The sequence below is a fragment of the Mesoplodon mirus genome (assembly GCF_964341445.2).
Source record: "Mesoplodon mirus genome assembly, chromosome: 10".
NCBI lineage: Eukaryota > Metazoa > Chordata > Mammalia > Artiodactyla > Ziphiidae > Mesoplodon > Mesoplodon mirus.
Genome location: NC_138986.1, coordinates 92,073,331 through 92,293,224, shown reverse-complemented (window position 1 = coordinate 92,293,224; position 219,894 = coordinate 92,073,331). Strand labels below are relative to the sequence as shown.

Below are 219,894 nucleotides of genomic sequence, written 5' to 3'. Positions count from 1 at the left end.
CCTCTCATTCCCGTCTCCTTGTTTATAATCTGAAAACATCTGGAGGTGCAGAGTTTGGGTGTGTGGCTTAAGTCCACAGCTTCCATAACGCATGTATTCATTTTCTGACAAATACTGTCGGTCAGATTTACATTTGAATGCACCTGCTCTACAGATGACAGGATTTCTAAGCAAATGCAGACAGGGGATTAGAATACTATTTGTTGGCATAAATGTGCAAAATTTGGCCTCGGAACTGTAATATTTTTTTTTCCTTTAGCAAAGCTACAACTAATTTAATCAGCAGTTTTTGAAAAGAAACATTCCTGCTTTCTTACTTTTACTTATTTTACACTGTTTTCAACAGTTTAGAAATATATAAAAAACTTAAGCAGTAAATTATGTTTTGTTAAAAAAAGCTGTTTATATTAGAAACAAAGCTTATAACAAGTAATACATTTTAGTTAACAAAATTAATTTTAGGCAAGGAAAATGATTTTAGGTAGTGAAAGTGGACGGTGAGACCTTGTCCCCTCTCATATTCCATGCCCACTCTTAGGGCACCGGCTCACCGTTAACTTATGTAATGTGACTGACACAGTGGTGGAGGGTACAGAGCAATGGTGGGATGTGTGGATTAAATTCCATTATCTCCACTTGTCAATGGAGGAAATAGGCTCAGAGGGATTAAACCATTAAAAAAAAATTGTTCACTAGTTGAGGTCAGAGCAAATTCTCCTTTTTCCCAGGGCTCTTTCTACCATGAGACATATTCAGATAGTGATATCATATTCCAGATATTGCTGGGGAAGTGCAAAAAGTGTTTCTCTGTCCCTAGTCACTTACAGTCCACAGCAGCACAATGGCTGGAAACTTTCCTCAGGTAAGCCATAAAGGTGAAAATATTTCCTCCTGGCACCATGCAGAATTTCCAGGAAGAGTCCAAACACAATCTATGGCTCAGAGGGAAAATGTCATGGGAGAAAGTTACAGAAACAAATGCAATGTTGTAATGGTATGAAGAATTAAGACATTTTTAAGGATAATAGAGTAGAAAAGGCATGGAAAGCATAGCAACTATAGTTCATTTTGAAGAATCATGAAAAGATGACCTTTTTCTTTTCTTCTGAGCAAATATTAAGAGGAATTCAATTAATGAATTCCAGACCCACACCAGACAAAATTCAGCTGTTTTGGTTTGTTTAATTATTACATTATCATAAGGCAAGTTCACTGAAATCCTGAATAGTAACCAGAAATGCAAATCATACCAAGCACAAGTCTTCAAGTCTCCACCTCAGCAAAATATTGGAAAACCACCAACAAAAAATGATTAAAAAAAATTTTTATGGAGTATAGTTGATTTACAATGTGTTAGTTTTAGGTGTACAGCAAAGTCAATCAGTTATACATATAAATATATCCACTCTTTTTTTTTTTAAGATTCTTGTCCCATATAGGCCATTACAGAGTACTGAGCAGAGTTCCCTGTGCTATACAGTAGGTTCTTATTAGTTATCTATTTTATATATTGTAGTGTATGTCAACCCCAATCTCCCAACTTATCCCTCTCCCCCCAAAAAATGATTTTAAGTAATCTTATTTTCCTACTATGAAAACAAAACATCAATTAAAAATGTAGAAAACGTAGGAAAAGATAACCATTGTAATTGTTGTCATTTATGTAGTTCAGATATAAATATACATATACATATATAAATATATATGTATGTATTTCTGTAGAAATACATATGCATGGTGTGGGATGAAATATTTATATCTATATCATATCTATTTTCTATATATCTATCGCCATGTGATAATACAATAATTCCTTAATGCTATTTTATTACCTGCTGTTTTCACTTAACATTCAGGGAACTTCTTTCTGATTCATTGAATAATTAAACATTCTTCTGCAATGTTACTTTTATGGCTAAAGAGTCAACAGGGAACTTATAATTAAGGTGTGGAAGTCAGTTTGCTTTAAAAAAACTACTGCTTTGTGATTTTCATTTACTTTTTTATTGTCTCACTCTACCTAATGATTCTGATTTCTACATTCTGTAGATTCAGATTTTTATATTATATTTACTTAACACTAGCCTTTTTAAGAACTTTCTTCATCATTTCATCATATGGTTGATTTCCTCACAGTCCTCAAGGTAGGGACTAAAAGGAAAGCTTTGAGGTACAACATTTTTAGATATTTCATCATTTCAAAACACTTCCCTGTCCCTGATTATTTGTTCCAGCTCTCCCAGGTGAATTATTACCACATTTTCAGATGAAAGGGGTAAAGAAATGAAAATATTAAGCATATGAAGGCCTGCTCAGCTATAAAATGGATTATCAAATTCAAATATTTCTGAGCATTGCTCACCCTGAATTTTTCACCCAGTCTTTCACCCTTGTAGCAACATTTCCTGTTAGTAACCACCTCTGCTGGCCTACAGCTTTTAATGTCTAGACATCTTACTTTCTTGACAGTTTTCCTTTTCATTCTCAGATAGGCAGATCAGTATGTTGATGAGTTTTGTTGATGAAAGCAAGAACTGAGCCTGTTTCCCCTGTGGTTTAAGGACTAATTTGCCTAAGGTGGGCCTTTTTAGTTTCCTTACTTTTTTTTTCTCTTTAAACTTTTGATCTCAGTTGCTAATAGTGTGTTATTAATATTAATCCAGTTGTCTCCTTAATTAGCTCATGACATCAGGGGAATTCCATGTGTCTTCCACGCAAAGACTCAGTTAGATCCGAAGAGTTCAGTTCATACAGATATTTTAAGATGACTGTCATATTAATAATGAAGATAATATTAATAATGAAGATAATAACTAATATTTATTGAGTATCTAATTATGTGTCCAATAGTAAGCACTGTTTTGAAAATATTTTATTATGGAAGACTTAAAACCTGCATGAAAGTACAGAGAGCCCTGTAATGATTACCCATTACCCAGCTTCAGTAACTGTCAACTTCTGGCCAATCTTGTTTCATTGTCCTCTTGCCCACGTCTCTTCCTCCCTCACACCACAGTGTTTTGCAGTAAATTCCAGATATCGTTTTATTTCATCTGTATATATTTCAGAAGATAAGAATTCTCAGGAAGTATATACTCAAATGTATTTTTAATTTTTAAACTTTCTGTTAAATTATTACGTACAGACAGAAAAATACATAAATCGTACGGGCGCAACTTGGTTAGTTTTTGCAGACTGAACCCATTGGTGTCCCTAGAACATCGCCGGTGCCACAGAAGCCCCCGTTGTTCTCATTCCCAGTCGCGTCCCCACATCCCAAGGGTAACTACTATCCCGACTTCCGGCACCCTAGATTAGTTTTTCCTGTTTTTGAACTCAGTATGTATGGAATCATACAGTGTACTGTTTGAGGTCGTCTGGCTTCTTTCATTTAACATTTTGTCTGAGAGATTTATCCGCATTTTTGCACGTCAGTCCTCATTGCTTTATAGCACACCATAGTCTGACTGTACCACAGTGTAGCGATTCAATTGCAGAAAGCATTTAGAGCGGGGGTCCCCAGCCCCCAGGCCACGGACAGCTACCGGGCGAACGAGCGGAGCTTAACCTGCCGCTCCCCATTGCTCGAGTTACCACCTGAACCAGCCCCCCCCACCCCGTCTGTGGAAAAATGGTCTTCCACGAAACTGGTCCCTCGTGCCAAAAAAGGTTGGGGACCGCTGATTTAGAGAGTTCTAGTGTTTGGCTATTATGAATAGTCTTAACTTCCTTTATTAATCGTATAGAAGAGGTAAAGGCGGGTTGGGTGAAATAAAGTAATTTGCTAAGTTCACACAGGTAATAAGTAATGGAGTCTGAATTCAAACTAGCTTTGCCTGACTTCAGACTCAGAGGTCTTAACCACTGTGCTTTCAAGGCAGCCCTTTTCAGAGTTAACTATAATTATCTGCATAGTGTGTATATACAAACCCATACGTTTGTGGGGAAAAGTACATTATTCTGCACGGCTCTGTGCCCAATCACTGGTTTTCCAATTCTGTGTCTATTTCGTGGAGAGTAAATGTCTCACTCCATTTAAAAACATTGTTAAAAGTCATCCATTACCATTAAGATTTAGAGTATTGAGCAAGAGTGAGAGATGACTTTAGAACAGGAAAGGAAGAAGGAAATACACTCAAGCCCATGTCATCTGACCCTTTCAAAAAATAAGATGCTTGCGAACTGTAAATGTATGCAGAATATGGTCTTATATAATAACTACCAGGGTTAAATTCTATTAACCTACTTTCAAGCACATAAACAGGGAAGTGGGGTTTTTAATAATAATAAGTTATTATTATCTTATAACTTTTAAACCTAGTCTTGCCTCTCCTTTTTCTGAAACTGTTGGGAAAATAAATAATTTAGTTAAATATTTTATGAATAAATGTAGGTGTGACACTATTTTATTTGTAAATAGGACAAAGTAGTTATTCTATTATGAATATTTGTAGATATTACAAAGTATGTATTAGTACTACTTCTTTTAAAGTTTTGTAAAATCTAAATAGGAGTATAGCTAGATTAATAGAAAGTGTAAGTATTTGCAAATTGTAAAACCTGACTATACCAAATATATCAAACTATCATTTTGATACCAAAGAACTAGCTAATGTATATCAATCCCTCCATCCCCGTTGTTTTTTGGTTTTTGGTTTTTCTTGCTGTTGATTATGTCTTTGAGAAGTTTTGGTTGTGAATGCATAGTTCATAAACATTTTTGAATTGCTTATCAAATCATAGACCAAAATTATATTTTTAGAATGTAATTTTAGAATTTTGCTAAGCAGTGAACTCATTCATCATGCATTGTTTGTTTTAGAGAAAATACTGAACAGCTCATATCCTTTGCTTAAAAATAGATTTTTTTTTCCTCAAAGCAATTATCTTCTTTTCAGTCCAATTTTCTCTTTTCTGGTATTCAACAAGTCTTCATTTCCAATAAGCTTTTATTTTACTATGCTGATCATGAAATTATACCACTTTTTTTTCTATCTGCCTCAAAGCTGTGGAGTTTTAAGTGTATGTTTTTCCTCAGAGCATATATCTTCAGGTATAGAAAAGTCTATACATTTTGACTCTCAGTGACTGTGAAGAATAGGTTACTGTGACTAACATATGTAAGAGACAGTTAAGTGGTTAAGAACACAAATTTTTGGAACCAGACTCCCTAGTTCAAATTCTGGCTCTGTCACTTACTAACATGTGACTTTGGTCAAGTCACTTAATATCTCTATGCTTCAGTTTTCTTGCCTGTAAAATGAGGGACAATAATAACACCGACCTCACTGGGTTATTGTTAGAATCAAGTGGGTTAGTACATGTCCAACCCTTAGAACTCTGCCTAGCATATAATATGTTACACAGGTATCTTTATTATTATCCAGAAATCTATTACTTTCCTTTGAACTTTAAAAATTTCAAAATAATTAACTTACAATCTAAGAATTTCTTCCTACAACTTTGAATATGCAGCTAATAATGACCCAACTCTGTCCAGAGAGCCTAGATTCATTTTCCATAAGTTTACGGATAATATGCTCTAAAGTTTTCTTCATCTTTTCTTTCATCTTTTACATGTTCATTTGCTCATTCACTCATTCCTGTTTATTGAACACTTACTATGGTGCTTGAGTATTTAGTAAGGAACAAACAAGAAACATTCTCTGCTACCTGGGAGCTTACATTCCAGTCTTAAAGCCAGCCAATGTGCAGAACAGGGCAGGTCTGGAAACTCCCCTTGTGACCTAGGCCCCCACCCCCTGCTGCCCTGAGCATCGTTTTGAAGTCAATGTCTATTTTTCTCTTTACTGTATATATTAAATAACATAAACTTTTAACTTAAAAATCACTATGCCTCTTTAAATGAACAATGTGGTAAATTTTGGTCTTATAAACAGATACAGACATAATGTGCCACCTCCCTTACAATTCGTCTGCTTTTTTCTCACTGATAACATTAATCTATCTTCTTATTAAAAAGTTTCATCGTGATTCATTCTTGAAGTTGGGAAATTCAGCTTTAGTTGTAAGTTTATTAGAGGTTCTCAGAATAATGCTCACACTTAAGACGGGGAAAAGGATGCCGCTGAACGGTAATATATTAACAACATGTGTTGAAAAATCGATTCCTTGTTGACTGTATACAAAACACAAATCTCTAATAGTTCTTAATGCACTACTTCCTCTGTGGATTATGTAGGAAATGCTTTTGTCTGAATAATCATTCCCAGGGGGTTGGGGAAGCCTTCAAAATAAATTCACTTTATAGAGAGGGATGGAGTGTGTGTGTGTGTGTGTGTGTGTGTGTGTGTGAGAGAGAGAGAGAGAGAGAGAGAATGAGAGAATGAGAGAGAAACTGATGACTGTGGAGTACTGAGTCAGACCAGCACATATGCCTAGCCTGATTAAAGAACATAATTCGAAGGTAGCAATAGTTTCTAATTATATGAAATACTTTGTATGCTGTTGCTTGTTACCACATTTTAGAAATAAAATAACAGCAACAATGAACAGCTAGTCCAAAGGTTAAAGAAAACAATGGTGGGGGACTAGGTTTTCATTAAAGAAGAAAAAAAAAACCCCACCAAAACCTCTAATTGTCTGGATAGTTAGGAAAGAAATAAATAACGATCACCCTCTCAATGGAATTACCTAGGCTCATAAAGGCAAAGTGGGTTATTTCCCCTCAGTCTTTTTTTTTATACCTGGCTTCAGTACTTAATAATGAAGCTCAGTTTTTTTTTTTTAGAAGTAAGTAAGTAAGTAAGTAAGTAAGATGTTATTTCTTTAACATCTTTATTGGCGTATCATTGCTTTACAATGGTGTGTTTGTTAGTTTCTGCTGTATAACAAAGCGAATCAGCTATACATATACATATATCCCCATTTCTTCTCCCTCTTCTGTCTCCCTCCCTCCCACCCTATCTCCCCCCCCTCCAGGTGGTCACAAAGCACCGAGCTGATCAGAAGCTCAGGTTCTTGATGTCCCATCGCAGAAAGAATTCAGTGAGAGACAAAATGACAGGTAAGAAGTGGATTTATTTGGAGAGAAACACACTCCACAGACAGAGTGTGGGCCATCCAAGAAGGTGAGAAAGGCCCTCAGTCTTCTTGACTTTGGCTAACATACTTCTCTGCTTCCTTTTGGACTGGGGACATCTATAAAATGAACTCTTAGGAGGGATGAAATGATACATTCCCCAGGTCCTCTTTAGGGAAGGGGGCGCTATCGCATGTGGGGTATTAGTGGGGTGTGGGCATTTTTCAAACAATTGTCTCCCCACCCCACCCCCTTTGTAATGTTTTAAAAAAAATTCTCCTAGTCCCTCTCTGAACCATTTCGCAGCCCAGTCACACATGTCCACTGCCTATTAGAACCCACTTTCTAGGGACTGTGAATAGATGGTCTCTAAAAGATCCAGTAGCGTTCCAGAAGAGGCAGTTTCTTATAAGAATGCTTTCATCTCTGTTTTCTTTTTTTGGAGTATAGTTGATAAGAATGCTTTCATCTTAATAGAAGTCTTTTAAAAAAAAAATCAGCGTTGGCCCAGACCCAGAAGGACTGAGAAGAATCTGAACAAATGCAATTTTATATGTGAACAGTAGTAAAGAAATTAGAGGGGGAGGATGAATGCTGTTAGTGCGGTGGGTGGGTTGAGGGGAGCTGAGATGTTTTCTCATTGGTTGAGGTGTGGGCTCATCTAACCTTGGAGGTAAGTGTCATTTCTTTAAAAAGAAGGACACACACACCCCTTGTGAAAAGTGGCAGCCTTTCGCAGACAGACATCAGGGTTCTCTAGCATATTAAGCCTCTTTTCGCAAGTATGCAACACTTAAAATATGCAGTCTATGCCTTTACATGTCTCCTTGGTCCAGCTTCAGTTTGCATGTCAAAAAAAGGGTATCAAAAAAAAAAAAAAAAGGGTATCATTAAAAATGGTATCATTAAACTGACAAATTGATCTCAGGAAAGGGGTCAACATTTTTAGTGGTATTGGCAAGATTTTTGTCAGGGCAATATTCTAGTGTGTTAGCCAGTAATGGTGTGTGCTTTTGTGTGTGTGAGCACGTGTGTGCATGTGTGTCTCCCTTCCTACTTTGTGGCCAAAAGACACTCTCTCGGGTCCTCTTACTGTTAATTTCACATATGTAATTAGTAAGGGAATCCCAAGAATAGTTTTAAGCACACTTTTTTTCATGATTCTTAATCTTGGAAGATTCATACTATTTTCCGACACAGAATAAAGCAAATAAAAATATCTTGAGACATTCTTTATGTTGGAGTTCAGGGTAGAAGTGACCGCTCTCTGGTTTTGGAGACTGGAGGGTTAATGATGAGACAAGGCTGTCGACAACCAGAGGTGTCCGAAGTCCTGGTTTTCCTGGAGTGTTCTCCGTTTCTTGCTTTGAATGAATGACCTGAGTGAGAACGCGAAGATTTTCCTTTCAAAAACATAATGTTATAGACATTCCTTTATGATAAACTTACTTTAATAACAGTCAGGTATATAAACTGGTTAAGTCTGATATGCCAGGTATGAATGTAATCTAGCTACGAATGCAACACATCAATGTAGAAAGCTGCCTGGGAATGATCTCTTACTGTGAATTTTCCCAAGAGTTGTCACACAGTTTTAAAAGCCTTTTCTATTTAAGACCGTTTATCTGAGAGAGCCTAATTGAGCAGAATATTGCATTGATAAATTGCTCTGCTCAAGGCAACTGCTTTGAGGTTCCAACTCACAATCTGCATTTAAGGGCTTCCAACAATAATTACCTCTGTGTAATGAGCAGCAGTCCTTAAAAGGGTCTGCCGTTTCCCCGCAATCTTTTACAGGGTGAGCAGAGCTGTATCCACTGATAACCCAGCTGCCGAGGAACTGAGCAGAGCCGGCTCCAAACTCCTCAGCTGTTGACAGGCTTGACTTGCTGAGAACACTGGTTAAATATAGCACACGCGAGCTCAGCTTCTCGACAAAGTCACTGCTCTGACAGTGCTGTGAAGGGAGCAGAAGACGAGAAACCTAATCTCAGAACCCAACACCTAGCAACAGTTGAAAAAACTTTTAAACAAAAGTCTGGGTGGGAGATATACAACAGCCTCCAATTTCTGCTGATCGGGATTTCAGGGAGAAGAAGCTGCTTTCCCCTTCTCTCTACCCAGTTTCCTGCATGACTTCAGCTATTGGCTAGTCCTAGGAAAGAAAGTGGGAAAAGCTTTTTCCTCTGTATTCTTTTGGGCTGGATAGTTTTCCAGAACTCCAGTCTCTCTTGGGCTGTGGGGCAAGCCACTGGGTTCTTCCAAGGATAAGCTACCTCCATAAAGGACGCACCTTTGGTTAGACGAGCTGCCAGTCAGGTAAGACCAAAATACACAGTTACCTACTCTCTTAAGACATTTCTGTTTCCACAAGAAGAGAGCTCTCTCTGATTCTGTGTTGTCTGTTTCCTTTGATTCTCACTGTTCCACGATGTGATAACACATTTAGGAATTATGACGATCACTGTGAATTCTTTTTAAAGAATCAGAAAGTCATCTCTTTCTCCGAATTATCCGATTGTTTTCTAAACACAAAGATTGTAATGATGCTTTAATAGCGATCAAAATATGTCTGCCAAGTTATCATTTTCTGGCAGGTAACAGAAATACGACAAAGGACAACTTCACAGTCCTTTCACAATGAGGATGGGCAACCAATGGAAGGGATATTTTCTCTAGAAGCAAAATAACTTTCACATAATGAAACTAGCTGAGCAGCTTGTGTGGTAAATGAGAGGCAAGTCCTGCGTGGTGTTTGTGTTGATGTGCTTTTGACTGGCTGGCTTCTCCTTTGCCGGATCCTCTGACTACACTGGTACACCTTGTGCGGGTTCTGACCTCGTTACATTACGGTCACCCCGAGTGCTTCTCACTAGGCACAAGATATGCCTGGTTTCAGATCACTGCTTTTGGAGTTGTTGAATAGTATTCAGGAGAATACTATTTTGTGGGTTTTTTTAAAAAAAGGCATTGAGTAATTGCTTGTATATTGGTGAGACAGATTCTGATTTTTAAAACTCAGACTGAATGTATTAGAAAAAATTCTTTCTTAAGTTGCACGTATGTGTGTATGAATGTGTTCACCACAGTGTGAAGGAAATCCTCCTTTTGTCTGTTGTATTGTCTCCCCTTCCATGAGTTTCCAGGCTGTTTTATCAGAATTGCTTAGCGTGGTCAATATCACACTGAATCTGACAAAACTTACGGCTTCACATTGGTGAGTGGTTAGTATTGGTAACTCGTGTCTGTAGTTGGGTTGGATTTGTGTAAGAAGTTTGTTCCTCTAAGTGAACATGATAATTTGAAAAAATATCCTAAACTAAGGATAATTTCAAAGAAGATACAAATGCACATTTTAAAAGAAATTATTTGAGTCTATTTTGTCAACTTAAGTAATTACCCCAAACCAGTTTTGAACAAATTGTTGACAAGAATGTATCAACTCTTTCAGTAAATGTTCCTATTTTAAGAGAAACTAATTAAAGCTTATATATCATATGCTCAGAAAAATGAAATAGTACATACATTTCAGTACATATTATATTTCATGATTCTGATTGCTTGATTAGTTTACAAAGTAAATGCAGCTAATCATGTATAATGAATGTAACAGTGCAAAATGCACTCTGGTAAACTTGGTATCGGAGAATGAAACTTCTGGTGCTTTAGTGGAGATGAAGTATCTTGGTCTTTAAAGAGTTTCAAAAAGTCTGAACTAAATGCTTTACATTTTTCTTGTTTTTATCTTAGGAAGGGTCACATTGTTGGCTTACAAATGTCTGTGTAAAGCCAAAATCTGCCATTCGTAGATTTTGGAGGCATGCAATTTCTTTTGGAGTTAGTGGAACAGCATGAGGATAACTGAGTACAGCATTGGGCCCTGGGTGAAACCATGTTTCCTGATGGATTGATTTTTGAGTATCACTGTCTTCATGACTGTAAGTTTACCCTTGAGAATCAAAAATAGCTCAGGTCAGAGCACGTGCTTTCCTCCAGTTTATGAATAATCCACTGTGCAGGTTGTGTCCTCTCGTTCACTCAAGCTCACGTCTGTGTTATTTTGACCCTTGATCGTAAAGAGAGCCCATTGCCGTTTCTCCCACCACCCTAAGGTCTGTTCCCCTCATCCCTGGTCTGTATTATAACAGTGCTGCTCCCCTTCCACCCCTCGTTGCCGTCCAGACCACCTTGCCCATGACCATGGGGTTCATTTCCTTATGCTTGTCTCTCCTATTCCTCACTTATCTTTTGCAACTAGTCGCTGCCAAACACCTAGGCTGGGTATTTTGAGAACCTTCCATCATCTGGCATGTACTTCACTTTTCCAGTCTCAGCTCCCACTACTCAACAACAAGTGTCCCTCTGCTTCAGATAGCTCAGATTTTGGGCCCTTCTCCAAACACCTACATACTGCATATTTCAATGCTCCACCTCTGCCCCTTTCATCCCCTCCTGCCTGGAATACTTTTCCTCCTCTCTCCTGTAGAGACTTTGTCCACTGTTTAAAACCCAGATCAGTGGCTTCCACTTTCACAATGATTTCCCAGACCATACCATTTAGAAGTGATTCCTTCTTAGTTTGGGCTGTTTGGTGCTCTGTTAGAATTAGGGTCCTTTGGAGCAGGGTTTACTTCTTTAAATTCAGAACAATTTTATGAAGGTGACCAGGTACAAAGCATTGTCCTAAGCATCCCTTGGCTCTGGAGCGGTTCGGCCCCATGTACCTTGTGGATGTTCTATGAACATTTTTGGCTCTGAATTTCTAATGATGAGCATGTGAGAAAGTATAGGTAAGTATAAAATCAAGACAAGCAACTATAAGTGTGGTTAATAGATTTTTATCTCAAAAATTTCTCAAGGAAGGTCTTCATAGTTTTACCTAGTACAGAAAAATTACAAGTAATTGTGACTACGCTCGTGTACTTGATTGTGGAGACGATGTACCTCTTGGGAATGAAATAGGAAGGGATATATATATACATACATATATATATATATATATATATATTTATACATGCCTCTCCTGTGTATACACCTAGAGCTCTAAATACTATAATTCGTATACTTTTATCATCTTCTGGTACCAGATTCTATTTATAGTTACCTTTGGTACTATACATTTAAATCATGGTTCCTTCCATTTGTGGGTCATCATGGATTAAAATCTGGCCTTGAACGTTAAAATATTTAAATATCATGATTATCCCTTTTTATTTTTCCGTAAATATTTTAAAAAGAGACATTTCTCAGTTTTATTTTAAATCACTCCTGAAACCTGTAGCCTTACTGTGTGAGACAAAGCATGAATCATGATTCTGAACTAATTTTTTTCTGTGTTCACCAAAAGAAAAGAACTCTCTTTACATTTTAAGATGGCCAAGGGGGTTAAAATTACTCTTTTAAATGGGTGTTCACCAAGAATCACTATGGGATTTTCCCAAAGAAATTTATGAAATATTTAATATATTCATTTAGCAATGATCTCCCGGTGGTTATAATTTTTACTTATTCTTTAGAAGTGACACTTTGTGGTAAAATACACATTCTCAACTAATGCTAATTGTCTGTTTTGGAAAATAAGCATTTCTTCACAAAACAGTTGCCCTAAGAAATAAGATTTTACAGAGCTTGTTTAATTGACATCTTCACTAATTAGTCCCCTCTCTAACATGTGGGTTTTAAAACAGCAGCATCATGGGAAGTGAGCTTAGGCTGAGATCTATTTCAGCAGACAGGTTTAAGAGAAAAAAGGCTGGTAACAGCTTATTAGAAAAATCATATCTGAAAGCCCACAACATACATTTGTTTATACATTAATTATTTTTAAGATATGTAGCAGTAGAATGAAAGATAAGCTAATAAAATGCGTTTTGCTTCCTTATGTCTGAGCTGGATGTGTCATTCAGATGGAGCAGGCAGGAAAGGCTAATTGCGTAGGCAAGTCAGACGGCCTGAATTCAGGTTTCAACTCACTGTGACCCTGGGCAAATTACTCCCTGTGCCTCAGCTTCCTCACCTCTAAAATGAGGGTAATAATACTAGCTTCCTCATAGAGTTGTTTTGAAGATTAAACGAGTTGATAAAACTTACAGTTGCCCAATAGACTTTTCAATAATTTTATGCTATTCTTGCTTTGTTAGTACACCTTAAATATAGTTATCTGTTTAATCTTTGTTGCACACAAAAATCTTAGATACAGACGGTTTGTAGAATCAGGTTCATAGATCATAGGAAAGACAGAAGAATGTATTGTTTAAATGTGGAATCCTGTCAGGGACATACTTTGCTGCTGTGTACTCCAAGCAGACATAGTTTGAGCTCCAGCCAATAACTTAGTATGGAATTTATGTTTCAGTCCCTCCGTTATCACTCAGCAGTGTGCTGTCTTATAGAATTATTACTAAAAAGGCCAAGAAATCGCCCACAGCATAGACCGTTCCGTGGTTTCTATATTTGCGCTTGGAGATAAAGTGTGTTTATACGTAGTGCTTGGGTATCTCTTTTATAGCCGACTACGCTGGGAGACTTCCTCTTCCAAGGAGGGATATATTATTAAATTTATCATTCTTTATTTCTTCCCTTAGATGTTTTGTTTTGTTATACTAACCTAGTAACAGATAAAAATGAAAAGACCAAAAAAGGTCGTCTCACACTAGCTTCAACCTCACCAAATACAAGTGAATTCTTGCTACTCATTGCCCTTAATCCTAGTCATTCCTCTTAAACATGGCAAGAAAGTATATTCCAAGGCAAAAAAAGAGTGTTACCGCATAAAGATGTATGAGTATATTATGGGGTGCTCACTATTCTGTATATATATATATGTATATATATATATATATATATACATATATATATATATATATATTTTTTTTTTTGCGGTACGTGGGCCTCTCACTGCTGCGGCCTCTCCCGCTGCGGAGCACAGGCTCCAGACGCGCAGGCTCAGCGGCCACAGCTCATGGGCCCAGCCACTCCGCGGCATGTGGGATCTTCCCGGACCGGGGCACGAACCCGTGTCCCCTGCACCGGCAGGTGGACTCTCAACCACTGCACCACCAGGGAAGCCCTATTCTGTATATTTAACTTAACAAAAATATATGAAGCACTCAAAAGTGGAGAAGTTTCTTAGTAACTTCTACTAGCTTATGCAGGGTACTCACAGTTTAGACCTGTCCATTTTGCTTTATTTTTCACAATTGAAAGGATGAGTTTCTAAAAGATAAGGCAAACTGAATTTCAGAATGATCATTCTCTAATGAAGACCTTGTTTTAGAAAGAAAGAAAGAAAGAAAGAAAGAAATAAGAAAGGAAGGAAAGAAAAGAAGAAAAGAATTTTTCTGGCTTTATAGAATACATTATAAAGGTTCTAGGGCAAAAATATGGGAACCTCAGGAAAATATATTGGATTATGTTCTTCTTTTTTCCTTAAATGGTCAGTCCTTCTCTTTAGCTAATCAGAGAAGAGAAAAGGCTGCAGGCAGAGTACAACATTCCCCATGGCAGTAGCTGAGGCAGTGTAATTTCAAAGGCTAGGCAGTGAGTTGTGTAAGAACTTAGAATAAGGAAAGTCCAACATGAATTGGGCAGCTCCAGTTGGCTGTTAACCAGCTGATTGCAGAACTTGAGAAACTCCCAGGAAAGAGATGAAGAAATACGATATTAACCAGCACTCCAGTCCCTGAGAGCTTTGTTTAAGCCACAGCAGCACTGAAAAGTCAAAAGAACGTTGGTGTTGTGTTTCCTTTTTGGGAAATGGTGTCAATGTGCATAATATTGTGTGATTTATGTGTTTCTGAGGTCTGTGAAAGACAGACTTGAAAAAGAATTTTTAAAGCTGATGCAGAATTTATCTCAAGTGGTCTGACTTTCATTGAACCCTTAAGGTTCAGGGATTTTTCTGTTTTTGCTTTTTTGCTTAAATGCTGTCACCTACCTCCTTCACCAAAACATAGATGAAAACAATTGTTGCTTCACTGGCCAAGGACTTTATATGTCTACACTTGAAAATAGTCTTTTTTTTTTTTTTTTTTTCTTTTTCAATAATTGTAATTGCAATCTTTCAGTCTTTCCAAGTTACTTTGAAGAAGTGAATTATCTGCTGCTTATCTTTGTAAGGAAAAGGTGAAAGAAAGCCATGAAATGGACATATCAGAGTTGGCCAAATGCATTCTTTAAAAAATGATTTGCTACAGATTTAAAGCCAAAAGGCAATTTGATTGAAAACAGTAGACTACTGACATCACCAAGACAATCAAATTACTGCCAACTTGCCTTGTTTATATAAAAGATCTTTGCAAAAATAAGGTCCCCCCCGACACACACATGAGTCATAGGCGATACAGTAATGGGGATAAATGGACTTTATTTTTCTTTATATGTCTTTAATATACTTATGTCTTAAGTAACTCCTTTTAGGGCCTGCTTCTTTGACTGAGGTACCACAGGAAAGGAGGAGGCATTGCTGAGTTCATAATGCTGTTTCAGCGTGGCAGCCTAAGTACATGAGGAAATGACACCCCGGGCCTGTATTTGGAGCCTTGCAGTTACTGTGACGACAACACACACTAATGGGAAACAAAGATGGTCTGCTTGCCGGCACAAGCCAGGAAGAGTTTTGCCAGCTCAGATTTTTCCTAATTATTCCATAAGTCTTGAAATGTGACACTTGAGATATTCAAGGCTCTTTGTGTTTCATTAACTGTTTAGTGAGTGACGCATGCTTCACGGGCAGCCTGGAATTTGGACGAGGGAGGGGCCTTTACATATAAGCTTAACTTTCACATGCTGTCTTGATAGATCTCATCCTCTGGTTTGGACACCGCCAGACCAACTGCTTTGGTCACAGCCTGTTGTTTGGTCCTTCAGGAAGGCAGCTGCTTTGGTAGAATTCACTCCTCGGGGGCCCCTCAACTTTGGTGACAAATCCCCACCTTCCATATTCTGTTCATTCCATAGATCGTTGCCCAGCATGCCAGGTGTTCCTACTAATGACTGGGACATCTGAATCCCAATTCTTATATAGTGATATAATAGATAATATAATAACAGCTACATATAATATAGATTATCTACTTAATATATGTATTATAGAGCTATGCATAATTATTTAGTATATATACATGATGCCAATAATAGCATATACTGCAGATTTGTCTGTGCCAGGCACTTTGAATGATTTTATTGACTTCTCCTAACAACCCAGTGAGGCACTATTATTGTCTCTTGTTTTATGGATTAGAAAAATGAGGTTTATAGGTGATAAGTAACTTGCTCAGTGGTAGAGTTGAGATTCTAACCCAGGCAATTTGATCGTATTTAGCCCATATTTTCACCACTTTCTTGTAATGCAGGCAGTTGTTCAAGGAGGACCTCTACCTAGGTGGCTGTGAGGTTTTGGTGAAAGGTGTCGAATGTGACCCTGCAGTCTGGAAAGATTCACTAAGAGCAAAGAACAACGAGATCTGGGGGTTGGGCTTCCCTGGTGATGCAGTGGTTGAGAGTCTGCCTGCCGATGCAGGGGACGCGGGTTCGTGCCCCGGTCCGGGAAGATCCCATGTGCCGCGGAGCGGCTGGGCCCGTGAGCCATGGCCGCTGAGCCTGCGCGTCCGGAGCCTGTGCTCCGCAACGAGAGAGGCCACAGCAGTGAGAGGCCCGCGTACCACAAAAAAAAAAAAAAAAAAAAGAGAGAGATCTGGGGTCAAAAGGCCAGTGGGGCTCTTCTCCAGGGTCCTGAAGTGGAGCCAGAAGCTGTAATGGCCTGCGGAGCTGGGCAACCCAGGAAGAGCTAGGCCTGGGGCCCTGGAACACAGAAGCTCTTCTTCCACTGTGGTGGATGGCACGACATGGCTCTCGGCTTCTACACTTGCTGAGATGATTCTCTGGAGAAGGGAGACTTGGAGCGTTTGAATTTATGATCTGTTATGGGTGCTCGTGTAGCCAGATCCTTTGATGACACTGGGGGCTTTGGTCTGTTGTGGCTCCTGTTGACAAGTGAGAACTCCCCCTCCTGTTGTAAAGAAATGCTCTGCAGATCTCTGCCTTGGTCATGAGCGTTCCGTTTGTTAAGTGGTTCAAGAGAGAGTCCCGCAACATACTTATTCCAGCTGTTGGTAGCAGTAATGCTGGAAGAAGCCTTTGGTGGTGTGTGTACGTTTGTTGGGGGAGGTACTGAGGAAGGGGGCAGAAAGTCTTATTCTGTAGAAGAGCCCATATTGACTCCCAGTGACTTTGTTTAGGGTGTGAGTTGTCAACTTAACAGCATGTTGTTCCTTCTGAAGAACAGAGCTGGCTGTGGTTTAAGGAGAATTACCTGATACTTTTCAGCCAGTGGTTTGCTACAGTGGAGCAATGGCATGAGATATTTCATTATTCTATTCAATTCTTTTATCTTTATTAAAACCCGAGTCATCTCCAATGATGCCAAAAATCTGACTCTCTGGATATACTTGGAAGTTTTGAATTTCTATTTACTTGTATGACACTTAACTTTTGTACTATCTGAAGTAAAAGGAGAACAGTTCTAATACAGTTTTGATGGAGCAGATAATGCTTTGCTTTTTCTTACACCAGTGGCCATAAATACTCTACTTTTCCTGTGTATCAAATATCCCAGGTGATAGGATTTAATATCCCAGGAAGGTGAATGTTTCATGTGAAATAAACACATAACAGAATGAATCTCTACCTTCTGAGAAATTCTATTCTATGAATTACAAACAGCATCTTGTCACAACTATGTAGCACACCCCAGCCCCGCTCCTACATGCTCACTACTGGTCAGCACACAGGACTTGTAGGCTACCTACCTGACAGGCTAAACACCTTCCTGAAGCAAATACACTCTTTGTTCTGTGGCATAGACCTATTTAATCCAAAATAAAGGTCGTGATGTATTATATTTCATGAAGGCACTCTTTTTCATTCATATGATCTCTCCTGACTTCCTTACGACAAACAAACTAAGAATTTCCCTTTTGTCCTCCCTGTCTTTATGTAAAAAGGTGTAACAGTATCAAAGGAGGGAAAGAATTAGTGTTATATCCTTTGGAGACAAAGGGCTTCACGGGTTGGCTTCTGGAAGTATTCTTTTTCTCGTTCAGTTATTCTAAATTCCTCTTGGCACCCAAACTGCATGATAATTCAGACATTCTGTGAGACCTCGTAGTTCTCTTGGCATTGCCACAGCTGGTCTGACTTCCAGCAGGAATGGGGGTTCTGAGTCTCACACGGTCGATGATCATACAGCTTTGGTCCTGGAGCCACCCATACCAAAGAGGGTGGAAACCTCTAGACTCTGAGCTCACCCAGAACCATCAGGTCATCTCGTCTGCGGTTCTCAACACTCCCTGTGTGTCAGAGTCACCTGGGACGCTTTGAAAATGCAGATGTCCAGGCAATGCCCCAGAGGTTCTGATTCAAGCTGGCCTGAGTGCGTGCCCAAGTGTTGATCTATTTTGGAAGCTTTTATGTGATTTTAATGTGCATCCAGGGCTGAGAACCAGTCATCTAATACAATCTCTTCCTTTTAAAGAAGAAGGTACTAGAATGAAGGAAGAGAGGTCACTTGGTAGAAGTTACAATATCCTCTGAGGCTGAGTCTATTACCTTTTCTATCACATGATCATAATAAACAACAAAGTAGCCAATATTCAGTGACTGCTTTCTATGCCTGAGGCACGAACAAGGCAGAAGTGAGGCACATACTCGTACACTCCGCATTTACAGATAAGGAGGCTGAGGGAGCCGCCCCGGGCCCTCCAACAAGCAGGTGGCAGATCTGCGATTTGAGTCCAGGCAATTGGACTCCTCAGCTTGTGCTCTTAATCTCTTAATCACTTTGCTGTTCTGGAGCCAACTCTGAGAATGTAAGGTGTTGAGTGGCAGCTGCTTCCCTATTTCAGCATCAGGGGGTCTTGTGGCAGCTGGCCTTGGTGCTCTGAGGTCCCACTAACTGGTTTGCTGCTTGACTGGAGATTGGGTCCTTGCATTCTCTATTTTCCCAATAAGTGGCCAACTGGAGATAACCCATTCTCTTAGAGGCTGTTCCAAAGCATTCCATTTTCCCCAGTGACTTTGCTTCTTGTATCCTGTCTTTCTTTTGTGGACCGTTATGATATTTCCTGTCTTACTTTTGGGCACATATCTTTTTACCTTTATGTGGAAGTTCTAACCACAAACTCTACTGTCTCGTTCAGACCTTGACTTTTCCCCTAACCCTGTGAGTTTGGCTGTGTTCACCATTTTCCCCGGGATTCTCTATCTCTGGACTTTCTTACTACCCCCTAACTTCTCATGACCTCAGCAACAACAGGAAGGGATTAATCACTTCACTTCTATAGCAGCAGGTGCGTTAGAAACAAGCTGGTCTGTCCCATGGAAGTGACTGGCTGGAGGGTCAATGTACTCCAAAGATCTCTTAAAGTATACCTTCTTAGGTTGCATTATGGAGTTAATTTTCTGATTGATTCTGTAAGTTTAAATTTCTATAGAGAAGGCTTTTTACACCTTGGGAAAAATCTACATACATTGTCTGGTTAAATGAACTTTACCAAGATGAAAATCACTAATGGCAAATACTATAGCACAGATTTCTGTAAGCAATAGCAACTCAACAAAAAGTGAAAGATTATAATACATTTTCTATGATAAATATTTACATGTAAATTTTAAAAATTAACGTGATATATAGATTCAGGTATGACTTGGGACTTTTTTTAGAGCCATGTTTCATAAAACAAGTGCTCAATAAGTTGAATCTGTTAAATGTCATGGAATTGAGGAAGTAAACATTACTGAACAGTTTTGATCAGTAATTGGACTGAACATAATTTTTTTTATATAAACATGGGAGTAACAATCAGTGACCATGGGTGATTATTTCTCTGCTTCTCAGTGTTCTCTGAACCGTTAATGACCACATATTGTTTTTATTACAAGTTAAAAATCAACAGACACCTTAAATGTTCATTAGAGCATCAGAGAGTAATGAATGCTTAACTGAGTGGAAGCTAGACTCTGTAGCTCTGATTAGCACGATATATGTATATTTCCAACAACAGACTAGAACTCTTACTGTAAATGCATAACTATTGACACAAGTCTAATCGCTCCTCATCTCTTCACTCATGTGCTGCAAAACTCATAAAAACAAACAAACAAACACAAAACAAAACACAGCCAAGCTCTTATTTGGTTTGCTAGCTGGCAATGTTCTTATCCTTGGGAATCTATTTTGGAGTTAGTTGCTCTCCTCCCCTGCAAGTGGTAAAGCAACAGCTGCCATTTAATTAATGTTCTGCTGACAGCTCCAGCTGATGAATAGCATTGAAGTTCCCTATCAGCATCAATACTACCCACGTTACCCCAGGAGGAAATATTGATTAGAGCTGCTTGATTTTGCCTTATTTCACCATAGCTTTCTTTCCTGCACTACTTCCTTCAAATTCCAGTGAGGCTGTTATTTACATCACCATTCACATCTTCCAGGGAATAAGGTCCCGGTGGAACACATGTGTTCCTGGTGATGTATTGCAATGGAATCTCACCAAAATGAACACGTGAAACACTGAGCTCAAATAGAGGAGAGGACTGGGGGAAAACCAGATGAAAGTGGCTTGTGGTTTCTCAGAAAGTAAAGAATTTTGTCCTTTTGAGAGAGAGATTAGAGAAAAGAAAAAGAGCTCTTGTTTTTCCACATAGCATGAATGTATGGTTAAAACCCTGCAATTTGATTTATATCTGGATTATTATTTCAAGTTCTGTTCTCAGAACTTTCATAGGAGTTGAACTTCAACAGTACTATCATTCCTGTTGTGTGACAATGAAAAAGATTTGAGCTGTGTGAACACAGCCATTTGCAGAGTGAGATCCATTCAATCCGTGCATGCTGAAGAACATATCTTAGGCTCCGTCAGGCAAGGCCCATGCACGTAGCTAACTGGCAACGGGTAGAACACAGGATGCAAATGGTGTGGCCTTAGATGACGAAGAGTGGTTCAAGCTAGCATCTGGTCTCTGAGGATCTAACATGAGGTTATGAGGTGTCCTGGAAGGCAGGTGGGGCAGGGTTGTGTTCTGACCCAGGCAGGGTGTCAGCGTTTGGGCAAGCCTGTCAGCAGGACCAGGGGGGAGAGCCGGGAGGTGGGATTCAGGGGCAGAATAGTTCTGGAGGCGGAGCAGTCCTAGAGACTCTGTAATGCAATGTCAAAACGACTAAGATGCTACTAAATCTCAGAGTCCTGGGCTGGAGCTCTTTGTGTCCCTCCTGCTTCACATTTAGTTGGTAGTGTTCACCGACTCACTAAATATTTATTGAGATTCATCTGTGTCAGGCACTGAGCTAGGGATTGGGTATACAATAGTGAATATCATATTATCTCTACTCTCTAACTGGCTTACAGGTAAAAACAATGGCAATTTCAATGCCATGTGACTAGTGAGTGAATGGGATTGTGGGAGCACTCACCTGGTTTTGGGTGGTGAGTGACTGATTCAGGAGATCAGAGATGGGGCGATAAAGCAACTCTTGCTGTGGGGAAAGGGGACCCTAGAGGCTGAAAGCGAGGTACGGCCTGACAAACAAGGTCTCAGGGAAGGCAGAGGAAATTAATGTGACTGAAAGGCTCAATGACTGATTTGTTGCAACAAGTCCGTATAGCTTTATGAATGGTGGGGAACTCGTAAGTTGCATTCTTTTCTTATATGATAATTTTAATGTTTTTAAAACATTATATGATAATGTTTTATCATATATGATAATTTTTTATATGATAACTTATATGATAATTTTAATGTTTTTAAGAATAATGTGATGAAGAGGATGCACTATATGCATACATTTTCATCACACTTAAATCTGTCTTGGCCATAATAAGCCAACCAGATATGCATCTTGTGGGTTGGAAAATTCCAGACCCTCACCACCACCCACACACTCTGAGCATTCTTTTAAAGCAGTGACCAGTCTTTTTTTTTTTTTGCGGTATGCGGGCCTGTCACTGTTGTGGCCTCACCTGTTGCGGAGCACAGGCTCCAGACGTGCAGGCTCAGTGGCCATGGCTCACGGGCCTAGCCGCTCCACGGCATGTGGGATCTTCCCGGACTGGAGCACGAACCCCTACATCGGCAGGCGGACTCTCAACCACTGTGCCACCAGGGAAGCCCTAAAGCAGTGACCAGTCTTAGTAGGAATTCTGTGGCTGTCCAGTGGTTAGGACTCTGCTGTCACTGCTGAGGGCGTGGGTTCAATTCCTGGTTGGAGAACTAAGATCCCACAAGCTGCGTGGCCAAAAAAAAACCCCAGCAGTGATCAGTCTTTTAGATATATTTCTAAAAGGGAGTGATGGATATTACCTATAAAATTCTTTGCTTTAAGACTTTTACAAGTTTGTGCACTTTGAAAAATACTTACATATATTCAACACTTCACTTCGAGTGACTAAGTGCTTCTGGAGCAAGAAACTTATGTGAATAGCCAGGAAATTTTTGAAGTACCAGTTGGGAGCATTGCCTTACCACATAATAAAATGAATTTTGAAACCACACTCATTAAAAACACTTTTGATAGTGGTGTCAGAATCAGTTCACATCAGATGAGGAGATCAAAGGAAAATAGTCGGAACTCCAGAAACCTATATATGAGAGTTTCATGTTAGAAAAGAGAGACACTTCAAATCAGAAAAGAAAATATGGAGTTTTCAGTCAATGGGGTTGAAAAAACTGGGAAAAAATGAAATGAAATCTCTATGTCTCCACTTATACCAGTACATACTAGGTGCATCAGAAATTTAAGTGTAAAAATTGAAAGTGAAATACTTGAAAAATATATACATATTGATAGAGTGGGAAAGACCTTCCTACGCAAGGGAAAAAAGGCAGTAAAACAAAAGACTAAAATATTTGACTCCATAAAAACAGAATGAAAACTTTTATACAGGAAAAAAAACCACCTCATGAACAAAGTTAAAATGCAAACAGCAATGCAATCTGGGCAAAAATATTTGTGACAAAATAAATTAAGAACAAATATCCTTAACACAAAGAGCTCTTTTATTTTTTTATAAATTATTTATTTATTTATTTATTTATTTATTTATTTATTTATTTATTTATTTATTTATGGCTGTGTTGGGTCTTTGTTACTGCACACGGGGTTTCTCTAGTTGCGGCGAGCAGGGGCCACTCTTCTTTGCAGTGCACAGGCTTCTCATTGAGGTGGTTCCTCTTGTTGCAGAGCACGGGCCCCAGAGCACAGGCTCAGTAGTTGTGACTCATGGGCTTCGTTGCTCTGCGGCATGTGGGATCCTCCTGGACCAGGGCTCGAACCCATGTCCCCTGCATTGGCAGGCAGATTCTTAACCACCGTGCCACCAGGGAAGCCCCAAAGAGCTCTTTTAAATGAATAAAGCAAAGGAGACATGACAATAGAAAAATGGACAAATGGCATAAATAAACAATTTGTAGTAAATGTGTGAAAAAATATTTAACCTCACTGATAATTAAAAGTTCAAATTTAAAGAAGATAGTAGGGGCTTCCCTGGTGGCACAGTGGTAAAGAATCCATCTGTTAGTGCAGGGGACACAGGTTCGAGCCCTGGTCCAGGAAGATCCCACATGCCGCGGGGCAACTAAGCCCGTGAGCCACAACTACTGAGCCTGCGCTCTAGAGCCCGTGAGCCACAACTACTGAGCTCGTGTGCCTAGAGCCTGTGCTCCACAACAAGAGAAGCTACTGCAATGAGAAGCCCTCACACCGCAACAAAGAGTAGCCCCCGCTCTCAGCAACTAGAGAAAGTCCGCGTGCAGCAGCGAAGACCCAATGCAGCCAAAAATTAAATAAATAAATAAATAAATAAATTTAAAAAATAAATAAATAAAAAAGAAGATAGCATTATTTCAACCAACGCATTGACAAAGACGCAACAGAATCCAATACCTGTATGGTGAGGGTGTGATGAAATGGTCGCTATGGAATGCTGGTGGGAAAATCAGCTAGGACGAGCTTCCTGAAAGGCAATTGACAATATGTGGTAGAAATCTTAATAATCAGAAGAAAATCAGGCCACTTCCATTTTGAGAAAAAGCATTGTTTTCCTTTCCTCCTATTGTTCTCAATTATTGCCTATTGACTTCTAAACGTTTGGCACACCTAGAGGCTCTTATTAAAAAGAAAAGTCCACATACTTCTTCCTCAGTAGCTTGATAGGATTTCCTAGGAGGAACCTTGCTCGATTAGAATTGTGGAAACAAGGCTGCGTAGTCCGTTCTGCCTAATCACTGAAGTGCCAGGAACATCTTGATGGCCGTGTATTTCCTGAGTAATGTTATTTTCAGAACAGAAATTGATATACAAGATGGACACATATATGACTGGATCACGAGGGTAGGGGAGCAGGGGGCAGGTGGATAAAACGGGGCACTGGAGTCAGGAATCCTTGCCTCTGATCACTATTTCATAAAACTGCTCAGGCTCATTAGGGTTATAGGGCTAAAGTGATCCAGGAAAATGGTACCAAGGCTCAAATGTTGGGCAATCTGCTCAGTTCATGAATTACTCTGAAAAAATTGTTTTACCATAATATCTTTAGGTACTGATAGATGCTAAGAGATGATTGACTCCAACCTCTTTTTAGGAGGGATGAGGAAGCTGAGACCCAGAAAGTTTGTCTTTCTCGAAGTCGTATGGCTTATGAATTCAAATATGTGAATTCATAGGCAAGACACAGCATCGTGCTGCATATCTTCCTGGAATCCAGAACATTATCTGTCTTGGGTTATTTCCCAAGATACTTGTTGATTAAAAGCTCGTGGTTTGGGCTTCCTTGGTGGCGCAGTGGCTGAGAGTCCACCTGCCGATGCAAGGGACGGGGGTTCGTGCCCCGGTCTGGGAAGATCCCACGTGCTGCGGAGCAGCTGGGCCCGTGAGCCATGGCTGCTGAGCCTGCGTGTCCGGAGCCTGTGCTCCGCAACGGGAGAGGCCACAACAGTGAGAGGCCCGTGTACCGCAAAAAAAAAGAAAAGAAAAAAAGAAAAAAGAAGCTCATGGTTTCTCTGTCTCCTCCTGCCTCTGGCACTCCAGATGCTGGGTTTTTCAGGACACCAGCACCTCTCTCCTCATCAATTCTGTCTGTTATTCCAGGGGATGGAGGGAGGCTAGTTGGAGAGCGGTGTGTGGTGTGCATGCGTCCTGCAAGGGGTCTTGTGAGGGTGGTGCCTGGTCCCTGTGATGCTCAGCTGCATCTCACCAGTCTGAGAGCAGGAACATTTTGTGAACGGGTAGGGAGCAGTGATGTGAGTAAAACCTCACCCAGACCTTGTGTGCTAACATTCTTGTGCTTTGCTCTGGACAAGGCCTTTCTTGGAAGAAGCCACTCCTGAAAGGTTACCCAGAGTGAAGGTAGGCAGTAAGCATTTCACACCATCTTTTGTTGTTGGGTCCTGCAAGGAATGTGCTGAGATGAGAGTGTGCTTTGTCACGTTGGTGGTCCTTCCTGGTGTCCTTTTTCACACACTGGGCACAAGTGCATGAGTTCCCTTTACTTCTCTCAAACCCACAGGTAAAGTGAGCCTATGCGTTATAGGTAATTCTGTTAATTAGAATGTAAGTGTGAATAATAGCACACCTATGCTTAATTTCCAACTTCTATTTGGCGATTTGACCAACAATGCATTATTCAGCGAGTTCATCACCTTCTCCTTCTGTAGCCCTGCTTTCTTTCAACAGCCAACATGAGTACATTCTCACGTCTTTGCTTCTTTATCATCCATTGTGCCCTCCCTTCCATACTCACACTGTGATGGTGGGAATTCTGTTTCCCCTTTTCCCCTCCCCATCTGAGTTCAGGCCCTGGTATGTGTGAGTTTTGTCCCCTCCCTCACAGGAGGACCTTCTCTGTCCGGCTTCCTAATCAACTTCCCATGCTTTCCTGGGCTTATTCCTCATTCTTTCCTCTTTCCCTTCTTTTCAGAACCCTCTTTCTGTTATTTCTCCTGCTTCAGCCAGTCTTTGAACATCTTTCAACATTAATATACATGAAAGGTACATAAATCAAGACACTTTTATTCATGTTATGGAGAAAGGTGTTATTCATAAAGGATAATTTGCTGTCAGTAATTAACTTTCAACCTCAAGATTGATTTTCAATTCCCAGTCATTCTCTGAGAAACACCCATCTTGGAGGAGGGAACTGCCATTTCTCCTAGATTGTTGTACAACAGAGCAGAGAGTAAAGCATAAATTCCCACTCTACATGGGAGGTCAGACTAGATGCTTGGGAACAAGGAGATGGTCTGACTTGACTCTCTTCTCAGTTTTTAATATTTGTTTTTCTATTCTGGAATTTGGTGATTTAAGCGGGAATAGTGTCTGCTCCATTTAGAGATTGGAAGAACACTGTGTAAGTACAGTGACTGTAAAGGGTGTTTAATATACCAGGAAAAGGTCAGAATTTGGTTATATAAAATCCTCAGCTAAATTCCAGAAATTTTTCATGAGTGCTTTATTTGAAAGGAGAGCTATAAAATGTGGATTTAAAATATGTACGTAGGATGGAATGGATACCATTTTCTCAAATTCTTGGAAAGGTTCTATATAATGATGGTGTGTAATTAAGTTCTTTTACCCAACTTAGGTTCCTCACTAATAGTGGTTGATTTATTTGTTTAATTTGGTTCATATCAAACTGAAGTTTACAAATAACCTCCTCTGCTGTGTATGGTCTGGACCCAACTATAGAAGCAATTGTCTGTGTAATTTTCTACTTACAGCCCAATTAAACTGAAAGACAAATTAAGAATGATGACATCAGTAAGACCTGATCTATAAACTGTCATGTGAATATGACAATCATTAATGCATTAATGTTAATTTTAATATAACTATTATAGCTATTGGCTATAGGAAGAAAATAAATGACAGAATAATAATGAAGTTGTTTTTACTGAGTGCTCCCAACATACCAGAATCTATGCTACATGCTTAATGTGCATGGTATAAAAGTAACTATTATTATTCCTGTTTTATAGATGTGCTATTTTTTAAATTCTTGCTTAGGACATGGTCTGACTTCTTGTCATCTAAAATTTGGGCTTGGGCTTCCCTGGTGGCACAGTGGTTGAGAGTCCGCCTGCCAATGCAGGGGACATGGGTTCATGCCCCGGTCCGGGAGGATCCCACAGGCTGCAGAGCGGCTGGGCCCGTGAGCCATGGCTGCTGAGCCTGCATGTCCAGAGTCTGTGCTCTGCAACGGGAGAGGCCACAACAGTGAGAGGCCCGCATACCAAATAAAAAAAATAAGTAAATAAAAAATAAAAAAATAAAATTTGGGCTTATCTGAAACTGACGTTTTAGGAAACAGGGTGCAAGCTCATGAAATACTTTTACCCTCATGGATTTCCTAATATTTGGTAGTGTTGATTTGTATACAGAATTCACTATAAAATAGAAAAAAATTACCCATAAAAATATTATCAGAGTCAAAAAAGTAAGCAATATTCAAAGCCATTTTAACTTGTTAAACCTCAGAAAAGATTTTTTATTATTTTAATACTATATTAATATATTAATAGCTAATTTTAATACACTATTAACATATTTTGTGTGATATAATAATAAAATAATAATTATATTATTAACATGTGCAGGGTAATCCTATGTAGGGAATGGTGGCGTGGTGGACAAGGCCCAGCCACCATAAATACAAGGACTGTAAGGTGATTCCAGGAGAGGAATTGAGTTAACTCTGAGCCACCCATTGTTTTATGTCAGATTCTCCTCATTATTAGTTCAGGTTATAAAATAAATTTTTCTTTTTTTTTAATTTAATTTATTTTTTTATGCAGCAAGTTCTTATTAGTTATCCATTTTATCCATATTAGTGTATACATGTCAATCCAAATCTCCCAATTCATCACATCACTACCCCCCACATCCTGGCCACTTTCCCTCCTGGTGTCCATACTTTTGTTCTCTACATCTGTGTCTCTAATTCAGCCCTGCAAACCGGTTCATCTGTACCATTTTTCTAGGTTCCACATATATGCGTTAATATACGATATTTGTTTTTCTCCTTCTGACTTACTTCACTCTGTATGACAGTCTCTAGATCCATCCACATCCACACAAATGACCCAATTTCGTTCCTTTTGATGGCTGAGTAATATTCCATTGTATATATGTACCACATCTTCTTTACCCATTCATCTGTTGATGGGCATTTAGGTTGCTTCCATGACCTGGCTATTGTAAATAGTGCTGCAATAAACATTGGGGTGCATGTGTCTTTCTGAATTATGGTTTTCTCTGGGTATATGCCCAGTAGTGGGATTGCTGGGTCATATGGTAATGCTATTTTAAGTTTTTTAAGGAACATCCATACTGTTCTCCATTGAGGCTATATCAATGTACATTCCCACCAACAGTGCAAGAGGGTTCCCTTTTCTCCACACCCTCTCCAGCATTTGTTGTTTGTAGATTTTCTGCTGATGCCCATTCTAACTGGTGTGAGGTGATACCTCACTGTAGTTTTGATTTGCACATCTCTAATAATTAGTGATGTTGAGCAGCTTTTCATGTGCTTCTTGGCCATCTGTATGTCTTCTTTGGAGAAATGTCTATTTAGTTCTTCTGCCCATTTTTGGATTGGGTTATTTGTTTTTTTAATATTGAGCTGCATAAGCTGTTTATATATTTTGGAGATTAATCCTCTGTCCATTGATTCGTTTGCAAATATTTTCTCCCATTCTGAGGGTTGTCTTTTCATCTTGTTTGTACTTTCCTTTGCTTTGCAAAAGCTTTTAAGTTTCATTAGGTCCCATTTGTTTATTTTTGTTTTTATTTCCATTACTCTAAGAGGTGGGTCAAAAAAGATCTTGCTGTGATTTATGTCAAAGAGTGTTCTTCCTATGTTTTCCTCTAAGAGTTTTATAGTGTCCAGTCTTACATTTAGGTCTCTAATCCATTTTGAGTTTATTTTTGTGTGTGGTGTTAGAGACTGTTCTAATTTCATTCTTTTACATGTAGCTGTCCAGTTTTCCCAGCACCACTTATTGAAGAGGCTGTCTTTTCTCCATTGTATATCCTTGCTTCCTTTGTCATAGGTTAGTTGACCATAGGTGCGTGGGTTTATCTCTGGGCTTTCTATCCTGTTCCACTGATCTATATTTCTGTTTTTTGTGCCAGTGCCATACTGTCTTGATTACTGTAGCTTTGTAGTATAGTGTGAAGTCAGGGAGCCTGATTCCTCCAGCTCCGTTTTTTTCCCTCAAGACTACTTTGGCTAACCGGGGTCTTTTGTGTCTCCATGCAAATTTTAAGATTTTTTTTCTGGTTCTGAAAAAATTGCCATTGGTAATTTGATAGGGATTGCATTGAATCTGTAGATTGCTTTGGGTAGTATAGTCATTTTCACAAGATTGATTCTTCCAATCCAAAAACATGATATATCTCTCCATCTGTTTGTATCAATTTTAATTTCTTTCATTAGTGTCATAGTTTTCTGCATATAGGTCTTTTATCTCCCTAGGTAGGTTTATTCCTAAGTATTTTATTCTTTTTGTTGCAATGGTAAATGGGAGTATTTCCTTAATTTCTCTTTCAGATTGTTCATCATTAGTGTATAGGAATGCAAGAGATTTCTGTGCATTAATTTTGTATCCTGTGACTTTACCAAATTCATTGATTAGCTCTAGTAGTTTTCTGGTGGCATCTTTAAGATTCTCTATGTATAGTGTCAGGTCATCTGCAAAGAGTGACAGTTTTACTTCTTTTTTTCCAATTTGTATTCCTTTTATTTCTTTTTCTTCTCTGATTGCCATGGCTAGGACTTCCAAAACTGCATGGAATAATAGTGGCAAGAGTGGACATCCTTCTCTTCTTCCTGATCGTATTGTTTAGCCTCCATGTGTTTGTGTATTTTACGTTTTTTTCCCTGTAATTGATTGCTAATCTCATAGCGTTGTGGTCAGAAAAGATGCTTGATATGATTTCAATTTTCTTAAATTTACTGAGGCTTGATTTGTGACCCAAGATGTGATATACCCTGGAGAATGTTCCATGTACACTTGAGAAGAAAGTGTAATCTGCTGTTTTTGGATGGAATGTCCTATAAATATCAATTAAATCTATCTGGTGTATTGTGTCATTTAAAGCTTGTGTTTCCTTATTAATTTTCTGTTTGGATGATCTGTCCATTGGTGTAAGTGACGTGTTAAAGTCCTCCACTATGGGCTTCCCTGGTGGCGCAGTGGTTGAGAGTCCGCCTGCCGATGCAGGGGAAACGGGTTCGTGCCCCGGTCTGGGAAGATCCCACATGCCGCGGAGCGGCTGGGCCTGTGAGCCATGGCCGCTGGGCCTGTGCGTCCGGATCCTGTGCTCCGCAACGGGAGAGGCCACAACAGTGAGAGGCCCACATACCGCAAAAAAAAAAAAAAAAAAAAAAATCCCCCACTATTATTGTGTTACTGTTGATTTCCTCTTTTAGAACTGTTAGCAGTTGCCTTATGTATTGAGGTGCTCTTATGTTGGGTACATATATATTTATAATTGTTATATCTTCTTCTTGGATTGATCCCTTGATCATTATGTAGTGTCCTTCCTTGTCTCTTGTAACATTCTTTACTTTAAAGTCTATTTTATCTGATATGAGTATTTCTACTCCAGCTTTCTTTTGATTTCCATTTGCATGGAATATCTTTTTCCATCCCTTCACTTTCAGTCTGTTTGTGTGTACCTAGGTCTGAATTGGGTCTCTTGTAGAGAGCATATATATGGGTCTTGTTTTTGTATCCATTCAGCAAGCCTGTGTCTTTCGATTGGAGCACTTAATCCATTCATGTTGAAGGTAATTATCAGTATGTATGTTCCTATGACCATTTTCTTAATTGTTTTGGGTTTGTTTTTGTAGGTCCTTTTCTTCTCTTGTGTTTCCCACTTAGAGAAATTCCTGTAGCATTTGTTGTAGAGCTGTTTAGTGTTGCTGAATTCTCTTAGCTTTTGCTAGTCTGTAAAGCTTTTGATTTCTCCATTGAAACTGAATGAGATCTTTGCTAGGTAGAGTAATCTTGGTTGTAGGTTCTTCCCTTTCATCACTTTAAATATATCATGCCACTGCCTTCTGGCTTGTAGAGTTTCTGCTGAGAAGTCAGCTGTTAACCTTATGGGAGTTCTCTTGTATGTTATTTGTCATTTTTCCCTGTTGCTTTCAATAATTTTTCTTCGTCTTGAATTTTTACCAATTTCATTACTATGTGTCTTGGCATGTTTCTCCTTGGGTTTATCCTGCCTGGGACTCTGTGCGCTTCCTGAACTTGGGTGGCTATTTCCTTTCCCATGTTAGGGAAGTTTTCGACTATAATCCTTCAAATATTTTCTCTGGTCCTTTCTCTCTCTCTTCTCCTTCTGGGACCTCTATAATGCAAATGTTGTTGCATTTAATGTTGTCCCAGAGATCTCTTAGGCTGTCTTCATTTCTTTTCATTCTTTTTTCTTTATTCTGTTCTGCAGCAGTGAATCCCACCATTCTGTCTTCCTGGTCACTTATCCGTTCTTCTGCCTCAGTTATTCTGCTACTGATTCCTTCTAGTGTAGTTTTCATTTTAGTTATTGTATTGTTCATGTCTGTTTGTTTGTTCTTTAATTCTTCTAGGCCTTTGTTAAACATGTCTTGCATCTTCTCGATCTTTGCCTCCATTCTTTTTCCGAGGTCTTGGATCATCTTCACTATCATTATTCTGAATTCTTTTTATGGAAGGTTCCCTATCTCCACTTCATTTAGTTGTTTTTCTGGGGTTTTATCTTGTCCCTTCATCTGGTTCATAGCCCTCTGCCTTTTCATCCTGCCTATCTTTCTGTGAATGTGGTTTTTGTTCCACAGGCTGCAGGATTGTAGTTCTTCTTGCTTCTGCTGTCTGCCCTCTGGTGGATGAGGCTGTCTAAGAGGCTTGTGCAAGTTTCCTGATGGGAGGGACTGGTAAACTAAATCTTTCTTTGGGGAAAGCGAACCACTGTTAGTGTTATCGGATCTTTACTTGCTTCTCTAACGACTTACACTGACCAGCCCAGACTGTGTGTGATTTACAGTTCAAATAATGTTGATTTATATTCGTGATACATTTGAATGGAAACTTTTAATTATACGCACTTTAAAATGGAGACCAATTCAACTTTTGTCTGATATTATCTTCTTAAAATAGCTAATGAGTATAATAGTCTCATGGAAGCTCTGTGCCTCCTCTGGGGAACCAAATGGACAGCTCCTCCACTGCCTCTATGGCAACTGCAGACCTCCTGAGGAAACACTGCCTGGAAGGAAGACAGAACTAGTATCTCAGTTGGCCCAAGTTACAGTGGAGGGATCCTCCTTACTTTTCCTCGGTTTTCACGCATGGACTGTGCTTGAAGGTGAAGATTGTTGGGTCTGACATATGGGCAGTTACCATATGATAACCACTTGGGGGGGAGTGGGAGGTGGCTTTAAATACAGCATGAGTGTATAACTGAAGACATTTACTGAACCACAGCTCTATGAGTGCAGCTTTTTTGTTGCAGTGAAAACTTGGGGGCAATATATATTACTAATCAGGAAAAGGAGGAATCTGAGTTGCTCTCACATCAAATTTGAAAAAGTACCTGACTATGTAATAAAACAATATATTAAATAAAAATAAATACAAAAATATCTACTTTAAGATTCTGTTGGAAACATTAGAAGACTGTATTACAAGAGTTAACAATGGTCATCTCTGTTTGGATGAGTGTGACTTAAAATTTCTACAGTAAGTATGCATCTTATTTAATAAGAAAAAAAGTTGAAGTTATTTAAAAATGACTTGATGGATTAGTTCACATGACCAAAGAGATAAGGAATATTCCATTTAGACCCCAAATTTAATAAGATATTCTCTGAAGATCATAATGCCAACATTGTACTTGTGTATTTATAGCCTACGTTTGCTATAAAAGATTTCAAAGATTATCATCTAGATTTGGTAGGAATTGTTTTACATTGTCCCAAATAAAACTATAATGTCTCTGTATTTTTAAACAAAACATTTCTTGGCTAGCATATGCAGGACGTTTTGCTTTTCCAAAAGTGCATTTGTTTTGTTTATTTTTTTTAAAAAATTTAAACAATCATGAACTTACAGAAAAGTGGAAAGTACAGTACAAAGACTGTCTTCCCCTGGAACTGTTGGAGAGTGAGTTTCAAACCTCATTCCCATCATCCTTAATTCTTTAGTGTGAATTACCTACAAATAAGGATATTCTCCTATGTAACTGTGATACAAGCATCAAGATTAGAAAATTAACACTGATACATTACTACCATCAAATTCCCAGAACCCAATCAAGTTTCCCAGTTTTCCCAGCAGTGTCTTCTATAGCAAAAGGATTTGTTTCAGAATCACAATTGCTTTTAGTTATATCTATCTCTTTCACTTATTTCAGTCTGGAACATTTCCCTAGTCCTTCCTTGACACTTTTGAAGATTACAGGTCATTTATTTTGTGGAATGTCCCTCATTTTGGGTCTGTCTGATGTTTCCTCATGATTAGATCCAGGTTATACACATTTGGCAAAGCACTTTTTGTTTGTTTGCTTTTTATGCTTGAGTAATATATGTATGTTTGTATATGTATATATGTAGACACATATATATCTATGTAAAATATAAACTTTAGTATGTCCTCCTCTTCATTCCTAATATTATTTTTAATTGAACTATATTTGACATATAATATTTTAATTTCATGAGTACAATATAATGATTCAACATTTGTATACATTGCAAAATAAGTCTAGTTACCTTCTGTCACCATACAAAGCTAATAAAATATTATTGACTGTATTCCCTATGCTGTACATTATACCCTCATGACTTATTTATTTTATACCTGGAAGTTTGTACCTCTTGATTCACTTCCCCCATTTCACGGCCTTTCAACCTCTCTCTGTCAACCACCACTCTATTTGCTGTATTTGTTAGTCTGGGTTTTTGTTTGGTGGTTGGTATGTTTTGATTTTTAGATTCCACATATAAGTGAAATCATACGATATTTGTCTTTCTCTGTCTGACTTATTTCACTTAGCATAATACCCTCAAGGTCCATCCAGGTTGTGGCAAATGGCAAGATTTTCTTTTTTAAGGCTGAGTAGTGTTCCATTTTAGGTGTGTACCACATCTTCTTTATCCATTCATCTATCAGCGGATACTTAAGTTGTTGCCATATCTTGGTTATTGTAAGTAACACTTCAATGAACATAGGGGTGCATATGTCTTTTCAAGTTAGTGTTTTTATTTTCTTTGGGTAAGTACCTAGTAGTGGGATTGCTGGGTCATATGGTAGTTCTATTTTTAGTGTTTTAATGAACCTCCATACTATTCTCCAGAGAGGCTGCACCAATTTACGTCCCCAGCAACAGTGCACGAGGTTCCCTTTTCTCCACATTCTCACTAACACTTGTTATTTGTTGTTGTTGTTGCTTTCCACAGGAGAAGGAAGGATTTATTTTGCTTGCAGCAAGTAAGGAGAACACTGGGGATATTTCCCAAAGCAGTGTCTTTTGTTGATTTTTTGAGAATAGCTATTCTGACCACTGTAAAATAATATCTCATTGTGGTTTTTATTTGCATTCCCCTGATGATTGGTGATTTTGAGCATCTTTTCATGTGCCTGTTGGCCATGTGTATGTCTTCTTTGGAAAAACATCTTTTCAGATCCTCTGCCTATTTAAATTTGGATTTTTTTTTGTTATTGAGTTGTATGAGCTCTTTATCTATTTTGTATGTTAAACTTTTATTGGACGTATGATTTGCAAATATCTTCTCCTACTCAGTAGGTTGCCTTTTCGTTTTGCTGATGGTTTCCTATGCTGTGTAGAAACTTTTTAATTTGATGTAGTCCATTTGCTTATTTTTGTTTTTGCTGCCCTTGCCTTTAGAGTCAGATTCAAGAAAGTATCTCTGAGACCAATGTCAAGGAGCTTACTGCCTCTGTATTCTTCTAGGAGTTTTATGGTTTCAGGTCTTACATTAAGTCTTTAATCCATTTTCAGTTAATTTTGGTATGGTGTAAGATAGTGGTCCAGTTTCATTCTTTTGCATGTGGCTGTCCAGTTTTCCAAACACTGTTTATTGAAGAGACTGTCTTTCCCCCACTATATAGTCTTTCTTCACTAAATATTTGTTTTTAATGACCTCCCAAATCTTCTTTGATACCAGAATTATAACTTTAGGGACACAAGAAGACTGTAACCTAAGCTTGGATTTCCATATGACTCCATCATTCATAACTGTAACATCATTTTTTACCTTCATCCAGCCTGTTTTGCTGCATGAATTGGTTAGGACATCTCACCATCAATTGCCCTTGTGGTCTCTCTCAGGGTTTCTCAACTTCAAAGCAATTGACATTTTGTGCTAGATAATTCTTTGTTGTGGAGGCTTGTCCTGTGTGTTGTAGTATGTTTATGCTTATGTATCCTTGGCTTCTACCCACAAGATAACAGTAACACCTCCTACTCCAAGCTGTGACAACCAAAAATGTCTTTAGACATTGAAAAAATAACCCTTGAGGGATGAAATTGCCTCTGGTTGAGAACTCATGGTGTAGCTTGTTTCTTTAGCTGATCTGAACTCAATTGGTGTCCAAATCTTGAAACAGAAATAGAATGGTTTAGGCAATTTCTTTTCTTCCAGTTGAGTTCCATTGTCTTTTAAATGTAACCAGAACATTCTATCATATTCTAGCAATGGCATTTTTCTAAATACTAAATATGATTAGTTCTAACTTAGTTTCCAGTGGGACCTTGGCAGGACAAGAGACTTGCTTGACATAAGTTGCCATTTTACTAGCAAGCACCAGCCTTGGTGAGCTCCTTGCCTAAAAAATTCTTTGGTGTTCGTATCTCTTTAAATGTTGTTCATCTTTCAAAGTCTATTAAAAAAACAAAAACTGATACCTCACACTTCCCTTTGTAATAAATGGGACTTTATGATTCCTTCTCTTTGTTCCTTAAGGGCACTTACTGTTTGGTCTATACATTTTGGCAAGTAATTACTTTCCATTTCACACTTGATTTTTTACCTTCTTGTTTGTTTGCTCATTTTCACCTTGTCATTTTATATTCCTGTCTAATTGGAAACTCTTGAAGGCAGAAATATACCTCCTTTGTCTACCCTACAGCCTTGACATATGGCTAGACTACGTGGAGTGGATACTCAATAAATACGGGATTCAATTCAACTGGTTATGCTGGAAGTGGTTAAAAACTGAGTATTTTAGAATATGATGGATTCCCAGCAAGCTTACCCGTAGAAAATGCAGAAAAGAAATTCACTAAAATATGTCAACTTTTCTAGTGTTTTGTATCTGTTAGTCATTTGCCTTAGTATTCCCATGAAGCAAATGAAGGTATACCCATCTGCAATGAAAAGTGGGCTTACTGCATGTGAACTGTGTCATGTGGCTACTGCTCTCACTCGAACTGTCCTACCTTGAGGAGTTCTTTCTTCCTTCACAGTTTTTTCATTTTGGGAACAAAAATGTGGCTAAGTGTCTCTCAACAATTTCAGAATGATGGGCTCTGGATATATGTCAACACTTGAAAGTTACCATAGCAATCAGCTGAATTTTTCTCTTAGTTGGTAAGTTTGGTTAGTTATAAATAACATGTTATGGGTTTTTTTTCAAAAGCAGTTTTTACCTTTCACCAAGTCCAGGATATTTATGTTTCATTTTTTGTTGACTATAGAAATGATAAGACATTTCTACACATTTTGACAAATATAGAGATCATGTAAAATTCAGTTGTTATCATGGCCAAATACTCAGAAGAACACAAAATATATTTTGCCAGAAAAAATTTTTCTTGGGCTTAATGAGAAAAAGACATTTTACTAAAGTTAACTACAAACCAAGCACTTTAAAAAGATTGGAATAACTCTTAGTATTTTAATGAATTTAGAAGAAAGAACAGATATATTCTCCAAGATGGTATTTTTTGTTTAACTCGTCATGTGGCATTATGCAATCTTAAATGCAAACCAGTACTGTTATAAATATAGTAACTGCAGAAATATATCAGGCTTCCCTGGTGGCGCGGTGATTGAGAATCCACCTGCCAGTGCAAGGGACACGGGTTCGATCCCTGGTTGGGGATGATCCCACATGCAGCGGAGCAAATAAGCCCATGCACCACAACTACTGAGCCTATGCTCTAGAGCCTGTGAGCCACAACTACTGAGCCCGCGTGCTGAAACTACTGAGGCCCGCATGCCTAGAGCCTGTGCTCTGCAACAAGAGAAGCCACCACAATGAGAAGCCCACGCACCGCAACGAAGAGTAGCCCCCGCTCGCTGCAACTAGAGAAAGCCAGTGTGCAGCAATGAGGACCCAACGCAGCCAAAAATAAATAAATAAAGTAAATAAATTTATTAAAAAAAAAAAAGAAATACATCTCAGGCAGGCTTGGGCTTGGGCCTGTTGACCAGTGCTACACATGGAAAACTGACCTTCCACTCACCTCATCTTACAGTAAACTCAGAGAAACATGCCTGTCATCAATTATACCTGTACAGAGGTAGGTACTAATCTAAGTCTCTAAAACATACAGATTGGAAGAAACAGCACATTGCCAAGTTCAGTCTTTAGGCAATATTCTTACTTTTCTTTTCTCTACAATTATTCCAATGTTTTCCTACCTTTCTAATTAAAGTTTATACCCCGAGGGAAGGGAGTGAAGGCAAGAGGTCATAAAACACCTTTAGGAGTAGCAAATGGAAGCATCTTAAATGACCTCCGTAGAGCTGGGTACCTCTGTAGGTGCTGAAGACCAGGAAGGTTGGTGCTGTCACAGGGAGAGCTCTGGATGCCCTGCTCTGCACCATAGTCTTCAAGCTCCACAATTCTTGTAGTTTAACTTACATAAAGGAAGTTAAAGGACCATAAATCCTTTGCTTGTCCTTGTTGAGATCTTTTTGAATAAATCATCTTTACATTTGGAGGCTGTTGTGGCGATTAAAATTTCTTGGAGAAACTGCTGTATTAAGATAGGGAAAATTCCTAAGATTCAGTTTCTTCCTAAATCATATTTGGCTTTTATTTATTATCAATGGAAATGGCTTTCAAGAGAGGCTCCATTATTTTCCTTTAAATGTAATATAATAAACTCAGTGCTTCCATTTTAATTTTAAAAATTAACTTTCTACTTATTACTTTTCTATTAGTGTAAAGAAGTTTCTTTGTCTTAAAATTCTGTTGAACACTTAGTCATTTTCATTTGAATTTTGCTTTCATTATTCATTGACTTGACACATATTTTTAAGGACTTACAATATTATATCATCAATTGGCACTTTTGCAAAGCAAATTCAGATATAGTCCTTCCTCGGGGATCTTCTATAAAGTTAAAAACAACAACAGCACATAATCTTCTCAAGTTTAGTCAGTTTGAAAGTAGGCAGACCTGATTTCAAATCCAGATTCTACCGACTGAAAAGGCCCTAAGGTCTAGTGTGCCCACAGTCTTCCCTGTATAGACCTTAATTAGGAAGGTACGAAAATATTGAAATAGGTGATGAGAAAAGAAAGGTAAAAATTTGGCTAAGAGACTTTGAGATTTGGAAATGTGCCAGTTCTTTCAATCTCTATGGGGCTTGAGATGGGGCTTTTGGAAGAAAGAAGATTTATGATGCATTTTATATTTTGTCTCTGTGACCAATATATGTGTCGTGGAGATAATTTGATGCTTTTAGTTCTTTAAATATTTCTTCTTAAATAAATCATTCAGTCCATTAACCAGAGTTAATGCTTTCCCACTGTTTTTCATGTCAGAGCTAAAGCCCAATGTAGGCTAATGGGGAAGGAGAAAGAAAAATTAGTACATTCATGAATTATTCCCTGTTCTCACTTTAGACAAGTTAATTTTCCTTAAATTATCAGGTTCTGTCTTAATCATAGGCCACTTGTCGTTATCAAGAAATAAATGTTTGTATGTTTGGCCTTCATGGTTTTACATTTCATACTAAAAGCCAAATTCAACCCGTCCTTTAACACCCTATCACAAAACAGTCCATGTGGGAGCCAAAATTCTAAGAAAATGAATAATTCTTAAATTATAAAAATCTTCTCCCAGTGGTTATTAAACTAAGACTTGAGAGCGACTACTTTGTTAAATTAACATTCACATGTTACAATTGCCTTAAGAAGATGACTCTTGTTTCCAGAGTAATCACATTACAAATGAAAGAACACTTACATCACAGCATCCTCCTGGGTGGGTAATTTAAACCTCATCCAGAAAACAGCCACAAAATATAGAGCCCCACCCAAGATTACCTTTCTTTTTTTTTTTAAGACCAGAGGGTAAAGGGTATGGTGTGATGTGGTTTCTTTGGATTCTCTGGTACTGTGAATGAAAGGAAGAAATAACTTAAAGAAGGAAAGAAATAGCCTAGATTTTAATGAGTGTTGTTTTATTCATTTCATCAGTTTAAAGCAACTTTGTTTACAGTTTATTATAACTTCATCACTTGTCTTCTAAATTTGTGACATATATTAAAAGTTTATATGTTAAAAAATCATTTAAAATTTCCTTAGCAGTAGATTCTCCTTATTAAGAAATTAGAACTTAATAGATCAAACTGGAGTACCCCTTGATTATTCCCCTCTCCAATGCCTCCTATCTTAGTCCTCTCTCTAGAAATACTCACTATTAACAATGTAATATATATGCTTCCAGACTTTTCTCCATGGGGTTGCCCATAGAAAAGGTATCTATGTGTGTATGTATTTTAACATAAATGATGTATCCATTATTTCACTTAACAGTATGGCTTAGACAATTTTTCATGTCAGTATTTACAGGTCCACCTCATTTTATCAATAGAAACTTGCAGCATGATCTTCCACAGAAAGGATGCACAATTATTTATTTAGCCATTCCTGTTGTTATGAATATTTAGGTTGTTTTTTAATTTTTCACTGTTACAAACAATATTCCAGTGAAGATCCTTGTACTTGCTTCCTTGGGCACGTGGCTCTCTGGGGGAGATATTAACAGTAGAATTTCGGAATGATGGGTTATTCAAAATCACCTCTTAATGGCTGTCCTTGTACTTATATTCCCTCCAGCTATGTATGAGTATACTCATTGAATTTTAATTTCCTCTGTTAAAGTAAGACTGAGCAACAGTTTATATAAAGCTAGATCATTTTTTATTATTTCTTCTGTGAATTACCAATTTATATCCTTGGCCCATTTTTCAATTAGTTCGGGTTTTTTCTTTCTTTAAATGATTTATTAATTCTAACCCTTTTTTGTTGTTTATGTTGCTTGTCTTCTACCTTTTAAAGTGCTTTGGTCATTCAGGTGTTTTAAATTTTGACGTAGTCAAATTTATTATATTTTCTTTTATGACTTTTCCTTTTGTACATATTATTTCAGATGGCTTCCTGACTCCAAGGTTGTACATATTTGCCTATATTTACTTCTAATAGTTTCATATATATATATATATATATATATATATATATATATATGGCTGAGTAATATTTGTGTATATGTATATCTCCCACATCTTCTTAAGCCAATTGCCTGTTGATGGACACTTAGTTTTCTTCCATGTCTTGGCTATTGGAAATAGTGTTGCTATGAATACTGGGCTGCATGTATCTTTTTTTCCCACCTTTTCTGAATATATGCCCAGGAGTGGGATTGCTGGATCATAAGGTAGCTCTATTTTTAGTTTTTTAAGGAACCTCCATACTGTTCTCCATAGTGGCTGCATCAATTTACATTCCCACCAATAGTGTACGAGGTTTCCCTTTTCTCCACATCCTCTCCAGCATTAATTGTTTGTGGATTTTTAATGATGGCCATTCTGACTGGTGTGAAGTGATACCTCATTGTAGTTTTGATTTGCATTTCTCTAATAATTAGTGATTATGAGTATCATTTCATGTGCCTGTTGGCCATCTGTATGTCTTCTTTGTAGAAATGCTTATTTAGATCTTTTGCCCATTTTTTTTTTTTTTTTTCTGTACGCGGGCCTCTCACTCTTGTGGCCTCTCCCGTGGCGGAGCACAGGCTCCGGACGCGCAGGCTCAGCGGCCGTGGCTCACGGGCCCAGCCGCTCCGCGGCATGTGGGATCTTCCTGGACCGGGGCACGAACCTGTGTCCCCTGCATCGGCAGGTGGACTCTCAACCACTGCGCCACCAGGGAAGCCCTTTCGCCCATTTTTTGATTGGGTTGTTTGTTTTTTCAATATTGTATGTGCTGTTTGTATATTTTGGATATTAATCCCTTGTCAGTTGCATCATTTGCAAATATTTTCTCCCATTAAATAGGTTGTTTTTCATTTTGTTGATGGTTTCCTTTGCTGTGCAAAAGCTTAACGTTTAATTAGGCCTCATTTGTTTATTTTTGCTTTTATTTCTTTTGCCTTGTGAGACTGAACTAAAAGATATTGCTATGATTTACGTCTGAGAATGCTTTGCCTATACTATCTTCTAGGAGTTTTTTGGTGTCATGTCTTATATTTAGGTCTTGAAACCATTTTGAGTTTATTTTTGTATATGTGAGGGAGTGTTCTAATTTCATTCATTTACATGTTGCTGTCCAGCTTTCCCACCACCGCTTGTTGAAGAAACTGTCTTTTCTTCATTGTATATTCTTTCCTCCTTTGTCATAGATTTAATTGAGCGTAGGTGTGTGCATTGATTTCTGGGATCTCTATTCTGTTCCATTGATTTACATGTCTGTTTTTGTGCCAATTTAGCGTCTTTGTTCTTAATGAGTACACATGATAATACATTCCTATTTGTACATGGGTCTGTTTCTGAACTCTCTTCTGCTTATATTAAACAATAATACCTCAAAGTTCTAATTACTATAGATTTCTAATATGCTTGACATCTATTAGACAGGTTGCTTTTCTTTGTATTTCTTTTTTAAAAAAAGGACTTTAGTTACCACTGTTCATCCAATCTTTTGTATAAATTTTAGAATTTCATAAAAATTATAGTTGTATTTTGAATAGGATTATGTTGAAATTATATATTTATTTGAAATAGAATTTACATTTTAAAAATATTGAGTTTTCATCTATGAATGTGGTATATTTCCTCCTTTATTCAGGCTACTTTATGGTTTTTTAAATTAAGTTTTGTAATTTTTTTCCATAGAGGCTTTAATTATTTCTATTAAGTTTATTCTTAAGGACTTTATAATTTAATTTCTGTTGCTATTGGGAATGTGATTTTCCCCCCAGTTACATTTTAAAAAGCATTGATGTCAATAGCATAGAAAAGTTGTTGATTTTTTTAATGTTGATTTTGCATCTTGCCATCTATATAATTGAACTTCCTTCTTAGTTATAGTAGTCTTTTATTTAAATACCTTTAATTTTCTAGGTAGATTGTCATGTCCTTTGTAATTAATGGTAGTTTGTCTCTTACTTTCCAATATTTATACCACCTGTTATGGTTTTACTTATTTGATTCCATTGACTAGGATGTCCAGTTTGATACTGAACAGTAGTAGTAGTATTCGTTTTTGTTACTGAGCTTAAAGTTAATATTTCCAGTAAGTCTCATGTTTGCTGTATTTTGCAGGTTCAGTAGATAACTTTGATCAAATTAAAGAAGCTTTGGTTTGTTCTTGGTTTTCATACACACACACACACACACACACACACACACATTGTGCACGTGCAGACACACACACAACCATATATATAGCTCCACAGTTGAGTCTTTGGAGCATCACTGAAATTATTTTTCTCCTAAATCATGTGACTAAGTTAGTGAATTACATTGGTTGTTCATTATTAGAAAAATCTATCTTTCCATTCCTGGAATAAAACTTGCCTGATAATAATGCATTATTCTTTTGATGGATTGTTGAATTTACATTTCTAATATTTTATTTAGCATTTATGCATCCATTTTTGTGATATTGGTTTATACTTTTCTTTCATTATGCAGTCTTATTTTGAATTTTTGGAAAGCTTATGACCCATACTTAAATAGGTTGGTAGCCTCTCATATTTTTCCATTCTTGTTTGTTTAAAATATGAATTTCTATTTTTTAAAAGGCTGGTAATAGTTGCCTACAAAATTTTGGGGGCTGGTAAACTTGGGTTATATATTTGAATACTGTTTCTAGTTTTTTCTGCCTTTGTTGGATTCATTCAACTTTCTTCTACTTTTTTTCCTGATGGTGTAAAAATTATAAATTGTTTTTGTTTTTCTAGTAATTGCTATTGCTATTCAATTTTTAACACATGCAACTAAATATATTTTCTATTAATATTCAGAGTTTACCAGTGTCTCTCTACATTCATTGAACAAAATGAAATCTCTGTACACTTCAGTTTTACTCGAAGCATTTCCTTTCATTACCATTTCCCCCATGTTGGGATTATTTGGACTTTTGGTTCTACATTGTTATTTTAAAAATTATCACTGTTGTTTTAAAAAAATCAACACAATTAGGATTAATAATGTAATTTAATGGACTTCTTTGTTCACCATTGCTTCCTTATTACTATATTTATTTTTATTTTAAATGGGATAATTATTTCAAAGAGTTATTATAAATGATAAACTTACTGATTCCTTCATGCTTCCTCTTCATACCTGAATGGTAGTTTAGTTAGGTATAAAATTATAGGTTTAACTTTTTTTTTTCCTTGCTCCTTTTTTTCATTGTTAAGGAGATTCTCTGTAGACCCTTTTTTTTTCTTTCCTAAAGATTTTAGGATTTGTTTCCTTTATTCCTGGTTTTCTGAAATGTTAATATAATGCCTAGGTGTGAGTTCTAAAAAGTTATCTTACTCAGCACTTGGTTAGTCCTTAAATTGTTACTAATGTATATATTACCTTCCTTCATTACTTCTAATATCTCTTTTAATTACTCCATTAGATGGGTGATTGAACGTTTGGGTCTATTTTACATGATTTCTAACTTTTATTTTATACTTTATGTCCCTTCATCACTTTTTCTTGAATATTGGAAGAACTTCTTAGCTTAATATTCTGGTTAAGAAAGTTGTTCTTTGACTCTGTCCACTTATTGAGTACTCTATTTCAATGACCAAAATTTTCATAGTTGTTTATTTCTAATTGATCATTTTCTATGGAGTTAATATCTTCACAGATATCCCTATGGATATGAATTATACTTATTCTAAAGTCTTATTATGACCTCTTTATTAATTTTGGTTCCTTGATATAAGTTCTTCCCTTTTTTAAAACAAAGAACTCTTATTTCTAATGCTTAATGATTCCTGAGTGTTTGTTCCTGCAGCTGAGACTCATTGTTAGGCTGTCCATTCTATGTGTTCCTGCAGTGGCTTAGACACAGGGGCAGGATTTGCTGCTGGAAATCTGTATTTCAGTCTGTTTTCAAGAGCAAGTAGGAGGGATAGGGCTGCCACTGGGCAGAGTGCCTCAGAGGCTAGCTTCTGGTAGGTGAGGGGATGTCTCCATCCTCTTGGGTAGCTGCAGCCACCCAGGGCATCTGGGATGCTGTTTTGCTTCTTTGACCCAAGTTCCCATACCCATTGCTTTTAGCTGAAGCAACAACTCTTGTTTCTGCTCTTTGACTCAACAAGTGGCCTGCATTGGTAGAGGGGGTGTGCACAGTTCAACCTTCTTGACTGTTTGTGCTGCTGTTCTCTAACAGTCACGGTCTGTTGTCCCAAACTCGCCACCCCCCTTGTCCTTGGTATTCATTCCTAACATTTTTGGCAACACTCTCCTATTCTTGTTGTAAGCTGTGGTTTTAAATCTTCATTCTAACCCCATCTGCTTTCTGTCTTCCAGTGTTTTCTCAAAGTTTATGGTCCTCCAAAGGTTGATACTGTTTTCCAGTTATATGAATTAAAAAAATCCTTTCTAAAACCTTAAGGGTTTGCAGTGAGAAGAGGAAGCTATAATCTATTTCCATTCTGCCACCTTGAAATGGAAACCAGAGTACTTTTTAAAACCTTAGGAAGATGTTTTAAAAATAAGTTTAACAGACCAGTTTTCAGGACCGCCATTTATGGTCGTGTGTGCTATTCACTGCATGAAGGCTCTGGCTGAGGAGGTAGATGAGAGCTGACACTGAGCTCACTTCTTTTCACTGTACTGTGTTTACTTTCAGAGAAAAGGGGCCCTTTCCCCCAGTGTACACAATGATGCCCTAATGGTCAGCAGTGGTGCTGGCCATTTGAGCTTTAAAATACATTATGTATGGTGATAGTTCCACGGGTATATACTTATGTCAAAACTCATCAAATTATTCACCTGAAATATGCACGGTTATTGTACATCAATTACAATACTTCAGTAAAGTTGTAAAATAAAGTTAGAAAAGTAAATTATGTTATGCAAGTAGTGAAGTAGGTAGAATGTGCTATTGGATTTAGAGGATAAATTCTGAAGGTTTCATATTTTATAATTTGGTTAATATAATATCAAAGCTTTACCTTAGTTGACAAGGTACCAATAATGGTGAAAGAAGAGACATTCATGAACCACAGAAATGATAGTTAGCAAACAATGGTAATTAATCGTGAGTCATCTCTTATGAGGGACGAAAATAGTAGAGTTAACGACCTGCCTTGGGAATCTTAGGGAGACTCCTAGGTGGAGGCAGGAGGATGAACTAGGGCCGTGCTGTTCACTGTAGGACCCACTAGCCACATGTGACTAGTTAAATTTAAATTTATTAACACAAAATAAAATAAAAATTCAGTTCTTCAGTTGTTCTAGTTTCATTTCAGGTGCTCAAGTCCTTGTGACTAGTAGCTACTGTAACAGGCAGCACAGATATAGACCATTTCTGTCATTGCAGAAAGCTCCATTGGACAGTGCTGAGCTAGATAATCTCTTAATTTAGGTTCTTTCCATTCCAATAGTTTTATCTCTGTAGATTAGTATATTAGTATATTTATCTCTGTAGATTAGTCAGATTGTCTAAGGGGGAAATGGAGTATGGATACACACTGAGTGTAGAATAGGTACTGGGTGACTGATGACATTGTTGGTGGATGTATGTATGAATGAATACATGTATGAAGAGTAGCAGTGAATTCCCACTATTTGATAAAGCATTGCATTCATTCATCCACTCATGAATTCAACAAATATTTGTCAAATGTCTGCCATGTACTAGGTACTGCTTCAGCTTCTTGGGATATATGAGTAAACTGAATAGACAAAGATCACTTTCCTTGTGGAGTTTACATGCCAAGGTGGGGATGTATTACAAATAATAAGCATAATATGTAAGTAAATCATATCACAAGTTTTAAGGTGATAAATGTTATGCAAAATAAAATGTAAATAAAACGTAAAACAGAGCAAGAGGAATCAGGAGTGCTCGGTGAGGATAGAGAAATAAGGATTATAATTTTAAGTAGGGTCGTCAGGTTATGCCTCACTGAGCAGGTGACATTCGAATAAAGACTTGAAAGAAGTGGGGAGTAAACCATGTGAATATCTGGGCAAAGAGCATTCTAGGCAGAGAGAACAGCAGGGCGCAAACCTCTGTTGGGGGCATGAGCGTCACGTTCAAGAAATCGCAAGATGAGTGGTGGGGCAGAGTGAACAGGAGGGTAGCTGGAGAAGAGGACTGAGAGGTAGCATATGGACGGATCAATAGGGTCTTGTAGGCCATTGTAAGAGCTTTGATTATGACTCCAAGAAGGTTTGGAGCGGAGAAGGGACATGATCTGACTGAAGTTTTAAAAGGTTCAGTGTAGCTTCTGTGTCAAGAAGACACTGCCGTGGTACAAGGATGGAAGCAGGAAGACCAGTTGGAAGCTGTCACAATATCCAGGCAGAAACTGATGGTGGTTGGCTCTAGGGTGGTAGTGGTGAGAAGTGGTCAGACCCTGATGTATTGTTTAAGTACAATGATAAATATCTGGATGAATTAGAAGTGGATGTTAGAGAAAGGGAGTGTCTGGATGAGCAACTAGAATGCTGGAGTTGCCATTCACAGAGCTAGGGAAGGCTGAGGAGGAACAGCTTAAGGGAAAGATTAGGAATTGAGTTTTAGACCTCCTGGATTTAGGATGTCTGCTTAAGTAGTTGAACAGGCTGCTGGATAAGCAGGTCCAGATTTGGGAGAACAATCAGGGAGGCACGTAGTGTTATTGATAAGTAAGGAAATATATTCTCTGTTAATGAACTAATGCAAGATTTTGTACATCAGAAGGTGAGAGTTGGCTGGCTGTGAGGTGGGATAAAAATGTCATCATTTGGTTCTTAGCAAGAGCTAGGAGAAGACCTGTCCATAAATTTTGCTTTGCAAATATTCACAAAATATCCAGGCATTAATTTTGGCTTTAAAAAAGGGAATGTTGGGCTTCCCTGCTGGCGCAGTGGTTGAGAGTCTGCCTGCCGATGCAGGGGACACGGGTTCGTGCCCCGGTCCAGGAGGATCCCACATGCCGCGGAGTGGCTGGGCCCGTGAGCCATAGTCGCTGGGCCTGCGCGTCCGGAGCCTGTGCTCCGCAACGGGAGAGGCCACAGCAGTGAGAGGCCCGCGTACCGCAAAAAAAAAAAAAAAAAAGGGAATGTTTCCGTGCAGGCAGGGATGTGCCTACGCAGAGATGTGCCCTCTTGGGCACAGAGGTTTTCTGTGATTTTTGCAGAAAACCCTTTAGCGTTTTTTGTTAATATTGATGTCATTTTAGGACATATGCTGGTATTTTTTTCCTCCCAGCCCCGTAATATTTTTAGCAGTTAAACCCAAATGACTGTACTTTAGATATATTTTATTTATCACTGCAGCATAAATCATTTCTTTTCAAGTAATAGGGAAGAAAGCCTTGCTATTAATTTAAAAGAATGAACTAATTAAATGTAAGTATTTGAGCATCAGGCCTGAGTCCTATAAAAACAAGTTAATCAAAATCGTGGAGCTTTATAATCTTAAAAGGATGACATCAAGGGTCTGACGTCTTGGATTCTTAAGGGCAGACATGGAACAGTTCAACATCTATGCCAGAATGACCTCTATGAAGCATAATATTTCCTTTTAAATATTTAGACATCAAGATAGTTTTCTGTGGTTTTAATTGATAAAACATGGATTAGGGGAAAAAACCCACAGAAGTACAGCAATGTTTTCAGCTGTCCTCCTCTTTCTCTACCTTTGCTTTTATCTCCTGTTAAATAAAGCCCACCAGTCCTAATGTGAACAGCTCAGTTAGCACCTTCTTTCAGAAATGTGACCATTTATAAACATCTCTGGATAAGGAAATAAAGTGATAAGGAAAAGTTCATCAACTCTGAGTTAGAGTCATGAAATCTAAAGGAATTACTATGAATAAACTAAGATAAGAAACATTCGATAGTTTATTCTGGGTTTAGCTATGTTGCTTCCATAATGCTTTTCCGAATATTTCTATTTGGTTAAGACTCGTATTTTTGGCTGTTTTCTAGATCACATATATCACAGTGGCCCATGTTATGCACAAGGATTCTTGTTTTATGATACCCAGAAAACTGTTTAAGCTTTGGTAGTTTCAGAAGAATCATGAGTTAACATAGGGAACTCTCATTCAGATAGTTTATTTTCAGCTGATTTGCTTTCTTAATTGCATAATCCAAAACTAGATATTTATGTAAAAAATATATATATATATATTTACTAAGTTTATCTTCGAGCGTAATTAGCTAGTTCTTTTTCTTTCTCTTTAGCCTCACCCTAACCCCACTCCCAATACCCACACACCCTGTAACCAGTTAGGTTATAATAGAACACAATAAGTCAATGATTAGTTGCTTATTCTGCATACTGGATGCTAACAGCCAAGAAGTGATTATGTGGAATAAGCGAAATTCCTCCTTTCCATGAGATCGTATCTTAGGGGAAGGAGGTATGGCTCATGTAGGGGGCACAACAGTGAGCTTGAGCTGTGTGCTGAAAGCAGCAGTTCTAAGACCTGCACATGCCCCTGGACGTGTGCTGAATGCAGACACTCAGCCTTAAGGCCCTTTGCGCACAGGTATGTCCTCATCTCATCAATCTCACTTGTTTACTCCCTACCATGAATTAAATATTTCGACTGGACATTTCTCACATATAATGTGCTCTTTTTTTTGTTTTTTGGCCATGCTGCAGGGCATGTGGGATCTTAGTTCCCCGACCAGGGATCGAACCTGCATCCCCAGCAGTGGAGGCATGGAGTCTTACCCACTGGACCACCAGGGAAGTCCCACAATGTGCTCATTTTTTATTCTGTTGCCACTGTGAAGCTCTCACATACAGATGAGGTCACATGACAATGGAAAATAACCAAATATCTGAGTAGCCACCGTCTTTAACCCTCCCCCACCCTGTAGCCCCCTCTCCTGAAGCCTCCTACCTCCACCTAGATGGCTCTTGGGCCACTGTGGTCCTGATGGAGGCGGTAGCGAAGAGGAGATGCTACAGAGGTGCCTAGAAAGGAAGAACAAGTAAAGGGGTGGTGGTTACTTGCGTGGAAGTCCCACCTCTGCACCCCAGACAGCTGTGGGATGACAGGAGAGTGAAAAGAGAGCCTGGGTAGTAAGCTTGGCTTGCGTTTGAGAGAGAATTTTCTAGAGTTTGGAGTGAGCACAGAAGGGGATTTTTTTAAAGCAGCTGCTGTGCATAGCAATATATATCCATGGCTATTGATATGTGTATGGACATATACACATGCACACACATGTGTACATGTGTTTGTACATATATGATTTAATTGATAAAGATTTTATCTTATTTTCAATTATTTTTGTTATTGGCAGAATTTATGCTAAGTTGGTACATGCCAGGATGGGCAAACTGATTGTTTATAGCTGCTGTCTGTTCTAACTGAGCCAGTGTGCTCCCGTTTGGCTGGTGACCCTGCCATCGCCGCTGTGCGGCCCCTCCACTGAGATCCTCTGGCCCTCGCTACAATCCAGAAACTAAAGCATTCAAACTTATGCCGCAGGGGGCCTCAAAACCTCACTTCAGCATGGCAGCTGGCATCATTCTGATTGGTTGTTAAATATTTCAAACATCACTTCTGATTGTAATGTATCTGGAGCCGGGCCCTAAAGAAATGAGATACTCAGACAGGGCAGGTCCCTGTGGGCTTCACCTTGGTAGGGGGAGAAGGAGAAGTGATAGGAAGGATTGTACCAAATATGGGGTGTGAACAAGGAAACTGAGGATGTAGGCAGAGAGGTAAAGATGCACTGCTGGCAAAGGACGCTGCCAACAACTCACCATGTCCTGGTTGCCTCTGGGGCTGCCACACCTTTGCACAAGCCACTGTCCCCTGCCCACCCCCCCGAAAGTTCTTGCCTTCTGTCATCCCGCCTGATCACTCACATCCTGTCCTCTCTTCCACTGAGCATGTGTGTCACATGCACACACTTCACACTGGCTAACATGGTACTCGGTACGAATTCTGGAGTGTTTGTTTTCCAGTGTGTATGTCCAGGCACCTTAGTGCATGGAATCTGGAGATCACCTCATTTAACTCCCTTGCTTTGAAAATCAGAGAATAAAAGTGGTCCAGAGAAATTAAATAATTGCCCATGTCCCTTGGATCTGGGATCAAAGTCTAGTCCAGGCATGACTCTCTTACTATACCATGTGTCTCAAGTTGCAAGTTTCCTGAAGAAAATTATATCCCAATCAGGACAAACTTCTCAGTTAGTTGGTTCTGTGCTTTAAGAACAATTGACGTAGTTTTTCTCTTCACCCTATGAACGCTTGGAAAAATAGTCGTAACGTTGTGTTGAGTAAAAAACCCCATATGATCCCATTAAAATATGTATGTAAACATAATTTTAAGCAAAGGAAAAATTCTAGGTCCAAGTCAGTAAATATTCTTCTATGATGTCAGGTAAGGCAGTAAAAGAATGGACTCTGGAACCTAGTATCTGAATACTTTGCAATATTACAAAGTATTTAACTTCTCTGTGCCTCAACTTCCTCACCTGTGTAATGGGAGTGATAATGGTACCACTCTGTAAGGTAGTTCTGATGATCATGCAAGATGATTTAGCTTAGAGCAATGCCTAGCACATAGTAGGGCTGTATGTGTTAGCTATTGTTATTATTATAATTTTTGGTCGGTTGAAGTTCTCTACAAACCAGATTCAAAGAGTAGGAGAGACCTGATTTATTGGAATTAGATTTGTTGAGATAACTGTAACAAAGTGAAAGGAAGGTCTGTGGTGGGGTGGCAGAGGGGTGTTTACAGTAAACACTGCATGAGTTATATACCCAACATCTTGGCCACAGAAAAACTTGAACGTACTAAATATTTCTTCATAAATCAGCTTGTTTGGACCAGTTCTATTTTTATCAACATGTCTTATCTCTCTTATAAACAAATCATGTCCACCAAAGCTGGAAAATTAAAAAGCTAACAAGTATTCTAATTCAACAGATTTTTTTTTAAGCATGCAGAAAAGCTCAGTCTTTTATACTGACTTTTGGCCATATTGCTTTCGTTATCTTCTGAGATGAGGTGTATAAAAACATAGTTATTTTCTGGGGCTCACAATGTAATCTCAGAAATAGGGGATGAATTCTCAATTCTAAAAGAACTTTTCACCTGGGTATTAAGTCAAGCCTTACTGGAAAATGAAAATCATTATCAATAATTCTGATAATTATTTCCCTCTAAGATAACTGAAATTCTAAGGTATTTGCTTTGTAATATAATTTGTTGACACTAAATTCGCAAGTATAGAAATGATTTAATATCTAACATTACTCCTAGACAAAATTCAGCTGTTTGCTTAGGACATGACAGATTTTCCTCAAAGCAACATTGTTTCCTTTTAAAATATATTAATGTACATAAAATGATCTTAAGTCATTCAAAAAGGTGTTTAGGAGCTGAGTGCCTTTAGAATGACAGAAAGGTGACTTTCTCCAAAAGGTATTAAATTCTGGGGAAAGTGTCTCCATGTCTTTAAAATCTTCATATATTTGCTGAGACAGCAAAGAGGTATTGATGGTTCTAGTCAGCTTAATGGTGGCTTATATTCCTTGAGGAAGGTTATAGTCGTGGAGATTGCAACAAACACTTGTGGTTCTTAGCAAAGAATCCTTAGACATGCTCTAATCTATGGGGCTGCGGAGATTTTCTACTGTCTTTTAGGTCCAGAGCCACTGGCAGAAGCAATTCTGGGGACTCCTAGTCATAGGACCACTGCCATCTCTACTGGCTGTGTTGGGGCCCAAGTGTTTCCCAAATAAGGTGAAAATTAGAGCCAAGTGTCAGTAGCATTTCCTTCCTCAAAATAACATTTGATTGGAGTTACTTTTAATTAACTTACTTGAAGTGATTAAAGTAAAAATTTAGGAAAGTTGGCTTCCAGAAAACGCATAAGTGTCTGAGGATTCTGACAATTATCTTCTAATTCTCTTGGGAATATAAAGTGTGTGGGTAACCTAAATATTAAGAGACAGGAACCATCTGACCATTGGAAGGCTGCAGTTGAAATGCATCCCTGTTAAAATCAGTGGGTCAAAAAAGCAACTGGAAATTATGTGTCCATAAGGAAATGTGGACGTCAGTATAAATAACAATGGCAGGGTGGATGTTCCAAGAGGATTTTAAAAAGCAGTCGGTTCAGAAGGTAGTTGTACCAGGCCTGGAAAGGACAACGGTAATGGCAAAGTTTTAAAACTTTCTTTTGAAAGTTTGACAGTGAGCTGAGGGGATGGGAAGGAAGTGAGAAACCCTTTCCCCAAATCTCCAATAGGATATGCCCTTCCTAAATTCATTTTTATGTTTCATGTAAAAATTCTTTTAGTAAGATGAGTATTTCTTTAGTTAGATGATATGGTTAAAGCAATTATTCCTCTTCAGACCTGCCAAAAATTCATACTAATAGTTAATAACAGGCTGAATGAATATTTTAAAAACTGCATTTGAGAAACCTCAACTCATAACTTAAGAAAAATTTTCAGTAAGCAGTGGCAGGGAATCACCGCAGACACTCACAGAAGAGAAGCAATAAAAATTGGTCTGTCACCTAGAGGGGTGGGATAGAGAGGGTGGGAGGGAGACGCAAGAGGGAGGAGATATGGGGATACATGTATATGTATAGCTGATTCACTTTGTCATACAGCAGAAACTAACACACCATTGTAAAGCAATTATACTCCGATAAAGATGTTAAAAAAAAATCGGTCTGTTAAAATAAAACCAAGCAGGATCAGAGACAGTGTATAGTGTCATTAGATTCTTAGCTCATTAGATTATCTTGGCTAGCTCTATACTTAGATGAACCATGCTGCTTGCTTTGGGGCCTCCAGGCAAACCTTATGAGGCAAGAGTTGAGGTCTGAGTACATTTTCAGTACACACCGCTTCGTGTTATTTCTTCTGACATTTGGCCATCCCCCAAATAATCTCTAGTACATTTCATCAATGCCTTCATTTTCCTTTTGTAATACTTAATAACTTCTTTGGGTTGCTTTCTATTTAAGCAATTTCCCCACATCCAAGAGCAAGGAAATCCTTGAAAAAGGAAAGCTTAGCTCTCTTAAAGACTCAGACAATGTATCTTTGTAGGTCAAAGAAAATGTGAGCGGGGGGTGGTGGGTAGGCATCATCGTAACTCATTCCAAGCCAGCGTTTTCACTCATCTTTTCCTTTCCTATAAATAACATTAAGTTTTGGGAAAAGGATGTAGAAAAATATTTGAACAAAAATTTTGTCCCAAGCCTCCTCTTCCTCCCAGCCAGAGGCCACCCAGGGACTTGATTGATGTTCTCTATTGGAGAAGTCTGAAGGAATACACTTGGATAGCTTAAGTGTATCTGCTTTAGTAGGTAACATTTCCGGGCCACACAGAAATGGAACTAGTTTTCTGGGTGTGCCTCCAAGTTGACCAACTTGGAAAGTAATTAGTGGTGAGGCTTAGAGAATGCTACTCTAACTCCTCTGGGTCTTCTGTTCCTCTCTAATTAAAATAAGAGGGCAGATTAGATGTTCTCAAAGGTGATTCTAAATGAGGATCTTTCAAGTTTGACCCTACTGGATCAAAATTGTCTCCAGACTTTGCCAAATATCCCCTGTGGATAGATTGTCAGATAAAAATACAGGATGCTAGTTAAATTTGAATATCAGATAAAGAATGAATAATTTTAAAATATGTTTGGGGCTTCCCTGGTGGCGCAGAAATTAAGAATTCAGCCTCCCAATGCAGGGGACACGGTCCGGGAAGATCCCACACGCCGTGGAGCAACTAAGCCTGTGTGCCACAACTACTGAGCCTGCCCTCTGGAGCCCGTGAGCCACAACTACTGAACCTGCGTGCCACAACTACTGAAGCCCGTGTGCCTAGAGCCCGTGCTCCGCAACAAGGGAAGCCACCACAGTGAGAAACCCACGCACCACAAGGAAGTGTAGCCCCTGCTAGCCGAAACTACAGAAAGCCCGCGTGCAGCAACGAAGACCCAACGCAGTCAAAGATAAAATAAATAAATAAATAAATTTAAAAACGAACAAAAAGAAAAGACATGAGAACATGCATTTAAAAAAATATATGTTTGTCTGAAATGTTGAATGGGACATATTTATACTAAAAACCTATTTTGATCATGTTGAAGAATATGTTCTGACCTGGTAAATATCAGAATGTTCAAGCCATTGGTCCCTGGAATCAGACCTGGATTCATACCCACCTCTTCTCAGCTTTGTGGCTAGGGCAATCTGTTTAACTTCTCTAAGCCCCAGTTCATACCTACCTTTTAAAGTTGTTGTGGGGATTAAATAAATTATTTTACATGAAGCGCTTATTTGAAAAAATCTTTTTTGTTGTTCTTTATCTAAAATTCAAATTTAACTAAGCACTCAGTATTTTCATTTGCTGAGTCTGACAACAGTATCTGGGGAGCAAAATCACTTCCCCCCCTCCTCTCATTGAAAATCTCTGTTCTAGTAAAAAAATTTAATGAAGATGTGGTTCTATTCTCCCTGAAGTTTTCTGGATTAATTATAGGGATAGGCCAGATATCCGCTAGATTAGATTTTTGGAAACGTCCCTATTTAGTTAATTTTGTGTTCATAGAAATACCTTTTCTAAAAAAGAATATTTTTCAACATTGTTAAGATAGGGATGTCAGACAGTGACCATTCCTTTTGATCACTGTTGATTTTCCTCCGGGAAGACTAAGTGTATGCCGAGGGCATTGTCAAAATGGGGGTGGGGGAGGGAGGGAGGGAGAGAGAGAGAGAGAGAGAGAGAGAGAGAGAGAGAGAGGAGAGAGGGAGAGGAGAGAGGGAGGGAAGGAGGAGAGAATATGAATATGAGAAAGAGAGAAAGATTTTCTTTGAATTAGATATTTTTTAGAAGTACCAGTGTAGAAGTAGACGCCATGTGAGAAGCTATAACTTTGTTAAGCTTATTTTGAATTCCATACGGGAGTGAGGTGAAGGATCATCTTGTCAGTGCTGAGGGCATGTGGAGTTTTTAACCCTGTCCTGCTTTGGGGACATTTCCCCCTACATCAGCCATAACCGGAAGTGGAGGCATTGCCCCCGGAACCTGACTCCTTCTCTTTTCTACTCCAAGCTCTTGAGGAGTTGTATGGAGAGAGCAGGGTACTGTAATGAAGTGTGCGTGTGGGGAAAGGGATGATCAAATGAAACAGAGGTTTAAGTACATGTCTTTGTATTGTGCCAAACTTGAGACACTGCTTTTTCAACTTGAGCCCAACTCATTTCACCAATTTAGGATTCTGGCAATTTTTTTTCATCAGGATTTCCCATCTTCATGAAAGCAGAGGGAGTTGAAGATGCAGCATAAAAATGAGGGAAGTTGGAACTGGTGAGCCATGGCAGTGATAACTGTAAGCCCGAGTGCTTGTTGGCACTGAAGAGTAAAGTGTATTTTGTCACTGTTATCGATAGAGATTTTTTTCAGGGCTTACAATAGGCATGGGATCAAACATGGAAGGACATGCTGAACAGCATAAAATTGCTCCTCTCTTTTACAAACTTCCAAGTCATTTAGGAAAAGAATACATGCAGACAGAGAAAAGGTAGAAAAAGAAAACAAAATATATGCTAAATGCCAAAAGATTGTTCATACGTTTGGTGTTATACGAGTTGAGAAGAGGAGATTCCACTTTATTCTTGTACAGGGTGGCTCACCCTCAGCAGTATTGAAATTTTGGGCTGTAGAAGTCTTTGTCACGGGGGCTGACCAATGCATTATAGGATGTTTAGCAGCATCCCTGACCCTTACTCATAGAAGCCCATTGTGATCATCAAAAATGTCCCCAGACATTGGAAATGTCCCCTGGGGAGGAAAAATTGCCCTGGCTGGGAACCACTGGTCTAGTAGTATGTGGGAAAGCTTCCTGAAAGAGAGAGCATTTGAGCTGGGCTGGGAGAATGGGTAAGGTTTTGAAAGAAAAAGGTAGTGACGGAGGAGAGCATATTAGGGGAGGCGTGAATAAAGATGCCAAGGTGGAAAATCAAGAGTCAGTTTGGAGTACAGTAGGCAGATGAGTTTAATTAGAGTCATTGTCCCTGTGGGAAGTAGAACATATTTTAAGAATAAAACATATTTAGTGATTCTGCCTAGGCCCACTGCACCTGAAACCGTCTTGACCTTAGTAGCTGTTCAGTAATTAATGGGTGATTTGATGTGAAAAGTAATCTGTATCAAGATAAAAAAGCCTTGAGTGAAAGTCTAAAAGATTTAAACTTTTTTTTTTTTTTTTCTGGTGGGCAATGGACAGCCCTTGAATGTTCTTTGAGCAGGCATGACATAATCTTGAGAAAGTCAAGCTGTTCTGGAGTCAGTTGTCTCATTGGCGAGATAAAGGAGTTGGAGTTGAGTGTAGTAAGAGCAACCAGCTTTAAAAAAAAAAGCCTTTCTGCTTCAAATTTATGAAACACCTTTGCCTACATTTTCTAATTTGGTTGCCTCCCGAAATCTAATATTAACTATAGAAAATTTTTCTTCTCTATTTATTTTTCTTCCCAACTAACACTGGTGTTCAGACATGGCAGTGGAAATGGGCTTTGAATACATTTCATGCTAAGAAGAAAACTCCCCCAGTTTTCTTTTCTTCACCCCTCAAGATGTGATGTCATCAGCGGGCCCAGGCGGCTGGTTCACCTCATGGGCAAGATTAAGTCGAGCAGCGCTCTGTCCTTGGCAGGGAGGAGCGTGAACCTGGGCTCCTTTCTGTGTCTGGGATCAGGGTTGAAGGCATTTCCTTGTGCCCCCTCAGATGAATAAGTGGCACTGTACAAGCCTTAACAGAGCCGTCTGTCATATGAACTTGGCATTTACCCTCCACAATCTCTTGAAAGCCTGTTTGTGGTGCCACAGGATGAGTCGTTGACCACTCTGTTCTTTCCATTCCCAGAGGCCAGACAGTTTTCTCTCTAATGTTCCCACACCCCAGGTGCTCTTTTTATTTACCGCAGGATCTGATCTTGTCCTGTGGAGAAACTGCATAATTTACTGTTATGAGGTAATACACAGCTCGGCTTTCTCTGTCCCCAACCCCCCAAACAAACTTCTCTTGTTCCTTGGGTTTCTCAACGTCTGACTGATGATAGGACAAAGATGAGAATAAATTAGTTGAACCAACAAAAATGGGATTTGGGTAATTAGGAGAAAACACAGCTCTGGCTAAAAATGGTTTCTATTAATTCAAAACATTGACAAGCAAAAGATTATCAATGTGTTCTAGATCTGGTCATCAGGAGATCAGGCTTATGGTAGAAATGTTTCTCATGAGAAGAAACAACATTAGGCTTCATGGAATTCAATTAAATTTCTTGAGTTGAGTCCGTCATTTCAGTCGGGAGCCTTCCATACAGTGGTTCGTGGCTATTACTATTCGTGGTAGGCAGAATGGCCCTCCCAGAGATGTCTACCCCTTAAGCCCTGGTTCCCGTGAATATGTTATGTTATAAGGCAAAAGAGACTTTGCAGATGTAATTAAGGTTATGGACCTTAAGTTGGGGAGATTATCTTGGATCATTCAGGTGGGCGTAACCTAATCCCATGCATCTTTAAAAGCAGAGAATTTTTTTCCAACTGGAGGCAAGAGATGCAGCAAAAGAAGTCAGAGAAAGTCCAAGTGTGAGAAGGATTCAGTGCGTTGGTACTAGTGCTGAGATGTAGGGAGCCACGTGCAAGAATCCAAGAGGGGGCTTCCCTGGTGGCGCAGTGGTTGAGAGTCCGCCTGCCGATGCAGGGGACGCGGGTTCGTGCCCCGGTCCGGGAGGATCCCACATGCCGCGGAGCGGCTGGGCCCGTGAGCCATGGCCGCTGAGCCTGCGCGTCCGGAGCCTGTGCTCCGCAACGGGAGAGGCCACAGCAGTGAGAGGCCCGCGTACCGCAAAAAAAAAAAAAAAAAAAAAAAAATCAAAGAGGGGCCTCTAGGTGGTAAGGCCTCCCAGTGGACACCCAGCAAAGAAACAGGGACCCCAGTCCTACCAATTCAAGAAACTGGATTCTGCCAACAACCTGAATAAGTTTGGAAGTGGATTCTTTCCCAGAACTTCCAGTAAGGAGTACAGCCATGCCGACACCTTGATTTTATTCTTGTGAGACTCTAAACAGAAGACCCGTCTGAACTACGCTGTACCCAGATTTCTGACCCCAAAGCTGTGAGCTAATAAATGAATGCTGTTTTGAGCCATTAAATTTGATGTTAAATCTGTCATGGCAGCAATAGGAAATGAATACATTTTTCTTGGTCATTGTTTCTGTCTTCCTTACTTCATTACATTGTCACAATTTACTATGGATTTGCATCACGTATGACACGGCACCAATTATCAGGCTCCAACACTAGTTTGTGAGCTTTTGATGGCACGGATTTTTTTCTCTCTTTTTAAAATTTCACCTGTCTGTCCCTAGCACCTCAAACAGTGTCTAGTATACATGCTATGTGCTTAAAAGATATTTCTTGAATGACTGAATAGGGCAACAAAAGAATTTTCAATATTATCCCTTCCCTGGTGGAGTTTAAAAATCCAGGTAAGGCATCAAAATCTCAAAGTAAAAAAAGAACCCAAAAAACAGAACAATAAAATTTAAGTACAAAATGAGAGATATAGACAATATATACTCTAGACTTCTAGTGGAATAGAGGTTGCAGTGCCTCGAGGTGGAGAAAGATTTCATGGAGGAGTTAGGCCTTCAAATAAGAAGAGAACTTAAGGAAGCAAAGCAGAAGGAGAAGGACAGGAGAAAAAGAGACAGCCCCCAAACTCTACACAGGGTAATTCCAGATGACCAGGTGGTGAGTGAACTAGTCTTGGTTTAAGCATGGTGGGAAGACATGCTGCACATGCCTTGCTGGAAATTCCTGTGCATGTTCTATAGTACACTGCACCTACCATTCAGGACCGGAATTTCAGCCAACGACATTCTTTGTGAGTCCTTTCATTCTTCTATTTGTGCCTTTCTCTCATAATATGATATTTTCATATTTAATCGTGTCATCTTACTTTTAAAAAATAAATTTGAATGCAAAAGTAATATATGTTCAGTCTAGACTTCTTGGGAAAAAATAAGCATAAAGAAAAAAATCATATACATGTTCACCACTGATAAATAACTGCTGAACAGTTTGATGTACTTTATAAATTCTGTCCTTTTGAATAATTTACCTACTATATTAAAAAAATTAGCATTATACTGAAGATACGGTTTAGAGCTAATTCTTGTTTTATGAATTAATAAATAAACCATATCTTATCAATAAACCAGTCATAATTTATTTAATAATTTCCACACTATTGGTCATCTAAATTGTCTCTAATGTTTTGGGATTTGGAATCTAATACTATTATTAAAACATTGACAAAAATCCTTGTCAATCAATTTCTGGTTGCATCTCTAATTATATCTTAAGGATAACATCCCAGAAGTTGGGATTATTGGATCCAAATGAATGACTATTTTGAAGGCTGTTTATACAATTTGTCAAATTACTTTGCAGAAAGAAAAGGAGGAGTTTGTTGTATGTACTGCCTCATATCAATTTACATTTTCATGAGTTATGTGTAAGAGTGCTCATCTCACCATATCCTCACCAACATTTAGTTTGCTAACTCTATCTCTGTTAATGGTATTTCCTTGTTGTTCTGATGTAAATTTCACTAGTTTTCTAAATGTACTTTTGTATATGTATGAAGTTAAATATATTTTCATGTTAGAGGAGAAGTTCATTTATCCTCTTTGTGACTCACCTACTGATACCTTTGCCTACATTTTAAGAGTCTCATGCTCTACCGACTGAGCTAGCCGGGCGCTTGCCTACATTTTAAAAAATTAACTGATGTATTTAAATTTGGCTGCATTGGGTCTTTTTTGCCGCACGCAGGCTTTCTCTAGTTGCAGCGAGAGAGGGCTACTCTTCATTGGGGCTTGTGGGCTTCTCATTGCAGTGGCTTCTCTTGTTGCAGAGCACGGGACTAGGCAAGTGAGTTTCAGTAGTTGTGGCATGCAGGCTCAGTAGTTGTGGCTCACAAGCTCTAGAGCAGAGGCTCAGTAGTTGTGGCACACGGGCTTAGTTGCTCCACGGCATGTGGGATCTTCCCAGACCAGGGCTCGAACCCGTGTCCCCTGCATTGGCAGGCGGATTCTTTTTTTTTTCTAAACATCTTTATTGGAGTATAATTGCTTTACAATGGTGTGTTAGTTTCTGCTTTATAACAAAGTGAATCAGTTATACATATACATATGTCCCCATATCTCTTCCCTCTTGTGTCTCCCTCCCTCCCACCCTCCCTATCCCACCCCTCTCAGTGGTCACAAAGCCCAGAGCTGATCTCCCTGTGCTATGCGGCTGCTTCCCACTAGCTATCTATTTTACGTTTCATAGTGTATATATGTCCATGCCACTCTCTCACTTTGTCCCAGCTTACCCTTCCCCCTCCCCATATCCTCAAGTCCATTCTATAGTAGGTCTGTGTCTTTATTCCCATCTTGTCCCTAGGTTCTTCATGACCTTTTTTTTTTTTTTAGATTCCATATATATGTGTTACCATACGGTATTTGTTTTTCTCTTTCTGAATTACTTCACTCTGTGTGACAGACTCTAGGTCCATCCACCTCACTACAAATAACTGAATTTTGTTTCTTTTAATGGCTGAGTAATATTCCATTGTATATATGTGCCACATCTTCTTTATCCATTCATCTGTTGATGGACACTTAGGTTGCTTCCATGTCCTGGCTATTGTAAATAGAGCTGCGATGAACATTTTGGTACATGGCTCTTTTTGAATTATGGTTTTCTCAGGGTATATGCCCAGTAGTGGGATTGCTGGGTCGTATGGTAGTTCTATTTTTAGTTTTTTAAGGAACCTCCATACTGTTCTCCATAGTGGCTGTACCAATTCACATTCCCAACAGCAGTGCAAGAGTGTTCCCTTTTCTCCACACCCTCTCCAGCATTTATTGTTTCTAGATTTCTTGATGATGGCCATTCTGACCGGTGTGAGATGATATCTCACTGTAGTTTTGATTTGCATTTCTCTAATGATTAATGATGTTGAGCATTCTTTCATGTGTTTGTTGGCAATCTGTATATCTTCTTTGGAGAAATGTCTGTTTAGGTCTTCTGCCCACTTTTGGATTGGGTTGTTTGTTTTTTTGCTATTGAGCTGCATGAGCTGCTTGTCAATTTTGGAGATTAATCCTTTGTCAGTTGCTTCATTTGCAAATATTTTCTCCCATGCTGAGAGTTGTCTTTCATCTTGTTTAAGGTTTCCTTTGCTGTGCAAACGCTTTTAAGTTTCAAAAGGTCCCATTTTTTTTTGTTTTGTTTTTATTTCCATTTCTCTAGGAGGTGGGTCAAAAAGGATCTTGCTGCTATTTATGTCATACACTGTCCTGCCTATGTTTTCCTCTAAGAGTTTGATAGTGTCTGGCCTTACATTGAGGTCTTTAATCCATTTTGAGTTTATTTTTGTGTATGGTGTTAGTGAGTGTTCTAATTTCATTCTTTTACATGTAGCTGTCCAGTTTTCCCAGCACCACTTATTGAAGAGGCTGTCTTTTCTCCATTGTATATTCTTGCCTCCTTTATCAAAGATAAGGTGACCATATGTACATGGGTTTATCTCTGGGCTTTCTATCCTGTTCCATTGATCTATATTTCTGTTTTTGTGCCAGTACCATACTGTCTTGATTACTGTAGCTTTGTAGTATAGTCTGAAGTCAGGGAGCCTGATTCCTCCAGCTCTGTTTTTCTTTCTCAAGATTGCTTTGGCTATTTGGGGTCTTTTGTGTCCATACAAATTGTGAAATTTTTTGTTCTAGTTCTGTGAAAAGTGCCAGTGGTAGTTTGATAGGGATTGCATTGAATCTGTAGATTGCTTTGGGTAGTAGATTCATTTTCACAATTTTGATTCCTCCAATCCAAGAACATGGTATATCTCTCCATCTATTTGTATCATCTTTAATTTCTTTCATCAGTGTCTTATAATTTTCTTCATACAGATTTTTTGTCTCCTTAGGTATGTTTATTCCTAGATATTTTATCCTTTTTGTTGCAGTGGTAAATGGGAGTGTTTTCTTAATTTCACTTTCAGATTTTTCATCATTAGTGTATAGGAATGCAAGAGATTTCTGTGCATTAATTTTGTATCCTACTACTTTACCAAATTCATTGATTAGCTCTAGTAGTTTTCTGGTAGCATCTTTAGGATTCTCTATGTATAGTATCATGTCATCTGCAAACAGTGACAGCTTTACTTCTTCTTTTCCGATTTGGATTCCTTTTATTTCTTTTTCTTCTCTGATTGCTGTGGCTAAAACTTCCAAAACAATATTGAATAATAGTGGTGAGAGTGGGCAACCTTGTCTTGATCCTGATCTTAGTGGAAATGGTTTCAGTTTTTCACCATTGAGGACAGTGTTTGCTGTGGGTTTGTCATATATGGCCTTTAATATATTGAGGAAAGTCCCCTCTATGCCTACTTTCTGGAGGGTTTTTATCATAAATGGGTGTTGAATTTTGTCGAAAGCTTTCTCTGAATCTATTGACATGATCATATGGTTTTTCTCCTTCAATTTGTTAATATGGTGGTGCTTCACATTGATTGATTTGTGTATATTGAAGAATCCTTGCATTCCTGGGATAAACCCCACTGGATCACGGTGTATGATCCTTTTAATGTGCTGTTGGATTCTGTTTGCTAGTATCTTGTTGAGGATTTTTGCATCTATGTTCATCAGTGATATTGGCCTGTAGTTTTCTTTCTTTGTGACATCTTTGTCTGGTTTTGGGATCAGGGTGATGGTGGCCTTGTAGAATGAGTTTGGGAGTGTTCCTCCCTCTGCTATATTTTGGAAGAGTTTGAGAAGGATAGGTGTTAGCTCTTCTCTAAATGTTTGATAGAATTCGCCTGTGAAGCCATCTGGTCCTGGGCTTTTGTTTGTTGGAAGATTTTTAATCACAGTTTCAATTTCAGTGCTTGTGATTGGTCTGTTCATATTTTCTATTTCTTCCTGGTTCAGTCTTGGAAGGTTATGCATTTCTAAGAATTTGTGCATTTCTTCCAGGTTGTCCATTTTATTGGTATATAGTTGCTTGTAGTAATCTCTCATGATCCTTCGTATTTCAGCAGGCAGATTCGTAACCACTGCACCACCAGGGAAGTCCCTGCCTCCTTTTTTATATACTAGTGTTTTTGATTTATAAGAGCTCTTTATATATTATCATTAATTATTGATATTGTCATTATTATACTAATAATTAATCAGTATGTTAATGGCACATATTTATACATAGTACTTGCAAATAATGTTCCCATTTTATAGTTTGCTTTTGAATTTTGTTTATGTTTGTGCAGCATCCAGATTTCAAAGTAATACCGCAACGTAAACAAGGCAAGTCAATGGCTTAAAAAAAAAAATTGTCCTAAAACATGTTTTCCTCTCACTCCCTGCCATCCAACTCTATCCCTGCTGCCCCAACATGGAACAGGAATTCTACTAACGTTGGGACTTATAATACTTCCAAAGTGGTGTAAATTGATTACATTACTTATATCAACTAATTCTTGAATTCAAGAGGTGTTCTATCAATGCTTTATGATTGTTTAATAATCCCACCAATGAACTCTCTTTTAGAATAATTAGATAACAACTTAGCACTCAGAATTATGTGCATTTTGACCTGGAGTAATAGGTCTTAACTGGTTATCATATTGCTTTGAGTGAAATCGCAGACTCCATTGATTATTTTGAATGAGTTGTAAATACTCATAACCTGAGTGTTTGAGTTAGTTATAAGGCAGGAGTTGATATAGCCACTCACTCTAAGGAGTGGCTTTGGGACTGTCTTGGAATTTTTGCCACAGAAGTCAAATAAGCATCATTATTTCTTACACTGTTATATTCTTGGTGAGCTTTGATCAGCCTTGTGTTTAGCCAGGCTACTTAGGCATCATTTTTAAAAGGATTCATTTCCTATCTAATTCATTCAAAGAATGAATCATGTTTCACTTTAAAAGAATTGAGAGCAGAAATGCTAAACCCATATTCTGTGACCAGGAACTCTGATCTATTAGTAGAGGTGGTTCGGGTGAAGTGTTGAGAATTCTGGGAATGTATTCAGGCTCAACAGCCAAAAAATGCCACAACCAATTAATGATCTGGGAGGAAAGTGTGACAAAACTCATGCTACGTATTTAGCAGCCCAGGTTAAAGGAAATGTAATTACTAACTTGGAAGTTGAAATACAAACTGATTTTCTAATTTATTTAGTTTCTGGCATGCTGTCTTTGAAGTAAAATTACAAAGACATTTTTTCCTCACTTGTTTTAGAAGGTGTTACTCTATTTGTAGAGAACAGCTCTCTGTGGAGTTTGATATTACAGCTATTTTAATTATTTTCTATTGAAAAGTGTTGAAGAATCCTGAGAAGATTCCCTTTCTTCCATATTGACATCTGGTTTGATTTCCTCAAGAGCTCAGTCTTCAGAGAATTGGAAAAGAGGCCTGATTTGCATCTGTGACAATATCTGGGTCTGTGTAGGTTTTAAAATGCAGGTTTTTTTTCAAGATGAAGATTTAGTCCATGTAACTTCACCTGGATGTTTAGCTGAGGGCACACCCAAAAGATCCTGAGCCGTAGTTGTAAAATAAAGATCTTTTCAGAGCTTCCTTGATCAAAGCCCCATGTACCTGTAAAGCAGAAATAACTCCAGCTCCTTTTAGACCTCATCATTAGCTTTCAAAATTTACTATTCTCTATTCCCTAGACAACTAGCCTTCAATTTTTTTTTTTTTTTTTTTTTTTGCGGTACGCGGGCCTCTCACTGCTGTGGCCTCTCCCGTTGTGGAGCACAGGCTCCAGACGCGCAGGCTCAGCGGCCATGGCTCAGGGGCCCAGCCGCTCCGCGGCATGTGGGATCTTCCCGGACCGGGGCACGAACCCGTGTCCCCTGCATCGGCAGGCGGACTCCCAACCACTGCGCCACCAGGGAAGCCCTAGCTTCATCTTTTATTCCGTCCTATGAATATTTAAAATAATGTCAGCTTGATAAAGCAAATCTCGAGTCTACAAACCCAGTGGTGGAAAGCACTGCCCTTCCTCTTCACATGGTGGGTGGAACCCGAGGCCCGCCCTCCACCCCGCCCCCCTAGTTTCCTTCAATTGACAGTGACCGTATCCAAAGTTCTTAGATTTGAAAAACCAGTTCTTAGCTCTAGCTAGCATGCATGGTGAACTGCAGTTTTCATTGAAAACGCTTCCTGCCAATTAAAAACAAAGGAAGAAGATAACTGCAAATGATTTTCAGGGAATTAAGTTTAAGTTTTATTAAGTGTTTCTTGCCAGAAAAAGACTATTCTTTAAAGAAATCTAAAAATCTGTTTTCATATGTGTATAACAATTTTCTCTCTTATTTCCCTAACTACACTGAAACTGATTTTAGCTCAAACTACGTATAGGTTCTTAATTAACACTGCACACATTTATATACTAGCTGTGTTCACACCAGCTTCGTGCCCCAGTCATTCGTTTTCAGTTCTGACTAAACATCTCCTCAGAATAATATGCTACTCTTTTGGAGGCAAGTTGTCTCCTCCCTGAGGTTTGGTGACTTCATTTGATATGACACCAATGTTAACCAAGGAAATGAACATTGAACAGTAAAAAAACCAAAAGGGAAGGTGTGTTAAATCATTGGGCAGACACTTGGCACCAGTAGAAGCAACTGGCTCCATTAGCTGGTCCAGGAAATGTGCCACATTGTCTGTAGAGAATCCAACTCCCCAAATTATAGAACTGGTAGAACGTTGTACACCGGGTTTACTTTGCTGGGTAACGTCATCCTTGGCTCAGATGCAATGAAAGATTCATCATCTTCCCAGGTGACGCTGGGGCAAACCAAGGTTTAGTCTCCTTTTACTGCCAGGGAGAGATTGATGGTTGTGGGTAGAAAACTATGCGAAAGTTGGCAGTTCTAGCTGGCTGGAGCTTTCAGGTTTGTCCAAGAGAAAGTCACGGGTGTGAACCCAGGTAAACTAAATGTTTACAGCTACAGAAGCCACCGTGGATTTGAAACCACTGAGGTGCATGGTCCCATTCATAGACAGCATGCCATTCTCTACAGCCACAGTTTTCTCCGTGAATGACTATGAAATGTAGGTTAGCTCATTTAAGTTTGGGGCTAAACATACAAGAGGGCGATTTCACCAAGATAGGTAGAGTTGTAAGGTTCAGCAAAATAATGATCTTAACTAAATTGATGGGATCACACACTTTGTTGTTGTGAATAGGTATTAAGCACAAACAGATGAACTGTCCCAAAGGAGTAAATGAAGAAAGTAAAATGTATTTGAAAAGAAAGACGTGCAGAAATATACTCTTAAGTATTTGTAGTGATAATAAGAACAGTCCTGACTTTGCAGAATGGAATCTGCAAATGTATAGGCCATGGGAGGGCCTCCCTGGTGGCACAGTGGTTGAGAGTCCGCCTGCCGATGCAGGGGATGCGGGTTCGTGCCCCGGTCTGGGAGGATCCCATATGCTGTGGAGCAGCTGGGCCCGTGAGCCATGGCCGCTGGGCCTGCGCGTCTGGAGCCTGTGCTCCGCAACGGGAGAGGCCACAACAGTGAGAGGCCCGCATACCGCAAAAAAAAAGAAAAAAAAAAATGTATAGGCCATGGGAACCAAGCAGTTTCATTTATTCACTATTTAGCAAATATCCTGTTGCCTACAATATGCAGACACTCTATTAGGTGCTAGGAGTAAAAATATTTAAAAACTTGGTTTCTGCTTTCAGGAAGTTCACACATAGGCAGATAAACATGGTAGTTGCCATAGTTATATGTGAACAACGTTTATGGAGAGTAAAGAAGGAAGCAGCTAAGTTTTCCTAAGGGACCCAAGGAAGAGGAAGCAATGCTTGAGTTGACACTTGAAGGAAGAGTGGGATGAATGGTGGGGAGGAGAAGGGCAGTCCAGAGGCCTGGAGAAAGGGTGGTGTGTTCAGGAACAGGGCTGGACTTGGTTCTTTGAGGGCAAGGGCCGGAAGGGAATGCAGAGAGCTTGACAGGGTCTAGGTCATGTGGGACTGCAGCATTTGCTTCTGGGTAATAGCAGATTACTCAAGACTCTTGAGCAGAGGAGTGACACAAAGACACTTCTGTGTTAAATCTCTTTTTCTGAGAGCTCTGCAGAGTATGAGTCGGAGAGACTGACACTTGGGGGCGGGGCTGCGGAGCTGGGGGGAGAAGGGATCCAGGTAGGGGGTGGAAGTCAGACCACATTGGCTACGGGCTTCCCTCTGGCAGCCCCATTCCCGTGCGTGCGTCTCAGCTCAGCTTTCTGCTGGGCTGAAAGTCAGTGGAATGCCATAAGCTCTGAGATCATATAAATAACACTTACAACAGTTATGGGTAAAAATCCCAATAAAAAAAACTCTTGGGGGGAGGTGTACAAATTATCTTATTTTTCTTATATTTTGTTACCTAAAGTATTGTCAGATAGAACTTACGAAATTTTTTTTCTCCACAAATGTACGCATACAGTAATGGTATGTGTAAGTCGAAATTCATTTAAACATGGATCTTTTAAAGTATGGGCAAATCTGTGGCAGTCACACACTGGAACAGGCCCATTTAAGCTCTGTGATTAATAAGGCAGTCAGATAGATAAAGTGTGTGGCTGAGGAAACGAGCTAGCGAGTGACAGGGGGACATCACTGCGTATGAGCGACTACAGAGTGACTTGAAGGGGTGGGGACACTGTGACAAAAACTCCCGTGCGAGTTCACTCTATATGGGCTCATTTGCAGCTCGTGTATAAATGTCTCTGTTCAATTTGTTGTTTGCATTTAACAATAATAAACAATGGTACACTGTGTACCTGGCAAGTGTAGTAAGTAGGATCAAAGCTTACAGTGAATCAAATGTTGACAGCCGGTTCAACCAGAAAAGGGGAAAATGAGAACTAGAGACCCTCAAAGAACACTGTTTTCTTGAAATTTCTGCATCTCATTTGGGAATCTCAACCTGTTTATTATTAACTGAACAAAGTGTATCTGAAAATTAGAGGCAAATGGTTGGTTTTTGATGGGGCCAGTGGTGCATTTGGAAGAGAAGAAGCAGTAAACCAATTTTAATTTAGATTGGATCCTCTATCAGAGAATTGTATTTGAGTCATTATGTTCACCATTATTTGCATTGTTACCTCTACTGTTTATTGAGCACTTTATACTTGCATGGCACTGTACGAAGCAGTCACCACTCACGATTTCATTTTGTTTCTCCAAAGCTCAAGGTGTAGTCAGAGGTTATTATTATCCCCATATTGCAGTAAAGCTGAGGCTTGGATAGGTTGAACGGACTTTTTTCTCTATGGCTCACCTTAAATGTGAGAATGTTAGAGCAGAAAGAAACTTGAGGTCATCTATTTCATCAGAAACTTAGATGCTAAGCAGTCAGGCAGATAAGGTAACACCGAGACTCCATGCCTTATCCAACAAGGACAGCTGCTATTCAGTAGCAGCCTTTGTTGCCACATGGGAATGTAGGCTTATTGCTGCCGACCTTATAATTTTTAAAGAGAAATCAGGAATTTGGATTTGAATGCGTAAGTTCCCAAGGCAAACAAGGTACGTCCAATGGCTATATCTGGGCAAAGGACCATCAGCTAGCAACTTCTAATTAAGTACAACCCCATTATTTTACAAATGAGGCACAGAGAGGTGAAGAGAGCTGCCCAATGTCCCACAACAAGTCAGTGGTATAGCTGGGAATCAATGTGCGATACATATTTCTTCCATTTTTTTCCTCTGAAATCATGTTAGATTACAAGTTACCAAAACATTTCTTTACATTTTTCAGAAAAATTTGAAGTGTGTAGCTGAGGAAATGAGCTAGTGAATGACAGGGAATAGATTGACTACAGATTTTTGAAAGGTATTTAAAAATTGTTTACTTCCTCAATATATTCTATTAAGAATTGACACATAATGATAATGCTTTTGACATAAATATTTGCTTTCCCTTCTGCTGATTGCTTTGCTTAATGACTTTACAAAGAGCTTTAAACAGTGTAATTTGGGGCTTCCCTGGTGGCGCAGTGGTTGAGGGTCTGCCTGCTAATGCAGGGGATGCGGGTTCGAGCCGTGGTCTGGGAGGATCCCACATGCTGCGGAGCAATTAGGCCCGTGAGCCACAACTGCTGAACCTGCGCGTCTGGAGCCTGTGCTCCGCAACGGGGGAGGCCGCAATAGTGGGAGGCCCGTGCACCGCGATGGAGAGTGGCCCCTGCTTGCCACAACTGGAGAAAGCCCTTGCACAGAAAGACCCAACACAGCCAAAAATAAATAAATAAACAAATGTGGAGTTAAAAAAAAAAAACCTTTAAAAACAAAAAACAAAAAAACAGTGTAATTTGGAGACTTCTAAGAAAAACATGAGTTGATTTTTAATTTTTGTTTAATGGATGTTTCAGGAGCATAATGACTTCTAAGTACAAATTTTCTAATAGTCTTCAATTTTCATTTAATCCAAAAACTGGAGAAATGAGTTAGGGAATCATTTTCCCAAATAATAAAGAAACTTTCCACTTTTATTTCAAGAGTTTTCATTGTGGACCACTTTATAGCTTAACTGTTAACATGTCCTCCCTTCCTTGTTTCTCTAGAGGTAAAAAGATGGCTCTTACAGGAACCCCTTATTCCTCCATTCATCAGCTGGGTTGTCAGGGAATCCAGGAGGGGCTACTGCACTGATAGCTCCAGCTAAAGATCCTGCATGTGTGCAGTTATGGACGTATGTGGATGAGGGTTTTGGGAAAGAACATAAGAGAAATGAGGTTGGAGAAGGGAGGAGGTTTCACTCTTCTACCACACCCATTTCTTTCTTTTAATTGAAGTACAGTTGATTTACAAAGTTGTGTTAATTTCTGCTATACAGCAAAGTGATTCAGTGACACATATATACACATTTTTAATACTATTTTCTATTATGGTTTATTACAGAATATTGAATATAGTTCCCTGTTCTGTACAGTAGGACCTTGTTGTTTATCCATTCTAAATATAAAAGCTTACATCTGCTAACCCCAGCCTCCCACTCCAATCCTTCCCCCCACCTCCTTGGCAACTACTAGTCTGTTCTCTATGTCCATAATCCTGTTTCTACTTAATAGATAGGTTCATTTGTGTCATATTTTAGATTCCACATATAAGTGATATCATATGTTGTTTGTCTTTCTCTTTCTGACTTACTTCACTTAGTACGATAATCTCTAGATCCATCCATATTGCTGTAAATGACATTATTTCATTCCTTTTTATGGCTGAGTAGTATTCCAGTGTATATATGTACCACATCTTTATCCATTCATCTGTCGATGGACATTTAGGTTGTTTCCATGTCTTGGCTATTGTGAATAGTGCAGCTGTGAACATAGGAGTGCATGTATCATTTTGAATTATAGGTTTGTCTGGATATATGCCCAGGAGTGGGATTGCTGGGTCGTATGGTAGTTCTATTTTTAGTTTTTTTAAGGAACCTCCGTACTGTTCTCCACAGTGGCTGCACCAAGTTACATTCCCACCAACAGTGTAGGAGGGCTCCCTTTTCTCCACACCCTCTCCAGCATTTGTTATTTGTAGACTTTTTAATGATGGCCATTCTGACCCATATCACACCTATTTCTTAAAAGAAGTCAGGGGAGTCAAGAGTGACAAATTGGTGGGGTTGGAGGCGTTCTCAGTGGGCCCTCAACCACGTGGCCTCATGGAGACATGAGATTCTTCATTGCACGAAGCCAATCCTACCTGCCATTATACTTTGTAGACGGGTCTCAGCATTTCCCTGTTGCTGACTGTGTGGCTCTTAATAGTACGCATATTACATATCTCCAATAAGCTCAACCATAGTGAGATCTCTCTTCCTCTGCAACTTCCCCTTTACTTCCTGCACTATCAGGGGCCTGGCAGTAAACAGGCTGACTTGCCCTGAAGGTTGGGGAAGGCAGATGGAATCCTGAATTTCCAGGTTCTTAGGATTTTACTGACTTGGAATTAAGCATTTTAGTTCAGCTCATATCTTATTTTCACAATGTATTTTTTTCACTTTTATCTTGAAATAACTTTAGATTTGCACAAAAGTTGCCAAAAGAGCCCACAGTATATTTTCAAAATAAATTCTGTTTAAAAAAAATACCTAGAAATTATTTCCCTATCTTATTTATATCATTTACTCGATGCAATTGTTATATATATGTTTTACCTTTGACAGGAAAAGTAAACCATCATAGCAATAACATATGGTCATGCAAATTCATGTATTTTTTAACTGACTCAGGTGAGGGGGGATATCCATAGCACTCTGCATTCAGTAGGTTTTCAAGAAATATTTGTTGACTGGTGTATATAAAAGGGAGGGTTTGATGACACATCTTCCCTCTTTTTTTTTTTTTTTTTTTTTTTTGCGGTATGCGGGCCTCTCACTGCTGTGGCCTCTTCCGTTGTGGAGCACAGGCTCCAGACGCGCAGGCTCAGCGGCCATGGCTCACGGGCCCAGCCACTCTGCGGCATGTGGGATTTTCCCGGACCAGGGCACGAACCCGCGTCCCCTGCATCGGCAGGCGGACTCTAAACCACTGCACCACCAGGGAAGCCCACATCTTCCCTCTTTGACTGAGAATTACTTAGCAATGGCCTAGTTTGTATTTCAGCGTTAGGAAGGACTTAACTGTGCACTAGCTCAGATATGTGGTCCCTCTAACCCAGAGCTTTATTTTGCACAGGGGCCCTGTCTTAGTATAACACAGTCTGGGTGGCTTACAAACAACAGGGATTTATTTCTCACAGTTCTGGAGGCTGGAAGACCGGGCGACAGCAGGGTCGTTTTCTGGTGAGGGCCCTCTTCCGGGCTGCAGACGGCTGACTTCTCCCTGCTGACTTCCCTCCATGGTGGGAGAGGCTAAGGGGCTCTGTGGGGTCTCTTGTAAGAGCACTTATCCCATTCAGGAGGGCTCTATCTTCATGACCTATGCACCTCCCAAAGACCCCACCTTCTCACACTGTCACATTAGCATTAAGATTTCAACATGAGTTTGGGGGGAGCACAAACATTCAAACCATGGCAGGTCCCCAGTGGCCTTTCAGGAAGAGTATGGCAGTTGCTCTCTAGGACATTATACTCAAAGGCTAGTGCTGTGCATAAATATTTCCTAACTTCTTTTTAGCATCCTGTTTTCCACTGATCATTTATTTATCTAAATCTTTTTCAAATCTGAGATGCCTGATTAATCCCAAGAGGTGAACATATCCCACTTGTTCTACAGTGTTAAGAATAGCTTACTTTTCATTGTCCCTGTGTCTGCCCTCCTGCATACTTTAAGGAGTTCTACTATGTTTGCACATGCAGCTATTGTTCTGTATTTTAAGAGACAGAGAGCAACAGGTTTGCACACTCTGGTCATGACTGTATCAGCTTACTATTCCTTTAACCTTTTCTCAAGAGCTTTTAGTTGTCCTTCTCTCAACAAGCTGGGGAATTGCTGTGACATAGGACCTCTGGGTTAACATTCTGAGGGTGAGAATTCAGAGATCTGGAGAATTTCATTAGAGGGTATTTGGGGAGAATGTAATATTAGCCTATCAAGTTGATCAGCAGCCTGTTTGTAACCCTCATCTCCAGCAGAGCTTTCCTATTGGGGAGTCATTCAAAATTCATCTAGTTTCTGAACCTTTCAGTCACTTTTTGGCTTTCCTGTTTTCTCTGTAATATTTGGGAAATCCTGCAACTTCTTCACCTTCTGAATGAAGAGCCCATGAGTAGAAGCATCATTCTAGAGGGTCCTTATGATTTCTGAGGACTTTGTGAGAGATCAGTCTACATTTTTTGCTTCCTTCAATTTATTTCAGCCAGAATGGGGCCACCTTTTCCAGGAGATCAAGTAGAATATGCTGGTGTCCATTGCACTTTCTCATACCCTGCCTTTTTCCCCCTTAGCTTAATTCAATTACATAAAGATGTATTGCTCATAAATTCTGTGTAAGCCCTGTGCTAATGCTTCAGGGGTTACGTAAGTGAATTAGATAGCTTTTGCCCTCAAGCAGGTTATGATCTTGTGGGATCATAAGAAAAGGTTAAGTACACCAAAGCTGTAATATACAGACAAAAATAAGTATAATTTTTGTTTCTATTTTTATTTACTTCTGTTTCTGTTTTTATTGCTTACTTGGGTTAAATTTATCTAAAGCTTTCTAACCAAAGCCCTGTGGAATAAAGGAGAAGAAGAAGAGAAAAGCAAAGTCCTTGGGCTGAATATATTCATCATGTGCTGTGAATAGTGTTGCTCCAAAGTGTGAAGTCCAGACGTTGGGTTTATCCCATAGCTCAGTGAATGACAAAAAGTCCTAAGACTATATATTTTGTAGCTTTACTATCTACAAATAACCTATGATGAAGCAGTAGCCCTCTTTGATTAAGATTTTCAACCCAAAATGATCTACTGGCAGGCATACAACTTAGCACAGCCGGAAGAAGCATATTCTTGAGCTCGTGACAGTAAAACTGGTTGTCTTTGGACTGTCACTGTGCCACAGTCATAGAATGTAATAGAGATAATGCAGGAATTGTTACAATGCAACATGGCTAAGACAGCGTCATACATAGGGCCTCATTTCTAAAATCTATCCTTTCCATAAATTAATTCATGAAACCTCATAGCTTACCCCTACGAAAAGGAGAACAGTTTGTGATCTCCTGCCTTAGATGGAAACACTGAGGCACAAAGCAAGCAGTTAATTTCTCTGAAATACCCTGTGAGCAGTTGATTTCTTTGGAATGTCCAGTTAACCTCTTAACCAACATTGCTGGTGACTAATTCTTGGTTCTTGACCACAGCTCTTCCCCGGCTCAGATATCTTCTCAGCAAATCATGAAGCTCATGACCAATGAGCACTGCTCTGCTCAATCCACCACATGCAGTAGAAGCCTTTGAGGTCACTGTTTGTTTGCACATATCTTTGACATCATCTTTTGGACTGTGCCTGAGGCAGTGTTACCTCATGGTGAGTTTCTCCGTAGAGATCCCTCACTGTGTCAACACATCAGGAACTGTTACCGAAACATTACAGACCCAGGCTCTCCCATGAGGCATCTCTGGCCAAGAGGATTGCTGAAATGAGGAGTGTGAGGAAGATGGGAAAGCCAGTATCCTTATGAACTAAGCTGTCTTCCCAATAAAAGAAAACAAGAACAAAACATTGACTTCCCTTCAAAACCCAGCCTGTTTTCTTTACAAAGGCCGTTTGTTTTAAGTTTGTCCATACAGACTCAACGTATTTTCTCCCTGGCTTATTGTCACATACTTTAAGAAGACACATTCTTCGTCTGATTTTTCCCTCCTCTACCTGCTTCTCGGTCTGCTTTGCAACACTGCTGTCCTTGGACTGAGGCTTGGCTTGTCCGAGTGTGTTTATCCTTGTCAGGCAGACAGAGGGTCCAATGAAGGCAGTAGCAAGTGATACTAGGTTTGTCTGATAACCGGCTGTCTTCTTACTCACTTCTTACCTCTGCCTTTGTAATATCCTGCTTAGGAATGCAGGGAAATTTCTGCAATCTGATTCTGTCTTCATGGGAAAGCAAGAGCCCGGGAGTGAGGCTGTGGCCATCACTTGGCCTTGGCTGTGTTCCGTGACATCATGTTGGTGATCATCATGAACTTGGCCACGGTGCGGGAATTTACACCATAGAAATCTGCAAATGCTACCTACTAATCAAGGATTTTTTTTCTTTCTCTAAAGAGCTGGCTTACCAGCACATCACTGCCCTCTGTCCTTAACCTATCTATACCTGAAGGATTTCTGCCAGTGTCCAGTAAAACTTCACCAAACCTCCGACATACTGTGGACACAAGATGGCAATTCAAAAGGAGTCAGGAAGAGATGATTTCTCCACCTGTGCCATCATCAGAAGATATCTTGGGGACAGGGCTTTATCTCCATGAGCAGCCCTTTAAAGTGCCACCAAATAAGTATCGATATTATAAGCCACAAAAGTGTGCTCTCTAAGCAAATGCTGCTGTAAGATAACCTATAATCCCTTGTTCCCACTTCCAACCAGGTTTCTCTCACTAGGTCTCCTGTCCCCTCAGGAGCCACCCTTGCTCCCAACTTTGGTGCATCCACAGTTACAGTTGGAGGCCTTTTGTGCCGTGACTTCTGTGACTGTGGGGGCTTCAGTGACCCTAAGGGCTTCAGGACCATCAGGGATTCTGGCCCCACCAGTGCCTTCAGTGTGTGGGAAGTTTGGTTGCTCTCTGAGCACTGGGGTTCAATCCTGGAGGCCTCTGCTCTTCCTGCAATCACTTCATTGTTGCCCTGGATAACTGCACAGCAGCCTCAGTGATGACAACAGAGGCCACTGGCAGCAAGAGCAAGAGAGAAGGAAGTGTCAGAAGGTCTCCTGGCAGCCGTCAGGACAGCGCTGACCAGCTCGGTTCCTTGCCCCCTCCGCTTGGGGTCTTCTAGAAACAGCTGAGTGAGGGTCTTTGAGGAGAGTCTGGACGTCCCCAGTCATGCGTGGGAGCAGAGTTTGAGAGACCATAGTTTTACCTCCAGGTTACTGTATTCCACGGGACCTGATTTTAAGTTCTCAGTTTGTGAAATGGCTGTGGCTCAGAAAGGTGGAATCTGAATTCAGTGAGACATGATTTAACTATTGGTTAAGCCCCTGACAATCACCTATCCACTCATTCATATTCCGAGATGAAAAAAGCAAAGAAATCTCCAATAAATCAATATTCTCCTCTGAAGAAAAGGGAACAAAGAAAGTTACCAGGGCCTCTGAATTGCCGGTGCACCTATGATATCATTTTGGGCTTTGAAAAACGTCAGCTGCTAGAATACAAAGTACCTTTTTCATTTTTTAAAAGATCACATTAAAGATCCCTCTCTTTGAGCCATTGTGGATGAAACCAGTATGCCTTGCATAGGGAAGGTGCTCAGGAACATTTTTGTGGAATTGGCTTTGAGATAGAAATATTGACTCATTCTTATCATAATAAATTTTTAAAAACTGACCTGGAAATAACTGATTCAGCCCATCAGCTAGCATAGGCAAAAGGTCTTCCTAGTTTCTCCAGCTCTCTGTGTGACTTACCGAGCCAGCTGGAACAACTTGACTAGACTGTGAGGTCCATGATGGCACAGACCCCCTACAGTTCTTTTCCTTACCTAGGACTGATGCCATGAAATCACGTATGAGTATGTATTGAATGAAATAAGAAAGTGGATCCTGAAAATAATTTCACTGATGACAGTAACATGAATTCTATCTTTTTTTAAAAATTTATTTATTTATTTTTATTTTTTATTTTTTGCTTTATAACAAATTTAATCAGTTATACATATACATATGTTCCCATATCCCCTCCCTTTTGTGTCTCCCTCCCACCCTCCCTATCCCACCCCTCCAGGCGGTCGCAAAGCACCGAGCTGATCTCCCTGTGCTATGCGGCTGCTTCCCACTAGCTATCTACCTTACGTTTGGTAGTGTATATATGTCCATGCCTCTCTTTCGCTTTGTCACAGCTTACCCTTCCCCCTCCCCATATCCTCAAGTCCATTCTCTAGTAGGTCTGTGTCTTTATTCCTGTCTTACCCCTATGTTCTTCATGACATTTTTTTTTCTTAAATTCCATATATATGTGTCAGCATACAGTATTTGTCTTTCTCTTTCTGACTTACTTTACTCTGTATGACAGACTCTAGGTCCATCCACCTCATTACAAATAGCTCAATTTCATTTCTTTTTATGGCTGAGTAATATTCCATTGTATATATGTGCCACATCTTCTTTAACCATTCATCCGATGATGGACACTTAGGTTGTTTCCATCTCCGGGCTATTGTAAATAGGGCTGCTATGAACATTTTGGTACATGTCTCTTTTTGAATTATGGTTTTCTCAGGGTATATGCCCAGTAGTGGGATTGCTGGGTCATATGGTAGTTCTAATTGTAGTTTTTTAAGGAACCTCCATACCGTTCTCCATAGTGGCTGTACCAATTCACATTCCCAACAGCAGTGCAAGAGTGTTCCCTTTTTTCCACACCCTCTCCAGCATTTATTGTTTCTAGATTTTTTGATGATGGCCATTCTGACCGGTGTGAGATGATATCTCATTGTAGTTTTGATTTGCATTTCTCTAATGAGTAAAGATGTTGAGCATCCTTTCATGTGTTTGTTGGCAGTCTGTATATCTTCTGTGGAGAAATGTCTATTTAGGTCTTCTGCCCATTTTTGGATTGGGTTGTTTGTTTTTTTGTTATTGAGCTGCATGAGCTGCTTATAAATTTTGGAGATTAATCCTTTGTCAGTTGCTTCATTTGCAAATATTTTCTCCCATTCTGAGGGTTGTCTTTTGGTCTTGTTTATGGTTTCCTTTGCTGTGCAAAAGCTTTGAAGTTTCATTAGGTCCCATGTGTTTATTTTTGTCTTTATTTCCATTTCTCTAGGAGGTGGGTCAAAAAGGATCTTGCTGCTATTTATGTCATACACTGTTCTGCCTATGTTTTCCTCTAAGAGTTTGATAGTGCCTGGCCTTACATTTAGGTCTTTAATCCATTTTGAGCTTATTTTTGTGTATGGTGTTAGGGAGTGATCTAATCTCATACTTTTACATGTCCCTATCCAGTTTTCCCAGCACCACTTATTGAAGAGACTGTCCTTTCTCCACTGTACATTCCTGCCTCCTTTATCAAAGATAAGGTGACCATATGTCCGTGGGTTTATCTCTGGGCTTTCTATCCTGTTCCATTGATCTATCTTTCTGTTTTTGTGCCAGTACCATACTGTCTTGATTACTGTAGCTTTGTAGTATAGTCTGAAGTCAGGGAGCCTGATTCCTCCAGCTCCATTTTTCGTTCTCAAGATTGCTTTGGCTATTCGGGGTCTTTTGTGTTTCCATAAAAATTGTGAAATTTTTTGCTCTAGTTCTGTGAAAAATGCCAGTGGTAGTTTGATAGGGATTGCATTGAATCTGTAGATTGCTTTGGGTAGTAGATTCATTTTCACAATTTTGATTCCTCCAATCCAAGAACATGGTATATCTCTCCATCTATTTGTATCATCTTTAATTTCTTTCATCAGTGTCTTATAATTTTCTGCATACAGGTCTTTTGTCTCCTTAGGTATGTTTATTCCTAGATATTTTATTCTTTTTGTTGCAATGGTAAATGGGAGTGTTTCCTTGATTTCACTTTCAGATTTTTCATCATTAGTATATAGGAATGCCAGAGATTTCTGTGCATTAATTTTGTATCCTGCAACTTGACCAAATTCATTGATTAGCTCTAGTAGTTTTCTGGTAGCATCTTTAGGATTCTCTATGTATAGTATCATGTCATCTGCAAACAGTGACAGCTTTACTTCTTCTTTTCCGATTTGGATTCCTTTTATTTCCTTTTCTTCTCTGATTGCTGTGGCTAAAACTTCCAAAACAATATTGAATAATAGTGGTGAGAGTGGGCAACCTTGTCTTGTTCCTGATCTTAGTGGAAATGGTTTCAGTTTTTCACCATTGAGGACAGTGTTTGCTGTGGGTTTGTCATATATGGCCTTTAATATGTTGAGGAAAGTCCCCTCTATGCCTACTTTCTGGAGGGTTTTTATCATAAATGGGTGTTGAATTTTGTCGAAAGCTTTCTCTGCATCTATTGAGATGATCATATGGTTTTTCTCCTTCAATTTGTTAATATGGTGTATCACGTTGATTGATTTGCATATATAGAAGAATCCTTGCATTCCTGGAATAAACGCCACTTGATCATGGTGTATGATCCTTTTAATGTGCTGTTGGATTCTGTTTGCTAGTATCTTGTTGAGGATTTTTGCATCTATGTTCATCAGTGATATTGGCCTGTAGTTTTCTTTCTTTGTGACATCCTTGTCTGGTTTTGGTATCAAGGTGATGGTGGCCTCGCAGAATGAGTTTGGGAGTGTTCCTCCCTCTGCTATATTTTGGAAGAGTTTGAGAAGGATAGGTGTTAGCTCTTCTCTAAATGCTTGATAGAATTCGCCTGTGAAGCCATCTGGTCCTGGGCTTTTGTTTGTTGGAAGATTTTTTATCACAGTTTCAATTTCAGTGCTTGTGATTGGTCTGTTCATATTTTCTATTTCTTCCTGATTCAGTCTTGGCAGGTTGTGCATTTCTAAGAATTTGTCCATTTCTTCCAGGTTGTCTATTTTATTGGCATAGAGTTGCTTATAGTAATCTCTCATGATCTTTTGTATTTCTGCAGTGTCAGTTGTTACTTCTCCTTTTTCATTTCTAATTCTATTGATTTGAGTCTTCTGCCTTTTTCTCTTGATGAGTCTGGCTAATGGTTTATCAATTTTGTTTATCTTCTCAAAGAACCAGCTTTTAGTTTTATTGATCTTTGCTATCATTTCCTTCATTTCTTTTTCATTTATTTCTGATCTGATTTTTATGATTTCTTTCCTTCTGCTAACTTTGGGATATTTTTGTTCTTCTTTCTCGAATTGCTTCAGGTGCAAGGTTAGGTTGTTTATTCGAGATGTTTCCTGTTTCTTAAGGTGGGATTCTATTGCTATAAACTTCCCCCTTAGAACTGCTTTTGCTGCATCCCATAGGTTTTGGGTCGTCGTGTCTCCATTGTCATTTGTTTCTAGGTATTTTTTAATTTCCTCTTTGATTTCTTCAGTGATCACTTCGTTATGAAGTAGTGTATTGTTTAGCCTCCATGTGTTTGTATTTTTTACAGCTCTTTTCCTGTAATTGATATCTAGTCTCATAGCATTGTGGTCGGAAAAGATACTTGATACAATTTCAATTTTATTAAATTTACCAAGGCTTGATTTGTGACCCAAGATATGGTCTATCCTGGAGAATGTTCCATGAGCACTTGAGAAAAATGTGTATTCTGTTGTTTTTGGATGGAATGTCCTATAAATATCAATTAAGTCCATCTTGTTTAATGTATCATTTAAAGCTTGTGTTTCCTTATTTATTTTCATTTTGGATGATCTGTCCATTGGTGAAAGTGGGGTGTTAAAGTCCCCTACTATGATTGTGTTACTGTCGATTTCTCCTTTTATGGCTGTTAGTATTTGCCTTATGTATTAAGGTGCTCCTATGTTTGGTGCATAAATATTTACAATTGTTATATCTTCTTCTTGGATCGATCCCTTGATCATTATGTAGTGTCCTTCTTTGTCTCTTCTAGTAGTCTTTATTTTAAAGTCTATTTTGTCTGATATGAGAATTGCTACTCCAGCTTTCTTTTGGTTTCCATTTGCATGGAATATCTTTTTCCATCCCCTTACTTTCAGTCTGTATGTGTCTCTAGGTCTGAAGTGGGTCTCTTGTAGACAGCATATATATGGGTCTTGTTTTTGTATCCATTCAGCCAATCTGTGTCTTTTGGTGGGAGCATTTAGTCCATTTACATTTAAGGTAATTATCGATATGTATGTTCCTATTCCCATTTCCTTAATTGTTTTGGGTTCATTATTGTAGGTCTTTTCCTTCTGTTGTGTTTCTTGCCTAGAGAAGTTCCTTTAGCATTTGTTGTAAAGCTGGTTTGGTGGTGCTGAACTCTCTCAGCTTTTGCTTGTCTGTAAACGTTTTAATTTCTCCATCAAATCTGAATGAGATCCTTGCTGGGTAGAGTAATCTTGGTTGCAGGTTTTTCTCCTTCATCACTTTAAATATGTCCTGCTACTCCCTTCTGGCTTGTAGAGTTTCTGCTGAGAGATCAGCTGTTATCCTGATGGGGATTCCCTTGTGTGTTATGTGTTGTTTTTGCCTTGCTGCTTTTAATATGATTTCTTTGTGTTTAATTTTTGACAGTTTGATTAATATGTGCCTTGGCGTATTTGTCCTTGGATTTATTCTGTATGGGACTCTCTGTGCCTCCTGGACTTGATTAACTATTTCCTTTCCCATATTAGGGAAGTTTTCAACTATAATCTTTTCAAATATTTTCTCAGTCCCTTTCTTTTTCTCTTCTTCTTCTGGAACCCCTATAATTCGAATGTTGGTGTGTTTAATGTTGTCCCAGAGGTCTCTGAGACTGTCCTCTGTTCTTTTCATTCTTTTTTCTTTATTTTGCTCTGCATCAGTTATTTCCACTATTTTATCTTCCACCTCACTTATCCGTTCTTCTGCCTCAGTTATTCTGCTATTAATCCCATCTAGAGTATTTTTCATTTCATTTATTGTGTTTTTAATCGATGCTTGATTCATCTTTAGTTCTTCTAGGTCCTTGTTAACTGTTTCTTGCATTTTGTCTATTCTATTTCCAAGATTTTGGATCTTGGAAATAGAATCTTGGATCATCTTTACCATCATTATTCTGAATTCTTTTTCAGGTAGACTGCCTATTACCTCTTCATTTGTTAGGTCTGTTAGGTTTTTATCTTGCTCCTTCACCTGCTGTGTGTTTTTCTGTCTTCTCATTTTGCTTATGTTACTGTGTTTGGGGTCTCCTTTTTGCAGGCTGCAGGTTCGTAGTTCCCGTTGTTTTTGGTGTCTGTCCCCAGTGGCTAAGGTTGGTTTAGTGGGTTGTGTAGGCTTCCTGGTGGAGGGGACTAGTGCCTGTGTTCTGGTGGATGAGGCTGGATCTTGTCTTTCTGGTGGGCAGGTCCACGTCTGGTGGTGTGTTTTGGGGTGTCTGCGGAATTTTTATGATTTTAGGCCGCCTCTCTGCTAATGGGTGGCGTTGTGTTCCTGTCTTGCTAGTTGTTTGGCATAGGGTGTCCAGCACTGTAGCTTGCTGGTCGTTGAGTGAAGCTGGGTGCTGGTGTTGAGATGGAGATCTCTGGAAGATTTTCGCCGTTTGATATTATGTGGAGCTGGGAGGTCTCTTGTGGACCAGTGTCCTGAAGTTGGCTCTCCCACCTCAGAGGCACAGCACTGACTCCTGGCTCCTCAATTTGGGATGATTTGTTGTCTATTCATGTATTCCACAGATGCAGGGTACATCAAGTTGATTGTGGAGCTTTAATCCGCTGCTTCTGAGGCTGCTGGGAGCAGTTTCCCTTTCTCTTCTTTGTTCTCACAGCTCCTGGGTCTCAGCTTTGGATTTGGCCCCGCCTCTGCGTGTAGGTCGCCGGAGGGCGTCTGTTCTTCGCTCAGACAGGACAGGGTTAAAGGAGCAGCCTCTTCGGGGACTCTGGTTCACTCAGGCCGGGCGGGAGGGAGGGGCACGGAGTGCGGGGCGAGCCTGCAGCGGCAGAAGTCGGCGTGACGTTGCACCAGCCCGAGGCGTGCCGTGCGTTCTCCCAGGGAAGCCGCCCCTGGATCCCGGGACCCCGGCAGTGGCGGGCTGCACAGGCTCCCGGAAGGGCGGTGTGGGCAGTGACCTGCGCTCGCACACAGGCTTCTTGGCGGCGGCAGCAGCAGCCCCAGCGTCCCACGCCCGTCTCTGGGCTCCGCGCTTTCAGTCGCGACTCGCGCCCGTCTGTGGAACCCCTTTAAGCAGCGCTCTTAATCCCCTCTCCTCGCGCACCAGGAAACCAAGAGGGAAGAAAAAGTCTCTTGCCTCTTCGGCAGCTCCAGAGTTTTCCCGGACTCCCTTCCGGCCAGCTGTGGCACATTAGCCCCCTTCAGGCTGAGTTCTCGCCGCCAGCCCCAGTCCTCTCCCTGCGCTCTGACTGAAGCCCGAGCCTCAGCTTCCAGCACCGCGCGCCCCGGCGGGCGAGCAGACAAGCCTCTTGGGCTGGTGAGTGCCGGTCAGCACCGATCCTCTGTGCGGGGATCTCTCCGCTTTGCCCTACCCAGGTATGTGGGGAGTTTCTTGCCTTTTGGGGGGTGTGGGGTCTTCTGCCGGCGTTCAGTAGGTGTTCTGTAGGAGTTGTTCCACGTGTAGCTGTATTTCTGGTGTATCCGTGGGGAGGAAGGTGATCTCCGCGTCTTACTCTTCCGCCATCTTACCCGGAAGTTCGAATTCTATCTTTAAATTTAGTTTTGAGTGATACATTTTAAAGTGACAAAGAAAGGTTAATTCTAAAATTTCCTTTTCAGTGATGCATTCATATGTAGAGTGTGGCATATTTATAAATACACAAGTGACAAAACTCTTTCATGAAAACAGTGGGACTGTTTTGGTAAAATCTAAACGGCCTGCCCAATATAGGTTACGATTGGTTTATAATCTAAATGAAATCTGTAGAGAAATAGAAAACCTCTAAGTCTGTGTTCTTGGTGAGGACTCTGGTTTAAGCAAAATCCAGCTATTTGTAATCCTTAGGAAACTATTTTCACACAATTCACCTATGTTACTATCTTTTGCACAAAGCATTGTGAGAGTTTTTCGAAAGGTATTTTTCTTATGTTCGGAGGTTTTGACTTTTTCCTGTTTTCTATTTCTTCTGCTGCTCCTGCTATTAGTTCTTGGGCGCATTTCCTTCGAGCAGAGGTGTGTACCAGAGTAACATTTAGGCCCACTCAGTTGGCCCTGGAGTGCAGTCATGTAGGCTTTTCTCTGCCGGGGACAGCTGGTGGGCCTGTGCGGGGGAAAACCCTTGGTTCACAAGCTACGTCACCTCCCCACTCTGGTTTGTCAGCTGCCTGGCAAATCTGTGTCCTTGGCCACAAGTGTCATTAGATGAGAGAATATGGGTGACTGCGAGTAAACACATCACCATTCTTAGACAAGCAATTATCAATCTGTGTTCTGGGGACGGTGAGTCATGCTAGTGTACAAAGAACAGAGGAGAACAGAAAACAAGGGGAAGGAGGGTACAGGACACCCTCCACCCTCCCTCGTTACAAATTTGGAAAATACTCACTTTGGGCATTTTTGTTGGCTTGAATGACAGCTGATGAAAATGAAACGTCAACAAAATAAGAAGGTTGTATTGAATTACTGGGAAAGTATTTTTTCTCATGGCTGCTTGAGAAACAGACATTACTATTTATGTACATCTTAATTTTCAGACATTAAAATTATAGGAACAGAGCCAAACTTAAAAATAACCTGTGTTTTGTACTTTCTTGATAGAACATTCCTTGACCTTCCTGTGCCCTCACTCCCACTATTTAGTTACCATGGTGACCACCAAGGTTCACTTTTTTTTTTTTTCTGATGGGAAAAAATAACAGTGCCATATGAGGGACAAACTGAAGGCTGAACATGCCAACACAGACTGTAGTCTCATTATCAGATGCAACTTGCCTGAGTTAATCCATTATGTTTTGTTACACACATAATTAGTATTTTGCTGCATTTGTTCTCCCTTTTGAAGTTCTCCTAAGTCCACATCAGGCCACTGAACAGCTATGTACTTTCGTTTATACGCTTTCCTCTCCCTAGAAAGAGTTTACTCATGCCCTGGGCCCAGCTGAAGTACCACAACCTGAGAAATGGTTGGTCCTCAGAGCTTTTCCCTCTGTCCTAATTTACAGCCATTTGTCTTTGCATGTTTCCAATTTCTTTAAGAACTCAGGAGTTATTCAGGATCAGGTCCTGTTAATCCTCAGATCCAAGACTGCTATTAAAGCATTTCCCAAGCTTCCTTTTATTTTTTAAATCTGTTTAAATGTCTGTTTTGTACACCAATTATCACAGGAGAAGTCATTGGGGCATGAGCTTCCTATATTTATTGATAATGTTTGTTATTATTTATTTAGTTAGGTTTTTTTCTATTTGGGGATATAATTTATAATAAGCCTAATACATTAGGAGATTAGCATAACACTTATATTTATAGGTAAATATACAAATGTTGGGATAAGTGATTACATTTTTTTTTTTTTTTTTTTGCGGTACGCGGGCCTCTCGCTATTGTGGCCTCTCCCGTTGCGGAGCACAGGCTCCGGACGCGCAGGCCCAGCGGCCATGGCTCACGGGCCCAGCCGCTCCGCGGCATATGGGATCCTCCCAGACCGGGGCACGAACCCGCATCCCCTGAATCGGCAGGCGGACTCTCAACCACTGCGCCACCAGGGAGGCCCAAGTGATTACATTTTTAAGTAATGGATTGAACTGTTAAAAAAACTTACAGACCACTATCTTGGACTATGACATTCTTGAGGGAAGGAATATGTTGTGTGTGTGTGTGTGTGTGTGTATCCTGGCACCCAACATGGTTCTTGTGTGCTTGTTATTTTGTATAGTGGTGCACAAAAAACTCTGTGGGATGAACTATAACTCAGAGTTCTGAAGCTGAGAAAGCCAGGGAGTTAATAGTACGAGATCAGCGTGGTATTTCCTTGTCTTAGTTTCTACTTAAACAATTGCAGAACATCCTCTCCACTCAGGTTAATTTAAGAGGTGGTCCCCAAGGGCGGTCTGTCAGGCACTCCACTGTCCTGTCCCTCAGCTGGCTTGATGATCTATTGATGCCTCTGCCACCTCTGCTGGTTCCAGCAGTGACCCTGCAGAAGGTCCCCAGATCCTCCCCCCACCTTCTGGATGGCCAGTTCTCCAAGCAAGGCCCCAGCTCCTTACAGAGCCTCTTCTGGTACACATTTCTGTTTCCACATGTGCCCTTATTGCAGCCCCCATCAGCCTCGGCTTTGGCCGTGTGTCTGTGGAGGCATCATGGGAGCGTATTCCCGCTCTCTCAACATTCTCTCTCCCTTGGCAAAGTGATGCTGTCCTCGGTCAAGCCTGTGACAGACTGCAGCTTCTTCCTTTTGGACAATTCCTTTCCAGATGGTTTCTTTGATTACCCTGCCGCCCAGTCTGCTTCTTGCCTCTAGTTCCTCCCCGCGCATTTCTGCCTGCCATCCAGGCTTGTCCAAGACTGGACCCAAACACAAATGGACTCAGAAGACAGGTGGCTGGAAACAGATGAAGCTGGCAGAGTATTTGCATATAAACCCACAGGAGTAGTCATTACTAGATTTTTTTTTTTCTTGAAACCTGAAACTTTCTCGGTGTAGCTTTTGCTTTTCTCAGGTAAAGAGAAGACTTTCTCTACTAGAAGAAAAACAGAGTACATATAAATATATGACAACTGACTTTTGGGTCTCAGTGTTCAAGAGGTAATGGAGAGTAGTAAGGACAGGTGTGAACTAGTGAGCAAATTCTCCATCCAAGTGGGTCGGCCACCACTCAACCCCAGCTAAACGTAGCTATGTGGGAAGATGGGCTCCGTAGTGCCAGACCTTCTGATTTTTTTCAATAATATCTGAAAATCTAGATTATTTGTGAGTCTTCTGATAAAAACTGTCTTGTTCAACACACACACCCATATCTGCAAAGAGGTTTTGACCTCTTTGTAGCCTACAAGTTTCAACACTCAAACAGGGCCTCTGCTGGAGGATGAATGCTAATCAGGCATGTAATCAGTCATGTAAATAGTTACAGTTAACATTTTCTCCAGCCACGTCAACTATTTTCTAGTTTAGTTAGGGAAAAGCAGAGAGTTTCTAGCTGGAATAGGTAGATATCCTGAGGCCTCTTTGCAACTGTCCGGACCTATCTCAACCCTAGAGTGTTGGTTCTCCGTGTGTGGTCCTGGGACCAACAGCAGTAGCATCGCCTGGGAACGTGTTAGACATGCAAACTCTCAGGCCCCACCCTAGACCCACAGAATTGGAAACTCTGGACCTGGGGACCAGCAATGTGCGTGTTAACATGCTCTCCAGGTGATTTTGAAGTGTGAGATCCGCTGGCCTAGGCTTGCAGAGGGAGCTGCTCTGCCGGCAGTGTTGTTCCCGCGGCCCTGGCCGTTGCTGTAACCCTGAGCTTCCTGGTCCCACACCGTCAGCACCAGCTTTTAGGAGCCAAGACCTGTCTACCGTGTGAACTCTGGGTCCAGCTTGGCTCTCCAAAGAATGTATGTGACACCAAAGAGGACGCTGGCACATGGTAGTAGAGAAAAGGGGATCTGGGGATTGCATGTGTCGAGAGAGAAGAGAAGAAAAAAATATGTTCCTAGAGTGCTTCTCACCGTCCCCCTGCCATGACTTCTTTTTTTTTTTTTTTGCGGTACGGGGGCCTCTCACTGTTGTGGCCTCTCCCGTTGCAGAGCACAGGCTCCGGGTGCGCAGGCTCAGCGGCCATGGCTCACGGGCCCAGCCGCTCCGCGGCACGTGGGATCCTCCCGGACCGGGGCACGAACCCGCGTCCCCTGCATCGGCAGGCGGACTCTCAACCACTGCGCCACCAAGGAAGCCCTGCCATGACTTCTTTTACATAGAATCGCCCAGTGGTATGATTTAAAGAAAAACTGCCCTCACCCTACCTTCAATCGAGCCTTTTTAAAATGACTACTTCCCTTTTCATTTCAATCTAGGTTTAAGACTGAGGAATACAGAGTAAGGGTAGTGATGCTATGATGTGATTTAAATCTAGCCAGGTGATTTCTTAACTCCATCCTTAGAACCCAGAAGACTTAGAGTTTAGTAGATGGATCAGGTTCGGGTTTGGGGAACACCTCATGCAAGTCTGGGCCGGGAAGACCCACTGTGGAGCAGAATGAGATCACCGGGATCTCATTTTTATAATTTCAATGAAAGGCGTAGTGGGGAACCCAGATGGGAAAACAAGAGAGGTGCCTAGAGAGGGAGGGGAGGGGGGCAGAGAAAGCCCACCCAGTGGTGGCCTCGGGGCAAAGCGCCCTGTGTCACCCCATCTCTGCATCAGCCTCCTGTCCCAGGTGCCGTGCAGTCACTTCACTGTTGGAAGGCCCCCAGCTCTGGCTTCCTCCGGCCCTGTTTGTGAGTCTCATTCCTTGCTTTTCTTTTTCAAAGCCAGGGCGAGAGCAATAGCGCTGTGATTTAAAGGAAGACTCCTTTACATATATTGCCTGAAAGTCCTGTAGTACCTTAAGGTTTACAAAGCTGTAACCAATGTTATATTTCACAGTTAAGACGCCCCATAAACCTCAAGGACGTCATTCTAATACTTTCTTTATGACTGAACTCAGCTTTCGTTACTCTTTGGTTGCCTCTCCCATTCTCCGTGCCTCCAATCCCCACCTGAAGCAGAGACCTTAACCTGGCTATTTCCTGGTAAATTCAATTTTATCTGGTGGGTTTTTTTTTTTTTTTTTTGGTTAAATTCAATATGCATAGCTCAATCCTAGAACAAATCAGAATTCCATTTTGGTCTTTCCTTTCCCTCCTGTTGAGCTCTCCTCCCCTGTATTTGGTACCACGCAGACACTGTGCTTCCTCCGGGGTGTTGTGAGGGCGTGGTGTAGTCTGCTAGCATGCACACCTGGCTCAGAGGGAGTGCCCTGAGGCTGTCGGGACTGGCCACATAATTTAGGGGCCCAGTGCATAATGGGAACTTGGGGGACTCTAGTTTAAAAAAATTAAGAATTTTTAAGACAGCAATAGCAGAACATTAAACTGAGTGCAGGGCTGGTGCAACTGCACAGGTCACACTCCTACGAAGCAGGTTACCTGTATTCTCCCAGCCTGGCTCCTGGTGAAAGTGGTGGCTGAGGCTCTTTCTGGGCTGTTCAGTGTCTCTCCACGACTCTCAGATGCTGCAGATTCCCTGAGAGTAGCTGCGCCTTCCGTCTCATCCCGTTTGGGTGGTCTGCTGTGAAGCCCTCTGCCCTGTGACTCTGCCATGAGCACGCCGACCGTCCTTCTCAGCTCCCTTCCACCCTTGCTGGCCCGTGGCCACTCCTCTATCTCCTCCACATACTTAGTGGGCGTGTCTCCATCACCCACGTTGTACCGACACATGCTGCTAAGTCTCTACTCTCTGTCTGCATATCCCGGGCATGACTACTCTCAAATTTTAGCCTGTCAAGCTCTTCCACTTTAGATTCCTCAGACTTTGTGAAGGAAAGGAAAGAGCCAGGTAAGATTGTCCTTCCTCAACTTACCTGCAAGAGAAGAAGAGGATGGGTAGGCAGCTGGCACAGTTACTGCATTCTTTTTCTCCCTAATTTTTTTCTTCTCTCTTATTTTCAGGCATTTTCCTGATGACTGTACACTGGGGGAGGGGGTGGGGAGTGGCAGAAACCAGCTCCCTTTCTCCCAGTTTAAATGCATCCATCAATCATATTTGTCACGCAGTCTAATTCAGGGCTGGCAAACTAAGGACTAGGGGTCAAATCTGGCCACACCCACCCATTTATGAATTAATTGTCTGTGGCCACTTTCATGTTGCAATAGCAGAGTTGAGTAAATGGGACAGAGACCACACAGCCTGCAAAGCCCCAAATATTTAATGTTTACCCCTTTACGGAAGTTTGCTAACCTCTGTGTAGATGATCACAGCTGAAAGTAAAGTGTCTTTGTCACTGATGGTACCTACGTGGAGGTGCTGAGAGATGTTTGATGACCCTGGCAGTTAATGTGCTACAGATTAATGCTTCCTGCCTTACCGCTGCTAGTAGATACTTTCACACACGTACGGAGAGTAGAACAGGCGTTATGATTTCACATACGCGTGGTGGGTGGAGCAGACATTATTATCCTCAGTTTAAAGATGAAAAAAGTACAGGTTGGAGAGCTTAAGGAACTTGTCCAGGATTACAGAATAAGTAAGTGTGGGGTTAACGGTGGGGACGGGGATCTCTTGATTCCTTGGGGCTAATGGCAAACATCTCGGGGAGGATTCAGCATGTTAGAAAAACAAATGCTGAGGCTGTTGATACATGAGGTCTTGGGACACCTTTAGGTCCACCGTGGAGTTGGGTGGTACGCTGAGGTAGGGTGGCTGGAGGGTGGAGAAGAGAGGGGGCTAGGGGCCATTACGTGTTTGAAAAAATTATTCCAAAAGGTGGTGATTCATTTTCTTACATACTTCCTGCCCACAAAATGAGCCTGAAACTTCTGCACTGGGATAGCATGGCATTTTAGATAGAGTCAATTCCTAAGGCACCTTAATTAGCTAATCACAAAATTCTCCTCTTGACGGTTCTTTCCAGCCTTTGCACTCAAATAGCAACTGGGTTTATGAAATTTGGTTAATGGCCATAGAATTCACAGCCTCTTCACACAGCATCAAAGTGAAGAGAGTCTTTAAACATCAAACACCTTTGACAATCATATGGCTTCAGTAGCATTCATAGAATGCGTTCCAATAGGAATAATTTTTACTTTTCTCCTGGCTTGGTTTATAAAGTAGCTGTGTTTGTTTTCAGTTTAGGCCCCCTATACTCTGGTCTATCCCAAGACAAGGATGCTCAGAAAAGACCAAAGTCAGAAGGAGTTCGAAACAGACACAGCCCATGACTTCCTACATTACAGCTGATTTTAGGTTGCTGTTCATTGCAGCACTATTTACAGTGGCCAGACCATGGAAGCAACCTAAGTGTCCATCGACAGATGAATGGATAAAGAAGATGTGGCACATATATACAGTGGAATATTACTCAGCCATAAAAAGGAACGAAATTGAACTATTTGTAGTGAGGTGGATGGACCTAGAGTCTGTCATACAGAGTGAAGTAAGTCAGAAAGAGAAAAATAAATACTGTATGCTAACACATATATACGGAATCTAAAAAAAAAAAGGTTCTAATGAAACTAGGGGCAGGACAGGAATAAAGACACAGATGTAGAGAATGGACTTGAGGACACAGGGAGGGGGAAGTATAAGCTGGGACGAAGTGAGAGAGTGGCATGGACATATATACAGTACCAAATGTAAAATAGATAGCTAGTGGGAAGCAGCTGCATAGCACAAGGAGATCAGCTCGGTGCTTTGTGACCACCTAGAGGGGTGAGATAGGGAGGGTGGGAGGGAGATGCAAGAGGGAGGGGATATGGGGATATATGTATACCTATAGCTGATTCATTTTGTTATACGGCAGAAACTAACACACCATTGTAAAGCAATTATATGCCAATAAAGATGTTAAAAAAAGAAGTTGAGAAATTTAAAATAAAAGGCATTTAAAGGACACCTACATACAGTTGACATAAGTGTTGGCAATTAGAACTCATGAAGTCATCGTCAGCACACGGATGGGGTGATCTGTGCAGTATCCCATCTTCTCCCTTGTCAGCATGAAGCTGTGATATCACCCAAACCCCTGCATGTCTTTCTCCGCAGGGAGGCTAACCCATCTTGTTAACATCCAGCCATTGTGATTTGCCTCTCATTTCTTGAAAAACGTAATTCAATTATTTGAGAATATTTTCTGCAGAAAGACAAACATTTTTTTCTAACAGGAAATTTTGCACAGTTGGCTTACTAGAATAATCAGCTACTGTGCAAACTAGAATTTTTCTTAATTTGCCTAATTAAAAGAATCAGTTCATCCATATCCAGTCGTATAGCAATTATTGTATTTCTTGAGTCTTAGTGACTTTTTAAATTCAAAGACTCAGAAGTCAGAACACTGCAAGGGCAAAGTTACTCTTCAGCTCCTTGAGAACCTCAAGCACTGAGAAGTAAGAAGACAGTGTCGGGGGAGCAGGGGAAGAGAAGGTGGTCTTAGAAGAACAAGCTATTACACAAGTAGAAATTAGAGGGAAAAAATCTGCTGCAGTAGTGGGATTCTATGTCAACTCTTGTTGCTTGAGACTATTTAGTGAATGCTATACCCTGTGAGTAAACTTATTTCAGCCCCAGGAAAGGATGGCTGCGAGTTCATTTGTGTTGCTGTGGTCCTGGTATAGAGGTAAAAACTGCCATTCAGCTTCCTCCTTGTACCTGGAGAATCCAAACAAGCCTGTGTTCTGGTTCAGCCTTTCCCAGGTACTGGCCGTTCTATTTTGGGCAAATGTCTAAATCTCTCTAAGCCTCACTTTCCTTATCTTTTTAAAAGAAGTAATTATAGCACCTGCTTTATGCATTGCTATCAGGATTTCATGAGATGATACTATCTATGTCAGATACTTAACCCAATGCTCAGAGCATAAGCTCCTCAGTAAAGGTCAACTACTATTATTGTGAATAGAAGTATAATAATATTTAAGAATAATTCATCACATGTAGACTGCTGAGAGAAAGCCTAAGATATTTTTCTCTGTAGCTATAGATAAGGCTCTTTTGTGAGTGAAAGGAAATGACTGATTCTTGTCAATTGTGGGGCTGGGCCTTTTCAGAAGTGATGAAATACAGGAAGGAATTCTAGTTCTGGCTAACCAGGAGTCTGGTAATTTTCCAGAGATGTTTTCTTTGTCAGATAAAACAAAAAGAGAGGCCACCCTATTTTATATTCAAAGATTTAAAACCCTCCAATTGTACATTCATTCAGACTCAATATACAATTAAAATTTTTTTTTCTTATTTCATGGCAGTTCCCTGATCTATTCTCTTGTTATTTTTTTTTTTTCTGGAAACCTTTTCCAGGTCTGCTGTTATCTTCCTTGAAAAATATTAAGCAGAACTCCATAAAATATTTCACCATGGTTTTAAGCTAGAGTAGAATAATATTTTTCTATTTTGCCACAGTTGTCATATTTTCCTTAAACTTTTGGTTACAACATCACTGCAGTGACTCCAACAGAATCCCCTTTCTTGAATTCTAACATTTTGTGAAATCATTTAGAAGAATATTCAGTTGGTCTGGGTAGATTTGTCCTAGTAGAATGAAAAGGTTTCACATAAACAAAAACCTTAGTTATTTTGAGGATTTTATGAGTGTAGATAATGAGAAGTGAAAAATCATTTAACATGGCTTGCTGCATAAATAGGATTATGAAAATGAAAGAAAATTGTAAAGAAAATTTAAGGGCAAACCTAGGAACATTTATTAACAGTATGTGCAGTTAGAATGAGCGATAATCTCCTGAAAAATGTTTGAACATTTCATGAGTTGGGATATTTATAACTAGACTTAACCAAGTAAATAAGATAAGCAGAGGAAATAATCTGGCACCGATCGGGAATATACTAGTTGATTTGATGGGTCTTTTGCATCTTAAAATTCACATAACAGATGTTTTCTTTTGCCTCTGGTTTTGGGTGCTGTGGGTATTGTCATTTATGTATAAAAGAAAGAATCAGTACAGTTCCATGCTCATGTTCTGGAAGCCCCACTTGCAGCAGGCTTTTTGCCAGGCCACACTGGAAAAAGTAGGCTTTCTGTAATTTTATGCTTTCCTTTTTGCTATGCAATATAGTTATAATTCTATAAAGTAATTAAAAATGGAAATTATATAAATAAAATTATTGTGGTATCTCAACCTGTGCATTGGGTAGGTTCTTGAAAAAGAATATAAGTAAAATAAAACCAGAAACAAACCAGGAGGTGGATGGATACTTGAGAAGCATAGGAAAAATGCCAAAACCTAATTTATGCAGAAAAGAAGTTTTTGTGGGTGGTAGGGATGGAGAGTTTTGTGACCAGCATTGAATCATAACATGGAAAGACAAATCTGAAAGGAGGCAAGAGCAAGGGTGAGACTGCTACGGAAAAATCAAGGTCAAGATTTGCAGGAACTAACAAAGATGGCAGCTGGAACGGGTGTTTAATTGCTGAGGACTTTTTTCTTTGTCCTTTTTACTTGTTCAAAGGCTCTAGAAATACTTGTTAGTTCAGTATAAATTACTCAAAATTGTTATAAATATTTTCTGATTCCTAGGATATTGTTCATCTGACAGTACACTGTTTATTGCCCAACATATGAGGAGGAAAAGGAAGAAGAGAGATGACCATAGACCTAAAAGAGGGAGGTTTGGAATAAAATTTGGTCTTTCTTTTCTTCACACCGTAGTCAGAAAATTCCATGCAAAGTGTTGCTGACTAATTACTATGCAAGGAAAAGTAAATGTATTTCATTTACTTCATTTCATGATTTACTTACTAAATAGAAGAATCTGTGCCCCAAATAACATTGATTCAAAAACAAAACAAAACAAAACAGTTCTAAATCTGAAGGTGTGAATCTTCAATTTCTTTACCCCATTTTCTTGAGGAGCACTTTCTTCAAAGGTTATGCATTGGGACGAAGCAAAAGCATTCTTGGCTTCATTCAGAAAATTTGTTATTTACATGTCCCAACCTTCTTTGGCTGGTTTAATAATGAAATTTATATAAGGCAGATTAATAGGAGAAAAACATTTAATTTTATACATACAGGAGTCCCATGAAAATCTGAGACCTGAATGGCAGCCAGGTAATTGAAGCTTATATAAAACCTTGAGCTAAGGAAAGGGATATGGGTCTAGGGATACAAGGGGGAGGAAGGCCGTTCACAGGAAGGCAGAGGAAATGTTTGAAAAACAAATGTTGCCCTATTACAGATTACGTTTCTTAGGTAAAACGTATCTCTCTTCCTGGTATAGGCCCTCTTTCCAATGTAAATTTAGGCAGTTGATGGGGAGGAAAAGAGCTTTACCTGAGTCTGCTGGGTTTGACTGCCTTTAGCTCAAAACGACCCACATGCCAAAGTGGCATATTTGGGGTCATGTATTCTGCCCCCACCCCCCACTAACTACTAAGAAGCCTACAGAGTGCCAGATGCCTTTCTGTTATCTGCCTGCTACTCCTGTGAGCACAATGGACAGAATTTGGCCAACTCTGACTAAATGTTTATTTACTATTGTTCAACTCTGGGACTTTTAACACATTACGTCTGTAATGGTCCCTGTTCAGACTACATCCTGTTTTCATACCCTGTATCCTTAGTAATTAGCCCTGTTGCTTCTCAGAAAGATTTTTAAATGAGTCATCATTTTACAAGGTCTGCAGCAGGTTAATTATTTTGGGAAGAGTATTTTTGCTTAGCAACCTAATTTCAGTTGCTGTGTGAGTTTTGCAAGAGTGCCTATGGAAGAAGACAGATGAATGAATTTCTCCAACTCTGTCATATGAAGTGAAAAAACATGAATTTAGAAAACAGTTGTAAAACTGTCTGGGTCATCTGCTTTCCAGGGTGGCCCCTTAACTTCCAATTTGCATGTGTTTAAGAACTTAGAAAAAAGCCATATAGAGAGTAAGTATTTAGGGTCACACCTGGGTTCAAATCCTAGTTCTTCTATTCCCTAGGAGTAGCTGTGTGATCCAGAAAAAGATATTTAATCTCTTTAAACCTCAGTGGCCTCATCTGTAAAACTGAGAATAATAGCACCCACTAGGGTTGATGTGAATATTAATTTAATTGAGATGTTGTATGTAAAATGCTTACCACACTGTGTAGCACTTAAGAAACAGTGAGAGCTATTAGAATACAGAAGAGTATGAATGTCACTAAATGTGATGCATGAAAGTCTGTTCTTGTCTGGACTCTATCTCCTACTAAGTAGAATAAAGTGGTTTAAAGTGGATATTATTGAGGGCAGGCTTGGTTACACTATTGAGAAATTATGTTTTCCTCCTTCTTACATGTTGTCCAATTCCTTTCTAAAACATTTCTTGACTGGTTTGCTATCTCTGAGTACTTTTGCAATCCTAAGATAGAACAGGTGCTGACGGCTGACTTTGTTGTGGAGGTAAAGATAGAAGACGCTATGTGGATCACTAGGAAAGGACTAAAATTTTTGTGCATGTGTCAAAGCAAAAGCAATTAATGTGAAATTTCAGAGTCACAGAGAAAAAATACTTGCTAAGACAGAATTAACATCACAGGGCTTCCCTGGTGGCACAGTGGTTGAGAGTCGGCCTGCCGATGCAGGGCACACGGGTTCGTGCCCTGGTCCGGGAAGATCCCTCATGCCGTGGAGCAGCTGGGCCCGTGAGCCATGGCCGCTGAGCCTGCGCATCCGGAGCCTGTGCTCCGCAACGGGAGAGGCCATAACAGCGAGAGGCCCGCATACGGAAAAAAAAAAAAAAAAAAAAAAAATCACAGGTCCAGCACATGAGATTTTCCATCAGCTAAAGTGATTTCATGTGGAAGAGAATGGGAAACTCAAGCTTTTGATGTGATTGGTGATATAAAACAATTAGATAATTCTAAAATATGTGTTTTTTCTGTAAAAGTAATTAATCCTGCCAATAATTAATTAAATCTATAATTAATCTTCATTAATTAATATAATTCTGTGAAAGCTAGTAATACTACAAAAATTTTATTTAAAAATATTAATATCATTACTGCACTGAACTTGAGGCCACTTGCCTGTGGCACAACAAAGCCAATCTACTGACACTGGGTTGTGATGAAGGAAAGTGCAGCGTTTATTGCAGGACTCAACAAGGAGAATGGGTGGCTTATGCTCAAAGGACCCAAACTCCCTGATGGCTTTCAAGGAAGGTTTTCTTAAGGCAACGTTTGGGGTGAGGATTGTAGGGTGCATGACTTTCCTCCAGTTGGTTGGTGGTGAGGTAATGGGATGATGTTTCAGGAATCTTCAACATCAACCTTCTAGTTCCAACCAGTCTGGGGTCTACCTGCTTGTGGTCAGCATGTAGTCTGGTGACCAGCATGTAATCTGGTGATCAGCATGTAGTCTGGTGACCCTCCACCTGCGGGTTGGGGGGGTGGGTCTTCGTTTCTGCAGAACAACTCAAAGATATGTTATGTATATCCCCTGAGGAGGAACTGGGGCTCTGCTTTATTGCTGAACTATTGTTTAAGCTATTATTACTTTTCTTGCTTGACTGCTTTTCCTTTGCTTCTTCAATCCCTCACTTTCCTAATTGGTAACTGCTTGAGTCTGCTTTTTGTAACTCAGGGAAGGCCTAGGAGACTAACACCTTTTTCTACAAACAAAATATGGGGAACATGGATGGACTTTTGCACCCGGGAGGGCCCCACAGGATTTGCTTCGTTTCAATATTAGACTGAAATTTTTAGAAACAACTAAATATAGAGTTGGTACTAGGTAAATGCCACTTTCTGTGTGTTTGCAAATATAATTAAGTGCATGTAATATATATATAGATATGCATTTGTCCTATTTTACAGATATCCTAATGCTATAGATCCTATAATAGATACAGGAAATCCAGGGAAAAAAAGACACAAGCACATGCTAGAGTCAAACACAAATGTTGCATATGATTAACTTTAAGACATTACCATCTTACTTCCCGTGCCTTGGGAAATATTGCCTGGAACTTCCATTAACGCATGATCTAAATTGAAGTTGTTAAATCAATATTTGATGTACCATCCCAAAGAGCCTTAAGATCTAACAGAGAAAATTATTTCAGATCAAAGAAATTCACATGTGGCATGGAGTCATAGGGAGTCACAATTCAATTTGGGAAGCCCATGTGTCTTAGTTATGATGTGTAACAGGTCAAGAGTTAAATTTGAAACTGTGGAGGGAAGAAAAATAATTTTCCCTTTACCCTTCTAAGATTCTTGGCTGACATAACCCTGTAATAAAAATACAGATTAGTAGGAGAAAACAAACAGAAGTTTAATGACATGTATACCTCTGGTATACATGGGAGAGACCCAGGAAAACCACGTAACTCTCTGAAATGGCCCAAGCCATCACCTTAAATACCAGCTTCAGCTAAAGACAAAAGAAAGATATCGGGAGTTGGGGAGCCACTTATGAGAGGTTATGAGGAAACCACAGTAAACAAGGAAAGCATAGTAAATGCAGATTTAAGTCATTGCCTTCTGCATTGATAAGAGTTTCTAGAGATTTTAGAGTCATCCTTCTCTTCCTGGTACAGTGAGGGAGACACCCTTACAGAGATTTCCCTTATAAATGTAAATATGTCTTAAAAAAGGGTAATTCCCACCCAGGTTTCAGAGCTTCACATGTGTCTGCTGTTTCTTAAAAATAATGAGCTTAAAGTAATCAATATGCTAAAGAGACATATTCGGGGTGGTGTATTGTGCTGACATTCAAAACCTTCTATTCGTCTCGTCCTTTTTTTTTGGCTTGGGATTTAAGTCAGCCCACTCTGCCACAAACAAGCTGTGAGAAAATACAGTAGGGTCTGCTCTAAAGTGCTCTGGCTTCCATTACAAAGAAACATTTATTCTTTGTTCACCAGCAAAGCACAAAAATGCTCTAAAATTTCAGGAACTAATCACTGAGTAAACCAGAAAACACGGCGCTAGTATTAAGGACCACATTTTCAGTTTATAGTGTTCAAAATTAGGGTGCTATAGAAAGTTCACACACACACACAAAAGGGTCCATCTGGTTGTAAGGGTTCAGTTCAGAAAAGGAGCATGAATGTAGATTTCAAGATTTGTTAGAAGAATTGAATATTCACTATCTAAAAGGAAACATCACACTGTATTTATTTTTCTATTATAAACCTAGTGTTTTGAAAAGCTTTCCTTGGTTTCTTAACTATGGTTGGGTTCATAAAGGAAACTTACTTTCAGAAAACAAGTCTCTGTATTTTCTCTGGAATGAGTAATGAAAATCTTGCTGCTTAGCTGTACAAGGGAAGGGCTATTTATACTGTGAGTTTTAAATAAGCCCATGCACTAAGCTACTCTATTTAAGGGTTTAGGCAAATTTTGTGGTACCGCCCCCAGGATATTAGAGCTATCTTCCCTGTTGGATGCTTAGCCTTTGAGCTCAGTGTGTTTGTTTGTATCATACCTGTTAGTCAAGTTCTTTTGCTCAGAGATTGACACAGACTCTGCAAAGAGTTCAAAATGGAATGACTCAAATGTGCTCCCCATGGGACAGATTAACTGCTGTTTTGTCTTTTTTCTTTATTTTACCTCAAAATATTTAAAAAATTTTTGATTTTGAAATTGATCTGTTTTCTCCCAATTCTTTGTACTCTTGCTCTTATTACTGTAAATGACTGACATTAAAAAAAAACAAAAAACAAAAAAAAAACCACCCTGCTTTTGAAAAAGAGGCTATGGAAAAATAGAATTCCATATCACTAAAAACTAGCCCCCCTTCCCTTGGCTATTCCCTTTTTCTCTCTCCACTTCAAGTCCCGCCAACCCTCACTCTATGTGGATTTTTCTGCACATTGTGACTTCCAACTTATTCCTGGCAGGGTTTGAGGTTTGCATTTTCTGATAAACAATTTAGAATCATTAAAAAAAATAACCTTTTTATTTTACAAAAGCTTCAGATTCACAGAATTATTGCAAAGATAATACTGGGGGTTCCCATACACCCCACCCCCATTTCCTCTATAATTAACGCCTTACGTTAGTGTGGTACATTTGTTACAATTAATAACCCAATACTGACACATTATTATTGACTAAAGTCCATGTTTTATTCATAGTTCCTCAATTTTTCCCTAATGTCTTTCTTCTGTTTCAGGATCCCATCCAGGATGCCACATTATGTTTAGTTCTCATGTGTTCTTAGCCTTCTCTTGGCTGTGACAGTTATTCAAATTTTCCTTGTTTCTGATGACCTTGATAGTTTTAAAAATTACTGGTCAGGCATTCTGTAGAGTGTCTCTCAGTTGGGATCAGCTTGATGTTTCTCTCATTATTAGACTTGGGTCATGTTTTGGAGAAGGAAGATCACAGAGGTAAAGTGCCATTCTTTTTTTTTTTTTTTCTTTTTGTGGTATGCGGGCCTCTCACTGTTGTGGCCTCTCCCGTTGCGGAGCACAGGCTCCGGATGCGCAGGCCCAGCGGCCATGGCTCACGGGCCCAGCCGCTCCGCGGCATATGGGATCCTCCCGGACCGGGGCACGAACCCGTATCCCCTGCATCGGCAGGCGGACTCTCAACCACTGCGCCACCAGGGAGGCCCTAAAGTGCCATTCTTATCACATTCTATCAAAGATACTTGATAGAATCAGCAGTGCTATCAGCGTGACTTAGCCTTGCTGATGTTGACCTTGATTACTTGGCTTGAGATGTTTGTGAGGTTAGAATCACATTTTCATTTTTTCCTGAAGATGGTCGAAGTATTTTCCTGAAGTTTTTAACGACACGTTCATTAAAGCTATAAGGAAGCTAACTTGGGACTGATCTTTTGGTTTTTCTTTCTTGGTGACGTTGTAAAGCTGCTATTCGTTTCTAAGTAGTTAGACAAAAATAATTTCAGTGGTGGTAAAAACAGCTTATCTTTTTTCATGTGTTGTAGGTGGGAATGAGATCCCGAAACCAGGGCGGTGAAAGTTCATCCAACGGGCATGTCTCCTGCCCCAAGTCCTCCATCATCAGCAATGCTGATGATAAAAGTCTCTCGGAAGATACAAAAAAGAAGAACAAATCAAATAGAAAGGAGGAAGATGTCACGGCCTCAGGAACTGTCAAACGACACCTAAAACCATCTGGAGAAAGTGAACGAAAGAATAAGAAATCCTTGGAGTTATCCAAAGAAGACCTCATCCAGCTACTGAGCATAATGGAAGGGGAGCTGCAGGTAGAGTCCAGTTTTTTCAGTTATTGTGTCTCTAGTCTGAAGGTATAAAATAAGAGATTATGAGCCTGTCTACCTCACTGGACTGTGAACTTCATGGGGAAAAGGACTAGTTTCCTTATTCATTCCTGTATCCCTAGTGCCTGGCACAAGTTTGCACTGAATACGTTTTTGTTGAACGAACGAATAAATGAATAGATGCTGATTCTAACATCAAGCTTCTCTAGGAGCAGAAAATTTCTTCATGACATAATTTTGATAATAATTTAACACTTAGTAGTAGGTAATCAATGAGAATATCTAATTTAGCCCTTGACTGTGGTTGCAAACTGTGAAAAAGTCATGATTATTAGAAGGCAGAGTTAAGATCAATTGCTACTTTTGCTTTTTTCCAGAAGGTAGAGTAAAAGAGAGATAAAGAGGTAGAGGGAAAGACAGAGAGACAGAGAGAAAGAGAAGGAAACTTTGTTTAAACCAGTCTTACTCTTTTCTCTCTTTTTTGTGACTTTCAGCTTTAATATTTTACAAGGTCATAGGAGTTGAGATGCACTCAAATCAGCAGAGCATTGTATTGTGAAAACTTGGTACTTTCACAAAGCATTTTCAAGTCTATTATCTCATTCGATCTCAATAATAATGTGGTATCATTATCTATAATTTATAATGAGGAGACAGGCCCAGAAGGGTTAATGGGTTGTCCAGATCTCATCTTAGGCCTCCTGATTCTTGGTCCAGGGCACTTTCCACTGTCCATCCCCACCAACCTTCTGTGGCTACCAGGTCCCCCACTAAGAGAATGTTTTTAAGGATCCAAGAGGGAGCTGGGATTCTTCTGAGTTTCTGAGCCTTGGACAATTATATTTCTCTAAGTGGGGAAACAATAACTTTTTTTTTTTTTTTGAGGAGAGGATGATTTAAGAGTGAGGTTGCTGTTTTCCTTTTTGTTTTTGTTAGGTTCTTAAGTTGCATAAGCCTCTAGGGGAATACTAAAAATTGAATGAGACGAAGCCTTTGTTCGGTGCTGTTAGCATCAGACATATTACTTACAATCTACCCTAAACCAGGGGGATCTGATCTGTTCCTGTTCTAACCTGTGAGTGCCTACAGATAAGGGAACCCCTGGGGTAAAGAGAAATAGAAAAAAGGCAAAACTCAAATGAAAAACAAACAAGTGCGGTTGAGCTTACCATTTATAGGCTGAGAAAAATCACCTTTGCATTTCACAGCAAAAGATGAAAGTTTCCAGAGCACCACCATTACTAAAAATAACTTCACCACTGCCAGAAATGTGGTTATTGTTCTATTAACATTTATTGTTTAAGGAGTCAGAGTATATTAGTCCGATTTTTTAAGCTGCTCCCAGCCTACAGCTATTGACCTGAGTGGAAGGTCCAACAGTGACCTGAGAACTCTTCACAAAGCACTGTCATCAGCTTTTTTCCTCCAGGCATGGTGGCTTGTGTGAAGCCTGTGGCTCTTCTAGACTCTAATTTCTGTAGAAGGATGTTATATCATGGTAGGTTGTGGACCGTATTTAAGATTCACATGGCTTTTATGTTCATGGTGTTTCCAGATATGGTTCCAGAGCCTAGGCATGCAAAATACAAGCCCATACACCCGGGACAGTAAAGAAATTAAGTAGAAGGCGCCAAAGAAATGCATTTTGCTCTCCCTTAATCTTTGTGAATACAGGATGCCTTACCTTCCAAAATAGATGTATTCCTGAGCAGCCATACATAAGCAAAGAGTGTAAGATATTTGTAGGGGAGGCAGTGGAGAAATGAAGGACCTGATATTATAAGGAATTTCATGGTGAATTCATTTGCAAAGCAAATAATCCATCCCCCCATATATGTATATGCACACACATACATATTAAGTATCTGTTCTTGTAAATGCAGATTTTGCAATACTAGATTTGTTAAAAACGAGAGTGTTCCTATATTTAGAGGAATATTTGTATTTCTCATATTTACATTTCATCGTCACAGGAGGGTGTGTGTGTGTTTTAGCTAAGAGTGAAAATGTGACAGCTATGGGCCAGGTTTGCCACAACAGAGACAAGAAAAAAAAAAAGTCTATTTAAAGATCTGGCACTGAGAAGAGGGACAGAGAGTTTAGGTACCCTCGGCTCAGGCCTATATGCTCTTCAGCTTGACATTTATGAGCATTTAGTGAGTTGTCTCCCAGACCTCAAAGGCCACCTATCACCCTCCCTGTGATAGGTGTGTTATGACTCAAATACCCTTCCTCTGCATGTGCTGTTCCGAGGTTCTATAAAGTATCAGGGCTGACAAGCAGCTTTGAGGTGTCTGTCCACCTCCTTTATATTTCAAGTGTGAAACTGACACTCAGACAAGTTATGTGACTTGCCCAAGGTCGCCCAGCAATTTAGTTAACGTTTGCTCCAGATCCAGATTCTCTGTCTCTCGGTTGTGTCCCTTCCTTTATGACATTTCCACTCGGGGGATGTGCAGGGTGGGCTCTAGGACCTTTATATTTATTCTTCGTCTTCAGGATTTCTTTGAAGTAGACTCACTCTGTGAACTCCAGGGCCAAAGCCATTTTGTGAAATGATGAGAATTTTTTATTTAAGAGAAATTGAGGAAGTTTTCTTTCACATCAAGGAAGTGGACCATGACGTGAGCCTTGCATTTTGGTGTGATCTGGATCTTGAGAAAACTGGGGAGGCGGGGAGGAGTGTCACATGGCCACGGGCTGGGCACCACGCAACCCTGGGGCTTCATATTCCCTGATCTATGAGGGTCAGCCTTGTGGGGGACTGGAACCACTGGTTGAAATCAGGAGGGTGACACACAGAGAAAAAGGCTTATAATATTGGGGAGATGAGACCGAAATCAAGTCTGCCTGTAGGAGATGTACCCTGGAAGTGACGTGGGGGGAAACTAGGAGATGGAGGTTCACTCAGCCTCTTCATGCCAGTTTTCTTTTTCTTAGGCTTCTTTTTGATCTCACTCATTCTCTTCATCTCCATAGCCAGGGTTTTGGACATGATAGACAATTCTCTGTGTTTTCTGGTACCAGTACTCTGCCGTCTTTGGACTCTGTTGTGTGATCTATGGGAATTTGTTGAACCAACATTGTAGACAGAATGACCTTTGACCTTTATTGTTAGCACTGGCTTTTTGCAAAATTTGCAAATTGGCTGGTTTTTTGTTTGTTTTGTCTTGTTTTGTTTTTGCCAGTGAGGTGTCCAGTGAACTCTTGACGTTCACCTTCAAGACATGCATTAGAAATAGAGTTGCTCCTCCCAGGGATTTTTGCATTTTAAGGAGTCTTGTCTGGAACTGGTCCTGTCATGCCCTTGGTCTTGGAGAGTGACATCTTCCAGACTTTTCAAGCCACACCTTAGCAGATGCAAGCTCATCATTTCAGCACAATTACTGGCCGGCATTGCCTGCATAGAAGCAGCTGGGATGGTTTCGATGATTACACTTCTGTTCTTCACTGCTTCCAGTAACAAGTACTTTCTAATAAATTGGAACATTTTTACTCTCTGGGTGAAAAACTGCTTACATATTTCTTAGACTAAGCTGAAAATAATGAAATAGTACACCCAGACCATCACTTGGGCATCGTGATTAATTTCCCCTTGTATTTGTCCAAAAATAGTGCTTTCAAGAAGCCAGTCAATTTGGCTGAATTAAAAACAACAAAAGTTCAAAGGAAATGGTACTTACATCAAAAAACCATAATACAGAATACTTGGCAGAAGGATATTCTTGTAGAGTAATTCAAAAACAGGATACTAATTGATTCTTTTTCTTGATGAAAAAAATATCTAGCTCTTTTATATAGTAAATTCCCTTGATACAGCCACTCAAATACATATTAGAAAAACCAACCTCAAATTGACTTTCCTCATATTTTCCTTTGTCCTTCTTGTTAGTTCTCTTCTCCCTGTGCGTAAGGAGGCTCAGAGAAAACAGGATAATGTACCTGTACAGCGCGCTACCATTCCACTGGGCTTTGGTGTTCGCCAGGCTGAGTCAGAGGCAGAGTCACTACCCAGTGAGAAGTCTCCCTTCATCTGGGTGACTGGCACAAGGAGTTGCTGTATTCCAAAGATAACGTATGAAACAGATGGTATTGTTACTGAAAGCTCAGCTTCTCTGTACACCAGTGCCGAACCGAATCTCGGAGACAGTTCTGGGTGAAGGAGAAAAGGAGAGCTTTATTACTTTGCCAGGCAAAGGGGGACACAGCAGTCTCCTTTCTCCAAAACCCATGAGGGGCTGTGTCCCAATCCAAATAAGGAGTTTTACAACAGTGCTTCCCAAGGATGGAGTTGCTGGCAAGATGAGGGTGTGTGCAGGGTCTCAGGTGGTCGGCCTCCTAATCTTTTATTTATTTATTTATGGCTGCATTGGGTCTTGCTGCATGCTGGCTTTCTTTAGTTGTGGCGAGCAGGGCTACTCTTCGTTGCAGTGCATGGGCTTCTCATTGCGGTGGCTTCTCTTGTTGTGGAGTACGGGCTCTAGAGCACAAGCTCAGTAGTTGTGGCGCACGGGCTTAGTTGCTCTATGGCCAGTGGAATCTTCCCAGACCAGGGCTCGAACCCATGTCCCCTGCATTGGTAGGCAGATTCTTAACCACTGCGCCACCAGGGAAGTCCCCGGTCTCCTAATCTTGATGAGCTTCTCTTGTCCCTTTAATCTTGCCTTAGGCGGTTTCGTGGCTGCTCCTCCCTTGATTAGCAACCGCTTGAATCTGCCCTTTGGAGCTCAGGGAAGGTCACGGAGGCTGGAGTCTTGCCTACAAGAAACGGGGAACAAAAAAGGCCTCCATGCCTGGGAGCCCCACAAGGCCCCGCTCTGTTTCCATACACCTGTGGATTGTTAGAAGTTTCCTCTGTTCTCTCCTTTTGGGGCTCCTAGCCATTTTCTTTACTATCGTTCACTAGTTTGTTTGTTTTCCTTTTTAACCTCACTACTACCTACTATAGGTGAGTCCCCTGTCCACTCTGTTTTCCCACCAAGAGAGTCTATTCATTCTTAAGGCATTCATTAATTAATGAATTCAAAACTGATTGATTTTCCGATATTTAAGAAACTGGAGGTCTGAAAAATGCAAAGGTGAGTAATAATAATGCTCATAGCTAAAATCCGATGAGCTCCAAGTATGTGTCAAGCGTGGTTTTTGGCACTGGCTATTACAGCAGTCGTGAAGAAAGAGCTCCCAACCTGTAGGACAGATGAGAATGTACAGGAATGAATATTTGGTAGGGTAACTGCAATGCAAACTATGGGAGTACAAAGGTGGGAAAGATTGTGAACATCTCAGGAGATGAGTGGAGGAAAGTTTCACTGAAGAGTTGGACCTTGAAGGATTGGTAGGTCTTGGACAGGCAGAGAGGAGCATAGGGACCACCCTGAGCAGAATCAAACACTGAGTGGGTGGAAAAGTATGGGTCATGTTCATCCGTGAACAGTCTGCCTTCTGTGGAGAAGTATTTGGTGGAGGGAAAACTGCACCTCCATTTGGAGACCACAGATAAGACATCTGAAAAACAACCGTCAGCAGGTGTGAAGAGCTGGAGGATGCAGAATCCAAGGGAGTCAAGACTGTCAAGAAGGACAGAGAGGCTGCTTCAGTCCAACCAGCAGAGAGTTTCAGTTGGATGTGACTGAAGAGTGTTCGTTGGGTTTGTGGGTCCGGAGGTCGTTGGGAACATTTGCCAGGGCAGTTTCAGTGAGTGTAAGCCTACTGTCAGTGGTTGCAGAAGTGAAGGGAAGTTAAAGAACTAGAGTAATGGGCTTCCCTGGTGGCGCAGTGGTTGAGAGTCCACCTGCCGATGCAGGGGACACGGGTTCATGCCCCGGTCTGGGAGGATCCCACATGCCGCAGCGCGCTGAGCCTGCGCGTCCGGAGCCTGTGCTCCACAACGGGAGAGGCCACAACAGTGAGAGGCCTGCGTACCTCACAAAAAAAAAAAAAAAAAAAAAAAAAAAGAGCTAGAGTAACATGTTCTAGTGAATATCCAGGAATTTAGAAAATCTTTTTTTGTCTGGAAGGGTTAATCAGATTTTTTTTTTTTTTTTTTTTGGACACAGCCGAAGAAGCTAAATTTCCCTTTTGTTTAGCATAGCAGTAAATCATTTGTCTGGCACACAGTATGCCCTTCGTACATTTGATGACTTCCTGCTTTGAAATCACCATGCTGCTTTTCTCTATTTTGGAGCTTTAAGTGAAACATGGGAGTATTAAAAAGTAAAAGGCTAAAACAGCATAACTTGAATGCCAGGTCCTGCAGGGAAGTGTTGTAGACCCAGATGGTTTGGTAGTTGACCTTATTAGTGTTGACTCTGAGCCTTCGTTTACTCCCTGTCTGTGTATTTCCTGTTTTCTGGGGCTGTTGGGATGACTACACTCAGCCGATGGAGATATTATTTGGAAAACCTTAGATAATGAAGGAGGAGAAAAATAGGATGGTAGCTAGAAGGAAACTCAGGTGAAGGGAGTGTTTTTAATGAGGAAAGAGACTTTACGTGTTTTTGTGTTCAAGGGTTGTAGAACCAAAAATGAGCAGGGTCAAAGCTATGGGAAAGAGCAAGGGTTTTTGATGAAGCAAGGTCTTGAAGGAGGCAGGGGGAGGGAATCAAAGTTATGGTTGTGTTGTGGGAAGGGGGACCCCTTCCAGAGCCCGAGCGTGGGCTTTTGTCTAACACCCGGAAATGAATTGTCCCAGGAGACACATGTGCTTACAAAGCAGGAGACGTTATTGGAAAGGGGAGCCTGAGCGGAGAGCAGCAGGGTCAGGGAACCCAGGAGAACTGCTCTGCCGTGTGGCTCGCACTCTCGGGTTTTACGGTAATTGGGTTAGTTTCTGGGTTTTCTGTGGCCAGTCATCCTGACTCAGGGTCCTTCCTGGTGGTGCACACATCACTCAGCCAAGACGGATTCCAGCAAGAAGGATTCTGGAAGGTTGATAGGACATGGGGACTGGTGTGTCCCCTCTCCTTGTGACCTTGCCCTGATTCTTCCAGTTGGCGGTAGCTTGTTAGTTCCACGTTCCTCACCAAGACTTCCTGTTGTAAGAGAACTGGTGCAACTGGTTCCTATCTTGCCTGACCAGGGTGGGCGGTTTCATTCAGTGGTTCCCCTCACAGTCTGGGGGCCTGACCTTGGTTTTGCCCTTGAAAAGGAGGGAGAGCCTTCATCTTCCGTGACAGAGAGAAGGAGAAAGAATGGGTGGGGATAAATATACCGTTTGTAGAGGAAGGTGGGCAATTGAGGGAAATCTCCCCAAAGCCTCGGCTTTCTCAGCAAGGAAAAGACAAAGTGATATTCTGCTGAAAGTGAGGAGATGGGACCAAGCAGTGGTCTTAAGGATAAAGAGGTACATGCCGTATCGCTACCGAGGGGAATGTCAAAGGAAGGAGACTGTGGACAAATAGGAACATGAATGAGTAGAGTTGAGGACTCAGCCAGCAGAGAGACCGTGTGTGTGCAGTGGCATCAGTCTGTCTAGAAGCCTGAGTGGACAGGGGAGATACATTTTATAGCTCTGGATCTGGGGTTGAAGTTGTCCCAGTGGGTGCAGTGAAAGGACAGAAATGAAAGAAAGTGGAGTGTATTGGTGAGACAGTGCCCAGCAAGGAAGCGACATCCATGGGCGCGTGGGCCGGAGAGGGCTGGAGGGACCTGAAGCTGGACTTTCTGCACTTACGTTTTCTGTGTGGTGTGGTTTTAACTAATGCACGGTCTCGGGTGCGGTCCTGGAAGTGGAAGTGAAGGCAGTTAGAATTAATGAGGTCAAGGAATGGTAAAGTGAAGATACTGGCTAGAGTCGTGACTGTTGACACCTCCTAGGATGATGGCAGCATTTGGAGTGGAGAGCTAGTCTGTATCATTTAGTAAGTATGAGGGCTGGGGAGCAGGAGCTCAATAGATAATTGTTGCCAGACTATTTCGTCTGAAATGCTTCTCTGATCATGTCATGCTGGTGCTTAGGAATTTACAAGAGGTCTCTAGACCCTGTCAGATTGAAATCTAAATTGATCAGACTGGTCCGAAAAACTATTTATTAACAGGCTCCCCACCCACTCACCCCCCCACCCCCACCCCACCCCATAGCCATTAAATCTCTTTTTTTGTTTTCCTTAACTTGACCCAGACTATCCAATCAGGCAGTCTCAAATTCTTTCCCAGCCCTGACCTAGACACTCACACAGTACAATCTCGAATACTAACACCATCCCAGTGTTTTTTCCCTTAAGCTTCTTTATATGTTTCTTCCACCTTAAGACTACTTACAGGACAGAAATTGGGGATCTTTAGGAAAATTCAGGGCATGTATTTGTCCTTATTCTATCCTATACTCCCTTCATGTACTAGTCAACATTTCTTTTTTTCCTTTTTTATTAAAGGCTGTTTTTTATAGCAGTTTTGGGATCACAGTAAAACTGAGAGGAAGGTACAGTGATTTTCCCCTATGCCCTCTGGCCACATGCATAGCCTCCTGTTATTATCAGCGTCCCCCACCAGAGTGGGGCATTTGTTACAACTGATGCACCTACATGGACACATCATAATCACCCAAGGCCTATAGTTTACCTTAGGGTTCATTTTCGGTGTTGTATCCTCTATGGGTTTGGAAAATGTATTATGACGTGTATATACCGTTATTAGCATGTTACAGGGTATTTTCACTGCTCTTAAAATCCTCTGTGCCCCGCCTATTCATCCCTCTCCCAACCTCTCACAGATTTCTTTTAGGGACCACCAAAGGCTTACCTCCTCTGTGAAGTATTTTCTAATTAATTACTTGCTCCCTGACACCTGTCTTTCTCCTGTCCTGAAATCCTACATTATTTTGGTATAAATATAAACCATAGTTCCCATACATACACATTCCCCAGGTGTTTTATGTACTTACTTATATTTGCTGCCTGAAACAACTTGAGAGAAGGGGTTGTGTCTTCTGCTTCTTTCGTGTGCCTCAGTGTACCTAGAAGAGGGCTGGACACATCATTGTTTGTCTACTGGTAACTGGTGATTAATCTCAGAAGGTCCTAATATTTGTACACCCTATGAGACAGTCATAAAATCCATTTTTTAATGTCTGCAAAAGACTTTGAACTATACAGAGAAAGTGTAAGGTCATAGTATACACAGTGTTATTGATTTAACAGTAATGGTCCCAAACATTTACAGTGATGTTCCGACTACCATACTAAGATTTTACTTTTCTGTCATCTTTAATGAGAGATGTCATGACTCCACTGGGAATGGTAATAATCTGTTCAGATGGAATTACCTAGAGCAACCAAGCATGATAGGTTTATCCTACAGGAGTTCCATTTATCACTTTTTTTCCTTAGGGATGGGTTTTCTTTTCCTTAGTGAGTTCCATTTGTCACACGGTAAGGCTTCCCATGGAATCTCTGTGCTTCTGAAGAATGAGGCTTTTAGTTACTCTGCATGACTTTTTAAATTGGTGACTCGCCTGCACTTACTATGCTCCATCTTTAGAATCTTGGGCTGAGGTCACTCTGAGCGAGGCTGCCCAGTGAAACCTCATACCACCAAAATGGTCAGCATGCTGAGAATGGTAGGTCTTTGCTAAGTTTAGGAAGCAGCAAAGAGACAGGTTACTTTCTGATTAAAATCAAGACCAGATCTGATTCTTTGTTGAATATGATGCCTCAGAATCTCATGTATCCAGTAGGATTGTCAGTATTTTGGCAAAGCGTTTTGGTGTCTGATTTTCATTGTTAGGCAGAATATGTTTAGTGCTCCCAATAGAATCAGAAAGCTGGCTTCTCTGCACTGAGAACACGGTACCCACTGGCACTGTAGGGGAGAAGCTTGATTTTACTGAGAAATGTAAAAAAATTAATAAAGAAAATGTCCCACAAAATAAATCTTTTTATTATTTTATGAAACTTTGGACGTGGGGAAATACTATACAGGGGTAGTATGTGAAAGATGTAGAGTCCTCCCATAAATGACTGTAGCCTGTATTTTTTTCAGTGAAAATGGTCTCGTTCACTTTTAGTAAAACAAACCACATCTAAATATCCAACTTATCTATGTAAATATTTCTCAATTATTTGCGCATGTTCGCTTATTACATGGAGCTGTTTTTAAATGAAATTAGAGTTTGTACAGATAACTGTTATGAGAAATGTGTGTTAAATGGAGTAAGATTGGGGGCGTAATAGATTTGTGATTCCGGGAGAGATGTCAGTTAGAATACTGACAGGTCAGACGCTCAGGGGAGAGGTAAGATCCAGACCTGTGGTGTCCAAAAGAACTTTCTATGAAGAAGAAAATGTTTTATATCTGTGCCGTCCTATATGGCAGCCACTAGCCACATGTGGCTTGTGAGCATTTAAAATATGGCTACTATGGCTGAGGAACTGAATTTTAAACTTTATTTAAACTTTATAGCCACATGTGGCTAGTGGCTACAACACAGATATAGAGAAACAAACAGGGCACTCATCTGAAGAGACAGTGGTTGAAGCTAAGGGATAGAGAATAAACGGAAAAAGACAAGTCCCAAAACAGACCCTTAGAGAACAACTATGGTTAAGAGGAGGAAGAGAAAAGAACTGGTCAAAAAGGAAGAGAGGACATGATTAAAGAGGAAGGAAGACAGACCAGAACCACGATGTGTCGTGGGTTCCAGGGAGGAGAGAATTTCAGGAAGAAGACATTTAGAGTTCTCAGAGCTGCTGCAAAGTCAGAGGATGGAAAGCCAGAACAGCCGTTTATTGAGCTAGCATTTGAAAGGTGCAGTTTCAAAGGAATGGTGAGTGTTGGTATCAGATTGCTGGTGCCCAGAAGTGCTCGGGCCAGCTTTCCTCTTGTTTGTGGATAGAGAGAGTTGGCAGGGCTGGATATGAGGGAATAGTAGGGGTGGGGGAAGGCTTTTTATTTGTTTTTGACCTTTTTTGGAAGGGAACACCTGAACAGGTTTTTAGGTGTTAGATACAGACGTCTTCCCGAAAAACTCCCTTCCCTCCCCTTGCTCCCTTATCCCTCACAGATAACTTCGCTCTCTCTTACTTAGGCGACTGAGGTCTTCCCAACTTCTCTCCATCCCCCGAATCTCCATTCTGTGCCTCCCCTTTCTCCCCTTCTCCTTCGCTCAGAGAGAAGTTTCCCTTTTTATCAAGGTTACTTGATAAACCTTGTTGACTTGATTGTACCTTCTTCCCAGACTAATTCACCCACCTCTTTACCCTCCCCCCTCCCATCCCATATCTCTCTCTCTCCTCTCCCCGGTCTTTATCCCCAGCTTGTTGGGGGCATGGAAACTTTCCACATAAGGGGAGCTAGATTGATCAAAGCTCCTGGGGTTCTTTAGACATGGAATTATGGTCTGTCAGCAAGGTCTTCATCGCCCACGGAGTCTGGACATGGAATATTTAGGTCACTTATTTTCTAATCTTCTCCTGACTATATGCCTACTCCCCTCTCTCCTTCCACCCTACTCCACTCTAGGTAAATTCATCTCCATCATTTTCTATCTTGTTTGACTGTTTTTAACAAAACTTCTACTTGTCCATGTTTTTCTTCTTAAGAACAATTTTAAATTACAGATTCCTAGAGGATAGACTCTGTGAAGCACTTGATAAATGCTTTTTGAAAATTACTTTGTAGTTCCAATTGGTAAATATAAAGGCTTTTTTTTTTAACAAAAAGTAGATTACCATTTTAATTTTTCTCTAAAGTAATGCATGTTAAATCCAGAGACTGGCTTTGGCAGAACCTTCAGCACAGTGACCAAGAGTGAAGCTGTGCCAAGGAAACATCAGGTGGTGGTGAACATTCTGGTTTCTACCTTTCATGGTGTGGGGTTGGCCAAAAAGTTTGTTCGGGTTTTTCATACGCTCATATGGGAAAACCCGAACGAACTTTTTGGCCAACCCTATACCTTACCCCTGCATCCCTTTAGGCATTTTCTTGTTGGATATGTTAGGCCAATATTAGTTGCAGAACCATCTGTCACCCAGGGACCAGATGGTAACCTGCCCTGAAAACACTGTCATCATAAGCTCCTTCTTGCTGGGTGAAGGGAAGTCTGGAATTTTCTTTAACATGCTCCAGGCTTTCCTCCCCAAAAAAGTATATGAGGAGATGAAGAGTGGTTCATTATACTAGTTTGTTCACTTGGGTGCATGTTTAAAACTTTTTCATACTACAAAGTTAGAAAAACAAATAAATGACAATGAAATGGCAGAAGATAATAATGTCTATATCACCCATTTGTCCTTCCTGTGCTACCTACTATATGCCAGGAACTTCACATTTGATTTAATAATCACACTAGCCCGAAAAAGTTAGATGAGGAATAAATAGAGGCTTAGATGGGTTAAGTAAACTCACCCAAGGATGACCTAGTAAGGTGTACCATGCCTTTCTGACCTTAAAGCCAGTGCCTATTGTATGCCAGAAAAATAATATGCCACTGCTGTTTTTGTAGTCCAAACGGAAGAGCAAACTCACTGGAAAAGAGAACTCTGTTCCACAGATAAGGGTCAGAGGATTTATTATTTGCCAACAGAACTTTTTCCATACAAAACAACAAATTTTAAAGTTTACAACTTGGAATAATTTTTTGGGTCTCTAAATCACAACTTGAATGAATGTTTAGGCTCCTTTCAGTGAAACCGCACTGCTCCTGGGGTGGGATTAAACCCAGCCAAAACTCAGACTGAATCCACTTGCACCTCAGACTGGGACTTGAACCCATGAGCCCTGACTTAGGAAGGGACTCAAACCCACTGTCTTTTAATTGAAACCGCTCACCTGGTGTCAGGATTTACTTAAGCTCAGGTTCTATTGTCACAGAAAGAATTCCGTGTGAGGCAAAGTGACAGGCAAAGAGTGAGTTTATTAGCAGTGGACGCTGTGAGAGGTACAAGCAGGCTGGCAAAGGAGCACAGCCCCGAGAACAAAGGGCTACATTTTTATAATCCAAGGAAAAGTAGGGGAGATGTCAAGGCTTACATCATTAATTCCTCCTCTGACCCTATATGGTCTAACCAGGACTGTCATGGTGCTATTTAAATCATATGTATATTAGCAAAAGGGTGGTGACATATACTAAAATGTGGTAATTCATCTCAAGTTTCGGTGTAATGTCCACTTTCCCTTTTCACCTATATTCCTGTCTTGGCTACATGCAGAGATGCTACTCTTCAAGCACCATTAACTCCCTGATTCATGTAACAAGATTCAGACCCCATATCTATTGTCTTGTGTTTTAACTATCAGGGTTTGTGGCTTGAGTGTGTCAGGAGCCTGAATGTACCTGGTCTTCCTTCAAGGTAGTGTAGATTGTTGCTAGGTTACTGGATTCTTTTCTTGAGTGGTCGTTAGCCTACAACAGTTTCCCAAACTCTCTTAAAATTCCCTTTCTGACTGGACAGGTACATGTAAAAGTATGAAATTAGAACATTCCCTAACACCATACACAAAAATAAGCTCAAAATGGATTAAAGACCTAAATGTAAGGCCAGGTACTATCAAACTCTTAGAGGAAAACATAGGCAGAACACTCTATGACATAAATCACAGCAAGATCCCTTTTGAACCACCTCCTAGAGAAATGGAAATAAAAACAAAAATAAACAAATGGGACCTAATGAAACTTAAAAGCTTTTGCACAGCAAAGGAAACCATAAACAAGACAAAAAGACAACTCTCAGCATGGGAGAAAATATTTGCAAATGAAGCAACTGACAAAGGATTAATCTCCAAAATATACAAGCAGCTCATGCAGCTCAGTAACCAAAAAACAAACAACCCAATCCAAAAATGGGCAGAAGACCTAAATAGACATTTCTCCAAAGAAGATATACAGATGGCCAACAAACACATGAAATGATGCTCAACATCACTAATCATTAGAGAATTGCAAATCAAAACTGCAATGAGGTATCACCTCACACCGGTCAGAATGGCCATCATCAAAAAATCTAGAAACAATAAATGCTGGAAAGGGTGTGGAAAAAAGCGAACCCTCTTGCACTGTTGGTGGGAATGTAAATTGATATAGCCACTATGGAGAACAGTATGGAGGTTCCTTAAAAAACTAAAAATAGAACTACCATATGACCCAGCAGTCCCATTACTGGGCATATACCCTGAGAAAAATCATAATTCAAAAAGAGTCATGTACCACAATGTTCATTGCAGCTCTATTTACAATAGCCAGGAGATGGAAGCAACCTAAGTGTCCATCGACAGATGAATGGATAAAGAAGATGTGGCACATATATACAATGGAATATTACTCAGCCATTAAAAGAAATGAAATTGAGTTATTTGTAGTGAGGTGGATGGACCTAGAGTCTGTCATACAGAGTGAAGTAAGTCAGAAAGAGAAAGACAAATACCGTATGCTAACACATATATATGGAATCTAGGAAAAAAAAAAAGAGGTCATGAAGTACCTAGGGATAAGACGGGAATAAAGACACAGACCTACTAGAGCATGGACTTGAGGATATGGGGAGGGGGAAGGGTAAGCTGGGACAAAGTGAGAGAGTGGCATGGACCAAAAAATGCCCTTTCTGTCTTTAACCCCCTAGTGGGATTTCTAAACTAACTAATAATCCTACTCTATCCCTTTCATCAGGAGGCTGCTTTATCTCCTCACCTGCATCTTGCTCTTTTTTTCATGCTTCTCAGTAGAATTATAACATACTGAAAAGTAGAAATCACTTCTAATGAATCCACTCGTGACTGATGCCAATGCCACTGTCAAATTGGTGACTGGAAACATTTTTCATGAAAAGTAAAGTCAAATCTTCACTTTAGGTGCATTTTCCTAGTTTATTAATTCATTTAACACATTTTTATAGTTATTAAATGTTTTTAAGAGTAAAATGTAGAACTGCATACCTAGACCACGTTGAATTTAAGTTGATGGTGTCCACATTAGTGAGATGTCACTGTAGCAGCACGGCTGACAACTGCTAGCAGCTTCACACTGTTCACAAATTCCCTGGCCAGCTTTTCACGTTACTCTTTCTTATTCCCTCCTCTCTTCTGAGCCGTTCTGGTGATATCCTGAAACTCACTGGACGAAGACTTAGTAGATATAGAACAGCGTTTTTTTTTTAGGCACTTCCTTCCTTATCGTCTTCCCTTGTTTCAGCCCCAGTGATCCTCGGGGACCTTTCCTGGTCCAGTGGTGACGGTTCAGGGGGTTTGTTCTGAACCTGAGTGATCTGTGGCATCCTAGGGTTTGCCAGATGGAGTTCCAAATGCAGACAAAGTGTGGACTATTTCTGCTTGCAAAGCTAACTGGCCCAGGTGGGATTTGAAATCTGACTTCATAAGCGTCGCATCAACCAGTCATAGACCAGCCTCAAAATACATGAAGGGCTCAAAGAGACTCAGGTCACACAGCTGTCAACAGAGAATTATTTTTATCCAAACCATCTGTATTTAAAAGAGAAAGCAGGGCACTGATGAGAATTGTTGAAATCATTTCACAGTGATATTAGTGCATGATCAAAAGAAAGAATATGGACTGATTCAAGAAAAGTGTTATCACCTGGGTCTTTTCGGCTCACGTGTAATCCTGTCTGTGGACACAGTTTCGTGCTTTGATGATATATATTTTTTTTATTGGCAGGAAAGAACTTCTACCACCTTTCCACACAAGAGGCCCTAATCCCTGGCAGTGCTTACTCCCATGTTAAACATTTCCTGATCAAGGGCCTGAAAGGAAACAAGAAACAATGTGCACACATTTTAGTAGACTCTGCTCTCACCCTGCCTTTTAAAAATAGTAATAATGAAAGCACATTTGCAAGTCCGAGGCTCTGTGAGGGATAGCTAATTTATGAGGAAAATCAGTGATAAACCAAACATTTGTATGTCCCTAAGCAGATGTAGGAAATGGTCTAATGGGCTCAAAACCAGCACTGGGACCAATGAAACTGAGCGTCCCTTGAAGAGCGGTGCTACTGTTTTTGAGCCTTAAATGGGTCGGCCCATTTAAGGCATATTATAACCCCTGCCACCTTGGAATAGTGAAAAAATTTAATATGTGATATATATATATGATATAAATTATATACATGTAATTTTTGAAAATTACCAAACATTTTTTTAAACCTGAAAGCAAGCAATGTGTAAGATGAACTGTGTTCTGAAACAATCAACATGTGCACGCCTTTTTAAAAAAAATGGAATGTAAATTCTTGGCTTTGAGTTTACAAGGGACAATCATTTGAGTGCAGATAAGATTACTGTTGCATGCAGAATGTGAGCCCAGAGTATTTATCTTTGCAATATCTGACATGACTTTACAGGTGGTTGTGGTCTAACATGTCAGCCTGAAGTGCCAGGTCTGCTGGCTGCAAAAGACCTGGGTAAAGATGTCTCCTGAAAAGAAACTTACACATCCTGACCGAGAGGCACTTCTGGGTCACTGAAGAGTGGAACGCAGGAAGCTGCAAACATTGCCCTCCCTCTCCCCGTCTCCAGAGCTCGAATTGCTTAAGTGGGGAGGGATATAGGGTCCCCTTCTTCACCTGTGCGATAAGATGTAGTGGTTGTAAGATTCCGTCTCCCCCTGAGTCTCACTGCCTTGTGCCATGATCTTCATAGTTTCACACCGTTGTCCATTACAGCAGAGAGTGGATCAGCAACCTGGTCCTGGGGACTTCCTTGGTGGTGCAGTGCTTAAGAATCCGCCTGCCAATGCAGGGGACACGGGTTCTATCCCTGGTCCGGGAAAATCCCACATGCTGCGGAGCAACTAAGCCCGTGCGCCACAACTACTGAGCCCGCGAGGCACAGCTACTGAAGCCCGCACACCTAGAGCCTGTGCTCCACCACAAGAGAAGCCACCGCAATGAGAAGCCCGCGCACTGCAATGAGGAGTAGCCCCCGCTCGCACAACTAGAGAAAAGCCCACGCACAGCAACGAAGACCCAACGCAGACAAAAATAAATAAATTAAAAATTAAAAACAAAAAACAACTTGGTCCTTCCTATGGACTATCTACTGCCATATGACAGTTGATTCAGCTGACCAGGGAATAATTGACAGGCAATCGTGGAATACCGGCTAGGTAGTAGGGAGAATGCGAGGGGGAGGAATAAGCCATAGGGTCCCTGACCTCAACTAACTGCAGAGACATGATCTTCACCGTCAGTGCCTCACTTCGGTGTCCTTCCCGCTGTTTTCATGGTTTACTGCAACAGCCTAACTGGTACTACTTCCTGCGGTCTCGTCATCCCCAGTTCTCCATATCACAGCAAGCGTTAGCTTTTTAAAATCCACGTTGATCAGCTCTTTCCTCTGCTGAAAATTCAGATACTCCCTGTTGCGCTGAGAGGCTTTCATGCACGGGCATCTGCTCACCTCTTGAGGTTCATCTTTCACTGTGTCCCCCCGTCTGTGGTCCTGTCACACTGACTTGTCTGCAGTCCCCTGAACTCAGGATTGCTGAGAGCCTCTTCTTATTGAAGACTATTCTCTTTCATTATGTATTATGCAAATGACTGGAAAGGCACCAATATTCCACATGTTTCAGGTTGGCTGATGGGGGCACTGCATTTGTTCTATTCATTGATTTTGTCCTACTTTATTTTTAATGTCTTTCCACATCCAGTGAAGGTCGTTAGGCAGGGGAAGCAATTCTCCAGACAAACACCTACTGTTTGTCTGTGCTTAAAAGTTTATTCCATTACTTGTTATAACTTGATCACGTTTCCTCCAAGACTTCCTGGGACAGAACTTCTCTTCTGTCCAGGCGTTCAGAGGTTTTTATATTTTGATAGAGTGTCGTTCCTGTATCTCTTCAAAGGTGGAGTTTTATTGTAGTTACATCCTCAGGAATCACCTTGTAATTATAAAACAAGTGTATGGATAGAGCCATGCCCTGATTCAGTAGTAAACCTGAGCCGCCAAATCAGACCAAATATGAAAATACAATTCTAGGGTAAAGTGTTTATATTTTTTAAATTTTATGTTAAAAATATTTTTGTGTGATTTAAAACAACAATTTTATTATCTTTCTTTTTTGTTGTTATTGAGGTAAATTGACATAAAACATGATATTAGTTTCAGGTGTACAATGTAGTGATTTGATATTTGTGTCTATTGCAAAATGATCACCACAGTAAATCTAGGTAACTTAAAAATAATTTAAAAGTTGGAATGGTTAATTCACACATATGGTTGAAAAGCTAGAAAAAGGTATAATGTATGCAAGTATGTATATATTCTTTTTGTTTTTTACACAAATGGAGCATATTATATATACCATTCTGCAATTGGTCTTTTTCAGATGTCAAATATGCCTTGAAAATCTTTCCCTATTAGAACATACAGAGATTTTACGTTCTGTTTAAAGGCTGCAGAGTGTCTGACAGTTGGGTGTACCTTAGTGCAGCCCCTTGTTGATGGACATTTAAGGGGTACCCAGTCTTTTGCTATCACAATCGATGCTGCTTGAATACATTATACATACATCTTATCACACAGGTAAGAATTTTTCTTGGTCGTATTGCCAGCATGGGAAAATATTGAGTCAAAGGTTATATAAATTTGTGGTAGATTTTGCTAAGTTGCCCTTTATAGATCTGCTTTCCCACGCTCTTGACAACACACTTTATTATCAGTTGTTTTGCCAATCTGATGTTTTAATTCCTTTGCCAATCTGATAGGTGAAATGGATGTCCTTGTAGTTTAAATTTACATGTCTCTTATGAGTGAGGTTGAACATCTTTTCCAATGTTTTTAGAAGTATTTGTATTTTCTTTTCTGTGACTGGTCTGTTTCTATTCTTTGCCTGTTTTTCTAGTGAATTTTTTGGCTTTTATTGATTAATAAGAGCTCTTTATATAGTAAAGAAATTAGCTCTTTACCTGTGATATAAGTAAATAAAATATTTTCCTATCTCATTATTTTTATTTTGACTTTGCTTTTGGCATTTCTTGCCATGCAGAATTTATTATTACTATTATTAGTCAAACATCAGTCTTTTCTTTTATGACTTCTGATATGGATCAGACTTAGAAAGGCTGTCTCACTCTTAGATTATGAAAGACTTCTTTCAAATTTTCTTCTAGTACTCCCCCCCGCCCAGTTTTCCCATTTAAATATTTTATCCATCTGGAATTCATCTTTGTTTAAGGTGAGACTCTTCACTTTTTTGTAGATGACTACTGTCAGGAAGACAGAAACCACTCTAGATATTTCAACAGAGAGGAGTTAATAAAAAGATTTGGTGACAGACATCGGAAGCTGAAAGGTAGAAAGAGAATGCTGAGGTAACCAGAGATAATAACTTCAGGAAGAAGTTACTACCTCAAGAGCTGGGGAGAGAAAGGGAAGAGGTAGACTTAGTGCAACACAGGAGCTCAGAGGAGGGACCTCTCTGAGGAGGGCTCACTGCCCAGGTTTTGTGGGTTCCTCTGAGGGAGGCTGGGTCTGGAAGGTCTGAAGAAGCTGGAGCTGGAGCTAATGCTGCTGCTGGAGCAGTGCTGTCAAAACAAAGCAGAAAGGAGCTCCCCTCTCTCCACTCCCCACCTTCTAATCCTACTAATGACCCCATGGCAGAACCTAACAGGAAGCAGCAAGCACAGGAGTCAGGAAATGCAATTTGCAGTGTTCTAGACTCAGTGGCACAGAGTAGAATAAAGACAAATGAGAGACAATAAGTAAATACCTGTTAACTGAACAATGAATTTTCCCCCGTGATTTGAAATGTCACTTTTATCCTGTAATATAATATTTAAATGGATTTCCAAGTTATAGTTTAGTCCATAGATTTCTCTGTTTAATGTTCTAGTACCACACTGTTTTAATTATTGTAGGACTATGTTTTCATATGTGAAAAGGTCAGTCCTTTCTCATTACACTTTTTCTGAATTTTCCTAGCTCTTCTTATTTACTTTTAAAAGAGGTGACTTTATACTCAAAGGATCTTTAAAGGAATTTAAAAATCAGAACACTTTTTATTAAAAAAGTCATTTATTTTCCTTTGGATAGGTTTCATTTTTCATGGTAATCAGAACCTCTATATATGAGGTACTTAGCAAATACGAGGTACTTAGCAAATACTTGCAGAATAACTAGCTGAAAATTTAAAATGTCATTGTGTCTTTTTTTATTCCTTTCCTGTGAACTCCAAACCAGTTTTAGTTTTACTGTATTGGCAGTTGTTGAGCATATAGAGAAAATGCAGAGATCTTTGCCTTTGTCACCAGTTCTTTATCTATTGAGTTGGCCAAAAAGCTCATTCAAGTTTTTTCAGAACACCTTACGTCTGTTTGTGTAATCCAGACAAGAGCTGATGGTGGCTTGGACTAGGGTGGTATCAGTGGTGGTGACAAGTGCTCCGGTTCTGCACAAATTTTGTAGGAGAGCTGATAGTATTAGATGGCAGGTTGAATACGGAATATGTGAGAAAATGATTAGTTAAGGCTGTCTGCAAGGTTGTTGGATCCAGAAAGTGGAAAAGAGGGGTTGCCATTTACTGAGTAGGGAAGCACAGTAGACAATTGGAGACCGGAAATGTAGTTTTGCATTATGCATGAGATGCGGTTAGACATTCAACTACAGAGAGATAACCAGTAGGCATCTGGATAAGAGTCTAGGGTTCAGGGGAGACATCTGGATTGGAGTTATCAATTTGGAAGTCACCGGTATGTAGATGGTAGTTAATGCCATGAAACTGGGTAAAGATCATGAAGAAAGTAAATTTAGATAGAAGAGATAAGAGATCCAAGGACTGAGCCCTGGGAATTCTAGCACTGAGAGGTTGGGAAGATGAGGAGGAGGAATCAACAAAGGAGAATGAGAATGAGCACCTAGAGAGGTTGGAGGGAAATTAGCAAAATAGAGTGTTCTGGAGTCAAAGTGAGGAATTTTTCAAGGTGGAGAGAAAGATCAAAAGTGTCAGATGCTGCCAACGGATCAGGGAAAATGAGGAATGAGAGTTGACCGTTGCTTTCAGCAACAGGGAAGTCACGGTATGCCTTGATAAGAGACGTTTCAGTGGGGTGATAGGAGCAGAAGCCGGATTGGAGTGGGCTCACATGAGTGAGCTACTATTGTTTGGTAGGAGAGAATATTGGAGTCAGGAAGTATGGGCAACACTTCCAATGAGTTTTGTTGTAGAGAGAAGGAGAAAAATGAAGTGGGACTTGTAGGAGTCAAGAGAGGGTTTTATTATGATGGTAGAAATAACAGTATGTTTGCACGCTTATGAGAACAGCTAGTATGGAGGGTAACACTGATGGTGGGCAAAGTCTGGAGCGTGTCCTAGATCATAAAGAGAGGATGGGGGCTTCCCTGGTGGCGCAGTGGTTGAGAGTCCGCCTGCCGATGCAGGGGACACAGGTTCGTGCCCCGGTCTGGGAAGATCCTACATGCTGCAGAGTGGCTAGGCCCGTGAGCCATGGCCGCTGAGCCTGCGCGTCCGGAGCCTGTGCTCTGCAACGGGAGAGGCCACAACAGTGAGAGGCCCGCGTACCACAAAAAAAAAAAAAAGAGAGGATGGGAGCTAATGGATAAGTCAAGAAGTTGGCGTTAACTATAAGCACCAACAGTTCATGTCTAGTAACAGAAGAGAAGATTATGTACATATGGACAAAGATGCTGTAGGTGTACAGAGATGGTGGGGGATTGTGGTTGTTCTTCTATAATTGCTTCAATTTTCTTGGTGGGCTGGGTAGCAAGAGGAAAGATGTATGAAAGAGTGATAAGAGAGAAGTTATAAAATTGTAGTGAATGCAAGTGGGCTAGAGGAATATAGTGTGATTTCTTGGTAGCATTAACAGCCTAGGTAAAATCAGTGATGATGAATTTAAAGTGAGATCACTTGGCATGATGTGTTTTTTCTGCCTGTGGGTACAAGTATTAGAGATGGGACTTGACCAAGAGTTAGATTTGATTTGGCTGTGATTTGACCAAGAGAGTATAATCAAGTGAGAGAAGGGGTATGAAATTGAGGATGTGTACAATGGAAATTGAAGCTGGAAGAGAAGGAAAATGAGCACATGTGGGGAGGGAGGATGAGGGGCAGTGAAATACGATAACATCAATGGATATGGTTGGTTGCAATTCTTGGTAATAATGACAAGGACTAGAGTATGACCACAGAAGTGAGGGGCTGAAGTAGTGTGAAGGACAGAATTCTTAGAAGAGAGAAGTTCAGGGAATCGGGAGGTCAGGGTACCAGCATAATCATCTAAGGGAATATGGAAAATCACCAAGAAACTTGACAGAAGTAGTGTTGGAGGGCATAACAGCAATCCAGGAGCTCATATCTTCAAGGAAGGAAGGGGCGTGAATGCCCTGGGGGTGTGAATGGAACATGACTACAAACAGAAAGGATACCAACTGCTATTGTCATGAGATTCAAAGCCAGGACATTTTAGGGAAGAGGGAGAGAGCATGATCTGGAAGCGGTTAATGTGGAGGAAGAAGAAATCTAAGGAGAGTGGGAGAGAAACTATCCACTTCTGAGGGCTCTTGGGGAAGTGGTGTCCTCAGGAAAGAGCCAGGGTTCTCTTAGTGAAGTGATTCTCAAACTTGGCTGCAAATGCTCAGTCCACACCCAGACCGATTAAATAACAACCGCTGGAAGTGAGAGGCAGGAATCAGTATATTTTCAAAGCTTCACAGGATTCCAGGGTGCTGTCAAATGTAAGAATCACTGCTTTTAGAGCGAGGAGGTGATGGGAACATTTTCAGAAGCTTTTGTGAACTTAGAAGTGGCTTGTGGTTGAATGTGTGTTTCAAAGAGCATAGTGAAAGAGTTTCAGGAGATGGGGATTAGGTGAGATACAGCATTATAAAAGATGTCAAATGCAGACTTGAGTCTGAGAGGCGAGGGGGGTGAGTTTTCTCTGGGTTTTACTTGTGGTACCTAAAGTACAAAGTGTCTCCATTTTAGCAGCTGCAATATCAGAAGGACACAATTGTTTTCTTTATTTACGGCTTTGGTGAGTCCTTAGGAGATGCGCCAGATATGTCAGGAAGAGATGCTTCAAATAGTTTTGCTCTGGTTAAGTCATCTTGGGATGGAAGCCTTTCAGCTGATCCCCATGAAAATGACACCATCTGTGAGATGGCTGCTAGCACTTCAGCTGGAAAGTGTGAGGCCATGTTGCTGCAGCTCCGTGGTGTCTTGCTAAATTAGTTCTTGGGATTAAGCATGTGTGAAGAGTGGCTGCAGAAAGAGGCCATTCAGACTTCATGCTTGTTGGCCTTGAAGGTCATGGGGAAATTGGAAGGAAATTTTGGGATATTCCCATCATATTATTTAAGACTAATCACTGTTGAACATGACATGATGAGTCCAGCATTGAGCAATCTGGCAACACTGTTTGTCTGATCTCATCCACCTGCCTCTTCTATTTAGTCATCTTCACCACACTTTCATCCGACCACTGGCTTTTGGATGATGAAGCATGATAATGACAGCTCAGATAAGACTCCTAACCACGAAAATTCAGTAGAGGTCAATGCATATCAATCGTCTGAAACAACAGTGTTTGGCAACTTGGTAACTACAAATAAGCAGCAGGAGTTTGAAGTAGACTAGGGGACCATGAGCTATTTTATCCACTCTATCATAATCAAAGTTTTTTCCCTGAAACTTCCCAGCAACTAATGTGAATCTTAGCCAGTTGTTCTTGGTCATTTATTATGAAAAAGCTGATACACCAGGAACATTATACAAGCTAGTAAGGCAGAGATTTTTAAACATCAGGATCAGTCATGCTGTCAGATAAAGCTCAGGCTTAGGCTATCATGAAAAAAAAAATCCTAAGGGGCTGCAAGTAATGAAAACATGATATATAACATGCTTAACCAGAGTGCTCCCCACTTCGAATGATGATTGGTTATTGGCAGTAGTTGCTGATAAACATAACAAAATCAAGTTTTTCCAACATCTTCTCTCAAGAGGACTATAAAAGAATTGGTTGATGTAGGAATTGCACATGGGAAGACGCATGCTGTAAATAATACTTTATATACGTACTCACTGATCTGAAAATTAAGGTAAAAATGTTGAATCCAATATTTTTGAGCTCAGCATCAATATTCCTATTGCTAATGGACAAATAATGTGTTTGAATATATAATCAAATTTCAGAGAAATATCAACTACTTTTTCAGGGCATTGATTTGACAGCATGCCAAGATTCCTTCAAGTGTGCCCAATAGAATTCAAATGTTTATTTAAAAAATTGATCTGGCCAGGGGCTTCCCTGGTGGCGCAGTGGTTGAGAGTCCGCCTGCCAATGCAGGGGACACGGGTTCGTGCCCCGGTCTGGGAAGATCCCACATGCCGCAGAGCAGCTGGGCCCGTGAGCCATGGCCGCTGAGCCTGTGCGTCCGGAGCCTGTGCTCTGCAGCGGAAGAGGCCACAACAGTGAGAGCCCTGCGTACCGCAAAAAAAAAAAAAAAAAAAAAAAAAGGTGGCTTGATGAATAATTAACTATAGGAGTTACCTTCCCAAATTTCATTCCTAGTGGATTATAAAGTCATGCAAGAATGGGACTATGTGCTACTCATGTGGGATTCATTGTAACAACTAGCAAAATAACTTTACACGGAGCTGCTAAGTTAATAAATGAGTAAATAGAAAGAAAGAAGAAAGGAAGGAGGGAAGGAAGAAGGAAGGAATTAATTAACTGCTCTATCTATGGTGTGTGCTGATGTTAGTGGAAACAGAAGCAGTAGCCACATCCTTCAGCTTTCATCCAGAGAAGGTAACGGGACAAATCAAAGAGATGTTTGGTAAAGATTTTATTTAATTACTACAGGCATAATCACAGTAGAGATGTTTATTTCAAACAAATTCAACACAGTGGAATTCTAGTCCAACACAATTATCTGGTCTTTCCCTTGGAATTTTTGGGGGGATGGGTATTAGTTTTTGATCTAAACTTTGGGTTAAAGATTCAGGCAAAAAGAATTAAGAAAACTGGAAAAGACTCAGTTGACAGCTGGACATGTATAAAGAAGACAGTCAAGTTATTGAAAAACAAATAAGCAAGACATAACTGTTAGTTCTGGTGAAATGAGAAATAGCATCAATAGAATTGCATTCTTCTTGAGCTTTCCATTCTATTAGAATAAAAAATAAAGTGGTACATTTTGAGAGACTCTATATTGATAGGTACGTAGGGGGAATTCGTAAAATATAATATTAAGATTGCCAGCTCTGGAGTTAGTCTGCCTAGATTTGCATCCTGACACCACACAGGTTGGGCAAATTACAGAACTTCTTTGTACCAATTCAGATCCCTCGTCCACAAAATGGTGATAATAATAGTACCTATTTGTTAAGGTTACTGTGAAGTTTAAATAAGATAATGTTTGCAAAGCACTCTACACATTTTCTGGCATATAGTAAATGCTGGATAATATTAGGAAGAGAGCAATAGAAAGAGAGACAGAGACAGAGAAAGTGTGTCTGTGCTGACATCTGCATTTATGTATCTATAGAGAAAAACAATCCTGAAAAGATCGACTTCAAATTATTCATAGAATCAGCCCTGGGGAGTGGAATTTGGGGGAAAGTGGCATACACCTTCACTTTTTCTTTACTGTTGATTCTGTAATGTTGATCTTTAAAAAATAATCAACATTTATTACATTATAAGTTTAAATCTTTAAAAATTTTGACAGTAGATCTAAAGAGATAATTTACTAAATTAAATTAATCCAGAGAGAGCACAATTTAAACTGGTTTATGCAGAATCAAGGCAGCAAAAGTGGCCATAAGTAACAATTCCTTCTGGGGGGAGGCCATAATTATATACACATTCAAATCTGCAGTCTTAGATAATTCTTTGAGCTAGATAGGATACTGCTCTTTCTACCAAAGTTGAGAAAGTTGAGAGGTTTCCTGCATCTTAGGTTATCACTCAGCTAGTGAAGAGTAGGGCCAGAACTCAGGGCCTTGATTCTTTCAGACCCCTCCACCATATTATGACATGCGCCGTGTTGATCATTCCCCACAGAGCCCCAGGTTTAAAGAGACAAGTAATAGCTCATTTACATAATCTCATAAACCCAGCAGAATGGATGGCGACATTTTCTGATGAACTGGCTAATTTGCCTTAGATCTATATAAAGACATAGGTGAAAACTCAGAATGTGTGAGTCATTCTGGTAACTTCTTATATCTTGTAAAGTTTAAATACAGTGATGTTTTAGGCTTTTGTGGCTGGTAAACTGAAGCTTTTCACCTTGCGGGTAATTTAACATGGTTAGCTTTGGTTGAGATCTCATTTTTTGGCTGCAGATTCACAGGATCCCCCAGTCTATTCAGTAATTGTGATGCAGTCCTGTAGCATTTAAGACTAAGCCCTAAAAGCTTTGCTTTGTATACTTGATCTGTAGCGACCTTTTGAGCTTGCTGCCTATTGAACCGGAGGTCTTCCCTGTGAAATCATAGAATACTGCCCCAGTTCACTTTCTGTTACTTGATATCACTGAACAAAAATACCATTATCAGGGTCTGAGAAAAAAAAGATAGGGTACCCTGTCTCTTTAAAAGTTTAAGAATAGCAAGCACAGTAGAGTTAATTCTTTGGGGGCTGTGCCTTGAGAATTTTCTGGCTTAGAGTCAAGCTACAGATAATTAATTATGTCAGTGAAAAGCTCTGATGGCCTGTTCTTTTCAGAGAAAAGTGACATCATCCATAGAATTCTCTGGCAATAAAGAAGAACAAAGCTGTGAGTGCAGGAAATAACAGACAGATGTCCACGAGTGCATATTTTATCTACTTCAAAGTACATTGCAAGAAGTCATACTCTAGGGCCGTCTCCCAGCAGCAGTGGAGGGGGTCTTGGAGAGTCAGAGAAGGAAGTTTGCAGGATTGGGTTCACCGACCTCACATGCCCTGGCGTGAAGAGAGAAATGTGACATTTTTAGGGAAGTTACTAAAAAGATGACAGTGCTCAAAAAATGTTGGCAAGATCATGGCAAGCCAGTCAAGTTACATCGTGTGGGGAAACTGGACCAGATGGTGGTGGTACCATTTGTGGATGAATGTTACTATGGGAAATATTACCCAGTGAGTTTCATTCCAGGGCCTTCTCTTGCTTTGTGTTTATATCATATTCTCACAGAAAACTGTTACTGACCCCCAGAGCAACTTGTAATGGAAAGAATAAATATTTTGAAATCAGATTAACTCTGTTTCTTACGAATCATGTAACCTTGGGCAAGCTATTTAATTTCTTTGAGCCTTATTTTCTTCATCCGTAGAATGGAGTTAAGAGAAATAAGTAATACCCATGAAAATAATTTTGTTCACACCAGGGTGCAATTAAAATATTGGTTGTTATTAAATTCAACTCTATCCTTCCCTGAAAAATATGTTAGTTTCATATTATACATATAGAGCCAGACATATTAGTTGGAATACATGTTTACTTACATAAGCAATTTTAGACATGATAAAAAGATAATTGTTTCAAAATTTCAGGTACCAGAGTAGGAGAAATTCTACTATTAGACATTTATTCCTCTGAGTTGATACTACCCATTCTGGAACTTTCTTTTAAAAAACATTTTATCTGATTATCAAAGTAAAAGTAGTTCAATGTAGATCATTTAGAATATGTATTCTCAATGAGAGTTTCCCAGCAGGGTAAAATTAGTTCTTAGAGAGGGGTAAAGAAATTTTAAATGTCATAATGGTTTGTGCACCTCAGAAAGATCACAGTACATTAACAGATGTACATTAGAGTTTCATAAGGGGGAGATTAGGAGAAAAATATCTAAAAAGTCTCCTTAGAAGCACAAAACTGAAAAAAGTTTGAGAAACAATGATTTAGAAATATTTAAAAGTTACAAAGAAAAACATTAATCTCCCATAATTCTAACATCCTGAAAGAACAATTGTGAATATATGTGTATTTTTCGTCACATATTTTTTTTTACATAATTGCAAGCACGGTGTACACACAAATTTGAATAACGTTATAAGCCTTTCCCACATAATTCACATCATTCAACATCCCTCGAAATACATTATTTGAAGTCTGTAAAATATTTTATCTTATGAAAGTATTATATTTTACTCAAATATTTCCTTATCATTGAATATTTCCATTGATTCCAATCTTTTCACTGTTATAAATAGCACCATAATGAACATACTCATGCACAAATCTCTGTCCTTCTTGTTAAACTCCTCAGTGAAAAGGTCTCTTGTATGCATCTGTTACCAACTTGTTTTCCAGAACCTTCCCAACAAAATTATGAAAATGCCCATTAATCAAATTCTCACTACAATGACTATTATAGTTCTAAAATGTGTTCTAATTTAAGGCCGAGCAATGGTATCTCACCATTGCTTTAATTTACATTTATTTAGTTGTCAGTTAAGTTGAACTATTTCCTAATGAACAGTTTATATATAAGTAAATTGTATATTTATGACTTTCTATTGAGCCTTAGGGACTTTTTTCACTGATATATGTGAACTCTTTATAATTGAGGCTAGTTACCTCATGTCTGTCATAGTTGTTACAAATATGTTTTTTGGCCATTCAATTGGCTACGATTTTTTTTCACATGTAGAATCTCTAATCTCTTTCTTTGTCATTTCGGAGAAAATGTTTTCCCCCTTCAAAGTCAGATAACTACTCATGTATATTCATTCATCATTCATTTATTCATTCATTCACTCATCTGTCTTTAAACAAAGAAACACATAAAACAAGGTTATATACTGATGGATGATGAAAATATTGTGATGAGATATTTTGGGAACCTAACTGCATTTCCCCCAGAGCAAGGATTCTGTGTTCTCTAACTCACTGTTTGTGGTAACTTTACAGAAAACAACTATTGCAGATAATGAGAATCAACTGTAACTCATTTCTATTTGTTCCTTGAATCATGGGGAGATTTGACAGGAATTTCATGAACATAAAAGGAAGTAATAAGCCAGTATCTTTTGGGGTCTAAGCTTTGTGTAGTGAAAGGTAAAAGGTAGAATTTTAAGAAGCTGTTCTGTCCTCAAAAGAGAAAGTAGACATGCTTAGAAAAGGGGAAACATAGGACACTGCTGTTGGATAAGGAGAATACACGCACACAACACACACACACACACACACTTTACTCATACATGTAACAAAAGTTTATTGAGTTGGGTCCTGTGCTAGGGGCCAGGGACACAAGAGAACAAGAGGCTGTGGCCTCCCTGGGCTGCCAGTCTTGCGGGAAGGGAGAAAACGAGCAATAGTGGTTACAAAGTGATGAGTACAGTGATTAGGGAAGTATCAGGCGACAGAAAGGGCAGGGCTACACATTTTACACCTATTCTCAAATCACAGAGCATCACATGGTTCCTAAACACTGACACTTAGGTAACAGCACACATGAGGTTTTCTTGATAAAAAATTTTTGTATGTGGTCCAATAGAGTAAAAAAGCTTGGTAATTGTATAAGCAGATGTAATCAACTACATTTTCTCTTTAAAAGGGTAGATTTGGCATTTCAATCTGGGATTTGGCACCAGAATGCCAAATACTGTCCATAAAAGCAGTTAGCCGGGGCTTCCCTGGTGGCTCAGTGCTTAAGAATCTGCCTGCCAGTGCAGGGGACACGGGGTTGAGCCCTGGTCCGGGAAGATCCCACATGCCATGGGGGAACTAAGCCCATGCGCCACAACTACTGAGCCTGCGCTCTAGAGCCCACGAGCCACAACTACTGAAGCCCGCATGCCTAGAGCCAGTGCTCCGCAACAAGAGAAGCCACCGCAATGAGAAGCCCACGCACCACAACGAAGAGTAGTAGCCCCCGCTCGCCGCAACTAGAGAAAGCCCGTGTGCAGCAATGAAGACCCAACGCAGACAACAATAATAAATATATAAGTAATAAATAAATTTTTTTTTTTAAAAAAACGATCACAAACAGTATAGAAATCTTGTGCCTTTTTCAGGAGTCTCCTTTCTCTAAAAAGGGCATTCCAACTAGGAACTCATAAGAATTTATTAAACATCAAAGATGCAATTTAGAAAAAATTAACACTTCTAATATTTTTATTTAATTAATTTATTTTATTTAGTTTTGGCTGTGTTGGGTCTTCGTTGCTGCGCACAGGCTTTCTCTAGTTGCAGTGAGTGGGGGCTACTCTTCATTGGGGTGGCTTCTCTTTGTTGTGGCTGTCGGCACGTGGGCTTCAGTAGTTGTGATGCGTGGGCTTCAGTAGCTGTGGCGCACGGGCTTAGTCGCTCCGCGGCATGTGGGATCTTCCCGGACCAGGGCTCGAACCCGCGTCCTCTGCACTGGCAGGCGGATTCTTAACAAGTGCGCCACCAGGGAAGCTCAACATTTCTATTTTTGTACGTATTTTTATTTTCTTCTCCTAAATCAGAGGGCCTGGCTTTGGTTGCACCTTCATTTAGAGGCAATGCTTCCAGCCTCAGTGTTAACACAAGATGTGCTGTTTGACACTGTTTCTTACTGATGCCAGGTTTTAAATAGAATACTCAGAAAAGTTTAGGGAAAATTGGTAAGTCATCCTGCTGCGATATAAACTTTTGACAGGGGTGATGAAGAAACTGCAGACTCCCGCATAAACTGTGGAGTCCAAATGCTTGAGTTCGGCAAGGAGCTGCTCCTTCAAAGCACACCAACAGATAGTGCAGGGGGGCTCGGAGGCACGGGGCAAGCCAGCAGGGGCTGCCAGTGTCTGTGAAGCCTGTGGCACAGGAATGGTAGGTACTGTTATGAGTGGTCCAGGGAGTCACAGGATATCGAGAGCCACAGGGATGAGGAGAACTGCCTTAGCCTTTGACTTACTGATGCAGTTTGTGGAAAGGCTTTTTGCTGTGTTGCCCAGTAGATCCAGCTGTTCCACATCAGTCAACTCACTCCTATGAGAAAAGAAAAAAGAGGAAATTGCCTTTTATTGGGCATCCACAGTATTTCAGGCACTGTATTAACCACTTCACAAATATTTCAATCTCTTACAGGGTGGGGAAGATGAAGTTCACAGCTAAGTGGCTGAAGGTCACGTTAGCAGAGCCACAGTATGTCTGTTTGGCTGTTAAAGGGCAGGGTAGCTAACATTTGCCAGGTACCTTTATACATCAGCTCATGTAAAACCTGTGAGGGAACTACTGCTGTGCCCATTCTACAGATGAAGAAACTGAGTTCAGAGAAGCTAACTCACACTAGCAGTAGTGCTTATGTGTGTCTCTAACTCAAGAGTCCCAAGTGCATGCTGTTTCTACCACATTGCTTCTCTCGAGTAGGAGTAAAAATAAGCAAAAAACTAGCTCTAAGTTTCCATCAGCAACTTGTTTAAAGAGAAAGACAGGGACTTCCCTGGTGGTCCAGTGGTTGAGAATCCACCTACCAATGCAGGGGACGTGGGTTCAATCCCTGGTTGGGGGACTAAGATCCCACATGCTGCAGGGCAACTAAGCCTGCATGTCACAACTACAGAGCCTGCACGCCTCAACTAGAGAGAGCCCGAGTGCCACAGCGAAGAGGACACGTGCTGCAACTAAGACCCGATGCAGCCAAAAATAAAAATAATAAAAAAATAAAGAGAAAGACAAAAAGCAAGTGGGTTAAGGAAGCACATTACAATAAACATCTTCAGTACACCAGAACAGCTGATACTTAGAATGACGACCCCGAGTTCTCAGAAAGACATTAACTTATGTATATTACATTCTTTTTTGAAAGGAAAGGGACTTCATAATTCATTTGAATTCTAAATGAATTCAGTTTGGGAATTCATCCTATTCCCAAACCCCTCCAGTTAAACAAATCTGTTGTTTAAAGTAAATATTTTTCAATTACTTATAAAAGTAAATATTCAGTGTGACATGCCCTGTAGGTTCATAGTGGCTGAGATTTTCTTGTATTTTTGTTCAAAAAATTAAACTCTACTTGTTCCAAGTTGGTCAACTGTATGCTACAAATATACACATCACTTAAGTCAGAGGCTGAAATGAATACCTCAAAAAACACAACAAATCCTAAGGAATTTAATGTTATGTGATTCAAATAAACCTTACATAAAATTTTTTCTAGACTGTGTAGTCTTGTTTGATTGAAATATCTTCTCTTTTGAAAGAGTATTACTTGTATTTCCCAACCCTCACCAGTCAGAGGATGAAAATAAGACCAAAGGAACTACCTTTTCCCTCTCGTTCCCTGTGCCCTCACCTGCTCTGTGGGATGCCAGGCCCCCTGTGCGCAGGGGGTCCCCAGAGGGCGGCCCACACGTGTTGCATGGCCTGCTCCGGGCTACCATTTGGCATTTGCCACTTGGCCCTTTTCCGCCCTCCAGCCCACAGCCAGCTCTGCTGTGTGAGCCCCAGGGCTTTCTCCTCCGTGTACGTCAGTTGGTGTCTGCTTGGAGGCGGCTCAGACTGATGTGTACACTGAGAGCAGGATGCCAGATAGAGAGGGGGCTGCCTCTTCCCGCCTTCCCTGCCTACTGCTGAATTCTAATTCACCAGTCCTTCTAGTTCTTATTGGGCTCTCTTACGGCCGTCCCTCACCCTGGGACTCAGGCCGGGGTCGAGGCGTCTGGGCTGGAAGGCCGTCGGAGTGACAGACGCTGTGCTGCACTCAGACTCACCCTTCCCCTCTGACCCTGCCCCATTGTCCTTCAACCAAAATGATGCCTTTCCTCCGCTGGGATGAGCTCTTTCCCAGGAAGAGCCTGGGTTCCTCATGCAAATAGCCCTGTGTCAGGGCCACCCTGCCAGTCAATCCTCCAGACCAGATTACATGGGAGGATTTCACTCAAGCTTGAAAAATACTTCTAGAGACCATTTGGGAAGGAGACAATCACAGGGTAAAGTAAGGAAGTGAAGAAAATTTACATAAATAAGCAGAATTGTACCAGAGGTGTCTGTATAGAGCTATCCGTGCAAGGTCTGGTACAGATGCTGTATCTGTCTTGGGTTTCCTCTAGCTGGTTTACGTTGACGGGGTTAAATTCACACAGCGGGGTAAACACCTACAGTGAGAAAACAATCATAGAGTTGTGCCTCAGCAATGACTTCTCCCACGTTTTACGGAATTCAGCTTCTCAACCAGGGTACAGAAAGCTGGACTCTGTCTGTTGGACCTGATTACATGCAGGGGTAGGCAGTTCAAGGGCTCTGCCTAAGGTCTTTATTAGCACAGAACCAAAAGCCTGTAGTCTTTTGGAATTTAAGAAACTATACACTGCAGAACCACAGCACTGAAGGGGGGAACCTGTGGCCTTATCTAATTTCTAATCCAGACACAGCAATTGTCTTGCTATTAATATCCCGATGTGGGTAAAAAGGAAAATAGAAGAAAACCACATAAGTAAAGAAAATGTGTTTAAATCCATGGATGACTGTCATGTTCAGATAACTAGCCACAAGAAAACATGACTGCACTTTTATAATTTTCTATATGAAATTTTACCTTTTTTAAAAAGTGGTATTCTCTAGATAAAGGATTGGGGATGGTTTGTATTTTCTTTTCTTATTTGAATTTTTGGGGGGTGAACAAGGTGGTACTTTTTTTTTTAATTGTGGCAAAATATACATAACATTTACCATTTTAACAACATTTACCATTTTAACCTTTTTTTTTTTTTTTTTTTTGCGGTACGTGGGCCTCTCACTGCTGTGGCCTCTCCCGTTGTGTAGCACAGGCTCCGGACACGCAGGCTCAGCGGCCATGGCTCACGGGCCCAGCTGCTCTGCGGCATGTGGGATCTTCCCAGACCGGGGCACAAACCCGTGTCCCCTGCATCGGCAGGCAGACTCTCAACCACTGCGCCATCAGGGAAGCCCCATTTTAACCTTTTTTTTTTTTTTTTTTTTTTTGTGGTACGCGGGCCTCTCACTGCTGTGGCCTCTCCCGTTGCGGAGCACAGGCTCCGGACGCGCAGGCTCAGCGGCCATGGCTCACGGGCCCAGCCGCTCCGCGGCATGTGGGATCTTCCCCAACCGGGGCACGAACCCATGTCCTCTGCATCGGCAGGCGGACTCTCAACCACTGCGCCACCAGGGAAGCCCCATTTTAACCATTTGTAAGTGTACAATCCATTGGCATTAAACGCATTCACCTTGCTGTGCACCATCACCACCATGCATCCATCTCTAGAATGCTTTTCATCTTCCAAGCCTGGAACTCTGCACACATTAAACAGTAGCTCTCCATCCTCCTTTCCCTCCTGTCTGTGCCAACCACCACCCTACTTTGTCTCTATGAATTTGACTTTTCTAAGTACCTCATATAAATGGAACAGTATTTGTCCTTTTGTGACTGGCTTATTTCACTTGGCTAAGTGTCTTCAAGGTTCATCCAGGTTGTAGCATGTGTCAGAATTTCCTTTTTCTCAAAAGGCTGAGCAATATTGGAGGGTATGTATATACTACATTTGTTTATCCATTCATCTGTCAGTGAGTACAGATGTTGTATTCCACCTTTTGGCTATTGCTAATAGTATGCTGCTATAAACCTAAGTGTTCCTGCTTTCAATTACTGGATCATATGGTAATTTATCTGTAATAGAATTACTGGATCATATGGTAATTTATTTGTAATTTTTGGAAAAACCACCACACTGTTTTCCATAGTGCCTAAACCATGTTACAGTGTACAAGGATTCCAGTTTCTCTACATCTTTGCCAATACTTATTTCCTGTTTTTTGGTTTTTTGTTTGTTTGTTTGTTTTGATGATAGCCATCCTAATGTGTGTGAAGTGGTATCTCATTGTGGTTTTGATTTGCATTTCCCTAATGACTAGCAATACTGAGTGTCTTTTCATGTGCTTGTTGGCCATTTGTATATTTTTAGAGAAATGTCTATTTAGGTATGTATCTGAAAAAAACCAAAAACACATGGGCTTCCCTGGTGGCACAGTGGTTGAGGGTCCACCTGCCGATGCAGGGGACGTGGGTTCGTGCCCCAGTCCGGGAAGATCCCACATGCCATGGAGCGGGGAGGCCCGTGAGCCATGGCCCCTGAGCCTGCGCGTCCGGAGCCTGTGCTCCGCAATGGGAGAGGCCACAACAGTGAGAGGCCTGCGTACTGCAAAAAAAAAAAAAAAACTAAAAACACAAATTCAAAAAGTTACATGCACCCCAATGTTCATAGCAGCATTATTTACAACTGCCAAGATATGGAAGCAACCTAACAAGATATGGAAGCAACAGATGAATGGATAAAGAAGGTGTGTGTATATATATATATATACACACATAAATACATACATACAATGGAATACTACTCAGCCATAAAAAAGAACAAAATTTTGCCATTTGTAACACCATGGATGGACTTGAAGGGCATTAAGCTAAGTAAAATAAGTCAGGCAGAGAAAGACAAATACTGTATGATATCACTTATATGTGGAATCTAAAAAATACAACAAACTAGTGAATGTAACAAAAAAGAAGCAGACTCACAGATATAGAGAACAAACTAGTGGTTACCAGTGGGGAGAGGGAAGGGGGGAAGGGCAATACAGGGGTAGGGGATTAAGAGGTACAAACAATTAGGTATAAAGTAAGCCACAAGGATATATTGTACCACACGGGGAATATAGTCAATATTTTATAATAACTATAAGTGGAGTATAACCTTTAAAAATTGTGAATCACTATATTATACACCTGTAACTTATATAATATTGTATATCAACTATGCCTCAGTAAAATTTAAGAAAGAAACATCTATTTAAGTCTTTTGCCCGTTTTAAAATCAGGGTTTTTGTTGTTGTTGTTCAGTTATAGGAGTTCTTTGTATATTCTGGATATTAACCCCTTATCAGATATATGATTTGCAAATATTTTCTCCCATTCTGTGGGTTGCTTTCCACTCTGTTGATGGTGTTCTTTGATACACAGAAGTTTTAAATTTAGATGTAGTTCAGCTTATCTATTTTTTATTTTATTGCTTGTTTTTTTGGTGTCATATCCAAGAAATCATTGCCAAATCCAATATTATGAAGTTTTTCCCCTATGTTTTCTTCTAAGAGTTTTAGCTCTCCATTCAGGTCTTTGATTCGTTTTGAGTTAATTTTTGTATGTGGTGTAAGGTAAGGGTCCATCTTCATTCTTTGTGGATATACAGTTTTCCCAGCATCATTTGTTGAAAAGACTATCCTTTTCCATTGAATGGTCTTGGCATTCGGATTGAAAATCATTTGACCATATATGTGAGGTTTTATTTCTGGGATCTCTATTCTAGTCTACTAGTCTAAATGTCTGTATTTATGGCAGTATCACACTGTTTTGATTGCTGTAGCTTTGTTGTAAGTTTTGAAACCAGAAAGTGTGAGACCTCCAACTTTGTTCTCTTTCAAGACTGTTTGGCTCTTTGGGGTCCCTTGAAATTCCATATGCACTTTAGAATGGATTTTTCTATTTCTGCAAAAAACATAATTGGGATTTTTAGGAATTTTACTTTTAAAAATTCAAGCTATCATGGTATTAATAAAAGCAAGTTTTAAAATGAAAAACAGCATCTGCTTGTGATATTTTAATAAAAGATTTCTGTTGGATAATATTTGGTCTGAAGTGCTAGAAAGGAGTAATCTTTAATGAACATGCAGTATAGAGGCTTTTAGGCTATTATTAACCATATAGCTGTGGAGAGAAATTTCTCCAGAAAAACCTAAAGACACATTTTTAGCCCCAATGGCCCTCTAAACTAACCATATCTGAATCTTCTCCTTATATGTTCTTGTGTCACTAATTATGTTAACTTTGCTTTCTAACACTGAGGAGAAAAAAAAATGGGTTTAATTTCTATAATAATAGCTAATGCCATCATAAATTACTTAGCTTTTTTTCTTCCAATACGTTTATAATATTCCATTTTACCTAACTAGGGTAAATAGTATAATCCAATTTGTATGAGGTTTAAAGATTGTTTCCTGTTGTAACATTCTAGTGGAATGTACTGTTTTTCCTTATTCAGTTTACATATTTTCTTTTTGGAATAAACTTAAGAAGAACAAAGTGACTCCTAATTTGTAGACAAGAACGTCAGATGAAAGAGCAGAAGTTGAAAAATGTAATTGTTTAACTCTTTTAAACAAAGCTAAATAATTAAGGTTGTTCTGAGATTTTCAGCGGCAGTTTATGCCTCTCTGACTCCACATCACTTAATTTTACTTTTATTTCCACAAATATTTACTGAGTGCCTATCATGTGGGCAGGCACCCTTTAGTAGACACTGCAGACACAGTCCCTGTCCTCAAAGCAGCTCACAGCCTAAGAAAGAAATAGGCAAGTAAACTAATAAATTACATTATTTAAACAGATACGGAACATTGAGTTGAGTTCCCAGAATGGGAAAGCATTTACAGAATGGGCATATGTTGGTATTCCAGGACCATCTTTTCCGGGGCTCCTTAGCTCAGTGCAGCAATAGACCATATTTATGTGGTTAACTGAATAATTCGAAGAAGTGACGGTGTTTAGAACCTGTGACATTCTGATTCTTCCATAGCATAGAAATAAATTTATTCTTTCCTCAAAATGCATCCTCCAGGGACTTCTCTGGTGTCCAGTGGTTAAGACTCCGTGCTTCCACTGCAGGGGTTGTGGGTTTGATCCCTGGTTGGGGAACTAAGATCCCACATGCCGCTTGGCGTACCCAAAAAGAAAAAATAAATGCATCCTCCATTCAAGGTCAACAGCTCTTGGCAGGGAATGTCTTGTTTGAGGTGTACAATGTCAATAGTTCGGGGCAGGCTTCTCAAACTTCCCACCTGGCTGTGTTCCCTCTCAACCTAAGTGAGTGGACTGCCAGGCTGGGGACCATGCTGGCATCGTCTAAGAAGCTGTCCCAAGCTGTCCACCTCAAGCAAATGTTTTTTAAGTCTTGTGTTTTGTACTAAACATTCAAGTAAATATTAATATTGTATTAATCTTCTGAAAGGGTTTTAAACTACTTACCACCTACCCCTAGTCTTTAAGTAATCTGAGTGCTTCAAGAGGATGCACCATGTTTAATTGGAAGTTCCACAGTTCATTCTGATTCCTGTGTCCTCCCAAAGTTAGACACGTACCCATTTTAGGAGTGTGGAACAGCTATGTCACATGGGCATAAGAACTAAGCATTCTTTCTACTCATTATGGGTCTTTCCCAAAGATTAAAAAACCCCACAAGTTTAAAAAATAGTTAAAATTGTCACTAGGCATAATCACCAATGATGGAATTTTACCTGTAAAGAAAACTAAGTTTTGGAAACACTGTCAGTGAAATTCAGTTTCTGAGTACAGTAAGTCCACCATGGCTGCCCTGCCAGATGCAGGGACATTTTGGAATATCCAGTCTCCTGACCACTCTGTGTTTGCCCTGGGACAACCAACTCATCCCAGCTTGCCTGGGACTGTCCTGATTTGCAGAAGTCCAGCTTTGTGGGATTCTGTTCTTCTTGGTCCCAGGCAAACCAGGACAGTTGGTCACCCTCATTTGCACAGAGGTAGCAAATACTTTCACCAGTTTCTGGGGGCCCTCCTTGTTCATGCTGCTGCTCTGAAGTGACCATGATTCCTTGGTGAAGAAGAATCAGTGGAATTGATAACACAGTGAGAACAGGAGGAACCTCTGGGGCAAGCAAGTCCCCAGGAATCGGGTGAGCCTTCTGGGAGCCTTGAACAGAGCAGACATTTTAAGTGCTTTTGGTTCTGAATTGGCCTAAAGTGGTGGTTTCTAAGTGCAGCTATGCTTCATAATCACCTGCAGAGATATTTTAAATCACAATTCCTGTGTTACACCATCAGATCTGCTGATTCAGAATTTGTGTTTAACGCAGCAGATGGATGGTCTTTCCGCCATCTGACCGTGTCACAATCCCAATGCTTAAAAATTCCAAGGCTTCTTGCTGTTCTGTGATAAAATGCAAACTCACTGCCTGGTTTACAGACTTTTCATGAGTTGCCCGTTGTTTATCACTTCGGCCTCCTGTGGCCCCAGCCCATGCATCTAAATCTATTCAGTTTGGCCTTTGCCTACAGGTTTCCCTTGGCCAAGAACACTCTTAGCCTAGCTCCACCCCTCTTCCTCTGGCTCAGGTACTTATTGTGAGATTTTGGGTCACTTTCTCCAGGAAACCTCCTCCGTCAGCTCAGATTCAAGTCAAGTGTTCTTCTGGACCAAGTTCTTAGCCCCCTGTATCTCCTCCATCCTAAGGTTTGTCATGTTATAATGTAAGTGACTTTCAACTGATTGTCTATTTCCCCCTAGACTTCAATGCCTCAGGATGCAATTATATGTCCAGTACTGAATGTGCACAAATATTTATTGAACGGATGACTGGACTCAGCTGTGTGGACTATACCAGGAGTATACCACCTGTGTGGGCTCCACCTGTCCTGTGTCTGTCGCCCCATCCCTACTTTCACAGCAAAGACCAGATACCCACCCTTGACTTTGTGAGACGGACCACACACTTACCTTTCGGCCCCAGGCTTTGCACAGCGGCCCTCTGCTGCCCCCGTGTGTTTGGAATCAGCTCCTTATGCAGCCAGTTGAGACAACCCCTTGCTCCACGGGGTGCAGTTTCAATTCTGCAGGGACATCTTTGTTTTGGGCCTCCGTATGTCTCCCCTGGCACAAAGGGGAACCAGGTAGGATGGAAGAGAAGGCTGTGACCCCTCCGTGTCTGTTTCTATACCCTAATCTCCTATTTATTCTCCTCCATCACCAGGACTAAGTCAGTTGAACATTTTCATGGTCTCTTCTTCCTCTGACCTCCTTTTCTCCCCTTTCTAGAGCCCTCTTCAAAGTATTCCTCCCTCTGGGTCCTTTTACATCTACGTAAATACAGTGGCCTATTTAGCAGCTCCCCAGCACCCTAAGACTTTAACTACTTGCTTGTGATAAAACTTCCGAGTGAAAATAGTAACGTTCAAGGATAGGAACTTTCTTACATTTTGAACTTCAGTCTTTTCTACAAAAATTAACAAGACTCTCAAAACAGAGGCGTAGGGCCTCCCTGGTGGCACAGTGGTTGAGAGTCCGCCTGCCGACGCAGGGGACGCTGGTTCGTGCCTGGGTCCGGGAGGATCCCACATGCCGCAGAGCGGCTGGGCCCGTGAGCCATGGTCGCTGAGCCTGCGCGTCCGGAGCCTGTGCTCCGCAACGGGAGAGGCCACAACAGTGAGAGGCCCACGTACCACAAAAAAAAACAAAAACAAAAACAAAAAACAGAGGCGTAAAGTGGTTTTATCCCCAAAACGTAGGATCTTAATTACATAGATTGAATCACATGTTTAAAGTAATGAAAAAATTTATTGTGGTCACATCTTTAGTATTCCATTGACTAAACAGATATCACAATATGAATATTTGATTTACTATAGTAAACTATTCTAAATAGCAGTGATTTATGGGCAACATTCCTCTTCCTTCTATGATCATTATTACAGCAATTAAAAAGCTTTTAGTTCCTGAAGAATAATGTGGCTCTAAATACATAATGCACAGGGTTCCATAACCATAGCCTCTTTTTCTTTGGTAATTGGTGTCTAGGGTAATTGAACTCAGAATGAAATGTCTGGTATATGCAGCATAACACAGCCAATACAGTTCAAGCATAAGCACATTTTTTAGGGGGAGAAGAAATAGGTGTTTCACATCAGTTGTTTTCTTCTAAGAGAACTAGAAAGATTTGGTTAAAAAGAAAGATACCAATAATATTTACATATTTTTAAAGTGGATAGCTTAAACTTTTAAACTAAAATAGCTACTTATTTACTGTTGCAAAGCTCTTTGTTTACATCGTCTGCCTGAAGACTGAGAACAATGGACATACCTTGGACTCCTTCAGTACAGGGTCACCATACACAGACGTGGAGTTGTGCCTTGCATAGGGGTGCCTGGCAGAGGGACTGAATAGGGGTGAACTAGAGCCCACTCTTTGCTCGTTAGGCAGGCTGCACTCTGACTCAGGGTTGTGTCTCCCGGAAGAAGCGGGCACCTCTTTCTAATTTGCACAAAGACACTGTACAGCTAGCCTGACTCTGTGTCTGCGCTTCATCCTTTCGCCCTGCATGGAAACACATTGCCTTTCCATTCAACTATTTTCTGACTTTAACTTTCTCGCTAATTCCAAACCACTGGTTTCTTCAAAATTAATATTTTCCATTTTTGTCTTGAAAGGACCACATGTATATGTGGCAGAGACAACATAGGGAAAATTTGCAAATTCCAGTCCAGTGACGTTTCTGTAATAAATTCATCTTCAGCCATTTGGAATTAGATGAATTTGGAGACTACGAAAAAGCAATAAAAGTGAGAAATCTCAAGAAAGACAAACTTTATAATGGTCCTGTCTCAGGGCTAACTACTTAGCTCCCTTGTTTAGAATACCATGATAATGAGCCAGGTTTATGATGTAAGACCCCCAGTTAGCATAACACAGGGGAAAACTCTATTCCACTGTCACAGACTGAATTTCTGTTGCCACCAGTGTGTTCTTTGGTACAAGTTGGGATAAAGTCAGGGTACTTCATACCCATCACCATTACTGGAAAAACAAGTATACAACCAGATGGGAGTACGTTTGGTCAAAGTCAGTTCCGTCATAACTACAAAGTTCATCGTTCCTCATCAGTAGAAAATACATCCAGATGTATTTGCATTATGTGATGGGAACCACAGTCAATATGACTGAAAGCCTATGATCATGTGGTTTTCTCAAGAGCTTCAACAAGACCCTACAGTTTTGCTAATGAACCAAAAGAACAACTCTGACCCCACCAACCTGACTCTGATTGGCAGTCTGGATATTACAAGAGTTAAGTTTCACCTTCAGTGGGAATACATTAGGTTGGGAAGCCCAGCCCAGCACCGTGAGAACTCCCAACCATGTGTTTCTGTGCAAAATGAATCACTTGATGGGAAACAGGAAATCACCAATAAAGGCTGTTTTTGTTAATTACACACGGAGTTAGAACCGGAATAGGGGAGAGCAGGGTTTTATTTTAAGCCAGACTTGAATACTGTATACTGAGGGCATAAACAGAAAACTAGAAAACTTTAAATTGTCATTGACCTCCTGTGCACTGAAAAGGGCTAAGTGTCCCCAGGAGCAGTCCTCCCCCTTCTCAGAATCACTGCTACTTAGATCAAGCACTTTCTATGTAGTTAATATTAGCACAAACCCTTTTTCTGCTTGCCGGCTTCCTAGCAACCTGAAGCAGAGTATCTGCTTGCCAATCTGCTTTTGGTAAAAAAAAAAAAAAAAAAAAAAAAAGGAACACAAAACACCCAATAAATTTGCCCATAGCCCTGACGAGACAGGAATAGATTCAATAAACTCCGTGTTGATTCTGTGAGCCCGGCACGGGATTTCTGTTGTCAACCATCTGACCTTGCTGCACATTCCACCACAGGCCAGGGAAGATGTGATCCACGTGCTGAAGACGGAGAAAACCAAGCCCGAGGTCCTGGAGGCTCATTACGGGTCTGCGGAGCCGGAGAAAGTGCTGCGGGTCCTGCACCGAGATGCCATCCTGGCCCAGGAGACGTCCATAGGAGAAGATGTGTACGAGAAACCCATCTCAGAGGTAAAAACAGACCCCGACAAGTCCCTGAGAAGGAAGCCTCGGAGGGATGTCTCCACACCCTTCCATTTTACACGCTATAACATTTTCTTGGTGGGAGGGAGACGCAAAAGGGAGGGGATGTGGAAACATATGTATATGTATAACTGATTAAATTTGTTATAAAGCAAAAAATAAAAAAAAAATAAAAATAAAGCAAGCTGCAAAGTACAAAAAAAAAAAAACATTTTCTTTCAAAGGCAAGCATTTTATGATGCCCTAATATAGAATTAAAGTATAATTAAATAATTCAGAATTACTGTGGCTACATTTCATTGATAAGAATTGTAGAAGTATTTCCTTAAATATACTTAAAGCCCGAAATATGTTTCTCATGTGGTTATGATAGTTACCTGCTCTTCAGTCTGTTATTCTTTTATTTCTCTAAGAGGGGATATGTATAAAAATTTGAGGTGCTTATGGGTTTTGGCATTGAATTTTCAGATTACTATCAAATTGGTAGCCTAAAATTAAACTGATTTTTATTATTGATATTTATGGTTATAAAGCCACTCAGTTTTGATATCTTATAGATCATTAAAATGGTCTCATGTGAATGGCTAAAACATAAAAGTTGAAGCAAAATCCCAATGGAAAGCTTAGGACAGTTCTTTAAGATGAAAGGGAATCTAATAGGACCATATTTAATCATTTTTATACAAGACTGTATTAGGAACTATCAACTGTTGTTGTTAATTACCCATGATATTACATGTTTAAAATACTCTCATATCATAGTAGAAGTTCAGTGAGGAATCAGGGAACCAGTTGATGGATCCAGCCATGCTGACTCCTCAGAATTCATGTTAAAAAAAAAATCATAGGTATGAAATTAGTATCATAAATGAATAAAGAACGCAGAAATGAAGAGTGCGAAGCAATTTATTGTAATTTAGCTTAAGACAAGCCTTTGCAGCAGCTCAGCTTGACAGGTCTCAGAAAGATCTGCTTTAGAAAGTATTCACGACAGATTGACAGCCCCATAATTTTCTAATTTCTGCAACCAGGATGAACTAGAGCTCTGTTCTCATCTTTTCTTTAAGCATTAAGAGATAATTATCAGTATATGATAGAACAGAGTCAACTGGCTGAATCCACTTTCATGTTTGAGATAACCCAATTATTAGCTGCCTGTAGCTTTGGGCAGGTCACTTCAGCTCTTTAAGCCTTAGTGTTCTCCTCTGTCAGGTGCACATCTCATAGAATTGTGAGGATTAAATGAAGCAATGCCCGTAAAATTTTTTTTTTTTTTTTTTTGCGGTACGCGGGCCTCTCACTGTTGTGGCCTCTCCCGTTGCGGAGCACGGGCTCCGGACGCGCAGGCTCAGCGGCCACGGCTCACGGGCCCAGCCGCTCCGCGGCATATGGGATCTTCCCAGATCGGGGCACGAACCCGTGTTCCCTGCATCGGCAGGCGGACTCTCAACCACTGCGCCACCAGGGAAGCCCCCGTAAAACTTTTAACATAGTGTCTGGAACATACTAGCTACTCAACAAATACCAGCCATTAGGATCTGCTGGGAGCTGAGGGTGATAATTGCTCACACTCTTATTTACTTCCAAACCTGTAGGGACTCGAGGAGTGAAAGACATAGAGAGGTCAAAATATCAGTTTTATATTATTCTTATAATCACCTGGATTGAAGAACTTGGCTTGGATAAATAGTATCATTTGGGCTTCTTAGTTCTTTTCTCCCAAGTTCGAGCTTGGTATGACCCCTCAAGGGAGAGGTAGGTCTGCAGAGCACACACATCCAGAACCACTGCCTCTGACCCACTGAGTTCTATGGACAGTACATAAAGGAAGGCGTTTCCAACTTACCTTCAGAAAGTAGGCCTAACCCAAGCGGAAAGAAGAGCAGCGCAGAAAACACCCACCTTTCTTTTGGGTTGTCCTGCTGGAGTCCGCTTACGCTGGGCATGCTTCTTGGTTCCTTTCTCCCCTCAAGTCACCAATCTGAACAGTTGTTCCCCCCTTGGGGAGAAATGAATAAGGAGGTAGGGGGAAGGACAAAAGCTACTTTTCCCAACGCTGGCAAAGTGGTGAAGTCCTGCTCTGCGAGAGAAACAGAATGCCGAAAGGAGAAAAGATGTCATCCACCACTTACAGATGTTTGGTTTCTTAACCCTTTGGTCTTTATAATCAAGTTCCTGTTGCTCAGGAGCAAGAGAGTTGCTTCCAAGTTCATGATGTAAGGATCCCCTATATTACTGTTCCATTAGCCTCCTGGTATCATAAGCAGATAGTCCAGCTCTTGTTCCTAGAAGCCATGCTGTACCTCAAGCCAAAAATCACTGCTTATTCTAATTTCTGTCCCAAATTAGGCCCAGCTAGGTCCTCCAACAGAACTCACCAAAGGTTAAGCAGTGAACCCAATATGGTGGACCCCCCTCTCTTGCCAGGTATCTGGGGAGAAATTAAGCAGCAAATATTAAATCCCCCTGAACTTCCTTGTAAACTAAAGTCTTAGATATCAAAGTTCATAATTCTTAAGCAAAACTGCAAAGAAATTAAGGGTTCAGTTTCTTTCCTTCCCAAATTCTTATTCTGCTTAGCCTTAGCCAGAAGGATCTTAATCTTAGGCAATTTCAAAGTTAAATTAATACATCCTGAAGTCCTTTATTCTATGTTTACTTAAAGAGTCCAAAGATTATGAGGACACGTGCGGCTATCATAGTACCAACCTCATATTCATAAATTGTTAAAAATGCAAGAAAAGCCCCAGCTCCAAGGTCAATTTTTCTCAAGTGTAATAATATTCCTTGACCTCAGGACTCAGCACGAAGCAGGCTCATGTCACCAAGATCAAGGCAGAGACTTAGAGGATGTCTGAGGGAAGGAGGGTGGATAGAGAAAATCTTCAGGTACAACAGGATGCCAGTCAGTGTGGGGGAACTTGTCCCCATCAGACAGAGCCTGCCGCCATCAAGAGGCTAATAATTATGGGAAATGGCGAATCCTGGGTTGGGTGGAGGAATCTGTTTCATGTATTATCCTTGCCCTCAGTGAGTGGCATTTGAAACCTGTCTGTCTTTTTGTGAAGTTTAGGGATTTGCAGTGGTGACATCCTCCATGCCTAGGTCTTATTTTAGGTGCCCTACTTTTCCACCTGCATATTTTTATTTATTTATTTATTTTTGCCTGCGTTGGGTCTTCGTTGCTGTGTGCGGGCTTCTCATTGCAGTGGCTCCTCTTGTTGCGGAGCATGGGCTCTAGGCGCGCGGGCTTCAGTAGTTGTGGCACGCAGGCTCGGTAGTTGTGGCTCGTGGGCTCTAGAGCGCAGGCTCAGTAGTTGTGGCGCACGGGCTTAGTTGCTCCGCGGCACGTGGGATCTTCCCGGACCGGGGCTCGAACCCGTGTCCCCTGCATTAGCAGGCGGATTCTTAACCACTGCGCCGCCAGAGAAGCTCCCACCTGCATATGTGAAATCTCTTTAATCTTTTTCTTTTTTCAGCCACGATGTCCAGGCCTAGGAAACCCATCGCGTTCCGGTGGTTTTCCTTACTGCCCGCTTGTTTCGGTCACCTTCCCGCAGGTGACCTTCTGAAGCCTGTCTGCCTTGGGGCCTAGTTGGGACCTAACCTTAGCCAGGTGACCGTTCCTCAGAACTTCGCCTTCCCTCATGTTTGAACTCTCATTCTGGGGTAACTTGTCCTACTCAAGGCAACAAAAATGTTTTCTTTTGTCACAACCTTTCCTCCAGTAGGAAGGCTCAGCTGAGTTTTACTGTTATTGTTGTTTTTGACCAGTTTTTCAAATGGCCCCTTCTTTCTCTATCACTATTTTAGGCATCGTAGAGTTTTTGTTTGTCTGCCTCTAACTTCCCCTATGCTTTCAGTCCCAGACATTTGTTTTCTGAATATTACCTTCCATATTGTGTAGTGTGTGGTCACCCTCAGTGAGAGAAGCAAAACCAAGGAGTTATGAGTCTGCCGGAGGATCCTTTGTTCAACACACATATTATCTACTTTTATGTTCTTGAGTTGGATGATACCTCCTAAGGAGTCTTTTCCCGTCACAGCACACCGGGGTTTGGACTGAATCTGCTGCTGTCCTGCCTGAATCCCCTTTCGTTTGTCTCATCTTTCCTTCGAAATCTACATCTCCAAGTTTCTTGAGCATGTTCGCTCAGGGCCCATCTACCATGGCTGACACCATGAAACTCACCCCAAATTGCTTTACGTATCCTACCCCGATCTCAGATTTTAGTTCTTCAGCATGTCTATATTTTACATAACCACTTTGAATCGCTGTTGCAGTCTTCAAGAGAAAGGGCCCCAGCTGATCTCATGAAGAACCATCTGCAGTTTTACAGCATGTTCCTCAAGCGTTGCCTCGATCCCGACACCCTCTTTGTGGGGCAGTCACGCTGCTCTGTTCTCTAGGCTCTCCTGTCTCCACCTCCTCTGTCACCCATTCTGATTCAACAAAGACTAAAATCTCTCTCTCTCTTTTTTTTTTTATAGCCCTATCTTTAAGGGCACTTAGATCCATGTCCCTTTTGGTCTTTCCAGTTTGGTCCTTAAGGCCTCATGTTTCCTCTTAAGTAGATTTCTCTCTTCTTAAATTCCTTACTATTTTCCCCATTAGCTCTCTGTTGATAACAGAGCTAAAATCATCCCCTAAACCATGATCCTTTTGTCTGAAACATACTGAAATTTCTCCCCATCTCAAGCCCCTGAACGTCTTCTCCACCAGCTTGATTCAGGTACACTCTTTCCTTAGTAAATTTTGGCCTTTGTTGCTATGATGATCTCATTCAATTTTCCTTCCACCTCTGTCCAAGTGGGAGCTACATTTCCAAAGTAATAGGTGCCCATTTCGCTTTCACTATTCAGTAATAAGAACTACCATTCCTCTGTGGTTGAGCCACAATTTGGAGCCTGAAAACCCAAAGCCATGGGACACAGTATACATGATTAATGAATCCACTGGGAGGTGGTCTTCAGAGTCTCTGGACAAGCCACACAGATCCAAGAGGTCAGCCCACTTTGGTTCTCTCCTAGGAGCTCAGTGCAGTTCCAAACAAAATAATGAGAAACAGGGTCTGACACAGCTGATCTGTTGCTACCTGTGTTAGTTCTTACATCCAGAATTTAAAACTGAAAGCTAGATCCTCATACAGTAATGCTTTATTGCTAAAGAGGAATTTACTACCTTTGCAGTTTAAAATCTGGTCTGTGGGGCTTCCCTGGTGGCACAGTGGTTAAGAATCCGCCTGCCAATGCAGGGGACATGGGTTCGAGTCCTGGTCCAGGAAGATCCCACATGCCGCAGAGCAACTGAGCCTGTGCGCCACAACTACTGAGCCTGCGCTCTAGAGCCCGCGAGCCACAACTACTGAACCCATGTGCCACAACTACCGAAGCCCACGCTTCTAGAGCCCGTGCTCTGCAACAAGGGAAGCCACTGCAACGAGAAGCCCGCGCACCACAACGAAGAGCAGCCCCCGCTCACCGCAACTAAAGAAAGCCCGCGCGCAGCAACGAAGACCCAACGCAGCCAAAAATAAACTAGGAAAAAAAAAAAGGAAGTCTGGTCTGCAGTTCTGGGTGAAAAACGCAGCTCACACACCAATGTGTCAGCATCCTTCCAGATGCATTAAAGGACAAAAAGACTGTCTTCCTGATTATGCAAACCAGTGCTGAGGTCAAGCTGTACTGGTGTACGTGAGGTGAACACAGCCCACAGAGACAACAGCAGCTACTCCAGGGGCCTAGTCCCAGCACGGTAGCTGCTGAGAACAGCTAATCTCAAAGGCCCACACAGACAGAACATACTAAAGCTAGGGCCTAGCAGTCCTACCTAGGCTGCCCTGGAACAATTAATATCAACATATGCTGTTTTTCCTCCAACTGCCCCTACAGTGTTTCTCTCTCTGGGTATCTCAGTCAACCATCCAATTAATAACGCCCCCATCTTTGCCTCCTGGGTTCCTTGAACAGATTGAGGGATAACTGCAGGAGTCTGACAGATGACTTGAAACATTAACTTTATTGTTGGCATCAACAGGTAGATGACCACCAACCAGGTTCCTATTACTCTCTCTCCTAGACTCTGGAGACAGCACCTGAGGGAGAGGACAATGTACCATCTTATGGCAGACAGAGTAAAAAATAAGAAAGGAAAAGGCAGGGCTGGGCTTCCCTGGTGGCGCAGTGGTTGGGAGCCCGCCTGCCGATGCAGGGGACACGGGTTCATGCCCCGGTCCGGGAAGATCCCACATGCCGCGGAGAGGCTGGGCCTGTGAGCCATGGCCGCTGAGCCTGTGCGTCCAGAGCCTGTGCTCCGCAACGGGAGAGGCCACAACAGTGAGAGGCCCGCGTACCGCAAAAAAAAAAAAAAAAAAAAAAGGCAGGGCTGTTCATGCCCAGCTTGCTCTCCCCAGTACAACCTTTAAATACCATTCCTTCCTCAGGGAGGAGTGGGTCAGGGTATCAGGAAACAGGCAGAAGCTGCTCTTGCAAATACTCTCAAAAGGAGGGAAGGCCTTACTTTACGACAACGTTAAGAAGGATCAAAAACGGGAAAGAGCTGTTCCTTGCACATTTCTGATGATGGCCCAGCCATGCTTGACAAATTCTATAACATATGGTGAAAATCACACTTGTGGAAAAATGGAGAGTTCTTGGGGAGAGTATTTTGTAACAGGGAGTTATTCCAGTGCAAAAACCTCTTGTGTAGACTGTCCCATTAAGACTGCAGTAATTTATCAGAACACATAAAAGTACGATTTGCCTCCCTGATCATCTCAGGTATGGCTGGCCAACCTGGGCTTCACCAGTCTGACTGCTCACCTGTTCTTAGGCAAAGGGGGTGGAGGTCTAATTAGAAGGCACTGAGGGGACTTCCCTGGTGGCGCAGTGGTTGAGAATCTGCCTGCCAATGCAGGCGACACGGGTTCAAGCCCTGGTCTGGGAAGATCCCACATGCCATGGAGCAACTAAGCCCGTGCGCCACAACTACTGAGCCTGCACTCTACAGCCCATGAGTCACAACTACTGAGCCCACGTGCTTCAACTACTGAAGCCCATGCGCCTAGAGCCCGTGCTCCGCAACAAGAGAAGCCACCACAATGAGAAGCCCGCCCACCACAACGAAGAGTAGCCCCCGCTCACCGCAACTAGAAAAAGCCTGTGCACAGCAACGAAGACCCAATTCCGCCAAAAATAAATAAATTTAAAAAAAAAAAGAAGAAGAAGGCACTGAGGATTATGGGGGCAAAATCTCTTTTATTTTGGGCCCCGTAAATGATTCATTCACAATGAAAATATAATAAAATTGTACAGGGAACCTCAGATCCTCCTTATGACTGGAACATCAGGGGAATAGCTCTGAAGCTGATACCCATGGAGCTGCTCCACTGACTCTTACAGAGTTGGCTGTGGGATTAAGAATGGATTCTAAATATGTCTGATTCACCTAGAGCAGTGGTTCTTAACAGGGAGGGGGGCATGGGGACTTTTCCTTCCGGGAGACATTTGACAACGTCTGGGGATAGTTTTGTCACAACTGGAGGTGGTAGTATTGGCATCTAGTGGGCAGAGCCCAGGGAGGCTGCTGAGCATCCTCTAGTGGACAGGGCAGCCCCTCAGATAAGAATTACTTGGCCAAAATATCAGTAGTGCTGAGGGTGAGAACTCCTGCACTAGGGTCTGAAGAGCAGAGTAGGATAGGGAACTATCAATACTGTAAGACTGGGTCCAATTTAACAAACACGTACTGAACACCTGCTTTCTTCCAGGTGCTGTGCTAGGGACCAGGGACTAAAGAGGTGATCAAGGCATATGGTCCCTTAAAGATCGTATAGCCTGGCCGGAGAAACAGATACAAAAAGCCCTGTAATAATATTTGATAAGATCTCTTTTAGTTTGAGATATGTGCACTCTGCAGGTTCTGAGATTCTCCCTATATTTCGTACCTCTTGGAAGAAGAGGATTGTGGGTCCTTCATATACTTTTCCTAGAAATGTACTTAACGGCAAGCCTTAAAAAAAAAAAAAGTTGCAATGAGGATAATTTCCTCCTCCCAGGGGAGGAGTTTGGTACACGTGCCTGCTGAGCTCTTTATTTTTCTGAGATTAGGCCAGATGCTATTCTCTTTCTTTCTGAGTATAGGGCTTCACTGTCTCATTGAAACAGTGCGTTTGCTTTCCTGAAAGGTTAGGAACGACACATATGTTCACAGAAAAAAGGCCAGAGGCCAGAAATAACTGCAGCCCTATTGTGGCTAGTTCATAAATCCAACTGGCCTAGAGAAAATGATGGCATGGGGAACATGGCAGAGAAGAGCAGATTCCGTGTCCTCCCCCACAGGTAATAAATCATTCGACCAACGCAAACAAATTATTTAGAGTCCTCCGTAAATGAAATAAAACATTAAGCTCTTTCCCATGTTTGCTTCCTCAGCTGGACAGACTTGAGGAAAAACAGAAGGAAACCTACCGGCGCATGCTAGAGCAGCTACTGCTGGCCGAGAAGTGTCACCGGCGCACGGTGTACGAGCTGGAGAACGAGAAGCACAAGCACACGGACTACATGCACAAGAGCGACGACTTCACCACCCTGCTAGAGCAGGAGCGGGAGAGGTAACTGCGCACGCGCGCCCCGGAGGGCCGCGCTCTCGTCCTGCCCCTCCTGTCCTGGATCAGATTTCCACCCGTGACTCCGCGGACACGTGCCCGGGGTCTAATTCCTAATTTCCGAACGGTTTGCAGAGAGTGAGACAGACTTTGCTTGGAACTATTGATGTGAGCATGTTGGGGGTTCGTATAAATACGGCAGCACATTCCCACTAGGATGTGAAAAGCCAGAAAGCCACAAACTAAGGGAGCTTCTGTTTTAACTTGATCAACGAAGCGCCTACGTTTGAAAAGCCTCTCTACTAACTGCCTTCTATTAGAAATAATATACTTTTTCTCTTTGGGCTTAAAATGCACTTATTCAGTGAGACAAAATATCACCATTTTAAATGAATCCTATTCATTCTTAAAACGGGTATAGAAAATCTTACTACTTGGTTGTGGGTGAATTACTTAATGACTAGAATTACCTGCTTAACTTTTTCAGGGTTGCATAACTCTTAAAACTCCGTGTAAAACAGAACAAAAATTCAGCGTTGAGCCTTGAACACTGTAGGTAGTTTTCTCAGACCAGGGATTAGCACATTTGAAGCAGGGACTTCAAATTGAAACGCTTTGTGATGAATTCTTTGATACTCTCCAGTTTTTCAGCATCTTCTTTTTAGCTTATTCTCTCCTTTTCCTCCCCTCAGCTGAATGGTTACATCTGTGAGTTCCACAGTCTTTGAAACCAATGACATTGAATCCCGATGCTTTGAGTTACCAAGCGTGTCTGCTTCTGTGTTTAGGACTTGCAAATTAAGAGCCATTGGGAAAGAGCTTCACCAGTCCCAGCTTTGCTGTATCTAGTTACAAAAAGGAGATCTGGTTTTCCCAGATTAGTTTATTTGCCAGAAAAAGTTACCTCAATAGGAAAGTAAATAAAAGCGTGAAACAACAGGTTTGTGTTAAATTTTTAAGTTATTGGTAATGTTTACTTATTATTGGACTTGGTACATCTCTTGAGGAAGGAGAAATGGAAAAGGGAGCAATGGCTGCAGTGTTATGTACAGTACCCTCCACTTATAGTTTCTTTAAGTCTGTCTTCTGCTGCTGGAAGCTCAGGTTTATCAGCTTCTTGTTTGGACAAATAGATGGTCCAATTTGATATTTTGGGGCAACCAAACAGTGAGAATAAACTCTACTCTGCAACCTCCATGAACTTTCCGACCTCAAGCATAGGTATTGCAAACAAGGTTTTAATGACGGTGTAAATTACATATATCTAGGTGTCCTGTGTTGGAATGTGGTCAGGTAAGAGTAGCAACTTGTTTGATATTTTTTAAAAGATCTGAAATCAAGTAATTTTAAAGAACCAGCTGTGTGAATTAATATTTTCTGATCACTTTGTAAATCATTTGGTCTAGAACCAGATATGTCTGCCTTTTCTACAATTTCCCACCTAAGCTGAGGTGAATTCACCTACAGAGTGGTAGGTTTAAATGAAGTATGTGGATGGAGAGACTGTACTTACCCAGCTGTTTCTTTTTCTTTCTTTTTTGTTTTCCTAATATTTGTGTACTGTGAGAATAATTGAAATAATAACACTTGATGGAGAGCTCTATAGTTCACAAAGCACTTTTATATTCATTATACAATGAGCCTGTCCCAAGTGTACTTATTTACTAACTTCATGTAGACCAATTCAAGACTAACAATTCCAATCCCCTGCCCTTCCTTTGGAGTTGTTTAATTTGACTAGGGCAATTACGCAACGATTTCTCCTGAGCAAAGCGCTATGTAGGAGGTTTTAAAAATCAAAGCAGAATTTAAAAATTATATATATCATGATGCTTTTCATACTTTGATCAGCACCGCCGAGATACGTCACCAGATGTACCTGTTTTAGATAAGAATCTTTGACTCACTAAATATCCAACCACTTTAAGATTCTGAAACAGTAGTTTTGACTCAACAGGTTATACTTTAGTGCTTTATATATTTTCCTGTCAACGTTTTTGCCCAGGCCGCCCCCCTGACTGACCACCAGTGCACGTGCTGTGGGCACATGCTGACCGACACTCCTTATGCTACATTAAACGCCCTCACTAGGACCCTGATAACTGAAGTTGGCATCGCTGAATTTCTCTGCCTTCTGATCTGAGGCGTCCACGGTGACTGGCTTTGCTGAGTTCCCTGGGCAGTGAAGCCTTTAGGATTTTCTCAAAGGTCAGGCCTGGGCCTCCTGCTGCCCTTTGGAAGAGGCCCTGCTAAATCTGCTTTGGGTTAAATCCTCTTTTTGAAGTAAGCGGTCATAATTAGATGTACTTATGGGGGCTGGCAGTTTGCTGACCCTGAGGCTTTCTTTCCTGTGGGCAATGTCACCAGGGGCTGGTCCCCACCAGGACCTGGGCCATGGCTCAGCCAGGCCCCAGCGCCCCACTCGGCTGCAGCCACTGCCGGGGAAGCTGGGCTATTGCTGATAGAGAGCTGGTTTTTCCAAGCCTGAGTGGGAATTCTGGCATAGACTATTCCAAGTCCTTTGTTTGCCTCTTTGTTTTGCACTCCCTTCCCTCTTTCTCCGGAAAAGTCCCTTTTGTGAAAAAAAAAAAAAGAGAGAGAGAGAGAGAGAGAGCGCCAAGAACTTTCCTTCAGAAACATTTCCCTTTATTTCTCCTGTGAGCATGACTCAAGGAAGGAAAAAAGTGAGACGAGATAAGCCCAAGTTGTTTGTTCCTTGTAATCACCCAGTTTCTACTGGGGGTGTGACTCTGCAGGCTGCCTCTACCTAGACAACTTTCTGATTTGGTGGCCATGGGCGGACGGGCGTGCAGACCCAGGGGACCCTTCACACAGACAGAGCATCTAGGCTCCATTCTCTATACTTGTCCAGCTCTGTAAGGGTTTCTCACGTCCTCTGGAAAATGGTTAAAGGTAATAAAAAGGGACCCAGGCAGACAGGATCAGTAGCTATCCAGATTCAGATATTTGATGAAACCAGAAATCCCTGGCTTTCAAAAAAAAAAGCCGGGCCTCCCTGGTGGCGCAGTGGTTGAGAGTCCGCCTGCCGATGCAGGGGATGCGGGTTCGTGCCCCGGTCTGGGAGGATCCCATATGCCGCGGAGCGGCTGGGCCCGTGAGCCGTGGCCGCTGGGCCTGCGCGTCCGGAGCCTGTGCTCCGCAACGGGAGAGGCCACAACAGTGAGAGGCCCGCATACCGCAAAAAGAAAAAAAAAAAAAAAAAAAAAAAAAAAAAAAAAAAAAAGCCTTGGTTTGACTAGTATGGCAAAAGACTTCTGAGCTCAGCCCTTTTAAGTCCCTCATCCTACAGGTTGGTTAACTGAGGCCCAGAAAAATTATGTAGCTCAACTAAGACGACAGTGCAGGCCACTGGTCCGGCACTGTTGTACGAATGAGTCCCTTGGGCAGAATGTCTTGTTTTATGTTTTCTTCGTGTGTGTGTGTGGGGGGGTCCCAACCTCCAAGCTCTTTTTTTTTTTTTTTTTTTTTTTTGCTGTACGCGGGCCTCTCACTGCTGTGGCCTCTCCCGTTGCGGAGCACAGGCTCCGGACACACAGGCTCCGCGGCCATGGCTCGCGGGCCCAGCCGCTCCGCGGCATGTGGGATCCTCCCGGACCGGGGCACGAACCCGTGTCCCCTGCATCGGCAGGCGGACTGTCAACCACTGCGCCACCAGGGAAGCCCCCAACCTCCAAGCTCTTAACGTCCAAACTATGACACAGAATCTTAAAAGGCAGAATGATGGTTATTGGGAGGATATAAACAGATCTATTTGGACCACCGGTGTCTTTCAACTGTCAAGACTGGAGAAGCTTTAGAACAGCATCTGCTGGAAGGAGCAGCCTGGGGAGTTGTTCTGGAGCGAAGTTTGAACAACACACACAGTGTTCTATTTCTGTTGTATTCTGATGGGAGGCTGATGCTAGTTATGGGGGAGCTAAGTAAAGCACCCCTCCAAGCTACCTCCTTGTTATGGCCACTCACCTAGACCCTGAAAGGGTAAAACTAAGCAGAAGTTATTTTTCACTGTTCAGGAGTTGCTAAATTCATCCTATATAAAAATTCCACACATTAAGTGCCTAAAATGGACAATATATTGTTCTGGGCTTCCTTTATGCTAAACCAAAAGATTGATCATAATCTGTTACCATCATTTACTGCTATTTATTTTAACAAATAGTCGTATTCCCAAATTAAAAAGTGGAAATAGCATGAAAAAATGCATTGGCTTAACTAGCATTGTTTAAAATATAGATGAAAATATCCTTCATTGCAGTAATTAAGATTAGATAAAGAAAGCTCCCTTTCTAACTAACTGCTATATTCTGTTTGGTCCATATTTTGAGTCAACTTGACCTTAAAAGGCATAATTCTGAGCACATGAGATCACCTTCAGAGTTTATGCTTTATTCTCTGTATGAACTGCAGCACTTGTAATTTTAATCTTACACTTTCTCTAGGGCTGCTTCAAGAATGTCAAGATAGAGAAAATACAGTTACATCAAAAAGTGCTTTGGAACGTAAAGAAGTATTTGAGGGGGATGTGTGTACGTGTGTGTGTGTGTGTGTGTGTAAATGATGTGGGGAGGGCTGTCTAAATCTATAACTGTAGATATAGATTTGAAAGCTTTTGGATTCTATAGGCTCAGCTGGGACTGCATAAATAATTACATCATCATATAATATTGCAGCAAGCCTTCCAAGTATAGGGTCATTTTTTAAAAAACTACAAACCAGCATCTCAAGAGAAATCTGTTAACTTGTGAAGCAAAGAATGCAGGAACAGGGGCTTGAAGGAGGGGAAACTCTCAAGCCCCATTTCGGTATTGTTCCTTTAGGCCTGGTGGCCTGTGAGACAGGCTGCACCAATCCACTTGCCTGTGGCGGGGATGACCGGTCAGAGCAAGTTTGTGAAAAGTTGCTCTAGCGGCCTGGGATCCTGGGAGATATTCTTGGCACACTTTATAGAAAAAAGATGCACATCTGGTTCCCTGGCATATTTTCCCTAAGTTTCTCAGATTTAAATGCCTTATGTCTAAACTATCGCAATAAAATGGACTTTTCTCATTGGTAGCGTGGAGAAGCACAATAAAGTACTTTGTAGAAAAAGATTGCTGCTGATGTGTAAATGATCAAGTCTGATCATGCAGAAAGTAATCAGTAGGTGGAACATATCAGCAGGAAACAACGGAGCCCTCTTGTCTGTGCTTAGCCCTCAGCTACATGCTGCTCACTAGCTGGGCTAGATTTCATTGACCCCCCTGATACGTACACATCTGGTTTAATCCTTACCAAACTGTATGAAGTAGAGTTACTATCCCTATTTAGAAGATGGGAAAGCAGGTTAACTTCCTTCCACCAAGGTCACTTGCCAACAGTTAATTGGAAGAATCAGTGTTTGAACTGAGTTTCCTACAGTAAAAACAAACAACCAACCAAAAAAAAACCTTTTCCACTTCCAAGTTCCTACCTTCTGATTGAAATGAACACTTCATTTCTCCAACGTCTGGAGGAAGAAAAGATGACTTGAAATGTTGGCTCTGTGGATGGCACATCCGTTCTGTTTGCAGGTTCAGGATTCGAATTCACAGACCTTTACCTGTCATTGAGATAAGCCACCTACTATCAATAATATCCTGACCAAGAAAATTGCTGACCAAGAAAATTGCTGGGAATAGACAGCTTCTAAGAAAGAAGAGGAATTAGAATTCAGAGACTCAATCACAGAAAGAATACGTTTTACGGTTGATTTTCTGAAAGAACGCAAGGATCAAACTCCACCTTCCAATGGCTCTCACCCTTGCAATTTGCAAATCCCACTTCCTACTGGAAAATGTGATGGAAATGAAGGAGCCTGAGGTGATTTTGATTTTGCATAACTAGGGTGTTTGTGTTGGGGGATGGGATAGGTGGGGACAGTGTAAAGGAAGTGGTGTTATATCTTACCTAAAGGGACCAGGCAATCGGTGACTGAAAAAGATAGCTTCCCAAAGTTGGAAGATGGGAGTTGGAAGACAGTTGGTCCTCTTAAAAGACCCAGGATATTAACATATCTACTATTAACACTGTAGAACTAGGAGCCTACTACTCATTCTTAACTAGACACCCCTGGATGAAATATGAACGAGCCCATTAAAAATGCCCTTGAGGTGCATTTCACCAGATCCCATCTGTACAAAACTGCTGAGTCTTGAGTGGGTATGATCTTTTTCCCAAGCTTTATAGTGTTCTCATTCTCAAGGTCATTGAGTTAGCAACCTCTGATGTAAGATTCTTCAGAGTTTTAGTAATATAACTTTTAACAGATATGCCAGGGAAGATAGGTTATCTGATCAACATAATTTTCTAACTAATCAAAGGTTATGATATGAATTAATTTACCTTTACTGTTATGGAAGATATTTCTCAAACACATTTTACTTTTTTAAGAAAAATTTTAATATACCACAAAATCCAGTTAAGTCATATTTGAAGATGTCAGAATCTTGTAGTGCTGCTCTCTGGGTGACTCTGTATGTTACAACCTCAGGGTCTATTAGATTATATTCAAATCTAGATGTCAATTATGGTTGTATTTTATTGTTGATAGGATGGTGAAGATGTTTTCCGGATCTTAGGGCTTAACCCGGCTAACTGAGAATTTTAGTTAATTAGATTCGACATATTTGGACTTTTACAACAACAGCAACCGAACTTGAACCAGGAAGGACTCTGATATTATACAAAGGGGTGGGATAATAATCAAAGAAAATTGGCCATAAGAAAGGGACAGCGTTGAAAGGGAGGTCTTGAGAGAAAACGGGCAAGGAACACATTTCACTGCTTAAGATTTTAGCATGTAAGAATGCCTCAGTCCTGGTATTTGACACCCCTTATTCTTGAAGAGTCCTAGGAGAGGTGAGACTAGAGGGTGGTATTTGGAATTTGAATGTGAGAGTTAAAGAGTGAGAGCCCGGTAGTGGGAGGTGGTCAGCTTGTCAGAGTCTGTCTAGTTCTGAACCAATCATTGAGTTGTTCTCTTTCAATTTCAGGAAATTGCCAGACAGTTCTGGAAACCCTAAGTACCTGACTCACTGCAGGGGCCTCTTCTGAGAGAAATAGAGGCAGCTCCTTTTACATAACTGTCCTTCTTTCTGTCACATGACTCTGTAAATGCTGGTCACAGCCAGTTAGCCCAGAAGTAGACAGCTGACCGGACAGAGGTCACAGAGGTCTCACACTCAGACGCCCCAGGTGTCAGGCAGTAGCTGGAGGGGGCAGGTCCAGCTCTTCAGCACACACTGCGTGAGCGGAGGGACTGCTGGGCTGCAGAGCTCCCACTCTGGCTGCCGGGGGAAGTCGCCATTCAGCTCAGGCTGACCGACCCCATTTTAAATTGTGGGTTCGGTGTCACCAATTCAGATTTTTCAGGAAAAGGAAGAACTCTGATTTTAGTAAAATCTTGTGAGTCAGTGTTCACTGAAATTTATAAAACAATGTGCAGTGAACAAAACTCATGGCTATTTAGTCTCTAATGTGGCTGGTTTGCAACCTTGATGACCTAGACGTTAGGGAGGCTGGGACCTAGGAGGAAGCCTGGCAGGCGAACCCTGCTGAATAGTGTGCTCTGTTTGATGGTGACAAACTAGCTCACTGAGACACTCTCTTGGAGCATACGAAACAGAAAGAAGTAAAAACAACAGAAGCCAAGAAAAAACCCAGCAGACACATAGAAATTCTGAGTAAAGAATATCTCCCTCACAGGACTGGGTTTCAATGGACACCTCTGTCTGAGGGGTGCCAAGCACTGGGTCACAAGCGTGTGCTCTAGGGTTACTAAAGCTGCAGGTGCATGCTCCACAGTGATGCACAATTTTCCACTTCTCCCTGGGCCTGATTCACTCTGGGATATTCTTTCTCAGAACTCCCTGGGTGACTTTGTCCCTTACCACCTAAAGACTCTCATTCAAGTATAATATTGTTACAGCTTTGACATTTTCATTTGCCAGTGCTGTTATAGAAATTTACTACAGTATGATAATAATTGGGTTTTTTAACCTAATTTTTTCTATTACCCTGTGACCTGGTCCTCATTAGAGCAGCCAGCCAAGAGCAATCACAGCTTCAAGGGAAACTTGCCGTAGCTGAAGGAGAGAAGTGAATAGCTTCTCTTCTGGATTCCAGAAGCAAAGATCTCAGAGTAGCTTGAGAAAGGACATATAATCAAGTTGATTCAATTTTTATCACCCCTCCTTTCCTGTTTAGATAAATGCTTCTTTTAAGAGAGAAACAAGACAGCAAGAGAGGTCTATGTCATGGGAGTAGCCTGTGCAAAAGAAGAGGCTCTGTTCTGAGCTTATTTGGGGTGTGGGGGTGGGGAAGGAAAAGTGGAGAGTAATATAAACCCCAGATATATGGGTGTGAAGAATTTGAGAATGGAGCTATCACTAGGTAGAGTCCAAGGGTGTCTCAGTCTGCTTTGGCTGTCATAACAAAATAGACTGGGTGGCTTAAACAACAGAAGTTTATCTTCTCCCAGTCCTGTATGCTGGAAGTTCAAGATCAGGGTTGCCAGAATGGTCAGGTTCTGGTGAGGCCTCTCTTCCTGACTTGCAGACGTCCACCTTCTCGCTATGTCCTCACATGGCCTTTCCTCTGTGCATGTACATGGAGAGAGATATTCTTATCAGGCCTCCAGTTCTATTAGATGAGGACCCTACCCTTATGACTTCACCTAACCTTTTTACCTCCTAAAAGCTGTATCTCCAAACATAATCACGATGGGGGTTAGACCTTCAATATATGAATTTGAGGGGGCAAATAGCAAAGGGCATGGCAAAACTTGTGGTTCTCCCTCCAATAACTCAAGAGAAAGAGAGTAAAACTTGGTGTCTGACGTGTCCAGTTAGAGAGAGCTTGATATAGCTTCAGTATCCTGCAACCCTAAAGGAATATCTAGATTTTCCCTGTGCTTCTGAAGGGCCATGGGAATAGCTGATTCAGGGCTGGAATGAGAACAGAACTGTGACCCATCTGGATCAGCAATCTGAGCAGGAATGCAACTGAGGCCAGAGACCACAGTGTGCATCTCAGAGAATGCCAGCATGGAAGGATGATGCCTACATGACCTCCCCCGCATCCGTGATGGCCCCAGAACTCAGCCCCAACTCCAGAAATGGGGTCCTGAAGCCTTAGAGTTAACCCAGGAGACCCCGACTTGACTGAGGAGTCTTTAAATTTACAAAGGAAATCCTTACCTGACTGAGTTTACCCAGAATTAACTAAAATAAAATAGAATGAGGCAGAGGTGGTGGCGGTGGTGGTGAACGCTAGCCAGTGTAAGATGACAGTGGCTCTGTTGGTGGCAGCAGGTGAGGTGGCTGAGCCTGGCCTGGCCCGAGCCGCCACTGCTGAAAGGATGACCCAAGCCAGGAAGCGGGCTGCTGAGCCTCGACGGCCTGCATGCTTGTAACTGCCCCAGCCAGACACACTCCTACCCTTGGCGTAGCCATCCTTCAGTGAATCTACAGATGTTTTTTCTCAGGAGCTCAGCCTGACCCTACCTCAGTGATACAGGAGGAAAGACCCGCTGTTGTATTCAATCAATCAATCAATCAATAAAATAAAATGGAATGGGAGCCCATAAAAGAAACCTAGAGATATAGAAATATGAAGATAATTGTATTTCTTGCACGCATGAGTTTGAGGCCTGCAGTTAGTACCCCCTTCGTTAGTAAAGTCATCCGGGTGTGGGCTAAAGAGAAATAATGTAGTATTGTGTCTGGTTCCAGAGTACTGAAGGTGTGCTTACTAACGTTTTGTGAAACTTAGAGGATCATCTGATCTAAGTCTAACCTTTCCAGCCAGTTAACTCTTTTCCTGGGTTATTCTAGCTACATGGTACCAGACCCCCTCAAAATCTGTAACCTAGAGACAGTTGTTTTCTCAGTCTCCTGCATTTCACTGGGAGCCAGAGAGCCTTGAATTCAAATGCTGATTCTGCCACTTACTAGACGAGTTAGATAACTTTTGGACAGGTTATCTAACCTCTCTGATTCTTGTTTTGTTTTGTTTTGTTTTTTTGCGGTAGGCGGGCCCCTCACCACTGTGGCCTCTCCCGTTGCGGAGCACAGGCTCTGGACGCGCAGGCTCTGGACGCGCAGGCTCAGCGGCCATGGCTCACGGGCCCAGCCGCTCCGCGGCATGTGGGATCTTCCTGGACCGGGGCACGAACCCGTGTCCCCTGCATCGGCAGGCGGACTCCCAACCACTGCGCCACCAGGGAAGCCCTGGTTTCTTTATCTATAACCTATCTCATAGAGTTGTTTATGTTCATGAGATAATGAATGTAAAGCCCCTTCTACAAAGTATAGCATATACTGCCTAAAGGTGATCATTTCTTCTGCTCACCTGTGTATCAAACACTAAGAGGAAAACTATGACGGTTTCACTAGATCACAGTTTACATTTTCTCAGGCTAAGCTGTTCTGAGAACAATGCAAAGTATTGGAAAAGTAAACTATACTGTTGTCGCGGGGTAGTTGTTTTGTATTTAGATTGTAGGTAGACTCAGGAAAACTGAAAACCTACTACAAACAGAGAATTCAATAAAGTGAGGTGGCAGGGTACAAAACCACATAGAATCAATATTCAAACATCAATAGTTTTCCTATTTCCAAAAGACAAAATAATATAAGCTATATTAAATATTAACTATCTAGGAATAAACTTAAGAATGTGAAAGATCTACGTAAAGAAAGATTTGTAATGCTACCTAGAGATTTGAAAAAGATTGAGACCAACAGAAAGGCTTACCATCCTAGGGCTGGAGAACTCAACGTTGTAAAGATGTCATCTCCATATATTAATCCACAGACTTAATGTGGTCCTAATAAAAACACCATCAGGTTTTTTTTTAAGCATCAGAACTAAAAGAACTTATTCTAAAGTTAATATAAAAAATACATAAACAAGAATAGTCAAGGGGCTTCCCTGGTGGCGCAGTGGTTGAGAATCTGCCTGCCAATGCAGGGGACACGGGTTCAAGCCCTGGTTTGGGAAGATCCCACATGCCGCGGAGCAACTACGCCCGTGAGCCACAATTACTGAGCCTGCGCGTCTGGAGCCTGTGCTCCGCAACAAGAGAGGCTGCGGTAGTGAGAGGCCCGCGCACCGCGATGAAGAGTGGCCCCCACTTGCCGCAACTAGAGAAAGCCCTCGCACAGAAGCGAAGACCCAACACAGCCAAAAATAAATAAATAAAATTTAAAAAAAAGGATACTGTAATCTTATAATAAATGACAGAAATTTGGATTGATAGCATTCATTGAAAATAAAAATAAAAATAAAAGGAATGGGTGGATTAGATGATACCTCCAATTGCTTTAGGGTTATTAGAGTATAAAAAAAAAAAAGAATAGTCAAATATTGAAAATGAAAAGTAGTAGAGAAGAAAAGTTTCCTATCAGGAAAACTAACAAACAAACGCAACTCATTTTAAAGCCACAGTAAGTAAAGCAGTGTGGCACTGGTATATGAATAGACAGATCAATGGAGCTGATATATTTCTAGAAATAGATTATAGTAGATATAGAAATTTAATATATGTTAAAGATGACATTCTAAATCAGTTGGAAAAAGCTGTGTCTCTTAGGAATGGCTATTGTTATAGTCATTTTTATGTATAGGATAGGTAATTTATTTGTAGACATGGGGACAGTTGACCATATTATAGCCAAGGCTATTTTTTTCTGTCCTGACCTATGTCAAGGGAATATTTAGCATTTACTTTTTAAGTTTCCAAAGGATAGATAAATCCCATGTAATAAAAAATTATATTTGAGAAATAAAATATATAGCAAGAAAATGATGACTTACTTTCTACAAAAAAAAGCAGTATTATGAATTTTAACCACATAAAATTTTATGAGAAGTAAAATATGTGGTAACTATTGGCATCCTTTGGAAGAAAAACTGCTATAGTAACGTTGCTGAGGTCATAAATTTACAGCCATTTTTCTATAACTTTGTGTATTTTAAAAATGAATACATTAAAAGGAAGTGACAACACATTTTATATAGTGAAAAGAATAAAAGCTTAAGCCCAACTTGGACTGATTTACTAGAATAACCTGGGGAATAATTATTTTCTTTCCCCAACAGCTGCATAAAACAATGAGAAAAACAACTAATCTAAAGATTTGTACCTAGTAGTGTATCAAATTGAGTGATTTAAATGCATGTATTTTTCAGAGAAGTTATTATGGGTTATTAAATGGAGTCCAGATACAAATTCACTTATTTAGAAAGTCTAATGCAGATTGGCTTATAATTTTTGGATAAAAAAGTTGATTGTAAGTGGTACAGTATATGTATGAAAATAAAATTTCATGCCTATCTTCACAGTTAATCAGAGAGCTCTCAGGAACTAGAGCAGATGGTAAGTTTTAAGAAACACACCATGAAAATCACTAGGAAATAACAAACAGCCCAGCTAGAATGGAAATTTAATTGACAAATTTTCAATCAGTAACTATAGCCCTGGACTTCCCTGGTGGCGCAGTGGTTAAGAATCTGCCTGCCTAACGCAGAGGACACGGGTTCGAGCCCAGGTCCAGGAAGATCCCACATGCCGTGGAACAGCTGAGCCCATGTGCCACAACTACTGAAGCCTGTGCTCCTAGAGCCCGTGCTCTGTAACAAGAGAAGCCACTGCAATGAGAAGCCCGCGCACCACAACCAAGAGTAGCCCCTGGTGCTGCAACTAGAGAAAGCCCGCCCGCGTGCAGCAACAAAGACCCAACGCAGCTAAATGAATAAACAAATAAATAAATAAAAATTGAAAAAGAAAATAACTACAGCCTCATAGTCTACCCAAGTGACAAAAATACAGTGAATTTCCTAATGTAGTGACAGATTTTTAAAAATGATTTCTGATCTATCAATACACTGATACTATCAATTGTAATCCAGCGGTAGTAATGCCAGGCAATTGATCAATTCTGACAGGCATTCTGTATGTTAGAAAATACAAAACCAAAGTCTCCTATAGATTTTTTTTAGTTAATTGAAGCATTAGTGAAATATGTAAGTTCCAAAGAAAACACCCGAATCCAGGTTGCAAAAGCAACTGGGTTAAAAGTGAACATTTCTAACAACTGATTGGCTGTTTTTGGTCTCCAAATTTCAAACTAGTTGGATTGAGTTTTTAATTGAGCTGATAGTTTATTTTAGCATCATGGACAAAATAAGGTATTGAAAAGTAATATGTAAGATTATTCTGGAATGAAAAGCCTTAGGAATGCTGCCCTAAATTGGCAGCCATAATAAATACCAGGCAAAAGGGTTTTTTTTTGCACAAATTCATACACCAAGAAAGAGTTAAGAAAAGAAAGTGCTGGGAAAATGTGTTGTTTCTTAGCACCTACAATGAATAATTTTTACTTTTTTTCCAGGATGGAGGAAGGTACTCAGATTAGCATTACAAATCCTGGATTTCAGAGAGGGACTTGGAACTTGGGAAGGTGTGTTTTCAGTGGTTGGAGGTTGTTCCTTTCTGGCTTCTTGACCAAGTGTACCCTCTTTTTCCAAGAATGCTTGTGTTTGGAAAGTACTTCATGGAGGTGAAAAGTTTAAACAGAAAAGATTAATCAAAGGTTGGGGCTTTCATGCTCAATGCATAACGTATCCAGCTCTTGGACGAGAACTCTTAGCTAAGAAACTTTTCAAATAATATTCAGGGGCTGAATGTGAGCTTCACCTGCAAACTACAGGTCAACTTTACTTAATCTTAACTCATTCCTCTTAAGTTCAGAAATGCTGTATCTTAAGGATTTGCTTTATATTTTCCGTATAGTTTTCAATATCCTATAGGAGTTCACTGAGAGTTAAAATAAATAAGCGTTTATTTTATTCTGAAATGCTTAAGGAAGCACTTGTGTCTGACCTGAAATGTGAAGGAAACTGGAGGTGGTGTGCTCTGACTTTTCTGCACCCAGTGTGCTTTAGAAAGGGACAATGATCTGGTCTACCTAGTCTTTGTCATTTGTCACAATGTCATCAAATCCTTCAGTATTCTAATGACACAAGTGTTCTTACTTTACCCACTTATATATACCTGCCATCTTTCCCTCCAGTACTTTTGATTTGCTCAGCTTTCCAATGCTCACAGATTTGTCTGACTTCTGCAATCTGTAATATTTGAGAAGCTTTGGATTATATTTCTCCCAAAGAAGAAGATAAATGTGTGTAGAACTACTGCCCAGACTTAATACACCATGACCAAACCTCCAGAAAGAGATCTTGGAAGAAAGTTCTCCTGCCCCAACTAAGGAATGCAAGTGCAATGCTTCTAGAACATCCTATGACTTTCTTCTCCCAGCCTGTCACTCCAGCCCCCCAGTGCATCCACTTCTCAAAGTTCTGGAACACAACCTTCTCTGCTGCAAAACCTGTCTCTTGAGATAAAGGCACACTGAACTGGCAGTCCCAGTGATCGCCCACACACTGAGAAACATCCTGCTTGCCATATGCTAAACTAGATCTTTCTCAGAAATGTTCAGGAAACATGTCCTCTTTATCTCCTGTTCATTTGTGTTTCTGGCCAAGAGGCTATAGATTGGAGGTTCCAATGACCTTCTCCTTGGGTTCCATTAATTTGCACAGAACTTAGAGAAACATTTTACTTTCTAAATCTCTGGTTTATTATAAAAGGATACAACTCAGGAACAGCCAGATGGAAGAGACTCATGGGGTGAAATATGGGGGGTGGGTGCAGATTTTCTGTGCCCCTCTCCAGGCGCACCACTCTCTCCAAATTACCATGTATTCACCAACCCAGAAGCTTCATTCTTTTGGGGTTTTATGGTGGCTCCATTACATAGGCATGGTTGACTAAATCATTGGCTATTGGTGATTGAATTCAATCTTCAGTCTCTTTCCCCTCCCTGAAGGTCCAAGGCATGGAACTGAAAATTCTAACCCTCCAATCCTTAGGTTACCTAGGGGCTTTCCAAAAGTCACCTCATTAACATAACAAGATACCTTTATTACTGTCATCCTTTAGGAAATTCTAAGGGTTTTAGGAGCTCTGTGCCAGGATCAGGATGAAGACCAAATATACATTTCTTATTACAAATCACAATATTACAGGAACAATTGTAAGCAACTGGCTTTAAGAGCCACTTGTTTAGGTCATGATGCTCAGTGACCACCTTGATGTTTAAAGGAAAGTGGGAGGGACTTCCTTGGTGGTCCAGTGGTTAAGACTCCCTCTTCCAATGCAGCGGGTATGGGTTCAATCCCTGGTTGGGGAGCTAAAATCCTCCCCAACATGCCTCGTGGTCAAAAAACCAAAATATAAAACAGAAGCAATATTGTAACAAATTCAGTAAAAGACTTTTAAAAAGTGGTCGATATAAAAAAAAATCTTAAAAAAAAAAATAAATAAATAAAAGAAGATGGGAGCCTAGATACTCTGTTTTAGGAGCCAGTGCTCTAATAAGCTATGATTGTCTTAGAAGGTCCCCACCCACTGTACATTTAAAACTTGACTTGAGGGACTTCTCTGGTGGTGCAGTGGTTGGGAGTCTGCCTGCCAGTGCAGGGGACACGGGTTCAAGCCCTGGTCCAGGAAGATCCCACATGCTGTGGAGCAACTGGGCCCATGCGCCACAACTCCTGAGCCTGCGCTCTAGAGCCCGCGAGCTGCAACTACTGAGCCCACGCACCTAGAGCCCGTGCTCTGCGGCATGAGAGGCCACCGTGATGAGAAGCCTGTGCACCGTAACGAAGAGTAGCCCCTGCTCGCCACAACCGGAGGAGGCCCATGTGCAGCAACGGGGACCCAACGCAGCCAAAAATAAATAAAATTTTAAAAAAAGAACTTGACTTGGGGACTCGTAATCACAATAATACTTAACATGTGCATTAGATTACATTTGAGTACACATTTCAGTTAATACATGCTAAAAAGTTTGAGACAGGGAGACCCTCCATTTGGTTGTATATCATTCATAGAAAAGAAAATTACAAATCTTCTTTAAACAAAAATGTTGATGTAATTCACTGAGTAAATTATAATTGAGTGAATGTTCATACTTGACCAGTTCATTTGGTTGTTTAATAGGTTTCTCCAACTTAATGCATCCAAAATGGAACTCTTGGTTTCTTCCTGCAAATCTATTCCTCCTGGTTGTGACCATCTCAGTCAACGGTACTGCAATCTAATTACTCGAACTAAAATGCTAGCAATTATCCTTAATCCTTGTTTTTCTCAGCCTTCCATATATAGACACCCATAAGTTGTACTGATTCTGCTTTCAAATTCTATCTGGAATTTGTCCATTTTTTCCCAGAACCATTGCCCCTGCCCTAGTCCAAGATGAAGCCTTATCCAAGCCACCATCGCATTGCTTGTCTGGGCTGCTGTAATAGCTTCCTTCAGACATCTTGTTTCCACTCTTGTCCTCCCAACCCCCAAGTACAGTCTCTATATATTAGTCATGTAATCAGATCCTTCAGAATGAAATCCAACTCCTTACCATGGTATGGCAAATTGGGCCAAGGGAACTTGCTTTTTTCCAATTGTCAAATCTTACTAGAAGATTTTGGTAGCTAATGACACATGGTATGTCACGATGAAAGCAGTTCTCTAACTGAATTTTGCTACAGATATAGTTATTAGGAAGCAGTGCTTTTAAGCTTGGTGAAGCTTCAGTCCCCATCCTGCAGACATGCCAACAAGTTCCCCACCTGAAAGGTTGAATCAGGCAGAGGCAGCAATATTCTAGCTACAGGATCAGCTAATTTTTTACTTCAATTAGGTGATGGAATCCTAGGCTAAGCTTGGGGGACAAAGGACCGGATGGAGGCCTGAGTCTAGAGCCACACTCCAAGGACATAATTCTGCTGGGCTCACCAGGTGCTCATGTCTCATTTCTACAAGGATGAAAGTGCCACACATTTTGAATCACTCATTTCACTGATGAAAAAATGATTTCTAACCTTCCTCATGCTAATTAACTAGTGCACATTGAAGCTCTTATATCTTATCAGAGCTGCCTCTGGAGGACATACTCCTGATAAGGAGACTTCAAATGTTAAGTCCCTCTACCGGTCACTTGAGTGGACCTGGTTCCTCTCTTCCTCCACTCTTCATGTTCTGGGGACACTGGCCTTTTTCTGTGCCTGGAACCTCCCACACTCCTTCCCACTTCAGGGCCTTTGCACCTAGAACCCCTGCCTCTGCTTTTTGCATGGCCGTTTTTTTTTATCCTTTAGCCTCCAAAGTCACTGCCTTAGGGAAAGACTTCACAGAGCAGGTCACCTGCCCTCTGTCACCTCCTTTGAAAACACCCCACTCCCTTTCCTCAGGGCATTTATCACTGCAGCTTGAACTCCACCAGGATGGGGACCTTGTCTGTCCTGTTCACACCGCATCCCTTGTGCCTAACACAATGCCTGGTCCTTAGTGGGCAGCCAATTCAGAATGAGTGAATGAAATAATCATTGGGGAAGCCCAGATCAAAACCACAATGCAACATCACCTCATACCTATTAGATTTGCTATAATCAAAAAGACAAGAGATAATCATTGTTGGCAGGGATATGGGAAAAAGGAATCTCTGTTGGTGGGAATGTAAATTGGTTTAGCCTCTATGGAAAATAGTAGGAAGTTCCCTCAAAAAATTTAAAAATAGAGCTACCATATGACTCAACAATCCCATTTCTGGAATCCAAAGGAAACGAAGACAGGATATCAAAGAGATATCTGCACTCCCATGTTCATTGCAGCCTTATTCACAACAGCCAAGACACAGAAACAACCTAAGTGTCCATCAAAGGATGAATGGATAAAGAAGATGTGATGTATATATGTATATAATGAAATATTACTCAGCCGTGAGAAAAAAAGAAACTGTGTCATTTTTGACACGGATGGACCTTGAGAGCATTATGCTAAGTGAAATAAGCCAGACAAAGATAAATACTGCACGATAATCTCTTATTCGTGGAATATAAAAAAAAAAAGTCAACTCACAGAAACAGAAAGTAGGAAAGTGGTTGCCAGGGGTTGAGCAGGTGGGGGAAATAAGGAGAGGTTAGTAAAAGGATACAAACTTTCAGCTATAAGTTGAATAATGTCTGAGGATATAATGTAAGACATGATGAGTTGACAACACTGTATTGTATAATTGAAATTTGCTAAGAAAATAAAACTTAGATGTTTTCACCAAAAAACGAGAGATACAATTGATAGATGTGTTAATGAACCAGATGGGGGGAATCTTTTCACAATGTATATGTTTATCAAATCACCACGATGTACACTTTAAATATCTTACAATTTTATTTCTCAATTATACCTAAATAAAGCTCAAAAAAAAAGATGTGGTCCTTGCGCTTCAGGATCCAATACTGGGATGTTTCTAGCTACTGTGACTCTAAAGAGGGTTCTATTGCCCATTTAAACATTTCCTCTCAGTTCCAAGAGGCTTCAATAAATAATGTCATGTGTCCAGGGAACCTTAATTAATTATGATAAATACAGCTATTTTAGGAGAGTCTTAATAGTAGGGCTTTAAATTAATTTTGAATGTAACTAGTGGTATTAAGCAGGGAAGAAAAAAGACACTTCTGTGATTGACATTTATGGCATTTGTTTTAATGATTTATCAAAGGTGATAAAACTTTTCTATTATCATTTGTCTCTAAATATTGATTTGATATGGTTTTGAACATAATCAATGACTCCCTGGGATTATAACTCAAGCTTGAATAACTAGAAGCAGACTAAATGCAAGATGCCACTTGACTATCTAATCAATCTTGACTCCTTCATTTCCTTTTGCAGCATGGATTTGTATTGTCTGTGTCAAATTTAGACCACAAATTTGTATTTTTGCCAAGAGCCTACTATTATCAAAATGAATAAACTGTGCATAAGCATATTATTAATTATCTATTGCCAGATTCTGTGGCCTTGACTCACATTGTCTTATCTAATTCTCATAATAACCCTGTAAGTTAGAATCCATATCTCTATTATACAGCTGGATAAACAGAAGCCAGAGGAGTTATAAAACATATTCTTAGTAGGTAGATGTCAAGCCAAGATTCAATCTTGGGTCTATCAGTTGCCAAGAAGGCCCTTTCTGCAACACTCACTCAAACTTGCATACAACAGGTGATGGCCACAGTTTCTTCTTTCCTTCTTGAATTTCAGTTCTTCCCATCTATATTAAAACAGTTGGGAAAAACCCTCCAAAAATTTTTTTAAAAAAACCATAAACAACAACTATTTGGTTCAATATCTGTAATTTTACCTTAACCATGAATGTTGCTTTATGTAACTTTTACCAAAATAACTCGATAATCAAAACACATTTACTCAGAACTGCGACCCTGCAACATGCACTAATCATTATACTTAGTTCATGCTGTTAAGAAGATAGACATGTTCTTAAAGCAAAAGGCATGATTGAACATTAGGGAGGTAAGAAAGCAATTATCTTTAATTTATTTTTCTTTCATATTTTTCTATGCCATAACATAATAGCTTAAATATAATATAAAAGTTATCAGAGGACTCAAAAATGCTCTGCAGGGACTTCCCTGGTGGCACAGTGGTTAAGAATCTGCCTACCAATGCAGAGGACACGGGTTTGAGCCCTAGTCAGGGAAGATCCCACATGCCGCGGAGCAATTGAGCCCGTGCCCCACAACTACTGAGCCTGCGCTCTAGAGCCCGCGAGCCACAACTACTGAAGCCCACGTGCCACAACTACTGAAGCCCGCGTGCCTAGAGCCCATGCTCCGCAACAAGAGAAGCCACCACAATGAGAAGCCTGCAACGAATAGTAGTCCCCGCTCGCTGCGACTAGAGAAAGCCCACACGCAGCAACGAAGACCCAACACAGCCAAAAATAAATAAAATTATTTTTAAAAATGCTCAGCAAACACTTCCTTCTTTTAACTTCAAAGTTAATTTGACTAATTTATCTGGTAATATGCTTTTATTCTATAATTAAAATGGAATTTAACACAAATGATATACAAATTCTATACATATGGGTTAGAAAAACTTATACTGGAACTTTTAAGTTACCTAACGGTTTTTTGGCTGAATTATCACTCACTCACAGACTCAGGAAAGAAAAGAAAGGAAACAAGGAAAAAAGAAAGAAAGAAAGAAGAGGGAATAAAAGAAAGAGAAGAGAGAAAAACTAGTCTGAAGGTGTTGTTAGAAGATTTTGAGACCATTTGTGTGAATGATGTTACAGACACTCCTTGAAATCTGGCTGAATGTATTCAGCTTTGTTTGTGTGGATAGCCATAGTTTTTTGCCATTTCAAAACACTTTTAGGAAAGAAACAAATTCAGGTAAAAATAATTTTTTTTTTTTTTAAGACACAATGATCCTTAAACTAATGGATACTTGGCATTCTTTGGCCCACGCTGTAGTGTTTTCATTTAGATAACAATGTAAACTAACTGGCACTTTGCTTGAAACGTGAATCTCCTCCTGTTGGCTGAATTGTAGATAAGGCTCTAGTGGGATCCCTATTTAGTTCAATTCCAGCATGCGTTGAACAGAACTGTATGGAATTTAACTAGTTTGAAAAATCAGAAATCAGGAGTGAGGCCCATTTGACATGTTATGCATATCTTTTCTTTAACATTTTCCTTCTCCCCAACTTCAACTCCCTCCCCAAGCGCATTTTCCTCAGTGTAGGGCGTAATTCCCATTCTTAAGAGCTGCCTTCCCCTCCCGTCCCGGGCAGCTCCACCCCTTTTCACGGACTGAAGTAAATCTGCACAATAATGAACCGTGGAAGGGAGGAATGACATCACCAGTTAGTGGTCCCGAGCTGTTTTGCACAACATTCACCTTTCATTGTTCTGATGACAGGGCTGGAATGTGACGGTTAATTCCCTGTGGAGTAGGGGGCTGAGCAGGGCCTGCTGCTGTTGAACAAACTTCAGTACCCCCTTATAAAAAACAAAAACAAAAACAAAAGCTACCATGCTTCCTAGTACTAAGGTAAGGAAGTCAAGATCTGTTTTGATTTAAGCAAAGCTAGTTACTTAGGTCCATGCGCACTTCATTTGTTCATAGGCTTACTTGGCAGTAAACTCATTTCTTAGTGTGGTTGCAAAGAGCATCTTGGAAGCTGAGTTTGGACATTTGTAGAGACTTGACTAATCTGACCAGGGCTGTAAGGACTCGACAACCTTTCAACTTTCGGCTACAGGTTTTACTGAGTGTGGACGGTGACAACCCTTGAAAATGACCAGCGTACTGTGACTTTCCTTAATACCTCAGACTCCTTGATTGGAACTGGCCAAGATGCGACTTGCGGTATGAAGCGTGCTCCTGTTTTTCTATGGAGGGGAACAGTAATCTCATCCTACAGAAACTTGGGGAGTTTGTATAAGAACGGAAAAATCTCTTATCTTGCTGCCATCCGTCCTACTAATATGTTCTGAAGGCTTTTAACAACCTTTCCATGTGCTGTAAATGTCTCTTCTAACTTATGATTTCTTGGTGAGCAAAAAACTAATTCGAGGTGAAAATATTATTTTTGAAGTTTTTGTTATTGTTATGTGGGTTTTCTGCAGATCTCTCTTTGCATATGCAGAGAAGGCTTGTAAAAGTTGGCAATGAATTAGATTGTACAGTGATCTAAAGAAAGCCGTTTTTGTTCTGAAACAGTCAGTGTGGCAGTGATAACAAGAATAACAAAGCAGACAGGAGGTTTTATTTTAAAGTGTAAATGGCATTAAAACTTGGACTGTGTTAAACAATTGTGTAAAAAGTTCAACTTTAGTCGTTTTTCAAACTGCCAAAAACATTGTCTGTATTTAGCGGAGTATATAAAATAAATAACTTGTATTTAGTGCTCAGTAGGGCTGGAGGGTAGTGTAAGTCCTTCACAAAAGAACTTCACTTGGCCAAAATCTAATTTTTATAGCGTGATTTCAGATTCATATGACCTGTTGTACAGAAATTTGAACATAAGGGCAGATGGTATGGTTTTCATTTGTGTAGATTTAATTTTGTGTAACATTGATTGTTAATATTTTGTCTCTGTGTTTAAAGTGACAAAAATCTTGAGTTCAACTGTGATGAAAATCTTGGGTTCACTACATTGATCTGCCTGTATTCTTAATTCCATGTGACTGGATGAACTTCTGTTTGCTTGTAAAACCAAATATCCTTTCCACAACAGAAGGGCGCGTGCACATTTCTTTTTTCTCTTGATCAACAACAGTCAGGATCAATACAAAATTAAGTCTGGGGTTTTGGAGTCTTACTTATTATTTTGACTTTTGATTTTTAAAATTAGCTTTAAAGTTATTTAAAAACTGGATAAAGTAATTATTAGATAAACATCAACATAATTTTTAAAGTATTTAGTGAAATTTCACATGTGCTTATATTTAAAAGCTTTTAAAAAAAGACCTTTAGATACAATGGCCATAAATTCTACTGCCATTTTAAAAAGGGAGAGGGTTGTTTTTCTGAGTAAATAAATGCATGCAAATGCACTGCTATCAGTGATTTATGTACTTAAGTTAATTCACTACTTATTTCATGTCTGTATTATTTTAAACAAATCTTATTTATGAAAATAGATGTGCCCAAGAGACAGATTAATAGTATCTTAATAAAAGGCTTTACAACAGGATATGTTTTTATATTGTGAGTTCCCATAATTTATAAGCTTAGAATGTGACTTTTGCCCAGCACTCTATAAATACATGTACAGAGTAACATGGGGTATATTTGTACCTTTATGGATTGTCTTCAGCTTGTTTGAATAGTCTCAGGAAATCTGATTCATGCTGCCGTTCCTCGCTCCTGTGTTCTGAGTGCACACAGGAGAGGCCTCTACTCAGGCCTGTGGGAGGACCCGTCACACTGTGGTCGCAGGGACCCTCAAAACCCACCTGCCTCAGAAGACCCTCCCTACTCTCTGGCTTCCCTGGGAAATCACTTCGTTTAGCTTATGGTCTGAGGGCGAGCGTTTCCTGTGCTAATGCACAGTGTTACCTAGACGGAGCATCCCATCATTAGGTGTGATACACCTTGGTGACACCTTCTTTGGAGATGGGAGAGGTCTTTGGGGTTGAGTGAGGGAAGGTGAGGGGGCCAGCTGGAAGAAAGGGCCCAAGGCCACACAGTTAGGTGACAGACTTCTCTGCTTCATGGCTTTTTCTGTTCCTCCTGAAAATCATTCAGTAAATTTATGCACCTGGCTGATTCTTCGTAAACAACATCAAAGGGAAAGAATGATCTCTTCTTTCTACTGTTTTACAAATATTCATCTGATCCATCTGAGGGTGTTTGAAGAGTATTTTGAACAACTCAGGAAATAGGAAAACACAATAAACGGTATATTATTGTGGGTAGAAACTACTCATCCATGCCTGCAAACAACAGCAGTTGCAAGTTTCAAGAATGAAGTGATCTTTCCCACTGCACCGGTAGATGCACCAACACCCTCCCCCCGCCACGGTGTTTGAAAACTTGGTTCTGTTGGAGGGGGAAGATACAGATGGGCAGTAAATTTCAATTTAGCGTTATTGCTAATAGTATCTAACATTTATGGAGTACTTGTCCTTTTACATATAATAATTCTGTGACTCTGACAACAACCCTGTGCACAGATACTATTACCCCACTTTGATAGAGAAGGAAACTGAGGAAGAAATATAAATTAAGAAACTTACTCAAGTTAGGAGGGGGCAGAACTGGACTCACACCAGATAGTCTGGCTCTAGAGCACGTGCTCAGAACTACTACACTGAACAGAGGGTTAGCTTTGAAATGACAAGTGCCCCCCAAAATGCATTTATTTTCTGTCCATGAAAATTATTGGCATGATTGAGTTACACAGAGTTACACTGATTACATACACAAATTACTACCCATGATTTCATACTTGGTCCTCTATCAGGAGTTATCCTTTTTTATTTTCCTGAATGTTCCCATTCAGTTTTCAGTATTTGTGGTCTTTCTCCTTTATCAACCAGAAATTTTTTAGCTCCAGGGAATCTGCAGTGCAAAACGTAAAGGGTAAAGAGCTAGGCTTCAAGACTGTTGCGCTGGGATCCAAGGCAAGGCCCTTCCCCGCTGCCCAGACTTAGGGCAGGGACAGATGAGACCCCTGGGGGTCTGGTCCGTATCTGGCCCCAGTGAGGAGGAGCCCTGCTCTGCCTCCTGCTTCTTGCTTCAGCTTCCTTTTCGTTCTTGTTCCTGTTCTCCATCCTTAGCAATGTGTACGCATGCTATCACCGGTCATTCTTCTTTTTCCTCAACTCTTCATTGACCCACTATTGACCACTGCTCTCTGTGACTCCTCTCTTCTTGGATTTGTCCTATTTACTTTTAATTTTTTTATTTTTAAATGTTTATTGGAGTGTAGTTGATTTACAGTGTTGTGTTAGTTTCAGGTGTACAGCACAGTGAATCAGTTATATATAAACATATATTCACTCTTTTTTTTTTAAGATTCTTTCCCCATATAGGCCATTACGGAGTATTGAGTAGAGTTCCCTGTGCTATACAGCAGGTTCTTATTAGTTATCTATTTTATATAGAGTGGTGTGTATATGTCACTCCCAATGTCCCAATTTATACTCCCCCCCCATCCCCTGGTAACCATAAGATTGCTTTCTATATCCGTGACTTACTCCTGTTTTGTAAATAAGTTCATTTGTATCCCCCTTTTTTTTAGATTCCACATATAAGCGATATATTTGTCTTTCACTCAGTATGAAAATGTCTAGGTCCATCCATGTTGCTGAGGATTTGTCCTATTATCCCCAGTTCTAAGTCTGTCTTAGGAGAAATCATGACTCATACAGTTTTGCGTTGGGTGTAGAGAAGGGAAGTGACCCCTAGCCCTGCAATTTACATACTGTAAGATCTGGTCAAGATACAGTATATCATTCAAGGTCACAGGAAAAAAACAAAACAAAACAAAACCCAGAGGGTTCAAACAGGGTAATTTGATAGCTTTACAAATGTGCAGGTAGAGTAGAGAGAAGCTAATAAGGGACCCTGCAGTTCCCAGGGGGGACGGGAGGCGGGTTGGAATGTGAGAGTGTGTACCTCTTACTACTACCCATTAACTTGGACGGAGGGAGGAGTTACCAGAACCCTCAGGCATAACTGTATCTATAGGAGAGGGCCTCGGACAGGGACTGTGGCCCTTAGTAGAAGAATGAAGTCAACTATCCAAGTCTCAAGAGGGAATTAACACCACATTTTCCGATCTCCTGTCAGTGCCACCTATTGACTAAAGCAAACCTGAGGCTGGAAGGAGTTTGTTACTACAATGCCTAGTACAGAGGATAATAATGAGAAGTATAGAATTTTATGTTATTAAGTAATACAATATACACATTAATGGCTTGGTAATTTAGTAACTTCAATAACAATTTTTTTTTTCTACAGCTGTCTATAACATTGATCTCATAGAGTGAACCAAGGTCCCCATTCAAAAACACTTTCTAACCAAGAGGTCTGGAGCCCTAATTTGCATCCCTTACAAGTTTATAAGAGAAAACTATATATATTTTTTCAAAGCTGAAGAAAAGTGAGATCTAAAAGAGAACACTTCAAAAAGCCATAAAAAACTCGTCTTGCCCATGCTGATTCAGTTGAGTTTTTCAAAAAGATAGTTTTGCCCTCAGCTCAAGTCAGTAGAGCCTTGAGAAAAAAACAGGGCAATGGGTCCATCATAACATACTAAGATTCCCTGTGGTACCAGTTAGATCAGCTGGCTAGATCGCGGTGCTACTGAAGCCAGTGTGGTCAAGGAGAGATTACCATTCACACACTCACCCATATCAAAATGCAGGAATAATCCCATCTAATTCTTTCTACCTTAACCTTTGCCCAAACCAGACAATTCTACACCCTAACTATTCCTATAATCTCCTTTTCTCATGTTGCAATGTGATCTTAGTTTTGTCTTTTTTTTTTTTTTTTTTGGCTTGGGAAAATTTCAATACTTACATAACGGGTCTCCCTGCCTCCAGCCTCCCCTTTCTGTAGTCCATATACCATGTTGTCATCAGACTGTCCTAATATTGAAATTGTATATTATCGCCGTTCTTAAAGTCCTTCGAGAACTCGGTATAATCCTCAGGAGGTGCCTGACTCTTTGGGATGACATCCAAACTGCTTGACGATCTGACCTCCACCTTCCACTGGAGCCTTACCTCTTGACATGGTCCCACCTCCTACCGGGTGCCCTGAGGTTGACTGCTGCTCTGAGTGACATCCTGTGTTCTTGCGCGTGCACACCCTTTTCCCTTTACGTGGCACCGCATTTTCCCCATTCTTCATCTGGATGACTTTGCTTATTCATTCATCAAACAAATACTGATTGAGCACCTACTGTGTGTTAGGCACTGTGCTGCGGATGCTGGTGTTCAGGGCTGGTCTCTGCTCTTACGGCGCCTTTCTTCTGTGCAGAGGTGGAAAGACAGACAATACCTAAGTACGCAAATGAATGAGCCAGATCATTTCAGACAGTGAAAGTGCAGTAAAAGAAATAAATATGGTACCATGATGGCGTGTGGCTGGGGAAGCTGTTTTCAATAGGCTAATCAGAGAATGCCTCTCTGGGGAGAAGACATATGAACTGAAACCCAAAGGATGAGAAAAAAGAGCCCCTGGGACCATGGGGTGTGCTTGTGCAGGTAGTAGCCCCTGACCAGGAAGAACTGGGGTTGAAATCCAGTCTCCCTTCAGCGTATCAAGCCAGGCACCCCAGCGCGGGCCTCGTGCCCTAAGGAGGAGGGCAACCCTTATCTAGGCCTCCCAGAGGGGCCATATGGGCTACCCCCTGACAGCGGGGGAACACTGTTGGGAAAAACAGTTACAAAAGCTTTGAGCAATTACTTCCTCCAATCATATCTCCACCCTTGGATGGAGTAGCCTATACTTAAAGCATAAATGGCACTTTTTACAAAGGATTGCCATTTTTTTTTTAATTCCAAGCACCTGGTACATTATTTAACAATGGTGGAGTATTCAACCCATCCTTGTTGAATTAGTGAGTGAATTAATGAATCATGGCTATATTCTGTATGAGTCGGGAAGCTTCATACTAGAGCATTTGATTAGAGAGCTTGTTCTCAAATAGTGATTCTCAGATATGGGTCTCCTGTTGGGCAGCAAACTATCAGGGAAAAAATAGTTGTTTCAAAGGTTTTAGGTGAAAAACAATTCCCTAAACTTTAATTTCTCCGATGACTAAGAACAATTTACTAGTAGTAGAGTAAGTGATTTATTTCTGAATTTAGCATTTGTAAATTTAAATTAGCATGTTACTAGATTTTCATGAAGACTAAATTTGTATTTTACTGTGGACTCTGGTTGCTACCAAATCATGGCAAGCACTGAGTGTGTGCTCACCTGGTAGTAGGAAATCTCACAGTCTCCAAGAAGAATAATTTGTTATCAGCCACGAGATTTTCATGGCTTTCAGTTGCTGCCAGCTGTGCCTTTTAAAGATAGATTACTATCAGTTAAATTTCATCATCGGTTTAGTTTATTGTCTGTTGTTGGGCTAACCCAGAGAGGAGTCATAATGCATCTCCTTGTTTCATAATTTTTCACGACTAGACCTCAAGGTACCTATTCTATAGCAGAATTATACATAATCCCCTCAAAATCTGGAGAGTGAAACTTCATTGGTAATAATCTGCTTGAGAGTGTGTGTGAATGCTATTTGAATTACTTGGATTATACTCTTGAATTGAAGGTAGTGAGATTACTGGATTATTTATCAATTTATAGATATAGTTTTATAACATGAAATCATGTGTATAAGTTCAGGGTCTTCTCTTGCGACATAAAAGCAGTTCATAAAAGGCGCTAGCAAAAAGTTTACTTCTTTTCTTTTTTTTTTTTTTTTTTTGTGGTACGCGGGCCTCTCACTGTTGTGGCCTCTCCCGTTGCGGAGCACAGGCTCCGGACGCGCAGGCTCAGCGGCCATGGCTCACGGGCCCAGCCGCTCCACGGCATGTGGGATCTTCCCGGACTGGGGCACGAACCCGTGTGCCCTGCATCGGCAGGCGGACTCTCAACCACTGCGCCACCGGGGAAGCCCTCTTTTCTTTTAATTTTTATCACCAAGTTCTTTTTCATGAGAATAGGTGAGCTAGGCCCCATCCCACCACAGTGGGATAGTGATAAAAGTTTGAGGTCAGATAGGTACCCTACAATACTGCTGGTCTTCACAGTAGGGGAAAAGAAAAAAGTTCACAAGAGCTTTATAAACTCATCCCCACTACTAAGAAACACAAAACAGAAACAAAGCTCAGAAAAGTCTGTGCCCTGTGATAAAGGACCCACCATTTCTGTATATGTAAAATATGGTAATCTAGCACTCAGTGCTCAGGGCTGGGACTAGGGTGAGGCAAATGAGACTCTCAGCCTTGGGCTCAAAATTTAAGGGGTTGCCAAAAAAACTCAGTAATCAAGATATGTAGGGCTTCCCTGGTGGCTCAGTGGTTGAGAGTCAGCCTGCTGATGCAGGGGACACGGGTTCGTGCCCTGGTCCGGGGAGATCCCACATGCTGCGGAGCGGCTGGGCCTGTGAGCCATGGCCACTGAGCCTGCGCATCCGGAGCCTGTGCTCCGCAACGGGAGAGACCACAACAGTGAGAGGCCCTGCAAAAGATACGTAATACTTTAATGCACTATTTTTAAAAATTAAAATTAATGCAAAAGAATCCATGATGAACAAAAATATCAAAATTTCAGATGAGAACAGGACCTGACTCTGCAGCTACACAACCCAGTCTCCTCCACTTCACCCTAACCCCCGCCCTGCACAGTATATTGGGGACATTCGATTAATTCTGCATAATTATTATAGTAGTCACCATCTTGAGGAACTGAGGTAATTTATGAAAGAGTAGCACTTCTTCCTGGGTCATCTGGTAAAACCATGTCCTATCATGTTACCAAGCCGCTTAGTTCTGTACTCTGTGCTCTAGTTGGGAAAAAATGCATTGTGATTCAAGGTTTCAAACTGCAGGAAAGCTTAACTCTTTTGAGGTTCATTCATCTCTAATCACTCTCATGCCCTTGCTAGTTTGAACCTGCCTTTTCTCTTGACAGAGAGGCATACACACAGGGAGAGCTGAAGAAGAACAAAAACAGTGGAGGGGAAGGAAACAGTGAGAAGGGAAATTAGCGTGGTCTGGCTGAGAAACAAACCGAGGATGACATCAGGGTTTCACATGGGGTCTGATGGATTAAAATGGTGACAAGTGACAAGGGAAGCAAAGAGAGAATTGCTGCTCTGGGGCTAATGCTGAGAAATTTGGAGAAATGGTTCAAGGAAGAAAAGTGAGAATGAATATAGTCCAGTGGGGCCCTGAGTCTTCAGGGGCACGGATTGACAACTGTTCCAGGGAAGGTGTTTATCTCAAAGACGGATATCCAGGAGAGGGTTTAAAAAAACTCTTTCACTTCCCCTTTCCCCTCCAAAACAATTTATCTTTAGACTCTAAAAGGAAGGCTAAATTAACAAATATCTGTGGAACACAGTCAGAATGAGCTGCTTTTTCTAGCATAAGTTTGAGTAAGCATAAACAGATCCCAGTGAGGAAGAAAAAGTAGAAGTCTCTAACAAGCTTAATTATAAACATGGAAAGGAATGAAAGAATCACCCACAATCATAGAAATATGAGAGTCGCATCATACAGTAAGGAAAATGAAAATATGATCAGACTCCAAACTAGCTGAGACTTGGGTGGAGAAAAGCTAAACATTACAAGAGGGTTAAATCTTATTATGGAAAATTTCAAACATCTACAAAATAAAAAGAATAGTGTAATGATCTCCTATGAACCCAGCACTTAACTTCAACAATTAATCAACTCTTGACCAATCTGGTTTCATCTATCCTAACTCTGCTGGATTACTGTAATGTAAATTCCAGACATATCATTTCATTCATAAATATTTCAATATGTATTTCTAAAATGTAAGGATTCTTTTAAAAATATTGTCAAAATCCTTTATCACACCTAAAATTTAATAATAATTTCTTAACGTAATTTTTCCAATTGTCTTATTTTTAATAATTTGAATGAGACTCCAAACAGATTATAATTGGTTGGTATGTCTTCTAAATTTCTTTTAATCTATAGTTTCCCCTCCCCCATTCTTTTTTCTTAGAATTTATTTATTGAAGAAACTAGGTTTTTTATCCTGTATAGTCCCCTACATTTTGGACTTTTCTGATTGCATCATCACAGTGTCATTTAGTATGTTTCACGCCCCTGTCTTTTCTGTAAACTAATGGTTATAGAAGCTCGATCTGATTCAGGCTCAATTTTTTTCGTAAGAAAATTTCTTGGGTGGAGGTCTATATATATGTATACAGTATCTGGCTGTTTCTCTTTTGGGAGACATTAATGAGCATTGCCCACACCCATTTTTTTTTTTTTTTTTTTTTTTTTGCGGTACGCGGGCCTCTCACTGTTGTGGCCTCTCCCGTTGCGGAGCACAGGCTCCGGACACGCAGGCTCAGCGACCATGGCTCACGGACCCAGCCGCTCCGCGGCATATGGGATCTTCCCGGACCGGGGCACGAACCAGTGTCCCCTGCATCGGCAGGCAGACTCCCAACCACTGTGCCACCAGGGAAGCCCCCACACCCATTATTTTATTGGGGATTGCAAAATGGTGGTATTGTATAATTACTTCTTTATTTATTATTCTATCATTATTAGCTGGACTATTTCTTTAAAGAAAAACAAAGAGCTTTAAAGTTAAGTGGGAACATGCTAATATCTCTCATATACATATGAGGTTAAAAATGTTGACGCTGCCCTACCTGTGTCCTGTGTCCACATCATCGCTGTTTCTCCTTCCTTTCACAATCAAGATCTCAAATCATTAGTCTCAGGTACTTGTCTCCATTTTTTTTTCCCCCTTTGGTTTTTCTTCAGCTAAGCTTTATTTTGTATTTTGTTCCCTAACCCCACTAAAACCGCTTAAGTGAAGTACTGTCGCTATCCGTGTTGACATATCAAATGGAAGAAGTTTTCTTTAAATTTGAATTTAAATGAAAACAAGGAGCATTTTCCTGTCTCTCACTTGGTCCCTCCAAAGTATTGCAGTATGGACATGCCCCATTCTTGCCCTCTTGGCGTCTGCAAATCCACTATTGCCTGGATTCCCTCCTGACTCTCTGGCTCTCCCTGCTCAGCCTCTCTCATTAAGTTCCTTGATGTTTTCTCATTTCAGTGTCTTTTTTCTGTCCTTGGTCCTCTTTCTCTCTGATGTCTCACACCTCTTACTCCTCTCATCCTCTCTCATGGCTTTCGATTGCACCCATCACTGGACACTCCCAGTCTGTAACTTTGGCCCAGATCCATCTCCTGATCTCCTGGGTACCAATAAGCATTTCACTTGTAGGTTCCAACAACCTCAAAGTCAATGTGCCTTTTTAAAATTTTATTCTGTTTTTGGCCGCGTTGGGTCTTCGTTGCTGCACACGGGCTTTCTCTAGTTGCGGCGAGCAGGGGCTACTCTTCCCTGCGGTGTGCGGGCTCCTCACTGCTGTGGCTTCTCTTGTTGCGGAGCACGGGCTCTAGGAACGCGGGCTTCAGTAGTTGTGGCGCGCGGGCTCTAGAGCGCAGGCTCAGTAGTTGCGGCGCACAGGCTTAGGTGCTCCGTGGCATGTGGGATCTTCCTGGACCAGGGCTTAAACCCGTGTCCCCTGCATTGGCAGGCAGATTCTTAACAGTTGCACCAGCAAGGAAACCCCGATGTATCTTTTTTGGAGCATCATGATCATCCCCTCCAAGGCTGTTTCTCTTCTATTAGCCTGTATGTGATAAGCACTGACAGCAAACAAATAACCCCGTCCAGAAGCAGCAGAGTCTGTCCAAATATCTCCCTCTCCATCCTCACTCAGTCTGTTACCAAACCCTATGACCTCTGTCTCCTGAAGATCGCCACGTGAACCCCCTTCTCTTTTTCTTCAATGACATAACCTTAGTTCAGACTCCGTTTCTCAGCTCCTGCTTTCTCAGGAGCTCCTAACTGATCTCCAGCTTCTCCACACCTGTCGAACTTCCTCATATTCTGAATCCCAAGTTCAGAGTCATCCTCTTAGCCCGCTGGGGGCTTTGTTTGCTTGACGTTCCTTTCCAACCTCCTTTCCTTCCACTGTTCCCACAGGTACCCTTCACTTTAGTTGAGTTACCTTTGGGGTCTATTTCCCAATTCTGTGCTTTTACGTGCTGTTTCCACTAGACTCCTATTTTAGGCTTTGCAGGCCACATACAGTGTATGCGTCTTCTTCTTCATTACGTTTTACAAGGCTTTAAAAATGTAAGAACAATTTTTAGCTCCAGGACTGTCTAGATACTGGCCTTGATCTAGATTTGGCCCACAGACAATACTGCTAACCCCTGGTCTAGAGGGCCCTTTCCCTGCCTTCTCTACTTACTTAGCTCCTACTTAGCTTTTAAGACGCAGGTTAAGAGTCACCTCCTCCTAGAAGCCTCCCTGACTCCACTCCCCTGATATGACTTAGCTGCCCTTGCTCTGGTTTCCCACAGAGGTAGATGCTTCCTCTGCATGTCTTTGTCTCTGTATTGGTTTAATTGTTCTGGTCTTTATAGAGTAAATGCCTTCGGGGCAAGAACTGTGTCTTTTTTTTTTTACTTTATATGCCTAGCAGAGTGCCCGGCACAAAGTAAATGTTCAGTAAATGATTGTCAAATGAGTAAACAAGAAGAGGTGTGACCAACAGCACTGGCAGATGGCATTTACTGAGAACATTCTGTGGGCTGGCCACTGTCTAAGCACTTTACAGAGGCCATTTGCTTTAGTCTTCACAACAGAGGCACAAAGAAGTTAAGGATTTGACCGAGCACATTCGAATTTCAGCAAGACTTTTGAGAAGGCCTTTTGCGATCATCTTCAACAAATGTGGAAAGAGCTCACCATCAGCCACATTCTAGGTGCTGGGGCTGAAGCAGTGAATAAAATACACAAAAACCCTCCTTTCAAGGTGTTTACAGTTTAGAGAAGAATGACAGTCAATTAAAAAAAAAGAATAAGTAAAATGTATAGTGTATTAGATGGTAATAAGTGCTCTGGAGAAAAAGACAGCAGAAGAAGAAAATAGGAAGTTCTACCATGAAATGCACAACACAAATAAGGTTGGCAAAGCAGGCATCCCTGAGAGGGGATAATTGTACAAAGACTTGAAGGAAATGAAGGAGTGATCTAGTCGAATATCTCAAGGATAAAAGAAAAAGTTTTAAGAGGTGAAGTCACAGAAGTAGGAGGAAAAGAGTGATGATGTGGGGCCTTTTAGGCCATTGTGATGATTTGGGCTTGGAGCTGAGGAATGACACGATCTGATTCGCCCTTTTTAAATCAACGCTGGCTCCTGGACAGAGGATAGATGAGGGTGAGCAAGAGTGGAAGTTGAGAGTCAGGTTAGGTCGCTATTGCAATAATACAGATAAGGGATGACGGTGGCGTGGGCCAGGGTAAGAGCAATAGCGGGATGAGAAGTAATTGGATTTGGGATGTATTTTGAAGGTAGAGTTGACAAGATTTATTGAAGAAGTGAATGTGGGCTTGTGAGAGAAGGACAGAACTCAAGGATGACTCTAGATCTGGGGCCCAAGCATCTGGAAGAATTTGGTGTAGTTGACTGACATGAGGAAGACGTGGTTGGAACAGGTGCAAGGGAGGGCTGGGAGCTCAGAGAGATAATGACTAACAGCCCCGCGGGCTCATGGGTGACTGATGACAATGGCCCTGCTGCTGCTGAATGGGTTGAAGTCAGCAGCAGGGAGAGCTTGACTGTGTTTGAAGGGCTCTGTGCATTGACCTGTCTTTCTGTTAATCACTGGGGTTGTGTTGCCATTGACACAGTGCTAGATATAAACTGATATATTGGGTGACAAAACAGTCCAAGGAGGATCTTGACAATTCCAGAAGGATAGGTGAATCAAGTAAGATGAAGTTAACCTAAACAAACACAAAGTCTTGTGAATTTCAGCTGTTCAAGCAATAGCTGTTTGAGGAATAGCATTGTTAAAAGCACACTCTGGTCAAACAGATCGGGTCCAAAATCCCAACCTGCCTCTTCTTAGTCCTGTTCCCATGATTATGTAAAAGGACTTCCTTATTTATAAAATGGCATAGTAATGCCTTGCTCAAAGTGTTGTTACGAAAATGAAATGAAATAATAAAACACACAGCCTAGGGTGTAACAGATAGTTGGTAAATAAAATGTTTTATTATCAAAAAACCTTTCTTCCTATCCTTTATTTTTTTAAAAATTAAGAATTAGTAAATATTTGAGTTTGGAGTGGGCTTTTACGAGCCTCTTGAAATAATATTAGGACTCAAGGTTTTCTCATACCTGAAACATTATTTTCCTGGAACAAGTTTTCTTGTCAGCCGGAATTCCACCTGAAAATGTTAGCTGTCTTCTCTTTATTTTGACAACTTCTGCTTTCACCTCTTTCTGCCTTAAGATTAATAACCTATTTTATGTTTTCAATCATACTTTAAGTCACTCTTTTATATTTGTTTACAACTTTTCTCCCTTTATCTGAATCTTAGAACACTTTGCAGGGCTTTTAATATTATTTTTCTTAATATATTTTAAAACTGAGATATAATTTATATATTAAAAAATTCACCAATTTTAATTATACATTTTGATGAGTTTTGATAAATGTGTACACCATAACAGTCAGAACACCGAAAGCCTCTTATTTTGCTCCTTCAGTAGCATAATTACATGGAAATGCCCCATAATGTACAGTAAATTGTTTAAAGCACAAAGTGAAATTGTAACTATTAGAAAATTGTTTGTGCAATAGTCATTATGCTTTGTGAATAGTTGCACAATGATGTGATAATGCTTCTGAATGCTTGTTTAATGTAAAAAAAAAAGGGATTTCTAGATATAGGGGAAAAAGAAAAAAAAAAACACCTGAAAGTGGAATGCCAAATTGACTGGAAAAGTAGATAAAAAGGTTGCTCATCCACCAGGACTGAGGATAGACAGACCATTAGGGGTACCTTTCTAGTCCACACAGAGAAGGCTCCCTCTCTCATGTGAGGTTTCCCACTTAGGAGGAATTCCTCTTCTCCCAGAGCTGATGACTAGGATGACCATATTTTTAAGAGAGGGCATTGCTAATGAGATCAGAGACATTCATTGTCTAATAGCCACTAGTAATATCCAATTACTGGCCTAGTAACAACCATAACATACATTCGACAAAAATTTATACTCAGCTCAGCACTGTAAGGACTTTAGTTCACAGAGCCCTATGTAGGTGGCTTGAGCTTTATTTCTAGCTCAAGCTTATTTATTTGTTCTTTCTTTCTTCCATTTATCCATTCAGCCAATATTTCTTGAGCACCTCCTATGTGTCAGGCTTTGTGCTAGGGGGTGAACAAGGACCTGGCACCCACTCTCACAGAACTTTCATGAACAGAGGTAGGCAGACATTAAAAACTTATAAGTTGATAAGTGTTATAAAAGAAGACTGCAGGGTATAATGAGAGTTTCTAAGAGGCTCTGACTTAGTCAGCTTGGTCAGGGAAGGCTTCCTGAAGGGAGTGACATTTGAGTGAGACTCAAAGAATAAAAAGTTCAACCAGATATGTTCATGTGTGTGTGTGTATGTGTCAGGGAGAAAGGAAGAGCAGGGAGGTACTTCTAAGCAGAGGATCCAGCATATTTGAAGAATGTGTGGAGCTTAGATAACAGGTGAGAGATCAGCTTGAGATCAACCTGCCCAGGTGGTCAGGAATCACATCAGTCTGGGTCTTGTTATGGATTTCATGCCTCTACTCTTAAAGCAATAGGAAGCCATGGGAGTGTTGACTTAAAAAAATGCACAACGTGAGAGTTGCAAATTAAGCTCTACTGGGAGCAAAATGAGGACTACAGTCCCAAGACAACGTTTCAGATAACTGAGAAACTACTCCACGGAGGTGAGGGGTGAACCAGGACATATAGGAGTTTTTCAACAAAAGGGCAGGTAGTCGGAACATCAAAAGATTATTCTTAATTAAAGACTGACTTCTGATTAGCTTCATTAATGGCTATTTGTTAAACCTTCATACTGCAGTAATTGATAAGGGATTTATTGTAACAGCATTTTATTTTATTTGTATGTAATACCTAAGAGAAACTTATTTGCAGACTCATCTTTTAATATGTATGTGAAATATTTATGTATGATATAATATATAAAGTTTAATGTAATAAAATAGAATATTTTAATATATTTTGTTTTCTAGGTTGAAAAAACTCCTTGAACAAGAAAAGGCTTACCAAGCCCGCAAAGAAAAGGAAAATGCTAAGCGGCTCAACAAGCTGAGAGATGAGCTTGTGAAACTCAAGTCCTTTGCACTCATGCTGGTGGATGAAAGGCAGATGCATATCGAGCAACTTGGCCTGCAAAGCCAGAAAGTACAGGACCTGACTCAGAAACTGAGGGAAGAGGAAGAAAAGCTCAAAGCCATCACTTCTAAATCCAAAGAAGACAGGCAGAAATTGCTCAAGTTGGAAGTGGATTTTGAACACAAGGCTTCGAGGTTTTCCCAGGAGCATGAAGAGATGAGCGCTAAGTTGGCCAATCAGGAGTCTCACAACAGGCAGCTCAGACTCAGGCTGGTTGGCTTGACTCAAAGAATCGAGGAGCTGGAAGAGACCAACAAAAATCTTCAAAAGGCAGAAGTAGAACTTCAGGAGCTAAGAGATAAAATTGCCAAAGGGGAATGTGGCAACTCCAGTCTCATGGCAGAAGTGGAAAAGCTTCGGAAGCGCGTGCTTGAGATGGAGGGTAAAGATGAGGAGATCACGAAAACCGAATCCCAGTGCAGGGGACTGAGGAAGAAGCTCCAGGAGGAAGAGCACCATAGCCGGGAGCTCAGGCTTGAAGTCGAGAAGCTACAGGTGAGAATGTCTGAACTGGAGAAACTGGAAGAAGCATTCAGCAAAAGTAAATCGGAGTGCACCCAGCTGCATTTAAATCTGGAGAAAGAAAAGAACTTAACCAAGGACCTGCTCAATGAGTTGGAGGTGGTCAAGAGTCGGGTTAAAGAACTGGAATGTTCTGAAAGTCGATTGGAAAAGGCTGAATTAAGCCTAAAAGACGATCTGACAAAGTTGAAGTCCTTTACCGTGATGCTGGTTGACGAAAGAAAAAATATGATGGAAAAAATAAAGCAAGAAGAGAGAAAAGTGGATGGACTCAATAAAAATTTTAAGGTGGAACAAGGCAAGGTTATGGATGTGACGGAAAAACTCATCGAAGAAAGTAAGAAGCTTTTAAAACTGAAATCTGAAATGGAGGAAAAGGTATACAATTTGACAAAAGAGAGAGATGAGTTAATAGGCAAACTGAAAAGTGAAGAGGAAAAATCCTCTGAATTAAGCTGCAGTGTTGACTTATTAAAGAAGAGACTTGATGGGATAGAGGAGGTGGAGAGAGAAATAACAAGAGGAAGGTCTCGAAAAGGACCTGAGCTCACCTGCCCAGAAGGTAACAAAATTAAGGAGCTAACACTTGAAATCGAGAGGTTGAAGAAACGTCTCCAGCAACTGGAGGTGGTGGAAGGGGATCTGATGAAGACGGAAGATGAGTACGGCCAGCTGGAGCAGAAGTTTAGAAGCGAGCAGGATAAGGCCAACTTCCTCTCTCAGCAACTGGAGGAGATAAAACACCAGATCGCCAAGAATAAAGCAATAGAGAAAGGTGAGGCGGTGAGCCAGGAAGCCGAGCTGAGACACAGGTTTCGGTTGGAAGAAGCTAAAAGTCGAGACTTAAAAGCAGAAGTCCAAGCCCTTAAAGAGAAGATTCATGAATTGATGAACAAAGAAGATCAGCTTTCTCAGCTCCAAGTGGATTATTCTGTCCTCCAGCAAAGATTTATGGAAGAGGAAAATAAGAACAAGAACATGGGGCAGGAGGTCCTCAATCTGACCAAAGAGTTGGAGCTGTCCAAGCGGTACAGCCGCGCCCTCCGACCCAGCGTGAACGGGAGGAGGATGGTGGATGTCCCCGTGACGTCCACCGGCGTCCAGACAGATGCAGTCGGCAGCGAAGCGGCGGAGGAGGACACGCCAGCAGTGTTTATACGCAAATCCTTTCAAGAAGAAAACCATATCATGAGTAACCTTCGACAGGTGGGACTGAAGAAACCTGTGGAACGTTCCTCTGTCCTAGACAGGTATCCGCCCGCGGCCAACGAGCTCACCATGAGGAAGTCTTGGATCCCATGGATGAGGAAAAGGGAGAATGGGCCCCCGGTGACTCAAGAGAAGGGGCCTCGAGCCGGTTCCAGCCCGGGGCACCCAGGAGAGCTGGTTCTTTCGCCCAAGCAGGGCCAGCCCCTGCACATTCGAGTGACGCCGGACCATGAGAACAGCACTGCCACTTTGGAGATTACGAGCCCCACAGCAGAAGAATTTTTTTCCAGTACCACCGTCATTCCCACCCTAGGGAATCAGAAACCGAGGATAACCATTATCCCATCACCAAATGTCATGTCTCAGAAGCAGAAAAGCGGAGATGCTACTCTCAGCACGGAGCGAGCCATGTCCCCAGTCACAATTACTACCTTCTCCAGAGAGAAGACACCAGAAAGCGGAAGAGGGCCGTTTGCGGACAGGCCCACGTCCCCCATTCAGATCATGACCGTGTCCACATCGGCGGCCCCGGCGGACATCGTTGTCCCTCCCGAATCCCAGGAAATGCCCGTGGGAAGGACTGTCCTCAAGGTCACCCCGGAGAAACAGAATGTGCCAGCCCCAGTCCGGAAGTACAACTCCAATGCCAATATCATAACCACGGAAGACAATAAAATTCACATTCACTTAGGTTCTCAGTTTAAGCGCGCCCCTGGGACTGCGGCTGAGGGAGCCAGCCCGGTGATTACCGTCCGACCCGTCAGCGTGGCCGCGGAGAAGGAGGTGTCCACCGGCACCGTCCTTCGCTCGCCCAGGAGCCACGTCTCGGCTCGCCCTGGCGCGAGCAAAGTGACCAGCACCATCACCATTACACCGGTCACGACCTCATCGGCCAGAGGAACCCAGTCAGTGGTGAGTAGAGGGGGCTCCACAGTTCACACCAAGGCGGGCGGCGCGGGGGTAGTGATAACAACGCAGTGCCCAGAATACAGCAAAAGCACGTGCCTCGGCTCCACCCGAACCCACTACGAGCTGTTTCCTAGGGGACTGTCTACATCAAGAAATAGGAGTAAAAAGTGGCCTAATACGTTATGAATTTGAGCCAATTATGAGGGCTAATTTTTCTTTCACATCAATTATGGAGACTCCAAAAATCCTTGCAAAGATGGCCTCTTGCAGTGTCAGGATATGGGAATAATGAGGTTTAAAATTTGGTTTTTAGGTTTACAGTATTTTGAAAAATGGAGACTGGGGAGAAATGGTCAATATGCAGAAAATAATTAAAACCGTTCCTAGGTTGGGCTTCCCTGGTGGTGCAGTGGTTAAGAATCCGCCTGCCAATGCGGGGGACACGGGTTCAAGCCCTGGTCCGGGAAGATCCCACATGCCGCGGAGCAACGAAGCCCGTGTGCCACAGCTACTGAGCCCTGAGCACCACAACTACTGAAGCCCGCGCGCCTAGAGCCCGTGCTCTGCAACAAGAGAAGCCACCTCAGTGAGAAGTCCTCGCACCGCAAGGAAGAGTAGCCCCCACTCACCGCAACTAGAGAAAGCCTGCCTGCAGCAACTAAGACCCAACACAGCCAAAAAATATAAATAAATAAATAAATAAATAAATAAACTATTCCTGGGTTATATTTCTAGAACCTAAAATATTTAAAATACATTTACATATGGTCATAGTCATACTTTATTCGAAAAGTAAGATTAAAAGATTATTATATCCAAAACTATTTTTAAAGTAATAAAGAAGTGAGTTTATATTTCTAAACACTATATTTTATTAATAGTATCGTGCAGAGAGCAGGTGCTCGATAAATATTTAGTTAATACCAGCTGGGAGGCTAAATGAAGGGTTATAAAAAAGCATGTCCAAAGTATAAAAGCCAGAACTTAAAAATAAATTCTATTTTTCAAAATACCTCCAGTGATTTTCTTCATTTATTGAGAACAATTGGTAGATGAAATTATAGAAGAGCATGCACTACTTAGATATTAGTTTAAACTAATAGACTAGAAATTATGATTCCTAATCTCTGAATAAATTCTGCAGCATATATTAGAAACTCTTAAGAAGGAGAGGAAGCTTATTATTTAAGTATAGAAACTGTGGCTCATTTTCCCATATCTTCACTATAATTTACTTTAATTCTCTGTGCACAAGCGTAGACCCAAGACAGGCTCCAAAGTGTGAATTACTCACTAACTGCTTTGCCAGTAAAGCTTTTTGTTATTGGCTCGATGGGAGCTGAATAGCATTCAGAACTGCTCACCCTTCTCAAATGGTTCAATGCTGCTTTTATTTAAGCAACACAGCGTAGCTTGGATTTTTATAAAAGCTAGTTGGGGGTGTAATTGTTGTAATTTAGAGCAGATCTTCTGCTGGAACATCTTATTCCCATTTTTAAGGGTCAGGTCAAGTGAGGCTTCCCTTCTGTAGCAACATTTCGGATTACTGACTAAAGCCCCTACACAAATAGGATTTCAAAACAACTGTCTAAGATTTCTAAGGCCTAAATGATGATTCACATACTTCAGGTATATCAGATCCCATAAGATCAAGGGCAACAAAAAGTTTGGGAATACCCCTCTTAGAAATCGTATAGTGTGGCTAGTTCATTTGTGCATTTATTCAACATTTCTTGACCATTAGCAGCGCTTTAGGCATGGGGTTAGGTGCTGACTGTAAAGAGGACCTGTCGAAGTTCTTGGCTTAGTGGGAGAGGCAGGATTGAAACCTCCTTAGTGGTTCTGTGAGATGGGTATGCACAAAGGAACAAGCAGAGAAGGCTTCACCGGGGGAAGAGAAGAGGTCTTCACAGATGCAGAGACAGGGCAGCGTGCGCACAGGCGCGGAGATGGCGATGTGAGGACCTGGCTTGCTGGGGAAGGTGAGCAGTCCCTTTGCGCTGCAGCGGCTGGGGCTGGAGACAAAACGCAGGAGAAGAAAAGGAGAAGCACACTGGGGTCAGATACTGAAGATGTGTGGGTCTTTTTATGAAATTGACGTTTAATCTCAGAGGGTAGATGAAGGGACCCAGAAACAAGGTAATGATTTTTAAAACTACATTATTTATGTGTTCGGTATGTCTGTGAAACCATTTAAAGGATAAATTGGAGGAAATAGAGGCTGAGGGCTGGAGATGGTGTAGGCTTGAACTGTGGTAGCGAGAATGAGGACAGAAACATACTGAAGACGGAGCTGAAGATTTCATGACAAACTGAGTACAGAGGGCGGCTCTGAGGTCTCTGGCTTGGCGGTAGAGGTGGATAAAACGAGAAACCCAGGGGGACTACTGTTTGGGGGAGAAGTTAAGTAACGTTTGGGGCCTGTTATAATTGAGATGCCTGAGGGACACTGAAAATGTCTAGCGTGCGGTTGGAAATCCGGATGTGCATTTAAGGAGAGCACTGAAGACTCGAGGTCCTGGGACTCAGCAACATGTGGGTGACAACTGAGGCGATTCTCAGGGTGAATGTGAAAAATGAAAACAGGGCCAAGGATGGAGCATGGTGACACCCACATTTAGAAGGCAGGCAAGCTGGAACCTGGAGCCAGCGCCAGAGTGCAAAGGAGCCGTCAGAGACAGGAGGGGGATGGGTGAGACCCAAGTAAGAATCACAGCAGGAGAGTTTTCAGAGCACTTCAAGAAGGGCGGTGTGGGGGAATTCTGCGGCAGTCCAGTGGTTAGGACTCCGAGCTTTCACTGCAGGGGGCACAGGTTCATTCCTGGCCGAGGAACTAAGATCCTGCATGCCATGCGGCATGGCAAAAAAAAAAAAAAAAGAGGGTGTGGTCAGCAGTGACAATACAGAAGAGAGAAGATCTGGCCTCCTTAGGAGGGGAAAGGAGAGCGGCTTCGTGTCAAGCAAGTGGGGTGATTTGGGGGACAGTAGGAGTAAAGATGCCTGAGTATCCGCAGGGGGTCCTGCAGCTTCTCTGTGAAGTAGGAGTGAAGGTCGTCTTCAGTAAGGGTAGAGGAGGCAGGTCAGGGGCTTGAGAAGAGAACGAAGAGTGCACAGGCGCTCCGGGAGAGGGAAGGGGGGCGACTGCAGTGGACTAGACACCAACTCCAACTTGCTACCGATAATCTGATCTGGAGAGGGGTCGTCTGTGGGCAGTTCTGGGGCAAGAGCCCTGCTTAGGCTCAGACTGTTGGCATTTCCGGGGGAAACTCACCAACATTGTCCTTGCGTTTCTGTATTTTCTCTCTTACAGTCGGGACAAGACGGGTCATCCCAGCGGCCTACACCCACCCGCATTCCTATGTCAAAAGGTATGAAAGCAGGAAAGGCAGTAGTGGCAGCCCCAGGAGCAGGAAATCTGACCAAATTCGAGCCTCGAGCTGAGACTCAGTCTATGAAAATAGAGCTGAAGAAATCTGCAGCCGGCAGCGCTACCTCTCCTGGAGGGGGGAAGGGCTGAGGGCAGTGGCGGAGGGGGTATGTCGTGCAGATGCTACTGCTGCTCTCTGTTCGTGCCGACTCTCTACATGTACTAATTTAAGTTTTCAATATCTTGTTCATAAAATAATCAACTAATAGCCATGTGTCTTTCCTATTTTGTGGATTTGTTTTGATGCTGGGGAACAGAACTAACTAGCAAAACTACCGTGTGCTGTGTGCTTTGCGGAGGGTGCTGGGCCCCAGGCAGGGCCTGACTTCTAGACCCAGTTTTGCTTCTAGAAAGTGGACCCATTAGTTACATCAGTAAGATATGGGGGCTGGATCACAGCCTCTCCAAAGCCAGCTCCTAATTGTAAATCAAATATAATAGGCTTTGTTCCACCATAATTGATTTTTCAAAACTCTTTTATGAAATAGGAAATAGGTTAACAATTGTCATTTGCCTCTATCAGATTCCAAATTTGCTTCATGTGCTGGAGACAAACAAACAAACAAAACCCCCCAAACAAAACCCATCTCCTAGTTATCACAGGGCCTGGACCTCTAAGGTTTTGCAAAAACAAAAGCCTCTGAGACGATTTCAGGAAACAATTTGAATGTGAAATAAAATGGAAACGAAATATGGAATACTAAAAACAGAGCTTTACTTATTTGTGTGAGTGTGTATTGTAAAGATTTTGGAATTTTAGAACCGTTAATGTCAGACTCATGCTCTATTCAAGTGTGCAACTGATTTAAATTGTGGAGCAGTTTGAATAGAGCTGCCAAATGGCCCTTTACAGCTCAAGAGAGGTTGTAATGGATAGAAAATAGCGACAGTAAATTTTGAGACATTGTTGCCAAGAAATAAAATGACATCATGCATAGCTTAATTGAATTGAAACATTTTCACAGTCAAGTGTGGACTTGACTTTGCAAGTATAGAACCAGATCATGATTGTGTGTGTGTGTGTGCGCGCGTGTGTGTGTGTGGTGTGGTGAAGTGTATTATTATTACCTGTGTTTGTATCATTGTTAATTTTAAGCATGTTTTCATAAGCATGAAGAGTGTGTGAATGCAGAATGCCAGTGTCTGAGAGAAGATTAACCATGTTGACATGGACATGGTGCTTGGTAGTCAAATAACCACAGATGAGCTCAAGGCTGATAACCCCCAGCTTAGCATCTTAGGTCACGGGCAGGCAGAACTTTGTCGAAATCTTTGAGGCAATTGGGTGAACTTTACAATCACACAATGAGTATTAAGTTACAGGTTGCTATTTTCTGCTTCTAAATTGGGAGGTTTCCAGAATCATTTGAATAGTCCCTGCTCCTGATATTAGGTAAAAGGTAGATTTCTTTTAAAGATATTTGATTGGTTTTTAGCCCAGGAGTCACCGTGCTTCATGGTATAGAGACTGTCCTCTGAGTTCTTTCCACACCGTTTTTCCTGTCCCTTGTAGAACTTGGGCTCAAATTGTAGATGACGGAGATGGACCCCTCACAATATTCTCATTTACTTCATCAGATCACCGTTGCCTACAGCTCAGTTCTCAGCAAATGTATTTTAAAATATCGAGCAACTATGGGACACATGCCCTAATAATGGAATTTCAAGGCGGAAGGAGAGGGAGACTGAGAAAAAAAGACTTTATGAAATACGGTTTTGAACAAGTTTAAACAACATATCTTGCCATTTCGAATACTGGCTCGTGTCTTTTTGAAAGGGAATTTCCCCCTTTTGTGAAGTGGACTTTATCCCTTTCAGAAACAAGGACACTCCGCTGTTTATCAAATGCCTCCCTGGCATTTAGCCTATTTGGTGTTACTGTACATGCTGTATTTGAGCGAACGAAGGTGTCAGAACGAAACACTGTGTTCTGTTTTATACTACCTGCCATTCTTCAGTGACCCTTATCCCAATCAAGTGTCACTGGTGCTGTTTTGCTTTTTTACCTGCTCACACCACGCTTATATCGGTTCTGCCCGGAAGCTTCATTCCATCTGCAGGGAGAGGCTGTAAGAGCTTAACCGTGAGTGGACAGGATGTTTATACATCTGGATCTTGGAATACAGCCACCTGCAAAGGACAACCGCTAAGAAAACTTGGCGGCACGACACATATTCGCTTTTCAGAAATGATAAAGTGCAACTGCCGTGGCAGTTTTCCTTTGTAATTTTAGAACCAACTCCACATTTATTGGCTAGCTTTGTTTTAAACTGCATATTAGAAATGAAATCCACCGAGGATTGGAGGTGGAGGATTCAATGCACTCCAACTCCGGCTTCTATGTGTGAGTATAATGTTTTTAAGATGCAGTTTCATGTGCTTTTATAAGAGTGAATGGGATGAAAAAGTTAGAGCCTTTTCCCTGTCCTGAAACAGTACTGTGTAGTGAAATAGCAGGGGTCTCACTAGGGCAGCTATGAACAGCTGCTATCAGGTCTCGTCCTGGGGAGGGAGGGGTGCCATTTCCATAGATTTCAGTGTGACGGCTCCCTCTGGGGACATGCAGGGCCCCATCCACACAGCTACAGAGGCAGCCCTGGTCTTACCCTCCTGAGAATAATTTTTGTGTGTTGGCTGTTTCCACATTCTACGATGGTGGCCATGTAGTATGCATGGTACCAGAAACATTCCAAGATGGGACACGGCCCAAAAGGTATTTATCATCTCTTGAAAATGACTTTCCTGTCTAGGTCACCTGCTTAAACAGAGTCATTCAGTTTCTACTGGCATCTTTATTATATTTTCATTGAGGACAGGTTAACGGGGAACAGTTGGGCTGTCTGGAGATTTTAGTGTACTCGTTAAGGGTAGGGTGTTACCAGATCTCTTAGTTGAATGTCTTTAAGAAAGAAGTGAAGACATAGCTTTGATGTGCACTGTGGGAAGAGTATAATTTCAGGGAAACAAAAACCTGTCCAAGAATGGGAGATGCACAAAGATTTGAATTTCTCATTCCTTTCATAGATGTGGAGTACTGGGGAGAGAGCAAGACTTTCCTGATTGGGAAAACCCCAGGGATATTAGATGAGAAGGGCACGTTTATGCGGGCAGCAGGAGGGCAGAGAGAGAGAGGAAGATGTAACAGGATGAGCACAGGGAGGGCTTCCCAGTAAACAGGAATGCATTATTCCCAAACCTCCCTAACCCAGCCGATGGTCAGTGTTTCCCCCCTACTTCCTACCCCGGTCTCATCCTTGGTTATCTCCTCACCCTCTGCTCTTTCAGCTTCTCCTTTTCACCTGTTACCTCCACATAGGATGTAAATATGCTCTGGCCTCTTCCGTTTCAGCACAGTTTTTCCTTCAGCCATGCAGTCCTCTATAGCTACTGCCTGACCCCTTCCCTGCCTGCCCGGGTGGAGCCACTGTCCCAATGCTCAGCCTTTTCTGCCTCCACTTCCACTGTTCCCATGGATTCTTTAATTATTCTTTATTTTTGTGAAAGTAACTCATATACAGTTAACATACAAGCCGGTGCTAAAAGACATGAAAACTGCTGTTCCTCACCTCACACCCCCTTTCCAAACTCAGCTCCACTCCCTAGAGAAAATGATTTCTCACTCTAAATTGATAAATTGTGGATATCTTTTTCTTCCCATTATTGTTTTGATGTTTGAGAATTTAGTCCTCTGACATGTCTCCTCCCTTCCCTTTTCCCCATCCTCACAATATGACTGCATCACACATTTTTTGATAAATCAGCAGCCAGCAGCCAGCCTGTTTCATGTTCATATGTTTACAGTGTAAATTTAAATATTGTTCCCTGCTGAGCCAAGTAGTACTATGATTATGTTTCCTTCCTCTTACCATGTTCCCCCTTCAAAAGAATAATTGCTTTCATTTTTCATCTGCTTGCTTTTCTGTGTATCTATCTGTATTTCTTCCAAATGCTCCAATAGATCTACCAAACACCTATGAGTAATTTTTCCAAACACTTAAGCACATCAGTTTCATACTTTTCCCTGGAGGCCTTACTAGTTCAACCCTCTGCTTCCCTACTTAGTCTGGAACGCTTGTCCTTTACGTCTGCTGCTCAGCTGCTGTCCTGTTGCCTACATTGAATCCTCTGTTTCCTGGATTTCTTCTACTTCTTTTGCTTACCTGTTTGTCTGTCTGTCTATCTATCTATCTATCTATCTATCTATCACTTATCTATCTACCTACCTATCAAAGCACATCTTCCAGTAGTTTCTACAGAGAAAAATCCTCCAGTAACCTTCCTGAGGCAGGCTACCTGCATTCTGGGAACAGATCAGGGAGATGAAGTGGAGAATCTCACAGTTTAGGCACTCCCTTGCATTCAGCCCATTCTTGTATCTAGGTCCAGAACTTGTTAGGTCAGCTTTTTCAGAGAATAAACCCCGGATCTCTGTAAGGGTGACAGGAGAGTGAGGTTATGCGCCTCTCCCTCTGTGACTGAGACATCTAATCTCCTTTGGATTCCTTGAACTCCTCTGACTGCCCCGCCTCAGTCTCCCTTGCTGGCTCCTTATTGTATGCATGCATTTTTTTCTATTGAAGTATAGTTGATTTACAATGTTGTGTTAATTACTGCTGTACAGCAAAGTGATTCAGTTACACATATATATACATTCTTTTTTTCATATTCTTTTCCATTATGATTTATCACAGGATATTGAATATAGTTCCCTGCGCTATACAGTAGGACCTTGTTGTTTATCCATTCTATATATAAAAGTTTACATCTGCTAATCCCAGCCTCCCAATCCATCCCTCCCCCAACCCCCTCCCCCTTGGCAACCACAAGTCTGTTCTCTATGTCCCTGATTCTGTTTCTGTTTCATAGATAGGTTCATTTGTATCATATTTTAGATTCCACATATAAGTGATATCATATGGTGTGTGTCTCTCTCTGTCTGACTTCCTTCACTTAGTATGATCACCTCTAGGTCCATCCATGTTGCCTGTGCATGCATCTTAAGGGTTGCTGTTCTCCTCATCTTTTCAAAAGCCATTTGTCTACACTACATGCTCATTCTGGTTCCTTTATTCACTCTTGTGGCTTCAGTTATCTCCCATATGCTGATGACGACCAAACCTCTATCTCCAGCCATGCACTCACGTGGCACTGTACATCTCCAACTTAGTTCGTCTCAAAGCCATTCTCAACAACCCCTCCATCCCTCTTCCAAGTTTTTTCCTTCTCCTATAATTCTCCACCTCAGCAGGAACGACCTGAGCTACCCAGTCACTCAAGAAAGCCAGAAGCCACTTCAGGCCCCTCCTTCCCACTCGCCCACCCAGGAGACCCATTCAGCAAGTCTCTCGTACCCCTGTCAAACCCCTGACACCTGAGGCGGCTGCACCCACATCTCCCTTTTCCCCATCACTGCCTGAGTGGAGGTTCTAACTGCTTCTCATCTGGATGACTCTAATACTCCCCCAACTGGCCCCATAATCTCCAGCCTCAACATTTCCTGATTCATTTTTCATTTTGTTTTTCAAAGTACAAGTTGATCATCTCACTCCTCTATTTGAAGCCCTCCCAAGGTTCCTCATTATCCACAGCATGCAAAGCCAGCTCCCTGGTGTGGCACTCAAGGCTCTGTGATCTGGCTCCCTACCTCCCCACCCTCCCTTTCCCTCGCCTGGACTCCCACCCCCAGGCCCACAGAATGCCCTGCACAGTGGCCAGATCACCTCCCCTTGACTTGCTCAACTTGTTTCTTCTCCCTGCGTTGCCCTTCCTCCGACGTTTCCTTCTGGTGGTTTTGTCCTCTGTTCGAAATCTCTTTTAAGAACTTTGCCTCCACGAACAAGACAGGCCATTATTTCAGAATCTAAGCCAGGGTTTAAAGCCTGTCATTTTTTTACATTTTTACAGCAAATGCTGTAAAAAAAACTTGGTACTTACTGTAGAGAAAGAAAACTAACAGTCAAAGGATGGCTGGGAGTTGGAGAAGAAAGAGGTGTTCTTGCTTCCTCCTTAGTCTGCAATACAAACCTGTGAGAATGATACGGAGGTTGCTGACACATCATGACACATGTGAGAACACAGAGGGAAAGAGGGAGCAGAATTAGGGGAGGTCCGGGTGCTGCCCTTGTGGATGGTGTAAGTTACCGCTATTTCCCTCCAAAGGCTCCGTGGCAGGTAATGGATGCAAAACAGCCAGGAGTCCTGGACTGGGGAGTTCTCGCCTCTGCAGCTATCACACGTGTGGAGAACTAAGGGGGCCTGGGGGCTTCCTGTGAAGCACAAACATAAATGAATCATTTACGAATGGCCCAGAGGAGCATGAAAGCACTTCAGGAAAGAAAAAGCTCCAGGGGATGTGTCATGCTTTTCAGTTTCATGAAGGACCCTCTAAAATAGATCAGAGAGGCTTCTGTTTGAAGGGATCCAACGCCACCACCCATAAGCAGGGTTTAGCTTGAGGATGGACATTAAGGCGAACATGGAGAGAAGGTGGATCGCTGAACAACGGACTAGATTCCTGACACAGGACTGACCAGGAGATCAGAGGAAGGCTGTGTTACCTTTGGCAAACCACCTTACCTTGGCTTGTGGCTTAGCATTCAGCTATGATCTTTTATGATTCGGGCATTCCTCCTTAGAGTGGTAAGGTGAGATGCTTCACTCTTGTTCAGTAAGCAACTTAAAAGAGTCTGCCATAATGCTTTTCCTAAGAACTAATAATTAATTGCTTATCTGGTAAAAGTAGTTTGGGCCTCTCTACTTGTGCTAATATTATGTATGTGTGATGGACAGAATTGCAAAGCCAAGGGCTGTTTAGAAATGAACTAGACTTTAGAGGTCAAGAAGATAATTATCCTTATTATTAAAGATGAAAACAAAAACAAAACAAGAAAACCCCCAACACTTAGAGTGTCTCATTATCTTATTAATGATGAAGCCAGGGCTTCAGTTTCTCCCAGTACCTTATTCAGGATTTCATACGAGTAAACTATTTCAAGTGAACAAAGTGTATATTCATACATAGACTAAAAATACCCGCTCAATGGGCCAAAATAATATTGCCAAAGGATTTGAGATATTGAGCTCTCTACATAGAAACCCTGTGTGTCAAAGTTCTCATAACAGTAATTTGATGAATATTATCCTTATCTAAAAAACACAGTGCCCTTCTCAATTTTCACACATAATGTTATATTCCATGCTATCCTGTGACCAACCGTAGACTTAGATCAACCTAAGCTGATCTCAGCATCTAGCATCTAACACCTGTGTCTAAAAAGTAGAACCTGAGCATGCTTGGCTCAGGTACTTAGCTATTTTTCCACCATTTCGTTTTTATTTATAATTAATGTTATCTATGGGATAACTAGTTCCAATTTGCTTGTATCTGAGGAACAGTAATCTGTGTGAGAGGTAACAATTAACTTGCTTGAAAAAAAATCTACCAATCATAACTGCGATGATTGGTAACTCCTGCCACCTGGGGGGCGGGCGAGGGGAAGATTTGGCCTGATGATGGAGTGGAAAATGTTCTGTAAGGAAGCAAATAAACTCTTAGGTGGTTGAGAAACCTCAAGAGAGTTTGTATCATCTGATTCCAAAGTTTCCTGAAGCAAATGACAGAACTGATTAGCGGAAGTATTTTTAATTAGCCGAGCTGAATCCAAAAGAAGAATACAAGTCCAAATCAACAGAGGAAGTTTATTGGATTTCCTATTTAAAACAGATGTTTTATCAGAACTCTGATTAACGTCTGAATGTGATAGTAACAGGACTGAATACTGAAGCAGTTTCTTAAAATGAACCTTAAAAGTAAACAATATCTAGGCACTCCTACATCTAAAAGGTGTAGAGAATGCGGACATTTTTGCAGGAGGATAAACCCCCCTACAGGCAGCAAGGTCAAAGCTGGGGTTTAGTAGCTGGTGGAGGAAGAAAGGCATAGCCCTAAGCCAGTGCCTTGCACTCCAGGCAGAGCTCCTGGGGGTAGGAGCCATGGAACACGGAACAGGCTCTATGCCGGCCAAACTGATGCAGAATCCAACAGGAAATGTTTTCTGTAACACTGGTGTACAGTTTCCTGTGAATAAAGCAGCCCTCCTTTGCTGATGCAAAGTCCTGCTATAAACTGAACTTCTGCTTTGCTTTGTCTTTGGTATATGAATTTGGAGGCTATCAAAGTGGTGTGGTCTCATTTACTAGAGTTGATTTTTAAAATTCAGAGCTCAAGAGTTCCCTTGAGGCTTGGCAGGGTATAAACATAGACACTGCTCTGGAGGAAGGCACTGGCTTTTCAGGGAATACATCTTTCTTACTCCACAGCCAAAGGGTTCTCCTGGGAGGAATCAGAATTCCAGTTTGTTACCAGGTTGCCCCACTGTAGCACTCAAGAGACATTCTCCCCCACATTTCTCCTCAAATCCTGTCTTATGTATACAACTTTGGATCTCAAGTCATCTGGCTGGCCAGTAGTTTTGGGGATACCACCCAAGTAGGATAAATAAGTCATCTTTGTAAGGTCAGAAATCAAGTGTAATTAGGAATTGATAATCCGTTAAACTTCCTTTCCATGGAAGTTATCTAATAGCTAGTGTAATAAAAGAATGAATTCATTTCACAATAATATTATGAAAACAATGTATTTAATGTGTTACATGAAGCTTCTCAAGAAAAAAAAACTTCAAGATAACACTTGAGAGAAACACATAGAGGAAAAAGTGCTTTGGTCAACTGTTAATATAAAAATATATGTAAAAATTCAGTGTCCCCATGTACATATGCTGATTAAGATTTAGAGGGTTTTTTTCTTCTTCCAGTTAGAAAAATGGAAATTGTTATTAAATATCTACACAACAGAGGGCCCCCAATTTAAATGTTTCGCTATTTTGAGTTTGCTGATAGAGGTGGTAATTAAGTGTGGCTTTGGTCTCAATCTTCCTCATATATTCTACAGATTACTAATGTCAGAAAAGTGGTATCTGTAAAAAGAGTAAAATTTACATTACAGAATTACATCTGATTGTACTTAGTTCACCTTAGAGGTCCCAAATGACTTATTTGGGTCTTATTTTGAAGATGAAATGAAGACAGAATAGTAGATGGAAAAAGATTTGCTCACTGACTTTGTAACTTCAATAAAATCTATAACATTATTTTATTGTACTAAATCATAAAAAAAAAAAAAAGGAAGAGACTTGGGAATTCTGTCTTTAAAAAAAAACACACAAATAATGGCATTAATCCCCGAAGCATCTTTATTTTATTATTATTTTTGCTGGCAACCATGAACTCCTTATGCATCAGATAGTTTTGCTGTGTAATGTCACCTCAAAATTTAATACCTTAAAACAACCTTTTTTATTTCTCATAAGTGTGTGTATTGGCTGGGTGATTCTTATCTGAGTCAGTTTACAGATTTGGGGAAAACATAGATAATAAGCAAACATAGATTTAACAAATATGCTTAATATATTTCAAATGATAGAGCCACTATCATATAGATCTTATCTCACCATCTTTAGAAACAAGATGAAATATGTCTCTATGTTATAAAATAAAATAACTTGGGCTTGTTTTACTTTAAGTAAATTTTATGTACATAAATACTAAACCCCATCTTTTATTATTGAAGTTGAATAAAATAAAATAAACTCTCTTATTTGGCATTGTCAAGTACTTGTGAGATAGTCTTTTTAGTAACATAATCTGATTAATAGCATTAATATATATATATCATGCATGGATTACCAGTTTGCTACCTTAAAAATAATAATAAGATGTAATGGTCCAACCAAGACATTGTTTCTATTTATGTACTCTTGCCATATGTATTTTCACCAAATACTAATTCTAAAAAGCTATTCTTATTATTTTTCTAAATTGGAATATAGTTGACTTACAATGTTGTGTTACTTTCTACTGTACAGCAAAGAGAATCAGTTATACATATACGTATATCCACTCTTTTTTAGATTCTTTTCTCATATAGGTCATTACAGAGTATTGAGCAGAGGTCCCTGTGCTATACAGTAGGTTCTTATTAGTTATCTATTTTATATATAGTTGTGTGTATATGTCACTCCCAATCTCCCAGTTTATCCCTCCCTCCCCCCTTCCCTCCTGGTAATCATAAAATTGTTTTCTACGTCTGTGACTCTATTTCTGTTTTGTAAATAAGTTTGTTTGTACCAGTTTTTTAGATTCCACCTATAGGTAATATCATATGATATTTGTCTTTCTCTGTCTGACTTACTTCACTCAGTATGACAGTCTCTAGATCCATCCATGTTGCTGCAAATGGCACAACTTCGTTTTCCTTTTTATGGCTGAGTAACAAATAGTCCATTGTATATATATACCACATCTTCTTTATGCATTCATCTGTCAGTGGACACGTAGGTTGCTTCCATGTCCTGGCTATTGTAAATAGTGCTGCAATGAACATTGGGGTGCATATATCTTAAAAAGTCATTATTATTACGGAAACTATAAAATGCTAGGATTAGGAGAAGGCAACTCTAGGAATTTAGAGGTTTGCACACTCAAGGGGAGAGAAGAAGGTACTGTAGTAAAATAATATTAGCCCTGCCAGGGATTTGAGAGATGATTTCTGATACCCTCATGTTGTAATGAGGAAACAAAGGCACAGGCATTCTGAATTACATGTACAATAAGAACAATTCTAGATTTCACTCTTTTAAATGTATGTTTCCTATGATCTCTTAAGGGAGGAAAATGGGGAAGATACTTTAATTCTATTAAGGAGGTTTGAGACCTACGTCTTTTCCCTCTTTGAAACCTACTATAGAAATTTTTAAAAAGAAAAAGTGTTGAGTGAGAAATAACATTTTAATGTGAGACCTTGATTTTTACCTGCATAATATTTTATTTAGTGTTTTTAGTTTTTACCTGAAGGTTTTGATACAATTTTAGGCCCCGAAAAAATTTGAGGCTAGAACAATTTTCCAAAGGTAAAACGAGATAATGATTTTTATGGGTTTCTGGCACAGTAAAAAATCATATCTGTGTCTTAAAAGCTTTTCAAAACCTTCATAGCTAGTTATTATTAAGTATATAAAACATTTATGTATTTACTTTATCTGTTTTATCCCAAATTCAATTCGGAAAGGTCAAGGGAAGGAATGGAAATATCTCCACCTAGTGGTCAGTGTGAAGTAAACCTCTAGGTCTATGACATAATGAGCTTTAATTAATGTTTACTTAGATATTTTATTAATTATCCATGTTAAAAAATGTAAATAGTAAGAATTTGAGACTAACATGAAAATAATAAGTGGAAATTTCCTGACGCTATTCATAAACATTGACATCAGTTGACCGGGAGGTAATACATTCTTCAGACAGAGAAACCATTTGAGGCTTAGTTATTTCTTTCCTCTGCTCTTTATCTCAGCAAAGGCAGGGCTCTGCTTCATTTTGCTCACCAATGTAGTTCCATGCCCAGCACAGTGATGGGCATGTAGTAGGGCCTCAATGACATAATGAAAAAAAAAAGATGATAAATGTTCACAAAGGCATAAAGGTTAAAAATGAAATCAATCAAATAAAAATAAATATTACTCATTGTGGCTGGTACTGTTCTAATTGTTATTTCTGAATCTATTTTTATTTACTTTTATAAAAATGAATTCAGATTTAAGAGCATATGCAGAATTATGCAAAAAGAAGCAGTCAGAGACAAAAATGAGTCATCTGTATTTAGTGACTTCTTGGGAATAATGAATATTTCCTTATTAAAACTCAAATCTACACCCATAAACAAATAAAAGTATGTGACTATCGTTCAGAACAGAAATTCTAGGCAATAGTCTGGTTTCCACTGTGGGGCTTGTATATAGTAATGACTGTCTTTGTGTTCAGTGCTTTGCTTGGGTAAAATCAATCGAATATTGTTAGAATATTAGACATGGTTTCTAAAAATCTTCAAGAATTTAGGGGTAAGGCTCCTATGTCAATATAAAGAACTTACCCAAGAATAGGAAAGATTTTCGGGAGAAGCTATTGGGCTCATGCACCTATTTTTGTTTGTTTTCTTGTTTAACACCTATGGTCTTTTAGTGAAATGATATGGTATTGACCCTCACATAAACTACTGATTTGAGTCTCAGTTTAATTGAAAATGCCGTATCTTTCTTCTCTTTGTAGAAAGCATCATCATCCACCAGTTACGTATGAACTCCAGATGAAATGGTAAACCGAGCACACACTGGGTGTGTGTACTTCTTCTGAATCCCTGTTGAATGGATAGTATTTCTCCAGCTCTCCACCATCACTAAGGTCCTCTATGCTACTGATCATGACTGGAAATAATTTTCTACTTCCAGTGAATTTTTTTGAGGATACAAATGTAAAAACTGAACATGGTGTTGCTGACAATATAAAAATACGTAGCATGAGAGCAATTCAATCTTCATGTCAAAATAAATTTCTCTTCCTTTTGCAAAGCTTTCAGGTCCATGGGCACATGCTGTGTAATTTATTTTTATAATACACTTTGTAATATGATTTTTTACTAAAGTGTTTCCTTTTTCATAGTCTATGGCACATGTATCTGTAGAATACACTGTCAGTTCTTCAAAGTATTGGTATTGGTGCATTCAAAATGGTAACCTATACTAATTTTCTTTCATCAATTTGTTATTTCTGAAAAAAAAAAAGGAAGTACAACACTCTACATATTTCCTGGGGTAAATTCAAGAGGTAAATCCAAAGTAGGAGATTCTGGAAGAGGTGTTATTATTGTTTGTACAGTGCCGTGGTTCTGATCATGGTTCAACACTAACAAATAACACTGACTTAAGAGCTTAATTTTAAATACTTAAGCCAGTTTTTAAAGTTGCTCTTTCTAGTGTTCTGTGCCCAAAACCCTGGATGAATTGGTTTTCATATGGAAGAAATTAATAGAAGGAGCTGTATGAGTTTAACCAGTAAGACTTACAGGAACACCTTCTACTGACAGTTCAATTATATTTCTGTTTGCATTGTTTACTTATATGTACAGGACTTATAATAAGGACTGTGATATCAGGATATTTCTCACAATCTACCCAAATGAAAGCCTGAAAATAAAAACTGACCTAGATGCTATCAGCATCTTTTTAAAATATAGTAGGAGAAATCCCAAGATAGATAACTTTTTTTTTTCTTGATAGCTAGGAGTTGGACAGGATTTCATAACCACATATAGGTTAGAGAATATATTCTTTAAAGATTCAAAGCAAACATACATTACTCAAATCTCAGTGTCAGACCTGCTGTTGAATTTAGCTTTATGTGAAAATATGCATCAGAAATCTACTTGAAACCCTAATAGTATAGGTTTTTTTTTTAAAAAAAAAGACTTTGCTAATATGGACATGTTTTCAATAAGGTCTTTAAAAAGATAACTGAAAGATAACTGAAGAGTTGACACATTTTCTAGGTGCAGAAATCATGTATCATGTCACTTTTCTGAGATTAAAGAAAGAATGCTTCTGAGTGTCACAAGGATAACTAGAAAGCACACAAGTAATACTATTGGCCCATTTCTCCAGTCCACAGCTTCATCCAGGTTCCTAAGGCCACAGAGGGAAATCCACACTGAATCTCTGGAACAGAAACATTAGGTTTTAAGGTATACCTTATGGAATTAGCACATCATATTCAGTAGCTATTATAAATTAAATAACTATATTTTATGTAAAATTAGTTTTGATTTTTGTAACTAAAAGAAATGCTACAGTAGGTTTGTCCTAGCATGAATGATTGTGAATGCATCACAGACCTGCAAGGCTTTCATTACTGATTAAAAACACTAGAGTGTGTATGTGTGAAGATTTAAAAAATTATTATGGGTTTTGATTTCTGAAAATGTTTCTGAACTGTAAAGACAATTTCAATGAGAAAAGGGTTTTATTTAGTATTGTTGTATTTTTTGACTCACAGTTAAGTTCCCTATTTGCCAATGCTTATACTTCTGATGGCAAAAATATTCTGATGTATCACAAACTAGCATCTGACACAAATAACTTTCTGAACATGTGGGAATTTTATTACACTAAGAGTGAACAGGCTAGAGGATAAAACTTTAAATACTTTTTGACTTTAATTTAAAATATTACAAATAATTTATATATATTTGGATCGAAAGTTTTTGTTTCTCCTGCATTTATAATGAAATTTGGTACTTGCAAAGCAGAGTGAGGGTGATGGTATGATCCAAGTCATTCAGATGGATACAGAGCTCTTTTCTGCCTCTGCTATGGTTAAGTCCTTTCTTTAAACTCTAATGGAATCTGAGTGACAGATGAGTAAAATTAACCTAAATTAATAAAAAAATTGTCTTTATATAAAATAATAGAATATTAAAAATTAACAGAAAACAGAAAACACCAAATAGTCATATCCTTATCTAATGAGTAAACAAACAAGATCATAAATAGTCATATTCCAATATCAACATCCAATTGAAAAAATTGCCTCCCATGTGCAATCCTGGCACCATCCCAGACTCACATGATTTCTATATCTTTTGTTATAAGCAAATCTCCAATCATCAGTATGAATGAGAATCAGTTTTGAATGGAATAATTAGGTTTTCTGAAATATAGTCATAATCAGTGTTTCCAGGTTAAGGCATATAATTGAACTAATCCATTATGTTGCCCTTTTCTTTTTGAGAGGAGAATGTTTTTTGAAGGTATCTTCTACAAAGATTTTTTTTCAAGTATGTCATAAAATATTAGGGTTTGATGAAGTTAGTGGTAGAGGAAACATTCCAGATATTAGATGCCTGGAATGGCCACAAAATGTGCAGAATGAACTGCATCTTAGGACAACAATTTGAAAAAAAATCATGGTGTGGACTATCTAGCTTAAACATTAACAGAGACACCAACACTACTGAAATAATTCACAGCTTCTAAAAACCAGTGATGAAGAGCAAATGGTGTATCAGACAATGCATTTAATATGTTTGTGCCTTTTCTATTTATACTGTGGTTGAATTTTCCTGGAAATAAATAAAAAACATAGCAAAAGTAGGGTGTGTTCGTGAATTTGATGAGCAACAATTCTAAAAACAACAAAAATGAAAGACGGAGGTTTTAAGAAAACATATCTGGCATCTGAGGCCTATATGCCCCTCCGGACTCCCCTGTTTATGCCTCTGCTAAAAATACTAATTAGAAGGCAAAAAGGAAAAATGACAAAAATTGTTGTAACAAATTCATAAAAATTGGGAGAGTTTCATGGAATTAATTTTGCTTAGTGACCACTAAAATTTTATTTTCTTAAATTTTCAGCATTTACTCCATAACTAAATGATGAAAACTGTGTTTGTTACTTAGGGAAAATGCCGTAGATTCATAAATTTACACAGAAATGTTTATAGGTGCCATGACATGATTCATTTATTTTCTGGTGTTGTTTTCTTTTTGTTTGTTTATGTTATTTGGGTAATTTTACCTCACCATTCACAGATTTTGTTATTTTAACAATTCAGATCTGTATTTCTTTAGATTTTGCTTTAAAAATATCAGATGTTAGCTCTTCCAGTGTAAGAGACTTACAATGTGATCAGGTATTCTTAGAAGTCTTGCAAGGTTTAATGGATTTTCAAAAGCAAAAGACTGCATTGAAAAATTTTGGAGCTACATTCTATTTTCACAGCATTCTCAATTTTGTTTCTTTTAAGTTTTATTAAATCTGTGAGAAGTTTATTATTTTTCACTACAGCCGAGTGAATTTATGGATATGTACTTGTTTTTTCTATGAATGTAATATCCTACTTTCAGTTCTTCACAGGCTATTGAAATTATTTAACCAATTAAGACATTCTCTGTATTATTTCCAAAGCCAACTATGTTTATCAAAATCTCACCAGAGTGAGAAAAATAACAATTGTGATATGAAAGCACTGTGCAATATTCTTTTTTGAGTTGGAACATAATATTCATCAAATTAAAATCATTTAAAATGAGTATTCAACTTTCTTTTTACTTAAAATTGTTTGCTTTAAAATAGTTTTCCCTTCTGCATTTTGTATTTTCTTTAAAATATGGTGTTTTTCCACTGTGAATATGCAGAAGTGGTACAGCAGATCTGCCAAAATGAGAGATGCTTTTCCTTGGAGTTACATCATAGTTTGATTCCTTAGTGAGATGAAAACTGCAAGACACCAAGAGACGCAGCTGCTTGCAGGGCTTCCCTCGCCCCTCTAGCCTCCCCAAATGCTTTGTCCATCAACATTCAGATATTTCCCACTGCGTTCCTCTGTCAATCTAAAGGGAGATTACTCAGTAGAGTGAACGCTCCTGAAGTTTTCCAGCAGCCCTCAGCCAGCCTCTACATGGGCAGTTGGGTAATGGTTTCAGCTGAGTGTTCTGGGGGTGACTGTGGGGTTGTGCTCTGATCTCTTTTATTTGTCAGCCTTGTTCCAGAAAAGGTGGTCCATTGCCATAGCCAATCCGAATGTATCTTTGCCTTACTGGAGACAAAGGAATAGGTTTCTCCTATTATTTAAAGATACACATATCCAAAAAGCAGGCAAGGCTGATGTCTACCCAAAGATGCCTTCCACAGGAAAGCTACAGATGTTAGGGGTCTTGCCCATAATTGCAGCTCTTTGGCTTCTCTTCTTGGAGGAGTGGAGCCATTTGGGATACATGGTTTAAGAGCACTATTATTTCATGACTTCCTGGGAGAAGGGTTCTCAGGCTTTCCATCATATACGTTCAAATGGATTATTGCCTTAGAATCCTGGACTAGAGTCACTTTTAGTGAGGACAGACTCTTCCCCCAGGTAGAGAAACCGGAGCAACTTCTCTGGGCCCCATGTTTGCTGGCAATAGGGCACACTGCACCAAACTCTTTTCTTTTTCTGAATGTCATTAAAGTCTGTTTTTGTAATTTGTATTCAATGAATCCCAAGGAACGTATGAAAAATGTCAAACACTGATGTCTGTCTTCAGCTGGGGCAACGCCAGGGACTGCATGGTCCCAGGCACAGCAATCTGATCCACAGATGATGGTAGGAACCCAGTTCCCTGCAGTTCCCAGATCATTTTTTTTTTTTAAGATAATCAGACCTCCTTTAGTTTTCCCTGGCATTATTACCAGCATCTCTTTCAGAGATAGGTATCTCTAAGAGTAAAATAATTTTCTTCTTTGTCTTCAGGAGTCCATTTGTCCCATTCTGCCTTATATTGACCGGCATTGGTGTAAAACGCTGTCTCCCTAGTTTGACTGTAAGCTTCTCAGAGGCAGGACTTGCATATTCCTCACAGTGAGTAGCATATACTGGATAAATGTTTGCAAAAGGCAATATAATTCCTTCTTCCAGCCGCTCTGTCTCCTAATCCTCACAGAAGTTTTCCATGACCATAAACACATCCTCAGTTTTGGTCTTTCTGACTCTTACTCCCATCGCTTTCTCCTCCTTGAGAACAAGGTATATGCATAGTCAACATGGCAGGGTGTTTTATGGGCACTTAATTATTGACTCCTAATCCCAAAGGGTTGCTCCTTTAGCAGGGTGTTCCATGCCAGATCTTCCTCACCAAATTGACCTGCCTGGTGATTCTACCCCTGCAGAAGCCTCTGTACCCATTGAAGGTTTCAGATGCAGAGTATCTGGATTTAACAAGAGAAAACTCTCAATAATCACTGATTCTAAGGGAAGATATGCTCTCTGCAAGGACAAAGGGCGCTCATCTTCTCAGATCACCATATGGTCTGTGCTATCATAACAAGAGAGCTGTGGTCGGTCATTTTTGATTCACAAAGAGGCTAAGCACCGGTTCCCACATAGAGCCCTGGTGCAAGTAGGCAGTGGGACAAATGGACTACATAAGCTAACAAACTGAGCATCTCCCTGAGGTAGAAGGAACCAGAGATCTCTGTTTCTAGGGCAATGGCAACCTGCTAAGGTCTTGCTTGAGAAAAAGAACATGATCAACCAGGGTATATGGTTTTGCAAATTATTAATAATAAGTGTAGTATAAGGTTCAACTTTCTCTATGTCCCTTTAATTTTGATTCTCTTCTCTCCTATGTAGAGAACCACAATATCACTTAGACCTTAGGACCAATTTCCTCACAATTTAGTTTTTGACATCATAAAGAGGGTAAGGTGTGGTACCTCCCTAGACCCTCTATAAGTCCCTGTGCACACATTTTATATGGCACTGACCTCATTATATTTCAATTGTTTGTTGGCAAATTGTCTTTCTCATGGAGTAAGGAAAGTCTCTTTCCTCCATGGCCCTTCCCCTTTTAAAAATAATTTCACTGTTACACATGTCAGTTGGCTGTCAAACAAGAAATTGCAACATTGTATTTGAAAGGAAAACCTTATCTATAATTGATGGCACCTCTAATAGATAAATGATGGAAAACTATATGCCATGGTATGTAATTGACTGAGGTTCTATACAGAGGAAGTTATGAAGTCTGAGGTCTCATTGGAGTTATGTTCTTTCATTTAAAGAAAGTGTGGAATTATGAGAAATGAAACCTTATTTCCTTCCCAAAACAAAGTTCTTAGACTGTCTACTAAGGAACTTTGGTGTCATTGTCTTTCCTCTAATGAGATTAACCATTAAAATATCTTGCTTGACTTGTATTTCTGATTACTGACTGTGGTTATTTGTGAACTTGTAAAATCTGCATCACAACACCAATGACCTCAGGCTCATCAGAGAATCTCAGTGTGAGAACAAAAGGATTTTCTTAAATGCCTAACTGAAAAAGTTTAATAAATACACTACATAAAAATCAGGAAAAGGTCAACTTTAAAATCAACTAGGATCAATCTCTGATGCAATAAATACAAGAAATCAAATTTATTATACAGTAGATGAAAAATTAATCAATAGTCAATCTAAGAAAAAAATGGTAAATTTTATTTGAGCCAATCTGAGAATTATAACCTGGGAGGCAATCTTTTAGAAAACGCTGAGGACTCTTCCATCTGTTAGAGGTCAAAGTACAGTCACATAAGTTTTTGAGACAACGGGTTATATGTCAAATGATGTACAGTATTGCCAGTTTATACAATCCAGATCTGCTCGTACAAAGGGAGTAGTGGATCATCCTGACCTTTTACAAGATTAAGAGGGAGGGAAGCTTGTTTCTTAAGGAAGTCTGATTCATGCAGATGCACAACACACACTGAAGGGGAGGGAGGAGGCCCAAACAGGCAGAGAAAAATTTTATATTCAAATTTTTCTTGTCTTGCCATAAAATATGAATTTTATTTCATCAATTTCCCCTTTTTGATCATTAATCTTTTGATGGAAAGCATTAGGTGATCAAACATTTGGTCCCTTGATGCCAGGATGGTTGCTTACATGCTCTGGGTCTATCATGTCCCTTGATGTTAGGTCTTAATAGCCTGGTTCTTTCTTTCCTTTTAGGGGGTTGTACTAGTAAGATGTCTGGCAAGAACTAATAATAAATTCCAAGTTGTCCAGTAGGACTTATGCCAATTTTACCTCATATGTGCATTTTGAATGTTCATTAATTTATTGAGAACTGTGGATGTGATCAGTAGTTTTAAGTTGTCTAGATATCATTATCTTAGTAGAAGTAGGTAATATACAGCACAAAAGGGGCAAGAAGCTGCCAATTTATAAGTTGCACAAACTGTAATCAAAATTGCCAATAGAAGTAATGATGTCATTACGTAAATATTTAAGCCAAGATCCTTCTAAATCAAACCATTTTCCTAATATTCCCCTAAAATGGGAAGAGGATCATTCAGAGCAGAAATTTGATTCTTCATATGTATCATAAGATGAGTTACATCAGAAGACACATCAGGTATAAAAATGCAAGAGGGAAGAGATATGGGAACATATGTATATGTATAATTGATTCACTTTGTTATAAAGCAGAAACTAACACACCATTGTAAAGCAATTATACTCCAATAAAGATGTTTAAAAAAATAAACAAACACAAACAAACCCCAAAATTCAGTATGCATTATATCACAAGTTCCCCATTGGGAAGCAGTTAGAATATCAAGGACTATGTGATTTTGTAAGACCACTTTCCTCATTATGGAGACTTCAGAACTGAGCAAGCTATTGGCCTGATGACTATCATTTAAAGTTTGCTAAGTAAATTTTGTTAAAACTACTATGTGATTAATGATATCTTCTACTCCAAGTAAAGAAATGAATACACTGGCCAAATGGTCATACCATTGGAAAACTGATTGAAACCCAGCATGCTCACATTAAAAGCAGATTGACAGGGGCTGTTTCCAAGGCTACACACAGGTGATCTTGAGCCCAAAAGAAACCAACTGTGCATCTTCCTAACCAACCTGGGGAGAGCCAAGGCCATAAACTTGTTCCACAAATCCATTGGTCCCATTAGGAGCCACCCAATATTTAACATCTAACGAAAAGGAGTATTTATGGCCAGGTTCAGAGGAGGTGTCATTAAATTGGCCAGGTAAGAAGATCCAACTTGGTAATATTGGCAGTAATGGTAGCTTGCATGGTTTCTTTCTTTTAAAATAAAATTTCTAAGGACCATCCAATTAGAGCTTTGGAGAGAACTACCAAGGTAATCTAGGAGTACTGGAAGTAGGTAATTGGCCACAAACCCAGCAACTAGGTTAATTTTTTGAAACTTGCAAATGAGTGAGCCCAAGGAATAAATACATTTGGTTCATAAGCAAAATACAGTCCTGGTCCAGTATCTTGGGTCAGCTGTCTACTTCAGATGTCATCTTCATCTCGTCCTGGTCTGGTAGTGCTGGTCTAAGTTAGTCAATTTTGGGTGTCAGAAATAGGATTTCAGCTTATTCAGGAAACAAGGCCTAATATGGCCCCCTCCAACCTGGCTGTAAAGAGTCCTTTATCTGATGTCTTTTCCAGTATGCATAATCTTCTGGTTGTAGGTCACGGGGCATCTGATCTTCATCCAAAGATAGATTACTGTGATAAGCTTCAGAAACAAACTTCACAGTAATGCAACATAGAAACAAGGAGCCATCTGAAAAAGTACGTCATTGGTAGTAAATATAAAAAACCCTCAAAGACCTAGAATTTAATGTCCACTGAAACATAATTTTTTTCTCTCTAAAATTATCGTTATTTTTATCAAATGTAGCCAAATTAAGACTAATTTATTTGCAAAATAAGTCTGGTTTCAATAAATTTGGCCTAATTATTTACACAAGTGTAATTGATCATATAGGCTCTTTTAAGTTGGCTGTGCTGGAAATTTTTATAAGGAATCTCAAATTAAACTTTTAAAAGGCATCAAGGCCGGGAAAGCCATGTCAAGGGCTTGCCATCAGATTCTGCCTGCAACATCTATAGACTCCAGTGTATTCCTCTCTTCTCAAGGTCCCCAAAATATCTCGAGATTCCTGCACCTGCCAGGAGGTGGCCTTTCTTATCCACCTGATAAGGCTGCTGGGAACCTAAGAGTCTCCAATTTCTGGAGAGAACAGGTAGAGAGAAAAGATAAATGTTAAATGATAAATTCTACTTATAAAGGTATAATTTACCAAATTGCTATGTTATAATTATAGCTTGAGGGGAAGGGTTTCCTTATATCTGGAAAATACAGATTAAACACCAGTAATATTTCAGATAAAAAAACAAAAAAATTATAACCATATTCATCAGCTCCCTCAGTCCTATGTAACTAAGCCCTGATCTTAATATTCTGTTAAGAGTTTTATGAAGCCATCAGCTTTTCTATTAGAATTGTTTAATTTCTTACCCAGTTCAGAAGTATGATCTAAAAGTTATCAGAAGCCTGTATTCGTCAAAAAGTCCTTTCTATGAATCTTCTTGAAGACAAAGCATTTCTTTTGCAAAAGCATTAGAGTACATCAATAACTATCTATAAATGACAGAAGACTTAAAAATGCAAGGTTAGAGACCTGATTACAATGCAGTTGACAAAGAAAGCTGGTTATTGTTGAGGCAAACAACATTTAGATAATAACTAGAGTGATTACTGATAACATTTTACTAGGATGTAGTCAACTTTTAGAAATTTCATATAATCTCTAGGACATTCATAATAATGACATTTACCCATACAATATAACCTAAGAAGGTTTATTAGCACTCATTGGACAATGTTTGTCATGTAATTTAACATACCAAATAAGTCCAGTTAGTTTAATACCATTCCTTGGTAAGGAGAGAAAACAATTCTCTTGAGGTGTTCCAGGGGCCCTTTAGAAAGCATCAAAGGTAGCTAGAGGTCAAACAAATTTCAATTAGAATTTGATCTTTGGGAAGTTTCAAAAATATCAAAAAGGTTTCAAAACACTTAGTCAAATAAGATCATAGGTCACTGTGGATCAATACTTATTCGCTTAACCAAAGCAACAATAAAAGATTTCAAAAGCTAGTAAAGTTATAACACATAACTTAAAAGGTAAAGAAACTTTACAATCTGCTATCAATCTGTCATCTCATTTACATACGATTTACTTAAAAGGTTCATCATTCAAGTTATTTCTCTTGTTGACAAATATTGTAACAGGAATAATAAGATCTTATTTGACTTCTGGTAAACCTAGCTAGGTATGATACAAGTATTATACTTAATGTTGATGACTCTAAAGACCTGTCTGTATTAATTAAATTGACAACTTAAACTTGTTTTCATGCATTAATCATTAATCTTAGATATTGTGATCTTGAAGTTCATTTGGGTTAGTTTTTTTTTAATATTTCTGAGTATATTAGCACTTAATTTTCTTCAAGCCAATTAAATAGAGCTCTTTTACAAATTAATTCTGGCAATACTACACATCTATAACACACATATACAGATAATAATGTGGAGGTGAAAAAAAAGTTACGTGGGTAAAGCAGCTACTATGATGGCAGAGCATAGGAGATGGAAGGGAACTGGAAGGATATCAAGGAATCTAGAAAAGTCATTTCATCTATTTGGACCTCATCTGAAAAGGTAAGTTTTAGATTAAAAATCTAAGGAAGTTTTCAGTTCTACAAGGGTTGCCAAACCTCCCAAATTCAGACTTGGGCATCTGATGTGCAGCCAAAACCAACCACTGAGACACTGGTGTGTGTAGATAGAGGAAGGTTTATTTCATTTAGCCGAAGCGAGAAGACTAGAGAGCAAGACCTCTCGGCTCCATCTTAACAAAGAAGCTAAAGTGGGGAGTTTTATGCAGTTAGGGGGCAAGAGAGAGGAGGCTTCAGGGAACTGACGGGGAAATCTTCCTTCAGTCTCAGAAAACACTTGGTGCAGCCAGACTTCTGGGTGGCAGCAGCTGGTCATATCTTCCTTAAGGTCAGCCATTTCTTCTGCAACACGAACTCATGAATTCTCCTTGTGACCCTGGAGTTATCTCCTCCTGCCTGACCAAGAAATAGTACTTCAGCATCTAAAAATTATATCATGAGAACAAGTGGTGCTGGGCAGGGAGCAGGCGGTCAACATGTGTGAACAAACAAGGCTTAATCAGAATTTAAATTGTTTGATTCCAGTTGCTAAAATGTTAGAGGGTACTAAAATCACAAGGGGCCCAGACACACAGGTCTATATTTCAGTCAAAATGGACTTTTTATAAGAAAAAAAGAGACAAGGAGTTAAATAATCTTTCCTATGAACAAACAGTACTAAAGAAAAAGGAAACAGGGCTTCCCTGGTGGCGCAGTGGTTGACAGTCCGCCTGCCGATGCAGGGTACACGGGTTTGTGCCCCGGTCCGGGAGGATCCCACGTGCCGCGGAGCGGCTGGGCCCATGAGCCATGGCCGCTGAGCCTGCGCGTCCGGAGCCTGTGCTCCGCAACGGGAGAGGCCACAACAGTGAGAGGCCCGCGTACCGTAAATAAATAAATAAATAAATAAATAAATAAATAAATAAATAGAAAGGAAAAAACGAAAAAGGAAACAGTATATCAGAAAAAGTATATCATGATCACTCAGATCACTAGAACAATAAAAATCTGAAAGCAAAATAATTGACCATTCTCACAGAATGCTGGAACGGCAAACCACTTAAGGAACTATCGCATTTAGTGGGTATAATGATGTAGGCAGAAATGGGGAGAGAAAACTTGCCTTATGCTTTATATTTTTGCATTATGCCTGATGTTGTTTATATACATTTACCAGTCAACAGAACTCAGCAAAACGCTTCTCCGTTAACTTTGATAGGTGAACGTTTTCCACTTGTGCCTGAGGTTGAAAGGAAATTTACATAGATCAAAACATATAGACATACTTATGTTACCAGTGCTGTGCTAAGAATTTGAGAGATGATGACATCACATAAGCAAGTGAATTATCTGCCAGATAAATAGTAGATTGACTCACCTCCTGAGACTTGTAGTCATTTTGAAAATACATTTAATTATAAATTATGAGGCCCAAACACTGTTTTAGTTCCCCTTCCCTTAGCTCACCTTCCAAAAGGAGTAACTATAGACAAAGACTTAAAGAAAATAAATGTTGGGTATTTTTTTCAAATGATGTGACTTACTCTCTGCTCTGGATTTCAAAGATGCCAATTTAATGTGGGTTATATATAATTAAAAATTTTTTTTTTACAAATATATACTTATTGCAGAAATTTTGGAAAATACAAGATTGCAAAGTAGAGAATAAACATTCTCCATCTGGTCACTGGAAGTTACCACTATTTACTTTTTAGATGGGCTTTATACTACATACCTATGCTACTTTGGTATTATGATTTAGTCACTTTTTGTATCATGAGTATTTCCTTGGGTCATTAAATACTTGGTAGTTTTAAAGTGTCTGCACAGAATCTTATTTTATAATAATGCCATACTTTCTTGAGGTTTTTTGAATTATCCAAAGTAAAAAAGAACTGGCTATTGAAAACTGGCAGGTGTGTAGCAGTTGAATAATGCTGGTTAGCCGTTAAGGTGGCGTGTTGCAGTGCAGAGTGTTTCCTGTTTTCTCCTGATTGCTCGTGTGTAAAGATGCCTTGTCGAGCAGAAACAAATGGCTGTCCAGTTTATTAAAATGCCTGACAGCTGCACTTCCAGTCACCTGGGCCTTGAATATAAATAACAGAGCATACAGCGAGCACATCTAGCGATGATAAATACACCTTTTATTTTTCTTCCTCTCTCCCCCCAAAATGGTAAATCTGATCATCTTCACACATGAACTTAAAATATGGAAAATGTTAAGGAAGCAAACAGATGGCTCGTAACTTTGTAAGTACTTATAATATGGTGTATCTTCTTGCTCATGAATATTCTGTACTATAACCATTGTTTCTGTAGTTCAATTAAAATGTTTTCCTGGTGTTAGCTTTAAAAAAAAAAAGTAAAATAAAGAGCTACAGCTTATTACAAAATACTTCTTAACGACCTGAATAGACATTTTTCCAAAGAAGACATACAGATGGCCAACTGGCACATGAAAAGATGTTCAACATTGTGAATCATCAGAGAAATGCAAATCAAAACCACAATGAGCTATCACCTCACACCTGTCAGAATGGCCATCATCAAAAAGAACACAAATAACAAATGTTGGCAAGGATGTGGAGAAAAGGGAAGCTTCCTGCACTGTTAGTGGAAACGTAAACTGGTGCATCCACTGTGGAAAA

The 219,894-nt window shown here is 40.5% G+C and overlaps 1 protein-coding gene across 4 annotated transcripts; it reads left to right on the top strand.

The window, feature by feature from the left end:
* Positions 1–9,253: 9,253 nt before the first annotated feature.
* On the top strand, positions 9,254–206,854 carry FILIP1 (filamin A interacting protein 1). Of its 4 annotated transcripts, XM_082633350.1 has the most exons (7): positions 9,254–9,361; positions 100,330–100,611; positions 142,961–143,134; positions 151,580–151,758; positions 188,069–190,874; positions 194,182–194,239; positions 206,461–206,854. In XM_082633350.1, exons 2-7 carry the CDS (start codon positions 100,336–100,338, stop codon positions 206,499–206,501), a joined length of 3,534 nt encoding a protein of 1,177 aa, XP_082489476.1. In that variant the 5' UTR covers positions 9,254–9,361; positions 100,330–100,335; the 3' UTR covers positions 206,502–206,854. The 4 variants fall into 4 exon arrangements, with proteins under 4 accessions (XP_082489476.1, XP_082489475.1, XP_082489477.1 ...); XM_082633349.1 differs by lacking the exon at positions 206,461–206,854 and having other exon boundaries at positions 194,182–194,400; XM_082633351.1 differs by lacking the exons at positions 9,254–9,361; positions 206,461–206,854 and adding an exon at positions 83,187–83,306 and having other exon boundaries at positions 194,182–194,400.
* The last annotated feature ends 13,040 nt before the right edge of the window (positions 206,855–219,894 follow it).

Bases quoted from the DNA above. Each gene is read 5' to 3' on its own strand.
- FILIP1 (XM_082633349.1), top strand. From the start codon at position 100,336: ATGAGATCCCGAAACCAGGGCGGTGAAAGTTCATCCAACGGGCATGTC. The intron at 151,759-188,068 runs GTAACTGCGCAC...TTTGTTTTCTAG, and splicing joins CTAGAGCAGGAGCGGGAGAG to GTTGAAAAAACTCCTTGAAC. The intron at 190,875-194,181 runs GTGAGTAGAGGG...TCTCTCTTACAG, and splicing joins CCAGAGGAACCCAGTCAGTG to TCGGGACAAGACGGGTCATC.